At 29.7% G+C, this 242,534-nt stretch overlaps 12 protein-coding genes across 16 annotated transcripts; 6 read left to right on the forward strand and 6 right to left on the reverse strand.

The window, feature by feature from the left end:
• The first annotated feature begins 17,196 nt into the window (after positions 1–17,196).
• Positions 17,197–22,440, forward strand: LOC132930401 (phosphatidylinositol-3-phosphatase SAC1). Its single transcript, XM_060996298.1, has 12 exons — positions 17,197–17,678; positions 18,044–18,138; positions 18,213–18,418; positions 18,499–18,630; positions 19,314–19,419; positions 19,895–20,082; positions 20,148–20,303; positions 20,384–20,701; positions 20,764–21,000; positions 21,076–21,177; positions 21,975–22,035; positions 22,108–22,440. Exons 1-12 carry the CDS (start codon positions 17,620–17,622, stop codon positions 22,260–22,262), a joined length of 1,815 nt encoding a protein of 604 aa, XP_060852281.1. The 5' UTR covers positions 17,197–17,619; the 3' UTR covers positions 22,263–22,440.
• LOC132930560 (replication protein A 32 kDa subunit-B) lies at positions 22,361–24,444 on the reverse strand. Its single transcript, XM_060996532.1, has 4 exons — positions 24,204–24,444; positions 23,259–23,439; positions 22,914–23,183; positions 22,361–22,839 (listed from the first exon to the last, which is right to left on the reverse strand). Exons 2-4 carry the CDS (start codon positions 23,430–23,432, stop codon positions 22,534–22,536), a joined length of 750 nt encoding a protein of 249 aa, XP_060852515.1. The 5' UTR covers positions 23,433–23,439; positions 24,204–24,444; the 3' UTR covers positions 22,361–22,533.
• A 268-nt stretch (positions 24,445–24,712) lies between these two features.
• Positions 24,713–28,178, forward strand: LOC132930281 (protein HIRA homolog). 2 transcript variants are annotated; one of them, XM_060996098.1, is made up of 2 exons: positions 24,713–25,400; positions 25,508–28,178. In XM_060996098.1, exons 1-2 carry the CDS (start codon positions 25,206–25,208, stop codon positions 28,013–28,015), a joined length of 2,703 nt encoding a protein of 900 aa, XP_060852081.1. In that variant the 5' UTR covers positions 24,713–25,205; the 3' UTR covers positions 28,016–28,178. The 2 variants fall into 2 exon arrangements, with proteins under 2 accessions (XP_060852081.1, XP_060852161.1); XM_060996178.1 differs by having other exon boundaries at positions 25,276–25,400; positions 25,494–28,178.
• Positions 28,179–28,673: 495 nt separating this feature from the next.
• On the reverse strand, positions 28,674–30,398 carry LOC132930479 (WAS protein family homolog 2). Its single transcript, XM_060996423.1, is given in 2 exon segments — positions 28,674–29,581; positions 29,583–30,398. Coding segments are annotated over 2 exon segments (1,323 nt in total). The 5' UTR covers positions 30,108–30,398; the 3' UTR covers positions 28,674–28,783.
• Positions 30,399–30,985: 587 nt separating this feature from the next.
• On the forward strand, positions 30,986–37,344 carry LOC132917026 (uncharacterized). The gene is made up of 7 exons (XM_060977536.1): positions 30,986–31,346; positions 31,563–31,835; positions 32,126–32,330; positions 33,026–33,420; positions 34,053–34,236; positions 34,301–34,597; positions 34,939–37,344. The coding sequence occupies exons 2-7, from the start codon at positions 31,582–31,584 to the stop codon at positions 35,785–35,787; spliced, it is 2,184 nt and encodes a 727-aa protein (XP_060833519.1). The 5' UTR covers positions 30,986–31,346; positions 31,563–31,581; the 3' UTR covers positions 35,788–37,344.
• Positions 37,345–41,545: 4,201 nt separating this feature from the next.
• On the forward strand, positions 41,546–94,257 carry LOC132919152 (uncharacterized). 3 transcript variants are annotated; one of them, XM_060980500.1, is made up of 7 exons: positions 41,546–41,706; positions 89,547–89,819; positions 90,123–90,327; positions 91,381–91,772; positions 92,382–92,565; positions 92,632–92,928; positions 93,367–94,257. In XM_060980500.1, exons 2-7 carry the CDS (start codon positions 89,566–89,568, stop codon positions 94,117–94,119), a joined length of 2,085 nt encoding a protein of 694 aa, XP_060836483.1. In that variant the 5' UTR covers positions 41,546–41,706; positions 89,547–89,565; the 3' UTR covers positions 94,120–94,257. The 3 variants fall into 3 exon arrangements, with proteins under 3 accessions (XP_060836483.1, XP_060836501.1, XP_060836492.1); XM_060980518.1 differs by having other exon boundaries at positions 41,546–41,702; XM_060980509.1 differs by lacking the exon at positions 41,546–41,706 and adding an exon at positions 88,451–89,322.
• Positions 44,612–45,406, reverse strand: LOC132925935 (uncharacterized). The gene is made up of 2 exons (XM_060990294.1): positions 44,944–45,406; positions 44,612–44,835 (listed from the first exon to the last, which is right to left on the reverse strand). Exons 1-2 carry the CDS (start codon positions 45,404–45,406, stop codon positions 44,612–44,614), a joined length of 687 nt encoding a protein of 228 aa, XP_060846277.1.
• Positions 45,425–46,846, reverse strand: LOC132925946 (zinc finger MYM-type protein 1-like; the record flags this gene model as incomplete). Its single annotated transcript, XM_060990303.1, has 1 exon — positions 45,425–46,846. A coding segment is annotated over one exon (1,422 nt), but the record flags the coding sequence as incomplete, so codon positions are not given.
• LOC132917241 (uncharacterized) lies at positions 52,942–55,683 on the reverse strand. Its single transcript, XM_060977886.1, has one exon. The coding sequence runs from the start codon at positions 55,598–55,600 to the stop codon at positions 53,930–53,932; it is 1,671 nt and encodes a 556-aa protein (XP_060833869.1). The 5' UTR covers positions 55,601–55,683; the 3' UTR covers positions 52,942–53,929.
• On the forward strand, positions 79,664–80,989 carry LOC132919164 (uncharacterized). Its single transcript, XM_060980533.1, has 2 exons — positions 79,664–80,027; positions 80,087–80,989. The coding sequence occupies exons 1-2, from the start codon at positions 79,881–79,883 to the stop codon at positions 80,348–80,350; spliced, it is 411 nt and encodes a 136-aa protein (XP_060836516.1). The 5' UTR covers positions 79,664–79,880; the 3' UTR covers positions 80,351–80,989.
• A 9,846-nt stretch (positions 94,258–104,103) lies between the features above and the next one.
• Positions 104,104–111,138, forward strand: LOC132918193 (uncharacterized). Its single transcript, XM_060979320.1, is given in 9 exon segments — positions 104,104–104,289; positions 106,448–106,543; positions 106,639–106,983; positions 107,304–107,424; positions 107,426–107,509; positions 107,944–108,338; positions 108,972–109,161; positions 109,227–109,523; positions 109,942–111,138. Coding segments are annotated over 7 exon segments (2,190 nt in total). The 5' UTR covers positions 104,104–104,289; positions 106,448–106,543; positions 106,639–106,729; the 3' UTR covers positions 110,791–111,138.
• Positions 111,139–123,952: 12,814 nt separating this feature from the next.
• Positions 123,953–195,787, reverse strand: LOC132927588 (uncharacterized). 2 transcript variants are annotated; one of them, XM_060992155.1, is made up of 7 exons: positions 195,283–195,787; positions 178,527–178,596; positions 159,687–159,843; positions 144,205–144,319; positions 137,834–137,868; positions 131,174–132,084; positions 123,953–125,004 (listed from the first exon to the last, which is right to left on the reverse strand). In XM_060992155.1, the coding sequence occupies exons 2-6, from the start codon at positions 178,572–178,574 to the stop codon at positions 131,297–131,299; spliced, it is 1,143 nt and encodes a 380-aa protein (XP_060848138.1). In that variant the 5' UTR covers positions 178,575–178,596; positions 195,283–195,787; the 3' UTR covers positions 123,953–125,004; positions 131,174–131,296. The 2 variants fall into 2 exon arrangements, with proteins under 2 accessions (XP_060848138.1, XP_060848131.1); XM_060992148.1 differs by lacking the exons at positions 178,527–178,596; positions 195,283–195,787 and adding an exon at positions 165,628–165,833.
• Positions 195,788–242,534: the final 46,747 nt, after the last annotated feature.

The raw sequence follows: 242,534 nt of genomic DNA on the forward strand, positions 1-242,534 counted from the left end.
TTTTATTGTATGATTAGTATACATATTATAAATAAATTTATTATAGACCTATTACCTTTAAATCTTTTTCAGACACCGTTAAATCACGGTTAACGTATTTACTATACCTATAGTATTTTATAGTTTTATACTCCATATACACACAGAATGTGCGTTTGTAACGGTAAGTATTAATAAGTGTAAAGTCTAAAAAAACATATAAGAACCTACACATACAACATTTACAGTTTACACTAGTATATATTATATATTATATGTAGGTATAATAATATATATGTGTGTGTGTATAATAAATAATAATTAAATATAGTTATGTATAGTTTTACATACCCATAATACTTTATAAGTCATATTAGTAGAATTGTATACATACCTACGACCTCCGTATTAAATAATGATGAGAGATGACCCTACATAATTATATCGTGATAAAAGTTAATATTATGAATGAATTTATATAAACTTGATTAAAAAATCATATTTTTAAAAAAAAAATTATACTCTTTACTTCTACAAACATACATCTGTTATTAAGAGCTCGATATAAATTATTATTAGTTATAACTTATAATCCGTATTTTATTACTATAGCTTACACATAATATTTAATTTTAATTTTAATTCTATAAAAATACCGAAAATTTTGTTTCGTAAAAATAATCAATATTTATAATAATAATTAATAATATATTATTGTTATCTACAAGACCATAAGTACTTCCTCTCGATGCATTATCTAAGACCTATGTATTATATTGCTTATATTGGTAATGTAGCGTCTGGTTGGTAGGTATATTTACCGCCAAAAATTATACTGTTCATTGTACATTTTTATGTATTAAAATGTACTGACACCCCGATTATGATTATTACAGTAGGTATGACTATAGTTAATTATTTTAGTATACTAATAGCCAATAGGTTAGGTTTTAATTATTTATGGAACTTAATACTTATACATTATTGTAGAAATGTACAAGTAACTGATATTGGCAATTAATTATTAAAATTAGGTATTATAGGACAAAGGTATACTAATTAGTTATTACTTAACGCCTTTACGGTAAGTACATATAAAATCCACCGATTAGTTTTTACAATGCCACCCACTCCAAAACAAGCATGGCATTAGACAACATATGGGTACCAATGGTGTGTGACATTTGTCATCACCTTTTGTAGGTATAAAAACTGATATTTTTATTTTTGTATTCTCGAAGTACCTACTAGATTAAATTGTGTACCAGAAAGGCAGAAACTATTCTCAAAGTTGAAGATTGAAGCATTTATATACTCTTCCTAAAAGCAATTTTAGATATACACAAAAATAAACACATATCATTTTGAAACTAATTTCATTTCATTGCTCAGCTCAGAATTTAAAAAATACAAATTATAAAATACTGACTTCATATCAGATTTAGAGCTCATTTATGACTTAATTTAATTTTAATCTAGTCCAAAGAAGGCTTTTCACAAAAAATAGATATGCGAATGCAAACCCTGCACCTATACTATAACAACAATGATTCTGAAGTCTTATCGTGTTTTAAAATGTATGTCTCAATCATACTTTTATATTTGTATTGTTATTTATTTTGTTTTATTACTAAATATATTAGTATCAATATTTTTTACTTCGTTAAAGCAACATAATTTATCATATCCATATAATATTATTATATACCTTGAGATTTATAAGAAGTTTAATTATTTTTGGGTGTTGCTGAATGCTATAATACAATACATTGTATACGCGTATAAATATTGTCAATTTAATACGGTACCTATTGTACAATCTATGTAATTGTTCGTTTAGTCTAAGGAAGTCATGCGAAGCTGTAGTTATATGCTTTTTTTTTATTTTAACGGAGGCGCTCCTTTTCCACCAATAACGGATGACGGAAATTGAACAATTATTTTAACTTCAAGTAGGAGTTGAATCGCCGCCCACAATTTAAAATACATTACTTGAATCATAGTGGGTGAGGACCTTGGTAATATCATATCCTATATAACATGTATCATAAAATGGTCTCAAAGTCTATAAGTTTGATGCAAAACTATTAGCAATAATATAATAATAATACCTAACTAACTGCTGTATTATAGACAATGTTTGTATTATTTATTAACTCATATTAAGATCATTATAAGATATAAATGATATAATATGTTTCGAAAAGTAATATTATAAGTTTAGTAAATAATAAGGTATATAGCTTATAATAATCCAATAGATAGTATTAAATATTTACGTTATCATATCTTTAATAATAATTACTTAGAACGTATTGCTCCACGCATAAATACAAATTTTGTTGAATATTATACATCATCTCTTAGAAAAAAACAAGTTAAGATTTTTTAACATAATATATTCCTATAGGTATGCGTACCTATATACAAATATTTAAGAAGTAAAAATACATCCATAGCTTTGCTCGGAATCTAAAAGGAAGCCTAATTGCTTGTAATTTGTTAAAGTCATAGTATAATATATAAAATACAGAATTTAATTTACATAAATATCAGTGTATATAGAATGTATAAAAAATCACCTATACCTAACGGCTAACACTAACCTACATGCTGTAGCTATACGCTATACTGCAATGATAATGCTACCTATTGATTTAAATAGGTAGGCTATAGGCAAGTATAAATTAATTATAAATATTTGAATAATATTAATGCAGGTGCTTAAATATTTTTTTTCATATTATGGCAAATCTTAAAACACTGAATAAAGACATAGTAAAATGAGTGTATTGGTATAATATTAATTATGGTAGGTACTTATGTATATATTACATCGATAATAATTAATAAATAATAACTAAACATGTATAGATGCCTATACTTCATAATTTCAGTATAAATAATATAATAATATATAATAAGATAAGCCACACTTTTTAAAAATTATTAAAATGTGTTTGATTATATAAGTATAAGTTTTTGTAAAATAATAAAAATATCCAATAACAAAAAAAATAATAAACAGTAATTGTTTTATAAATTATTTGATTCGTAATTTCCGATTTTATCACTGCAGGTAACTACAAATAGAAATAATTAACAACTTTTATATCAGTTTTTTCTTTTCGGTACATTTCATAACGTTTGAACATCATAATTAGAATAATATAGGTAACCTAACATATATTTATTACTAAATTTTACTCAATTATTTAATTATTTTACTTTTATTTATATTTTCAAGGACGTATCTGTGGGGTCTAGGTGGTACGGACCTCCTCCCCAACATTTTTAAAAGTAGCCACATTTTACTGGTAAATATAGTTTATTGCAGACTATACAATTTCAGTATCTATATTTAAAAAAATGTTGAACCCCTCCCTGAAATTTTTTTTTAGTTACGGCATTGTATATACTTAGGTAACGTTATTGATTTTTATGCAAATTTATACAATTTTATAATTATAAAATATAATATGATCATAAGTTTACATATATCAATCGCAATAATTAAACATTCTAACTGCAGATACAGTGACACTTGCCTATATTTATATGTATTGTCTCAGGCTTAAAAAAAAGTACAAGGTAGTAGTGTACCTGTGTATCTACAACACTACAACAAATCAAATTTGCGTTTAGTAGAACCAATTTTGTGTTGTTAACTTTAATATTAACATTAGAGATAATTGAGCCATTATCAAACTTAAGTGTAACAACATTATCTGTGGTTTTTCACGTTGGATATTTTAATATTTAGGTGCGTTATGACTTATGTTTTATGAGTAATGACCTAAGTAAAATATTACAATTTAAAAATGCTAATAACTCACTTAAAAATTAAAATATTGTAGTAAACTAATACACAACCAAAGATAGGTAATATTCTTACCTTTAAGTTTGATAATAGAGCAATTTACTATAATAATTAATAGGTATTAACAAACCTATAATGGCTAACAACACTAAATTGATTCTATAGGACACAAAATTGATGTATTGTACGTTTGTAATTTATAAGACAGTGATAAAAAATGGCGGAGGGGAGGTTATACGTCCTTTTAAAACATTTTTTTTTTTTTACTATAAACCAATAAATATTGAAAGCACACAAGTATAATAATCATTAATGAATAATGACTAATGATTATTGACTACAAGTTATAGTCTTATAAATATAAATGTTAATATGTGTAGGTACCAACATAACTATTATCTACGAGTAATTTAGTCATCATTACAAGTATAAATCCACTATCCCCGCCACACATGGTCTTAAACCTTTTATTGCAATGAAAATGATTTTGCAGCTATTTTTTAGTTTAATAAACCTCGGTCTAGATAAAACCAGTACAATTAATTTTTCGAACATTGCATTCTTAATTAACTATAGCTAGGTATTTATACACAATATGATGATCAAAATACCTATAGTAAGATGTAATTTAAGTACAACAATATTTCATATTTTTTAGTTTATAGATGATAGATACAAATATTAATATTAAATAATATATGTAAAAGACTATAAAACTATTACTATGTGTATGTCAATATTATGTTAGTATAAAGTATAAGTATAGTAAAGGTAGTTTACAGTTAAAATAATAATAAAAGATCATAACAAGAAAAATTAAAATGTACAGATTATTTTACAATTACATTTTTAACATACTTTATAGTAGTCGCATAACTTAAAATGTATGTAGTATGTCATATGGTTAGTTTAAAAATTATATTACGTCACAAACTAACTTTAAATTACTTCAAACGTATTGTTGTATAGATATATACGACCATCTGGCATCTGCCCATTTGAAAGATTGTTTTAACAATTTCCACTTATTTTTAATAATTTTTCTTATTAAATCCAAAATGTTCATTTTATTTTAAATTAGAAAACAATCTGTAATTTGTCTGTTAAACTAAAAGTTGTTACATAAATCATTGTAGAAAAAATTAGGAACCCCTAAAAAGACCAATTTTTAAGTTACTTACTAGTTGTTCAAAACTAACCATATTTTAATTAAAAGTATTTAAATTTCATAATAATAAATATTTGTAATTTGTAGACAGGCCTTCTTAACATTATTAGTTCATTACCTATATGGCTATAAATACATGATAATGACATAATGTGATATAAATAAATATTTAGCAGAGTTAATAATTCTTAACTTAGTAAAATGTTGGTATGTTAAAACAATTAATTAATAACAAAAATAAAATAACAAAAATTTTACAATAATCAAAACTATAGTTAAAAGAAAATTATTTTTGTACATAAATATGTTTAATATAACAAATTGAGAAAAAAATTGAATTAAAGTATTGAAGCTTATACGTAATTGGTGTACTATAGCACCATAAGCATAAGGGTTTTACAATAAAATATTTTTACTCGTTATCCAAACGAGTAAAAACAGCAGATTATAAATATATTTAAGTAATCAAAAATACTGCATTTTTAATAGTTATTTTTCTAATCATATACCTACTTCTACAACACAAAATCGAATTAAACGAATAATTTTGCAACTTATATTCACGAATCCGACTGACAATTGACTTATTTCATTACCACAGTCTATATATGTCATTATTACGTGTAGGTGTAATGTGTATTTATTAGCATATTGTTCTAAGATAAAAATGAATGTACTGAATATGCTCTGCAATATATAGATGCATACCATAAACCTATATTTATTATATTTTACGATCCAAACATAAATAAATATGATCTAAACCTCAAGCAAAAAAAATCGTGTATGGGATTCTTCATCTGTGTGCGAGTGATCACCCGTTGTGTTACCCGTAAGACTTTCACAGATGACATTAATCAATAATAAAAGATAAAACATCTGGTCTAATATTATGGTATGTTATATATAAATATTATATGTAGGAAAAATAGCAAAACGGAAATTTAACGGGATATATATATTTATGTTGAATCGGCGCGTCGACGAGTATGAAAATAATGTAAAAAATATTGAAACACGTACTGGTGTATGTAACCATATAAGGCCACGTTCTCAGTGTGTTTGCTGGTTCGACGATTATCACATCGCGCAGTAGGTAAACGACCTACGCACACGACCAAACCTACCCACTTGCCACTATATAGCTTTGCCCGTATATAGACTGACCGTCATCCTCGGTCTTGTTTTCGAAAAAGCCTTTCGCACTTCTCGCACTTCACTACTGTACCATAATATAGTGGGTATACAATATATATTATGATAGTATACATACTTTATTCGTACGTGTAAAGTATTAATGTGTACATCTTATCGTATTTTGTACCGTGTGTGTGAATAACATGATATTATCACCTATAATATAACAATATTATTTATTTTGAATTCATAATGCAACAATAACAGTATGACATGTGTAACGCGCTATACTCTACATAACCAAAATTAAATTACAATGCACAAAATGCATCTTGACTAGGTACATATTTCATTCATTTCGTTGCATATTTGATATTTTATAGTCATCCGTGCACACGTTGTAGGTTAGGTTAATACCTTATATACTTGAATATGTATACATGTATTTATGTATGTGTGTGCGCGCGTTTGTTTGCGTCACTATGTATACACGCAGTGTGGTCGTATTAGCGTAACATATTATAGGTATAGGTAATAATATTTATTCAAAATTCGTCATTCGACAAACAATTATATATAGGGACCTATACCAAAATTATGTATGATTGTACGTCTATTGATGATTATATTCATGCAAGTATACATTGACTATATTATTTTTACCGACTTAATTGTGATTTTAAGTATATGAGTCTATGATAAGCACCTATAAGTAGAAATTACTTAGACGTTAGACTATATTTTTTTTTTACTTTTAAAATGAAACACAAACATCAATTTTTTATAATAATACAGCATTACTGCTAATAAATATACCAAATTGGTGTTGTATATTTATATATCATTTATAATTAATTGTAAAATATATAATATATTATATTAGTTAGATTAAGTGAAAAAAATATATTTTATACGAATTCTTTTCAAAAGTTTGGAATTATAATTATCAGCACATGTATATTGTCGAATCATCGTATTAAATAACAAATAAATATAACACAATCACACAAAATGGAGAGTTTATGTTTTTTTTATAATATCGATATAATAGGTATGCTTGTTTAAGCTTCTTATATTTCCTATCTAATTTGTCATTCAAATTTAATATTAGGTAACGAAAGTATGAAACAAATTCCTACATTTGTTAATTATTTATTAAATTAATATTTTATTATTGTTTAAGGGGTATTTAAATTAAAAAGATATTATAAATATACAATAGGATTAAATAATAATTTAATTTTGGTAGATAATACATTCATTACTTATACATAAATCATGATTATTTTACTTTAGAAGCTTCGAATATAAATACTAACGACTAGCTGTTATATAGGTAAGCATGTTTGTATGCGAGTTTATAATATATATATGGCTTAGTTACATATTCAGACCATTCCTTTTTAAGAATATATTAACATTCATTCCAATTTTGGTTACTATTTATATACTGGTTATTTCTTAAAGGACTGACTAATTTCTAAAATGACGAACTGTGTTTATATAATTGTTTTGCAACGATTTGAATCACAACTAAAATATATTATTATTCAATTTTTAAATTATAAAATTATCAATAAGTTTCTAAATTAATTTTTAAACAGTTTATTCTAGTAGTAGACAGTAATATAGATATAAAAAATCCTTTCAAGTGTTCATTTTCTCACCTAATTTTTATTTTATAATGTCATATACTATATTATAGTATATATTATACTGTATATAATTTGTATGTATTAATATTATAATATATAATTTAGCACTATTATTTTACTGATTAGTGATTAAATATAAGTTACAACGAATATAAATAATGATATTTTAAACATTTATTTATTATACGCGATGACTTTTCATTTACATTTTATACAATGATTGAAATTCTTTAAAAAACTAGCACTCACATAATTATGAAAAATTAATATTAACGTACCTGGAAAAATGTTTGAAAACAAAAAAATTTTTTTCTATTTTTTTATTGTTAATATATTTTTTTTTTATTTTAACATACATTTTTCGTTTTATATAGATGAGTATATTTTTAAGAATTTTGATGTATGTAGGTATAAATGAATGATAATTATAAATAACAAACGATTAGTAAGTTATAGTATTATATGTTAATAATTATTAATTAATATGTTATACGCACAGTGGTATTCCACAAAATGATGGTATACTAGCTATTTCAATGTTCAATCATCCTTAAGCTATAAATGTTTATAAATATGATAACTTAAACATTACATGTTAAAAATTCAATATTTTCATATTAAAATATTCAGACTATGAAATTAAAAATGTATGTTATAAAGTAAAAAGTAGAAACTTAATAAATATAATAACAATAAAAAATAGTAAACAATTATTTTTTATTTAAATTACAATAACTTAAAATTATTAAAAAAACATATTTTCATTTTTCATATACGTTAAAAATAGTTTTTGATATAATGAGTATTTACTGCTAAAGTGCTAAAGGAATCAGCCAGTATAATACACAATACACATAATCAACTTACATTAATATTCTACGGTTTCAATAAATTTAGTTTAAGTTGCATGCAAACAAGTCGTCACACGCACGTCGGGTTATGTCGCAACGTGAGTCATCATTTTATTAGACCTATGAGTAAGCTTTGTTTCTGGTCCATGGGTCCTAGCAACATAAATAAAATCAATAGCCCGACGCCTGCGGAAAACGTGCAATAGCAGAAAACTAGTGCCACTTACAAGGCGCCACAATAAATATCTGATGTCGCTTAAAACTAAATCGAAAGTTTCGAAAGACATCGACGAAACTTTGTCACGAGATATATTTGGAATTCGAATAAGTGATTATAGTTATCTTAGGTACTTTTATATACCAAATTATTATTGGTTAACGTCGCTAATGGTTAACCTGTCACAATTGTCTTATAAAAGAGTAAAGAGCAGTTTAAAACAAATAAAAATCTGATACATCACTTTAATATTGTGTAGGTGTCAATGGTGTAGCTCATTATTAAGTAGGCCACTGTAATATACCTATATGTGTTAAATTTGAATGCAATGATAAATTATTGTATTCTAAAAACAATTGTATATGTGAAGATGGCGTCAGCCTATATTTATAAGGGTATATTTTTAGTTATTGATATTTGTAATTTATTTTTCTATTATTAATACGGAAAGTTAAACCAATCTTAACCAAAAACAAATCGTATGTAATAGTAAGTATTAAGTACATAGTAATTTTATTATTGTAATATTATTTCATATAAATAAATTATTAATTATACCAAAAGCATTTGAAGCAATAATCACTAAAAAGTAAAAAGGTTTTAATTTACTCTCTAAAAGTATATTACTATACACCAGCACGGTTATCTTTTAAAACACTCTAGTGTATTATAACAAGTTTATTATTATTCCATATACTTTTTAACGAAATCTTTAGAATCCAGATATCAAGCAGATACCATTTATATAGATTTTCAAAAAGCGTTTGACAAAGTAAATCATACATTATTATATCATAAATTAAAAGCTTTTGAATGCGGAGGTAACTTTCTAAATTAACTTTATTCTTAGATCAATCAGTAAGAATCTCGTTTCACTATTTTTATGATTATCCGGTGACCTCGGGTGACAGGGCTCTCACCTAGGACCATAACTATTCTTTATTTTTATAAATGATCTTTCGTCGGCCCTTGGTATACTAATATTAATATTTTGTTGTTTGCAAATTACGCAAAAATTATACTTTGACATTAATTTTATTAATGATGCAAATATTTTACCATCCGGTCTTGATAAGTTTTTTTTTCTATCGGAGTGAGCAAGATCTTTTTTCTCTCAATTCCAATAAATACCAAGTAATCTCTTTTACACGTCTAGTAAAAATCCACAAATATTTTAGCATAAAATCCTATTTACTATTCTCTCGTAAGAGTAAATTCTATTAAAGACTTATTGGGTGTCTACTTTGAAAATAATTTATTGTTTAAATTAAATCGTAAAATAATTTTAAACAAATCATATAAAACGCTAGGTTTTTTTCATTAGAAATACAAAATAGTTAAAACATTATACCTATATGCCATTAGTAAGATCTAACCTCGAATTTGGTTTACTCGTCTGATCTTGTAATTACTTAAAATAAATAAATGATCTCGATAATTTATAAATTATAATATAGGTTTTTGAGAATATTTGCTTATTTATCCAATATAAATATCATTATAGATACCATTGTTGTTGTTAAAAGCGTCTGAGTCTATATATTCATTATAAGTACAAAAAGTAAATTAGCAAATATTTTGTTCGTTTCCGATATTTTGAACAACCATATCGACTATCATCCTAAATTGGTTTCAGTATACCGTTTAGAAATATGACTAACTTAAATTTATTCATAATTTCTAATTATAATACTAACAGTGCAGGAAATAATACATGGTTTTTGGCTAATAAGATTTCCGCCAAATTAGATTTTTTTGTGCTTCCTTACAACATATTTATATTTAAGGTTTTTAAATTAATACAATTATTTTACTTTTCAGAAATGTTACAATAGTTATTACTTATTATAATTGTGTAAAAAGGACATTTTCCCATGAAATAAAATAAATAAATTTATTTTCCTATAGCGGTTATTAGGAGGACGCTACACCCACGACATGACGTGGCATCTATCTTACAAAATAAATGTACAACATATCAAATTTGCGTTCATTAGAACTAATTTTGTGTAGTAACTTTAACATAATAGATAATTGACTTATTGTCAAACTTAAAGTTAAGAACATTATCTATGTTTGAACATGGTTTTCACGTTGGATATTTTAAATTTTTAAGCGAGTTATGATTATATAATAAAACACTAAAATATAAAAATGCTGGTGATTATTACTTAAAAATTATAATATTTAAAAAAAACTGACATGAGATGCTAATTTGTAATGTTGTATTTTTGTAAGACATTGAAAACTACACGTCCGGATGTAGTATAGCATCCTCTTAACTTACAAGTCATATCAATTATCAACATACTACAGACTGCAATCTATAGCAGAATTGTGTGAATATAGGTACCTATTGTCTGAGATTATAATATACCTATATAATAATAATACATTTAAGAACAATTTCAAATCTCAACAATATTTTTTTAACTAAAAAAAATTGTTTAAATATCAACATTTCATAAATATTTTAATATTCAAAAACATAAAAATTGTATATAATATGTATTTTTGATATTATTAAATTTTTTAATGACATCTTAGGTATTATGTAGGATGTTGTACTTATTATACAGTTGATACCTTCCCATAAACCTATACATTTAGTCATCGATTTTGTGGTTGTAACGATTAACCATTTATGTTTAACTCGGTATTTAAAATAACAACAAGATTTATGAGATAATAATTATTTACAAAATATAATAATTATTTACAAAATATAATTTTTATTGAAAAAATAAATATTATTAATAATACCTATTTGTATTTATTTTAAATGACAAATAATGTTCAGAGCTTTTATATACTAAAAATATTACCTAATATATTATATTTAGTATTAACCATGTTTATTTATATATGTATGTATTTACAATATCTATAGGTAGGTTTATCTATTATTATTAATTAACCACCGATGTATAGTTTACATAATTACATTTCAATCATGAGTTGTTTGATTCTTTGTTCTAATAATACATTAACATGTTTTGATATTGTATTTTAATATTTATAACAAATTTAAACTTATAAATTATTTTAATGTTGTTAATTGATTTTTGTTAAAATTAGTATAATCACGATGGTTTTAAAATTTCAAAATGTTAACATATACAGAGAGAAACAACTTTTATTGATATTCAATAAGTAAAGCGATATAATAGTAGTAAAATAATAATATATTATACATTTTATTTTTTTTTTATATATTATTAATATATTATACAGTACGATTGTATTTTTGAATACGAAGTCTAAGAGTTTACCTACGCTGAGTTCATTTAACTTCATAAGGAAATTTTTCAAAGTATAAAAAGTATTACACTAATATTTTCCGTGATAAGCCATAAATAAGAGAAAGTTGTGGAATATCGATAGCAACTCATATATTATTATGTTCTGTCCTGCAATGTGCCCCCTTCTTTATGCACCGTTATATTATCGAGCTTCACGAAAAGGAGAAAGTATAACTGCACAATATATACACACATATCAAATATAGCTATAATATTAACTCCTCCTTCTTTTTAATGAGATTATACTTAAAATAAACCGTATACGAACTGTCAACAATACATCATCTAAACTGTAACTTTCAAGAGTTATGTTCAATTGTATTATTGTTTGTTAAAAAAACAATTATACATCATTAAACTGTATCTTGTATTATAAATAGGATCTTTTTTTAAAAAGGACTTAGAGGATATTATGAAGAATTAGATCTATACTTGATATTTATACTTCCGTAACTCATTATACTTATTTACATAACATATTGTATTTATATATTCTTAACAGGGTTTATATTATATACCTACATAAATTAATTGTCAAATAGTTTATTTCAATCAAAATTATAACATTCGTCTCCTGCTGACATTTAAAATTCTCATGAACAGTTGTAAGCATTTGTACCTACATTTGTCTATTGTTGTTCTCGAATAAAATACTATATTAACACATCGAATAATTAAAAAAAAAATTAAAGCATTATCACTTTTATAATTTTATAGTGTTATTTACTTTAAGTACTTATTTTGTTTTGCTTTTTTTTCTTTCATAATAAAAAGCTGTTTAATCACCAATAATAATTGATGTATAACACGATGGTTATTGTATGTATTTATTTTTTATTGAAATTTGAAATTGAATAAACGATTTTGATTGAAGAGTACCTATAGTTCTTTATACTTACTCAAAAATTGTTTTGCTGAAAATTAATTATTAATAAACAGTATATGGTTACATACTATTTACTATACATTCCAATCATCAATTCATCTTAAAAATGATATAAATATTTAAAAGAAATTTAAAAAATATCTATTGTCGATTAACTTTTAATAATTAATTGTTGCGTTTAATATAATATAATATTTAATAGTTGGTTATATGGCTTTATGAGTTATGAGTCATAACTCATAACTTATGACCTTTCTTTACTTGTCTAACCCTAGAATTTAAAATTCGTTATAAGTGAAACTTTGTTTATTGTATTTTTTTCATTATTACCTATAAACCAGTATAAAGTTTTTCTGAAAAAATCATCTAACTTAGTGGTTCCCATTGGCCGCGGCACCTAACCTAACCTACGGCAATTTTTCTTTTATTCTTATGTTGGTTAAGTGAGAATATCATGGGGAAGTATATATACGCTTGTGAGCTTGTCATGTAATTTTTATTATTGCGCACTTTTAGCATGATTTAATTAGTACGTCACACATATAAATATTTTATACAAAGCTGTTTTTTGGATATGTATCTACATTTCACCAGTCCTCTTAAATGAAAAATAAAATTTTTTTTATTCCCATAATTAGAGTGGATTTGTTTGATTATTTTCAATTTGAGCACTACTCGTTCTATTATCTTTGGTACTTAAAGTGTATTTAAGTTTATAAATTTTATATTCGCACTTACAGAAATATAATCAGGAAAAACTAACCATCACGTATAGGACTATATATTATAAATATATATGTATGAACTATACATGAATACAAGGCTACATGTTTAAACTTTTAGTATATTATATAATAATATATATACTACCTATGACTCAAGGCTCTCTTCTGAATTACTTATCGACACGCAGTGCCATTATGTTGTCGTATACCCATGTACATAGATGTTATATACCTACGGTTTTTACGGGGAGGCGTAACCCATCAGTGATAATTTCTAAATTATATGGATGTAGATTATAATATATTATTATAAATTTATTAGGTATCTTATAAAATACCTATAATTGTATCGATTTGTATGTATCTTCGAATATTCGAATTATTTAGATTTAAATTAATTTGTAATTAAGAGACGAAGGTGCATCATTGGTGCAACTAATAGTAGATACAACTAGTGCAAAATGCTTGACTGACAATTATTTTGATATAAAAACAACTTATGTACTTGTATAGTTGTATCTAAACATTATATCTGCAGGAAAAGAGGATCCTAAAGCTACCTTATTAAAAAATTCAACAAACTATTTACAGAAATATATTAACAAAACATGTAGGTGTGTCCCTTTATCACGTCATACGACATACCCTCTGGATAATATTAAATTAAAATAAAAACAATTTAGACCCAATTTAATATTATATAGTATTATATAGGTTCTATACTTAGTAAGTAATAGTTAATTATAATTTAAAAATTCGGTGCCGTGTTTATATATAAACACAGGTATACCTGCATCGAATTTTACTATACCTAAAAAAAATTTTATCTGGCGCGTGCTACATTTTCATATTAATTTATACAATTTTAGTATTTATTTTATTTTTATTACATTTTTTTTAAATATTAAAACATGTAAATATAAATTAATAAATATAAAATATAAAAAAAAATGTTAATTGTAAATTTTTAATTTTATCGATCTAATTGGTATTATAATAACTGACTTTCTCATCCTTATTGCTTGCTAATAGTCAGTGGCGCAACTAGAAAAAAATTTCGGGGAGGGGTTACATTATTACAATATATATATTATATACATACGATTAAATAGGTTATTATACTAGGCCTCGGGGAAATTTTGGGGGGGGGGGGATTACAACCCCTTAACCCCCCGGTTGCGCCACTGCTAATAATAGTTATCAATAATAAATAATTTTAGTAGCCCTCATTTTTATTTCTAGTTTTGCGAAGGAAGGGCATATTATACAATACATAGGTTTATAAATATATATACATATTTACATACTTTTTTTTATTTGTAATTGAACAATCTGTACATTTCAGTGTTTACAATAGGATCAAGTGATATAAGAATTAACATAAAAAATATATAACATTAGATAATAAATATAATTAGTTAAAATTTTAGAGACCGAGACTTGAGGAAGAAGCCATCTATTGATGGAATTTCCTGACATGAACTTAAAGGGTGCATGTTAATTATTTAATAGGCCATAACACCACATTCGTTTTAAGCGCCTTTTTGGGTCACTGTATAGGGAATGGTGGGAACAGATAGCCCTGTGATCTTTGCGTGAAAAATAACAACACCAAATTGGCAATTGCAATATACAAAAACTATATAAAAAATAATTTATGTACTCATTAACTATTAATCAACATGTTATATATGTTAGATTATTAATTTATAGTTTATTTTAGGTATTAAAAATTCAATAGATAAACAGAAATACCTACCTACAAGCTACGGGCTACGACAGTTACAAATATCTATAACAAATAAAAATCGATTTACCGTTATTGTCTGTATAATATTTAAGACTGTTGTTTAGTTGTATTGTATATATTATTAGCCATAACTCATAATAATAATTGTATACAATGATGTTGGTACCTAGGTACTTATATAAGTCACTGTTCCTTACTATAGTCTATACTCTATATACATACTAATATACTATGTAAAATAAAATATCCATTTTTTAACATTATATAGTGTTTAAAAATATAAATATTTAGGTGCATAAGAGTACATTATTTACTATTTCTCAAAGTAATAACAAATACTAACTATAGGTATTTATTGAATTATGCAAGTTATATTTTTAAAATTATTTTAATTTGATTTTTGACTATAATATACTATATAGTGGATGTTTTATCTTCACAATTTATAAACAATGGTTTTTAAAATGTTAGGATTTGGGGATGGCTAGAATGGTGTAGACATATTATAAGTAAACATAATTTATTTACCTATTGTAATATAATTACAACGCAAAGTTGAAATATACATAGTATTTCATACATATGACACTAACTAATAACTTCTACGACCAGAACAGAATAACAGATTATTATTATTGTACAGTACAGTGCGTTTTTATGTTATGTTCAAGGTAATGGTATCTATTTGGCAGGTGGTGGTGAGACGATACGAGAAAAACAACTTGAGCAATTTTCGAAGGATTTCCGACGTCACGTTCCGGACACCGCGCGCCCATCAATACGCCCACTCGGTATGCCGATATCACTGAATAAAAGGATATCGTGTTACCACTTACCGGTCTGTCCTAGATAGATCATGGTCCACATTGGTTCGGTGGTTACTCCTTAATATTTTGTGGTCGTGAATTCGTGATAATCGTTCGACTAGCAAGCTACTGGTTAGGATAACCATTCCTGACACGTCATATAATCGAAGAATTTTTAAAATTACGAATCTAGAAAAATAATAAGGTGAAAAACTAGATACAAAATAGATTTCATCTATATTATATTCTGTGGCAAAACTATTTAATTATCAATTAATAAAAGTTTATTATTTATTACGAAGGGGTACCTACAACGGCTACAACGATTATTATTTTATTTTCTCGTCTGAAATCTGTAGGTTCGATTAAAGCATTGGCCATATTGAGCATTACAGTCATTGAGACAATTTATGTATCATATTAATAATTATTCGTCATCAGATATACAAATCTGGGCTACCGATACACCATTACCCGTCTCACGAAGTGACGTCAACGCGGTTGACGACAGTCATGACTCCGGCAGTCCACTATTCACCGAAATGTCAAGAAAATTTAAAAATTATTTTAATTTTTAATAGTCTATGAAAATCGCTACAAAAATCTTAAATTGTATTTTACAAAAATTGATAGACCCCCCTCTTGAAAATAAATCCTGGCTACGCCACTGCTGTTCACCATTGATATTTGTTAATTCTCATTTCTCAATAATGATATTAGATCATGTATTCTTAGGTATATGATTAAGGTGATTGCCATCACCGTGGGGATATATCATATATATAACACACAGACTACTGACTAGCATCAAATATTCAAATAATTAATTCTGTGCTAGTACTGCTAAAAGTACTGGTAAAGTCTCACGTCTGTGATCTTAATATTCATGTCTTGTGATTAACGATAACTGATTACCACGATGGCCTATGACGATGGCACGGTTATAAATTATGCATGTTTATTAAATGATAAGACGTGATAACAGAGCTTTTTTGCTATAATCATCGAACGCGAATTATTTTTTTTTGTATAGATATTAGATAGAAACAATATGCTGATTGCTACTACGACCACATAACAACAATAAATTATTATTATTATTGTTTACGTTTTAGTCAAACAAAGTGTACTTAGTACGGTTTTAGATATTCATAAATCGGGGTACTTTCTATAAGATTATTTACTATTTTAAACTGTGCGACTGCGTCAGGTACCCATCATCGGCCACTGAATGATCGAAGATATCCTAGATTTTTTTAACCGTTTTTATAAGTGAATTATTAGTTATATTTTTTGTTTTTCACCGTCAATAGATTGATCAACATGAACTCTACAATTGCAGACATCAAGTCCACTTCGTTAATCTATAACGAATTTAATATGTAAGTAAACCTTCAGTATTTTCTTTCAAAGCTCTGCATAAATCAGCAATTCGACTAATTAAGAATAGCTTTTTTTCATGATTACTTTTCTTGTATCACTTTTTTAATTTTTACTCATTAAAAGTACAAAGTCAAATCTACTACGACTACTTTATAAGTTAAAATTTAAAAATATTTCTAGCAAATTTTAATTTAATTTGTATTTAAAAAACTGGAATCAAATAAAGCAGGGCTTTAGTATATATTTTTAATCTTATATTTTGCTTAGGTGGCAAAATTGTAATAACTATGACATAATTGAATATTATATTTATTTTTTATTATTAGTTTTTATGATTATTATGACTAACTTATTTTATTTTCAGGTATATTTGTCCAAATAATATATTTATTGAGCCATTACAAAACCCAAATATAATATTGAACATTGATCGAATCGACTTTACCTCTCAAAAACAAAGTACCTACATTATTGATTTGCTTTGTAATTTGTATGCATTTGTTATTATCTACCCTGTTTTAACTATTTTACAGCGAATAATGGTCAAATACCAACAGAAATTAAAAGTCAAAGAATTGCTGGAATATTAGGTGTTGTAAAACTTTTAATTGGCCCTTATATTATCATAATAAAAAAAAAAGAGTTTGTTGGTAAAATAAATGGTCATGATATATGGAAATTGATAGAAATTGATATTTTACCAGTACCTAAGACTAAACTTCATTTAAATGAAACACAAGTATATATATATACATTTTATATTTTTGTATCCAAAATTGTAATATTACATTTTTATGAATTAATTTCTATGTTTAACAGGACCGAATGGATACTGAATATTTAAACATGATCAAGCAAACTTTTAATACACCATATTATTATTTCTCATATACGTATGATTTAACTCACACTATGCAGAGGCTGTATAATACTTCTACATCATTTGTAAATGTAAGCTTAAAAATTATTCAGTTTATAAATGGTTAAAAGTTCAATTAATAATAATTTCAGTCAACATTAGCACCTAAACAATATTTTTGTAATGTTAGCAAAGCTTGAAATTTATATCTACCATCAACCCATGGGAATACTCAATTAAAAATTTATTTTTGGTAATCAATCGTTATATACCTAATATATATTTCTAGGATATAACTTCTCTGGGACCTTATTTTATCTAACTAATTCTGTTACCAGTTTTTTCAACATCACTGCCACATTCAAATTGCATGTGGTAACAGGTTTTTCAATGCACCTGTTGGCAAAGTCTGGTGAAGTAAAACTTTGTTATATTGTTGGATAAATGACAATTTTCCCATGATTTTACATGAATTTATATTTTCACACAATGTATGTGTAAATACAAGACATTATAACAGTTTGAATTACCTAGTTAAATTGAAAGAACTAGTAAAAATGTGATGTTAATAGATTAGTGATAGATATAATACTGGTTCCACACATGGTAAAATACTGTACAAAATATTAATTTTCCTATTATAGACTAGATTATCTAAAATTTTTTTAAAATACAAACACTGTTTTGTTTTTGTTTTGCGGACTATATGGACCTGATTTTATACTAATAAAATAAAAAAAAAAATGATAAAAATGTTTTAAATTTTAAATTTTAGATTCCAATGTATGAAAGAGCAGACCAGCGATTTCTGTGGAATCATTTTTTACTAAAGAATTTTTGTATGGACCATCATGAGTTTTGTGTTCCCATCATTCATGGATGTAAGTTATTATAATTTTATTAAAATAAAAAACATCCTGATTTATATTTTGATTTTTGTATAATATTGTATTTTGGACTATCACTTATCGACTATTTACTTAGAATAATAGATTTTCTAAAGTTAATTGACTTGTTATACAGCCAGGTTATTACTTAAAAAATTATATTTTACAAGTTAGAAGAAAATAATATACATTCAATTTTGTCTTCTCAGTATATTTTTTCTTATAATTATACATGAATATGAAAAAAACATTTCTTGAAATTTTAAGTTTAATCTTAGAAAAATTATTCTGTGGTGTTCTTTTACTGAAAAATCTTTGAGTAACTCTCAGAGTTACACTCTGTACAGAATTAATGGGGTACATAATTAAAAAGTTAAAACTAATGAAAATATATTATCAATGATCAGCTTTTGATTTTAAGAAATTTATTAATTTTATGTTAATATATTTATATTATTTTTAATTTCAGTTATTGCCATAAATAATTGCATTTTAAATGGAAAAGATTTTGTTTGGACGGTAGTATCTAGACGATCACGAAATCGTCATGGCCCGAGATTATTAAAACGTGGTATTGATTTGAATGGAAATGTCGCAAATTTTGTTGAGACAGAAATGATAGTAGAATATAATAATACCAAGAGTTCTTATGTACAGGTATTTCAATTATTCTTATTACTATGTTAATCATTTATCAGTTATTAATTAAATGGATTCTTTAGACACGTGGATCAATTCCTTTATATTGGGCACAATATCCAACACTTAAATATAAGCCGGCAATGCAGATAGCTCAAAATGAAAACCATTTAGAAGCAGCTACCATTCATTTTAATGAACAGATTTCTATTTACGGTCAACAAATTTTGATTAACTTGGTAATGAAAATGGTTTTTATAAGATTTGTTTATTTTAATATTTTTAAATTAATACTAATATATAATGATGAAAATAAAAGATTGATCATAGAGGTGCAGAGCAAGAATTGGAACGCAATTATCATGATATTGTTAATATGTTGGACAATAATAAAATTAAATATGAAGCATTTGATTTTCATAGTGAGTGTAAAAAAATGAGATGGGATAGACTATCAATTTTGGTTAATAGAGTAGCCCATGAGCAAGATAATTTAAAATATTTTCTTCTCGGCTCTGATGGAAAGTTGCTTATCTTACAAAAAGGAGTATTTAGAACAAACTGTGTTGACTGTTTGGATCGAACAAATGTTGTACAAAGTTTATTAGGCCGTAGAATTTTGACTGTTATGTTACAGGTAAAATTATTTTATTTTATTAAATGTAGAATGTAAAATTAAATATTTTATGATCAATTAAGAAAATGGACATACTAAACTTTGGACAAAAAGTTGAAGATCAATTAGATTTTGAGAGTTTATTCAAATCAGTATGGGCTGATCATGCTGATATAATATCGATTCAATACTCTGGAACAGGAGCCTTAAAAACTGATTTTACGCGAACTGGTAAACGCACTTACAATGGAATGTTTAGAGATTTAAAAAACTCACTTTTGCGGTATTACAAAAACAATCTGAGAGATGGAGTTCGCCAAGTAAATAAAATAATATTGTTAAAACAGTGTAATTTCTAAATCATAATAAAATACAATTTTTGATGTTTTTTATAGGATAGTATTGATCTTGTTTTGGGTAATTATGTTGTAAACGCTGAGGAAAGTGCATCTTTATCCTGTCCTTTAGAAGTTAAACCGGCTCTTAAATATTTTATGGTAAATATGAAATTAATGATGATACCTATTTTAGATTCCATGTTACTACTAAGTACTAGGATTGTGTGTAATAACTTAACCCAATTACAAATTACTGTAATAAAATTGCTTTTTTTCATAAGTTAGTTTAACATTAGAGTGAATTCACCTTGTTATATTTAATGAACTTAAATATTATGTTTTTTTTATTTGAATATTTTCAAGTTACAGCCTTTCACATACCTATATCTTGCTTAAAAAATTAAACATTGAAAAAAATAGATATTCTTATTGTTATGTTTGGTGATAAGTTAATTGACTCTATTATTAAAATTAACAACAAATAATTGGAACTACGCAATGTAAAGTTGTACATTTGTACAAGACTGATACTACACATGTCCTAATTGAATGTAGTTATCATATGCTATTAATTAAATTATATTTAAGAGGATATTAGTCAACTATTGATTCATATTTTTATAGGAATAAATGTTTTATTAAAATTCCTTTATTGCCAATATGAAAAGTTTAGCGAACATATGTGATACCTGACATTATTAATTTTAATTGATTTTAGTTACAATGTAATAAATAATAATTACATAAAATGTATAGTTATGTATGTCAACACAACACTGACGTTGATATAATATTCCAGTTGGATTTAGTACTGTTGTGTAGAAATAATTTTAAATAAATTTTAAGAGAATTTCAAACCTATTACATAAGATTATCAATTATTACTTTAATGTGTTAATATTTTAATACCCAATCTATAACAAATACTATATATTTATGATTTTTATTTTTTTTAGTATCCAATAATTTTAATGATTGCACTAGCGATGTTCATGGCTAACGCAGTGTTTACTTCTGGTTAGTAATGCATACATTTGTAAACTGTTTATTATGAACTAAATTTAATAATATTATTTATGTTTTTGTTAGAATACAACACTGGAACATATATATTTCTTCTATTCTGGGGCACAATGGTGATGTGTGTTTTGTCGTTAATATTTTATTATGGAAAAGAGTTTGTTAATTATCCACGACTGTCAAGTTTTGACAATGGAAAAAGACTTCATCATCATCAGTCTTAGTAGTGCATTCCAACTCAATTTGATTATAACTGTATGCTACTTTTTAGGATATAATATAAACTGTTCAACTGTTGTAAAACTTATGTATGAAAAATAACTTGTTATGGTTTATTATCTTTATTATTATTTTAAAAATGTATTGATTATTTTTAGTAATAAAAATTTACTGTATTAGTGATATTGTACATTAAAATTATTGTGCTTAAATGATAACTTATTTCATAGTTTACAATTTCTTAAAAAATGTTAATAGGTACAAAAAATTGAATATTTAACTTCCGAAATCAGTGACTTTGTAATGATTCTCATCAATGGTCGAGAAAATATGTCCCTCTTCAATAAAAAATGAAAGAATTTTTTCTATTTCTGACAACGACATTTTCTCTGGAAGTATTTTTTGAATATCTGATGCTGAATAACCTGCCTCATCTTGGCACCTCTTTATCACTGTATAAACTTTTAATTGTCTTGGATTCAGGGATAAATTGTTAGTGGTATCCATAAATCCATTAGTATTATCACCACTGATTAAGAAGTCCTTTTGGTTTGATGCAGTAGACTGCTGAGTCCCACTAGCCTATAAAAATCAATTAATTAACAATGGTTTTTATACCATTTTATTTTTTACATAGGTTGCTCAATTAATCTTACCATATTGATTTCCTCGGTTTGATACGGTAACGCAATAATACTTAATAAATGATGAGTTAATTCATTAAGACTGTCTAAAGGTCTTACACTATGACAAAGCAGTGTGACTTTGTCATTTTGAATTCTTTTACTACCAACTACTTTAAAATATGCGTTTTCAATCAACTTAGGATATCTTGACAATTCGTTCTCATCTCCCCATTGAATACATAACAAGCGACCAGTGTTGTCTTCAATTGTAAACATATTCTTTAACGTCTGTGTCTCAACCTACAAGACACAAAACACATTATATTATATTATTTCTAAGTTGATAAATTATTATGAAATAAGTAATTGTTTTACCTGCTTGATAATTCCAACAACTACAACATGTGTATTTTTGTTTTCCTCATTACTATCTAACAATTCACGAATAGCTACAGAAATAACAGTATTTTGTTTTGGTTCTACTCCAGATGCTGTTGTTGGACTTTGTGTCATTGTGACATTAAATCCACCTTCATCGTCGCCCCACATTTTTAAACTAAAAACATTTTACAATTAGAAAAATAATAGTAATACATGGTACATATTAAAATTAAATAATAAATAAAATGAGCTCGAGATAGGTGTCTCACAATCTAAGGTTTTTTTACTCAAGACAGTTAATCACGAAAACTCATATGTCGATAGAAATACAAGAGTCTGCACTCATTGAGGTCATGGTTGGACGCAAAAACTAAATTATTTGAGAAAATGAGGGGTGTTCCACTTAATCATTTGCAGTTTAATCTTAATCACCATTGCTGGCAATTTAACAGTTCTAGCTTTTTTCTAGCCTTGTTGAAAGATTTCAGAATGTGAATCAACAATAAAATGAAATGCAGTTAAAACAGCATATTATGTAAAACACATCAAATCAGAAACTTGTCTGTAGAGCACACATCAAATTAGCATCCAATTTTATTATAAATCATGATTAACAATAAATTATATTATAACATTAAAATAGTATTGAACTAATACATTATTGGGAATATCCAAACATAATATGACAAAAACAACAGACAATAGTATAAGTGTTAAATTTATCAGTACTCCGTGGCTATGTCAGCCGTGTGGCAAGGCTGACTAGGTATCAATTATAGCATAACTAATTTGATTTTCAACCGAAATGGTTAAGGTCAACATTTAAACGCTGAACACGATTTTAAAGTGTAATCTGAAATTCTATACCCGATATTGTCATAAACACGGAATATCGGTTGTTGTTGTCACCCCACATTGGCCACATTATTAATATCTCACCTGTCGGGAAGTATTCGTTGAAGATAAAACTACGATCGTCGACGAAACTGAAGTTGAATGTACACTTTGAACGTATACCGCCGTATGGTGGTTAATCGCAGCTGTAAATGCTAAAATGAATAAAATGAGTGAAAAGCGTAATCGTAAATCGTGATTAGTATGAACAATGAATGATGATCTTCAAACTCGAACCAAAGAAAAGAATGTTTATATCATATATCGTTATGGCGGCAAAATGAGAATTAATGTGATAAAGGAATCAGTGAGATACAGGCAGACTGAATGGTGAACGAGTAGTGACAGATATCACGAATTCGCGAACATCCTAGTTTAAAGTTAGTAAAGTCTAAAACAATTTAAAAATTGTTCACGATTATGATGATAAATTTATTACTTTTACATTAATACATATTATTAATTACCTACGAGCTACGGTACGAACTATGATCAATATTTAAAAATAAGCATTCGAATTTCGGTGTCGTTTTTTGTTTCGACATTATTGCCTTTCGTACATGTTTCGTGCGGATTCATACGATATAAGTTGATGATATACACCGAAATTGACTGAATGAATATATAAATATTATAAATAAATAATTTATAGCTATTAGCTTCGCTTTTTGTCTACGGTTTAAGATAGAATTCTAACTTAATAAATTCTTAAATTATGCTTTCTCCTTAGCCGTTTTCTGGTTTTCGTGAATCGAAAAGGCCGGTATTGCGGTATAGTATAGGTAGTTACGAACAATTACGACGTTCATGATGTCCGTAACGTCGCGTTAACGGAAACGAATAACAAAAACATGAAAAATAATTCCCGGTAAAAAAAAAATAAAATTAAAGTGCCAGAGGATAAAAAATGAAAATGTTCTCGTCTTTCGGTTTTTAATTGTCTTATATGCTACAAGGTACACGTAAAATATGCCTTTTAAAGATTGTTGGCTATGAATGGATTTAGTGTAAAGAAAAAATTGTGAACAAAACCTGCCATTGTATACGATGATTATTTTGAAACCATCATGGATATCTCACAATGGTATGCCCATATTTTCGATCGACATTCATCCGGATGGTACTCGTCTGGCCACCGGTGGTCAGGGCCGGGACTCCGGACTGGTCATGTTGTGGAACACAGCAGCGGTGTTGGACGAAAACAGCGAAAACGACGAGAACGTACCAAAAATGTTGTGCCAGGTGAGTGGTTGTGTTTTGCAAACAAGGGGCGGGGGGTTCAAAATTATTGTAAGTCAGTAATAAAATAAATAATGATTGAAAAAGCGATTATAGTTTAATTTTTTTAGGTTGACAGCCATTTGGCGAGTGTCAATTGTGTTCGATGGAGTCACTCTGGCAAGTTTTTGGCGTCTGGCGGTGACGATAAAATCATCATGGTGTGGACATTGAGCAAATATCCTAATAGTGGAAACATTGTATTTGGCACCAAAAATATTGTAAATATCGAAACATGGAAGTGTATGTTCACTTTACGTTCACACTCAGGTGATATACTTGATCTTGCATGGTCACCCCGTGACTCATATTTGGCATCATGTTCAGTGGACAACACAATAATCATATGGGATGCTCAAAAATTTCCATCTGTCCATAAAGTTCTTTCTGGACATACAGGTTTGGTAAAAGGAGTTTCTTGGGATCCAATTGGTAAATATATTTCCTCACAATCAGACGATAGAACTTTAAGGATATGGAGAACATCTGATTGGAAAACAGATACTATTGTTACAACTCCCTTTAAAGACTGTGGTGGAAACACTTCTGTACTACGGCATAGCTGGTCTCCAGATGGTCAATACTTGGTATCGGCTCATGCCATGAACAACAATGGTCCTGTAGCTAAAGTTATTGAAAGAGATGGTTGGACATATGAAAAAGATTACGTAGGACATAGAAAAGCTGTAAATTGTGTGAGATTTAGTAATTCAATAATGGAAAGAAAAATCGGTAAGAAGAATCATCATATGTGTCTATGTGCTGTAGGCTCTAGAGATACTAATGTATCAGTATGGCAAACAGGATTAAAAAGACCAGTTGTTGTTCTAGAAAGTTTATTTCAAGGTCCTGTGTTAGATTTGTCTTGGTCAACAAATGGTTTAAACCTCTATGCTTGTTCATATGATGGAACCATAGCAATTTTAATATTTGATCCAAAAGATATTGGAAAAGCACTTACAAATCAAGATAAAAATGTAATTTTTGAAAAAATGTATGGTATCTCACCATTAGAACGCCATAATAACAATTTACTCATAGAAAATCCAGCAATACTAAAAATGAATGGTACACAACGATCAGAAGTTCAAGAGGTTGATCCTAAAAAAGAAATAAAACAGCCACTTCCAAATGTAATTAAACCTTTACCACCAATTTTGAAAAAACAAATTGAAACTCGTACATCCGATGGACGTAGACGTATTACACCTATTTTTATACCACCAACACCTGATAATGCAGAGGAAATTAATGTTTTACCTTTTTCATCATCTAGTGAATGTAAAAGTCAAGTAGTTGTTGAAAGAGTGAATAATATTATCGAGCCTAATATAAGCAACAGTTGCAGTAACTTTAGTCAAGAATCTCAAACTCCAACAATTATTGATTCAACAATACCAAGGAGCACTCCTACATCTGTTTTACAAATATCTCCCAATAGAGGAGAATCAAAAAAAAGGCCAGAACCCATAGCATTAATATCAAATTTGTTTTCAACTAAAAAAATTAAATTTAATAATGTGGAAGATAATGAAATTTCATCAGATATTCGACCTAATTTTAGTGAAACTACAATGCAAAAAAGAAAATTCACCATTTCAAACTTATGCACTGATAGAGTTGTTGTAGAAAACGATAAATGTAATACAATAAATGGAGCTATTTCTAAAATGAAATTTTATTCTAATAATTTAGTTGCTTGGGAAAAAGTATTTAGCTCAAGTGTAGTTAAATATTGTACTAATAAAACTTTATCATTAATAGTTGTAGCATTAAGTGATTGTACTATTCATGTGATAGGGTCTAAAAATGGCTCATTAATATGTCCGCCCTATGTACTATCTTCTTTAGTAACCTCTATTAGTTCCAATAATCACTACTTATTATGCATGACGCAAAATTCTCTTTCTGTTTGGAACATATATAAACAAGAATGTGTTCTACATGAAGAAAAACTCAACACATTGGTTTGTTCCAATAAAAACAAACCAGTAAATGTACAAAAATGTATGCTGACTGAAAATGGAACATCAATTATCACATTGACTACTGGTAAATCATATATGTTTTCTATAAGTGCAAAATGTTGGATGATGATCGGTGATTGTGGAGATGCTATATATTCAAATTCTACTCAAAAAAATAAACACAATGGTTTAAATAAGACTAGTGGCAAGTATCCATTGAGTGTTATGCAAGCATATTCTTCAAAGTATAAATCAAACTTAGATTTTAAGGACACTGAAGGGATCAGTGAATTATGTTCGAAATCATTTTTGGAACAACAGATGTCAGCAGCTTTAGCTTTAGAGTCAGATAAGGAATACAAATATTGGTTATTGGCTTATGTTTCCTTTTTAACTGAAAGAGAAGACAATGATCGATTAAGATGTTTATGTCAGGATTTGTTGGGAGTTTCACATGGTTATTCAAAACATAAAAAAATTGAAACAATAATTGGTATGTCAAAACATGATCTTTTAAGAGAAGTATTAGTTATTGTAGCTGGTTCAAGAAGTACTCAAAGATTATTCACAGAGTTTCATGATCAACTACAACAAATGTCACTAAACGACTGATTAATTATTTATTTTGTAAAATTTAAATTATATACTTGTAAATGTCTTAGTTAATTTACTTATAATACTATATAATAATATAAAAATTTAAATTAGATAATATTCATATTATATATTTTTACAATAAAAAATAAAATAAAAATTGAATTTACTTAGTTAATAATGATTGGCAGTATCAGAACTATTTATTATAATTCAGTTTTTTATTTAGTATAACTTAAATTGTCCAGTATTTTTTAAAAATAATACTGAAATCAATATTTTAGTTAAATAATTTAAATTTGAATACTAAAAATCATGTGTTTTTTCTATTATTGTACACTATTTAATGAAATAATAATTCTTGTTGTATAGAGAAAAAGATTGTAAATTTCACATAAAATTCTAATGTATCTACCTATTAATATTTTTTGTATTTAATTTATAAATTCTTAAAATTATTTTATTTGTAATTAAAAATATGTGTACATTTAAACCATAATATGTTTAAATAAAAATCTACTATCTAACTAGTCTAAAACTATAATGCATTAGTAAATTATATTTCTTTTAAATTCTACATTTACATTATACATTTCTATATTTAAAAAAATATATTAATTTAGGTATCAATGTTACATAAATATACAGGACAGTTTAAAAATAATTAACTACACAATTAGACAAATAAACAATTGAATATATTATAGTTAATACATAATATTATAAAGCAAACAAATTTAGTTATAAAAGAATCAAAAAGTATGTTATGTTAGACCTATTGAACATTCAATCATCCCAATCACCTTCTGTATCGTTATCACCATCTGCTTCACTTTCAGATTCGAGATTTGGAGGTAACATTGTTGAAGCCATACGATATATGACCCCTTCTAAGCTGCTATCATTTTGTTTATTATTACCAGAAATCCCTTGCCTTCGCATCGCTAACTTTTTATGCAAATCTGCCATTAATCCATCTCCTGTAGGCATTGTTTCACTGTCAGTTTTCCTATCAACCACTGAACGTAATTTAGCTTTTTGTAATCCTCCTGCATTTCTTATTTCGTCCATTAAAACACTGTGTGTATTAATATTATCGTTATAAGTATTATTTACCTTTTGTTCCTTTTTAACAGAATTATCAATGTTTTCAACATGATCATTTTTATTTTGAATATATACAACAGTTGACAATTCTTCAGGTTCTGCTGTTTTTATGATTTCTTGTTCAGTCTGTATCAATTTTTCAGGAACTATTTCATTGTTTTTAATTTCATCTAACTCATCAAAACTTGGAAGATCTACTACACTAGATGGATTACTGACAACTGGTATACAAATGTTTTCTTCTTCATTTTTAAAACATAGTACATCACCTGCGATACCTGGAAGATCGGGTAAATCAGCCGGCACATCAATAGTAGGAACTTCTTCGTATACTGGTGTATAAGAATAATTAAACTGATTTTCGGTGTCATTCAATGGTAGTGTAAACACAGGCTTATTAATGTTTTGAACTTTTTGAACTTGTTTAGTTGTTGGTGTTGTTTTAACTTTATAAGGATTAAATAATACATAGTTTTTTGTACAAATTTTCATTTGAATTAAATAATAATAAAGAATTTATGTAATTAACATCATCAGGTAATTTGCCTAGACCTTTCATTTTAATAATATCTTTATTTTTGGATAATTTTTTATTTTCATCATTAACATGATAAAATTTAAGCTTATCATTTGGATCATTGGACACACATATTTGATGAGCAACTTGGATGTTGTTTGTGATATCCGATTTTATTTCTAAATCATAACTATATTTATAATCTTTTTGTAAATGTGTAGCAGGATACTTGGAACTGGAATAAACCTGAATTGATTTTTTGGTATTTGACAATTGTTGTACTTTGTTTGCTATGTTGTTCAATTTTTCACTCAGTTTAACTATTTCAGATTTTTGGGAATTTATATTACCTTTTACATGTTCATATACACATTCAACAACCTTATCTAGACAATCTAATGACTTTATTAACTGTAAAATAGTCTCTTCATATCCTAGGTCATAAGGTAACAGTGGTATACACGCTTCTTTATTAACTTGAACCATATTTATAAGAGAAAAATGTTTAAATTAAAAAGTGGCACTTTTATCAATAATTCACTATTATAATATGTAAAAACAAAAATATTAGAAATAAAACTTAATAATATTATGTTGATGTCATAGAACTGTGTTGAACATAATATTATATTAGACATTAAACAACATAATATAAAATCATAAAAAATAAAGATTGTATAGTTAGAGATTTGAGAAGATCTTGAAGAAGACCAAATTGCAAACACTGAACTAAAACTACTAAAAAAGTGAAGAATAATTATTTTTTTGATAGCTCTACTATTTTATAGTACTAGAGTTGAGTAATTATTTCTTTATTATCAATAAATTTGATATTTGACAACGTAAGTGAACGTAATAATAAATAATATTATCACAGAATAAATTAATAAATAATAATAGAATAATTTCTGTGGTTCTATTTATCACTTTATCAGTTCATGATAAGGTGGTAATGCCCTGGCAATCGTGGTTAAATATATTTGCTATGCAAGTGGCAATATACCACAAAATATATTAAATATTTTAGAGTTTAGACATACAATATAATAATAAATCACACTGTAATTATACCTATATAAGAGCTATACGTATATCGATGGCTCAAAGGCCAATTCACCAATTAATATAATGAATGGATATGTTATTTATGCATTAATTATTAATTAATTATATGCATTATTATTTATATTAAAACATTTTTGAAAAATTAGACGTATCATTATCATATTTAGCCTTTAAGGCTTTAACTCATCGATATTTAGCAGCCTTTATAAGGGTTTTTTTTTAAATTTATTCGTTAAAGTTGCAATAAAATGTTTATTGACTAAAAATCTTTTATACTTACTAGAAAAATATATACCTAATGAAATGTTTTATGACAGATAAACAGGAACGTCTGGAAGATAATAATATTATAAGTTATAACAAAAGAGAAATATTTGTTATGAGTGTTATGACTTATACAGCTGTTTACTATTTAATGACCAATGCAAACGCATTAAAAATATATTATCTAAACGACTTGTATTAGGCATTAGCACAGAGTAAATTCTATGGTACAAGTACATAAAATATCAATGTACATTAGTCTATGGCCTGTACCTGTAATGGTGTGATATTGTTTGCTATTTCTTTAGATTTTTTTCGCTTTAGGACATAAGAACCTACATTGAAATTTTTATTGTACAGTTCATGTTTTTTGATTTATAATTGGCAAATTCGTGAGTAAGTATTCAGACTATTAAATAGTTTATTATTAGTTAAAAACATCATCTACTTATTAGGTAGTATTATTTCCCATTCATTTAATTTATTTAATTACAATTTTTTTGAGTTTTTGTATTAAAATATAGATATCATACATTTATAACAGCCACTCGTTATTATAGTTATATATATATATAGATCAAATGCACCAATAATATTTTGTTGTTCATTTAGTTTGGTAGTGTACTGAAAAATGGCTGGATATATTGAACACTTGTCTGATGAGATGGGCAGTCTGTCAATCAATGACCACTGGAATGAACTTGGATTGGATGAAAATATTCGGACACAGTTAAAGGAAATCGAAAATGATTATGAAAGCATTTTTTCATGGAACATCCAACAATTAACTGGATGTAATCAAAATCTTATGAGTAATCGCATTGAAAAGGTTCGAGAAAAGTTAGAAATGATCATTGACAAGGAAGACGAATACAATTTTAACAGGTAACTGTCTTCTGTCAGAAATTTATTTATGTAAAACCTAATTTCTCTATATTATTTTTTTATTAATTAACAATGAATCAGGTACCAGGATATAATTTATTAGGTATTCTTCATACAGGTCTATATACATTTTAGAACTTACCTATACCCACCCACCACTCACAACCCACCCACCTATTTAAGAAGTGAAGCGATTGCTTCACACGATATATAGTTTGGCATCACTGCATTTAATTAGTTATACATATAAATATAAATAAAGTATCTTGTGAAATTATTTTATTTTTTAGATTTTATTTACAACTAATTGTTAGTTATGAACTTTACATTAGTAAAAGTTACGAGGAATCGTATGTGGAAATTGAAAACATTGTTAAATTTATGAAATCATGTAAATTTGATGAGTCAAACAGACAATACTCTGATGCTTATTACCATATTGCTCATACCACCCATGTTTATATTGCATTATCATTGAAAATTGATTCAGAAAAGGTGAATTTCAATAATTACATTATTTATATTAAGTACCTACCAATAATAACTAATAAGTTAATTCTTAATTCATAATTCTAATAATCAATAACCATTTTAATTTAAATATACTAATTAAATGAGTCAGTAATTAAGTAATAACTTTTCAATAGTATCATATAATATAATATGTATACACAAGCTTTAGAATTTATCAATACAATGTAAATAATAATATGTTTTAAATATTCTAATACACCTGTTATTTTGATATTTTTTAAATCTACTTAAACAATTTTTTTACACATATGACAAATTAAAATTATTTATTGATCTACACTTATTGGTGAAATATAAGACTTTTATGCTATGTATTAAACTATTGAATATGATTCAAATTAGATAGATTAGATCAACTATTCAAAATATGACTGGTATAAATTAATAGGATTATTATTTTGTTATACCTATGTCATATGTCACTTCCAATACCATTTTAGAGCTTTAAATTTTAAGGTGGAGCTTTCAGCTTACATAATATAGATTATTTTGTATACGTGCAATAATGTATTATAAATCTTGTAAACATCCAATTCAAACATTTGTTACATGTTTTATACATCATATCAATCAATATGGTCTAGAGTGAGACTATGTTTATATATAGATGTACAAATCTTTAGAAATTATTAAGCTAATGTATTTTTCTTTTCTAGTTATTAAAGAATGTTAAAGAAATCAATAGTTTTAATCAAGTGGAGAAAGCTGCAGTTTGTGCGGTTAAAGCTAGAATTTTTATGGAGTATCCGCCTAAAGGAAATGATATAGCTTTAAAATTTGCTGATCAAGCTCGAACCCTTCATTCTACTGAACCTAAATGGATAGTAATTTGGCTAAAAGCTAAAGGACGAGTAAGACGTTATTATGAACAATTTTCAATGCCAGGGAATGTGGAATTGGATGCTGCAGAAATATTATGCTCTTCAAAAACTAATGCTCAACTTTTAATTCAAGCTTCTAAAGTTTACATGGAAGCAGCTTTTGTTAATAAATTAAAAAATAACCCAGAAGAATCAAAAAAATATTATAAGCTTTCGTCTGATATTACTAAGTTAGTAGTTATTCTATATAAGTATCAACTAAAAAGTATTAATAAGTAATAAAATACTAATAATTTAAAAGTTCTGTTGCAATTTTAAAAAACTTATGTTTTCTTTTTTTTTATTATTGGAAAACATACAATATGTCTTTAAATTACATAAAAAGTAAATCTAAAGAACTAACCAAACTTTGTCGTACACAGTTAAAACTTAGATTAATTTTATGAGGGAGGCTATTTATTGATAGAACCAAGTGTTTATCCAGGAATTTTTCATGGGGGGATCCAAATTTTTCTAATGTATTATATTATACAAAATAATGTACAATCAATGGTTTGTACCTTAAGAATTTTAAATGTTGTCAATAAATGGGAGGGGTTAACACCTCTACCCATTGGGTACGTCCCTGAATAGAACCATTCAGAGCTTCAAAAGACCATGTCATCAAGGTCTAAGGTGGGTCATCAGTAAGATGTATTCTAAATTATAGTCTTTCATAAAGAATTTGTGTATTTGGGTTTAATTAAATTTTAACATTTTAAAATCAAATTATTTATATTTTTTCTGTGATCCTTATTAGTTTTATTTACTTATTTGTTTATTTAATTATAAATTTATTGGTTTACTTGATTGATTTATATAGAAAATCAGTCGAATTAGCCAAAGATGATACAAAACAGCTTTATTCTTGTTTACTGACATGTATTAATTATCCTAAAGAGTTATTGTCAAAATCTATGATAGACAATTTAATTGCAAAACTGACAAAAGTTAAAAATAGCCGTGTGGATGAAGTTTTAGGCAAATATTATTTAAAAAACGAAAAGGTATGATATTTATTAATTTATTGTTATTGAATGAATAAATAAGAGAAATATTGGCTTTTTTCAGGATTATGAAAAAGCAAAAATGCATTTGTCTCGTGGAATGGCTGCTGGTCACTTTAGTAGTTCATTGCAGTTAGTAAAAGTAGAATGCCTATTACAACCTGTCGATAAATTTCCTTTTGTTCAAACATTAAACATGATGTATGATGTTTATCCGAGTCCAAAAAGGAGGCTTATTATTTTATCACAAATATTGTTATATTACAATTACTGTGAAAATAATCCTAAAGAAATTATGCGCTACTTAAAAATGTATATTGACCAAGACATTGAAGATGCATTGAAAAAACGTCATTTAATTGTGAGTTGATCAAATTTATTTATTTTGTATCTATAGTATTTTTAGGATACTAAAATTATTTATGTTTTTTAAGTTATTACATTATCAATTTTTTAATTTTAAAAGTACAGTTAAAGTAGGTACCTATACAAAATATCAGACTTATTAATAAGTGTAGTTTTGATATTCTTTTAATTATTATACTTAGTTTTTTGTTTAAGTAGTTGTTATACTTATATGTCAAATCATTAGTAATTAAAAGTTAGATCATTTTGTAATTTACTTCAAACTAATAAACTGAATTTATTTTGTCTGATTTTGTTTTATATTTATTGTAATACAATTATAATTTTTGATTTCAGTTTACTTTTCCATTGTTCAAGATAAATGGATTTAAACCAAAACAATTTCTGAATGTTCTATCTATAAAAATAAAAGAATTAGTGAACAATAATAATTGGAGTTTAGAAGAAAAAAAGATAATAGATGATACATTTGATCGGTTCAATAAGATATCAAAATTGAATATTTATGATAGTCGTTTTAATGATGATAATAAAACTGCTTTCCACAATAAAAATAATGCCAAAATGTACCCTAATAATAAACCATATAATAATAATAATAGAGAAAAAAATGAATCTTGGCGAAAACAGAAGGTTGATTCGTCGTCACAAAATGAGTCTAATAATATTCATCAACGCCAATTTGCTTCAAAATATGTTAATCAAAAGATTTCTTTAGAAAAACATGGTGCTCGAGTTGTAGAACCAATAACAAATCAACACAAAGAAATGTATAATAGTTTTGAATTACCTGTAAAAATCCCTAATGAGTCAATGAAGAGTTTAAATAATTCAGATAGTATTGAGATAAAGCAAAAAAAGTTTGAAAACAAATTTAGTTCCTTGGGCAATTTACATGTTGTGTCATTAGAACAAAACTCTATCAAAAGACCATTTAGTAGTAGGATATATGATAAAAATGGTAACAGATATGGTGATTCTAAACCAAATTGGCGAAATCAGCAAAATATTTCTCAGAACCAAAACAGCTTTGAAATATTTCACAACCATGGAATTAATTCTAAACGCTCTCAAGGATATAAAAATGAATCCCTGAAAAATCAAGAAGCTAGAAAGCCAACACATGCATCTGGAAATCATTCATTATCTGGCGGGTCACACAAAGATATTGATGATTTAGTTTGAGTTAAATGTATGATTCAAAACTAGAATTGATATCAACATTTGCATATCATTGATTTACATTTTATTTAAACTATAATCATACAACTCGTGTACCTACTATTTTTTCTATATTATAATCTATATATTATTAAGAGGATGTCAGCGCACTGTTTGTTTTCTCTCTTAATCCCACGCGCAACATAGACAATACGCATTTTATCTAAGTAGAACTCGCTCAATTTTGGTTCTAGAGTAAATATACTTATTATAAAATTAAATTTTGACAATATTTCTGAGTACACTACGATGAGTTTTTTCCATTATTCCCAATACAACGTTAATTATATCGTTTGAAATAGCTATAAGTTACAACATTTTTAAATAACCTTTAACTTTTCAAAATTTTAATTTTTTTTAAAAAACTCATCGTCTTATACTCAGAAATATTGTCAAAATTTAATTTTGTAATAGTTATATTTACTCTAGAACCAAAATTAAGTGAGTTCTACTCAGACTGTGTAAATGCGTTTTGTCTATGTTGCACGTGGGCTAGAGAGAGAAAACAAACAGTGCGCTGACATCCTCTTATATTAATTAACTTTTAATTTTATCACCTATGTTATTTGTGAATTTTTATGTGTTATTAACTAGCTATACTAAGATTATGAATGGATCATTATTAAATTGAAATTATTTACATTTTTTAACAATTAAATAAGATTTTTTAAAAAAAATGTTTCATACTAAGTTTCCTTAAAATGGTAATTATAAAACTTTAATTATTTCATAAGAATAATCCTAACGCTTAATATTTAACAATAACTGTTTATATTTTAAATTTTATAATCTGAAGCAGAATAAAGATAATAAGAGCAGTAGAATAGTAGTGAATTAAAAATGTTGATAGGATTTATGCCCATATAACATGCCAGTTGATAAGTCACTTAGTCATTGATTAAAAAAAAACTTGTTTGTACAATATTCATATATAACTACATTAAAAGAAGTATTCTGCTTTGGATTATAATACTAAAATTATAAATCATATAATTTCTCAAAATAATAAATAATATGATAAAATGTAAAAATAAATTTTTCTAAAATTCAGAGTACTTTAAACTATTTATAAGTCAAAGGACATATATTAATTTAGTAATTAGTATATTTATATTATATATTAATGATGCCACTATATAGAATGAATCACTATGTGTGTTAATTTGTATTGGTAAGGAAAATATACATAAGTACTAATCACTAATTAGTATAACTCAATTGTTTATATAAAATTGCTTGGTATTTTTTTTTTGTCCAATTTAATAAGTGAAACTTCCAATTGACGGTTACTGAAAGGACCATAAATAAAAAAATATCAAACAATTTTATATAAATATGTTTATGTACAGACGTACAGTTCATTTTTAGCCTATTGGGAAATTTTAAAAAGAGGTCCTACATGGAAAAAAAACTGTAGCTTCAATGACATCTATAACTAATTAAATACAATGTTTACTGTATTTACCTAATTACAAAAAAAAAAAATTTTCGAGAAGAAAAATAAAAAAACAAAAGCATAAATTATGTTTGATACTTATTGCTAGCAAAGTGTGTTAAAAATCTCCTGGATAGAAAAATTGTCAATAAAAGAAGTGCAATAATGGTGTGAAGATGGTAATACATTTATAAGGAAATATAGGAAGATTATAAAAATATTATCTAGTTTAAATTTTGATGACTTAATTATAATATATTTTAGATTTTAACTAACTCAGTTACCATAATAAGATATTATATAAATTGAAATTGTTTATATATTAAGTATAGTATCTAGGTACTATATTATATTTCCTATTTTATTATGTAATAGTAAATAGTAAATGTAACACTATTTAAACTAATTATTTGCAATCAACATGTTAACTTCTCTAATAGACATAAGTGTATTTGGTGTAATCAATAAATTTTTTTTTTTTCAATGAATCTTATGTACAGTGATATATTGTACATATAGGGAGTGAAAATGTAAATAGATTAAAATTTTAATAATTATTACCATTCTTATATTATCTTCCTTTCATCCAATTTTTAAAACGCTAATTACAAAATTATTTATAATTAATTAAATAATAATAATTTATTTTTTATAAAACAAAATACAGGTTTATCATTTATAAATACAATGTCATAATACATACCTATTCTAAAAACTAAAATTTATCATATACAAAATACAAATGTTTTGAATGAACGAAATGTAAAATTATAAAAATAATAATAATAATAATAAATTCAATAATTATAAATTATAATAGTTAACAATGTACTTATTTACTTGTGTTTTTTTTTTAATTATTACGTTTAGCATTTTTTAAATCTAATTTTTTCTTTTTTATAATTTTTGTGGAATTGTATTTTTTATATATTTTTTGCAGCTAGTAAAAATAAAAATTATTCAGAAAATAAATGTACGGACTATATGATTCCGAAATTTAAATATTCAGACCTCCAAAAATCCAGAAAGTGTTTAATTGTATAATTACAGACTGTAGAAATCCAAAACCTAGAAGTACCTACTCAGTGTAACGCACCGGAGTCATTAAATTTTTTAAAAAACTGACACTGGCTCTTGGCCCTGTCAAGTAGAGTTTCAAAAACAAACAGTAGGTATTTAATTTAAAAAGTTTGGTCGGTAGCATAGTTTGTGGGTATTAATGATCTAAATGATCTAATGATAACATGGAATTTTAAAAATAATTATGGTATCTATATTTTTTTTTAAATAATTACTACCTACTTAGTATATGAAAGAATGAAAGCCTGCTGTGTTGATGTGATTACAATAATTTGCAATAAACGATCTTTTAATCATAAATTGATATTAAAAAGTTCTAAAAAATTGTATTTAAAATCTGGATGTCTTGATAGACATATCCAAATATGTAAAAATATGTAATTATACCGAAATATGTAAAGATATGTAAAATAAATTTGGATTTATTTCAATTAGAAAATCGTACACATTTTTTATCAGATTTAAAATATTGCATTCCAATAAAAATATGTACCTATTTACATCTTACAATAAAATCCGTTCCTTACTCATTGGTCATTACTAATTTTACTCACTATTGAATTTTATTTTAATAAACAATTATACATTTACTAAACTCTACATCAGTTGTTTACTTCTTCGGTTCTCGACCACCTATACGGCTGTACCATTCATTATATCCAAATGTGGGATTTAGAGGCGGACTGGGACACAATCGTTCATTTGTCCCACTATTTTGCAAAAAAAAAAATTGTTCCTAATGTACAAATTAAGATTAACCAATGCCTATAGGCTATGGAATACAAAAACATTTTACCTTCGCATATTTTTATTTTCAATTTTATCATTTAAGTAAAAATGTTTGTATTTTTTATTGCGAGATTTAAGTTTGACTCCCCTTAGATTGTGTAATATATTTATTGTAAGATGAACTAGGGTTTTATTTACTTGTATTTTACCATTATATAAATAAATAATTCTGTCACTGTCAGTAAGAAAACAATTATTTGTGAATTTAAAACCGTTTTAAAGTTACCGTATAAATTTAGTATACAACTATATAAGTAGTATGCGCTTATATTGGCTAGATGTTATGTATAATATCGTGAAAGAATATAATAATATAAAAATATTAAAATAGGTAAGAATGTATTATATATTTCTACATTAGGTAATAGGCATATTATAATTTATAGGTTGTCGAAATAAATTTCTACGTCTGTCATCTAATGATATTTCTTCTCTTTTTTGTATAATAATAATTCTTTGATCAATGCACGATAATATTTTATATCAAAGTGAAGATAGGTATAACCAATCTTTTAATCGAGTTGAAATATTTTTTCATCGAATTAACTTCCCTGCGAAATTTTTCTGGAAGTGTGTTGTATAAGTATAACCGAGTTCATTTATTACCCGATCCAATGTATTTATGAGTTTAGGACTGCACTAGGTAATTTTATTGTATTAAAATGTGACAAATTGTATCAACTATCAATAGATAGTTCATAGGAGGAAGTCCTTAGTTCATCTCTTAAAATATTTTACCTAGGTAGTTGTACTTGAAATCTGAATTAAAAAATATTATAAATTTGTTGTAGGTACGTAATTAAGCTAGGTTACAATATTTGGACATATTTTAGTAGCATATAAACAGTAAACACCAATAAGATTGAGTGAATTAACGGCGCACCGTGAGAGTATATAAAGCAGTTATTTTTTGGAGTAAACGTGATTTTACTTGTTGTACTCCTTTTTCTCGGATATATATTATATTGATGTAATTTTTGTATTTTATAACTTTCAAGTCTAAACATTAGTTGATTGGGTAAATATCTTCTTCAGCTTTTTTATTGAAATTTATAAATTCAATGAATCGTTCATAAATGTTGAATATTTAGTTTTTTTAAAATATTATTTAATATAAAAAAGTGTAGATATTACATTCATTTCAACGGGATCCTGTATTCCAGTTCCTCCTTTGAGGGGTCCAGGTATTGAATTATTCAATAGCCTTAGCGCCCTTAGCCCTTAATGTTTAATAAAATATTGAATTAAAATGTGGATATTAGTATATAACATAATTTACCTACCTATCCGTGGTATCTAACAAACACGTAATCGTGTTATAGACATTAATACGTTATAGTGTTTGTCAAAATAATATGTTCATCGTATTATCGTAATTTCTGCTGCGGGGTCTAAGTTCAAACAGATTATTTATATAAAATATTTTTTTCAGATAAACATAGTTACAAGATTTATAATGTTTAGCTGGAGCGATATTGTAATACCTAGCTTATATGACTTTGACTTTAACAATAGAATAGTTACTATCGGACCATTTATACATGAAATTACAGATTAATATTATCGCTCTGACGCTCTGCATTTGGATTTTGGAATAGTTCAAACTTCAAAGTACCGGTACCAAACTGCAGTTATATACGCATTATACAGTCGCCTTTGGAAACGGTTATCACTTATTCACTCGCTCAAGCAGTCAAGCATTCTCTCTCTCGCATTCATCAGGCGTTAGTCCCTTCCACCACAACACTATAATATAACCACACATGACCGCACACAATTTTATCAATGTTAGAACACTATCATCGAATTTACCGAAGTGGCGAAGTCTGAACACCCAACACTCGTCGTTTGGAATTGTACAACGTTGTTACTCATTAAAAATGTATTACTTGTCAGTTGTCATATTTTGTTCAGTTTGAGTGTGTGACGGTGTGGCGTACGCTGTTGCGCACTCCGCAGGGCCGCAGTCTAATTTGACAGTCCTTTAATATATATATATATATTATTTAACACCTTCCACTTCTCTGATCTTATCTTACTATAATGCCAATAAAAATCTTAATACCCTTATGTTAAAAAGTACTTGTATAGTTGTATATTATGTAACTAGAGGAAACCATTTTAGTCCAGCCCAAATAATATCATGAATCATGATTAAAAGTGAGGGTCAGGTTCTAAGTCCAATATTATACAATAACATAATAATAATAAAAATCAAATCAAATACAAAATAATTAAAACCAATATGACGAAGAGCTAATGTTAATTTTTTTTTTTTGAATTTAACCGTAATATTTGACCTATTATTAGTTGTCCGTAATCCGACCGTATGGAGTATCAAATTACCGTAATCCCCCGACAAATACCGTACCATTGGCAACGCTGGTCCTTTTTACTTGTTGCTGGTTGAACGTACGGTTCAACGTTTTGCCACCGCCCAAAAATCACGTTTTAGTCGTTGGTTTTTTTTTCGTCTACGCTCGACTGTCCAAGCTATTGATCGATTTCATCGCGCATGGCTGCCGAAGAACGCAACTACGCGACGGCTTATGATTTTGCAGGATCGAGATAACTGGTTTGTATGTATGCTTATAGTAATAATGTATGTTTAATAATAAATAAATATAACATTATACATGTCGACGAAACCCGTTCAACTAGTTGAAACTAAAGGTTGTGATAAGTGTATCGTGTATGGAAGTTTTAAAAATAAAATGTCATAAATTAGATATTTTTCAAATTTTAATATTGTTTTTAAATAAAATAATATATACTTATATATTATAGGTAGGTATTGTAATGTGGTTCGGTTAACCTTATGATATTAGTTATCCAGTCTATCCAGGAAGGATTAATGTTCTTATGGATAAGTTTTCCATGACTGGTGATTTGAGCACTTCCGTACCTAAATGGTTTTTATCATTTAAAAGAAACTTTTGTCTTACAAAACTATATAGAATAATAATTATTAGGTTGCTATTAATAAATGTATATTTGAACTTGCTTATGTTGATGATGGTGACTGTTGAACTGACTGCCTTGTGCCATTTTAGTGATTAATAATAATTTGGATTGAGCCAAAAAGTGTTGAGTCTTGAGTGTATATTTTGTGTTGGTCAATTACCATACAATTTATGTATAGGATCTAAAAAATGTTACAGTACTGTAGAATATAAATTAGTTTGTATTTATAGTTATCATAAACACAGAAATTTAATATTAATAATTTTTAAGAATGAAAAATAAAACTAGGTATTGTTGGTGGCTATAGAGTATTTTGGAAATTTTTTATACATTTTCTATAAGTCGTAACTCAACTAAATTTTAACTATTGTAAATAAACTGTTTTTATAGATATGCGATGGACAGTGGTGGATTTAGGGGAGTCCCAGTGGCACAGGCCACCTGCTCTACCTTTATTTGGTTTAAAAAAATTGTTGTACCTATAAAATAATTTTTTTTTTTTATTTATTAATATAATTGTTTCAATACACCTGGCATTTTTACAATGTTACTATTTTACAGATTACAGATCATAATATATGTAATGTATAATGTATATTGTTTTGGTTAGCTATGAGTTTGGATCAGTATCTGAGGTCGAGATGTCTTCATTGGGATCTAGTAGGATGTCCTGAGGTAGCCAAGGTTTGAGTCTCAGATTTTTGAATCTCATGCCGATGTTGTAGTGACGAGCTCCATCTACTTTATGGAGTTTTTCGTGGAAACTTTTAAATTGTTGTGTTATCCAGGTAGATAGGTATGGTAGGCCTGTATCGTTGTATAGTTGTTTGTTTCTCATAAACCAAGGGGTCTTTAGGGCTATTCTTAAGAATTTATTTTGAAGAGTTTGTAATTTTTTGATTTTTACTTTTGAGGCAGCTCCCCATACTGGGCATGCATAGGTTACTAGTGGTCTTATTATTGCTGTATAAAGGAGTAGAGAGCATTTCATTTGTATGGTAGAGCTATGATTTAATAGAGGGTACAGTATTCGTAGCCTTGTGTATCCTTGGTTTAATTTTTTGTTAATGTGTATTTTCCAGCTTAGTTTTTCATCAAGGTGCATGCCCAGATATTTTATTATTCGTGTTTGTTGTTCCAGTTGATTTCTTTATTGTTTATGTGAAGTAGAGTCAGGTTTATATATTTTCTAAGTGTAAATATTTTTGCTTTGCTTTTGGTTGGGTTTAGTGTTAGTTTCCATTTTGAAAACCAAAGGGATAGTTCATCGAGGGAGATTTGTAGGTCTCTTATTGAAGATTCAAGAGTTTGATTTTGCGTTATTATTGCTGTGTCATCTGCGAACATAGCTAGCTGGCAGTGTTGTGGTGTTGGTACATCATGACAGTATATATTAAATATAGATGGTCCTAGCACAGATCCCTGTGGAACTCCAGCCTTTACTCTATGTATTTGTGATATATCTGTTCCTATTCATAGTTCAAAGTTGCGATTTGTTATAAATGACAAGAGTGTATTGTTAAGGTATGTAGGTAGTTTTAGGGTTTTTATTTTTGAAATAAGTCCAAGGTGCCAAACCTTATCGAATGCCTGTGATAAGTCTAAGAAGGCTGTTGTGGTAAATTTTTTATTTTTGTAACCGTTTACTATTATTTCAGAGATCCGCTGTAGCTGATGGGTTGTCGAATGGAATGGTTTGAAGTCAAATTGATGTAGTGGTATGATTTTTAGGAACGATTTAATTCTGTGCAGCAAGATTCTTTCGAGGAGTTTTGAGAAGGTTGGGAGTTATGGGTCTGTAACTTTTGGGTGAACTTTTTTGTTTTCCTGGTTTATGAATGGGGATAATAATTGCGATTTTCCATGTGTCAGGAAAATAGCCTAGTCTCATGGAGGAGTTCATGAGACTAGCTATGTATGATAGTGATTTTGACATGAGATTTTTGAGTATTTTATTCGTTATTAGATCATGTCCCAGCAGTGCCGTAACTAGAGAGTTAAAGACTCAGGTGCAAACAAATGTATATGGGCCCCTCTTTCTTGAGACATGTAAAAAAGTAGGAGTTCACGCCATGGAAATTGTTTACCCTTTAAAAAGGATAGTATTTGTGGATGAATTGAATAAGAACCGATGGATAATTTTCTCGTTGAAACAATTCTATGTAGAGCTTCAACGTACTAGGAACACAGGATCACAATTTTATATTGAATAGATTTTATTAATAAAAAAACTTGTAGAATAAACTACATGGGTAGATAAAATAAATAAGTTAGTATATAAAATATATGATATGAATATTATAATATGATTATTGATAATACAAACATGGTTTACAATAAAATATTAATAATAACAAAACATTAGAAATAAAAATAATAATAATTACCATTATATGATAATATACCTATTTTTTTTTTATATCACATATTTTATAATATTTAAAATAAAATATTAATAATACAAAACATAATTATTATCATTATAATATGACCTATTACATTTTTTATAATATTTAAATATTAAAAAAACATTTTCTTTCGAGCTTTAGCATTTGCGAAATCAGTAATAATCTTTTCAATATTTATTTCATCAGTACGACCTCTTTCAATACTTAATACAGATATATTACTTAACCTTTCTTGAGAAGTAGAATTCCTCAAGTAATTTTTTATCAATTTAAGTTTGGAAAAAGATCTTTCAGCTGAAGCCACAGTAACAGGAATTGTCAAAAAAATTATACAAGCTGTTAGAACATCACAAAAAGCTGTTGATAAATCATTATTCACAATAAATATTATAATATCATTAATATTTTTGATATCTGATTTATTTTTTATTATAGATTGGATACTTAGTAACTGTCGAGTAAAATCTGAAGTCACATCTGACTTATAATGTTGAATAAAATCAAAAGAACATTTTATTAAATCATTTTCTTCAGTACTTCTTAAAAAAGTTGGATTTAAAAATTCAAAAGTCGATACGATTACTTTTAATCCTTTAAATCTAGTTCTTAGTTGTGCTAAAGCAGTATCTACAACAGGATAAAATATTTTAATTCTAAAGTTTTCTTCTGTTATATTTAACCTTCTGTCACCATCGATTTCATCAAAATGTAATTTGGTAAATTGTTGGCGTTTTGATGGAAATTTAGATGAAATACCCCATTTAGAACATAAATCATTAGCAATATTAACAATGTCATTGTAATTCTGTCGCAATTCTGATAATGATCCAATTGCTTGCTCAAGAAGACCACAAGAAGTTTGAATATTTATATCAACACTTTGTAATAGTTTTGAAACACCTTGCATACTTCTCAATACTCTTTCTCACAAACATAAAAGTAAAACAAATTCTACAGAATCCAATTTGGAGCGTATACTTTTGCTAACATTTCTTTCATCACCATTTGTTGTTGTAAGAGTAATTTTTGTTAATGTGATCAATACGTCATTAAATCTTTCTTTTAATGCAAATATAGCTTGGTGTCGAGCTTCCCAACGTGTTGCGCATACTTTTTTGAGAACAGTTTTATGAACTTTTAAGGTATTTTCTTCTCCCAACGCTAATAAAGCCCATCTAGGAGCTGAACTACTAAAAAAATTGAAAACTGCTTGTACAGTAATAAAAAAACGCCGAACTGTGTCTGAACTTTTAGCAGAGTCACAAATTACTAAGTTCAAGTTGTGAGCACAACAATGAACAAAGTGAGCATTTGGTACTATGTCTTGAATACGTTTTTGAACACCACTATAAATACCACTCATCACTGCAGCACCATCATACCCTTGACCTCGACATTTAGAAATATCTAAGCCCAACTGAGAGAGGACATTTATTATGAGATTTGTGTAGTCTTTGGCACCATGATGATCAATTGCATAAAATCCAAGAAACGACTCTTTTATACAAACAGTATGCTTAATATAATCAATAGTAACATAACGAATTATAATACTGACTTGGTCTAACTTTGTAATATCTTGAGTTGAGTCAACAATTATAGAAAAAAAAGTAGAGATTTTTATTTCATCACAAATGATTTTCCTTAAATTACATGATAAAATTTCAATTAACTCATTCTGAATAGCTGGACTTAGATATTTAATTTGACCATCTTTTTTATCAAGGACTGTTCTTAAAAGTGGATCAAATTCTGCAAATAGTTTTACTGTTCTAAGAAAATTTCCCTCACAAAATTGCTTGGTTTCATTACCACGGAGTGCCAAATTACCAGCAGTAAGACTTAAAATTATTTTAATTATTCTTCCCAAAACATCTCTCCAGTATTTAGCTTCATTAGAAATTTGAACTTCCAACTCTTTATCAATAGTACAGTTATTTGTCCATACAAGTCTAAGTTGCATTGCATCTAAATGAGGACCTGATATTTCATGAGAAATTATTTTTTGGGACAAATGCTGCCAATCATCAATGCCTTCAACCCATTCTGACTTAAAATTTCGATGATTGTAATCTACAAAAAGCCAGCACGTTTCACAGTATACTTTATCTAATTTCACAGAGTAACAGAGCCAAAGACGGGGAATTAGAACACCAGTTTTAGTTTTCATATTGTAATAATCGACTGAAAATTTTCTATTATTGCCATGTATAATTCTGTAGGGAAACTGTATTAACGGTCTACAAGGCCCATAAGTCAAAATGGTTCGTTTAAGTTTACTGTCTATTATAGGTCCTTTAAAATGTCCTCTATCAGTCGGATAATCTAACTTCAAATTTAATTCTAAATGTAAAAAAATAAAATAAAAATAGTTAGGTACCTACTTTATATTTTGCAAATAATAAATTATTTAATGTACTTGACTTTTAAAAACATCAGGTTTTTTAAGTTAAGTATCTATTTTATTTTAATAAATAAAAATGTTTGACATAACTAACCCTGAGTACTAGTTGATTGAACTTCTAACGTACATGATTCAGTAGATTTACCAGCAATAGTTCTGTCTTGGTCTTCTTCAACTTCAATGTTAACATCTGAGTAAAATATTAGAAAATATTTATGAATGTACTATATGTTATATCATTTATAATATGTATAACATATTTTAATGTAATACAATTAAACTAATACTTATACTAAATACATAAATTATTACTAATATAACTAAAACTGTCAATTGTCTACTATGAAAATTAAAGTATTTCTAAATATTTTTGAGGAAACAATTTACCATTAACATGTCGATTGCATTCAAAATAATTCTTAATTTTTGCATTTGTTTTCAAAAGATGTTGTGTTTGTTGAAGTTTCTTTTTTCTCTTAGCTGCACCACTGGGAACTTTTGGATTATTCATAATAAAATATTTATAATAGAAATAATTAGGTAACTATGAGCTTTAAATTATGTAGATTATAATTATATGAAAGTATATTACACAGTACACAATAACTTATTTTACACTTTTTAAAGTAAAAAACTAAAAAAGGAAATAACAGTTAACCTACCTACATAAAACATAATATTAGCTAATAAGTAATAGCTAAATATAATTAAGAGGACGTGTCACCCAAAGCGAAACGTATACAACGTCCAAGAGAATGCGCTGTTAGGTGTTTTCGCGATCCGCAAGCGCGCGGCGTTAAGCCACGCCCACTATTCGCAGTCGACGGCTGCTCGTTCGGGAGCGTCGCTTATTATTATATGAACGTTCTTCTGAATACTTATATGTCGCGATGTACTATTTTCTTGATAACCGCGCGCCGCGTACCCACCTTCTATTTTTTAAATTAAGTTACTGCTAGCATTTGTATATACACTAAAATATAGATCGTAAAAACTGTAATACAATATAGCTTGATTCGTATTTATACCTTTATTACTTCTAATTCAAATAAAATAAAATAAAATAATAATAATCAATATAGTAAATAAAAATAACACAATTGAATTAATATTAAATTTTCGTGTTTCGTCTATCTCGTTAATCTGTTATTTTTTAATATATTCTATTTATAATACACATTGTAGTAAATTTACTAATTGACTAATGGTAGACAATTAATATAAAAAACAAATGTAAATAATAATAATTTCTAGAAAAACATATATTGTTTGTGTGGATGTATTATTTCTCCATTTAAAATAATTACACCTAAAAATATAATTTGTTATATATATGAACTATATATTTTTTTTATCTTGTAAATTTTTCATGTTTTGTATTATATGTGGAGGCTCAATAATGTCACTTTTTAATAATCTTTTACTATATTGAGGGTCTATAATTTCTCTGAGTAAGCACTCTTCGTAAAATCTACAAATAAAATTGAATGAATATTATATACGATTCAATGTAAAATTAAGTACCTATGTCCTATGTGTACTGCAATACTTACAATTTGAGATGCGCTTCCATTTTTGAAGCCCAAAATACATCGTCATACCTTATAACTTCAAGATGAGTCCATTTTGATGTGTAAATAAAAAAAATACATTTTTGGCGACCAGTGATATGTAATTGCCCTTGTATTTGATAAAAATAATGGCTTTCTTCTTTTAAAGTGTATATATTGTTTACAACTTTCATATAAGGTAGCTAAATCAATAATATAACATTTTAAAATTATATATCTATGAGTATATTATATAATACACAACAACATGTTAAATACTACCTTTTTATCAAAAACCGCTTTTTCTAAACTTTCGTAATTTTTAACAGCATAAGGACATTTAATTTCACAAATCGCATCCTCTCCGATTAGCCCATCTAAAATCAAAGTTTTTGTTGAATTTATTTATTTTTATTAAATATAGTATGAATAAATAATGACAATCAATAATCAAAAAAAATATAAAAATTGTTACCCGGAGTCGCTGCTAGGTAAGGAACCATTCTGTCGACAAACAATCCACATTTTGCTATTGGTTTTTTAATAATTTCTGTGAGGGATTTTATGGCTATCTGTTCAGTTATTTTACCATATTCGGTTGCGTTGGTAATCACATTTCCATAAATTATATTATGTACCATTATTTTACATGATGTATGAGGTCGCATCTTACATATTTTTTCAAAATTGGAGGCTGTCAAACGTTTTCGTCTTTCTTCAAACCACTTTTGGTTATTAGCTTGATTCCTAGTTTCAATTTCAAGTTCTGGTAAATTATTCCTGAAAGCTGGTTGTCTTGCTCAAACGACTCAGGGCGTTATAATAACAGAACAAATATTAGAATCGTCATTTGTAACACAACCTTTAGAGTTAAGCCTTTTAAATGATTCGTGCTGTAATATTGCAGTTAATCGACTATATCCGAAACCCATTCATTTGGATGAAATTAAAAATTTAAAATTTGATAAAGAGTCTTTCGATAAAATAAACGCAAAATTAGATCAACAAGAAAAATTATTAAATTCACTTACATTAGAAAAAACCTATGAATTTGTATATACAAATAAATATTTGATTACGATAATAGCTGTTATATTATTATACTTAAGTATAAAATTTTGTATAAAAAAAAAAAAATCAGCTTTAGAAAATATAAATTTAGGTTATTATCCTAAGCCCATGGTTCAAACATAATAATACACTTTAATAATTTAAAATAAAATTATATTTCATGTAAATTTAAATTTATTCACACTATGTAGGCAAGTATAGTTATTTATATTTTTTAAGAATACATATTATATTCTATATATATTTTATTTTTAAGTGTATATCTGTATATTTGTTAAATATAAGTTTTAGAAATTTAAATCATGATTTTTGTGAATTAATAATTAGTCAATATATTATAATTTTTTAATACGTCTGTTATTTATACGATTAATAATTATGTAATTATATATTTGTATAATAATATTCAAATGATTATAATTTAATATTTAATTTGTAATAATTATATGATTTTAGGTACCTATAGCCTATAGGTACTAATATATCATATATTTATTTATATATATATATATATTATAATGTAAAAAATAAAGTGTTTTTTTTTTTTTTTTTTTTTTTTTTTTTTTATTAAAAGAAACTTTGTAAACAATTAGCTTCGACAATTATGATTATAAATATTACATAGAAAACAATATTAACAACAAAAATAATATTACAAATAAATTAAATTTTTAAACCAGTCTGGTTGATGAAGGATATAAGTGAGGTAATAATTGGTACATTTGGTGAAGAGAGAATGGATTGAGTGTCGAGTTTGACATTAAAGGAGTGGATTAGGGTGAAGAGGGTATTGCGTTGGGGAACCAGAGAGGGACAGTGAAAAAGTATATGTGAGATATCGCAAATCATGGGATCGTGAACGTGGAACATACATAAAGGAGAGTCATTGAGAGAAAGTTTATAAGAGTGAGAAGGTAGTAAGGTGTGTCCAAATCTTAGACGTGAAAAAGAGGTAATTATTTTACGATTTAATTTGAGGTTGTGAAACCAAGGGTGAGAGGGGATAGATGGTGAGATATTTTTGTACCAAGAGGCATAATTGGGGGCTAGTCCGTTCCATTGGTTGCGCCATAAATTATAAATATGGTATTTTAATAAGGGACAAAAATCGGTCCAGGGAATTAGAGTAGGAGAAGGACAGCAGAACGAGGAGGTAGATTTTGCAATGGAGTCCGCTATTTCATTTCCTTTTATACCAGAATGGCCGGGCACCCAAAGGAATTCAACTATAAAATCTGAAAGGGTAAGTTCATATAGAAGTTGCCTGATCCTAATGGAAATAGGAGAAGGACGGGAATTGAAAAAATCGGAGGAGAGGCTAAGAAGACATGATAAGGAATCGGAGACGATGAGATAACTGCTGGGGGGGAGGGCAGAGATGGTCGAAAGGGCTTCTAATATTGCGAAGCATTCCGTAGTGAATGATGAGGCAGAAGAGGGTAGATTATTAGACATGGAGATGTGTAAGTCAGGAATGAAAAAAGCGTAACCAGCCGAAAGAGGGGAAACTGAACCATCTGTATAAATTAGGGTGGAATTTGGAAAATTATTTTGAATGTAGTCTAAGAAAAGATTGTTGACGATGATGGGTGATATAGATTTAAGTGCCTTGGAAGTAAAGTTCAGAAAATGTCTGTTGGTGTGAACTATAGGTGAGTAGGAGAGAGCCAAATAATTAATTTCATATAAGGGTAATATTTTAGAATTGGTAACAAAATTACGGATTGAAGATAAGGAGTATGCCGTGGAGGCAAGAATTGGGAGAGATTTTTTAACGTAACGCCAGGAGAAGTATATGTCAAGAAAGGAATTAAATATTGTGGAATGACGAAGGGAGAAGTTTTTTAGTAGAAATTTACCAGCCAACCATCTGTTTCTGATATTAAAGGGGGGGCATGCCGTCTCGATCTCAACGGCCGCATTAGGGGTAGATTTAAGGGCACCAATAATTGACTTAAGGCAGGAGTTTTGGAGATTATTAATTTTTTTCCAATGTGAATAGGATGCGGAGCCTGATAAAAAGCATCCATAGTCAAGTTTGGACCTTATAACAGCTTTGTAAATGATTAAAAGTGTGGAGGGATGTGATCCCCACCACGTATTGGAAATTGATCTAAGGAAATTGGCCCAAAGAGAGGTAAATTTAATGAGATGTTGAAGATGCGGAGCCCAGCGTAATTTGGAGTCTAGTGTTAGTCCTAAATACTTTATGTTCTGGACAATTGGAATTGGAAAATCGTTTATAGTGATATCTAAAGAGAGAAGGTAACGTCTTCTAGTGAAAATCATGGCCTTACATTTTTCGGGAGCTACAGAGAAAAAGGAAGAAGATAGAAGGTTTTGTAGGAGATTGAGCGAATTGTTTAAAGAGTCAATAGCGAGATCGATATTTGAATTGTAGGAGAATATGACAAGATCATCAGCATACACTAGGCACTCATGTCCAAGTGTATTTAGTTGTTTAATAATGAAATTCATATACAAATTAAAAAGAATGGGACTTAGGCAGCTACCTTGGGGTAGACCTGTGTAAGTGGAGCGTATGTTTGTAGAGCCGTATGGGGATGTGAATTTTAGAGTTCTATGTGAAAACAGGAGGGAGACAAGGTTAATGAATATAGGGGGTAGTTGGAGTGAATTAAGGTGAGATAGGAGAGTTGGTATATGGACAGAGTCAAAGGCACCACGAATGTCGATAAAGGCTGCAGGTAAAAAATGTTTGTTGTTAAAAGATTGGTATATTTTACTCGAAAAATTTGCGAGGCAATCAAGTGTACCTCTTCCTTTTCTGAAAGCATATAGGTTGTCAGAGAGAATAGAGTTATGTTCGAGCCACCAATCTAGGCGGTTTTTTAGAATAAATTCCATGGTTTTGCATAACGCTGAGGACAGGGCGATGGGCCTAAATGCAGTGGTAGAGTTGGCTTTGGGAATAGGTATGACTATAAACTCTTTCCAGGAGTCAGGAATTTTATTGAGGAGGAGAATTTTGTTGAGTATATTCAAGAGGTACTCGACGGCATTAGTAGGAAGGTGTTTGAGCATAACAGGGGAAATGTTGTCAGGGCCGGAGGCGATTGATTTACGTGAGGCGATGGCGGCGTTTAGCTCACTTAAGGTTATAGGCATGGAGATTATGTGATTAGTAAGTGTATTTGAGGCAGGCAAAATTGAATTATGTAAGGCTTCAGAAGATGAAGGGACATAACATGGTGCTACTTTACAACAGAAATCATTGAACCAACTGTCATTGTGAGGACGAGAGCGAGTAACAATACTATTGCGATAGCGTTTAGCGGTGGTCCAGGTAGATTGAATGGATGAAGAAGGGTTGAGGTTCGTACAAAATTGTTTCCAAGCTAGTCTTTTAGATTCTTTTAAGAGACGTGTGGTTGCAGCGCTGGCATTGCAATAAGTAAGATAATCTTGAACGGAGCCTGAGCGAATGAAGGTTTTATATAAGGATTTGCGGTTGGAAACTGCTTCGGAACAGGAGGAGTTCCACCACGGGGGAGAGGGAGGGAAATTGTTAAGGTTATTACGTTTGATAGGAATTGTTTTCTTAGAAATATCTAAGATCATATGAGTGAACTGTTCATAATCTTTTAATGGACATGTGTAAGTGTTGAGAAGAGGGATAGAGGAATTGATGAGTTGAGAAAAAAGGGGCCAGTCAGCTTTATTGAGGTTAAATTTGAGATTGGGGGAGAGATAATTGGGTAAGGTAGATCTGTTATTTGGTAAGGAGTTAGGGTTTGTAACATTGACAGATATGATAATAGGTAAATGATCACTTCCGTTAGGATCGTCTATAATGCGCCAGGTTGAAAGCCAGAATAAATTTGGAGTGGATAAGGATAAATCAATACACGAATTGGTTGAGTTGGGTCTGCCTACATGCGTAGGTGAGCCGTTATTAAGTATATTAAGATTAGAAGAGTTCAACGCATCGTAGATTAAGTTACCCCGTCTGGTGGACGTAGTGGAACCCCAGGCTGGGTGATGGGCATTAAAGTCACCTGTAAAGAAAGAGTTGTGATCTGTGAGTTGGAAGAGAGAGTACCATACTTCAAAGGGGATAGGTGAATCATTTGGACTGTAGCAGGACCAGAATGATGTATTAGGTAAACCGTCAATATTTGTTATTTTTAGACCAATTAAATCGATATTATTTTCCAAGAGAAGTTGTTTTAAGGGGGGTTTAATTTCTATTAAAGATACATTAAGTGAGGTATGGGCGGCAATTGCGACGCCCCCGTAGCCATCGACTCGATCTTGTCTGAATAAATTAAAATGAGGAATAAAGCAATTACGGGATGGAAGTAACCAAGTCTCAGAAATAAGTATTATGGAACAATTATAGGAAGATACGAGGTGTTGGATAGAAGGTAGTCTTGCAGGAAGACTACGAACATTCCATTGTAGAATATTGACCATTAGAAGAAATAACGGAGATTTTTGGAATCGAGAGACAAGACATAAGGGATGATTCAATTAAGTTTTGAAGGGAAGAGGGAGATAAGGGAGAGAGGCTAGGGGAGTTGGATAAGGATTCGGAGAGTTTGATGCAGAAGGCATTGACCCAGGTTAGATCAAATTGAGGAGGTTTGGGATCCTGGGACCGATTTTTACTAGCATAATCTATGAAGTGCCCATTTGGTAGGGAAAAATTAGATTGGTTGGGAACGTGAAATTGTTTTTGTTTAGAGTGAGAAGAATGATTGTTATACTTCCTATGAGGTGTATGGTGGTAATGTGATTGAGAGGTTAACGGGGGGAAAGAGTTAGTGGAGGTATCCGGAACTTGATGAGAAGGATTTAACACAGACTGTTTATTAACAATATTTGAATAGCTAAATGCACTTGAGGAGTAATTATTTTTCTTGAGAGAGACTGCTTCGCGGAAGGGTAAGTTTTCCGTAGCCATAATTTTCTTAACATCCCTTTGGAATGACCACTCTTGGCAATTCCGGTCAGTGGAGAGGTGGGGGAGTTTACAGAAGATGCAAACTGGATCTGTTGCGTTGATTGAAGGGCAAGTAGTTAATGAATGGTCATTTAAGCCACAGTGGCTGCATTTGGATTTACTGCGACAGAATTTAGCCGTGTGGCCAAATCGCAAACAGTTATTGCACTGTATGGGAGAACGGACGCTAGGAGAAATTTTGAAAATGACGTTGTAAATTGATACGGCATCTGGGATTTTGGGGGATAAAAATTTTATTTCCACGACACGAGTAGGCGTTAGGACATTATCCTTTTTGATTGAAATGCGTTTGAAGGCAATAGCGCGGACTGTGTTATCAAGTCCTTCCCAGAAATCTTCTTCGGTTAGGGAACTATCGACTCTGATAATTCCGAAAGAGTAGATAAGCGTAGATGGAATATATGCTGTAAATCCAATGTTTGCGAGTAGAGGGGAGGTGAGAAAGTTGTTGGCTGAAACTTTAGTATTGAAGGTGATTTTGATTTTTTTATGACCAATTGGTTTGATGTTGTTGATGCCAATGAAATTGGTGGAAAAAATTTTTGCATATTTTAACGGGTGCCAGTGATCAATTTTTAGGTTGATATCTGAATGTTCCGCAATGGTAGTGAACGGACCGTTATAATCCGCGGAGAAAAATTTATTAAGTTGTTCGGAATTACGTAAGGACTGTATATCGTTGGAATCGTAATTTATATTAGTGTTTGAAATATCAGCGGTGTATGTTGTATTTGCGGAAACGGGAACATTAGCGTGATCGGTTGTAGAATGCGATAAATCTATATCTATATTCATATTATTAGAGGCCGTGTCATTAGTAGAATGAGATAACGAAATGTCGTAATCGAATGTATTGTTGGGCATATTTAATACTGGTGGATTATTTTTAATCTGCTGTAGAGTGGGAGATATAGGGCTAGTTGGAGTTGATACCTTCTTAGATTGAGATGCTTTTTTACTTGTCTTGGTGGTCCATTCCTGATCCGTGTTGTGTGGTCTGGAAGCATTTGATGCTTTTTTTATTTTACCGACTGAATTGTTAAGAGCGTGCGGACGATTGTCGTCGCCGCCCGAAGACGACGCCGGCATTATACAAAAGGCGATAGCAAAACGTAGATACGGAGCGACAATTAACGAACGACTTGCTTCGATGGTTGACTTATCGCGACTGAAAATAAAGTGTTAAAACATTTAAATTTTGTTTTTTTTCCTTACATAATTATTTCGATATTATAAAGATTATTTTAATTATTGTTTTGTCATGTTTTTATCATTTTAAAATTATAGAAATCAAAAGTGACAATAACTATTATAATATCTATAATATATAGGTATATCTATCTATATCTATATCTACCAACTAATATTACGTTATGATTTTAAGTTTATTTGGTTCTTTTGTGTTTAATTATGTTTGCTTATTGTATATGTAACAAAATATGTTTGTACATATTGTGCATGAGAGTCAAATATTTTATAATATTTCAGATTTTAATTGAATCGTATGTATTTAAAATTTTTTTTTTTTTTAACAAATTTACCTATATATTACCTGTACTTATACCTATTAAGACTTACGAGAACAATAATTAAATTATAGGAAAATATAAAACAATATTCATCATTGATATTCCTGTTTTTCCTTTTACATTTTTTCAATTATTAATAATAGGTGAAATTTTTACTGATTTAATTTTTTTATTAAAAATAAAAAAAAATTGTCAACAATAAATTATTATACAAAAAATATTCTACTTCAATTGAAAAAAAAAATATTTTAATCATATGTTGAAAAACTTCAACATTACGATAAATGATTTTATACAGTAGCAGTAGCGCAAATAATATGAATTACGAATATAAATACGAACAATAATATTCATACCAATCATACATTCATACTCAGTATTATTATTTCACGTATCGATAATTATTTGAGTATTTATAAACCATGCGCGGTCACGATAAGAAAACTCGTTTTGGTCTATGGTACGGTACTGTACGCGGGGTGGAGGAATGAAGACCGAGTATCGAAGGCTGCCGCTGACGATGAGCGCAGCACATGTCCGAGCGTAATTATACTTTTTTTTACCGTAAAACATGGTTTCGTACTTCCAATAATACGGCTTACTGAACGGTTATAAAGCAAAAACACCTATTATAAAAAATGTAGAGGAGAATTTTATCTAGAAACGTATAGAGCCCAATTTTTGATATCTTTTTTCAATCGTCCAATATTTCACAATGAATTTTATGGTTTTTTTTACTATTTATTATTTTAATTATTTCAATAATTAATAAAAATATCGAAAATCAGGCTCTATACGATTCTAGATAAAATTCTCCTCTACAAATTTCATAATAGGTGTTTTTCACGTAAAACCCTTCAGTAAGCCGTATTATTGGAAGTACGAAAACATGTTTTTACGGCATATTTTTCTGGGGTGACACGTCCTCTTAATATCCTCTGTCTCGTCTGAAAATCAGTGTATTACATCGACACGGGCACATAGACATACAACGCCACAACGGTATAACGGTCAACTCCCCGAATACTTTGTAAATGTGTGCGTATCGTTATCGAGATATCGCATAATATAATATTCAAGAAATCTATTTATGTCACTCTAGGCTTAGTAATTTTCCCAATATTTAGATAAACAATTCCAAGTAAAACAGACCTGGTTTTTACATTTTGTTTATTTGTTATAAAATATACTAGATTATAATAAAATTATGAAGTCGAATCAAATTAAAAAAAAAATTTGACGGCTATCCACTATGGGCCCTTCGACTCGGTGGGCCCCAGTGCTCTGCACCACCTGCACCTATGATTTTTACGGCACTGTGTCCCAGGCTTTTTTTATTAGCTAGTTTATTTATTATTATCTGTATTTCATTAGGAGTACATGGCCTAATGGAATTGACTATTGGTTGATCTTCAATGTTTCTTTGTTCAAGGTCTATTACTTCATTTTGGTTTGTATGGTTTTCATCAGTTGTGAAGCAGCTTTCAAAATGTTGGGCAAAGATTTCACATTTTTCAATGTTAGTTTCGTACTTAGCTAATCCGTTTTTTAAGGGGAGAATTGTTTCACGCTGTTTAGTGATTCTTTTGGTAGCTATCCAAAGACTTGAGTCATTTGGATTTATTTTTGACACGTATGCTTTGTAAGAATTATACCTTAGATTATCCAGTTCACATTTTACTCTTCTTGTTAGTTGATTTAAACGTTTTTTGACTACTGGTGATGGGTGTGTTTGCCAAATTCTTCGTGCCTTATGTTTTTCTTTGATTAGGCTTTGTATGTGGGATGGTATTGGTGTGTTATAATTATGAGATTTTTTGTAATTTGGTAATAAAATAATTATGTGAGAACATAAAATGCTTTTTTATATCCCGAATTGCTGGCCGTTTTTACATGTTTACTTTTGCTATTATTGTGATTAGTATTTATATTTTTTTTTTTTTTTTTTTTTTTTTTATTTTTAATCTAGAATTTATACAATCTATACTACAAAAAGTACAATAAGCATAATGTATGTTTAATTAAGTGCAATAGCTTGAATGTCTTGAGAGAAGAAACCGTCCAGTGAAGATACTTCGACTTGAATTTACAATTATTTAGGTGTATTCTTATTATGTTTACTTTACAAGGTCACGGGGCCATTGTCGTTTAAGTCTCCTGGTGGGATTTCCTGGGATGGAGATGGATAATAGCTTTTTTATATGGGGATTAGGGTGATTTTGAAGGCGATTCCTAAATTTTGAGTAGTATAGCTTGGCTGTATCAGTGACTTTCGGAATGTGAAGATCTGTATGAAGTGTGTGGTTTGAAATATAAGGAGGAGCATTGGTTATGAGTCGGAGGATTTTTGATTGAAACACTTGTATTTTTTTTGTATTTGATATTTTTGCCGAGCCCCAGAGCTGTATGCCATAGAGCCAGATAGGCTTAAGAAGAAGATTATATATATGAATTTTTGTTTTGAGGGATAATTTTGAGAATTTACCGAGAATAGGTCTGAGAGAGTAGAGTCGTTGATTTAATTTTAATTTTGTTGTGTGTATGTGTTTAGCCCATGTTAGACGTTTGTCGAAGGTTAGACCTAGATATTTGGCTGTTTCGGAGTTTGGTATTGGTTTGCCGTTTATATGTACCGGAGGAGGTTGTCTGTGGCGAAGAGCAAAGGTGGTGTGTACAGATTTGTTTTCATTAATTTTGACGCGCCAGAGGGAGTACCAGTGTGATAGATCATTTAGGTGTCTTTGGAGAGTAGTTGAAACCATGTCAGAATCGGTGTGGGTGGCATATATTGCTTTGTCGTCGGCATATTCAGCTATTTGTGTATTCGGATTGGTGGGTTGGTCTGCAGAGTATAGATTAAAAAGAGTTGGAGATACAACAGCGCCTTGAGGAACACCAGCTTTTATTGGGGATATACTGGAGTATTCGGTTCCTGACCTGACAAAGAAGTAACGTTCGTTGAGGTATGATTTAAAAAAAAGGTAGTATGATGGGGGTAGGAACGATTTTAGTTTATAAAGAAGACCGGGATGCCAGACCTTGTCGAAGGCCTGTGCAACATCAAGAAATACTGCAGAAGTGTACAGTTTCTTTTCCAGAGAATAGGCAATAGTATCGGCTAGTCGGTGCATTTGATGGATGGTTGAATGGTGTTCTCTAAATCCAAATTGCGTGTCAGGAATTAGTTTCTTTTCTTTGATGATTGGGTAGATTCTGTTTAGTATGAGTTTTTCTAAAAGTTTTGCAAAGAAAGGTAACAAACTAATTGGCCTATATGAGGAGGGGTTATCTATTGGTTTATTTGGTTTAGGGAAGAGAATAATTGTGGCAAGTTTCCATTGAATCGGGAAATATGAAAGTCGGAGTATTGCGTTAAAAATATGAGTGATGTGTACTATAGCTTTGTTTGGAAGTCTGCGGGCTATTTCGGCTGTTATCAAATCATGACCAGGTGATTTACCTAGTGGAAATTTTTGTATGAATAATTTTATCCCATTTGGAGTGAATGGTTTGGGTGGAAGTGTCATTGGGAGTGGACTATCTAGAAAATTGCGTACTTTGTTTTCTATGGAAGGAATGGTGGAATCGTTTGGGTTAAAGACTTGGGAGAGATGATGTCTGTGTACTTCTGCTTTCTCTTTATCGTTTATAGCGAGACTGCCGTCTATTTTTTTGATTGGAAATGACATTGTTTTGATTTTTAAGATTTTTCTAGTGGTTTTCCACAGAGAGCCATCTTTTTCAGTTAAGAGGCTAGTTTGTTTGGCGAAGTCTTCTGAACGTTGTTTCGCCATTTGTCGTTTGAGTAATGTGCATAGGTGATTATAATTAGTTTTATCGGTGGGATATTTTGTTCTCTGCCAGGTTGCTCTGGCACGACGTTTTTGGACAATAAGAGATCTTAAATAGGTAGGCAAAGAGAGATTACTTTGATTGTAATTATCAATTATTTTTGGTTTACAAGAGGACCATGCTGCATTTTGTATTGTTGATGTTAGATATTGTACTGATTCCTCAAGTTGATTTGGAGATTTTAAACTAACGTTCAGGTTAATGTCGTTTGTGAGTATCGATTGGAATTTTTCCCAGTTAATTATTCCATTGATTAATGATGGATTCATTAATCTTTTTTGAGGAGAGGTGTCAAGGGTGAGAAGTACTGGCGAGTGGTCTGAGTGAGGATTCGTTAGATTATCTATGATGGTGTTAAATCTGTTCGGTATTTTAGAGACGAATATGTCAAGGATATCTGGTCGCTTTCGGGGTGATGTTGGCCAATATGTGGGGTCTTGGGGTGAAATGATTAAGTAATTTTTGGTAGTAATAACTTGTCTAAGAGAGTTACCTCTTGGTGAGTTTGAGTGACATCCCCATTGGGTGTGTTTGGCATTGAGGTCGCCACCAACAATAAAGTAATTTCCGAGAGAGTTGAAAAATTGCTCAAATAGTATTGTGGTAATGATTTGGTTAGGGGGACAGTATGCTGCCGAGATGGAGATAGGAGAATGGTCTAGAGTAATTTGTATGGTGAAAGATTGTATGTGGGGTTCGCTAATTTGAGAGACATTGTGAAAGAGAATTGTAGATCTAATGATTATCGCCGCTCCCCCGTGTGCGGTACCGTCTGGGTGGTTTGATCTCAGTATTGTGTAGTCGGGTATGTGTATTTTTGTTCTGTTAGTGAGGTGTGTTTCAGATATTAGAGCTATATCTATACGTTTTTCATGAAGTACAAGTGAGAGTTCGGCTACATGATTATGAATACCATTGGCATTCCAAAGGAGTATGAGCAATGATTTGGAGGTTTGGGTATTATTTGTCATTTTGGGCTGCAAGTTTGGCAAGGACTGTTGTAAGAAGGGAGAGCAATGGATTTATGATAGCTTGGAAGTCACTGATAAATTTAGATAATAAGGTACCTGTGTCTAATTGATTACTGTTGTTAGATTTCGGAGGTTCCTGATTCGAGGTTACATTTGCATAAGTTCTATTTTGAGAGGGCGAGGGATTGGATTCAGTCGAAGAAGTCTTCACTGTGGTTTTTGGATTGGACTGGTTGTTGATTGAAGTTGATTGGATGGTTCTTGAGTTTGGGTTGCGACGTCTTTGAAGCTCCTTGTGAATTTGGCATCCTTTATAGTTTGCAGGGTGTTCGCCCTGACATAGCGCGCATTTGGCGGGTAGATTTCGAGGCTTTAAACATTCTGAGGTGATGTGATGTTCAGCACACCGAACGCATCTTGGTGTATGTGCACAGTACGTTTTTGTATGACCGTATTCCTGGCAATTCTGACATTGTACTAGGTCACGTTTTTTATATGGTTCTTCTATTTTTACCTTAGTATGAAGTATGTGGTTTATGTGGAAGATGTCTTTATTTAACTCTGAAGGTTCGAGATCAACAAAGAATATTGGAAGATTTAATTTTGTTGTTTTATGTAGGACATTTGTGATTTGGCGTACTTGAAAACCGATTTCTTCTAAAGCTGTTCTAATTTCTGCTGTGTTCGTTGTTGGGTGAAGATTTCTTATGACTATGCGGTAGGCTTTGTTTTCTTGCATTTGATAGGTGTGGAATTCGGCTTCTGCACCTTGTAAGAAACGGATGATTGCTCGGTAGGTTTCTGGGTTTTTTGTTAGGATTTTGAGGTTGTTAATGCTTGACTTAAATGTGAAGTTTTCAGGACCCACAAGGTCTATGAGTTCCGAGCGTAGACTTACAAAGTCTTTAATTCCTTTTACTATTATGGGAGGGGGTAGATTTGTACTTTTTACCTGTGAGGTGCGCTCTTCAGGGTTGCTTACATTAGGATCTGGGTTTGGTGTTATTGTGTCAACTTCGATTGCTTCAGTTTGCGATAGAACATCAAATCGATTTCTAGAAATAAATAGCTTTTTGTGTCTGTTGGTATTTTGAGTTGGAGAGCTTGGTTCTGAGGAACTTGAGCGGTTTCTTTTCTCGGCTTGTTGTGTCCAGCCATCATTATTTGGACTATTTAAGTTATTTTGTGTGGGTGAATGGCTCACGTTGGGATTATTTGTCGATAAGTTTAGGCGAGCATCCTGTATAATGGTTTTATTATTTGTATTATTATTATTAATATTTTTATTTTTAATATTAGTTTTAGTTTTTGGATTCGGCGATTGTGGCATGTTTGTCACGGAGACAAAGGTCACGCACCGCTACGCGACGTATGCGATAACGGCGGCCGTGCGGCGTTCGCGATAACGCGACGGCTGTACGGTAATTAAGACACTGGAAATTTACGAACGAACTTGATTCACTTATATAACAGAATTACTAATATAATATAATATATTACATTTGTATTATGTATATGTATATATATATATGTATGCTACATAATATAATATAAACATATATAAATTTGGAAAAATTTGAGCATCTATGATCGAGATCTCGGCGGTATTTAACGGAGCGACAAAGAGGCGTGCGTTAGGTACGGCTGCTCGCGCGATACTAGTATTTATATTAAATCTAAATAATATATTTTATTCATTTTCCGGCAATGATGCCAGGCGCAGTCAGCAAACCATTATCGTCGTCACCGAATTGTAATATTATATTAGTCATCAGATTATAATTTAAATTATACAATACAATTATATAAAAACATCTGATTTTCTTTATGTTATGTACTTGTCACTTTGTATTTGTGCGGTTTTGCTTCGCTATTTAGTATTGACTGTCCTATGACGTGATTAAATGATCAATTAATTGAATTATTTCTAAAAGGTTATATTAACAATATAATAATATATAATATAATATAACGGTATATTTTTGAATCAATAATGGACAAATTTGTCATAAGAAAAAAAAAATAAAGCTGCATGAAGCTCATGAAAATATCATTTAATTTTGTAGTTATATAAATTGTACTTACAATGTTTATTTCAAATTAAGCACCTATACATTTATACCTATGAAGTTATAACTTATAATAATAATAAGAACAGTTTATTTTTTTAATAATAGTAAATAAAGTTTTACATTTGAATTAAATTGTACTTAATTTTATAAGATTGTAAGTTAGTAGGTATAAAATATTAAACATTAAACAACTTATAAAATAGAGATGTAGTAAAAATGAACTTATGAGCAACTATAAATTGGTAATACATTTATATTTTATATAGTAATTTTGATTCATTTTTTTATATACATAACTTGCCTATATAATCTTTATTATATTTCTAGATATAAATTAAATTAAAAATATTTTTCATTTTACATGAATAATTTTAACTTAAATAGAAAGTCTGAATAAAAAAACAAAACCAATATAATTAAATGTCCACAAAATGTGTGCCTACCCCCCTTAGAAAATTGCTGGATCCACCCCTGATAATGGAAAGCTCTATCTAAAGCGATACCCTATCACAGAGTTGGCAAACCTTTCTGTACCCATATGTCAAATAAAAATTCCTTGCGTGTTAACTTATTTGATGACCCATTTTTTAAACTTAAAAATTCCTATATCATGGCTGGAAGGATAAAAAAACAAGTTAAACATAACATTATTAAACAATTTAAATATATTAGAGTATTAGACACTTTAAGTATAAATAGCACATAACTACATAAGTACCTATGTTAAACAAATTCTGAGTTTATAAAAAATAAAAAATATTAAAATATGTAAGTTGTATCTATGTATGCATTTTTAATGAGAAATTTGTTGCTAAATTTTATTGGTTAATGAATTAATCCCTAGACTGTATGGGTTAATTGAAATTGAACACATGCTGCATATATAAGTAGATCTAAACATTATTAATAAAGTAATTGCTAGTTTTAACAAAGTAATAGCTGTCCAGTAGTGTAGATTTAATTCAATGCGTGTAGAATTGTAGACTGTAGTATATAGGTATACCATAAACTTGATAAATTATTTTTGTAGTCTTTATTTTTATGTCGAATAGTATTAGTGTATTGTATAATGTATATAAATATTTTCATTATAAGATGTCTAAATATTATTTCGTTTCAATTTTCTAACAAATTTAAATGTTAGTACAAATTGTAATTTAGTGGTGGTTACATGCATCAATTGGTTTTAATTTTGATAGACATGGATACAATATAATATTAAATTATTTAATGTATTAATTTTTTCAGTAATAACATAATTATTTAGAAATATTTGCAATTGATTATGAACTAAATTTAAAATAATGTATTATTTTACAATTGTTTAATAATGATCAAAATAAATAATATTACTTAAAACAAGTTTAAATAAGAACTGTTATTGGCATTTACCTAATAAAAAACTGATTTATAAATTAAAACCAAAATTTAATCAAAATCATCGATTGACATTATTGTATTTAATGACAACTGACAACTAAGGTACTACTAAGTAACTTATGAGACATGTATTTTTATACAATATCTCGCTTTGACTCTATACTTCACTGTTACTTATATACAATGTTTTAACATGACATTTGCTATTTCTAATTATGCTCTTATTATAACACTTGGTTAATTTAGCCACAGCTTAAAATATGATTCACATATGTTGACAGTTGATGTTTTTTAAGCCTCTGGCATGACATTGCGTTCTCTAAGCTTAAAATTAACTGTATACTTAAGAGCTTCTGATGTGCCTATATGTCCTCTAAACTTATGAAAATTAGTGTTATGATAGAATAAAATATGTATTTATATATAATTTGAAATATATATTAATGTAGCATTTGTTGTTAATAATTAGTATGCATAACTGTGATGTATAGTTTGTAATCAAAGGATTATTTGTCATTTTTTATGATCAAATACAATTGTCAGGTATTTTTTTGGTGCTGATGATAAGAAAAAAATGACAAGCTATAATAATAAATTTTAAAGATTAGTTAGAATATTAATTCAATAAGAGGTAACTAAGTATGGTTCATAATATTTTGCAAATATTTATTGCTATAATTATATTATGTTTAATATAATTGATACATATCTTAACACGTTGAGCGCCATGAGACACAAATTTGGGTCTCACTTATCTTCGATCAAACCGCCACATAATTTTTGGTATGGTTTACTCAAAAAAAAAATTGAAAAAAAAATTGCCCAAATGGTTTGAAATTTTACACATACTATTATTATGGCTAACATAAGGGATTAATAATATTTTTTAACTGATTTGGAGCGAGACCCTAAAATAGGTCTCATGGCCAAACGGAGTCACCCATCAAAAATATATTATTTAAATGATATTTTGAGACTCATATTTGACCCTCAACTATTTTATAAAATAGGTAATCATAGATTGACATAACCAATTATAAATGTTATTGGTAAATGTAGAGTAAACCAATAATAACATGCAGTCAATTGTATGTAATTAATTTTATTAACATATAAAAAATAACATTGCTTATGTTCAATATTCTTATAGAAAAACAAAAAACTTAAAAAAATTTCAGTCTACTTCATTGAATAACAATAGTAATACATAATGGTAATTGTAACTTTATTTTAAAAATTATAAAACAAAACAAATCAATAAAAACTTGAAACATATTTTTTTTCAATCTAGTTAAATAAAAATAACAACTTTATTTTATAAATTATAAAACATAACAAATCAATAAAAACTTTACTTCTTTACAATTTTATGTTCCTCAAAAAAACAATCAAGACAAAAATGTTTATCACATAAAAAACATTTAGTATTAATTTTTTTTGTATTGCATTGTGCATATTTTCTGCCTTTTTTTTTTACTGCCTTAGAGTAACAGCCAACACATCTACTTCTGTTTGCTTTTTCTAAAACATGTTTTTGTGATATAATTTCTGTGATAGTTTCTTTATTTATTAACTGTTCTACAAGTGTAGATCTGAATACTGTAATAGACATTTTTGAAGATGTAACTTTCTGGAATAAAACTAGAGCATTAACAACACTTATGTTTAATAATGCATCTAGAGCAACTTTTCTGTACCACTTTTGACTGCGACGAAGAGGGTTGGAGTAGGAAGTCATCTGATCTGAGAGGTCAATTGAAGTTTTTCCAATATTATAATCAACAACTACTGTTGGTTTTTGTACTATTTTTCCTCTTATTTTCAAATTTGTAAGAGCACTATCATGTTTAGAAGAAACCATAACTAAATCCCGTTTGTCCCTCCACTTCAGCACCAACACATTAGATGAGCTTCTCTGAGACACAATTTCCCCTCTTTTCAATTTTTTTTTAGTTACTTCTTTCGGATTAGACTTTCTATTGCACCTTAATGTTCCAACTAAATATGTATTTTTTGATTGTAGTAATTCTGCCAGTTCTACACTTGAATACCAGTTATCGACAAAAATTGTTCTACCATTATCAAGATAGGGTTCTGCTAATTCCATTACTATGTTACTTCCAACATTTCCAAGATTTAACATATTATTAACTTCTTTTCCACAGTATACTTTCATAGCAATAGTATAGCAAGGGGAAATACATAGTTTAAACTCTTTGATGCCAAATCTGTCTCTTTTATTTTTAATATATTGTTTAAAAGCAAGTCTTCCCATGAATTTAACCAAGGACTCATCAATACACATGCTTTGGTCTGGTTGCATACAATAATTAGAATTTATCATTATATCATCAATAACTGTTCCTAATTTGTACAACCTATTTGTAGGGTCAGCACAAGTATTGTCAGAAAAATGTATAGTTTTCATTAAACATTCAAATCTGTTACGGCTCATTATAGTACCAAATTGTGTAGAATAAATTCTTGATAAACTCCAATAAAGATGATAGGATGGCAGTGAAACTAATCCTGTCCATATAAGAAGACCAAAAAATTGTTTTATTTCACATTCATTTGTATCGTGCCATTTGTTTAAATGTGCATGTGGTGAAATTGTTCTAGCACTCAATAGTTGAGCAGCATATTTATTAGTTTCTATCACAATTTTATGTATTATATCATTACTTACTATACATTGATAAAAATCTAATGGAGTTCCATCTTGAAGAGTGTCAATTAGATCTGGATTCAAACCAATATTGCTGTTATTTGTGTTGAAAGTATAAATATTAATATTTTGGTCATCATCTCTCCACTGGCGATCAATTTGTTGAGGAGCCTGATGAGGTATAGTACTTGGAATATTAGCAGGTGGTGGAGAATCGACAGACATTTCAGAACCACTAATATGAGATATATCTGAAATTTATAAGAAACCAATGTAAATCTGTGATTTACAGTTATACAAAATATATAAATACCAGCAAGTGATTCAGTTCTGTTAATATTCTCATCATTAAAATAATATATACCCGACAGTGCATCACCTAAAATAAATTTCAATTTTAGTTAATTAATAATTTGCATATATAGTAGGTACATTATTTCTATAATAATACCATTTTCTTCTGTTTCAATAATATGTTGATCTGAATCGTCTTCAAATGCAGCTATTTAATAGTTTTTAAAAAATATTAAGTTATTTAAAATGCAAAAAAATCTTAATATACTGTGTATAATAAACATTAATAGGTACTTACAAGTATTATAATCTGGATCTTTATCCGAGTCGTCGTCATCGTCAAAATCGGAATCCAACATTTCATTTATTTCATATGGATTCATATTATTATTATTATTTTTTTCGTTTATAATTTATATTATTATGACTTTATTTCACTACTTCACTAGTAAACTAAATAGTAAATGTTTTCAAAATATCTATAAATAACCATAGATTACGATTTAAGACAACAAAATATACAATTTCTTATCATTGATATTGATGCAATAACATGGTTACCGCAGAATATTATGCATTACAGACATCGATGTTACAGAATAGAAAACAATTCATAAAAAAAAAAAAAACAAGATATCCCGTTGCTACAAACACCAAAATGATGTGGCAACACTGTAGAATTAAAATCCAATGAAATAATTCCGATAAATGAGACCTATTTCTGGTAATCGCTTAATAAATACAATGATATAATGAGACCCATATATGGGTCTCACAAGATGTTTTATTGTACTTTATTGAGACCCAATTATGTGTCTCATGGCCAAATTGAGTAACTTGGTAGAAGCACCTTTGGCGCTCAACGTGTTAATACATCAAATAATAATATTAGAAAATTTTTTTTAAGACTAATCATGATGTGACCAACAATTAAATATAATATTATACATAATACAAAAATACCTAATTCTTATTTCAATATAATTGCTCAATTTTTTTTGTGAAACTTTTTAGTTCTTCAAGAAGTTAAAATAATTATCTGATTAATGATTACTGAATAGTATCCCTTTTTTTTTTTGTTTTCATTTTTTTGGTAGAAAATTGATGTTATTATTATTTTTAGACAGCTTTCTTTTATGCAACTGATACAAAACTTAACATTAAATACTAATAATTAATTACAATAAATACATTGCCTTTTGCCTTCAGTGGTGAAGCACAGGATTTTTTCAATGAGGGAGGGGGTTGATAAAGGTAGGTATACATAAAAAAATATTTTTAATTTTTTTGTACTTTATATAAAACATTTAAAGTCAAAAAATATTTTAATTACATTGTTTTGGTCATTAATTAGGACATTGCCAGGGTTTATTGTTACATAACTGTATTTATCATTGCTAAACCATTTAATCTATTTTATCACGCATGGTTTTGCAAATACATTGAAAATTGATATATAACATTTTTTGAAAACCTTTTTAGAAGTTGCTTATAATACAATTCAACCATTGGGAACATGGCAATATGTTCTTTAATAAGATCAATTACTGTTGAACTAATCACATGAGGTCGATTTGAATGTTTACTTCTTAGGTCACATTCTATTAAAGGGGATTTATTTAGTTTTTTAGAAACAGTACTTATCACCTTTTCAAATACTGAAATTGTGTATATAAGCATTACCTTACAGGCTACAGCTAATACACTTTAATTTCAACATTGTTAATGGGTAAATAATATTGCTAGATAATGCTCTAAATGAATTTCAACGTGGTTGCTACTCTTTTTTCTTCTAATTTTACACACCTCGCTATGAAGTCTCACTGTCGAACATGATCTCCTAAGCCCGAGTATTCAGTGAATATTATTGTTTGTAAATTTTCACTTAATTTTATCATAGCAATTCAACCTACACTTGTAAGGTAGATCCATGGTTTTTGCATTTTTATTTTTGCCTGTTCTGTTATTATGTTCTAATCCTAAATTTAGTTCAGTTTTTGCTTTCACATCCTTTCAGTCATGAACATTTCTCAAACGCTTCCTCTGAAATTTTATACTGGGAGTAATATTATGAAACAATATATTATATTATTAAATTATTTATTAGTATAATAATAATATGTAAACAAATTTTAAATAAATATTAATAGTTGCCAAAAGTATAATAAATTCAAAGTTACATAATAATATTATAAAAAATTGCTTATTTACATAGTTTGAATAGTTGTAGAAGTATTCACATAGTAAATTTACATTTGAGTTATTTGCGATTACTACTATGGTCTGTCGAAAAGATCAAAGTGTTAACAAATGAATCGTTTTCTAATTTAATATTATTCACTTCTTTCTTCTTTATCCTTTTTGATTTTTTAGTCACTGTTTTATTTTGTTTTTGAAATTCGATTTTTATTGACGAAGAAGGTGTAGTACAGTCGAGTTACCGAATGGTTTTTCTAATTTTACTTTTGCTAATGATAGTTTCTTCGACACGTTTTGATGACTTGATGAGGGTCCATAGAATGAAGAGGACAGATCATGATTTTTTTTTTATCTTTTTTCTTTCCGCTTTACTTTTTTTAGGTATGATAAATCAAGACATTTGTTGTTGTGTCATTGTGGCCAGTGTACGTAATACCGGAATTCATAAGGACATCCAGACTTTTTGTACGACCATGTCCAGAACGTGGCCGGTTAAGCTTTTGTGGCTTCTTAATTTCCTGTATATTTGGTAGAATGGCAAATCAAACGATGCCCAATTCGAATGCTGGTGGTAGAAGTACATAGCAGTCTACTTGTGTTCCATATTGTTGTGAAATATGTGTTTTTCATATTTTATTGTTTTTAAGGCAGCTGGCCAATCTTCAGTGGTATATAAAAGTAAGTAACATAATAGATTCATATTCTTATTGAAGTCTATTCACTCATTGGTATTCAATGACTTAATTTAATGTTGGGTATTAATACTGCACATTTTCGGGTATGATCTATCACCCTATGTTTATTTGTCAATGCAGGATCCAAGTCTTGACTGATCGGTGTACACTGCTACTTAATTACCCATTATTGGATATCTTTAAAAAAAAAATGATAAAAAGTTAATAAATCTAGAACATCTAGAGCACGCGAATGTGCAAGGATATTTAACGTTCACATAAATCAGATTTAGGTGATACGTCATTTTCAAGATCGTCGGTGATCGATAAAACCGACATAATATTATCTTGTAGCTTTGATACAAGAATGAATTTATGGTAATCATTGGTACTATTCCTTTGTAATCTAGGCGGTTGCTCGTTGTAAAAGTATTCACATAGTAAATTTACATTTGAGTTATTCGCGATTACTACTATGGTCTGTTGAAAAGATATAGTAAAATATTTGTTAAATAATTTTGATGTGTTTTCAGTCAACATTGAATTCAGAATTGGCAGATAGATAATACTTTTTCTGATTGTAAGTTATTATCTTGACATATCAAAGTGTTAACAAATGAATCGTTTTCTAATTTAATATTATTCACTTCTTTCTTCTTTATCCTTTTTGATTTTTTAGTCACTGTTTTATTTTGTTTTTGAAATTCGATTTTTATTGACGAAGAAGGTGTAGTACAGTCGAGTTACCGAATGGTTTTTCTAATTTTACTTTTGCTAATGATAGTTTCTTCGACACGTTTTGATGACTTGATGAGGGTCCATAGAATGAAGAGGACAGATCATGATTTTTTTTTTATCTTTTTTCTTTCCGCTTTACTTTTTTTAGGTATGATAAATCAAGACATTTGTTGTTGTGTCATTGTGGCCAGTGTACGTAATACCGGAATTCATAAGGACATCCAGACTTTTTGTACGACCATGTCCAGAACGTGGCCGGTTAAGCTTTTGTGGCTTCTTAATTTCCTGTATATTTGGTAGAATGGCAAATCAAACGATGCCCAATTCGAATGCTGGTGGTAGAAGTACATTGCAGTCTACTTGTGTTCCATATTGTTGTGAAATATGTGTTTTTCATATTTTATTGTTTTTAAGGCAGCTGGCCAATCTTCAGTGGTATATAAAAGTAAGTAACATAATAGATTCATATTCTTATTGAAGTCTATTCACTCATTGGTATTCAATGACTTAATTTAATGTTGGGTATTAATACTGCACATTTTCGGGTATGATCTATCACCCTATGTTTATTTGTCAATGCAGGATCCAAGTCTTGACTGATCGGTGTACACTGCTACTTAATTACCCATTATTGGATATCTTTTAAAAAAAAAATGATAAAAAGTTAATAAATCTAGAACATCTAGAGCACGCGAATGTGCAAGGATATTTAACGTTCACATAAATCAGATTTAGGTGATACGTCATTGTCAAGATCGTCGGTGATCGATAAAACCGACATAATATTATCTTGTAGCTTTGATACAAGAATGAATTTATGGTAATCATTGGTACTATTCCTTTGTAATCTAGGCGGTTGCTCGTTGTAAAAGTATTCACATAGTAAATTTACATTTGAGTTATTCGCGATTACTACTATGGTCTGTTGAAAAGATATAGTAAAATATTTGTTAAATAATTTTGATGTGTTTTCAGTCAACATTGAATTCAGAATTGGCAGATAGATAATACTTTTTCTGATTGTAAGTTATTATCTTGACATATCAAAGTGTTAACAAATGAATCGTTTTCTAATTTAATATTATTCACTTCTTTCTTCTTTATCCTTTTTGATTTTTTAGTCACTGTTTTATTTTGTTTTTGAAATTCGATTTTTATTGACGAAGAAGGTGTAGTACAGTCGAGTTACCGAATGGTTTTTCTAATTTTACTTTTGCTAATGATAGTTTCTTCGACACGTTTTGATGACTTGATGAGGGTCCATAGAATGAAGAGGACAGATCATGATTTTTTTTTTATCTTTTTTCTTTCCGCTTTACTTTTTTTAGGTATGATAAATCAAGACATTTGTTGTTGTGTCATTGTGGCCAGTGTACGTAATACCGGAATTCATAAGGACATCCAGACTTTTTGTACGACCATGTCCAGAACGTGGCCGGTTAAGCTTTTGTGGCTTCTTAATTTCCTGTATATTTGGTAGAATGGCAAATCAAACGATGCCCAATTCGAATGCTGGTGGTAGAAGTACATTGCAGTCTACTTGTGTTCCATATTGTTGTGAAATATGTGTTTTTCATATTTTATTGTTTTTAAGGCAGCTGGCCAATCTTCAGTGGTATATAAAAGTAAGTAACATAATAGATTCATATTCTTATTGAAGTCTATTCACTCATTGGTATTCAATGACTTAATTTAATGTTGGGTATTAATACTGCACATTTTCGGGTATGATCTATCACCCTATGTTTATTTGTCAATGCAGGATCCAAGTCTTGACTGATCGGTGTACACTGCTACTTAATTACCCATTATTGGATATCTTTAAAAAAAAAATGATAAAAAGTTAATAAATCTAGAACATCTAGAGCACGCGAATGTGCAAGGATATTTAACGTTCACATAAATCAGATTTAGGTGATACGTCATTTTCAAGATCGTCGGTGATCGATAAAACCGACATAATATTATCTTGTAGCTTTGATACAAGAATGAATTTATGGTAATCATTGGTACTATTCCTTTGTAATCTAGGCGGTTGCTCGTTGTAAAAGTATTCACATAGTAAATTTACATTTGAGTTATTCGCGATTACTACTATGGTCTGTTGAAAAGATATAGTAAAATATTTGTTAAATAATTTTGATGTGTTTTCAGTCAACATTGAATTCAGAATTGGCAGATAGATAATACTTTTTCTGATTGTAAGTTATTATCTTGACATATCAAAGTGTTAACAAATGAATCGTTTTCTAATTTAATATTATTCACTTCTTTCTTCTTTATCCTTTTTGATTTTTTAGTCACTGTTTTATTTTGTTTTTGAAATTCGATTTTTATTGACGAAGAAGGTGTAGTACAGTCGAGTTACCGAATGGTTTTTCTAATTTTACTTTTGCTAATGATAGTTTCTTCGACACGTTTTGATGACTTGATGAGGGTCCATAGAATGAAGAGGACAGATCATGATTTTTTTTTTATCTTTTTTCTTTCCGCTTTACTTTTTTTAGGTATGATAAATCAAGACATTTGTTGTTGTGTCATTGTGGCCAGTGTACGTAATACCGGAATTCATAAGGACATCCAGACTTTTTGTACGACCATGTCCAGAACGTGGCCGGTTAAGCTTTTGTGGCTTCTTAATTTCCTGTATATTTGGTAGAATGGCAAATCAAACGATGCCCAATTCGAATGCTGGTGGTAGAAGTACATTGCAGTCTACTTGTGTTCCATATTGTTGTGAAATATGTGTTTTTCATATTTTATTGTTTTTAAGGCAGCTGGCCAATCTTCAGTGGTATATAAAAGTAAGTAACATAATAGATTCATATTCTTATTGAAGTCTATTCACTCATTGGTATTCAATGACTTAATTTAATGTTGGGTATTAATACTGCACATTTTCGGGTATGATCTATCACCCTATGTTTATTTGTCAATGCAGGATCCAAGTCTTGACTGATCGGTGTACACTGCTACTTAATTACCCATTATTGGATATCTTTAAAAAAAAAATGATAAAAAGTTAATAAATCTAGAACATCTAGAGCACGCGAATGTGCAAGGATATTTAACGTTCACATAAATCAGATTTAGGTGATACGTCATTTTCAAGATCGTCGGTGATCGATAAAACCGACATAATATTATCTTGTAGCTTTGATACAAGAATGAATTTATGGTAATCATTGGTACTATTCCTTTGTAATCTAGGCGGTTGCTCGTTGTAAAAGTATTCACATAGTAAATTTACATTTGAGTTATTCGCGATTACTACTATGGTCTGTTGAAAAGATATAGTAAAATATTTGTTAAATAATTTTGATGTGTTTTCAGTCAACATTGAATTCAGAATTGGCAGATAGATAATACTTTTTCTGATTGTAAGTTATTATCTTGACATATCAAAGTGTTAACAAATGAATCGTTTTCTAATTTAATATTATTCACTTCTTTCTTCTTTATCCTTTTTGATTTTTTAGTCACTGTTTTATTTTGTTTTTGAAATTCGATTTTTATTGACGAAGAAGGTGTAGTACAGTCGAGTTACCGAATGGTTTTTCTAATTTTACTTTTGCTAATGATAGTTTCTTCGACACGTTTTGATGACTTGATGAGGGTCCATAGAATGAAGAGGACAGATCATGATTTTTTTTTTATCTTTTTTCTTTCCGCTTTACTTTTTTTAGGTATGATAAATCAAGACATTTGTTGTTGTGTCATTGTGGCCAGTGTACGTAATACCGGAATTCATAAGGACATCCAGACTTTTTGTACGACCATGTCCAGAACGTGGCCGGTTAAGCTTTTGTGGCTTCTTAATTTCCTGTATATTTGGTAGAATGGCAAATCAAACGATGCCCAATTCGAATGCTGGTGGTAGAAGTACATAGCAGTCTACTTGTGTTCCATATTGTTGTGAAATATGTGTTTTTCATATTTTATTGTTTTTAAGGCAGCTGGCCAATCTTCAGTGGTATATAAAAGTAAGTAACATAATAGATTAATATTCTTATTGAAGTCTATTCACTCATTGGTATTCAATGACTTAATTTAATGTTGGGTATTAATACTGCACATTTTCGGGTATGATCTATCACCCTATGTTTATTTGTCAATGCAGGATCCAAGTCTTGACTGATCGGTGTACACTGCTACTTAATTACCCATTATTGGATATCTTTTAAAAAAAAAATGATAAAAAGTTAATAAATCTAGAACATCTAGAGCACGCGAATGTGCAAGGATATTTAACGTTCACATAAATCAGATTTAGGTGATACGTCATTGTCAAGATCGTCGGTGATCGATAAAACCGACATAATATTATCTTGTAGCTTTGATACAAGAATGAATTTATGGTAATCATTGGTACTATTCCTTTGTAATCTAGGCGGTTGCTCGTTGTAAAAGTATTCACATAGTAAATTTACATTTGAGTTATTCGCGATTACTACTATGGTCTGTTGAAAAGATATAGTAAAATATTTGTTAAATAATTTTGATGTGTTTTCAGTCAACATTGAATTCAGAATTGGCAGATAGATAATACTTTTTCTGATTGTAAGTTATTATCTTGACATATCAAAGTGTTAACAAATGAATCGTTTTCTAATTTAATATTATTCACTTCTTTCTTCTTTATCCTTTTTGATTTTTTAGTCACTGTTTTATTTTGTTTTTGAAATTCGATTTTTATTGACGAAGAAGGTGTAGTACAGTCGAGTTACCGAATGGTTTTTCTAATTTTACTTTTGCTAATGATAGTTTCTTCGACACGTTTTGATGACTTGATGAGGGTCCATAGAATGAAGAGGACAGATCATGATTTTTTTTTTATCTTTTTTCTTTCCGCTTTACTTTTTTTAGGTATGATAAATCAAGACATTTGTTGTTGTGTCATTGTGGCCAGTGTACGTAATACCGGAATTCATAAGGACATCCAGACTTTTTGTACGACCATGTCCAGAACGTGGCCGGTTAAGCTTTTGTGGCTTCTTAATTTCCTGTATATTTGGTAGAATGGCAAATCAAACGATGCCCAATTCGAATGCTGGTGGTAGAAGTACATAGCAGTCTACTTGTGTTCCATATTGTTGTGAAATATGTGTTTTTCATATTTTATTGTTTTTAAGGCAGCTGGCCAATCTTCAGTGGTATATAAAAGTAAGTAACATAATAGATTCATATTCTTATTGAAGTCTATTCACTCATTGGTATTCAATGACTTAATTTAATGTTGGGTATTAATACTGCACATTTTCGGGTATGATCTATCACCCTATGTTTATTTGTCAATGCAGGATCCAAGTCTTGACTGATCGGTGTACACTGCTACTTAATTACCCATTATTGGATATCTTTAAAAAAAAAATGATAAAAAGTTAATAAATCTAGAACATCTAGAGCACGCGAATGTGCAAGGATATTTAACGTTCACATAAATCAGATTTAGGTGATACGTCATTTTCAAGATCGTCGGTGATCGATAAAACCGACATAATATTATCTTGTAGCTTTGATACAAGAATGAATTTATGGTAATCATTGGTACTATTCCTTTGTAATCTAGGCGGTTGCTCGTTGTAAAAGTATTCACATAGTAAATTTACATTTGAGTTATTCGCGATTACTACTATGGTCTGTTGAAAAGATATAGTAAAATATTTGTTAAATAATTTTGATGTGTTTTCAGTCAACATTGAATTCAGAATTGGCAGATAGATAATACTTTTTCTGATTGTAAGTTATTATCTTGACATATCAAAGTGTTAACAAATGAATCGTTTTCTAATTTAATATTATTCACTTCTTTCTTCTTTATCCTTTTTGATTTTTTAGTCACTGTTTTATTTTGTTTTTGAAATTCGATTTTTATTGACGAAGAAGGTGTAGTACAGTCGAGTTACCGAATGGTTTTTCTAATTTTACTTTTGCTAATGATAGTTTCTTCGACACGTTTTGATGACTTGATGAGGGTCCATAGAATGAAGAGGACAGATCATGATTTTTTTTTTATCTTTTTTCTTTCCGCTTTACTTTTTTTAGGTATGATAAATCAAGACATTTGTTGTTGTGTCATTGTGGCCAGTGTACGTAATACCGGAATTCATAAGGACATCCAGACTTTTTGTACGACCATGTCCAGAACGTGGCCGGTTAAGCTTTTGTGGCTTCTTAATTTCCTGTATATTTGGTAGAATGGCAAATCAAACGATGCCCAATTCGAATGCTGGTGGTAGAAGTACATTGCAGTCTACTTGTGTTCCATATTGTTGTGAAATATGTGTTTTTCATATTTTATTGTTTTTAAGGCAGCTGGCCAATCTTCAGTGGTATATAAAAGTAAGTAACATAATAGATTCATATTCTTATTGAAGTCTATTCACTCATTGGTATTCAATGACTTAATTTAATGTTGGGTATTAATACTGCACATTTTCGGGTATGATCTATCACCCTATGTTTATTTGTCAATGCAGGATCCAAGTCTTGACTGATCGGTGTACACTGCTACTTAATTACCCATTATTGGATATCTTTTAAAAAAAAAATGATAAAAAGTTAATAAATCTAGAACATCTAGAGCACGCGAATGTGCAAGGATATTTAACGTTCACATAAATCAGATTTAGGTGATACGTCATTGTCAAGATCGTCGGTGATCGATAAAACCGACATAATATTATCTTGTAGCTTTGATACAAGAATGAATTTATGGTAATCATTGGTACTATTCCTTTGTAATCTAGGCGGTTGCTCGTTGTAAAAGTATTCACATAGTAAATTTACATTTGAGTTATTCGCGATTACTACTATGGTCTGTTGAAAAGATATAGTAAAATATTTGTTAAATAATTTTGATGTGTTTTCAGTCAACATTGAATTCAGAATTGGCAGATAGATAATACTTTTTCTGATTGTAAGTTATTATCTTGACATATCAAAGTGTTAACAAATGAATCGTTTTCTAATTTAATATTATTCACTTCTTTCTTCTTTATCCTTTTTGATTTTTTAGTCACTGTTTTATTTTGTTTTTGAAATTCGATTTTTATTGACGAAGAAGGTGTAGTACAGTCGAGTTACCGAATGGTTTTTCTAATTTTACTTTTGCTAATGATAGTTTCTTCGACACGTTTTGATGACTTGATGAGGGTCCATAGAATGAAGAGGACAGATCATGATTTTTTTTTTATCTTTTTTCTTTCCGCTTTACTTTTTTTAGGTATGATAAATCAAGACATTTGTTGTTGTGTCATTGTGGCCAGTGTACGTAATACCGGAATTCATAAGGACATCCAGACTTTTTGTACGACCATGTCCAGAACGTGGCCGGTTAAGCTTTTGTGGCTTCTTAATTTCCTGTATATTTGGTAGAATGGCAAATCAAACGATGCCCAATTCGAATGCTGGTGGTAGAAGTACATAGCAGTCTACTTGTGTTCCATATTGTTGTGAAATATGTGTTTTTCATATTTTATTGTTTTTAAGGCAGCTGGCCAATCTTCAGTGGTATATAAAAGTAAGTAACATAATAGATTCATATTCTTATTGAAGTCTATTCACTCATTGGTATTCAATGACTTAATTTAATGTTGGGTATTAATACTGCACATTTTCGGGTATGATCTATCACCCTATGTTTATTTGTCAATGCAGGATCCAAGTCTTGACTGATCGGTGTACACTGCTACTTAATTACCCATTATTGGATATCTTTTAAAAAAAAAATGATAAAAAGTTAATAAATCTAGAACATCTAGAGCACGCGAATGTGCAAGGATATTTAACGTTCACATAAATCAGATTTAGGTGATACGTCATTGTCAAGATCGTCGGTGATCGATAAAACCGACATAATATTATCTTGTAGCTTTGATACAAGAATGAATTTATGGTAATCATTGGTACTATTCCTTTGTAATCTAGGCGGTTGCTCGTTGTAAAAGTATTCACATAGTAAATTTACATTTGAGTTATTCGCGATTACTACTATGGTCTGTTGAAAAGATATAGTAAAATATTTGTTAAATAATTTTGATGTGTTTTCAGTCAACATTGAATTCAGAATTGGCAGATAGATAATACTTTTTCTGATTGTAAGTTATTATCTTGACATATCAAAGTGTTAACAAATGAATCGTTTTCTAATTTAATATTATTCACTTCTTTCTTCTTTATCCTTTTTGATTTTTTAGTCACTGTTTTATTTTGTTTTTGAAATTCGATTTTTATTGACGAAGAAGGTGTAGTACAGTCGAGTTACCGAATGGTTTTTCTAATTTTACTTTTGCTAATGATAGTTTCTTCGACACGTTTTGATGACTTGATGAGGGTCCATAGAATGAAGAGGACAGATCATGATTTTTTTTTTATCTTTTTTCTTTCCGCTTTACTTTTTTTAGGTATGATAAATCAAGACATTTGTTGTTGTGTCATTGTGGCCAGTGTACGTAATACCGGAATTCATAAGGACATCCAGACTTTTTGTACGACCATGTCCAGAACGTGGCCGGTTAAGCTTTTGTGGCTTCTTAATTTCCTGTATATTTGGTAGAATGGCAAATCAAACGATGCCCAATTCGAATGCTGGTGGTAGAAGTACATAGCAGTCTACTTGTGTTCCATATTGTTGTGAAATATGTGTTTTTCTTATTTTATTGTTTTTAAGGCAGCTGGCCAATCTTCAGTGGTATATAAAAGTAAGTAACATAATAGATTCATATTCTTATTGAAGTCTATTCACTCATTGGTATTCAATGACTTAATTTAATGTTGGGTATTAATACTGCACATTTTCGGGTATGATCTATCACCCTATGTTTATTTGTCAATTTCAAATGCATCTCTGAATATCTCTCTCGATAATCAAATTATATCTCCGGATGAGCCGTACGTACCATATTCGAATACAGTCAGCACATCATTGTCGTATGTACCGAGTTCTAATATTTCGCACAATAATATAGTTTCTCCGGTACCATACGACAATATGTCGCCGCTAAATTCACCCCATGAGCCGGTTTTTTCAAGTTTGCCGTCGACCATAATGGAGATCGAAAAAATTCCCACTCAAGCACCACCAATGGACATAGAAGAAGCCACGGAAGAAGATATAATTGACTCCATGTTTGAAAATGTATGTATTTTTTTTGTATCTAATTATCATTATGTTATATTAATTTTTCGTGTTTATAGATTAATGAAATATATCAATTAAACGCGTACGATATATCCAAAATCTCAGCCGCGCTGGAATATTCGAAGTCGTTGAATTTCTATGATTTCAAGCTTGACGACGGCAACGAAGATGAAGTATTTATAAATAAATTAAACCTAACATTTAAAAATATAGGCACCATTTCTAGCTTATTAGATTATTTAAAAGCACTATTAGTAGATGTATGTATTTCAATCTTAAATAACGTGAAAATTTATGCGTTAAATTTTTTAGTTATTTAGATTTTCTTATAAATGCGATATATAATATAATATTACATATCGAAGAGCACCCTTTAATACAGATTTTCTTAGAATCGTTTATGTTGAACATTAATAATAAAATATTGAATATAAAAAATTTTATGGTAGTGCAACACGAGTCGGTATACGATATACGCTCGTGGTGTAATTATTTTTTCAATCAGATTCAACAGAGTGAGGTTGAATCTCGCATTATCGATTTTGATTTCTGTATTGTATTGTATTTATTTTTTGGTGTCCCGGTATTACTAGAAACGATATCCTATTAAATAATAATACTTGTGCAAATGAATATGTGCCTATATTTTTAACTAAGATATAAAATTGTAATATGTAATTATAATTTGTTAGTTAAGTATAATATAACCGTTTTTTCCTTTGTTTTATAATATTTATTATTGACTTGTGTAAAATGTTAGGTATAATTTGTATAATTGTAATATAACCTGATAATCGTTTTTTTTGCTTTCCTTTGTTTTTTTTTTTGTAAATATTAGATATAATTTGTATCGAAATATTTTTTATTGTTAAAATGTTAGATAAATTTGAATAATCGTAATTAAATCTTACATAATTTATGTATATTTATTCAATAAAACCAATATATTTGTGAATTTATGCAAGCAAATATTTAATTATCATAATATTTGTTGTATTGTTACCAGGGCTGGGCAGTATCTTAGATACTAGCAATTAAGATACGTATCTTAGATACAATTGTATCTTGTAACTTGTATCGAGATACATAATTTGAATGTATCTTGTATCGGGTATTTAAATACTTTATTGACTTGTATCTAGTATCTTTTTATGATTAAGATACTAGATACCTATATTCAAAAAATATGTTTCATATTTCATTTATATAACAATTTTCCCAATTGCCCAATTAGTAATAATATGTTAGATAGTAATATATTAGATTAAAGTAACTTAGGTGTCTGGTGAAAATATTATATCAGTAATAAGACTTCGTTGATCACTGGTCGCCGACTGACGACTGTCCGTTCATATTCTCTGTCTGTCTCGTGCTTATTATGCATCTAATATGTCAGATGATACTTTTAAAAAATTAGTCTCTTTAAAAGGTAACCAGGAATTTATTTCAAAACATGGGATATAAATAATATAATTAAATATTTATATAAATTACCTACATTTGAACATTTAATAGATAATAAGTAAACATTGCTAATTTATAAATATATTTATTTTTTTTTATAACATTTTCTTATTGTGTACGTAATTTTTTTATAGACTGTAAATCTTTTTACCTATTATTTCGTTTGTCTATTATTAGTATTATTGTTTTAAGCGTATCTAATGTTATTTGAATTTATATTGTTAATGATCAATGCATACCGTATTATTATACATTTAAAACCTATAATATAATATAAATTATATATGATAAAATTGTATCCAAGGTAAATTAAGAAATTTGATACTAGTCACAAATGTATCTTGTAGCTTGTATTTAGATACTTTTTTTGAAGTATCTTGCCCAGCCCTGAATTTGTTACCTATACTTCGATATAATTTAACAAAGGTTTAAGGTTTAATGGTATTCACTGTTCACTATTCAGTAGTTGGCTATAATATGAATTCAATTATTGAATTATAGGAAAATATTATATTATATACTATATTCATTATGCAGTTTATTGATATTATCATTTTAAAGTGAGTTATAGCTATGTAGAATATTACAACTTTAAAATATTCATATTATTGTAAAACATTATGGTATAGTTCTATCTAGCGGTCGAATAGCATCGTCCGACGTCCGTTATCGTTAAATTTAGAACTAACGATCATTTAATCCACCACGTGATAGTTCCAATAGCACCATGAGTTGGGTCCCTGCCCTAGGCACCGAGTAAATTCCAAGAAACATTCGAACAAAAGAAAGGAGCCTGTAAGGAAAATATAATTAAAATTATTCAGTTATATAGGCACATATTATTATAATTGAACGACTGGACATAACTCTTTCTAAAAAAAAAATGCCTACCTAGAAAAGATTAGTAATACTGTTGTCGCATAATCAATCGATCCAGTGGCGTAATTATGGGTGGCTAGGTTGGCGCTTCCGCCCCTGACAATTTTTTGAGAGGTAAAGGTATATATTTTAATCGGGAGGAGGGGTGTCAGGGTTTTGTTAATAATAAATATATTACATTCATTATACATTGCCACCCTAGATTTTTTCCCAGTTACGCCACTTAATCGATCAAAAATAGTTTACAGATGATATAATAATATATTATATATTTATTATTGTACAGTTCTTGGGAATATTCGACGTGCGAACGCGTGTATATATTAAACTCACTGACTTTATATAACTACCTAAATTAAATTTTGTTAAGTTAATTTAGGTATTATTAGCGTTATTTAAAATGTTAACAAGTTCAATCGAAAGAAACAAAATATTATAATTAAAAAATAAAACACCTAAAAGTACAGTTGTAATGATTGAGAAAAATACTAGTAAGTTAGTCGGGGACTATTATATATCTCTAAATCATTACTTGTTAAATAATTATAAATTGATGATATTACCTCTCTGATTCCTGTGTCAACTTGCTTGTTGCAATCGCAGTTCGTATTCAAGATATAATGGGATGTGATTGATTTATATATTAAAATAATTACACCTTTATTTTTAAATTAACTATTTATATTTAACTTTATTTTATAAAGACATGAATTATATATTAACAAATGTTTTAACAAATTTTAACAATTATATTTAATTGTATACGCCTTTTGTATAACGATCTACGTAGTCTTTTACACTCGCTTATGAATCCTTATACAAAAAGACAGCTACAACACACCACCGGCCTGTCGGCGCCTACCAGTCTCCTTATATATCTAATTCTTATACAGATAAGAGTGTGTGCGTGTGTATATGTGCATATGTGTGAGTTTTATCTTATATTTAAAGCTATCAAATATTATTTATTATACATTTAACATTTAAGATATATGATGGCTAAGCGCACATCATTACATCCACCCTAGCCCTTTTTTGATGCGTCCTCGCATTAGAATGTAAGCATATAATATAATATGTATTATGTATATAATATGTATGCAACAACAAGTATATTCAATTTTAAATCACACCATCGTCTTAAGCACATAAATATACTTCGGATTATGAAAAAAAAATTCTTAAATACAATTTTAAGTTATTAATATCATTGTGTAAATCAAACTACTTTTACGCGTAAAACATAGGCGACTGCTCGGTCGTCGGCTCTATGACGTCACGCGGCTATCCATCTACTCTCATTATTTTGTTAAATAATCATTTTTTTAACTTCGGATTTTAACCAAAACATTTTTCATTGTGTTAACTACAATAATACACCAATAAACTTAAAATTAAAAACAAAAAATTAGTGTTTTGATGTCCTTTAATCCAGAAGTACGCAAATTTGTGCATAAATTAAAATAAAATAATAAAATACAACGGGAAAAATGACACAATATTAATGCTAATAATTTTTCATAATCGTTAAATTTTAAATAAATTCTATTAGAATATTTACCTAATTACCTTATTCTATTTCAGGCTTCAATGTTTCAGAGCGTAGATTAGGTAGGTATAGCTCCGTAATGCGCGTTGTCATTCAATCGAATGTCGATTGTAAAATAACCGAATAACTGTTATTGTAATATAATAATACGATTGTGTGTGTGTATATTATATAGCTTATTTTAATACTTTAATATAATCTTTGAAAATATTATTTTGGTCGATTTAAAACTGATAACTATTTTATATACATATATCATAGTTGTTCTATTTTTATAATTGTCGGCCATGGGAAACGCATTAATATTTTTTACATCAGTGGCGTATTTACAATTTTTTTTAGGGGGGGTGTCATATCATAATTTCCAAAGATTCGTTAATATATCATTAATTTCAGTAAGCTGTAATCTTTTATTGATAAAAAATGCAATGTCATTTGAACTGAAATTATAAATTATAAATTATACTACAAGAATATTATAAATTAAATTATATATTCGTAAGTGACTTGTGAGATTTAAAGAAAATGGAGCACAAAACATTTTAGACGTTAGTATAAAGTGTAATAGTAATACCGTAGTAGGTAGTGTAGTTTTAATGTACCTAATATCGTAATATTACAAATTATTAAAATATTTATACGAGGAGTCAATGATAACAATATTATATTATGATTTATGACAATAGACCAGCAAATATTACAGTTTTCTAGTAAAAAAAAAAGAAAAAGACTAAAATAATTTTATTGTGTGTATGCTCGCCGTAGTCGTATAACTTCTTCCTAATCGATGTAATAAATTGAAAATTGTTAAAACTATTAACTACGTAATATGTTTATAGTACATATAATAATATAATAGTAGTATAATAATAATTTTTTGTGGTATAATATTTGTAAATTGTAATTCATTAATATAATATTATTATATTATACAATTTTGAATTTAATATACTGATTAAATTAATTCGTATTGCGTAGGTAATAATTAATTTAAATATAATTCAAAGTAATACTTACTTTGCTTTCGTTTGACTTCGTAAAATAAGAATCTAAAGTCTTTATTTTTTTTTTTAATGGCTCCATTTCACTGTATAACTCGTAACCATAAGTATTAACTACCAAATATAAAATCAAAATAAGACCACACGTTGTGTGTCACTCATTCGTCACGAATAACATAATAATACACAGATAAAATCTGCAACATATAATATAATATATCTATAATATAATATAAAACGCGTTATCGGGGCCAGACAGACCGATTTGCGGAAACGTATACAACCGATAAAATACATAGTGTGATCCGGGCTTAATAATAATAAAAATGATTAGTATTTAGTAATATTTTTTCTTTATAATTTGCCCGTATTTCAATTTTTCATAGTCAAAAACCCTAATATTATTGTACACTGGTTTTATTAAAAGTTTTAAACTAATTAGTTTTATATATTAATAAATAAATAAAATTGAACACTCAATTAATTGTTACATTTTTTTTTCTTTATTATTATAATTTACTATAATTATTATTATATTATTGATATATTTAAAATTTAAGGTCTCCAGACGCATTCAATAATTCTTTGGGGGGGAATCCCAGCACCCCCCCCCCACCCCATAAATACGCCACTGTTTTACATTATTAAATGCCATAGGTAGTTCATCATCTAATTGCTTTCTTTTTTCGATTAATAATCGAAGCATATCTTTATGAGCAATGTGTTCGAATTCATTTCGAAGTTGTTTTTCTAAATCAGCCCATTTATTGAAATTTTGATTTTTGATGTTTTCATAAAAAGTTAATGCTGGGCCCTCTAAAAATGCAGGTATGAATTGCAATTTTTCTTGTTCAGACCAGCCATTAATAGAAGCTGCTCTTTGATATTTTTTAAAAACGCATCTATACTATCAGATGAAGAATCGGAAAATATGTTAGGTTTGAAATAAGGTTTTTTACCCTCCATTTTATTCGTTTTGGTTTGATTATTTAAGTTTTGATAATTTTCATTTATTTTTGCAAAATCGTCCGGGCAAGATTCACCGTTTAAATATTTTAATAATCAATTTTTAAGTTCTGCAACTGTTCCTACACTATTTAAATTTCTTTTATTTAATTCTAAAATTAATTGAGGTTTATTAACTTTGTTTATTTCATTTGGCAGTGAAACAAAAATTGGTTCTTCTATTTCATTTTCCTGATTACTATTATTTTGTAACATTTGTTAAAAAATATGTTTGTTTTATTTGCAATTTTATTATTTTTATTATTATTATTTCGGGGATTTTTAAACGCGGTAAGAACCGCTAGTTGGGCGCCACTTTGTAATGATTGAGAAAAATGCTAGTAAGTTAGTCGGGGACTATTATATATCTCTAAATCATTACTTGTTAAATAATTATAAATTGATGATATTACCTCTCTGATTCCTGTGTCAACTTGCTTGTTGCAATCGCAGTTCGTATTCAAGATATAATGGGATGTGATTGATTTATATATTAAAATAATTATAACTTTATTTTTAAATTAACTATTTATATTTAACTTTATTTTATAAAGACATGAATTATATATTAACAAATGTTTTAACAAATTTTAACAATTATATTTAATTGTATACGCCTTTTGTATAACGATCTGCGTAGTCTTTTACACTCGCTTATGAATCCTTATACAAAAAGACGGCTACAACATACCACCGGCCTGTCGGCGACTACCAGTCTCCTTATATATCTAATTCTTATACAGATAAGTGTGTGTGTGTGTGTATATGTGCATATGTGTGAGTTTTATCTTATATTTAAAGCTATCAATTATTATATATATTATTGTATACTATTAAATATTATTTATTATACATTTAACATTTAAGATATATGATGGCTAAGCAGTAAGCGCACATCATTACACAGTACAAATCGAAATCGTCGTTTTAAATTATTTGTTGAAATATACAATTAATATTAGTATGCATATATTGTAAGCACACGGGTGCGTGTATCAATATATTATACATCATAGTTGGACTTCGCGATGCCTTGCAGTGAGATTAGGTATATTATATAAGTATATAACCATGCACAACGATATGTATACTTAATAAACTTAAATCTATTTCCACAAGAAGGTTGATTTTTTTGCAGTTGGTAGACACTGGGGTTAACAACTGCTTTAAAAACTGCGTCGATTGATATAAGGTACGAAAAATTCTGACAGGTTTAAACGACACTACCTTAAACATAACACGGAAGCATAAAAACGTGTGTATTCAACTTGGCTGTCCGCGCGTGACTAAATAATAAAAAATACTGACAAAATCATTTACAAAAAAATCATGCTGTTGCATATAAATCTTAGCCCTGTTCGGCTATTCATAGTTATAATTTATAAGTTTATAGCCAATAACCATTTAAATATATAATATAAATATGTATAAAAAAAGTCTATAATTGATCAATACAATTGTAAATAATAATAATAATATGTTTTAAATATTCTAATACACCCGTTAGATATTTTGATTTTTTTTTAAATCTATTTAAACTATTATTTTACATGTATTACAAATTAAAATTATTGATCTAATCTTGTTGATGAAATATAAGGCTTTTATGTTATATAATAAACTATTGAGGATAATTTAAATTAGATTAGATCAACTATCTAAAATAAGGCTATGTTTCTGGGATCTGGGACAAAATATCCGTGGTGTGCGTGAACTGGGTTTTTTGAGGGTGACAAGACCTTCATGTCATTAATAAGTTACAACGTAAAATACGCGACACTTTTATTAAAAAATCTATTTAATCATAATGAAATTATTATTTTACATGTATTTTCAAATGTAAATATGTAATTGGATTAGAAATATAAATCGAGTTATGGTGTATAATAATTGGTATTCTTAATTGATTGGTTAATATTTTGAAGCAAACAGGAGCTTTAATTAAAAAATAGGTTTGCGACTTGTGAGCTAGGAGCGAGCCAGCGCACCGTGTAGAATTCATGGCTGAGAATTTACGGTCTGTAGCGAAAAGTTCTGAACGACCGGCCGTGAAATAATAATGTACCACAGGGATGGCCAACCCGCCTTGGAAAGTTTTGCGGCCCGCGACATATATCAAATATTTACAAAAAAAAATATTTTTGCGCCGATAGAATATTCTGGAATGCCCGTGCAACGCGGTATCTGCAGTATTATTAACAACGTATCGCAAACAAAAGATAATTTAATAATTGACTCATGTAATTACATCAATGCATTTCAGAAGAAATTGTTGTTATTTGAATTTCAATTAAAAAATAATAACGTTCAACACTTTCCATTGCTAAACGAATTGAAAAATTCCAAACATATCGATAGCATTAAATATGCACAAGAAATAAGGAAACTTATAGCTGCTTTTGAAAGTCGTTTCACTAATTTAGACAAATACAAGACAATATTTGAAATATATTCATCTCCTTTTCATACTGATGTCAATTCGGCCCCAGAATATCTTCAGATGGAACTCATTGACTTACAATGCAATAATGAATTAAAACACATTTTTGAAACATCAAAATCAAAAATAGATTTTTATAATATTAATATCACAAAAGAACATTTTCCCAATTTGAGAAATCTGGCACAAAAAGTTGTGAGTGCTTTTGGATCGACTTACACTTGTGAATCGTTTTTTTCGAAAATGAAATTCGCCAAAGATAAATCACGCACAAACCTAACAGATGAAAACCTGCAACATCAATTACGGTGTGCAAATACAAGTATTTCTATTGATTTGAAAAAGCTTAGTGAACGAGTTGAGAAACAAATATCTCACTAAATAGTAATGTTTTTTGTATTAAATACTTTTATTATAACTTTTATATATTTTAATTTTTTTTTAAATTCTTTTATATTTTTATATGTGGCCTAATTTTGAATAAAATATGTGATTACTTATATTAATATTTTGGCAACCCTATATGTGGCCCGCAAGATTGTGATGTATTTACAAAGTGGCCCGCAAGATCATTTGGGTTGGCCATCCCTGATGTACCATGTACCTCTCCCGCGATTACAATACACGGTCCCGGCACGTACACGATGGGCGTGGTTACGGTCTACCGCGACGGCGGCGAGATGGAATTCAACGCCATCTCTTGAGTGTTCTATACGTTTCACTATTACCACGACGGTCTCTTAATGTACATTATTCTGTGATAGTTTGATGGTGTTTGCTATTATTAGTATTATTATTCCTTTAAATTTCTCCGTTATATGACAAAGGTCAAAGGTAGTAATTATAATATGTAAGTAGTAACTAGGTATTAGGTACCTACATTGAGGCATAGATAAAGATATAATTAAAGTTATTATTGCACAGTTCATGTTTTTGTGATTGGCAAATTCGCGAGTAAGTATTCAGACCATCTGGTAGTTTAATTAATTTATTATTAGTTATAATCACCTACTTATTAATAAATAAATTGTATTATTTCCCATTAATTTAATTACGATTTTTTTGAAAAACTGTGTATTATAACTATTATATATATTCAATAACAGCCACTCGTTATTGCAGTTAAATATATCGATTTAATGCACCAATAATATTTATCTATGTTATTGTTCATTTAGTTAGGTAGTATACTGAAAAATGGCTGGATGCGTTGAACACTTATCCAATGAGGTGGGCACTTTGTCAATCAACGACCACTGGAATGAACTTGGATTGGATGAAAGTCATAGGACGCAGTTAAAGGAAATTGAAAATGATTATGAAAGCATTTTTTCGTGGAACATCCAACAATTAACAGGATGGAATCAAAACCTTATGATTAACCTCATTGAAAAGGTTCGAGAAAAGTTAGAAATGATCATTGACAAGAAAGATGAATACAATTTAAACAGGTAACTGTCTTCTGTCAGAAATTTATTTATGTAAAACCTAATTTCTCTATATTATTATTTTATTAATAAACAAAGAATCAAGTGACAGGTACCATAATATAATTTATTAGGCATTGTTCACACAGATCTATATTAATTTTAAAACTTATACCCATCCACCACTTACAACCCACCCACCCATTTAAGAAGTGAAGTTATTGCTTCACATGACATATAAATTTGGCATCACTGCATTTAATTAGTTAAACATATAATACATATAAATATAAATAAAGTATCTTGTGAAATTATTATATTTTTTAGATTTTGTTTACAACTGGTAGTTTGTCATGAACTTTACATTAGTAAAAGTTACAAGGAATCATATTTAGAAATTGAAAACATTGTTAAATTTATGAAAACATGTAAATTTGATGAGTCAAACGTACAGTACTCTAATGCTTATTGCCATATTGCTGATGCCACCTATGCTTATATTGCATTATCATTGAAAATTGATTCAGAAAAGGTGAATTTTAATTATTTATTGTTTAATTTAATGATTATATTAAGTACCAATAATAACTAATAACTAAATTCTTAAATCATAATTCTAATAACCAATAACCATTTTAATTTAAATATACAAATTAAATGAGTCAGTAATTAAGTAATAAGTAAAACAAATAACTTCTCATTATTATCATATAATATATGTATACACAAGCTCTAGAATTTATCAATACAATGTAAATAATAATATGTTTAAATATTCTAATATACCCGTTATTTTGATATTTTTTAAATCTACTTAAATAATTATTTTACATACATTACAAATTAAAGTTATTTATTGATCTAGTCTTATTGATGAAATGTAATGGATTTTATGCTAAGCATTAAAGTATTGAAGATGATTTAGACAGGACCAGTGCTACCTTTTGTGAGGCTGGCCAAAACTTATTTAACTATAGTCACCTATAGCCTATATGACATTGGTGTAATTAAAAGTGCAAGGCCCTGGATAAATGCCCCACCTTGCCTACCCATAACACTAGCCCTGGATTTAGATTAGATAGATTAGATCAACTATCTAAAATAAGGCTAGTATACCTAAATGAATAGGATTAATATTATATAAGAATATTATATTTTCTTGTTATACCTATTACTTATGTTTAGGTATAGTTAAATACATTAATATTATAATATATTAAAGTATATATAAAAAAAAAATGAGTTACTATTGCATCATATGTCACTTCTAATACGATTTTAGAGCCTAAAATCTTAAGTTGGAGCTTACATAATATTATAGATTATTTTGTTTAAATGTTGTGTATGTGTAATAATGTATTATTATAAATCTTATAAAGATCCAATTAAAAATAGTGTTAACTACATGTTTTATAATTATACATCATATCATTCAATATGGTCTATAATTATAGAATGAGACAATGTTTATATACAGAATGATTCTTTTATCATGAAACACTCATTATTTCAAAAAGTATTCAGAATCACCCTGTACATGTATAATTTTTAGAAATTATTAAGCTAATGTATTTTTCTTTTATAGTTATTAAAGAATGTTAAAGAAGTTAATAGTTTTAATTGTGTGGAGAAAGCTGCACTTTGTGCGGTTAAAGCTAAAATTTTTATGGAGTATCCTCCTAAAGGAAATGATATAGCTTTAACATTTGCTGATCAAGCTAGAACCCTTCATTCTACTGAACCTGAATGGATACTAGTTTGGTTGAAAGCTAAAGGACTTGTAAGACGTTATTATGAACGATTTACAATGCCAGACAATGATGAAATAAATGCTGCAAATATATGGTCTAAAAATACTAATGCTCGACTTTTAATTCAAGCTTCTAACATTTACATGGAAATAGCATTTATTAATAAATTAAAATATAACCGAGAAGAATCAAACAAATATTATAAGCTTTCGTATGATATTACTAAGTAAGTAGTTATTTTGTATACGTATCAACTAAAAGGTATTGATAAGTAATGAAAATAGTAATAATTTAAAAGTTCTGTTGCAATTTTAAAAAACTTATGTTTTCTTTTTTTTTATTATTGGAAAACATACAATATGTCTTTAAATTACATAAAAAGTAAATCTAAAGAACTAACCAAACTTTGTCGTACACAGTTAAAACTTAGATTAATTTTATGAGGGAGGCTATTTATTGATAGAACCAGGTGTGTATCAGGAATTTTTCAAATGGGAGAGTATCCAAATTTTTTTAACATGTAAAAGGTATTATATAATCAGTGGTTTGCACCTTAAGAATTTTAAATTCTTTCAATCAATGGAAGGGGTTCAGACTTGAACCCCCTACCCATGGGTATGCCCCTTGATAGAACCGTTCAAAACTTTAAAAGATCATGTCACCGGCATCTTTCAATACGACATAGGTGGGTTATCAGTAAAACTCAATTAAATTTAAACATTCTATAATCAAATAAATTATATTTTCTCCGTGATCCCTATTAGTTGTATTTACTTATTAGTTATTCATTTATTTAATAAAAATATTATGTATTTACCTGGTTGGTCATTGATAGAAAATCAGTTGAATTAGCCAAAGATGATATACAACAGCTTTGTTCTTGTCTAATGATATGTATTGATTATCCTAAAGAATTATTGTCAAAATCTATGATGGACAATTTAATTGCAAAACTGACTAATGTTAGAAAATGCTGTGTGGATCAAGTTTTAGGAAAATATTATTTAAAACACGAAAAGGTATGATATTTATTAATTTATTATAATTAAATGAATAAAAAAAGCAAAATATTGGTTTTATTTTAGGATTATGAAAAAGCAAAAATGTATTTATCTCGTGGAATGTCTGCTGGAAATTTTAAAAGTTCACTGCAGTTAGTAAAAGTAGAATGCCTATTACAACCTGTCGATAAATTTCCTTTTGTTCAAACATTAAAAATGATGTATGATGTTTTTCCAAGTCCAAAAAGAAGGCTTATTATTTTATCACAAATATTGTTATATTACAATTACTGTGAAAATAATCCTAAAGAAATGATGCGCTACTTAAAAATGTATATTGACCAAGATATTGAAAATGCATTGAAAAAACATCATTTAATTGTGAGTTGATCAAATTTATTTACTTTGTACTTATAATATTTTTTAGGATGCTAAAACTATCTAAGTTATTACATTACCTATCACTTTTTTAATTTTAAAAGTACAGTTAAAGTAGTTATAGAAAATGACTTTTTAATAATTATTGAATTTTGATATTTTTGTAATTAATTATTATTACTAGTTTTTTGTTCAACTAGCTGTTATATTAATATATCAAATAATTAGTAATTTATTAAAAGTTAGATAATTTTGTAAATACTGATTTTTTTTTTTGTCTTAACAAATATATTAAAAAGAAAAATATTACATAATTATATTATAAACAGAATAATTTTTTGAAACTTATTGTTGTTAATAATAGTTGATGTTTATGTGCATAAATAAAATGTTGTTTTTTTCTTATGTTTATAGTAATACAATTATTATTTTTGATTTTAGTTTGCTTTACCATTGTTTCATGTAAATGGATTCAGACCCAATCAATTTCTGAATGTCTTATCTATAAAATTAAATGAATTAGTTAACAATAATAAGTGGAGTTTAGAAGAACGAAAGATGATAGATAATACATTTGATCGGTTCAATAAAATATCAAAATTTAATCTGTATGATGGTTGTTTTAATGATGATAATAAAACTACTTTCCACAGTAAAAATGATACAAAAATATGTCTTAATATTAAAGGAAAAAATGAATCTTGGCGAAAACAGAAGGTTGATTTGTCATCACAAAATGAGTTTAATAATATTCATCAACGCCAATTTGCTTCAAAATATGTTAATCAAAAGAATTCTTTAGAAAAACATGGTGCTCGGGGTGTAGAACCATTAACAAATCAGCACAAAGAAATGTATAATAGTTTTGAATTACCTATAAAAATCCATAATGAAACAAATTTACATGTTGTGTCATTAGAACAAAACTCTATCAAAAGACCGTTTAGTAGTAGGATATATGATAAAAGTGGTAACAGATATGGCGATTCTAAATCAAGTTGGCGAAATCAGCAAAATGTTTCTCAGAATCAAAACAACTTTGAAACATTTCACAACCATGGAATTAATTCTAAACGCTCTCAAGGATATGAAAATGAATCCCTGAAAAATCAAGAAGCTAGAAAGCCAACACATGCATCTGGAAATCATTCATTATCTGGTGGGTCTTGCAAAGATATTGATGATTTAGTTTGAGTTAAATGTATAATTCAAAAATATAATTTACATCATTGTTGATTTTTATTAATTAACTATTTATTATTTTTACTGTATTTAAAAAAATGTTTAACTATCTTATTTTTATTCCAAATATATTTACTTATTTATTATTTCTTGGAAGTCAATATTTGTTCACTCTAAATATATTTTTCAACATTCATAAACAATTCATTCTGTAATAAGCTTCAACCTAATTGTATAAAGTATTTCTTAGATTATTTTTCTTTAAAGAAAATATGTTTGCATTCAACCTAAATAATGATAGATAATATAAGCATTAATATATAAACATAAATCGTTTAGCATTTCTTAATCTAATTTTTTTTTAATCGTTTCTATTTTTATGTTTTTTGTGAATTTATTTTAGAACATTAATGTTCTATGTATTAACTTAACTCTATCTTTCATAATGAACTGCACAATTATCCTTATAATAATTTATCCAAAACGCCTTTACTCCTGTAATAATGAAATTTTGAGCCGCCTATGACCTAATTACACAGCAATCTCCATACTATTATAATATTATATAATGGCTAATAATAATATTGTATTTGTATTAGCTAAGTACTAATGCTGTACAACTATACTACCCTGCATAGGTCTAATTAGTCCTTTGAGTTAGCGATGGCTAAATTCCTAAAAATGTTTTATAGCAAATTTTTTTTAATTTGATTATTATTTATTGTTTCTATTGGTTTACAACTGATTTGAATGATTATTCGTTTATAGGAAACATATTTTTTTTTATTGTAGGCAAAAATAAGTTAGTACTAATATGTTTTATGCACATGCATTTACCCAAAAACTCTGGGGGCTGAAGCTAACTATAAAGACTGTAAACTGTTTGAATTTATTTTAAATAAATTGAATATTAAATTTTATTTTTATTTTATATTTCAAGCAGAGACTTTTGAGGTAGGTAGGCCTAGTAAGCCCATGCAGCAGCATACCATGATTTTGAACCCTTTAATATACCCAAAATACGCATTTTAAAATCAATGATTAAATTTACTAAATAAAAAAAACTATTGTAACATCAACAAAGCAAATTTAAAAAATATAATAAAAACTCTGTAAGAAAAAAGAAAGGTATTTCATATAAATTATTTTTATAATTACGCTTGGTATGCTCTTTAAAAATATGTTGATTTCGTGGATACAATTTGTCTGATAACATGATTATAAATTTTATAGCTACCTAGCATTTTCTTGATTATCAGTTATCACTAATAGAATAAAAATTCCTATTTAATAAACGTTTGGTGCCCAGGGTACAGTTAACACTAATAAAAAAAAGAAATTAATTGGAAAATAAAAAATAATAAAATATTTTAATGGTTAGGTATAATACAAAAACCTATCTTGTATATAGTTATAGTCAAAACTAATAATTTTCATAAGTAATTTTATGTCCTCTACATAAAGGACATACATGGTATAATTCTTGTCTCAATCTTCTTATGCTGGTTCTACAAAATTATGGATGCAAGGTATTAATTTAACTGAAACTACTCTATCTAAACCGATGGTGCACAACTCCAGCACTAAAAGAACAAAAGCAAAATAGATATTATGAAATAAACATGATTTGAGAGCAAATAATTGTACATACTACATAGTTTGATGTTTAATATCATAGAGAGTATGTGGAGCATATTACGATTATTATAATTTTTAATTCTTTGTACAATCGAGCATTATATTATTTTCTTATACATATTTTTTTTTCATAAAATATTTAAATGTTAAATTTTTATTCATAATTAGAATTAAAATTATTATAATGGCAATATTATTAATATATTTGTTTGTGATTATTTTTACATAATAAACAAAAAAATTAATATTTACTTTTTCAAAGTTTTTATTCATAAAAAAAATATAGCCCTACTGATTTTGACATTTTTTAATTATAGGTTGCCATTTGAAAATCAAAAGTTGATAGTGATTTAACTATCAAATATAAGGGTAAAATTTTTTTAATGTTATATAGTTTTAGATACCGCGGTCACTTTGTACGGTTACAAATGTTACAATAAATTGGTAGAAATTGACCGCGGACACTTTGTACAGTACCTATGAATAAACCGGAAAATATGTTTTACTAAATAAGATTAAATTAAATTACTCAAAACTTTAGATCGTAAATTGTGATTGCAATCAGTACAAGACATGGGTTTAGTGATGACACAGACGTCAGAAACACAGTAGAATATAATATTTACACACTGAAATACGAGAACACTATCACTATGAACCAAAACTAAACAACTATAAACTAAATCTTATATAGTTATATTATTTAATATGGTTATTATCATACCATTTTAAGAATAAATAAATCAAATATTCGTTGGAAGTGTTCGAAAGTAACTTGTGCAGGTAAAGTTACTACAAACCTTATGGACCGACAAGTTATAAGTTATAATAAATCATATATTATTTTATAATACAACGTAAGTAATTAGAATATTAAATTATTAAATGAATATACATGTATAGGTACTTGTGTAAAATGTTACAGGTATATATTGCAATCGTTGAATAAATGTTACTGCGAACGTTTGCAATTGGTGAGTGCTGACAGTCATACACCAGTCATTGGTGAATATTGGCATATTGATTAAATTTGTACTGTTTGTATAGATATTACTAGCGAATGTCGACATTTATATAACGATATTGGTGAACGTTGGTAATTCCGATATTATTTAATCTGATCTTATCTAAAATTCTAGAACCTACCTATACAAGATGTAATTGTAACACAAAGTACACCACAAAAAAGTGTGGTTGTAGAAATGTTGGCATTTTATACAGTTCAAAATGTCATGACAGTTTGTCATGTTGCAATAAGTAGAACAATTTTCGCCGTTGTTTTAAAGTAATAATTTTTGTATGGCAAAATAATCATAATTTAAATTAATAATACAGGTATAAATGGTATAATATTGTTCAATGTTCAATAATAATAATCATAATTAATAAAAATAGTTGTTAATATTTATAACTAAATATATAATTTCTATTTTATATTATTGTCTATACTTCTATAGTACTATATTATAATATTCTGTGCGAATACGTAACCTATGTCAACATTGACCAAAATCCTAATGTATATGTCAACATCCACTAGTACATGTCTATATTATTTTAATTTTTCAACATTCACCAATTGTCAGCAGTCAGCACTCACCAATTACGGACATTCACAGTAACATATTTATGTTTATAATATATTTTATATAATGTATTAGTTCATGATATAGATTAAAATAAATCGGTTAGTGTTGATCGAGTAATGAGTGTTTATTGGTACACTCAAAAGTCAAAACCATGTATCGTTTTGGTGCGTAAAATTCATAGCCGCCCGACGATGCACCATTCGTTTTGGTGTTCGCAATGCTTTTCCATCACCAATATTATACCGATCGTTTGTGCGTAGGCCGTGTTTTTTTATCGGCGACACATCAGTTTCGTTATCGATACGGCCAGGTATATGCACTTTTTCCGGACGACGCCTCACGCCTAAATCACTCGTCATAACAGTGCAAACTCGGACAGGTCACCTTGTAATTGTGTCGTATTAGATACGTCCGTTGTGCATATTATTAATATGAATGTGCTTAAACGTGACGTAATATTATATAATATGTAGTATTATTGTCAATCAGTGGCCGATATAATAATGTGCTTGTGACCCGTCTTGATTATCGGTACAAGCCATCGACATTCGACGGTTTTGTTTTCAGTGGTTGCGACCCGCGGCCTTTAATTCGTTTTTATGCTACCGAGCGCGGGCGGATGCGGTCGTTGTACGCCGTTGGTGTTCACGATGCATGAGAGAGATGAGTGAGCCGTCTCGTGCCGACAGTGGACAATATAAAATCACCACGCATGTAGTCGTCGATATTAGTCCACACTGCTGCCGCTTGTATATGTTTCGAATAGGCACTACGTTTCACGAATATTGTCGTATTTGCATAAACGCGCGTGTATAAAAGTATGATTTAATGGTCGGTCTCTCCATTGTAGGGTATAGTTGTTGATATGAACTCGATCTCGATATACATTTCCTTTAGTGGTGTTCTCGCGGGAAATGCGGGTTGAAGGGTTCATATCCGTTCCAGTTTGGACTAATTTTTAGATCACAATTCTCCTTACAAGCCTACTGGTCTATGAAAAGTTCAACAGCAAAAAACGACTAGGGACCGCGGTCGGCCGTAATATAAAAAAAAATCTCGAATATTTCGTGTTATTTTGCGTGCAAACGGTTTCGGCAACCCGTCTCACGATGTGTGTAATGTTTCCGAATCTAAAAATAAATCCTTCACCGCGAAAACCTGCATATGAATTTTTTTTTTTTTTAAGTGGTTTTAGCGTACTTAGGAACTTAATATTTGGATTTTCAACATTTTTTTGATTAGAAAGAGAGTACGACAGTCGCTCATGCACGGTAACACGTTTTTAGAGGCATCGCGAGTACGCTTCCATCTTAAAAATACGTATATTTTCGTTTTTTAGATGAAAAACCGCAAAAAACGACCAGGGACCTCGCCCGGGCGTAAGTTAACTACGCACGTTATTCGACCACTCAAAGACTCTGGCGGCATGGTGGTTAGCTGTAGTAAAAGCGCGTTTAATGACGCCACTCGACAATAGTACCATATATTATATTACGGTGTTAGTGGCATGTTACGACGGCGGCGGAAATATTTCACAGGCCAGCGTTGCGGTGGTAAACGGCAATCCCAATTAAATTGTCATCCGGCGAGACAAACGCCTGATGGTTGATATGTATGATGCGTGTATAATACAGCATAATACCGAGTGCATGCCGATGCCGATGCAAATTAATGTGCCCCGTTTAGTCCGTGACACAGTGTCAGTGATGTAATTTTATGTCACTACAATATTTTGATATATAATAAATAAATAATTATCGTCATCACTGCCACAGTTAAGATATATATAACATTATATACATGGATCTCGTTCAGTACCGTCATGCCACCGCAACTAAACGTCGTCACTGCAACACTCAAAAACATGTTGACCATTATTGGTTGTGAGTACCCGTAATCTCATATCACACGATATTTGATTTATTTTTATTTTTTTACTTAATACCATTTGCGATTTCGATCTGCTTCTTTATCGGTCGCCGTATTATCTGCGTCCCAGATTGTGTTCGGCCATTCGTCAGCGGTATACGTCGTATACTGGCCCGTTCTTATATATTATTATGACATGCGTCCGAGTGTGCCACCACTTCATGGCACTTACTCGGTGTTAAACGCTTCAGTATTTTTATCAATGTTGTCCGGCTTGTTCGCCGGTTGTTCCATCGCCGCACGCCAACTTCTCTACCGTTTGTCGTTATTACCTATGTACGCGCAATGCAGTCTCGCTCTTACTATACCGTTGTTTATGACGTTTCGTGACCATTATAAGCAGTCGGTCGCATTGTTTCGTAACGATTAATTGTCGAGCTCTCGCCGTTAATCAGTTGCAATAGCCATAACTGTTATTGGTGTCGTTGCGGCAGCATCGTCGTCCACTCAGGTACCGCTCGCCGCCGGGCCGCGTGACTGTAAACTGCGGGTGTCGTTCGGCTGGCCGCCATGCAGAGGGGATGTAACGCGTCCATAATCGAACGGCACCGGCAATCGTGAACTCGTCACACGACGGGGTGCCGGAGAACGTGCGTTAGTGATTTATCGCCAAACTCCGAAGTGGCGAAGTGCCTCCTCTTTTGCGTACCCCCGATCCCGCTCGCAACAGTCGTCCTATGCGACGTCTTCTCCTGAGTCGGGCTGAGTACCACAATTGTACGTACGTCGTCGGTTCGTCAACTTCTGTATCGTCGACAGCGACATATTGCGTCTTTGTATGATTCCACGCTGTTTACGCCGTTATCGAAAAATACCATAATTTACACTTGGAACGATGCCGGCCGGTGCTATATCTCAGTCACCACATACACTGATACTAACTGATTATACATATATTGTGTGCGTACGTTTCTGATTGCTGGTGTAGCACAGGTTGTTGTTCCGTCGCCTCCCACAAACGCAAACCGAATTTAGATATATATTATACTCGTCTAGACGTTTTCATCTTTGTATAGCCGTATAGGTACATGCAATGTGTCTTCGGTTTCGTATTCATTAAACCATCATCCAGAGCCGTTGTGATGTTTTTTGTATAAGCGATTACCATTTGATTGAGATTGCTGTTGGCCGCCGTCTCCGTTAGTACACGGACCATCGCCAATAAACGTGTGGAAGTGACTTGTAATCATATTCCGTTCCTGTTGTTTCTCATGTATAGTGTGGTGTCTCGTAAACTAATCATTTCAAACTTTTCATGCGACAAAGATCGTTGTAAATTCATCACGATGTCAACTATTTATCATGGCTAAGTTTACCACCACCGACCTTGTTCATATACTAGGTACCTTAATAATATTATATTATATTATATGATGCTATATAATATAACCATATAGGTATATAGTTATTATAATAATAAGTCAAATAATTATACTAATCAGTAGTCACATGGTACACTGCAGACTGCTTTAGGTATATATATAATAATATTAATTTTTTTTTCGATTCTGAACTACCTAAGTGAAGAATGTATTGATTTTACAATGGGGTATGTTTTTTTTGTCTGTCATCAAGTTTTGGAGTAGAAATAATACTTTGATGTTTGACGAAAATTTGCTAGGAATTTTGAAGTTGAAAATTCGTAAATTTTTTATGATTTATACCTAAGGTTAAAAAACCTAGTACAAGGTTTTCCATAAGTTTTCCTTCAAGAAACTGTAAAAAAAAAAATGACATATCATTGTATACGAAAAACGATTCTGAATGGAGGTGATTTGTCAGTCTAGGATAATTAGTAGGATATATTATATTATTAACTATATTAATTTGTAATATACCATTATTTTACGCGATTTCGTAAACAATTAAATTTCATGAGCTTATAAAATTTTTTCTATATTGACGCTAGAATTTTTTTGTACAGTTACTCGAAGGAAAACTTATGGAGCATAATATTATTTTTTCTTGTAGTGTTTTTCATACATGAATATTATTATCATTACTATTAATATGCTATCATTGTACAACTTTATTTGTTGGACCTTTTAGCCTTTGATAAATTATTACTTTAATTAGTTTTGATTTTAAAGTTATCAAACATATTTAACATATATTTGAAGCTTCCTTATGAAGGCACTGATAATCAATGTCAACCTGTAATAACAATACATAAATTATAATATGATTTAAATTGATTTAATTGATTTTTAAATTAAAATAGTGAGGATGACTAAAATGTTATAGGGATTTTTAAATAATCAAATTAAAAAAAGATACATTTTATTATACATTAAAAACTTACAACAGAATCATTTTATAACTGTATTAATTATTGCTATATTTTTATCAATAATATTATATACAATGTATACATAGATATATAGGTAGCTTTTTAAACACAATTGTAAAAAAAAAAAACTAAAAAAAAAGTTATTAGTAACTTAATGGAGTAGCTATTTATTACTGAGGATGAATATGTTATATTATTTTATATATACTAGTAAGTATATAGCTATCAATATTCATTTAAAATCCAAAAGACGTACATTTAATGTATTTTAAACCTAATATATTCGTGTATTCTTACACGTAAATCTATTTAAGTTCGACCAACTACTAATACCCCAATAATACACGTATTTTTGACGTATGTTATACGAATATTAATTACGTATATATACATACACCAACATTATCCTTATTTTAGATGTAGATTATACGTACTGTGTTGAATGGTAAGAGCTACCAATTTCTATAAATCAGGCACCAATTGTGGGATGAACATGTATGACAATTAATATTGGAATACGTTTTACAAAATGTAAACTAAAAATTAAATAATAAAAAAAAACATTAAATAAAAACAATTTTCTTAGCATTAGAATTATATTATACAAATTGAAGTTTTGTTGATCTACTAGTGGTATTTTAATATTAAACATCAGTTATTGATTTTGATAAATAACTCGACTGACTTTTGATAATTTATTCTATCAATATTTCTATATTCTGTCCAGCGAAAGAACGTGCCGATTCTGCGCAACCCCCCGCGTTACTTTGCTAACAAAAATAGTTCACTTTTGACTGGGTGTCACTTGGGAATGCGCAGAAAAACTGATTTTGGTCGGTCTGCGACGCGTTCTCTCGCTGGACAGAGCATAATATTCGTGGTATAAATTCTAAAAGCGGTCTAATAATAATAATGTATTATAAAATGAATGCGTAAAAATTAAGAATACTGATTACTGAATAGGATAAAGAGCAATATTTATGTTATTTATAATATCCAATATGGCAATATATACCATATTAGTGGGTAGACTAAAACTTCGCTCATTGTGGTAAAATAGCGCGCATTAACACTGTTTAGAACACAATAATATTACTATTATTGTCTATTACAAAAGAGAAATATTTGTTGTGACTTATGCAGTGGTTTACTATTTAATGACTAATGCAATCACATTAAAACTGTATTTCTAATCGGCTTGTATTAGCACAGATTAAGTTCTGTGGTATTAGTACATCAATGTACTTTAGTCTATGCCTATATGATAGTGTGATAGTATTCGCTATTTCTTTAAATTTTTCCGCTTTAGGACATAAGTACATAGACGTTTTTATTTTACAGTTCCCGTTCATGTTTTTCGACATTGGCGTCATTTGAGTTTTATAATAGGGGTGCCAAAATTTAAGCAGGCCAATTTTTTTTTCGTCAGACGTCAGGCCACTTTTTTAAAATAGTAGATGCAGTCAATACAGATATCGTTTGTGTGTAAGTCGTGTAATGATACATATATAATATAATGGGCGAATGTAAGTTCCTACACGAGAGTAGCAAGTAAATACATATGTTATTAGTTTCTACACGGCGGAAAAAGGCACATATTATGTATATACGAATTATCAAAAATAAATATATGATGATTAAAAAATATTATATAAATCGCATAGCGCATTGTCACAAATAAATATAATATAGTAATATAATGATTCAAAAATAAAATAAAAATCGCATAATGTGAAATTTTATATTTTATGAGGTTTATTTCTTTAACAAAATCGTATCGTTTAATTTTGTTTGTTGTATATAATATGAAATTTTTTCATTTATGAAATCTTCTTGTTTGGCGTCTTTTTACTGATTTTTGGTTTTGTGTTACTAATTGTGGTTCTTATTTTAATATACGTATTTACTTAAAAAAGTTTGAGAATTTCAATAATTTTAAAAATATGTGGATGTTGGTGATAAAAATTCGAGTTAAAATCTGAATGAAAACTTTCACATGCGTTTGTCGTACGGACTCTATCAGAACATTGCTGCGCCCAAATTTTTAGAGGAAAGATTGATTAATTTGATATACATATTATAATAGTCTATCAAATAATCACAAATTTCTGTTATAGCCGTATTTTCAGGTTTGTCTGCCATAAAATATTCAGTAAAACATTCTGCAATTCAATATATACAATTCGTATATACATATTTAATTTTTCCGCCGTGTATGAACTAACATACGTACCTGGTTTTTACTGTGTAGGAACTAACGTATGTAATTATTTACCTGCTACTCTCGTGTAGAAACTTACTATTACCCTAAATAATATATCATTATTAATTAATTAAATTAAATTAATTTTAACATTTAGCAATTTAAGTGTACAAATTATATATAATTTAATTTAGCATTTTCTAATATTAATTTTAACATTTAGTATAAAGTAGATAAATTAAAAAATAATATATTATCAAATGTCATATACATAAATGCTTTGAAAGATGATGTATTCTATGCCCTGATTAATAGCATAGGCAGCATTCCATAACTTCATTTATAAAAGCACAAAACATACTCAACAAGTCATTCAGTCGCACACCCAGTCAATATCCTGTCACTGTTCATATATCATATTTAGTTTGTTAAAATAAAATATTGCTCATAATTCACTTTTGTATTTCATTAATTCCTAATCCATTCAAAACTCGATAGGATCAGTTTGAACAACAAGATTTGCAAGAGTTAAGGTAATATATCTATATTTAACATATACTCTACGCATAGTCATATATACACATGCATTTCTTACATAAAAGGAAAATTCTCTTATTCACAACCCGAATTAGGGAAGAATGGGGGAATGATGGTTAAGGGGTTATCGTGATCACCTTGATTGTCACGAAACTATGATAACTAAAAACCAGCTAATTAGGTAGAATGATTAATTTTGTTATCAAAATGAAATTAAATATGGTAGTAATCAGTTAAGTTTTACCACCAAAAAATTGTTATCAAAGTTGTATCATGAATTTTCTGTAAAGAATCGTGTTCAAAATACGCTTTGCAAGTTAAGTTTATTTTATTATATTTTGCTTTGAATTAAATAACAAGTAATTTGCGAGGATTATACGAATCCGTTTTGAAACTTTGTTTAAACTGATTACCAATAAAAAAAAAATTAATGTTTTTAAAAATTTCAGAGTGGGGTATTCGCAGTCAGTGCTTATGGGGTGAGGTTAGGTTGAATGGTTTTTCAAAGTTATGTTACCTATATGATTTGTAGAGGATATTATTAATAAAGGTGATATTAATAAAAATATTTTCATATTTTTTTTTGTGAAATTATGAGTAGAATAAAAAAATTATGATTTTCCCTATTATTTTGCATGGGTTTATCAGTGATTATTATAAGCGTAATGATGGTCATTTCCACTTTAAAAAAAAAAATTAAAAAAAAATATTTGCATTATTCGATTTAAAAATCTAAAACGTAAATATGTTGTATCTTACAAGTCAATACTTCTTTAATTTGTATTTAATAATGTTTTTGTCTAACCGTTTACCAGAAATCGAAGTTCTTGCTTAAGTGACTGACATTCCCCCATTCTCCCCTAAGTTTATACACGTTAATAAATATATATTAAGTAATGAGCTAAGAATATCAATCTAAATACTATATATTAATTTTTGTATACTAATTTTAAATTAGAACATTATACCATATTTTTAACTCATTATAAAGTCGCTTATGGGGTTAAACTCTATTTTAATGAATTCAAATTATTCATTAATAATTTATTTGCCTTTTGGTATAGATCCAAAAATATTTAGTACAGGTACTTACATTTAACCAATGCAATTTATTCCAAATAAAATTAAAATACGTATTATATTTATTTATTAACATATTAGTATATTACTATAAATAATAATACAATACTCCATTTAAAATACATTAGTCATCTTTTGAACAAATTATGCTATTCTAGCTTATACCTTTTAGTTTTTATTTTAGAAAATCGATCTACTGCTTCGTCTAAATCTATTTTATTACTTTGTTAGCATCTTCTTTTTCTATCGCTATTATATATACTTATATATACCTATATTTATACTATATTTTATTATACCGCGTTTATACCTACCAACGAAAAAAACATTATCTGGAAAGTTGGAAATAGTTTGATCAATGATCATAGACGTATAATTTATGCTATAATCTAATAAGCCAGGCTGGGCATTAACGAGTTAAAAGTTAAAATTAAGTTAATTAACTCGTTACATTTTTTTCAAATTAACTTTTAACTTAATAAGTTACTTTTTTTTTTAGATTAACGTGTTAACTTCAAGTTAATTTTATTCAAAAGTATCTAAAATAAGTTAATTTTTGTCTATAGAATAATGCAAGAATAATTCAAAATTTTAGGGTCTATTTTAGAAAAACACAGTTTTTGATAGTTAATTGGTATTAAGATGTATCATTTTAAATTTTCCTGGTAATTTTCTTGAGCGTAAAGAAAAACTATCTAATTAACAAGATTATGTGTCTGGAATTTATTATTTTTGCAAATTAGAAAATTTTAACTTTAAACTAAGTTAAGTTACTTTTTTTTTAAAAGTTAACTTTTAACTTAACGAGTTAACGAAAAAAATATGAGTAACTTTTAACTTAATTTAACTTGATTCTTTTTAAAACAACTTAACTTAATGAGTTAAAAAAAATCGTTAACTTGCCCAGCCTTGCTAATAAGAATCTAAAAATAATAAATATTATGCATTATTATATATTAGTATATTACCTATTTAAATACATAATAATATAATATTATATATATTTATATTTTATATCTAAACATTATATAGTATTCATATCAATTAATAATATATTTAAATTTTTACTCATAGGGCCGTCGGCGCATTGTAAATTTTAATCCAGGCCAATAAGACTAAGAAAAAATAGGGGAGCCCCTATTTTACGGTTTATGATTGGCAAATTCACGAGTAAGTATTCAGACTATTAAGTAGTATTATTTCCCATTTATTTAATTACGATATTTTTAAAGTTTTTGTTTTATATATCATACATTTCATGACAGCCACTCGTTGTTGTAGTTAAATATATCGATCAAATGCACCAATAATATTTATCTATGTTGCTATTCATTGAGTTTGATAGTATACTGAAAAATGGCTGGATATGTTGAACACTTGTCTGATGTGATGGGAACTTTGTCTATCAACGATGACCACTGGAATGAACTTGGATTGGATGAAAATATTCGGACACAGTTAAAGGAAATAGAAAATAATTATGAAAGCATTTTTTCGTGGGACATCCAACAATTAACAGGAGGCAAACACCTTAAGTTTAACCTCATTGATAAGGTTCGAGAACAGTTAGAAATGATCATAGACAAAGACAATGAATACATTTTAAATAGGTAACTATCGTCTGTTAGAAATGTATTTATGTAAAACTTAATTTCTCTCTCTATATATATATATATTTATATATTATTATTTTATTAATTAACAAAGAATCATAGGCACCGGAATATAATTCATTAGGTATTGTTTACATAGGTCTATATTAATTTTAGAACTCACTTATAACCATCCACCTACGACCCGCACAACCATTTAAGAAGTGAAGTGATTGCTTCACATGTCACCACTGCATTATATATTAGTTATACACATAAATACATAAATATAAATAATGTAATAATGTCGTATCTTGTGAAATTATTTTTTTTTTTAGACTTTATTTACAACTAATAGTTAGTTATGAACTTTACATTTGTAAAAGTTACAAGGAATCATACTTGGAAATTGAAAACATTGTTAAATTTATGAAAACCTGTGAATTTGATGAGTCAAATTAAACAGTACTCAGATGCTTACAATCATATTGCTCAAGCCACCTATGAATATATTGCATTAACATTGAAAATTGATTCAAAAAAGGTGAATTTTAATTACTTATTGTTTAATTCAATAATAACTAAAAAGTAAATTCTATATTCATAATTATAATAACTAATAACCATTTAAATTAAATAAGTAAGTAATTATGTAATAAGTAAAATAAATAAATTGTCATTAGTATTATATAATATATGTATACACAAAGACTATAATTTATTAATACAATGTAAATATTCTATACCCGTTATTTTGATATTTTTAAAACTACTCAAACTATTATTTTACATATTACTTTACAATTTAAAATTATTTTTTGATTTAGTCATGTTGATGAAATATAAGGATATTATGCTATACATTAAACTATTGATGATAATTTAAATAAAATAGATTAAATCAACATATATATTTAGATTATATAGATGTACAAATCTTTAGAAATTATTAGGCTAATGTATTTTTCTTTTTTTTAGTTATTAAAGAATGTTAAAGAAATCAATAGTTTTAATCAAGTGGAGAAAGCTGCAGTTTGTGCGGTTAAAGCTAGAATTTTTTTGGAATATCCGCCTAAAGGAAATGATATAGCTTTAAAATTTGCTGATCAAGCTCGAACTCTTGATTCTACTGAACCTAAATGGATAGTTATTTGGCTAAAAGCTAAAGGACGAGTAAGACGTTATTACGAACAATTAGCTATGCCAGAGAATGATGAAATAGATTGTGCAAAAATATTAAGCTCTGCTAAAACTAATGCTCGACATTTAATTAAAGCTTCTAAAGTTTATTTTGAAGTAGCATATGTTAATAAATTAAAAAATAACCGAGAAGAATCAAACAAATATTATAAGCTTTCTTATGACATTACTAAGTAAGTAGTTATTTTCTATAAGTATCAACTTAAAGGTACTGATAATTTAAAAGTTCTGTTGCAATTTTTAAAATACTTATGTTTTCTTTTTTTTATTATTGGAAAACATACGAGTATACAATATATCTTTCAATTACCTACACAATAAGTAAATCTAAAGAACTAACCTAACTTTTTCGTACACAATTATAACTTAAATTAATTTTATGAAGGAGGCTATCTATTGATAGAGCTACGGGCGTATCCAGGAATTTTTCAAAAGAGGGAGGGTGCAAATTTTTTTAACATGTAAAAGGTATTTAAGGTATTACCTATACGACCAGTGGTTTGTACCTTAAGAATTTTAAATTTTGTCAATCAATGGTTGGGCCAAGGCCGAACCCTCCCATGGGTACGCTCCTGGATAGAACCATCAGAACTTTAAAAGATCGTGTTACCAGGGTATTTAATAAGACAAGGTGGATTATCATTAAGATGTGTTCTAATTTGTATTTTTAGAATTAATTATATTTTAACCATTATATAATTAAACAATAAATATTTTGTTCGTGATCTCTATTAGTTTTATTTACTTATTCATTTATTTAATTAAAATATTATGTATTTACTTGGTTAATTGGTTGGTTTGTACAGAAAATCAGTTGAATTATTAGCCAAAGATGATACAAAACAGCTTTATCATTGTCTAATGATGTGTATTGATTATCCTAAAGAGTTATTATCAAAATCTATGATAAACAATTTAATTGAAAAACTGACAAATGTTAAAAATAGCTATTGTGTGGATCAAGTTTTAGGAAAATATTATTTAAAAATTGAAAAGGTATGATATTTATAAATGTATTGTTATTATATGAATAAAAAATAAAAATAATGGTTTTATTTCAGGATTATGAAAAAGCAAAAATGTATTTATCTCGTGGAATAACTAATGGTAATTTTAGTAGTTCATGGCAGTTAGTAAAATTAGAATGTCTATTAAAATCTGTCGATACATTTCCTTTTGTTCAAAAATTAAACATGATGTATGATGTTTTTCCAAGTCCAAAAAAAAGGCTTATTATTTTATCACAAATATTGATGTATTACAATTACTGTGAATATAATCCTAAAGAAATGATACGATACTTAAAAATGTATATTGACACAGACATTGAAGATACATTTAAAAAACGTCATTTAATTGTGAGTTGATCAAATTTATTTACTTTGTACTTATAATATTTTTTAGGATGCTAAAATTATCTATGTTTTTTAAGTTATTACATTACCTATCACTTTTTTAATTTTAAAAGGATATATTAAGAAGTTGTAAGTAAGTTTAAGTAGTTGTTATATTTATATATCAAATAATAAGTACCTAAATAAAAGTTTGATAATTTTGTAAATACTGATATTTTTTGTCTTAAGTAAAAACCATTATTATTACATAATTATTAATAATTAAAAAAGTAAAAACGATTAATACATTTTTAAATTATATTATAAACAGAATAATTTTTTGAAACTTATTGTTGTTAATAATAGTTGATGTTTATGTGCATGAAAAAATTGTTGATTTTTTTTATGTTTATAGTAATACAATTACAATTTTTGATTTCAGTTTGCTTTTCCATTGTTTAAGATAAATGGATTCAGACCCAATCAATTTCTGAATGTCCTTTCTATAAAATTAAATGAATTAGTTAACAATAATAAGTGGAGTTTAGAAGAAAAAAAGATAATAGATGATACATTTGATCGGTTCAATAAGATATCAAAATTGAATATTTATGATAGTCGTTTTAATGATGATAATAAAACTGCTTTCCACAATAAAAATAATGCCAAAATGTACCCTAATAATAAACCATATAATAATAATAATAGAGAAAAAAATGAATCTTGGCGAAAACAGAAGGTTGATTCGTCGTCACAAAATGAGTCTAATAATATTCATCAACGCCAATTTGCTTCAAAATATGTTAATCAAAAGATTTCTTTAGAAAAACATGGTGCTCGAGTTGTAGAACCAATAACAAATCAACACAAAGAAATGTATAATAGTTTTGAATTACCTGTAAAAATCCCTAATGAGTCAATGAAGAGTTTAAATAATTCAGATAGTATTGAGATAAAGCAAAAAAAGTTTGAAAACAAATTTAGTTCCTTGGGCAATTTACATGTTGTGTCATTAGAACAAAACTCTATCAAAAGACCATTTAGTAGTAGGATATATGATAAAAGTGGTAACAGATATGGTGATTCTAAACCAAATTGGCGAAATCAGCAAAATGTTTCTCAGAACCAAAACAGCTTTGAAATATTTCACAACCATGGAATTAATTCTAAACGCTCTCAAGGATATGAAAATGAATCCCTGAAAAATCAAGAAGCTAGAAAGCCAACACATGCATCTGGAAATCATTCATTATCTGGCGGGTCACGCAAAGATATTAATGATTTAGTTTGAGTTAAATGTATGATTCAAAACTATAATTTACATCAACGTTGATTTTTATTAATTAACTATTTATTATTTTTACTGTATTTAAAAAAATGTTCAACTATCTAATTTTTATTCCAAATGTATTTACTTATTTATTATTTCTTGGAAATCAATATTGTTCAGACTCTAAATATATTTTTCAACATTCATAAACAATTCATTCTGTAATAAGCTTTAACCTAATTATATAAAGTATTTCTTAGATTATTTTTCTTTAAAGAAAATATGTTTGCATTCAACCTAAAATGTCCTAAATAATGATAGATAATATAAGCATTAATATATAAACATAAATCGTTTAGCATTTATTAATCTAATTTTTTTTTATCGTTTCTATTTTTATGTTTTTTTGTGAATTTACTATAGAACATTAATGTTCTATGTATTAACTTAACTCTATCTTTCATAATGAACTGCACAATTATCCTTATAATAATTTATCCAAAACGCCTTTATCCTGTAATAATGAAATTTTGCGCAGCCTATGACTTAATTACACAGCAATCTCCATACTATTATAATATTATATAATGGCTAATAATAATTTTGTATTCGTATGAGGTAATTGGTAAGTACTAATGCTGTTTTGAATTGGCTTCAATTAATTTATAAATTATAAATTATCAATGAATTTAATAAATAAAAAATCTGTGTTAGACGAACTTACAAATTAAAAATAATATAGTATTTAACTACTTTACATAAACAATTAATATAATAATAATAATTAGGGATTTAAGTTACTTATTATTTAGACTATTATAAGTTATATATCGAATTAGTATGTACTATGATTGCACAAGTTACTTTACTTAAAAGGCAATTATTTATTTATTTATTTTTTGTATATAACCATGTAGGTACCTAAAGGAGTAGTTATATCGATTTAAATTTCATAATTTTTTTTCATATGTGGTTTAACGTAAATAAAATTAACTTCGTCATCAAATTCTTTCCAAGTTTAAAAAATATCATTCAAATTGTAGTTTTTTAAATGAAATATAAAATTTGATATCGGTTTAATCTTTCATGGTAAAAATAAAACAAATATTATTCTGTCACCAACATTATTGTTTTTGTATGGACTATAATTATTAAATTATTTATTAAGTACAAGTGGTCCAGCCACGATATGAAAAACAGTTTTGACTTTCTTTGTGGTACGGTTTTAGTCACGTGGGGGGTGGTAGTATGAGAAGTATGAACATTGTTCTCGTACGCTGCTGCTATATATTTAGCAGAGTAGCACATAACTGTAAATTATTAATTTCTCTTACTAAAACATGCTTTTGTACTTCTCATTTTCTTCAGCTCTCGTTAGTCGTCGAAATATGATTTTTTCACCAAAATAAACTTGAAAAGTTTTTCTAGACAACTACGTTCCAGTTTTATATATATATATTTTTTTTTCGATTTTATATGATTTTTTAAAAATTTCAAATGCAAATATAATCAGTTCGAAAGTCTGGAACGCATTTGTCTAGTTCAACTTCTCAAGTTTATTTTGGTGTATAAATCATGTTTCTGCGACTAACGACAGCTAAGGAAAATGGGAAGTACGAAAGCATTTTTTACGGTCAAATTTCATTATCAGAACGGCCTCTCAATGAAATACGTAAAATATATGATCAATTATTTTTTCGTGAACCATATAATGATAAAATAATGTAGGATATATAATAAAATATTGTAGTGATTAACAAGGAAAAAAAGAAGGTTACAACTAAAAAACAAACTAACAATATAGATTTATGATAAAAAAATATATTTTTATTATTACATTTATTTTAAATTTATAAGCGGTGAATTTAAACTCACTAAATTTTATTACTATGCCAGCTCACAGTTAGACAATTTTCACGTACCACTGTCCATTATCGTAACCTAATAACCTTTATTTTTTTATGTAGGAATAGGAAGACTTTCTTCGCGTATACCCCAAGTTGAGAAACACTAGTCTATACAATTAAAATCAAAAGACCTTTGGATCTGACTTAAAAGGGAATTCATAAATTTATGATTTGGGAGAAAAGAAAATCGGTAGAATAAGGAAAGGTATACATTTGGCGGAAACGGCAGTTAACTCCCGAAAATAATGTGCCTATATGGCTATATTATAAAAACGCATTATACGAATACAACATTAAACGGCGTCGGAATTCTATGCGATATAGTGGGATACTGAATTATTATTGTCGGCGATTGGATAATATATATAATATATAACTTATATAAGTATTAAAATGTATTGTACTTTATGGAACGTTTCCGGTAGGAGGCACAGAAATAGGGAAACAACGACCACCGCGACCAAACGGGAAATGTATAAATAGTAATATATTATATTGTTATTATTATACGGTGACGTTGTGTATTCTGTATAGTGTAATAACTACAATATACGTAGCGTTAATTGTGCAATGTAATATATTATAATACCTGCAATTATCGTAAAAGCCTCGCGTGTTGCGAGATGATGCTTATTGTTTATCCGTATTATTGTATTCGGTTGTTTACGACAACGTTAATCGATGTGTGCAGCGCTGGCTCGAAGAGTTCATCTCGGGATAACGTCTCCATTATACCGGTCGAACACATATTATTATTATTATTGTGTACGTGCGCCGTACATCATCGTATACTGATCGTAGTCGTAGCAGTAGTATTATCATGGCCGGCGTATAACCTGCAGTAGTAGTCAGAGTGTATAAATATATAATACGTATATATACTTATATGCATATGGCATATCGTGTAAACAGTACTATACGGCTCATCCTCTTATTTTTTATTCTTCTTCTGAATTCCTTCCTCTCCGCCGCCGCGGCTTTCCGGACGATTAATAATAATAATTAATAACAATGGCGGCCGCCGGCGACTGGTTATACATATACATACATATACATATATATATAATAATATAATATGGCTATATACGACGTGTGTTCCGTTTAAATTATTACTCCTATCGCGAAACGGTATATTATTATTACATATTTATCAATGATACAATAATACTGCAGTGCAATGGCATTATAAAATTGTACGAAAATGTGTTCCGTTCGTATACTGCAGCAGCGGATGTACGATAATATAACTGCGTGCATACTGCATATATATAGTTTAAACTGTACGGAATAGTAAGTTGTCACAGAAATGAAAAACGATAACCTCGCATTTTAATATTAAATACATTATGCGCGTTTCGGTAGGTATGTATTGGTGCAGATGGTCTACTGACGAATTTCATCCCAATATTGTGAGGGGCTGCAAACATTTCCACATCATCCCCCGTAGTAAAATAGGGGAGGCCAGAGAGGCGTTTAAGCATACATTTTATAAATGACAATCTTATTAAGTTAAGTACTTAAATAAAAATATTCAAATACTTTTTAAGTACTAATACCTACGTATTTTAAATACTCTATAAAAATATCTGAAAATAAAATCAAATAATAATTTTCAAATACTTTTTCTTTTATAAATTAAATCACGTTTATCGAAAAAAATATATTTATTTATTTAGTTTTAATTTCATATATAATGAATATTCAAAATATATATCTAATAACTGTCGATATATAATACATTTTAATATATATTTTTTATGTAACTTATATCCAACCGAGAATAGTTCAAATGCGTTTGACGAAGAAAACTGCAGATGAATAAATTACATCTATACCAAGTTGAATGTTACATCTTCTTTAAAATTAATGTCAGATATAAAAATGCTAAGAAAAATTGGTTCAGTTGATTTACAAGAAAAAAATTTTTTTCTGAATATTCAAATACCTATTTAGGATACTTTTCAATATGAGTATTTGCATCTGTACTCGAATGGGTACTTTTACAAATTATCTTTTATTAGACTGAGTCGAACGACATGGAATTTTCAGTTAAGGTAAATGTAATATGATGGGTAATACATTTTGGCATAACATTCCTATACGCTGGGATGGTATTCGACGGCGTGGGTATACAATTTTAAATTCAAGAGCGATTCATACTAAACACGCCGCTATAATAATTACCATATGAATTTAATTTAGTTTAATTTAATTTGTTCTATACTATATATACTATACTATAATACAATACTTTCTAGTGAAATTGAGTTCCTACATCCAAATGGAATATGTGTTACATTTTCGAAAATAATAATAAGCGTCGGCGACAGCATCATTGTAAATAGTGCGCACACATAGGTATATTATATAGTTAAATAATTATACAGTAAACAGTAAACAGTTATTAGAACGGAATTCGATATTATGAAGTATGCACATACCTATATAGGCATAGAATAATGAAAAAACGTGGAATACTATACGTATAATACACTGTATTATAATAATTAATAACATAATATACACGATGCATCACGAGCGTGGGACACGCGGACGGACGTGTGGTCGATTAAGGTCGTCCATATAAGATGACGTTCCTGACGTCGCGCGTCGATAAGACATAAAAAAAAAAACACGAGCACAAATCATCGATACCGGATTAGCGTTTCCAAATACCGATACTGGCGACATACTTAAATACCTATTATTAAACGTTTATATATTATATTATGCTCTTACGTTTTTTACACGATGTCAGCATCGTTTTCATACTGTAATAATATAATTATACAATAAACAATAAGCATTATTATAGATACGTGTTATTATGTGTATCGTAGATCAGTGGCGAATTAACATTTTTTTTTTACTTATATATTTTTTACCTATTACAAAACCGTTTTATTCTGTGCCCAAAGTTCCATTTATTTATGTCAATAGTAACCTAGCTATTGAATATTACTATAGTTTATTTAAATATATTATTTATTTACATTATAAATTATACCCGTATGTTTTTAATAAATGATTATATAGGTATCGAACCTTTCTCTCGGCCGAATAAAAGCTGAGTAGCTGACCCAAACTTAGTCATAATAATATAATGGCCTTGATCTTAAATCGTTGAATTGATGCGCCTCGCGGCTTACGAAACTCTTAAAAGTAATCTCATTTAGTTTCTTTTCGTTTTAAAAGTCAGTACTCGCATAATATAATGTATACCTACACGAAAAAATATATATATCACCAAAATAAATTTAACTAGTCTAACACAATAACATCCGCATATACATTAAATTATCACATAACTATTATAGTTATCATTAATAAAGTACATAAAAAATAAATCATGTAAATGTAAATATTCACAGTTGTCTTATATTGACTTATCTGATGCTCTTATTTATTACTTATATAATCAACAGAAAAATCAATTGTCAAACATTATTTATTATGTGTACAACATTTGTAAAATGTAACAAAGATTAAAACTAAAAATTATAGAATTGATCTTAATATTGGAAATTTACCTTTACTATTGAAATTTGAAATATAATATAGTGGTACCTATGTACAATTATAGTTTGTAGATATAGCATATTATAGAATAAAATCGAGAGATGCGGTTATAACCAGTGTCGACCTGGCCGAAATTTTACTCTGGGGCTTCAATTTTTTTTCTTTATTTATAGGTAATGAATAATAAAGTTGCAGGGAATAAGGGTAGTGGATTAGTGTTTATCTATATATATATAGGTTGATACTAATTATAACAGCATTACTAATATTTTAAAATGAAAACAAAAATAAGAATAGTGTGAATATTGAATGATGGTGCATTGGTGCCTCAAGTAAAAATACAGAATGCTCTGAGCATTTAATTATTAACCATATTATGTATTATTATTATAACGTTACACATTATAACTATTAAATATTGTTAAACTATAATCTTATTATTGAATTAAAAACATAACATAACTTACTTGTAGTGGCTTAATGTCATCTTGGCGTGTATTTTACAAGTACAGTTTTAATATTTATTTTTGCATATTAAAAATTCACAAACTCACTGTGCAACGGATTGTTGTATCAATGTTTTATTGGAACATTTAACATCGCAATGCGAGTCGCATAGATGTAAAAAAAACATTGATGCAACACTTAATGCCCTGTTTTTGCTAACATCCACGAATCATCATAATCACATCATTTGAAACATTCATGCATTATTTCACTGCAATGTAAATCCAGTGTGTTTAAGACGTTTAAGTAATATGTATGGAACATCAAAAATTACATTCATATAAAGTTATGTTGATACATTATTTTACCTAAACCTAACCCATATAATTGTATCAGGAACTAAGATTAACCTATTTATTTATAGCAAATATTTCAGACATTGAGGCTGCAGAAACCACGGAACCGATAAATAACAAAAGGTCAAAGACAGGAGAATCCTATGACCTCTCTATACCACACGAATACAACACTGTTACGTATTTTAAGTATATTATATACCACCTGCAATGCGCACATCTTATTCTCAATGACAACAGAGTTTATGTACACGCGTAGGTATATCTGAATAATATATCGTATAATACACGAATCGCTGCCCGCGGGAGAGTTTAACACGAAAAATAATGAATAAAAAACTGGACTGCTGAAGAAGTTAACGTGCCATTACGCGAGCGCGAGTATAGTGTAATACGAAGTCTAAAGTACGTACGCGTGTGCTCGTATATTATTATATCATGCGTTTCTTTTGGAATATATATTATTTTAATTGGACCGTGTATTCATTTTTCCCCTGGCCGGCGGCGGTATAGCGTAAAAGTACAACTGTATAATATGTATACACGCTGTACACATAGTGCATTGTATATGTGCACATTATAAGACACAACGTAGTGTATGCAATCTTGTAAAAATATACTTTTTAACAACCAGTGGATCGTCTCAAAACAATATAATATATAGAGCATCTCGTCGAGAGTACTGCAGTGTCTCGCTGTAATCTGTATTGTCGTATATCAAGCATACAAATATTTAGCAGTATTATAATAATTACATTTTAGCAAGTAAGCAATTAGTAAAGGCCAGGCCAATGAAGCGAATGTGTTGAGACTGCAAAATGATAATTTTAATAAAACGTTGCAGTCATGATGACGAACAACGGGTTCGACAAAGTTAGCATAACAATCGAAAACCGTTCTCGGACTTGTTGGACGTCGGTAGAATTTGTTGGAACTATTTTAATATTAATATTATTCAATTTTTAAGTTTGTAGTGCCGTTTAAGTAGCCAGCACTACATAATATGCAAAACAAAACCTTAAAACTTATCTAACAATATTCATATAACGTTGTTGGACATTTTTTTTTTAAGTTTGTAGCAAACACGTTTAAAAGTTATTCAACTTTATCGTACCTGCTGTTACCTGTTGTCGTAGAGTTTGGCTGGAGTATATATGTGTAATGGTTATATACGATAGGAAATGGTTGTAACGCCTGTAACATAGACTTGTGCATAATTTTATGTTTGTTTTTAAAGTGTCCATAAAGTGCACTTTTAAATGTTTCCTACTAAAATTTGTGTTTAAACTTGTCTTATAATCGCTTAACATTCTACCTTAATAACCGAACAGTGTCGGGGTAGTTTTACGGAGGGGTACAAGGCCACAAGGGGTCTGGATGGAATCCCCACAAGTCACAAATTTAAGCTGTGATATATTATTCGCTCAGGAAGCTCAGGTTTTGACTGTTACGATTTTTAAGCTTAAACGTTTATACATAAAACATAAATCTGGAGATTTCAATTTATATGTCCGACGTCCGTATACTTGAATTTTTGTTACGGTTATTTAAGCATTCAATTTTTTTCTTAGATGACATTTACGATATCTATTATTGGTATTTGGTGATAATAATAGCGTTCGGCTGTATGAAGAGCGTACATTAGCATCGATAAACTGAGAATCGATATTCTATACAATATTCAATATTCTGCAGACGTCGCGCCCGCCGAACGTACAAATTGTAATTTTGTTACCTGTTATAAGTTTATTAACAAATATACTCTTTTAATCTGAGATTATCTATTTTCGAACAATTTGAATCAAACTTGAAAATATTTAAAATTCTGATTAATTAAATTAATAACAAATATTTTAGGTTATTTTGCTTTTTAATTTACAAAGTGTTTATCGATATTATTTTACACATTATAATATGTAGGTAGTTCATTTAAAATTTAAGCAAAGTAAATGATTTTTTTATCGTGAATTCATGATTACTGTTTTTCTTAATATTAATTATTTTCAAATTTCAACATATTTTTTGAAATTTTAAAATTAAATTTATGTCAATAATTATATATCATATTAGTATGATTTCCTTTTACATAACTTACGCATACGTGTTACTGGTCTAGTTATGACGCATTGACGTGTTGTACAAAGGTTCAAAATTATCGGCTGGTGAAGTTTGAACAAATTAAATTAATAAAAATTTTGTCTTGTAACTTTTAAACACTTTTAAAATGCTAATTATGCTATGTTATGTTTTTTTCGTTTATGTAAGAATTACATTTTAATGCACCGCTTATTTTAGTTATCCTGAACTGAATTAACTCAAAACTACGTATTTATTCGATTTCGATGTGGATCTTAGGGAGTAAGGCTTAAAGGTTGTGTATAGAACCGACCTAACTTCTGTAATCAAAAATTTGAAAACGGCAACATATAAATAATTTTGTGGCGCCATCTGTTTGATTTTCACCACAACATTTTAAATAAATATACTATAAGGTTTTACGATGATGTGAGTTTTTTATTTTTGTGTCTGTCATCCTTTTTAGAGCAAAAAAAAAAAAAATGATTCAATCTTCAACTTTTTCACATAGTTTGAACCTTCGGGGTAAGAGTACTTTTCAAAAGGAAAAGCGAGAATATTAACTATATATAATATAACTTTTTTATAGATTTTATTGAAATTGATTTTTTTTCTTTGTTTTTATTTAAAAATAAATAAATTGAGATACTTGACATTATATATGTTGCAATATGATGCTTGTTTTGTATATACCTGTTTCAAGTGTTATTGAAATTTATATATATATATGTATATATATATATTATATATATGTTATATTTGAAATTCCGTACTACTGAACGAAATATGGATAACTAGTTAACTATATAACCACTGCCCACTAGGCAATATAATATACCCGAGTGCCTTATAATTTTATGATAGATAACTGAACACAAATATACTAAATTCAGCAACTTAAAATCAACCAAATTAACCTAACACTATATTATATTATTATTATACTAAATAATAAAAAATAATATATGTTTAATGTTTATGTACAATATGTACAATGCATGTTAAATTTTCATGATTGTGTGTATATATACATATCATTTTTGTCATAATATTGTGCACAATGTAGTTCTTTTTTAGTGAATTTATTATAAGTATATCAACACGAATTTAAAACTCTTATGACATTCGTGTATTCTTTAATAATAATAATATAATAATAACTCGAATAAAAATATATATTTATGTATGCATTTATTGTTTATGTTAAATATGGATTTGTGATAGTTATTTAATATCTATAAAAGGAAGTGTGTGTGTGTGTGTGCGGTGTTTAGCCAAATCTGCGGAATACTTTTATCATAGATTCCTATATATATATATTATATATAGATGGAAAGAGGTCATCTAAATTATGCACAGCGACAAAATTAAAATTTTATATATCATTAGCGGAAAACGAGATTTTTAACGATAAGGTACCGTCACACATTTACTGCAGTGTACTCCACAGCGATTAACACATATACAAACATTTTTTTAAACACGACGAAGAGCAAAAAATAGCTCTCGTATAATATCACAGCAATACGTAACTCGTCGTAGGTCCATACCATCCATTATTATTTAATATAATTATGATAGTAAGAATGTACATCGGTAGGACGAAAACTATAATGACAATCTTAATAATTCATCGTAATGATTCTTACCCAATAATATATATATATATATATCGTATAATGACGACCAAACTCGCGAACTGACTGAGAATGTGACGATGAACGGGACGGGCGGGTGCAAAAATCGTATTGTTATTAAATACGTATAATGTATATACATATAGTATATAGACTTATAATTTATACACCTATATATATATATATATATATATATATATATATACACTGCAGTATGCACATTATACATTAAACACAGGAAACCCGTTGGCTTGGATATTATACTTATCGTGTACGCGTGTCGTAAAAGTTATATATTTTATATTATTATTATTATATACGCGCGATCCGGTCGGTATTTGCTGGTGCAGCTCGATGACTCCCACTCGATTGGAGAAAATCGCATCCCGCGCGTGTGCGCCCTTCTATTATACATTGAAGTGCCTGCCTGTATAGTCCGCCACATTATAATATAATATTATATATATAATATATACATGCACGACACACGTAGGTACACGGCACACTGTTTAAATATATAATAATATATTATACATAAGAGACACGTATATCAGTGCAGCTGCTGCAGTATACGTATATTATAACCAATTAAAAAGTCTGTTATTTATGGCACGCGTGTAATAGTGGAGCACTGCTGCACCGAGTGGTGGTGTATATATACATATATTATTATGTGGCTGTTTAATAAGCACCCGAGGCGTTTAAACGGCTCGAAATCGTTCGATTTTGTGTTTGTAGATACCTACGGATAGGTGCGCACCATCACTGATGTAATAACATTATACACCTTTATTGTACTGCACGTGTGTGTGCACGATGTGTACAGGGCATTTCCGGGTTTCCGTATACGATGAGCGTCGAGACTACTGATCAGAGTGATCACATAGTGTGGCATTTAATGAAGTCGTAAATCTATTTTTGTATTTTGCGAATGTGACACTTACGGGTAGTCCATATTGTGTAGGCGAGTAGCTTTCATTAATAATTTATTATTTATTGATTTGTCATCTTATCTAATAAGATATTAAATGTTTTTTTACTAGAAAATTGGAACACCTTACTGAAATTTTGATATCTTTTCATATCTAAAAACCTTGTGTGAAGTATTTCATACGATTTTGAAATTGTCTGATTGTGTATGTTTGACTTGGTAGCAGAGTACCGCAAATAAATAAGTAATAGTGAGAACTGAGAAAGGGATAAGAAGCGGTATCTATATATGCTCCAGGCGCAAATCTAAGAGGACGCAAAATTCAAACCTAACCTAACCAACATTAAAATTAATATTATTTCATGAATGGGACTTTAGTCTTTATTATATAGCTTTGTATATTATTTCTTACAAAATTTCACGTTGTGTAGGAATAGATTAGATTCAAATTGAGTTTCTATGGAAAATATTCGATTAAAGTTTTATATAATAAGTACTTCAAGTACTTGTGTATTGTTTTATATAGTTTAAGTTTTATAATAATATTGTAAATAAGTACTGTTTAAGGTATAACATATTTATAAATGTTTATTTTAGTTTAATGTGATTATTATAATCATCATTTATCAATTTAAAATACAATTAGGTTTTTAAAAATATCTTCATTTTTCACTTATTGCGACGATATAGTTTATCAGTGATACGTATTTAAAAGGAAAATTACGATTAATAACATTGTTCAAGTGCCACTAGTGCCAGTTAGTAGTTAAGAATAATTTATATTTTTTTAAATTGTATAAACTATTAATAGCAGAATAAAAGGAAATCAAATAATATGCGGAAGTACTAAGTAGCTGAGTTATTAAATGAATATATAAAATAAATAAATTATAATCTTATGGTTCTAGTGGTGAACATGTTTTGTTAGAATTTGTATCAAACAATTATTTTAGCTCACCAGATACAAAAAATACTATTATTTCTAAAAATTAAAAAAATATTGTTGATTTTAACTTTAGCTAGTAATGTTATATGATTTATAACAGTTCAAATATTCTAAGGCAATAGAATAGTCCAGTAATTAAGATATTGAATTAGTTTTACTGTGCTATATATTTTATGTATCTGTCTGTTAGTGCCATTTTATCCAGACAAACCAATTACAAATTTCCATGTTAGTATTTAATAACATTTTAGATAGTGCATTGAGGTAGTCATTTTTTAAACTTTTTGTTACTTTTTGAATTATTGTAAAAAACTAACAACTTATGACAAAACTCAGAGACATTTGCGCAGTATGAACTTAAAAATCGAATTCGTCTTTTGTTAAAATTCGAAAAGGAATAATCACAGGGATTTGAAATTTTACTAAAGACTTTTATTAGCATTTTCTATACATGGAATAACTTTTAAAATATTTTTCACATTATTTTTTTAAAATATATTTATAAATTTTAATTAAAGTTTTATTCGATTTATGTAGTACAATGTTTTTACTTGTTAAAAAATCTCGAAAAATTGATCTTATACTTGAAACTTGTCGTGTACACTACATTTAAATTATACGTATTCAATTATTATTTAAATTCAGTGTTAGTTAATCTAAATTAAAACATTAATAAAAATTACTGCGCCCTTTATTGCACCTATAGGTAAATATACTGTTTAGAGTATTACTAATATATACGTTTAAAATTCAATGAAATTTGGTCTTTAAAAATCACACACTCGCGAAATGCAAATCATAGTTTTGAAACCACTCACTAATGTGAGATAATACCACTCTAAGCGTGTACCTTTATGGAAAACACTGAAGCACTCTATTTAAGTGTGACGTTAATATCACCGTCACTATATACAACGCCATCACTGCGATTGCAGCATGATATTTGCAACTGAACTTGCAATAATAAAATATATACTACATCAGCCGATTGGCAAAGTACAAGTAGATTTAGTCACTTAGATTTAAATTGTGAATATCAATTATTACTGCTCCAATTAATTATTCGTTAAACAATTCTGTATAATCTCATTCACGTATTACTATAAGGCATAATAATATTTAAAAATGTTTACTATATAAATTCAAATATACAATTCCAAAAATCAATCCTAATTACCCCCCCCCCTTCCTAGAGTGTGCTAAAGTCAGCGTAAATGAAGAATTCTCGCAAACGATTCCGCGTATTATTTATCGTTATTTTATGATTAATAAGTGTGTAGACTTAAACGTAGCCGTTGTTGATGAACGAAAACAGACACTAAAATTAGAAATATTTTAAAAAAATTCTTCACTGTAAGAGCATATAATATTAATTGTTTTATTTTTCTGCAATGTACACAAATATTATGTTACTCATAAAATAACATTTTTAATATATTATAAAAATCGCGAGAACAAGACGCTATGGAAAAATGAGAACAGTTAATAGACTATTGAGAGAAAGAGAGAGAGAGATAGATAGAGTTTGTGAGAGAGAATAAAAGAGAGGAGAAAGAATTTTTGTAAGACAGTGAGACTGAAAGATTGAAATAAATATATAGCCAAAATAAAAAGAGATAAAATAAAGACTAACGATATTGCGTTTTTGTACATGATCTATACACATTATTTTTTTAATAAATATATGCACGTAAAAAAATAACATTCGTGACTAATTATGCGCGTACGACGATATAACATTATATTATATACATTGTAATATATTACATTAAATATCGTCGTTTTGGTGAGAGTTGAACGCAAACGTATCATTATATACACATTACGTTATTAGCATTTAAGTCGCGGGCGCTACACTGTGTTCGTTATTAAATAATAATATTATAATATATAATATAGGTAGGTACTATGTACACTTAATTATTATCACTGGAAATATTATGTAGGTATATATAAACAATCAACAACTAATTAAAACACTTATATAAAAAAAGTCTATAATTACACTTAAAAATAAGATTAAAAAAAAAATAATAACTTTAGGTTTGCACTAAACAATAATAATAATAATAATAATAATAATCATCTTAACGTCCGACATATTGTGATTTTCGCTCAGGTGATATATTCGTCCGTTTTGTAGTTGTTTTGCTTCCTTTTTTTTTCTCGGCAGTAGATCGCGTTACGTGTGATCGTCATCGGCGAATGGTTAAACGTTAGTTGAGACATTTGCGTTCCTGCAGGTGTGATGATTATTAATATTAGAACGGCTACCGGAATCGATCTGCAACGAAATGATCATCAAGTCGAGGGGTCACGATGATAACCGTCGCAGCGTAAATAGTGCATTAGTGCATCAGAGTGCACGGCCGCAAAACAGCATTTTCGGTAGACGTGCAGCGTACAGCGACTAGATCTGAAAAAATAATAAATATACCGATGTTAATTACGAATTCATTTATACTACACGAAAACATATTTTATACAAAGAGGGCATAGACTTGCCAAACGTTCGTCCGTTTGGATTAAATTCACTATGATTTACTACAATAGTCCGTAAATATTTTCAAATCGTCGATCCGTGTACTTAATCGCGTCTAATATAAAATGCACGCTGTTTACGTCACAAGTTTGTTTTCCTCTGTTTATTGCCTACCCTCTAACTGAGTACATACCTAATATATCAAACTATATACCTAGACAGTTTCCTGTTATCCTGATTTTTTCTAACTAAAATTATATATTAAATTATATTAGGTATATAATATGGACAATATGGTTATCGGAAATCCCGTACAAAATATGTATAATACGAGAATGTCTTCTTTTTTTTTTAGTGTACTATACTAATACTATTACGCGCGTTACCATACTTATTTATTATCGTATACTTTTTTAGACTACCTATTATGTTTGCGCATTTGCCGTGTCTTATAAAATACGACTACACTCGGAAACCATTGATTTTCTATGCGGTATTTATTATCGCGTGTGTACTGCGATAAATACGATTGCGCTCGTTAGATACCTATAAATGCATACAAAATCAAATTGTATTTCGCGTAGGTTATAATTCTTCTGGTAAATATGACTCGCTTCACTCTTCGACGGCTAAGCGCCTCCGCTTCCCGCGTTGCCCCACAAATCTAAAATACCCCTCGATTTATTGTGAAAAACCTCCTCGGGAAATAACAGCGAAAAAAGCTTAAACCGACAACATCGCAACATATTTATTCACTAACACAGGCTCATATATTTCACCCTAAATAATAAATAAATGTACGTTCTATACAACACACGCAGTCGTATTGTGAAAAAAGTACAAATACACGAAATCTTATAGTCACTTTAACGCATTTGTATATGCTATTTTTCCTGTTGTCTTGATATCTATATTAGAAACAAGTAGGTACCACAAGTAAATGATATTTTCTGTACGACTGTACTTTTTAATTTTTTAATTTAGTTTTTTCAAGTTTAAAAGTGGTGTTTTATAAAAATTATATTTATTCTATGGTTAGAAATATTATAGTTTTAAAAACAAATGTTAAAATAAATTCGCCTCTCTTGCCAAAATAAAAACCGGATAATTGTCATTATAGTCATAAATCAAAATTTAAGAGGCAGTTTCCTAGTTATCCTGTTTGAAGTATCACAAATATACCAATCTTTTTGTATAGTATCTCATTTTTAATTTTTAAAACCTATATAATCGAATCATCGATCTTTTTGTTAATCGTGATTATTGTTTTTCGTTTTTTGGAAAAATGACATTCTGTACTTTTCCCCACGGGCTATACGTACGTTTATAATTTAATAATATAGGTACATATTATACAATGTATAATGTGATATTATATACACGACCAATTCTGTAGCAATATATATATATATATATATGTGTATAGTGACGGCGTGTCTGGCGCGGGTGTATATATCATGTTATATCCGACGAAATATTGCCAGGAAATTTACATATTTTCCTCGCATATGGTATCTTTCCGATAAGCATATTATGCGTATAATATATAACGCGGTGGAAAATTAATATGTTTTGTTCTATACAAGGCGACCCGCAGAGTGTCTAACGTTTTTTTTTTTAATTAAAAAATAAATAAAATTTAACGTCGGTCGTGTGACTAGGTGAATAATTTTGGGTAATTAATCTCTCGAATATGGTGTACAAGCGCAGACGAAACGCGATATATACAGCCGATGACTGTGCGCCGTGCGCGTACTTGCAGAGTATAAACGGCCGACCGACGACTGTTCCCACACGTATCCGTCGGGCGTGAAACGTAGGCATGTATAAGTTTAGCTATTATAGGTATTCAAATATTGTGTTATGTAAATTCGCATATTTATTAAATTTGTTTTCTGACGCGAACTTATACTTTTCGCGCGCGACATCTGTGTAAATAACAATAATCGGTGTAATACGATCGTCAATCGAGGCCGTTATACTTTTTTGACTAGCTGTATAAATATATATATACAATATACATAATTTAATTGATCACAGTGTCTGCGATGCGTTTATGACATTTAAAAACGAACTATTGAAAATTTAGGTGGCAATAAATCACTAAATATTTTTATATATTTTTTAATTTTATCAAACCAATTATCAAGTCTTAAAGCATCAATGTCTCAAATATTTGCGTGTGTCGATACAAGACGTAATTTAAAAACAATTCCTGATAGAGTTTTCGACAAGATACGTATACTTAATATATAATAGACGTATTTAGATCATAGATGAGTTATTGAGTTTGTGAATGGTGGCGACTGGTTTCTAAGGTATCCCTAGCTATATATTTAAAATATTTATATTTTTGCTGTTTACTATATTCTAATAATGCTACTAATAATGCTTAATATTATACGACTAATCGCTGTCGGCGGTTACCACTGAAGTTAACATTTCAACTTTTTATTTTTAGCGCTTGACCATTGTTCAAATTGTATTTACAATCAAGAACTATATAAATATAATACGCATTAGGCCGGAGATATACACAGCGTTTTCCGTCACTAGTTTAGCACACCCAAAATTAAATCGATGTCAAATTAGGAGTTCACATATTTATTATTTTGGCGTTCGTCGCCAAAATGCAAGCTCGCCATTTTTTCCACCGTGGATGAAAATTCCGCGTACAGCTATTCTAATACAAAGCAACGAGTTTTTTTTTTAAATACCGCGGAATACCGTGGCGTACGTAACGCTGTGGGAAACAATGTGCTTCGGTCTTACGCGTATAATAATATAATTAAGTACCTACGATTATAAGCTAATTGAATTCTATATAATATATATAAACGATAGTCACTATATAGTGTGCATTATTATATATTTTCTTGAACCACCCCAAAAAGATCAAATTTTGATAGAAAAAAGACCCCGCAAACAATGCTAACGTTTGCTGCAGGCTTCGACGACCCTCACGCTTTTTTTAATTGACACTGTTATAATAACACTCTATAATGTAATATAATATAAAATGTATAATATTTTGGACGGCGTTCAATTGAAAAATGTGCTTAGGTAATATGCGGGCGACCGAAAAGCATCCAAAACGCTCGACAATAATTTATATAATGAGTGTGTGTCACGTGTGCGCTGCAAGTACTTGATACCATTTAAATTAATATCATATTACTCCGGTCGAACGGTAACTGTTCTAGCAGGACTCGTCGAAGGGAATATTCGCGATGTGGTCCAATAAACATTAGATACGCGCGACCCCTTTTTAAATAATTTAATTTTTATACTTATTTCTTTTTTTATAATTTAATTTGTTCATACATTATTGCAAACTTCATATTGCTCAGCTGTCATTAAATATAATATAATGTATGTAATTTTATACAAAAGCGTATATTATTTTAATAATATACGCCTATACCAATACAATTTTTTATGTGTTTAGAGTCATAATATAATTTGTTTGTGAAAGGTGTAAAACGACTAAAACGTTAACAATATTTAAAAGCTTATAAAAAAGAATTGAAATGGTACCTAAACCTAATATATGTCTGAACAAGATCGCGACAAAATTGCAATGAAACATATATAAGTATGTATATTGCAAGCATTTATTTTCTAGTCTTTTCAATTTGACTTTGTCACAAAACACGTAGATAACTTTTATTTTTTTCCCAATCGATACGCAATTTATGTTATTGAGTTTTGTCACTCCATTATGTGTTTTTAGTTATTTTTCTTAGAAATACACCACGGGGTACAAAATAATATATTTTTTCACTTCAGTCATATTTTCGATATACGTAGTAGAGATCAAAATTCAAAGATTTTTTTATAAATATATATATATATTGCGTTCATATAAAATAAAACATTATGATTATATAGACCTGTGTTTCAAATTTTTATTTTCAAATAACATGTTTAGGAAGGCATTCCATAAAAAATTGTTATGTTTCTCACAAGTCACAATCTATTATATCATCAACGCAATCATAATAACTCATTATTATAATTCGAATCTAATCAATACAATTCTCATTTAATATAACCATGAACGAAGTCAGATTATAATATAACTGAACAAAAATGTTAAAATCATAGTATTAGAATATAAAGAATTTTTAAATATTTTAAATAAAAATTATATATGTTAAATAGATATATATATATATCAATAACCATTACATTACAGTGGAATGGAACCTAATTTCTTATTTGGAATTTGGATTAACGCTATGCGATCCGAAATATGACGTTTAGAATTCCAAATATTCTGACACGAAAAATACAAGTACTAGAAAATATAAATTCGGTTTTAAGTATAAATTAGTATACTATAATCAAAACGATAAATATTATTATTATCATTTTTTTACCACATTTATATAGGTAAATACTATAAGTACCTACTAATAAACTTTTTAAAAGCCATCATGATGCATATACTGTATAGAATATTTATTGTTATGACAATAACTTTAAACATAGCTATAGGTAATCAATTTACCAGTATAAGTATGATCTTACACATAGAATTATTTAAATAATATTACAGAAGTTATTATTCATAAAATAAAGATCAGTCGTACTTATTTGAAATTATTTTAAAAATATTAAACGGAAACAGTTTTGGGTAACGAGATAGTCTATTTTTTTTTTATAGCATTTAATAAAATAATAAACATTTTAGTATTTAAAATATAATTGTTTTTTTTTAAATTTCCAAAAAGGTTTTTTAAAATTTTCAAAAAAAATAAACAAATAAAGCGACAAATTTAACCATTTTTTAAGAGCACATTCTATTATAACCCATCCAACTCCTGTACTTCACTATAGTTTTCATTATATTAATACAACTATAGTATTATAATATCACAATCAACGGTTAATATTGTTCTATTAATTTGTCGGACCTATATACTACATGGGGACCACGAACCGTATCGTGTGTAACACGCATATGTGGAAAGTAAAACGTCTAAAGTTTTTTTTCATTTTTGTACACATAATAGCAACTGCCGAGGTCTTACATATTATAGTAGGAAGGTATATCAATCGCAGTCGTTATCTATCCCGCTCATACTCCGGTTGTATAACGTCAATGTTTGTCCCGATTAGTCCTTTCAAACAAAAACCACGTATGAAAATTATACATACCTATATATTATGTAGATTATATTTTGTAGGTACACCTCTAATGTATACACACGCGCAATCAATTCTCTCATCGTAACTCCCGTCACTATTCAGTACAATATAATAATAACACATATAAGGGCGTACAAAATATTTTAATATTGTGTAGTTTTTTTTTCAATTTTCACGTTTCGGAGCCGATTATGTATATTACGGGTTGAAAAAAAAGTCGTAGGTCCCGTTTGCCCCCCCTGCAAGTGTTTGTTTTTTTCCATACTCAGATAACGATATTTATACAGAAAAAAATAGACGTTTACGGCCCGAGATGCGTGGAATGGATAACGCGTCCTAAACGATTATGATTATTTTTTTTAATTTAAAACTTCCAAAGGTAGAAAAAAATATATAAAGCAGGTGACCTTTGTACAAGTATTATTTCATATAGCAGGCGATGTACCGAACCCAACATAGTATAAAATATAACAAATTACAAAAGCTCACCCTGCGAGTTTGAGTGAAACGTTAAATAGTATTTGTTAACCACTATGCATGTTATACTGGGTTATTGGTACCTATTTTTCAATATTGGCTATAGTATATGAAAGTTGACTTTGAATAAAACCGATACAAAATCTTAATAAAAACAATCGTAATTATAAACTATTATTAATGGCTGGTAACTAACAAACGGACAAACACAACGTATCTATATATTCCATACGTCAAGGAGCCCTTAAAACTTATTTTTGGATACTTATTATAATATATATATAGTCACTTACGTGAGAGTAGAACTTAAATATTTCTAAGGGGCGCGTCGTGCACTCTGCACATAAGCACCGATTATATACAATACAGATATTACTTGACCGACGATAATAATAATAATAATATAAATACACGAAGTACATATTTATGAATATTGTAATATTATTACGTGTTAGACGAAACAATGACTCACCTATTTGAATATTTCACGATACACGCGCGAGACCGTCGGCACCGGTGGTGCGGCGGCTTGCGATCGTCGTCGTCGGCTGCGGCGACGGCGGCGATTCGCGGGCGGCGCGTGTCGGGCGTAATATCAGACGTAGTCGGACGGCAGCGAGTTCTGCCGCTGATGGTTGTGATGGTTGTGGTAAGGGTCGATTGGCTCGTACATGTCCGAGTAATAGGCGCTGCTGTGCTGGTCGAACGCGTAACCGGCGTTGTGGTAAGCGGGCGTCGGCACCCGGTCCAGCTCGGTGTACAGCACGTCGTCGGCCGCCGAGGACAGGGACAGCGGCGGCGGCGACATGTTGTGCGGCCCGTCGTCTTGGCCGCCGCCGATGACGGACGCGTACACCACCACCGGTATGGCGGCGGCCGCTTCTTCGACCGTGTAATGGTTGGCCCGGACGGCGTTCTGATTGGACGGCACGGCGTCCGGCGGTAGCACGGCGCCGCGTTTCCGCCGGAACCACCGGAACCAATCGCCCGGGTTCACGGACAGCTGATGACCGACGCCGCCGCCACCGCCGCCGACACCACCGTCGTCGCCCCCGCCGATCAGGCTCCCGATGCCGCCACCGCCGACTCCCCCGCCCCCGCCACCACCACCGCCGACGCCGTTACGGGCACCACCGCCAGACGGCCGTCCCGGTCCGTTGTGCTTGATGGACGACGTGCCGTCCGGGCCGCCGGACCGCCGGACGATCGGGCCGGCGCGACGGTTGTTCAGGTTGTTCAGATGGTTCAGGTGGTTCAGGTGGTTCAGGTGGTGGTGGTCCCCCGCCGCTATCTGGGCGATCTGCCGCTGGTGGTGGTGCAATTGCTGATGGTGGTGATGGTGGTGAACTCGGTCTGTGGGCGGATCGAACGACACCAAACACTCTGCGCACACAACAAAAAAAAAACAACATATAATTATTATACGTATGTAATAGGTACACCCGATGTTACTATTGGGTAACAGGCCACAGATTAAAATACACCCTCGAGGCTCGAACAAATGCATTTACTACCATAAATAAAAATAACACTGGTGCTATCGTAAAAATGTAGTCGTTTACTCGTTTAGGTTCGCGCGACGATGAAACTAATTGTCTATATAGATGTGAAAAAGTAATAACGCAAAAATCATCGACATTTATTAATTGTAGTTGCATAATATTTTAATATTTGTCAAAAAGCAAGTAACACAATAAAGCCACGCCTAACCACCTAACATGTTTTATACCTACGAAATTATTCATACAGAGTTACCCCCCCCCCCATACATCTCAGTGCATTGCACGTGCATAGCCCCGCGACCTGCAAATTAACATTTTATCATGTTTTTATATTTAACGAAAATGCGTTACGAGTGCTGTTTTACGATTATGTTTGTTTCGTTTTTACGGTAGTGTTTATGCTCGTATTTTTCTTTTACAACACACTATATATAAACAATATGTATATACTTTGTACGCAAATACGCGTATATATATATATATATATATAGCCATAATATATAGGTATACTCTTGCAACGTCATATGCAGTCATACAGGCGTACTATTACATTCGTATAATATTGTGATATCGTTTTATATTTATGATGTCTTCAATTTTTAATCTTCTCCGTTTTGTCAAATATATGCATTATGCACACATGAAATACGCGTACTATTAGTACATTATATTATACATGACTGTGTTCGAAAAGTCGGCCGTGCGTCATTTTATTTGCTCACAAAAAACATTTATTAAAATAATATATTTTATATAGACTTTACTTTGGTGTATTTTTTTCAAAAAATAATGTTCACACATTCAAATAGTATATCAAAATAACGATTATTACATCTTTATTGCGCGCACGTAGTACATATTATACGCCGTCTAATATAACAAAAGTGAATAAAAATGCGAATACATATTATAGCTGACAACTGCAATCAACAAGTTAACACACGAACATTTAATATTGGAAAAGAACCAATATTCAAATAATCTTTAAGTACTTAAATAATAAATTCGATATGTTTTATTAAGAGACTGTTAAGTCTTAATTCATTTAAAGTAGAATGATTATATTATTATTCCCATCAAAACACGTTTTTATTTCTAACGCGATGCTATTTACACACAAAATTACTTTTCTTTTATACGGTCGTAATATTTAATGAGGTGTAAATTAAAATATTTCCAAAACAGAAAAAAAAATGATTTATACTCGTTTATAATTAATTATTTAATGAAATAACGAATTAATACTACGTACCTATAGTAAATGTATTAACAACGAATTAATTAAAATATGTCAATATTATTACACATTCATTAGGTATTATCCGTAGATATTTTATAAATAAATAATTATTATAGATAGGTTTATACGTTGAAAAAATTCTTTTAAATTTGTAGAGTAAACGTTTATAGGAAAACACTTGCATTACCTATATAATACCTATAAACATGTGAATAAATAATTAAAATATAATGTACTGTAGTGCGTTTTACGTGTAAGTTATTTGTTGAGTTAATAAAAAAGCTTTTCATATTACTAATATATTTTCGAGTAAATACATAATACATTATTATAGTTAAAGGTTATAGTTCCGTACACGTGAACCGTAAAGTCGTTACAATATATAATAACGACCTGATCGTAGGTGATGGTACTCGGTAGTCGGTATTATATATACTAGCTATTATATTATAATATTGTATTAGGCGTATACGGTATACGGTAACCTTATTGCTTATTAGATGGAATTTTGTTACAAATATCGTTACAAACTATATATATAGTTACATTGTATGGGTTATGAGTTACATGCATATATGATATTAAAACTGCGATAGCTGTTGTAGAAAAATCAAGTCGATATAGTTTATATACCGTGAAAAGTTGTTAGCGTTCCAAATTTCGATCGAATAAATCCCTAGTTTTTTGGCTTCAGTTTAATACACACAGTAATTTTGAAATATATTAATATTAGACGACCGAAAGTTTACGACCGTAATATTTTACACGCGTATATAATAATGTAGACGTTGTAACATCATATACCATCATATGTACGGCAATATGTAAAGGGAAACGGAAATTGTTTTCGTGATATTGTTATCCGGACGGACGCTTATAAATTATAATTTACAATACATATATACAACTATAAAAGGTGAATCTTTCAGCAGTTAACACTATAACACTAAACAGTCTTTTTCTCGGTAATTGTTTTTACAAAACATATTTTTACCCATCGAACATTGGAATGCTTATAAGTTATAATTTATTGACTACCTACTGGTTCGTAATTCGGTTATTGACAGTATTTAGCTTTGGAATAATTGGAAATTTAGAATGTATTTTTTTCGTTAAAAAAAAATAATAATAAAAAACTTAAATATGATAAAGAAAGAAAAAACTGTTTTTGAAAACACGTATAAACTTGCCACGAAAATTACAGTTTGGTCGTTTGGTGAATCACTCTGTATAAGAAGATAAATAAAATGCGTGTTATAACAATGTACATTGGTATATATTATTATACAGGTATAATACAGGTGTATTATAGATACCTATACATATATACGCAAACGGAAAGACTGTCGTCTGTATTGTAAAAAGGAAAAACGTATATTATATAGCAGCAGCGGCAGAAGTGCGCCTTGGAAACGTCCGTCTGACGTCCGATTGAGAACATAAATTTAGAATAAGCGAAAAAAAGGAAACGGACCGAGTGTACACAGAATATATATACTGTCCATTATTATCTCTCCATCGCGGCGATACGCGCAGCAGCTAGCTAACGTATTAATTTATACTCGAGTTGGTATTGTTCTGTCAGCGGACTAAATAAAAAATGTGTTTGGGATACCTATATACCTACACACTCGCATACAAATATATATATTATATATTATATATTATATACACACATATATATATATATATATAGATTGTATATGCTCATTTCCACAACTGCTGCTGCTGCTGCTGCACATGATATATATACTATTATACCTATACCTATATGTACCATATAAGTATTATAAGTATATATATTATATATACATATATAATACACTTGCCCTATACGACACGACGTCTGTGCACCGCCGAGCCGGTATAGGTATATATATATTGTAATATTATTATATATTTTAACCGGGTGGACGCGTTCCAGTGTTGTCGCCACCGACTCTGCCCAGTTATACGCGCGTATATTAAAATATATCATCACGCGACCTCGTTATACATAATATTATATATATTATATATGATAATGATAATATTATTATAATGTGCGAGCGCGTTCCAAGCGCATATACACATAATATATGTATTTGTTAAATGACGTGCGTGATATTTAACTCGCAGCGATAGATCATATTATAATAATACTTAATAAACGTATATCCGTATAGAGGTACGCACAACTCGGCCACGTATATGATGTATATACATATTATAATATAGTGTGCGCGACGCGAGTTCAATTCTTCAAAATTTTCTCACACGACCTATCGGCGCGGAGAACAGATATTATAATATACGACTAGGAAGAGCATATACGAGTGTATATATATAATGTTATACGCATCGGACAAAAGTTTTATGCGTCTGCCGCTGCCGCCACCACCGCCACCGAACAGAGTATAAATTATACCGCAGCGTATACGTATATATATATAGATATGTATATAATACTACCTATATATATACTCTTACATAGGTACCTATCGTTATTTAATATTTATTATTATATTGTGTAGGTATAGTGAATACATGTGCGTTCATACCGCGATAATGTACATAATATATAATATAATATACACGAAACGTAAACGAAATAATTCTGATAATTTTTTTCTCCCTTTACCCCGCATCACGATGTGTTATTATAACGCGTGATGGCGTGTTGATCCCAAACGTGTTTTTTTATTTCGTTTCCACTCGCCAGCGCGCGCGTTGCATAACATCACACGCTAACACAATAGTTTTTTTTTTTTTTTTACATAATATATTATATTATTATTATAGCTGGAAATCGTAAAAATGTACTACATAAAACCTTGTTTGGGTTAGTTAAAATTTGACGATCGCGTACAATATAAGTGTATTAGTTTCCTCTTTTTTGCTGTTGTTGTTGTTTGTTGTTTTATAGCCAATATAATCGTATATTCTGCAGTTTGTTTGAGTCTGCTGAGGCGCTGAATATAAAATAAATAGAAGTTTCTACCTGTGTATATATTATTATATTGTATTTTATATTTCATTATAGGTATACCAAGCTATATATATATACTACAGCAACATTTTTTTAGGTACAGCTTACGCGCGTTTTACCATATCGACACGTCTTATGTCATGTTATATACATTTTAAATACGTACTAATACTTACTAACCTAACCTAACCTATTATATACTTATTCACGTACGGACAATATTTTAGATTTTGGGTTGGAAACGATTTTTGAGAACTATTATACAGAGGGAATGTGTTATGAACTCGAATCGTTGTTATTATTTTGTTTGCGAGCTTATGTGCACGCTGAGGTTATACAAACACACTATATAATATTATACAACGCACTGCGCCACACTACATGCACATCATGGAATTTTTACCTCGCAGATGGAGTAAATTAAAGAAAAAAACGCAGTGTCAATAATAAAAACCATAATTCCACCAGATGTTCCCTCCCATCGTGTGTATATATTCTGGGAAAAAAAATATATAAGACGACCCCACGTTTTCCTCGAACGGCGGGCGGCGTCGCGGCGAACGGCGTTCAAAGGATATAATACCGTGTCGACCGTGTTATAACTTCTAATTAAAACATCTAACACGATATACCAACCGAGTACGGTTATATAGTATTTTTATTTATTCGGGATTTATAAACTACTTATAAAGACTTTTCAAAGTGATAGTCACAGGGTAAGATTTATACTGGTATTAAAAAATAAATATTTACCTACTCGCGAATTCTTAAATTATTATTTTACAGTAACATTTAACAAAAAGATAAAACTGAAAAACTATATTATATAAAGGTAAATTTATCCTGCTGTGATTATGGCCCGGCTATAGCAATTTTAAAATACATAGAAGGCGTACAAATACAATTTTTTACTATATATTATCCGATTTTATATTGCGCGAATTACTTGGAAAAATCACAGTATAATTTCGCTTGTATACAAACATTTTCACCGCCACGTTCAGTTACATCAAACGATTTGTTTTAAACGCTTTTATTAATTAAAAATAATTATACATTTAATAATATATAATTTTTAAATTATTTTAGTATTCAGCTGTAACCTATAAAAGGGGGAATTTTTTAATTTTCTTATTAATAATCATGTATTATTATTATACTATTTAGTTCGTTTTTAAGTAGTATTAATTCTGCTATGCGCAGTTTATTAAGTTCTGATATAAAAATAAATAAACAGGTTAAGTAAAAAATTAAGCTGGTGGAATTAAACTCAAAATACATTTCAAAGGAAATTCGAACGGGTTCGCACGCGTGAGCAGGTATACGTATACAAACGAGTTGGCAACGACATTAATATTATTATTGTATTATAAATATATTATATATAAATGTTATACACTTAATATAAGGAGTCTAACTCACCTGGCCGAGATGGTGCTGTGCGTCCGGAAAGCCGTCTGAAACAAAAACATAAAATCGTATTATTTCTAAGATATCTATTATATACACAAGTACTTTTTGACAAACACACGCACTATAAATATATGGCATAATATAACATCATTTTACGTTTATCGTCAAATTATACGATCACGAGACAAACGGTGATGAAGATTTTGTTTTTGCGTGGGAGGTGGACCTCAAATTTGCGATCGCAATCGCGTATTTAACGTGTCGGTTTCACATAAGTATAATATTTATGTATGTAACATTGGTAAGAGTTTTATTACAGCAGCGTTTTACGGAGGAGGATGCATCGCAATCGTTGCCTCTATATATCGTGTATATTGTATACACCAATATTATAATAGTATAGATCATTCGACGACGGATTTATTATGTCTTAAGCCCGATGGGTTAACGTCGTTTTAATTGGTCGTGTGTGCGCGTGTGTGTTAGATCTCGACGAATGATTTAATATATCTGGTCTGTACGCGAGTCTTTTAAAAACCCATTTCTGCTGTATATTATAATAATATATGCATTCGTTCAGTGAAACGCCGACGACGGTCCCGCATCATTATAAAAACATTACCGTTCGTCATCAGTCGGAGAGCAATTATTATTATTATTATTATTATTATTATTATTATTATTATTAAAAGCGTCCGGCAAGCTGCAGCAATCGTTTTTTTTTATAATTTCGTTCGGTGACGTTAAGATTTTTCCAGAAAGGTATATTCATCGCCTTTGATGTTTTCCACCAGTTTTATAAAAATTTTCTTGGAAAGTCGGTTTGCCCCAAACGAACTTTTTAGTCTGGTCGTGTTATATATATATATATAAATATTATACTTGTCATCTAAGCCACAACCACATCCCGCCGCCTAACCTAACGTTAAACGTTGGTGTTTTTATTACGACGTTTCAGAGTTTCACAAAAAGAAATAATTAGCCAAGTCTGCGAGCGACTGTAATTTATAAGTTATATTAGTTATAATACTGTTCTTGTATGTATAACAGACGTATTGTGACATTTTTATTCGAAACAACTGCAGCAGCAGTGTATGCCGCGAACACCGCACTACTCCACGCGTTAAAATCGCGACGAATTGTTAAAAATATGTTTATACAGAGCTCGCGATAAGCGTAAAACGCGCGAAATTTTATTTTTACTGCAAAAGTTTATGTACTAAATCCTCTAATACGCGCGCGCGTATATTTTTTACGAGACGTCTGGTAGAGTTTAATTAATGCCTGGGCGGTAGAGTTGACGTTTTACCTCCATAAAATTTGATAAACGTTAAAAACATAATCTTGCACCGGTATATTAAAATGATATAACGCGCGTCGGGAGAGTAAAAAAAAAAACATTGCAAAATGCGACAGACAACTATCAGCTATAGGTAGGTACGTAGTAGCTTAACTATATAATAAATGTACATTTCTGTAGGGCATGACAACATGACTTTTTTTATGTGGTCCGAACTGCGCGGTTCATCATTTTGCAGTCTTCGTTAAAAATTGTTATATTGTATATTTAAAAACCCGAAGCTTGTTCCGTCGTAATAAAAAATATAAACGAACTTGAAAAGAAAAAAGCAATAACCTCTCGGGTCTCCATGTTATAAATGTTATATTTATTTTAGAAACGACAAAAAGTTAATATATTTTATATTTTAATTCTATCAGGTATTCAGGTCAATTTATATGCGTATAGATAATACTGTATAATATGTGTATTATAATAATAATTAATAATAAATTGTTAGTTTTCAAATTATTTTAGCACAATATTTTAAATGCTTATGTGTCGTGTATCAAGAAGATTTAACAGCTAATTAAAATGTAATGCATTCCTCCTACATCACGAGTCACTTGTATTACACTATATATTTTATGTTTACGCTGCGAACGTTAAAAGATTTAAGGACCTGCAGTTAAATTCGGCATTAGTAAATATTAGTTTATGACTTTGTACATTAAACGGTATATTTAATGATATCAAATAGCGTTGTTATATAACTATTATTTTTTTAAATTTATTAAATTTATTTTAGCGAACGGCATTTGGCATGCCTGCTTCAGCTACAACGTGTATAATGTATGAATTAACATTTTGTTGTTTTGAAATGTTTAATAAAACGGAAAAATATTTACATATTATAATCCCGTGTGTGTTTGGACTTAAAATATTGTTCACTCAGCCAATGAGGCATTAACCGCGAAGGGGCTTGATACATGTTTTGTATCTGACGTGCACATATGCTATTTGGCACAACAATGCGAAGGATTTTTTTCGCGATAAACCTTGATTTTTTTTTATTCTCAACCACCCATGAAGTCGGTATTTTTGTGACCTTCGTTTTTGATTTCATATATGATTTGCCCGACCGCGTATTTCTTGTATATATAGGTTGTTTTTAATTCTCATGCGCGCTAATCATTTTCAAAATTATTTGTATACCTAGCTATTATAAGATCGGACCGTCATACATCGATATACTTATACGGAATGCTGTGTATCAGGACTCGAGAGTGACGTTTTGTATAAGCATAAATGTACCTCCTAGTCTGATAGGTACAAACTGACAACGGTATATATTGGCCCTTTAGATAAATACATTTTTGTAGTTTTATCCTTTATAAATTATAGGATGTTCGTACGAATAAATTTATCGCTAATGGTTTGCTACAATGTCGTAAAAAACATTATTGACATTTCCAACATCGTTTTTCCTCGAGGGCCAACGCTACTATACGCGCGTGGGCTTTTCTCACATGCACTCAATATACAATATATACATATATATATATATATAGGAGGTTTTTGAACTTTTCTTTCCGTTGTCAGTATTAGGTTATAGGTATACGCATTATATTTTATATAGATCGCTGCAACAAGTTTTCATTCGTTCTCTTTTACATCATTGTAAGTAAATTATCATCAACGATCCGTATATATCTATTATGTTTAAAGGTTTTCTCGACTATATTTACATTTTTGATTTGATTTCGTCATGATGATGTATATTATTATGTATACTTAATTTCACTGGTTTGTCATTATATTTTCCGATTTTCGTTATGCAATATGAATCAATAATAGGATGATATATAATATACAAAGTTATATTTTTAACACTAATACATTAGACAAAAGAAACAAAAAGCCAATAAAAAAATAAGACATTACTTTTTTTATTCTTCGAATTTATATAGTATTACGAAATACGAATAATTATGTATATAATCCATAATTACCAAAGTTCAATTTTGTTAAGAAATGCTTCTGTTTTATTGTATGATGTAAAAAGATTAATATGTATAATGCACTTGTATACTTAAATATTGAGGTCATTAATTTAGAAAATATATCAAAAAGATAAGCTAAATTAGCTAACTATATATTTAATGTTTAAAAAAATAACCAAGTTGATGATTTTTATCTTTCAAAATCTGAGCTCATTTAAAATTGCTGAAGATGAATTAAAAATGCTGTAGTGATGGAGTTCTTGTTTGAAAAAATGTGTCAAATATGTTTGTATATGTTAATTTTAACACGAGTATGATTGATCGTTGAACACCACATACATTTTATAATAATATAAGCATACAATTTACTTCACCTGATGCACCATGTACAATTGACGTAACACCGATTAAAAAACCTCCGGATGTGTGATGTGTCGTGCGCGTAATTAGTTATATTTCAAATTTATATTTAGAAGTATTTTCTCCGAATTTTCTATATAAACCGTACGTTTTTATCGTTCATCCCAAAAATGATTATCATGATGATATATAGTTATACAAAAAACTAGTTATTTAATGTTTGGCAACCCTGAAAAAGTCGTTGTCCGTCTCCGAGTTGAGATTTTCTGGTATAAAATATTTATAATAGATCACTAGCTCGGTCACATATTCGCATTAAACGCGTAAAATTTATTATTTCGTCTTGTATATAAGTTATTATGTAAAATCGAATGATTATAGAAACATCGCAAATGTCGTTGAATTTCACCCCTGTACTCTGTATACAATATATCAGTACCTATACATTCATTAAACCATTATAACGTATTATACACGTGTGTGCGTAAATAAATGAAAAAAAATGTATGCTCATATTATATAGGTACTTATATAAGTATAGATATTTTACGGAACTAAGTCAAATTACCAAGTCAAATCTGATAATATAATAACCACGTATAATATATTGCTCATTATTATTACTATCATAATATACCTATATAGATGTTTGTACATAACGCGTATACGAATAGCCGAATATAGCCGGACGCAGATTGTAGTGTGTTGCTGCAGCGGAATCGAATAGTTAAAAATCGATGGGTTCGTTATAGGAATGTATGTATGTTATATGTATAATAATATCATCATAATCTCGTTTTTCAGCCGGGATAATTACTACAAACGCGCCATACTATACATATATTATTTTTATTATTATTTATGTGCCGATCGAGTACGAAACGCGCGCGCGTACCTATATCTATATAATATATAATATAATATAACGATTATTATTATTATTATAAAGCCCTCGAGTGAAATGTGGGCGTACCTCCGTATATCTATATAATAATATATATATATACGAAATAAAAAAATAAAATAATAATAATAACAAAACGGACCTGCCACCTGTTATAAACGTCGACGACGCGGTATTTTGCGCGCGCGCGCGTGTGTGTGTGTGTGTGTGTGTACCGCCGTACGACGGCGATCGCATAACATATATATTAAGATGTGTATTGGTATTATTAACGTGTATAATATATATTAAATGTACAGCAGATACACTGTGTTTTCGAACAGAATCGATGGACCGGCGAAATATTATTAAATAGATCGAAAAAAATAAAACGAACGGGTCCCGCTGCCAAGTCATTATTATACCCGCGGTCGGACATGATACGATATAGGTATATGTGTTATGAATGTTATTATACCGACCGGGCGCGTGAAGAGTTTACGAGTGCGGATCGACCGTCGCGCGCGTATATACGACGTGTCCGACTACGTGTATCGGACGTCCCGGGCTCGTGCGCGCGTTCGAAACGATGTCGCGCGTCGTGTAATTATGCACGCGAACACGCCGCACCGCAGCGCACAATATAATATTATATTTTATGCACACACAGGTGCCCACCCCGTACTCGAGACGCGTAAGCTGTAAGTCCGTCCAAGTAAATGGTATAGGTATATACCGACTGTGACCACGACGTGCAGCGGTGTATAAGAGCAGTGTGCATGTGCTTCATTTTATCACCACCGCGCCGGAGACCGCTCGTGTGTGTGCGCGCACCGGCGTAATATACGAGCATTACGCGCGTAGGCGAAGTCGCATTAGCGCGCACTGACGTTTTACAATATTACGATACTATATATATTGTACACGGGTAGGTATACGTGTGTCGCGTGTGGGCAAGCATCGCATATACATATATATATATATATAGGTATGCACGCAATATAATCGCACGACAAACGCAAAGAGTATATAATATAAGTCCGACGATGTGTGTGTGTGTGTGTGGTATAGTTATATGGCAAGTAGTATACGAATATATGTATTATATTATATTATTATGTATATACGTGATAATATAATATATATATATATATAATATTATAATATCGTAGTTGTATGTACGCAAGACACGGTGCTGCAGCGGTGTATATGGAGAAAAAAAAATTTCGCCAATATATTTTATTATAATTTCATACATATACACCTATATATAATATATATTGTTGTATATTATTATACACAGTGCTGCAGCCGCGCGTGCATATAATGCGTGTGCGTACCTATTATATATATTCGATCGTAAAAAGGCTTGTAATGATTATTATTGTCACCGAGCGGTCATATATTATCTCTCTGGCTTTACGTGCATATATATTATATACATATAGGAGGTACCTACCTACATGTAATATTATGTACACGCACATAATAATATTACAAAATCGTTATTATTATCGATGTATATTTTAGCTCGGCGATAATATTTATAAAACGCTGACACCGTCGTAAAAATATAAAAGTCTGCTCGTAAACCATCCGCTTTACACACCATCATAATATGATCGTACCTATACGTCGTCCGTCATCGTAATAATATATATTATATGCCTGATACGACGTGATGGCATAATATGATGGTGGTATATAGTGATGATGCACGCGGAGGAAACAATATACGAGGAACGCGCGTTGACAAAAATCAAATAAAAACCCAACAATAAAAAAAAAACCCCCCTATTATGATGTATAATAATAATAATAGACAGGTATAAACATGCAGTAGACGGAAACTTACAGTTTTAGGTGTAGGAAGACGACCATGAAGAGGGCGCCGATGGCGGCGGACAGCAACGACACTAGGACCAATATCATGGGCCACGTCACCTCGGCAATGGGAACTGTCAACATACCTGTCAAAACACGACAATGATGGTTATACATTTTTTTATTTTATACACGTGTCGTAATATAATAACATAATAATCACGCTATTATTTATTGGATTATAAATTGTAGGTACGAAACAAATACACAATATATATTATATAGTTGACCGAATACTATACATATATAGTACGCGATCTATTATATGACGGCGGTGTGATATATACATAGTACATACATAATATAATAAAATATAATATAAAAGATACACAATAAAATATATATATAATAACGCGGATAATGTTTGATAACCACCACCGCGAAGTCTGGCGGGCGGGGTGCGACGATAATAATATTATACCTACATACAGCCGTACCTAATATGCGCGCGATGATGTCTCGATTATTATACGGAGTAACGTCTTCATTTTGGATTTTTTTTCACAATAACTAATAACACCGTAATATATAATACAACAACACGACACCTATATAGTATAATATCATTGTCACACCTCTGCTGCCGCGCCGTGGGAACGAGACTGTGAAAAATGTGTAATTTCGTTTTGGTCGGCATTTTATTATTATTATTTATCACATCAACGCCGCCGTCGCACCCGCATCTGATTCGAGTGGCGCGTATCGTCTCCATCGTTTTGTTTAATTTTTCTTTTTTATTTGTCATTCGACAAATCTTCCCGCTTTGTAAGATATTATTATGCTCTGCGCGTACAAAATTATACGCGTACGTACGCACCACCAAAACACTGGCGGGAAAACGCTGACGGTTTGATTGAGTTCGTATGACATGTTGTATAATATTATTATTATTACTATAGTAGTCGGGTTACAGCAATACAGCAATTGATCGCAGGCGGCGAAACTACTATTATACGACACCATCATCACCTCCGTGATACCACTACCCTGACAGGAGACACCGTCCGGGTTTCTTATGTGACGCGTCCCAAACGAATATTTTATTGTATTGTTGACATATTATATAGCATATAGTCATAAGTATTTTCGATCGTGTTCGGTATAAGTATTTATATGCCATCACAGATTTTACATTTAACAGCCACGCGATGGTTTTATACTCACCGTACCTACATAATAAAGTGACGCGCTTATTATAATATTATTATGTTTCGATTCGATTAGAAAAAATTATCTTTATATATATATACGGGATTTGAATCTCCAAGTCATTAAATATTTGGTCGGTTGGAAAACTGAAAAGATTTATATCCCTAAACATATATTATGTATACACTATACTTGTTTATATTAATTTTTAAATTCAATTAAAACTTGTTATACTGCAGCTGTATATATATACTTAATAACTTTATAGTTAAGTCCGCATATAAACACTGCAGCAGTTTTGTTAGTGAGATTACCGCTGGTTTCGGTCGGGTAAAGTTTAAGAGCTATATAAGATTTCACTTTTTTTTAAACATAGTAGAGTTGTATTGTTTACGTTTTAAATTTAAATAATACTATTTGAAAAAAATAATTATTATATTTCGTAAAACGAGCAGTACCTAAACACTGTTTATTACATAATACGTCCATCTATAAAAAGGTGTAGTATAAAAGTTTTTTAATTCAATAATCAAAAATAACAAACACTGTACAGATCCTCGATGATTGTAAACTCAAAGCAAATAAAAATATAATCATTATTTATACAACGTTACAATAATTATTATAAGATAATTAGAGTTTGCAGGGATGCAAATTTTGTTACGAGATATCTCTATTTTTCATAATTTTTCATTCATATCTCAGTTTAAATCGTAAAATGATATATTAAATAAAAATATGCAGTGTGTTATTTACATTAACTAACAGCAGCGATTGCGTTTATACATATTATTATGTGATTCAAATAATAATTTTCTAATAACATTGCATGCTCAGACTATCGTGCCTCCTATTAATTTCGCACGCAACTCTGATATACCTACACTATTAATTAACCTCACACGCAATTTGGCTGTTTTGATTTTTAATCCGTTTCTGGCGAAAGTAAATTGGATACACCGGTTAATACTGCGCCGATTGAAAGCAACGTTATAAATTTCGTGTAGTAAACTGTAAAATAATACACGCACATCTAGCCAATATATAGCCAGCTCTCAAATACGGCGAAATAACTAATAAGCATACATTGGTTACATGGTTGTTTATCCTCGAAAATATATGTTTAAGACACATTAGAAACCGATTACCTTTTATTCAATAAAATAATGTAATAAATGTTTTAATAATTCAAAAAATAAATTGGTAATAATAATCTACAAGACCTTAAAGTTATAATAACAATAATACTAATTTTAGAACATATACTAAAACGAATAAACCAGTAAAAAATCTGCAGCAAATGATCTCATCAATCTACGAGAATCGCTATAAAATGGGTTCAAAAAATTAAAAAGTGAAATTTTTAATAAATACTTTCATATACCACACATAAATAATTAATGTGAAAAAATAGAGTAAATTAGTATTTGGCCAGGCTTTTCTTAATTTTTTTTACTTTTATTACTACAATATCATATTAGCACTCACGAATTCACAACGCATTTATTTGTTTATCAATTACATGTGTCTTTTTAATTATATTAAATGTATGTAAATGGAATTAAAATTAAAAATATAACACCTATTAGCATATATAATATATTATTATTATGTTTATAGTCGAACATTTTTAAAGTTTATAAACAATTTTAATACATTTATTTAAGAAATATAAAACGGTTTATTAAAGCTAGTATACGAAAATAACTATGCAATGCATTTATATTTCTCTGTACCTATGGTAATTTAATTGTTTATCTATATTTCCGACAGAGAAATATTAAAAATCAAATTTTTGTCGATAGCAGGTACAAATATTATTATTGCTTATCGCGTTATTTATATATGGATTTTAGGAACAAACTAAAATTATTTCGATATTATTAAGGGGTTACTTATGTCCAAAATTCAATAACGTAAAAAACTAAAATGGAACTAGTAAAATTAAAAATTTGTCTGCAAGTTAATTACTAATTGAAAAATCACTAATTAACGGTTTATAATAAATGTTTTAAGAATTTGCAGATTTTAATAGGTAGGTTATTAGCAAGCGATATTACAGATTTTTAACATTACAAGTTATAGTTATATTTACAATGTATCGATTATAAATTATTTACAATATAGAAGTTTATTAAATAAATTATTAATTACCTTTTGACTTTGCAGATAAAATAAAAATTATTAATTATGATATTATGCCAGGTAGGTAATTTATTTTGATATTTTTAATATTCTTTTAAATGTTAACAAGAATAAAAATCGTGATTTATTTTAATTGGACCATAATATAATGTAGTTAGACTACACTTCATTTTTTAATTATAATAACAATGAAAAAATGTCCACGCTCGAAATTGGGATACAATAGTATATTGTTTATAATATGTATAGTTATAAAATATGTGTATACATATACATTAGACTAATTGGCAATGTAGGCATATTTTCACGCATTGAATATTTCAAGAATATAAATGATATAATTAACATATACTTTGTTTATTACTTCCGATAGGTAAGTACATTTCAGCTATAACATAACGTGTCACGAATGTGTTTTAACGAGTTAATTTGAACATAACCAGTTTTTCAAACGAACGTTTTAATTAATAAAAATTGTCTTATATAGATATCTACAATATAAGAAGTATAGTACCCAATTTTACTTCAGTTTTGTCTTGTATAATATATTATCATTATTATTTATTAATTATAGATAGTTTATGAGATAAACAATTATATTATAACATATAGTATAGGTATAATACACACATACACTATTATATTACTTTATGTATTCACAAATGAAATATACGCCAACACTGAAATCGCCTTCGAATCATTTGGTAAATTGCGTTGCGCCAAACAATAAAATATAACTGAACAACGCACACGATAATAATATAATAATATAATAACATTAATTTTTAATTTATAGATAATTCATCTACAAATGTAGTCGTTTCGCTCGCGGAGGTGAGATAGTTGATGATAAGTATATGAAGACTGACACGGAATAACAACTTGATTATAGTGTAAATCGTTTTAAAAAAAAAATATATTTATTGACCGGTATGCAGTCGAAAAAATAATATATGTTAATAATAATAAGACAAGCGCGCGCAATGAAAACTTGGTTGAATAAATCATGTTTTTCACCGAACCGCATCGGTCACCCGCCGCCGCTACGACCGTCGTGAACGCGTTGTAAACGTGTATATTATAATATATTTTTTTTTCGAAATCCTATTTGCCAAAACGAATTGTACACCAGTACACCGGTATATTAACGTAGTCTGCAGTGTACATATATATTATGTAGGTACGATGAATGGTCTACGTGATGAGACGCCCACTCACAATCATAAATCTGAGTAACAAATTCGAATATTTGACGTGCTAGCGTGATAAAAAAAAAAGAATGTGAAGAAAATAAGACGCTGACCGACCACCGGTGACACGTGCATATTTGACGAAAGAAATTTTTATAAAAAAAAATTTCTCAGCAAATTTAATGTTCAAATAGTTTTATACATTCTTCGTTGCATATTTTACGAATCGCGCGCGCTTATAAACTACGCGCTACACAAATAAATATTATATTATACACAATTACAGCGTAATATTCTTGATCCGAAGACGACTGGTGGCAGAGTGGATTTATGTGTTCGGGTAGTGTTGTTATTATTATTATCATTATAATATACGTTTACGATTTTTGTCGAGTTCGCCAGTAAATTTCAACTGGTTTCACCGGGCGGGTTACTAATCACCCTGGTTGACTAATTAGCGACTTGACAAGTTACTCAGTATTATATAGATGCCTATAATACATCTATATGTATATAATAGGTGTACGGCGGCGGATAACCGGTTGCAGGCTACTCCAGTGTTTAGTGTTTATATTCTCTTCTTATTTTATTTTATTGACTTGTAAAATGAGAAAATGCAGCGGCTGCGGCGGCGGATAAGCGCGACAGCTTAAATTATAACATATAGTATTTTTTCCGTCTATACGAAAACGTGTCGTCCGCGTATACGTCATCAGAAAATTATATAAGTAAATATGCGCGGGTTAGATTAAATTCACAAACGTCTTCATATAGTTCAAACGCAACTACTTCGTCACAACGTCTGTCATCCGAGACTGTATGAACCACGTGACACGCGTAAGCCGACATGATAATTATAATATTATAAATTATATAATGCACCTACGACTTTCGTGCCGCCACAATTTGACCCGTTTTTTGTCAACCACCCAAAACAGATTTTTTTTATATTTGTACTAGGATATGTGCTTAGCATTACTCCCTTAAAATGTACAGATAAAGTTTAAATTTTCTATAAGCTGGTCACCGTGGTATAAAACATAAGAAACATTTTTAAGAACAAGTCGAGCCATTATTTTTAGACTCTATAGTCTATATAATAATGGGGTGTGCAAGGACAAGATTTCGTACTCAACACCGGAAACGAAAAAACAGTGATTGCAATTGATGTGACATTCACGTTCCCACAAACAAAAAATTCTAAACAATGCTCTCAACTCGAAAAGTCATTATGTCTATCATATTTTAGACACAAAGGGATCACTTCTCGTTATTGGTGTGATAATAAACGTGGCCACTACTTGATATGAAATCAGAAATACTAAAGTTGTTACATTGGATGATTTAAAACAAACGTCATAGAATGTTGATAGTGCATTTCTAGCATTACCATGACAACGACCCACCCCGGCATCGCTCGGGTAACGCATAAATTACAGAAATACATTTATTATAATAAAATTAAATAATAGTACATATTTTTATGATACTAAAGGTTTTTATTTAGAGGATATATGTGATAAAAATATTAAAGTAATTACTTATATTTTATAATAATCTGTAAACATTGTCCAAGTAGACTAAATACTACAAATCTATTACCTACCTACATTTATCTATTTTATATTTTTTGTAAAATCTTTACATATATATATTATATAAAATATAATTATATTGCCTATCGTTAGTATCTAATTAAAAATAAACTATTCAGAAAATTTTTGTTAGAGTTTTGATTTAATTGTATCAACTAGAATGTTCAAAAAAATCCTAAATAATTTATAGTAAAAAAACGAACAAATTCCTATTGGCTATTTGTTAAAAATGCATTATTATAGGATAAAAAAAAGGATGTACAATGTACATAGCACATACTTGGTGAATCATTCTGTGTACGGCTATATGAGTTGTTCGGTTTGTTTTTAGAAAATGTAACGAAATACGCAGACAATTCTGTATGAAATACTACGTACACTTATATTTATACACACCCAAATACCAATACCGCGTAGGTACTTATTGCCACAATGAATATTATTATATACAGAGATACGATCGGCACAGGCCCCAGAAAATATCGTATTGTTATTACGACTAAAAACGATTTGTATCGATGTCTTTTAATCGACATTTATTGTTATTATTATTATACGCAAAAAATTGTGTTTATTGTTATTTATTTTTTTGTGTTTACAACAGGAGTGTTTGGACGTGTGTATCCTCGAGTACAATTTAATATTAAAATAAACCTACTGTTCAACCATCAGACAGATACACTCCTCCATTATCCAGTTCTTGCCTAAACTTTAAAAGTTATATATTTATTTGAACACTTGCAGTAATGAAAACAAGCAATTCGATATTAAAATGATGAAATATCTCTGTATAACAATTCGATATCTCAAATTTTGAACGTAAACTAAAATATACAACTTAAACATAATACACTAACCATAAGAATAATTAATGTTATTGAAGTACAGAATGGTGACGCAATGATAGTGTCATAGTGAGACACCCTGCGTGTATGTATAATGTATTGTACATACTGCAACTACATAATATTTTATCGATGAACGTTTCTTCGATTACGCTCGGACGATCGTGATCGTGTTATTATTATTATTATTACTATTACTATTGGTATTCCGCCAATCCATCGCAGCGTATAATATTATAATGCTTATAATATTATAGGAGCAATATACTATACGTAGGAGTTGTCGACGACAATGACGACGAATGATTTTCTATCTGTTTCTCTCTCCCCGACAGATTTACATGTATCAACACGACAGCGACGTCGACGTGTGTACCTAATACCCATACAACATAATATTACACGTATGTATATATATGATGGGCACACGTTGGTTTATATATTTTATTTAATGATTACACCCAGTCACCGCTGCCGCTGCGGCCGACACACGTATACGCAACTGGCAACTTTCAAAACGAATTAAAAATGTAATTTATTTGCTGACACTCGTTGAAGGCTGTGGAATCGTCCGGCCGTTGCCGCTGTGCACGCGTATATACACACAACCGCAATGACGGAGAGACGGTTAATATTTATAAATATACAATATATACATAACATGACGTATTCATACCGAGGAAAATTGCACCAAAGTTCATCAACCGAGATTCCGATACTATTATGGCTACCCACAAAATTACGATAAACCTGTATTATATTATACTTGTTATAATTAACTGCCGAAATTTAAATCGTTTAGCTGTATATACTCATGTATAAATATATATATTAATATGATGTATGACGTGTTTGTTTTAATTTATAGTTCTAACGCGGCTATAGCGCTATTATAATATAACAACAATTATCTAGTTGATGGATAATATAATGCACGCACCTTCATTTTTACACGCTGATCAGCTGTCGTCTCAAAATTCATTGTTTTTTTATAATTTTATTAAAACATAGCGTGCACCGTTCACTGTACTTGTGCAATACGATTATGTATATATAGTGATTTAAAATCAACTGAAGATTTCCGAGACGGATTAACGATCTTAACTGAAGTGCACTAAAAACTTTGTTTGGGAACTTTATCGGCCTTAACGACGGAATATAATTAGTCTTCCCGCCGCGACTGCCATCATCTTTGTGTATAATAGTTTCTTGTTTTATTTTATAATCTTACGGAATTAAAAACAAACAAATCATTTCACGACAGACTCCAGTCATTTTAAAATTATATTTTATTCAATTAAATGATAAAATATTCATTTTCAAGTAACATTAACGAATGCGAAAAGTAATTAAATTTTCCAACTGAAGCATATCGAAATCACATGCTCCAAAAACAAATATCGTGGTTATAATACAATAATAATAATATGCTAAAATATTACAGTAGTATGTACGCAATATTATAATTTGAACGGTGCTGTTATTTGTTGTATATAGTCGTATAGGTATACATAAACCGATAAGCCTGCTATACGGTCATGCGAACAGTTATGCAAATATTTAAGTCCTAAACTATGTTTAATGTTTACGATTATTTGGAACCCGTAATTTATAAATTTGCATATTTGATTGGAATAATCGATAATCGCAAATATGCCTATGCGAAATTGCACTCGATTTAATTTGATATAAAACACGCAGCTAAATGAAGCTTGCGCTGAATATTTTTACATAATTAATTATTTTATAGAAATATATTTCTATAAACACCATCAAATATGTATGTAACGTGTGTATACCAGCGTATCTACTTATACCCAATAATAGCCACGAGTTTTTGTGTAATTAACGCCGCGCTTTTAATAATATTTCGACAAAGCAATTCGCCGACTGTTGAAAAAACAATTATGGGAAACTATTATCATTAAATGATGTACACGGCATAATATCATGTATGCGATTTAGAGTATTATAATTGTCCGATCTGAACTACATAATGACTACTAGCAAAATATGGAAGTTTGTAAGTTATTATTTTTTTTTCGAAATTCAATTCCAACGTTAATATTGTAGACAACCACATACTCGTATAAAGTAGTTACATAATAAATTTATATGCAATATGTATCTAAACGTAAGCTATTCTGTTTCACATAAATCTTGAGCTTGTATTATTCTCACGCGTACATGCAGTAAAATATATAATGTCTAAAACGTGAAAATAATGACAGATTACTTGAAAAGGGAACAATCTACAATTTGAAAATTTATTTGAATGAGAAATAAATAATTATTTATTTAAAGATATTTATAAATAAAAAATAAAATGTTAGTAAAATTTCTTGCAGTTCCACAATATTAATATTTTGTAGTTTATAATTTTAAATTTAAACTACGAGCGTTTATTTAAAATATTTATAATACACCCATCATATTTTAAAATTAACATTTAATAATTTAAGGGGCATATCAAAAAAAAAAAGAATAAAGATTACTTATCCAAACTACAAACTGTTTTTTAGTATTGTTAAATTTTTTGATCATTTCATGAAAAATAAAAAATACTATTATTATAAATACAATAAATTATATATTATACGCGTTTTGTTTTCCCAGCGATTATCACGGTCTATAATCGCGTATACTCTCGTACGATTATATATATATGTCTTATAAGACGAATATCGGCCGATGAGGCGGCTACAAGGAATAAAACATTTCATGAATTCGTTGACGATTTATACGTGTCCATATTCGATGACCTTTTGTGTGTTTTGTATTTGTTTTTATTTAAACATTGTTCGAGTCGTTTTTTTTTTTCATTTTTCGACAGTATAGACTCGTAGAAGACCGTAAATTATAATATTTCTGAAGCCGGTTTTTCATCACCGCCACTGCAGCCGCCGTCGTTTGTGTGATCTCTAACGAGCTCTCCCCGTGGATTCGGGTTATACGCACAGGGAGACACTTGTTTCCACTCGTTTTGCTCGCTTATTTTTATTTATTTTTTCCTATACGGCTTCAATGAACTGCTGCAGGTAAACCAATACACACGAGATTTCGGAGAGTGCCTCAGTATACGTCGTCTTGTTTGTACAGTTGAAAAGGTTTTCGGACCGTAAATATGTAAATATTGGCGGTAAGCACAACACGCACACAACGGAATTCAGCTGCTGTGCGTACATCTCAGGTGAGTTTCAAATTACCATCATTTCTCGTGAACGGAGAAGAAGAACGAGATCGACAAGAAATCGTTCACGGATAAGAGAAAAAACTGCTGTCATCGTCCGCATTCGGTATATTTTTTTACGCACGCGTACGGAATCTTCCACGAATAATTAGTATTCATATTTTTTTTCTTATAATAAACGGTGTTCGGTGTCTTATACATTTTTATATCTTGGAAAAAATCATCTTTCTCGTTACGTAGGTTATAACTAATATTATTGTGTCCGCTGAATTACAATTAAAATTTTTAAAACAAAAAGTGTGAATATACATAAATGATTGCATAATACTGACAGGGTCATATTATATAATGATTCAGTGTCTTATGGAGATGATAATAATTCGTCGTATTCTCCAAGTGGAATGTGCGGCGCCGATGATGACAAGTCGGGATCGGATACCTTGATCGACGGGCGCGTTTTCTCATCGCGTAGATCGCATCGTCGTCTTCATAGTAATAATAACGATAATAACGTTATGCTGACGCGAGTGTAAGAAAAAAATGACATCCTTTTTTCGGGTCTTTGTTCCAGAGCGGTTCGGTCCGAACAAAACACATCCCGCGCCCATAAGACCCGCGGGCTATATAACAGCTATATATACCTATACAGTGTACATAATACTTCTCTTCTCCATATGTAACTAACACTGCTGATATATATTTTAATTAAATGTCATGGATCCACGCACACACACGCACACACATACTCATGCAGACACGTGAGCCCGTCTCTGTCGGCTATCCATAATTATACCTGTCAAAGATATTGTATCAACTGATAGCTAAATTAAAAATCCGTTCGTTGGTTATATATTTTTTTTTCGTCGCCCCTCTCCCTCCCACCACCCTTGACCACTCCCCCGCCGCCCCCGGACGTCCGCGTGCATATTATAACGAACGTGACGTGCAGATGTATTACACGTATACGTCTATAGCTAGTACATAATACATGTATTATATTGGGTGTACATATTATTACCTATGTAATATGTTTAGATCCGACGCCGCCATCGCAATGCAGCGTTCCGGGGGGAACGTGATATTTTCGCCCATGACGGTGATAAGAACCCATTCATTACGATCGTTTCCGAACCGTCATTATCCAATCCAGGAGCGGGTCCGGTTTTGAACGCGACGTAGAAAAAAAGTAATAATAATAATAACCGTAAGGACGCATACTATAGCAGTGCCTATAATATGTTGCGCGCGGACCACGCGTATATATAATAATATGGAGTTACACCTCTTTCCGGCGGCTCTGATTGTAACAACTCATTTTGTCGTCGGTGTTAAACGTCGGCTGCGCATAACATACACAAATCATAAGCTCCTTTGGGCTGTGTCGGCGTATATTATATATATAAACGTATATAACGCCATTCTGGTTTTCGGCAAACAAAAAAATTACACAGCAGACGCGATATTATAGATATATATATATATCACGGGAGACGTGTTAAAAGTGACGTGATTAATGTTTTCCTCTCTCGCTCACCTCATCCTCGTTTGGTACACATATAATAGTGTGTGAGTGTGCTGCGTGTACACGAGTGCTCGCACCCTGTAATCGGGAGCGAGACCAGAGATATATATTATAGTGGTCTGGTTTTCATGCCAAAATTCGGGTTTTCTGCGTAATTCTCGCAGCATCGTTGACTATATATACTAAAATAACTATGTAATAACGCGGTCCGATATTCCCAAACGTCCGGAATCATGTGTTGTGCATATACACCTATAAAGCATTAGCGTTTCGATGTACGACTTGGTCCCGGTTGTGTTCTTCTGGTCGTAGCCAAACTGTCTCAAACACGTAAATGTTAAGTATATGCACGTGTACATTATATATATCTGCGGCTAACGGCTAATGCACGTCGATAGAACTGAAAATTCAAATTATATCGCAACTGTATGCAATACATGTATGGGTATTAATATATGGGTACTTACTATAATAATAACTGCTGTTGGCAGCTATATTAAAAGTTGCATATTTTATTTAATGCAAATGAAAACGAGAATTTATTTAAATATCCGACGAAATTGAGATATAAAAACGAAAACCTAGTCGTTATTTCAAATAAAATAAACATTAAATTCGAATCCATATAAGAATTACTTAAACGAGGTGTTTCTTGTGTTTCCACATAATCGGTATTAATGGACAGAGGTCGAGCGCGTATGTATGTATATATTATATAATATTATTATATTATACTGCTGTTCGAACTGTACACATTTTCAACCATAATAATATATCAACGGAATTTCATTGATTCCAAAGTTTTTAAACGAGTGCCACACTGCCACCTTTATTATCACGTTTATACTCTGTGTGTACTATATGTATATATGTATTATTATGTATAGTTAAATCTATTGTATCATCGCAATCTATTCTCAGCTATTCTAACGTGTCTGTCGAAGTATAATCTATTATATTAATACAAAAACAAGTTTATGGTAGTTGAATACAAATTACTTGGACACAACTTCTGCAGGTAGTCGAATATATTTATATATGTACATAGAAAGAGAGATAGCTGATCTAAGGATCATTGTCGACATCCGAAATGTTTTCGTTTCGGAAATTTGTACGCGAGTGGGTTTGACCAGTGTATGTTTATTTTTTCAACACGAAAATTTAATTATTTCGTTTGCGCCGTTGTCGTGTGGGCCGAGACGTAAAAGTCTGCGGCGTGCTGCAAACGATTTAATACTCCGACGTATACACAATACACATAATATATATAACATGTATAATACACACTATTATATTTTAACTAGATACCAATCGTTAGACAGACCGAAAAACATACAGCCATACAGGGTTTACTCATTGTCGTGTTAACAAATTTGCCACTCCGTAGCAAATTTTATGGTGCCGCATAATAGATATACTAATCACGAACAAATTAAGTATATAAGTACGTATAGATTATTTTTTATTCCTAAAAATATGCCACTCAAAATTTCTACCCCTCTCCTTTGACTTTTCCCCATTAAAAACACCGTACTGGGCTTACCGAGAAAAATATTTTTGGAAACATATTATATTATATCGTTATTCGTTATACCTATTTGTTAGACGTTCGACTATATTATGTCGATGTAGTGAATAATTAATAATTAGCATTCATCAGTCGGTACAACTCGTGTAACGAATTATTTAAGTTTTTATACATCGTACATATTAGTTGCTTGTTACACTACAAATTTAGGTACCTTATGTATTAGGTGTTATTATTATTATATTATTATTATGGTGTGTATTAGTGTATGGGAAATGGGAATAGCTTTCAGCGGAATACCTCCCGTTGTCCTGTCGGTCGTACGACTCGTACCTGTATCTCTGGACGTATACGTAATAATATCGTGTCGGTTGCAATCAATGTTCTGCAGTCGGGACTCTCTCTGTGGCAGTATATTACACGCGTACGGTATATACGCTCTTCGTATATATTGTCTGTTTTATATATACGTACTACACTTTGACGTCGACTAGAAAGTCATTAGGACGGTGATTTGTTGCCGTTTTAATGGCACGTGTCGATGGAATGCAAAATCGCCCAAGCCGCGAACGATATCACGTATGTATATGCGTATACGCAGCACAAAAGCACCGTTGAATGAAACCATTAGTTTAGTATAACTCTCTATATATATATATATATATATATATATATATATATATATATGTGCACGTGTGAGTTGTACGTTTAAACACAGCCACCACCGCTGCAGTTAATCTAATATATATGTGTGTATGCACGAAGGCACGCAAAGAGCTCGCTAAATCGTTTTTGTGCATTGTGTTTCGACGGTATATTATTATATAGTGTACGAAAAGGTATTGATAAAATTACACTCAAGCTACACTTTATAATTTGAGCTTCATTTTGCTTTTATTTTATCTTGTGTAATTTAGCCTCGCAAATCATCTACTTTTATATTCATATTATATAGATGTCTTAGCCGTGTCACTTTTCTATATGCTCAATTGCCGATATTTTAATTTTTTACATTTATCAGAGAATACAAAATCTGTAATTAATTATTATTATAATATAAGTGAACATGAGATTTTCACACTGCTTGAAAGATTTTAATTGGAGAAACCATCCAACGAACACTTGATTTTTGTTTAAAATATGTATACCTATACGGCTATACATAATATTAATAACAATTAATGATATATATACCTATTATACCGATCTATTTACGAACGGGACGCGATAGTATCAATGCGATAGCAATATGTTAGAAATGTTAAATTCCACTAAAATGAGTAAGTTTAAAGTTTTAATAAGTATGTACAACGCACATATACCAAAATACATAATACGTTAACTAAAATGTTATTCAAGATTAACTGTTAGAATTCAACATATAGGTAATATTATGATTGAAATCTTAAAATATTAAAGGAAGATTTAAGATCATAAGGAAGTCACAATAAAATGTGATCATTGTCATAATAATATTAATAGTTAATACATACTATATATAAACTTATATATTCTATCGTACTTTAATTCTAAAGAAAACTTATATTACACGTCTAATTAGCCATTTTAACTGCCGTTGACTTTGGTGCGGAAATGTTATTATTATCGTCTAAAAATATCCAAATAGATCGGTACTCCACTTAAGATCACGTCGAGAGGGCAAACATAATGAAAACTTTGGTGATACGAGCCAATTGTCATCATTTAATTTATCGGAATTGGATTGCGGCCAACGAGCAATTTCCTGTTGGGCGTATATCCCTTAAACGTATATTTCTGTACGGCTAGGCCCGGCTAAAAACTATTTCAGATGTTCACGGCGGCGGTAGCAGCCGAGAGAGACGCATAAACGGAGATAGAAAAAATATAAGTAGATAAATAAATAAAACATTCGTGATTTGGACGTCGTCGTTAAAGAGGAGGTGCTCGGTCGAGCTGCGGAGACGACACGAACGCGGGGCGTATAATGCGCAGAACACAAGGCAAAAACTTACTATATTATTTCGATCGCAATCAGATGCGTGAAAACGAAAATCATTACCCAACGACGGTGCAGTTTGCACTCAAACCATTGCCCGTCGGTGTACGAAGTGTTTGAGTATGGAGGGAGGGGAATCTCAGGCTATGGTCATATAATGGCGGGGAGAAGGGGGGTACCTATATGTTAAACAATTTATAAGTATATAATATATTATTATATATTTATATACACGGCAGACCCGGTTAAAATAAAACAAAAGAACGTTAAATAATACAATGAGCGACACAATGGCCGTTTAAAACACTCACCGTTGTCAGTGCCGTCTAGAGGTTGTAGGGCCCATGTGCACAGGTCGCAAGTGGTCAGGCCGTCCGGATAAGGGGGCTCCAGGAACGGTGGACGGGGAGGCGGCGGGGGAAACTTCCACAGGTCCTCCTCGGTCCACCACTGATAATCGTCTTCTTCCTACATACGCACAAAATACCAAAAACAAAAGGTCAATTTATCATGATTTAAAAACAACGAAAAATTTAAGCGCGCACACGCTGCAGCAGCGTAGTTCTATTGTTTTTGTTTAACACGTTGCGGTTTCGTGTTTATCGTTTTGTTTTATTTTTTTTTTATCTTTTTTATCCTACGCACTTATGCTAAGTCGGCGGATCTCGCGGACATGCACAAACAGATATATTATACATTTATGTAAGTAATATATATAAGTGTATACATACACAGAACTCTCGGAGAGACCCCGGAGGGCACGTATAAATCGTCAAAATGACTATTTAGAAAACGAGCGACGCGTTTCTTATTAAATAATAGTATAATGCAAGCGGCAGCATTTAAATCGCCGTCATTCTATCGTAGGTATATACAACATAGTATATACTATAATATACTAGCGCGAGTGCGAAACGCTGCACCTTCTCCACCTCTGCTGATGCGCAGTGCACGCAGCACACATTAATATAATATAATATGAAAATATATTATACATGTATTATATAGTTATAGATATACACTGCTGTTGGACGTTGTTCATAATAACCTAACATAATAAGTCAATTTTCGTGAAACAACCCGGCGGAAAATTCGACGTGTACGCAATATCGCCAATACTTACATAGCACTATAGTCATATATCAAACCGACGTATAGATATATATTGTTATGTCCTTCAAACGATGATTCACGTGTATCGTATAATATTTACCACTGATTCTATTGTGGTTCGAGGTCGAAATTGTCGATCTTGACGCGTATTTCCAATGACAATTCAATTGACAATTAGATATTATACGAAAAATCAAAACTATCTGAAATAGGGGAGGTTTGGGGTTCAACCCCACCTCCGAAAATTAATAGTTGTTTAATTTATTTAAAACGATTTATAATCTTTTTTTATTTATACTTAATAATCTAAGTCTTATAAGTTATAAGTCATAATTAATTTTTAGACTATTTTTTAAATGGATTTCATCTTCAAGTAATAATAGCATATAATATATCAATATATGTATACATATTTATCTGCAATGTTCAATACAAGATCGTTTTAAATGGTAACACATTATATAATAAACGACTTAATACGATTTACGATTTAGGGGTAAAGAGTATTAAAATTAAAGCTTTATTAAAATTAAAATATGCGTTCCTTACAACAACTAGTGCGAGACAATTTACGTCTACATCAACAAACTTAATAAAAGCATATTATTATAAACGGGAGTACTCTCTTACTATATATATGCGACTTTAACTACATCTTACTATACGGATCTCATTAAAAACATTAGAGCAAACACCGAGATATTTTTAATCAATTTTGACGGTTTTGTTAATTTATTACTATTATACAAACTAGCAGGTATATGTATTATATATGTGCATTAAAACACATTATGTTTTAAACACATATAATTATATAGACTATATATACCACGCTGTGTATTTTTTTGCGTCTTTAATATCGCATTACTTAACAGTGCTTCCACTGAGTATATATATATACCTATTACACAACACAATGAGCGTCGGGTTAAAATCCGACCTCATTTTAATACGTTGCGGATGGATAGCGGGTGTGCGCGTACACATTAATTCATTAATCGAAGCGGACGAAAAAACAAAATGGCGGTAAACGTACGAACGCGAACAAACATTTCGATAGAACATTATTATATTATAACATTATTATGTACGACGATGTGCCCTAGGCTACTGAAACGTCGGACGTCCTCGGCCATTCGCACGTGTTTGCGCGAATTATTGGGTTAGGTGAGTACCTACCTATACTCATACAAACTATTAATTAGGATTTGAACGCACGCGATAAGATAGTTATTGGAATGAATATAATGTATTATATTTGTACCCGTGTTTTTTCAAACAAAGATTAGATCGTTTAATCTAAAGATGCTTTTTTTAATTTTTATAATTGATGATTGTGTTAAAGAACTTTCAATATACACGAACCAATCACACTAACCATTGTAAATACCTGTTATTTAGCTAGGTATAATATAATTTAGCAAAACGAGTGTTTGTATCTTACTTTATTATGAGTATCTACAATTTTTTAGTCATCAAAAAAATAAAAACTGCACCGTAGATAATATTCTCTCCTGACGATATCTCAGTTGGTTCGTGCAAATCAAATTTCGTACACTTGAACTAATCACAATTGTTTAGTTTTTGATGTTCTGAACTAATTCTTTAAAATTACCTAATCATTAAAATCAACAATGAGCAACCACTTGCAACGATTTCGTTTTTAATTCTCTTCACCGTATAGTATATACTTATTACCTATCTATATATATATAATATGTATTACTCGAAGATAAAACTGTATGGTATGCTGGCGTCAAGATGATGTGGTGAGATGAGGCGAGGGGAGAAAATGTACGATATCGAAATACGTATATCGAAACGCTATAATGTATAAGGATTATATGGTATTATTATTTCATCGGCGGTGGGAAGAAATTATCCGGTAAAGATGGAGGATATATAATATACACTGCCACAACATCAACAACAACTACGACGGTAATAATAATAATATTATGATCGCCGCAAGTACCTATATAGATAATAATGGCCGCGCGTTGTAATACATAGGTATAAGATACATTTTCGAAACCAGTACGTTATATAGATATATATATATAAATAAGTACGCACAAACGTCGTGCACGGATAATGCCTTTAATTGAGGGTAAGACACGATGAGAAGACCGTAAAAAAGAGAGCGCCGCGACCGCAGCTAGGGGAAAGGGCCAGCTGCTGCAGTCGACGATGTGATATAGGACTGAGGAGAGTTCGTATAATATACATAGGTACATAGATGCATATACCTTATATTATATTTAACGTGTATATGTGCTGTGCGCGCGGGAAACGCGACGTTGCGGTTCATGTCACGCAAAGAAAATGCTTGTTTCAAGTATGTATTATGGGTACCTCATACCTATTGTATGCACATATAATATAACATATAAGCTGGTACCAATTTCTATAAATGCCGGTAGCGTTTTCTGCGGCGGCGGCGGCTCTCGTAAAGACCCCGACAAATATAATATAATATAATATACACGATAACAGTATATATACTGTTCGGGGTTACGCTTCCGTAAACACTCTCGGCGGGTATCGACGTGCATCTCTCTCGTATATATAGATATTATTGTACGATTTGGTATTCACGGTGTACAATATATATTATATACTATGTAACTTTCAGTGTATGTAATATTTATACATTATTTTATTATATATTATATTGTGCGCGGCGGAGCGCGTACCGTGGGGTATAAACACTGCGCACCAAACAAGTAATTATGCCGCCGCCGCAGCCGCAGTTCCTCACAATTTATATTGTGTTTGTGTAATCAACCCGATAAAAACGGATTTTCGGTGCGCGCTTCGCGGTCTGATGGTTTTTTAATGTCTTCATCGTTCCTCGATCCCCCTCCACCAGTCAGTGGAGCAAGCGGACGACCGGAGGCGGCCTTTTGTTTGGAAGTATAATATATATACTTACACGCGTAAAAAAAAATAAATAAAAACAAAATACATATACATACTATCTTAAGCCACCTTCACCCCCTCCCCCAACGGTCATCGTTCGGGAAGAGTGTGTGTGTATATATATGTACAATGTATACACACACACACGCCCGCGCGCGCTATACGCCAGGGGGAGGGAAGATCATGCTCTCGCGCGGTTATATTAAACGAGAAAATTGGTGTTACAACGTTGAAAGGAACACGTAGGTATATAGCAATCTCAATAGACCGGCGGCGGGGCCATTCCACCACGAATTGTTGCAGCTGCACTAGAGGAGACGAAGAACACAGAGTATCGGTTCGGCCCCAAACCACCTCTACAATATTATATTATAAATATATATATATATACACGGTACGCCCGAGATACGATATATTCTTCTCGTATACTGCAGTCACGATTCGGCGCGCGGTAATGTCATCATTAACTCTGTCGGTCCAGTGGTTCCCCTCAAGCCTCATCGCACCGCGATAATATTATATATAGTCGTCTTCGTCATCGTATAATGCCATGATAATATGCCATATAACATTTACCGACAGACATATCATGCATTTATATTATAATACAGGTATATTATCATTGCGTAATATTATTAATATGGGTGTACCTCTATAGTATAGAGTCTGAACGAACACGATAATTTGGTGACGTATTCAAGTCACCGAGCACAGTTCACACACGAACTGCACAGACGCGCGCACACCGACGTATAACGGACCAATTAACCGCCGTCCTGCAACGTGTATAATATGTAAGCATGTATATATATATATATTATACATATATAATGTATACACTCGTCACGCCGCTGGAGTCATGGGATGAGAGATCCGCCAATTAAAGAAGGTTTTTTTTTTTCAAACAATAATAAATTAAACGAGAGATAATAAAACGCGATTGCGCGAGCCAACGACTATATCGTATATAATATATACACAATACATAATATATGTATGTGTACATATAATACCTGAGGAGTAAAAACAACCTATAAGGCGTGTACGCGCGGTTGAGGAAATTTCGTGAGATATATACCTTTCGTGTTACTATTATTTCGTTCAATAAATCACTTGTAATAGAGCTCGCAATCGAAGCACATACACACGCGCGTGCGCGCGAGCGCTCGTACATAAGGCGCAATCAGTGGGCACCAAAGCACAAATATAGTGATTTATTCGACCGGTCGTACCAGTGATAGAAAAAATTAAATTATATATATAGTTGAAAAAAACAAAATACAAGCCGTGTAGGCCATATTTTCCTGTGAACATTATTATATATACGTGCACTGTCACGCGACCTTGTTTCGCGGTCCTAACCGATTCTCTCCCGTTCTTCAACAAACAACGTACCTAAGTATGTGTGTGTGAGCTCCGTACAGTTTCAGAAGAAAAGAAGAAAAAACAAGTTCGATAATTTATATTGCTTGTAACCGGTGCACAGTGGGTTGGGAAAAAATGTTTAAAAAAAAATAAAATATTTGTATTTTTTATCAATTTTTTTTTATTATTATTATATTACTAAATGAAATGATTCCTGTGTATTAGTAATAATATATATTATATATAAATATATATATATATATATACGTAGGTAATATTATATATGGAGGTATCTTTAAATTAGATTTCGATAAATATTCAGCAGGTAAATTATCATACATGACAGATTTATCGTCAAACCTTTATCACTATTAGTTCGTATATACTGTAGTAGTGCAGTAGTGCAGTATAAAATGTACCGAATTTAACGACTCCAAGCAAATTCAAATTCAACCACTCCATCAATAATGTAATACTAATAAAAATAGTCTATCCAAATGTGGGCAGTTTAATGGATTTATTCGAACCCAGTTTGATAATTAGATCGGGACTAGGTATAATAAAACATTAAACAATTTGCTTTGAAGTAAATGTTCGAATATATAGAGTAGGTACCTTTATATATTATATTTATACTTTATACTTAAATGAATAATATGTTGTAACAAATAAGAAAAATGTGAATAGCCGAAAGCGCATCGACAAAAATGTTATAAAACACAATCGTATAATAATTATTGCTTTAATCACATAGAATATAATCGACCTGTTTAGCCAGACGCTGTATAATTATGTGTAGGTACAACATGATATAATATAATGAAATTATTGTTTTAATTATTTTTCACTTACCATAAATATAAGCGTCCATGTGTCGCGCGATAATAAAATATTATAGTGTCTTAAACCGAAAAACTTTTTCAAAACCGACACGACGAACAACAACATCGGCGACAGATTAGGATTTATATGTACGTATCAGCATTAAACTATATAGTGCGACCGCTACGGTAGCGGCACAGTTACGTCTTGTCTCGGCGATCGCCGGTCGGCTACTGCAGATTCGATGCGAGGTGTAGAAGTATATATAGTATACATATTGTATACAATAAAATATAAATATGTTATACATGTGTATTATGTTCATTGTGTGAGAGAAGAGCGATTGCCGTTTGCGGTCCACGCTTCAGGGTGGTTAAGAAGTGAAACAAGACAAAAGGAACGCGTCTGCAGAGGACCTGGTCGTCTTTTTTTTTCTCTTCAACTCTATCGCTGTGGAATAAATCGGTATACACGAAAGCGTAAAAATAATGTCCGAAACTGTGCTGCGGTGAACGATTTCGGTCAATAAAACCGCGGTACATCGGTTATTTTCGGACAATGCGGCGGCGGCGTAATCCGATTTACGACGGGGTTGGCCCAAGAGGGTTGGCTACCACAGAAGAAAAAAATCGTCATCGTCGCTATGCCTTACACAGCAGCAGCCGCACATTGTGCGCACCGGCGTGTATATAATATATATATAATATATCTTTATATATATATATAAGTCCAATGGCCATAATATATAATATAATAATATGTGCATGTACCCATCAAAGGACGCCCTGTCGTGACGATCTTCGGCGACAACCGTTCTCGCATTTATAATATATATATATATATAATATACGTACATGGTGGCACACAATGAACCCCTCTCGACGATCACCACTGCAGACGGTCGACGACGACATATTATGGGTATTATATATATTACCAAAAGGAACACGGTGTATACACGCCTTGTCGTTAAACGTGTACACGCCAAGACCACGCGCGCACATCCTCTTCACGCGCGGCATTGTGCACCGTCGTCGCTATATCACACGCACGCGGTATACGGCAGCAGCATAATATAAACGTTATATGTTATAATATAATATACGGCGAGTAGCAGGAAACGTATGCGTATATATATATATTTATAGAGATATTACAATAGTTGTCCCGCGTGAAGGTACACGATAATAATAATATCCACCCCGTATACGTTATATTTATACGACACACCCCACCGTGCACCCCCGACGATCAAACGTAGATATTCACAGTTGCGTGATTTTCCATAATCGTTTTGCGAACGACGTGTTCATAAAGTATATGGTAGTCGGCCGCCATCGCGCTATAAAGGTGTGCGCCGTCTTCGTGTATAGGTGTTATACGCGACGCAGGTTATACCTATACCAATAATATAAATTACATACATATTACATAGGTACGGGTATAGACGAAAAATAATTTCAAATTCGTCGGTGTATAACGCGTATAATTTAGGCGGTACGCGTAATAATAATAATAATAATAATAATATTTTAATCCGTGCGGTTAGAATTTTTTTTATTTTATTTAATTCTTATATACCACCTTAGTGCAGTAATACGCGCGTCGTAAAATACAAGATAATATATCTTGTGGAAATTAACTGCGGCATGCCGAACAACTCAATTATAATAAACACACTCTCGCTCGGGAAGAAAAAAATGTATCTTTATAATGGTTAACAACATATTTTATTTTCTTCGCGTATATCTAACACCTGCTGTTCACCCCCGTAGTTATAATATACGCAGTCGGCAGCAATCGTTATACTCGTATTATTATATGTTACTCTCTTTTGATTCGGTGTCTGCTGCTATCGCTATATATACATTGCGACGACACCGCCGACGGTAATTTCAACTGAATCTCATAAGTCATAACTTATACACTGTTAAATCTTGTATGAGTAATAATTCAAATAAAAATAATACGAAAACTTTGCTGTAATGTACCATATGATCACGCACGTGTGATGCCCAAAAATCGGAAGGCCAAACCCCAGACGAAAATGTCTGACTTCCTAGTGGATGAGCGCCTATAGAGTAATAACATTTTTTTTTTTTTTTTTAATAATCCAATCAACGCTAGACTGATGGGTCTATCGTGCCCACGTATATAGTTGTAAGTATACAGGATGTAAATTGTTATGAGTATCGTGTTTAGAAGCATTTAAAATTTTTTTTAACATGGTTAAACTATTGAACTGCGCGGTTTAATTATACCTCGACGATAATAACGATGGCTAAACAAGACATGCTACGTATATAACAATGTAAATTATGACAACACCTGTCTCCCCAAATTCGCGGTAAACGTTGAAGACCGGGAATACAATACTACTAAGTACTACATTATTATTTACCCACACGCCGTAACTCATCTCCAAAAGTGTTATTAACGTAGGTACAGGAATATCATTATATAATTTATATTATTATTATGGTCATATTGGTTTCGACATAAATCCAGTTAACTGTAAATAAATAGCAAAGACAACAAATTATAATTCGAAATTTGTTGAAAACCACCAAAATACTGGTTTGTTGCGCGTGAATAATAATCAATTGGTGTTTATTACCGTGGTACAAATAATATTATTATGAATTATTATATAAACTACTCGCCGTTCGAAAGATGACATATTTTATTAGATTTGTTTTCCCCAGACGATGTACGTAATTTACGTTTTGGGCAGAACTCCAAGCCGACCGAAATTCATTCATTATTTCAATTAAAATAAATCTATGAGAACGGACACGGGTCGAGGGTATATAAATTAAAGAAAAATCTCAAATTCTATTTCGGCCGTCGTCGTTTTTCGACGCCTATAATACTGCAGACTATAATATATACATGCACAACATTCAGTACAATATATTATTATGATTATACAATAATAAGTTGTGTTATATACACGGTTAGTGACCGTTATATAGTGGTAGTATAATATAATGGTATAACTGCGCCACGAGTATCTTTACATAGGTACCTATATAGTGACGCAGCAAACGAAGATCGGAAAACGAGCTTTATCGCGAACACAATATGTTTTGGAATCTGAATCGAGTAAAGGCGGGCCACTACATAGAACAGCGTAGTTCCGGAGGTGGAGTATATTATAACTACATGAAATATACGTGTGAGGCGAAGATCTAACGATAATTATTATTATATTTATGTATCACAACGCGCAGACAAAAGACAATTTGTGCGCAAGTAGATCGTGTGCAGTACGCGCGTAACTCGGGTCGCCGGACAAAAATCGAGAAAGCCTGTTAACAACGGTGTCACGAGCTATGCGGCAGCGGATTATTTTAATCCCCTCGTTTTGGCCGCCCAGACGCGACACACGGGCGTTCACATCTATCTCCTCTTTCTTAGAACATACAATACGTTTTCTTCTATTATAATACGACGCTCAGTCTGTCTCTCTCAATCTCAATATCGCTCTGGCCGCCCCTCTGGTTGACTCTTGGCAAACCGCTCCGATTATGTCTATATATAATATATGATTATGTATATGTTACAGTATACGCTTCGGCATGCGGTCGACGCGGTTTAATTAGCGAATGCAAATTTCCGGATTCCTCAGACAGCCCAGAAATAGAAGAGTGCAGCTGTATTATGCGCGTACATGTATAGGTATATTAAATTAAATTGTCGTCGTATATCGATGACGACGGGTGCCGCCGCCGGAAAGTAAACGCGACTAATTAACCGGCGAAATCTCATCTCTCTCTCATTGTGTGCCCGAAAAGGACATCGCGACAGAGCCCGTTGGCGGCGGCGTCCGGCCGGTTATGCACACTTTTTTCTCTGTATGGGTATAATAAATCCAAAAAAAAAAATGACCTTTCGGCATCTAATAATTGTAACGACGCCGTCGCATTCGTATACGTTGCACCGTTTTTTTCCGTTCCTATTATTTTCGTCTGTTGCCTTCCACCTGCAGTGTTTGATCAACAGCGCCAGTCAGTATAATAATTAGTTTGGCGTATTAGAAGTCGACAGGTATATATTATCCATTAAATGGTCATAATTTGTACGCAGAACTTACAATATTATATACTCATATAAATTAACTTATCGCGCGCGACATCTTCGGTTGCGATTGCAGGCGAGGACAATTATTATTACTCGTTCCCCTCAGACAACGCCGTCTGTACACACCGTATGTGGTTAATATACAACAATAAGTGTTTCAATTAAAAACACCACGTCGCGTGCAACACACACACACACACAAACTAACTCATTCCATGCAGAACTTATTTAAAGATGCAACAATGCACATATTATAATATATCAGAACCGTCGAGGTGTAATGTTATATATTTAACACTTAAATGTATTATTGTTGTTGCTGTTGTATACGCGCAGGTACCCATATTATATTGAGAGATAACCCAAATGTCGGATTGGATCGTATTCGTATAGGTACACATAATAATAATATAATAATGATCGGGCGTGCGCTCTCGATGAGCGCTGATGAAGACATCACTCGGCGGCGGCTGCTGCGATGGCGATGGCGGCGGTCTACTGCCTGTCGAAGGTCGGCCTGTTCGCCTCCCAGGTGGCATTCCTAGTACCGCAGTCGACGCGACGTACTGTAGGGTGCCGCCAGCGCTAAACCACCGACGTTATTGTCTCTCTTTAATATGTGTATATATTTTGTCCGCGGTCCAATTTACGACCGACTTCGCTTTGTACAGGTAGGCGCAACAAGTATAACGCTATTGCGGGTTTTTTGGCAGCACCCTGCGTCATTGTCCCGAAGAAAATTACAGTAGATGTATATTATATATATATTATAAATTATAGAAAAAAACGCAATAATATCTCTTGTGATTATAATGACAAATAAACGTGTTTCCGAGATACATCTCGTATGCCTATATATTATATAATACAAAATATATAGGCTGCATGCTTGCAATCAACCTCATCTATATCGTAGTATAGGTAACACCTGACGCGGTTCAATAACGAGTTTTCACTTGATTATTCCGTTTCCTTTCATCCCCTCCCCCCACGTGTACAAATTATCCGGTCCGAATAATCCGATATAACTCCAAAATAATCGTCAAAAACAACTGTATATATAAATAAGATATGCATGTTATGCATGTTCACTTCAGTGGTGTAATCATGAGTAAGGGAGAGATTCAGCGAAGTATCTTGTGCATCTTTATATATTGGGTAGTTATTTTAACAATATTATTATAATCTGGAAAAACTAATTCGAAATATATTTTTTTTTACATTGCTCAGTCATTACACGACCAAATGTTTATAAATCACATAATAATAGAAATGCTAAATCTCAAGTAAAATGCAATTATAATTTTAAGAGTTTTCTCGTCACTACGTCAGTAGTTCTAGTGGCATTGTTCTGCGAGTTAGCTTAGGCTACTGTTATAAATGTCTATATTTGGTTCAAGAAAAGTAGTTAAATTATTATGATGACAACATTATTTTTTAATGATGCTTAGATACATTGCACCATTGTGATAGTTTTCACTCGAAATATTAAGTAGGTATAAAGTATTCTTATATATTATATTATATCTTACATTATTATTTTTATGTATTTACCTTATTTACCTTTGTGATAAAATGATATTGACCACCCACTTGACTTAGTTCTGATTAAACCATTGGAATACTTGAGACGTACATATACATATCATTATATTTAAAGAAGTGAAACAAATCAATGAAGCCTTTGATGTTGCAGAGTGCAGAGTACCACGACGAGTGCCCATCATAATAATATATATTATTATAATAGGGTCAGTTTTTTTTTTGTTTATTAAGTAAACTTTTTATTTATATTTGCCAGACTTTTTCCGACAATAAGCACCTATAATTCATCGTTATATCATACTAATATTATTATATATTATAATATACATTATATACAATTGTTCTGTAGTGTTGACTGAGCGACGTTTATTATATGATATGATTTGTTGTGCTGCGCTACTAATACTTGAAACAACGTCCGAAAATTTATCGTAAATTATACTCGAAAAAAATAACGATCAAATTATACTTGACGTTTGCAAAAATTGCACGAGGAATGCATCCCACGAGACTGTTTATTTTAAATACAATATGGAGGTTATACATTTTACGCTCTATCACCGTTGGCACTTTGAAACTTTTGTCAAACATTTCACATTTTGTACAAAAGTTAATTATATCTATATAATTGTCCAACCGAGAAAACTCGATAGCCCGGAGTCGTAAATTTCCACTTTAATGTCTTCACTATTTTTTTCCTCTTCTTCCCACTAATACTCCTTCGTTTGACCAGTCTTCGCTACAGACAGTGGACTTTAGACGTCGCCGGTAAATTTATGACTGTTTATGCCCGATTCGAGTGCTTCCTGTTCCGTAGCTCTTAGACTTCTTAGAGTTTAAAAAGTCTATACGGTGATACTGCAGATTTGATCTATCGACCACAAAGAGACGTCCAATAAACTACTTTTATATATAGCCATGTTTATATATATATATATATAGATGTACAGTAATGTCGATATAATATAATGCTATATAGCTACAGCATGGTAAACAAGTAAAATGTATTGCTTAGCCGCTAAATCTTCACCAGGCGTACCAATCGCTGACGACACGTTGTTTTAACCGGATAACACATGATAAATTGATGTGTATAATGTATAATATACTTTCTGTGCACCGATATGGCAATATATGTATTTATACATAGGCATGATATGGTATACATATATACAAACGAGGTGTATTTTTCCTACAAGCATTGCGTATATTATATATAGTATATTATTATTATTAACGAACGGTTCTCAAGAAGTCAAGAATATAGAGAAGAGTAAAAAACAATAAAGTATATTTATGTGAATCTAACAGAATAATCGTCGAAAACACAACCATGTAAGATATATATATATATAAACATATAGACACGTCATAATAGTTGTTCTTTATGGTTTAAATTTTGTACAAAAAACGTGAAAATTTCCGATTCCATGATACACTTACGCCTACAATTGCAAATAGATCACAGGCGAGCCGTTATCCGTAAGTGCCGGCCACAGAATGTACCAGCCGTATTTGTATACATACGATCGCAATACGCAATATGTTCAAAAATCGAGAACAATAAATAAACAAATACGTAACAACTGGTATTAAAATGCCTACAATATATTATATTATAATAGTATCTCGCTTTTGGTATATAAGACGTATACTCTGAGATTCTTCTCGTGTGGAAACGATTCGACTGGAACGCGCGACTCGCGCATACCTATACGTTACGCTCGCACAATGCGCACACAATTCGTACATATAAATCACGCTGACATACATGTGTATATATATATTAATAATACATTATTTCTCTTTGCGTGCCACAGAAACGGTACTCGCATGTTCGATTGGTACCTATACGCATGTATTATATACCTCATCCAACCTCCATGTATAATATACGACAGCGCGCATTGTCGTCGGATCACCTGCGCGACGCTGTACGACAATAATAATATAATATTATTTTATATTCATTCGGACACGGTGCATAATGTACGAAGAGAATACGAGTATGTTACAGCAATAATCGCTATTATATATATTATATTATTATTCGACAATCGACGAATAGAAAAATAATATGATGTATCATCGACACCGACACGTCTTCATTTGCTGTCCGGCGGCCCATGGATCGAACACATCTCGGCACCTACACCAAACGGCAGAGTATGTACATAATATTATAATATTAGACTAGTCGGAATATTAATAATGATGATAATAATAATGTACAAACGGCGGCAGACGGGAGCTCTCTAGTGCGCGCGCGCCTGCACAAAAGAAGAGTGTCGTGTCACGAGATTATGGTAATATTATGTGTTGAAAACCCAACGACGACGACTGCCGGTACATATATGTGTGTGTATATATATAAGTATACGTGTACACCGGGTCGCGTTATTAGTGGCCGGACATGTTCGTTATAGTAATACCACGCGTCTGATATAACCGACTCAAACAGACGGAAATATGTCGACACGCTTAAACTATGTATATTATATTATTATAGTAAGTATAAAGAATACGTGTCGCCCCTACTACCTTATTATATAATATATTATTCTAAATTCGGTTTTCTTTTCCGTGATTAATTAGTTGCCTATAGGGAGGGTTTGAAACGTATATGTATATTATATGTGTCACGCGTGTGAATGATGTCTTAATTAACAGGTCGTGTCCCGCGTCGCTCCGGTCACGTGGAGGGCGCAAAACATGGACGGTTAGGTCTGCGCCCCCGTAGTCAGTCAAAAAAATAAATAACGTTTCGTGTGTGCACAGGTATAACTCGCATTGTGCCCCGCGCGTGTATAATTTGTATATATAATATGTATTACAATACATAGCTGTACTACATATCTGCTACGAGTGTTATTATAACTATTTGTATTACAAAATTGAACACCGCCGACCATTAAATTATCCCGTGGAGACTTGAACGCTCCCCTGCGTGCAGCTTGAGCATCACGGCAGCGTATGGGTTTTACATATACTATACAACGAAAAATATAAATTCACGTTAATGGGTATTTACATATAAAGTAATTTTTCCTATTAAATCGTTCGAAATTTGGATATTGATAAACGGCATATATGTATGTATTATGTAAGTATAGATACTGAAATAGATAAATATTTATCGTTTTGATATTTTATAATATTATAAAATATAGAATTACTACAGCCAGTGTGGTCGTGTCCATCATATCGACTGCGCAGTTTTATAGTTTCCTAAATAATACTTCCCATTGCTGGTTCTATTATATTTATACGTGTCAGAATAACGAGACGAAATAACAACTCCGAATAATACAAACAAAAATCGGCTCTCAGAAACGCACACCACGGCATAGTGCACGCGTCCGAGACATCGCGTACGTATCACAATAATAATAATAATATTAAAGTAATCCGTCTCGTGTGTATATAAATTATACGAGAACGCGCAGCTCATTGGCTCGTTGGCCTCGCGCGTAAGACTGTGTGATGCGCGCCACAAGTATATATTTATACCCATACGTTATAGTTGTATTACTGTAGTACACACGCGTTATAATAAACGAAGAACTGTTGCCATGCCTATAATAATAATACTAAAATACTACATAATATATACTATATGTATGGTATAATATTTGTTGTGTATACCGCGTATGTATCTACACACGATTTACCTGCAGGTCATAACGGCAGGAAATTTTGTAATGTCGGACAAAAGAAATAACACACATAGGTACATACACTCGATTGAGACCCTCGTCGGTATTATTATTATTATTATTATTATTATTATTATTACTACGTTGTATATTATGTGCTCGAGCATTGCCTCCGCCGCCGCGGTTGTTTGATATCGATTGGGATAAAACGTCGGATCGCTATAATTCCCCCGAGTGATGAGCGACCCCGTCGTCATCGTGGCGTCGCGTCCCCACTCGAGTGACGTGCATGTTAAACATACAACGCACTCGAAAATCGCAATTTTGAGTTATTATGCCCGCCAAAACGTTTAACATTATAACAGCCGTATATGTACGAGCGGAGTGATCCGTTTAACTAGCTATATTTAAAAAATATTCTTTTTTTATTAGTATTTATAATAGGTACTATATATTTTCACTAATTTGTCAGTGTTATTTTTTTAGATTTTACAGAGACAAACTATATTTTTAATTTTATGACCGGAAATATAGTACTTAAAAAATAATAATAATAATAATAATAAATAACTAGTAAGTACCCATTAATATCGAACACATTATAAATAAATAGTTGCATTTATTGATAATAGTACCTACTTTGGTACATATACTAAGTTTATAATCGAGTTGAATAAAAGACGGTTACTCTTCGAAAAATTTTGCAGTTATATATAATAAGGACCACTCATCTAAACGTTAAAAAATATTTATACTTCCGATCATAAAATTTAAAAAAATAGATTGTTTTAATAAATGGTTTTATAAAAAACTAAGATAGTATATTATAGTGTTATAAATATTTCAAAAATGTTGATATAAAATCATTGTTTTCAAAAATACTAAATTTGACTTGAAAAATTAATGTAGCTATAGTTAAATGGATCAATCTGTTTATGTGTGAATATAATTTAATATATTATATAGGTAATAGGTAATAGGTATACGTATATACTATATTTATACTCGCGAGACTGCGGTTAAGTTTAAGCGAGGGGAGTACATACACACGCGTCGGAACCTAAGGCGAATTTTGTTACAAACGCAAACACATTGCAGGTTTTTGTTCATAAAGTGGTCTCATATAAAAATATGTGTTAGGTATACATCGATATCCGCTGAAAGAAACTTGATCACTTATTACATTGGAATTTTAGAAGATATTTAAAACCATTTTGCTCTTTTTTTTAAACAGCATCAAAAATATACGTAATTTAATATAATATTATTTATACATGTAATAAATATATTATATTATTATATGTCGATCGTTATTTGGATTAAAAGCTACTACCTTAAACGGTATACTCAATGAAGATATCGAATTATAAGTTAAACTAAATATGTACATGCAAATTTAAAATTGTCAAAGACAATTTGATTGATATAATATTATGTATACAATGTCTTATTAATTATTATAATGAGAAAAATTATACACCCGTCTTGAATTTCTTTATGCACACTTGTCTGACGTCTGCATAATATAATAATAATATAACGAAAAACAAACTCTCCATAGACTATCCTATTCTTCAACTATACAATAACAATGTCATTATTATAATGGTTAAGGCTTTTTTTATTAGAAGTTTTTTCGTGCCAATCATCTTAGTGACACTTATCATTGTATAGTTGGCCATCAGGTATGAGAAACCAAGTATATGAATTACAATAGACTTTTTTTTGTTATCATGAACGTTAACAATATATTATATATATAGTTAAAATATTAAAACCTAAGGATATCAATTTGAAAAAACCAAATATTATATTTTAAACTATGAATTAACTCTTTGGACCGGGGTCATGTCCCCTACGGTTCGGGTCCTTGCAACAGACATCGAGTGAGTTAGTTCGAAAAGTTAAAATCAAGGTTTTACTACGACAAAATAAGTACAATATGCGAAATATTCAAGAATCACTTCTATTAGGTTGCAGTTGATAAATAGAATCTACATGAATAGAATGTATTGTTATTACTTATTTATATATTATTAAAATTATTAAAATATTTATTAGAAACATCCCTTGCTAGAAAACATAAAATGTTTGACAGTATTTTTATAAAAAAAAAAAAAAAAAAAAAACAGTATAAATAGTTAAAGTATACATCTACAAGAAATAGAAATAAAAATAATTACAAAAAAAATATGTCAACGATTATTCTAAAAAGATTTCTGGACATGCAGCTATATTTTTTGATGGGTGGGTGGATGGGTGAGTTACTGTCTATACTAACTTAATTTAACTATTGTAAGTGAACTTGTATTGTTAAGAGATTAACCATGACAATTGACAGTATTTACAGACTGTTGTCTCAAAATAATCCCCCCGCCATGTATCACTATAATATAGCCCATAGTATTATATACAATGCGCGTGTAAGGATATAGGTATTTGATTAATCCCTATTTTGAGCGATTGTAGTGTCATACTACTACTGCAGGTTAAACTCACTCAATAGGACGAAGATATTATTATATGATTAATGATTCTTCGGTAACTAGTAAGCACATGATATATACTCCAGTGACGACTATTAAAATAACCGTGATGTTGTCGAAGTATATGCTGCAGAAGAAGGTAAATTTGTCCGGATTTATAATCCAACTACCTGAACCCAGACGACTGCAGTTGAGTGCAAGTAATAATTTTTACTCACCAGGTAGATTTGCATGCGCGACGGTGCACATAAGAATAATATGCATAGCGTTTAATAACTATTAAATAAATATTATTATGAAATTATATACTCTCGTATTATTATGTAACGGAAAAAATGCTGTTTTAGTATATATTTATATTATATTGTTTTCACCTGGTGTAGATACGCTCGCATAACTTCATTATATATCACGCAACTAAACATAATAATATTATAATATTATGTGCATTGTACCTTCACGTTGGGGTTTGGGGAGCGTGCATGTGGATATATCAAAAAGTACAACCACGCCCCTATTAGTGTCGTATTTAACCTACTAAATATTGGCACTGGCCCAGCTGTTTAATTTAAATCGGCTGTCAAAAAATAATTTCTAATTAAAACATTGAATGATGTCTTGCACAGAGTAAACGTTTGAAAATGCTCCCGACGTTTCTCCCGCGTGTATTTGTTCAACCTCCATCAAGATCCAAGGACGTTTACCTATACTAATAATGTCATTGGAAACCGCCAATAGACAGCTCATTTAATATTCATCACGAATGACCATTATGGACACAGTGCGGATTTGTATTTGTCTTAACGTCTATTCCTAGAATTTAAAACCGGCGGCGTACTGAGTTCAAACATGCCTTAATTGCGACGTCCTTTCTGCAGCTCAGTTTAATATTATGTTATACATCTCTTTCGTTCTTACTATACGTGTTTTATAGATGACAACAAACATTTTTAATGATAATTATTGATGACTAATGTTTAATGTATTTATGAATCACGTTAATTAAAATTATTTCTCATATCAAAAATAAAGCCCCGTACTTCGATAGCAAAAGTTTTTGAAATAATTCTGTATTAAGTATTCCGCGAATATTTATATTGTAAACTTATATCATATTATTGTAACATAATCAAAATATTTAAATATATAGTCGACTTACCTCGGTTACATAATTTTCATCGGCTAAAACATTTGTTGGCAGAAGCATCAGACGATTTCGATCCCAGAGCCTATAAAAAACAAAAAAAATGAAATCGTGAGTATGAGAAAAAACAAAAAATAATAGCGTACAGACGTACAGTATATGTCGGAAAAGTATAATGTCTGTACTCGTATAAAGAAAACGTCATCGTATACTGTGTGTATAATAATTAATATTGCCTAACCTACGACACCGTGGTGGCGAGATGACCCGAGTCCCGAGATGTGCTATGTTTGTTTTAGTAAATTGGCGATATACTGATTAACTAATTTACTCATAAGAACTAAAGTACCTGTGTGATGTCTTCGGAGCGTATTTTAAATGGGTAGATACTTAAAAATAATAAGGCACTTGAAACTTTGTTGATATCTGGAGTATCAATAAGTTTACATCGAATCCATAAAAGTTATATAATTCAATACAAATGCTTAAAATATCGAACTCAATTATTATTTCATAAATAAATGTTGTTTTTTTTTAATAATTTTGACCAAGCAATCATTGTTCAATTGTTGGGTGTAACATATCCTATCATAATATTATTAATAGTATTATTAATACATAAAAGTAGACCAAGGGAAAGATAAAATTTCTCCCCCCCCCCCTTGTAAATATGGCTCTAAACTGTATGTGTGTATGTTTTTATGTTTACATAATATTATTAAGAGTATTTATGACGTATCGAACCCTTTTCGCCGGGCCCGTGCGAGAACTAAAAAGACGAGCGCGCACATATTATACGTAGCCGTGTACAAAGAAAATAAATTTACGCGGCAATCAAGATATCAACCGGTCCGAAGGTTGTTGTAACACAACAATAATAACGAGAACACACGCACGTATATTATATATGTGTGTATATGTACTGTGTAATGAATTGGAACCCCGCGGATAAGAAAATGAGATATTTTTCTCTTCGCGTCGTACATCGGTTTCACTCGTGACAACCGCGAGCGCGCGCGCTTATTTTATTTACGTCGCACGCGTGCCACCGTGTTAATCCGTCTCGGGCTAATCGCCGTATTTTCCTCGATTTCACCGACGCCGTCTAAAAATCTCGTCGTAAGACAATATTGTGTGAATGTATATAATATATGTAGGCGTAAATAACTACCTATAACAATTACATTATTACAGTAATTGATTGCTATGTATATATAATATACCTATACATGTATTACAATATATATATATATATATATATATATATATATATAGGTATCTACTACTACTACTACTACTACTGTCAACTATTACTACTATTATTGTGTCCCCTGTCGAGTCTTTGTTTTTGTTTTTATCGATTATGTTTAAAAGTATAATAGGAAGATTTTTGGTATTAACTTCCAACTGTACAAACTAGATCCAATTTAGTATCAGAAGATAGCAAGTATAAAAGATTAAAACATTTTTTCTGTATAAAAAGTTGTTTTCAAACACAAAAAAACAACAATTCGTTGTAAAACTAATATATATTCAATTATTCATCGTATCACTCAAAATCTAAAATAATGTGTCGATCTTAAAAGTTACCTCAATATCGTACATTGGATCATAGGGAATTATTCTAATTGTACATTAAATAACAATATATACATTGTTTATTATACAGTATTCCGCGTGATAAAATATACTGCGAAATATTTGCTACATGTGCTTGTTCTTCTTGGAAAAATAAAGCTTTTCCACTAATGCAAGTCACTTCTAGTCGTTCCCTATATAATATATTATAACGGTGTAATCAAAATAATCGGCTCGTGGCCTGTACTGCTTACTAACCGTAGACATATAGCCGACATATAACCGTAGGCTGCTCTACGAAAACCGCGAAGAAGTCTCGGATATTTCGGCCGACGCAGTGCAATTACCACAGCTGCGAGGCACGTCGACAACAAAACGCACGCGACCGTAATACGGCGGGTAACGAATCGCATAATACACGAAGTCTAATGCTCTCTCCCCCACATACTCTATCCCGATTTATATACAAGAAAATACTGGGAAATCCGAGCAAATTCATATAAATCACACAGCTAGATCCGTTCGCTTGCGTCTCACTATATTTATATGTATATATATATATATATTATATACACATATATTATATGTATTATTTACAGCGAGCAGGAAACGGAAATAAAAAGAAAACGGTCGCGTGCGACGTCTACTCGACATGAACAATATGCGTAGGTAACGGATAAAATACATCTCTTTCCATTTATGTTGTATGTATATGTATATTATATGTGGTATAATATATAATGCAACACGCCGACACCGTACACAACTGACGTCTAACTCCCTTAGATAGGGTAGACCCGGGGACGCGTGGTTTGGGAAGGGATGCAAGTGCCAAGTGGATGAGTGACGCATCACCTTCCTGAAAAATGAATACAAAAACTATTTCAGTAGTCGATTATTTTATGGATCAGTGATATAATATCACTTATTATTTCATAATAATATGAAAGAATATTATATCAACTCTGAAGACATTTTTATCAGCCAAAATCAAACAAATTAAAAATAGTAACTTTATTATGATTCGAAAAGTTACAATATGGACCAATTTTTATATATTTCTGAAAACATCAAACCTAAAATATCTATTAAAATAATATGAAATTGCGATTACTGACACCTTATTATTACAATCATTGTAATAATAAAGTGTCAGTGTGTATCTGTGTAATACAATTTGCCAGTCAGTACATGGACGAGATCAGAGAAGTGCATTGAAGAAAATTGGAAGATTTTCCGTCGAATTCTATGCCACTCGCTATTATATTTACGCGTTTCTTTAAGTACTGTAATAAACTGCCTACATTCCTATATGGTCGTTATACCTTATACGTACTCTTTTAATTCGATTTTACTGCATCGAGTATACAAATACGCTAAATCATTAAATTAAATATTAATATTTTGATTGAGTGCTAAGAACATAATAAATAATTGTTTGAAGTCACGACGACAGTGTGCGTCTATTCTTTTACCAAAGTACTCAATTACTGCGTTTTCGTTACAATATCGACTACGAAATAATAAATATAAAGTCGTAATGGTATATAGTTATTATTTATTATTATATATCAACCATTATTTAGGTATTTGTTAAGACAATAGACAATATTATTGAAGACGACACGAATTGTCTACATACATTTCTGACACTCTTTTCAAACGCATTAAATCACGTTTAATATATTCTATACATAGATAATATTATTAAAGAGATAGGTGTAATAATATTAAGTTATTAAAAGTGTATTTCGTCGACAACGTCCTTAATCCTTATTATATGATAATATAATGTGCAGTAGCCAAACTAGAAATATAATACTTATATTACGACACTCCTGGTACCTATTTATACGATATATAATAACATCTGTATACTTCATATACTATACACCTACGTCCTACATATTATGTATATAGTGACGACGATTTCCCGCTCGTCCGTATATTCCCGCGGCGGTCATAAAGGGTGTTTCAAATTTCGTGAGACAAAAAAAGTGAGGATTATTATACACGTCAACGTCCACCATGTCGCCAGACTGAAGACCTGCTGCAACACTCCGTATTACAGCATTATGCACGCAATCATTCCATATCCACGGATTTAAATCAGAATATTTAATATTTCATATTTTTATAAAAGTGATTCTTATACAATACTTACTTTGGGTGATTGAATTATATAAGACGTGAACAATATAATAGGTATATGAAAATATTTGATATCACACCGCTCCGACTATAAAGTTTATCATTTACAAAATGCGACGGTCTGTTAGGTTGTGAAATAGGTGCGATAGTTAAAGGTAAGTGATATGAGTCCACGTTACATGTTGGTTTTATCATAACAAGCCCGTGAAGAAATAAAATAAATTGCTTAATTATTATTTTAAACATACCTATATATATATATATATATATATATATATATATATCCGTAGTACGCGTAATACCTACCATGGATCTATACATCGTAAGATACGTGTAGTCCGTGTATGAACGACAATCATAGTTATAAATTTAAACAAACGTCGGTTTAAAATAAGCAACTACTATTTCATACTGACACAATAAATATTTTTTTTAATTTTAGTTATATACGTACGCCCCGAGGTCAAATAATGCAGAACTCTATACAGATTATTATAAATAATAAGGCCGATATAGAACGTAAAATAAATAGTTTCTGTTTAATTTTCGGATGAGTTTTTTATCTTTTCAATCTGAAACGATAAATCTTTCCTTAAATAATAACAAAACTTAATTTTATATGTTTTGATACTTAGTCCGACGTGACATTAATAATGCGAGACTAAAACTACTAAAACCATTAAAAAAAACTTGCCTTCGTGGTTTCGTGTTATAATTTAACTTTGTAATGTAATTAATTTTGTGTCAACGAAAAATCTTCATCATATTTCATAACGTCCTTTATTACATTATGTACTCGAACATCGATATGCGTTGTTAGTGGCTTCGTGTGAGTTATTTTTATAAATAATTGTGCACGCGATCATTTTCTGCAGCTATTCATTACCTTTTGCAACAATTAAATGAGTGAAGAAATGCCATTTTGTACAAATCTTGTTGTCATTGCCACAGCTTCACATAATCACATATACCATATACTTTTGTACTATACGAAGAACGACGAGAAAAAAAATATCCGTTTAGTGAGAAAAAAACTTTGGATAATAAGTTATGTCCGTTTTGTTAACGTATAAAAAATAAAATAAAATAAACAACAATCGAAAAGTGTACTGGTCTTAACTTTTCATTGTCGTAGGTTCAAACGGTATATACCGCATATTATAACGACAGTGGCGATAGTTATATATATATAGTCATGAAGTCATTAGTGCGTCGTCGTCATCGTTTGCTCAAATTCATTTTCACAGCGATCGAGTATACCTACCTACTTATACCTGCCTGTGAACCTATAATAATTCAACTAGACAACGAGTTTTCCTGCTTATACGAGACACTTTAACAGTATTATTATTATTATTATTATTATTATTATTATTATCATTGTATATATGTACCAAAGAAGAATCTTTTCTATATAGGTAGGTATACGCTCTCGCCCCCGTGCAGTGTGCGCGTATTAAAAAAATATTATATATTATTATATTTATACGCGTTTGTAACCGACTGCGATACCATCGCATGTGTGTATGTATGTATGTGTGTGTGTGTGTGTGTTTGTTGGCAGGGTGCTATATATGCTGATGATGCTGCCGCCGCTGTACCGGGTTACGAGAGCCAATAATATTAGTAGATATAATATAAAACAAACCGGGAGAAAGATTTTAATCGTCTCCCGTGTTTTTCTCCGCACGTACCTACCAGCGTATATTATATATTATTGTAATATACATGGAGACTTATACACACACGCACAATCGCCCTTTGTGTGACGTTCGAACGCGTATTATAAATATTAACGCTATACGCACTTGCGCGGCGACGCGGCCGAGTCTTAAATCATGACGCCGCGCGCCGCCGCTGCCGAGTGTCATCACGCCAGTTTTGTTTTGTTTTGTTTTTTCTTATATTTTTTTTCACCCGACGGTAGCCTGTTCTCTACCAAACAAACGGCTTTCATCACAATGCCCCCACGGAACGACTTTTTTTTTTTTACTCAACTTCCCCACGCGCATTTCTCTCTCTTTTTCCGCCGCCGCCGCGTTTTTTCCTCCGCGTTCTAAATATATACCTATATAATACAACAACGCGAAAAACTAATATTTCTATATCTATACCTACCGGCTACCGGTAACTTCAATAGTTAGTTTACCTATTATATAGGTGTATGACGATAATATTATAATAATAATATGTGACGGGATTGAAGCCGACCGGCACATTTCATTCGCGCTCGATTTACGATATTCTGTACGCCTACGTGTTAGCTGCACATGGCACATTGTATGTAAAAAAAAATAAAATATAATGCGTACGACAATAAAATAGAATAATATCACATATGACATTTCACGCGTGGTTGTTATTGTTATACATATTCGCAAAGAGGGTTTACGAGTCGTGGGTTCAATCACCGGCAGTAATAATAATAAACCACGGAAATCGTATACCGGCCGTAGTTATCGTAAACAACTCGTGGATTTTCTAGCCTATGTAGACTCGAAACTATTACTTTTAAACGATCTAACTACGTATATCAGTATGTTTATAACAGAATCTGAGTAAAACTATCGATATCGGTAATAATAAGCTACTGCGGAAGGAGCGACCGACGTACGGTTTGAGACGTTTCCATTATGTACTTGGAATATTTTTTTTAATGATCTTCACCAAACTTTTCGTTACAAATTAACCTTTTTTAACTTTTAGAATTATTTTAAACACACATGAAACAACCAAAAAATTCAAACAATATGAAAAATGTAACGATATTAAAAAATCGATACAATTATATATATATATTTTGTAAGAATTTCAACTTTAATTAAGATTTAAGTTAGAGCAATTAACTCAAAATCTAAATAAATTCTAAATGAGAATCGTAGAGGCATAGAAAATTATCTCGAATTTTACACTGTGCCTTTGGCTAATAAAGTTACTGCAATGTGCATCCTACCTTAATCGAGCCGGCCGACACATAATCCTTAAGAAACTATCGGGGCGTTCGTAGGGCCAGAGAGATGATGTGATAGAAGCTTGTTTAAGACTCGTTTCGCCAAAAATTTTACCGTACTCGAGTGTACTTAATAGATTACTAGAGAGTATCTTGAAGGTAATTACTTTGATCAAATTCCTGACCTGATTTCCGTTGAACTACACGACATTTATAATATAATACGTATAGGTATATTACTTATCTAACTCACGAACGACGACAATGGTTATCGAAAGATTGATCATTGATGACCAACAAAATGTCGTGGTCATGCACTCGCCGCAAATATACCATAGTGGCATAGAATACATTTTGACCAAGCTTATTACGTGTTTATAAAGTTTCACATTGGTATTTGAAAAGTGGTCACGAACAAAACCATGGGGATACAAAAGTTCAACCGCAGCATACCTTAGATACAGTAGTGAGCCAGGTAGAGCCATGACCCTACCACTGGCCTGCAATTAAACATTTTAATTTGGTCATGTTTCATAATATAATATATATATATTATTATTTATAAAAAATGTATAATTGTTTTTAGAGTAAGTACTTATCTATAATATTAAGTTACTGATAAAATCTTTGTATATAATATTCTAAATTTAAAGAAACTATAAAATCTAACTATATCAATCAAATAAAATAGTGACGTTGATTATGCATTGTTATCGTAACATTAGGAAGTCTAACAAAATATATATTCATGTGACATATTATACCAAGTGTAGTGTTTGAAGTCACAAAAACGTGAAACATTTAATTTACTTAATACAAATATTGATGATTATTATTTATTAATTAATAATAACTTACTCTATAAGTTATAGCTTTAATCATTGATATTAATATGCAACGAGTATCGTGGTCGACAATTCTCGAAAAATTCGTTTATTTATAACGAAACTTATTGTTTTCCTAGGAATGGCTTATCGTTGTTGACAATGCAATGATGATACTATAATAATTGTGACTAAATATAAGTTATAAGTATATGTATATATATTATATATAATAGCTTTATTAAAATACTGAAATATCTTAAAATTGTATACTTCATGGAATTTTCAAACCAAGTGTAGCGTTGACATAGTATTTACTTTAATAGAGTTTCTTAAACCAAGACAAACGTGTTTACATAATTTTCATGGAAAAAAAATAAAAATCGTATGACCATTGCCAACTCACTAACAAGTGCCACGTATTTTCTAAAGATTACAAGCCTTGCGATGCGTCAAGATAGTGGCGTATTTAGGATTTCTTTAAGGGATGATACATGACTAAAATTGTCGATTACAAACGGCTCAAAATTATATCACCTACTTTGAATGATAAATGGAAAAAAAAACTAAAACTATAAGGTTTAATAAAAAGTGAGTCAAGGGAGTATCTATGGTGTTATGATTAAAGACTGTATACTCATAATATACAAGTACAAATTCTTCAAAATAGAATATTATTTACCTAAGCAATAAGGTATTATTCACTGATAAACTAGTAAAATAAATATTATATTATAAACGTCGTGTTTGCTAAGTTAGGTACCTACTACAACTGGTACTAGTAAGATCATAATTATGGAAGATTCACATAATATTGGGTCTAAAATTGATCAAAATCGGTTGTATTTTTTTTTTAATTATTCCAAACGAGCTCCTCTGCCCACTTGCGAAATTTTTGAATAGCTACCTCAGGTTATTGGTGTACCGCCCGAAATATAATGTCAGATTCCGGATACTATACTTAACTACATTAGCTATATTCTATAATATATATATAATAATTTTTAAATGTTAAGGAGTACCTATGTCGTATGTCTTATTATGGGCTATAGTATGTAGAATATAGAATATTTATACAAAATATAGCAAAAAATAATTTGTTAGTTACTTGATATTATTTTATCGATCGGTTTTTACGACTTGTTTCGTTTCAATTTATTATTGTAATGATTTTTTAGTGTTTCGCGAGGGTGTATACTGTATAATACATATTATAATAAATTAAACGTAAAAGCTAATGCATTTTAACATTTTTTTTCTAACAAATCTCGATTTAAGTATTTTTTCAAACCTCGCTTTGTTCAAATGTTATTTTAAACCCACGCGGGATTAAATTAAAACAACAATGGTTCCGACTAGAACGAGCATGTTGTCGCTGCCGTTAAATTTAGCATTTGTAATTCAAATCAAAATCAGACGATTTTAAAACAACAACTTTTTAGTTTTATTCTTTCGATAATAGATTATTTTTTTAATTGTATTAATTATTGCATTTAAACAAACAACGATTTGCATTAATACGCACACAGATTGACGAATAATTCGTAATTTTGTATTTTCACATTGAAATTACAGTGGAAAAAATATTTTAAGCTGGTACCTCTAGTCAATAATTATATAATATTGTATATTTTTATTGTTTCTAATAATCGTTTAACTTTTCACCTATGAGCACATTTCTATATGTGCTGTGTGAGACATATTCCAAATAGAATTTCAAAAAACTCGGCTAAACGTATAAACAGAAAATTATAATTTGTTTGGTTATATAAATATATTATGCTTATTATAATATTATACAAACAGTTTATCGTTATAGCTTATAGAAACTAGGAAGGTTTAAATTCAATCTTAGGGTATGTAACTGTTAACCGGTTTAACTATCCAACGTAACTAGGGAATCCAATGTACACAACTGCACGCGATATACCTACCTACATTTATTAATATTATATTAAGATTTCAAACCATAATTTACGTGTGAAAAGTACCGAGCGGTCTGCATTGGAAAACGATACTACACGTGTAAAATTAACCACTCGTTTGATGTGCATCGTGCATGCATGTATATTATACGTCGTACAGTAAAGTATTAAAGTGTAAGTGTATAATATAATATAATATACACATCACATATACGCACATGATGACGTTAAATTATAAAGAGAAATCGCTCTCGCATCTGACGCGTGTTGATTAATATTTAACATTCATCGTGATGTTACAAAATATATATATAGGTACATTTTGATTTAATTCCCATTTCGTTCGCACAGTAAATGACCAATAAAAATAATAATTTATGTATACTTAACCCGTACGGATTTAATGAAAAGCGTAATAAATCTCAGCATCCAAATATATATTGTTGCGATTATTTATTACAGTAAACTCGGGATGTAGAACGAATAAAGCAGATTATTTGACGATAAAATACACGTTATGCAAATATTATTTTTATCAGTGCAAACATTCATGACGTGTGCATCACAATATTTCTAAACATGTCTATTGTGAATATTGGTCATTCGACTGTATAACTATGTCGTACCTAACAAACCACGCATCTACACGGTATGGATTTCACTCATAGTATATGTAAATCACGGGAAATTCGATCACCGATCTTTCTCATTAGCTTAGCTTTCAATGGAAAAAAAAATTATTTCATTTCAGTATCGTGTTTTTAGCAACGCTGTGGCATCCAATTGATAAAAAAAATCATTTTAATAACCTCGTATTTAATTTCAACATGTAAGTAGGTAGGTATATATAAGGCTTCAAATGTTGAATAAATTGTTAATAATAGAGAAATAATAATGAGACGAATAAAATATGATATATTGTAACCAATATCGCATTCAAAATGTTTTATTTATATCATTATATTATCATGAATGTAAAACATTATGTCGATAATCATAATAATAGTACCTATGACTTACATTAATAGATACCGTTATAAGTATTTATTTTTTAAACTTCACAGTTCAAATAATTTCTTAGATGATTATCATAAAAAATAATAATTTATAAGTATAACGAACGTAAAACAATTTTTGACTTTTACGGATATTATATTGTGATAAAAATCAAAAATTATATACAATGCTGTACAATATTGTTTTGTAAATATACATACATACTATATATCATGCACAATAATTACAATACTACACATTTTTATACATTTAATATTACAGAAATTACGGGCATTACTCAAGAACCGTTATAATATAACGTGAACACTGAACTGGAATGGTGTAATTTAAAATATCTGCAATGTATATATACATTAGTAATATGAAGCCAACACACATTCTATGTACCACTCTATTATTATAAGAACTATTGAAAAAAATATAATTTATGTTATCGCTAATTCGAAATTGCAATTATTTTATCATACAATAAACATGTTGAATAAAAATAATCAAAACTTTGTCGTTGTATATATGTATGATGATATAAAAACCATTGCTAATCCGTCAGATGAACTGCATGATATTTAAAAATTACATTTACCATTTAAGTATATCATAATATTATATTATTATTGTACTAAAAAACAATTGACTTTGTAAATACTTAAAATATTCGTTAGCATCACCAATAGGGGTTTGAATAGAAAAAAGTGAACAGAATATAATACAATAATTCACATTTTCGACAGCCAAAAACTATCCGCCCTGTTGAACACGTGCAGTTTTTGTAAATTACTGTTCCAATAATTTTCTTTTTTTGTTATTTAAAATAATATATAGGTATATACATATCTATTCAAAAGAATTTATAGTACATGTGTTAACCATGAAAACCACCCCACTGAAATGTCGACAATTGATCAGAAACATCATTGTTAGATTAATGAGTGGCTATGTTATACATTATATTATATACGTACCTACGAACGTTTTTTTTTTATATATATATATAATAGTTACAATTCTACTACAATAAAAAAAAAGATTTTCCCTTCAACAGTTCAAACGCTTTACCTATACATACGTCGTACACGACCAGCCCACTGCGGCGATTACCATTGTAAAGCGTTTAACCGACAATCGTTTCGTTTCATTTTTTTTTTCTGGTAGGCACCTACTACGCGTTTTTGTTCGATTCACGCAGAAAAATGATTTTTCGAATTCGAGCTCGACGTTCTTACATTACAATAACGTACCCGGCCACCGCATGGGTCGGACACATGGCAAATTACGAAATATCCGATCCACGTTATTATTCCACACAAAACCTCTGTGTGTAAGCGACATGTTCGCCGACTGTGCAACATTTATGACTACTGCGTGTCTGCGTCCATATTATAATATACACCGTATATAACACAATAATGGTTGGTATACGGTCACGTATATAATTCTGACATTTTAAAAGTAAGTACATTGAAAACCGCCCGTCGCGATGATAATGTCGTCAAAATGATTCGATTTTTACCACAATTTGTTTTAATATTGGTGCGAACTATTCGTTAAGTTTATCGCCGTTGTGCACATGTTGCATTGTCGCCAATATATTTTTCGAAAACTAAAAATGCGAATAATGTGTCGCTGTTCAAGCCATACGCCTATACATAAGATATTTTATACAACTCAGTGTTAAATATTTAGTATTACGTTTATTTATCAATTTTTTTCCGTTTTTGTATTGTAAAATGGTATGTATATATAATTACAGGAAGGATGTGACCGATTTGGAGACATACAATTTTACATTAAAACCTATTTAAGCTCAAGCTGTATTATTAGAACTTATTTACATCTATGATCGAAGTAAAAATATTTTATGTCGTATACGTTGTTTTATTGGCATATAGTTATTAGTTACCAGACATATATAGTAGGCATCTCTCTAAAATCGCCGTATTACAACCAAGACAAAATATTTGTGTGTGTGTGTGTGTGTGTGTGTGTGTGTATAAATATAAGAGTATACGTATACCTATTATAATTTATAATATATAAAGTATTTATCTACGTGCTAAAACCAGATTTATTCGGCTCCTTTATTGGTTTTTAATGTCCGACGTGGTAAATGACAAAAACAGGATTTCCAGACAAGTACCGAGGTATAAAATATAATGTAAGACGATTATATTGGAGCTTAACTCACCAAACACGCACCGAAATGGCGAAATGAAGTCGTGAAAATGTTTAAGAATATATTAGCGCTTTTTTTACAATACTATTATTATAATGTAAATATATTGTACATACACATATAAATAGTGTGCTTAAAAATAGTTATGCTTAAATATATTACCAGAATCATCGAATGAAGTATGGCCAAGATTTATATACTATTATGTTTGCTAATGAAGTAGGTACCTACTGAAATATATATAAAATTAATTTAAATTCAGAAGTGAAGTCGTAACGAACACTATAGGTCCCTTAATATAGAAGACGGCGTTTGACACCTCACAACCACAACACGTCAAGAAACTTTCCAAGCTTAATAAGGGAATGCGCAAATTATAAATTTAATTATTCTCGTGTCAATCCAAATGAAAACACGAGAATGACGGAACTAAGAACAATGTTCGTACAATATGCGATTAATAAAATTCAGTGGAAAAGAATTAAGATCCCAAAAAATGACAAATGTACCTATATAAAATTCTCTTCATGATGAAAATATCGAGGAGAATTTAAGCTTTCAAGTATAAAAAGAAATTCATTATACATTTGAATATCTCGACAGTAGTAATGTTAATAATTGTATATTTCTATATAATTTTTTTTTGTAGCTCACCATAAAGTTCAAAGTTACACAATTTATTGGAACAATACTTTTCGTACGTATATTAACAATAAAAGTAACTTATTATTAAATTATGTATTTACAAATTACAATCAATAAAACATTTGAAACATTTCGTACACTACAGTGATAAACTTTGAAACAATATTTGTAATCCACAGACGAATTGCTTGGGTATTTAAAAGCAAACGCTTCAAAAAACCATTTAATGTAAGCGAGTTAACTTATAGGTTAAAATATAAAATGGAGAGTTTACCAGTATACCACTTAATTATAGTTTTCTAGGTGTATGTAATATGGACTATAACAAGTAGGCAGGTATCGAACAATTGAGGGGTTGCGAACTACCGGGTCTGAGTAAACTGGTTTTTTTTTTTTGTATAAATAATGGCTTTATTGTTTTAATGACTTTATTTAAAACCAAACCGGAATGGCGGCGGCGGCACCATACATTTATACTTATAGGTACCTACATTACTAACGAGTTATGGAGGGAAAGAAATATGATAATATTGTTCATGTTTTTTTAAAACATTACAAACTCACGTGTTCAAGTACTTAACATATTTGCAAATTAGCGTACGCTTATTGTGATTATTATTATTTCCATTCTGCGGCGCCCGCCATAGAGGACGAAAGAAATTTGGAGTTTGCCGCCGTGCTTGCAGACCATATAATTATACCGACCGTTAAACCAAAACGACACAATTATTATAATTACAATATAAACAATACGTTCAACCGAACCAAGAATAGATATAGCCTATTAAATACTATAAGTGATATATAAAAGCCTACACAATCGTAACTATGTATGTATACAAATTCGAATTTCTAATAAATTCATTGACAACTCGCCGTCAAATAATAATACCTATATACGGACAATTTCAACAACTCCTTGTCCTAATCAAAATTATTCAAACTCTTTAAATGACCTGCACACACTGTAATATCACTTAAACTGACAATTAATAATTTGACATTTAACACGCAATGAGACAATATGTCCATCATATTATTACACGTCACATAATGTGGATATATTTAAAACGAGGGAAAGTACATACATATTATATTTTTTATGTTATTACTTATGTTCCAGTGTTCCACTGAATTACGACTGAGTAAAACGTACGCAGTTAGTCCCATAACTTTTATCTTTATTATTTTAAACTCCCTTTTTGGACACCGAACTTCGATGAGTTTCGATATCAGCTAGCGAGTATAGCAATAACTAGTAAATCCGCTGTTCAGCGTTGTTTCAGTATTGTTTCACAGCGGATGCATCGTCGAGAGAGAGTGTTAAAATATTTTCGTATTCATAGACAATTAAGATAATATGTATAAGGAAAAGGTGACATAGCACATTACATCGATATAACGCATCAACTATACTTTAACGCTGCATATAGCTTCTACACATAGCTAAGGTTTAATAAATATGTTTTGTATGGTATCGATTGTTCTATACGTTATTTTAGTAAAACTTTAAGATTATAAATATATATATATATATATATCCGTATATTAACTATAATATAGTTAATAAATTATATTGTATAGTAAGCAGTGGGGTGGAAAGAATATTTCAAACCCTAAGCAAAGTATTTAAACAATTACCCACCCGTCATTCCTTTTCAACATAATATATAATTCAAAACTGTAACTGGACATAAGTCATCAACAATTTACTATAAAAAAAATACTATATGGTAATTAATTATACTTTCATCCACAATAGTTTTAATTTTTAAATTCAAGATAAATTACTTGGGCTAAGCAATTGCATTGTAAGCAAACGTCGTTCGCCACACCATTGATAGTGAGTGGGTACATTTATTATATTTATATACCTTTAGGTAAGCGTTGGACAAATTTGCATTCTTGAAATTCCTTTTCAACTCAGAATGTCGTATGAAGTATGAACATATTAATATTCTATAGCTCGTTTGCGATCAAAATTTTGAACCATTAAAATAACTTTCATAAGCCATATCAAGGGGTTAAACACAATATTAAAATTTCAAATTATTTTAGGATTATAATAATTTCGTTTATAAGAGCATAAACCTATAATTATTGAAATTGTTCAAAATAAAGCTATTTATTTTATAAAATAAAAATGAACCAGTAGAGGTAAATATGATATAATTTTAGATACAATTAATGCAATTGTTAAAACCGTCACGAATTCAATCAAGGGCTTATTATGTTAAGTAGATAAAACTATTTACCAATATAATAATGATGGTACATGATGATATAATAAAGATATTTAATTACGTTAAAACGAAAGTTAAACAGTTATTGCTAACAGAATTTAAAAATACGAGTATATAAGGAGATGAAATTAACGTAAAAGTATAAGATATTGTCTATAGTCTAAACATTTACATTGGTAATAATAGTCATAATTAAAAAAAAAACTTCATCAAACTGTAAATTAGACACGGATCACTAGATACGTCATCGTGCCAAGTATTAAAAATAAATAAATAAATAAAACTAGATTTCAAAACGACTATATTATACATTGACATTATAAAATCACTAGTTGGTCGGAAAATAATGACGTATTAAAAAAGGCAGTATGAACTCACGAGTGATATGACATTTGGAAACGTCGGCGTGGTTTAAAATATCACATATATGCGCGTCCGATAAAACGGCGGGGAAAATGTCAAATTACTTAACGAAATAGTTTACTATTGTCTATTACGGTATAATGGGCGGATCGCGGATGTACAAGGGAAAAAAAGCAAAGAGTCATGATATACTGCTCGCGGAAATCTAAGTGTTGATTATGCTTGAGGGTAAATAATATTATATCAAGAACACAGTAGATACGGAAGTTATGGCGCGATAATCCATTACTTAGGTATAGACACGATCGAACACGCGGTATAAACAAAATCAAATTCGACCGGTGAACACCAAAGTGAGCGATAGTTTTCAGCAGTACAAACCCTTGCACGCGTCCCCTGCAGTAGTGCAGCGGCAAATTTTACCGAAAAGATACGCGCCAATTTTTATAATTTGTTCTGGAGCAAGCCTCCGGGTCTTAGAAACGTTTTGATCACGAATACAGATCTTGGGAGTTGATGAACCCAGGTCGATATTACAGATGAACTGTCCCGATTATTGTACGCATATTTTGGATTACAGATTGTATAGTGTGCTATTTTTCAAAAAAAAAAAAAAATTGCAATAATCAACCTGTTGTGGACGTTTGAGAGAACGAGGGCGCTTAAAAATTTTGCCTCAACCAGACTCGGGTAAATTGCAGTATACTAAGTATGATATAGTACCTACACGGATACTATATAGGTGTAATAGAATAGATAATCGGCACTTTTACGAGTCCAAGTATTGTTACGACGTGTTGTAATCCCGCCATCGCCACTGCGATGTTATAGTCACGATTCTTGGAGCATATTATTACATTATGTTAAATACGTGTATTACGAGTATAACCGAACGGTATTACCTTAGAATGAGTATCCCGGCGGGATCGTTCTGGGCCTCCTGGTACGTCCGACGGTGGTGGTTACGACTGCGCTACCGAGCTGGTTCTGTTGACGGTTCACAAACATTTACACGAACGCACACGCGGCGGCGATGGATTTATAGCGATTATGGGAGGTAGTCTTGATAATACGGTAAGTATATTATTATTTCGTTTGAAAAGCCTAAAAGGGACCACCTTTATCCGGACGACATCGCCGAAACGATCGTGGTAGCGGCGTACGGCATTATCGATTGGGGGTGTATGTGATAGGGGAGGACGGTCGCGCGAAGAAATAAAAGCTACAACAAAACACGGCGACGACGACGACGAGTACAACACTGGTGCGTGATGACAGTCGACCGCGAGTAAGCGACGTTCGATGCGGTTAGCGGCGTACTGAGTACTGACTGCGAAGTGCGACTGCGGCGACGGCGGCACCGGGTGCGGTGCGAGTGAGTGAGAGAGAGAGTGCGCGGCGGCGGTCATGCATCTATATATTATAAGCGGCGGCGGCGGCGGGACGAACGTGCACGATGACTGCGCGCGCGGAGGACCACTCTATACGGATGTATCGGCGGCCGCCCGGGATTAAACCGGTTTCTTCGCGGTGGTCACACGGACTGGTGCGCGGGCTACCTCCCAAGCCGCGGCGTGTTGTAAAGGCGCCTGCGAGACACAACCGCCGCCGCGGTCTCTCGACTCGGCCGACACACACACACACACACACACACACACACACACACACACACAAACACACACACAAGCCGAGCGTGCACGATGCGCACAAGTTCGCATCTTCATCTGGCGGCAACGATGACCGTCGTCGACACTTTACATAATAATGTGATGCGCGTCGTCCGCACTCACGCACGGTGGCGACAGCGCAGTGGCGCGTGTGACACCACGATAAGACGTGTGGCTCCCGTAAAGGGATGAAGATAGACTTGACAATATTTTCACCCATTATTATTATAAATCATTATACAGGCCAAGGTTAGATAAACCAAGTTAGAAAAAAAAAAAAAAATCAAAGAAATCGAACTGGCCGTTGTTAGCACCGTTACTGTCGTTCTGCAGTTATAATAATATGTTTATTTCTTTCGTCGAGAATCATTATTTTTTTTATTAATATTTCATATTATTGGGAGGTTATTTATTGTAGACAACACGAAATGGGTAATCCCCGTCTACCGCAGCGAGGTAGAAAAAGTACCTCATCTATATACCTGTATTGAACATAAAAATTAAATATTAAATATAAATTTGTACTATACCTTTTTTACATTATTGCTTTCAGTAAAAAAATATATTTCTATACCTAACACTCAAAAAAGCTCCCCTACCGAAACATTATCGTTCGTGTCCGCCTTATACACAAGTACATAACATAAAGTAAGTATACATTTAGATTCATATTTTAGTGTTACAATTGTTCGTAAGTTTTAACTTTTAATATAATAATATATTTATTAAATTCAAATTTAAAATATTGTATGTGCCGTGGTCCCAGGTCAGTTTTTTGTATTTTAATTTTGAAATAATATAACTCATATGTAAATTAAATATAATTTTTTTATTTTTACAATCTGTTATTAAATATTAGTTAGCAATATACTCCTATTTGTGTAAAACTGTTAATTCACAATTATTAAATATAATACCTAGTAATAAAATAGTATTCATAATTATAATTACAATAGAGTTTAAAAATGCGTATAAGTTATAGCTTGCTTTAATTATTAAAATATCGAAAAATTCTACTTGGGAACACGGGTCACGGATAATTATTAATATTATGTTCAGTGTTCTTACTCCTAAAGTCCTAAATATATATGATAACAGATTAATTAACTCGTTGTTTAGTTTTACTTAATTAATAAACAGTTCACAAAACTACGTAACGGTTTTGGCTGAACCTACATTTACTAATGTATATTGGAGGAATGTTACAGTTATACGCGTTTGTAATATAATATAAGACGGATTCATAACGTTTCCTCTTAATTTCTATATGCATCACTAATAGTGATTCACTGTGTATCCTTCTCCCTCCCTAGTGTTAAATCGTCAAGTACATATTATGAATTGTTATATTTTATATCGTATATAGCCGTATGCATATAGGACATAGCCCTTCGATCTATCAACAATATAAGAATTAGTAATATTTGTATGTTTAGATGCACAAAATATAATGCGATGTAATAAATTGCTGTACACGATTGTCGTTATTCTCCTGGTTCCGGTCGCCGGAAGTATGCTTGCATGCGTACCTGCGTGTCGATCTCGCTCGCGCAGTATCGTCCCGTTTAAACGTATAATATAGCAATATATATTTATATATTATACATAATATTATAACGCGACCGACGCGTATATCGCTGTGTGGCCAGCTTCCCGGTTTCGGCGGCGGCTGTGGTGGCGGCCGTATAGAAATCGTCAGTTCGGCGGTAGGTAGTCAGGCTGCAGGTAGATATGTTTATGTGTACCTATATATATATAATATATATGTATGTACCATTTGTATATATTATGTATATACGTTACACACACGATCTCCGACGACGACGACGACGACAGCCGTAACGATTTTTATGGACAAACATATAATATTATTATATTGCCGCCGTCGTGGTCATCCGGTAAAAAAACACACACACGTCGTCATAAGTTTATGAGGGTAGAAATGCACGAAAACAGCATGTTGTTCGAGATATCGTCGTGTAGCATGTATTTGTGATAGATTTGCATTTCACGCAGAAGTCACCGCGTATGGTCTCACAATCACATGTTGACCACACAAATAGGCCACTTCTAGCCCGGAGGTATACTAACACATGAGAAAAAATTCATCTATCGACTTATTTCTGTATATATACTTCGGGTAGATTTGGTGGATACGTATATTGTTAAGGTCATATTTCCACAATTTTTAGTCCATCATTTTTTCGATCTTGTGGCATTTAATTTGACGATTAATACTATTTCCTCGACCGCTTAATACGAAAAATATTAAAAATTTTGAAAATATTTTTTTTCTAAATACATTTTGAAGTCATAACGAAATAACATTTTTCAGAAATAAAATATTTTCTTTTTTTATTGTTGTCAATTAGGTTCAATCATGTTTTTTTCATTTTTATGAATGACAAAAATACAAAATACGTAATCATGAATATTTATTCGTCCTAATGGCTGAATTTGATTTTTTTATTACAGTATATTAGGAATAATTGTGTAAGTACATTTTTATTCTTGGACCTTTAGCCTTATTGACTCATTCGGCTGGTGGACTCAAATACTCTAATCCCAAAACGAATCCAATAAGCTATTGTGTATTATAGTAGCGGAATTTAGAGAATACGAATTTTGTGATTTATAAAATATGTTTAGACCATTTATATTTATATACATATATGTAAGACTTTATAGGAGTGGCATTGTATAAAAGTCTGTTAGCCAACACAACTGATACCAATACGTAGGTACTATTATCATTATTAACCGCAACATCATTTCATCTCTTTTCGTTCTTCTTTAAATGCAGTTAGTTTCTTTATCGTTCAGAAGCTTTTGCAGTACGAGTGAGAACCATCGTCTCTCTGTTTGTTATGTTAGCCAAACAGCGAATGTTTAGTGAAGATAGGAAAGCCGTATCACCATATATATTTAATATCAATGGTCTAAACGCACACGACCACTGCAACGTTAAAACGGACAAATTACTATAAAAACATTTCGTATACGTCTTAAATAACTAACTATACAAGTATAGATGTCGTATAGTGAATAGCTATAGTTTGTGATGTGTGACTTTTGTAGATAGTTAGTTTGTGACGATAATATATAGTGTTTGTAAACCGACTGCTGTATATCGTATGTGTGTTTAAAACAATATAATAAGTTCCTATATGCAGCAGTAGCAGTTGGTTAAACCTACCCAATTCGTCCGATAAAAAACACACACACGCATAGTCGCCAAAGTTTATGAGGTGAGAATTCACAAAAACTGCGTGTTGTTCGCTAAATCGTCATGTACAGCAATGATCGATTTCATTGTATACATCGACGTGATGGCGCGAACGCTGCCGCGGAATTACGAAAATACGATATTTGTGATTTAAAAAAAAATCATTTATATATTATAATAGACGCACACTCTCGCAGCGTTTAAACTGACAAATTACTACCTGCAACGAAACGTGCGTCTTACATACAAGTATCTCAGGAATCTATACTCGTAGTGTCCGTAGTGAATATAGCATGTAATGTGTATAGTTACCGATACATACCTAGTTGGATTGTGACGGTAATAAAGCGGTCGTGAGCTGGTTAACTGCAGCTAGTGTATGTATCGCGATTAAAACAGTAGAAGTTCCTGCAGTAGTTGGATTAACCAACAGACTTGTGCTGAAAATCATTATCATTATAATATTATGCAAATTTAAAAATGAATTATTTTACTTTCCGACCGTATGCCGCCGTTATTACGATTCACTGCAATATATTATAAATGTAGCACCGCGTGTTCGCCGAATATATGTATGATTTATAATGGGTTTCCTCCAGTAATTGTAATGCAATTTATTACACTATTTAGTGTATTATATATCCTTCAGATTTAGGCAGGTGCCTACTTAATAGTAATTTAGTCTGATTATTTTTTAATATTTTACAATAATTATTATTGTTTATCGTGCATTCGTGCATTAACAATTAGCTGCAATACACGTTTTTTTTTTTTTTATAATATTGTACTTATATAGGTACTACGTATATAACTAACTTAATTTTATAGCTAACGTAGCATTACCCAATTAAAATCATCCTGTTATTGTAATTAACTGTTAAGTTTATTAACAAACTGAACGTGAAAACTTTTATGGATAATAACTAATATATATTTTTGTTAATATAATTCAAATACTTTATGTCGATGCAACTACGTAGTTTTAAGACAAGTGCTTATAATTTATCAGTAAATAATATTAATCAATAAAAAATATTACATATATTTATCTTTAATATAAAACAAATTATTGTATATAATATTCCATGACTACAGTCGAAACTTATATATATATACCGTAAGAAATTTATTTAATTTTAGTTTGTCAATAATAAATATTAGTTTAAACAATTTTAACTTTTAATTTAGCATCCAATTCAATAATACTGTCGGTTACAGCCTGCAAATGATAATTATTATTAAGAGATTATAAAAAGATGTTTTTAAATCAACGTTTATAAGAATTAATATAACCTGCAGTATGTTTTTCTTCGTGGTTAAATTTACCGTTCTCTAGAATGTTTTTATTGTAGATATATCATTTCTAAATGATAAGGGGCGGTATAAGAACGTCTTGTATAGCCGGTTTAATTTGGCGTAAAAGCAAAATCGGCAAAGACCAGAGGCGGGTCGTAGGCCAACTAGCATTATTTTCTTATTATTATACATAACAAACACATAAAATACCTCACTAGAGGTCTTTCGCCTTTCACGCCTAATTTATAATTTTCTCAATTTATTAAATCTTGATCTACTTAAAAAACAATAACACATTTTCATAGTTTTCAAGCGTTTAAGTAGGTTTTAAGTATAAATATTGTGGGGCTTAATTCTAATTATGTTTAAAACTGAGGTATATTCTATGTACAATTGAATGACCTGACCTATTTTTGGTTATGTCAGTTTTATTCTTATGAGTATACCTGTAGTTAATTTTCTGAAAAGTAATAATATTTTTGCTCAGTATGATTTTCTTATTGTCTTCTATTTTCTAGACTGTCACCTGGTAATACACTGTGTTCAAATCAAACGATAATTAATAATCTCAATAAGATTTTTTATAGTAAGTGTTTAAAAAAAAAATATAGGTCATTAACTAAAAATAAAAGTTATGGTTTTAATAAGTTATATTAGATTCCGAGCGAAGTGACTAATTGGTATGGTAACTCGATAAACTGTCCAAAAAAACATTTTTTCATTTATTTATATATTATTAATAATTACAAAGAAATAAAAACGAAAATTACCTACATAGTGCGTACTAATGAGAATGAGAATCTTAGCCTTCAAGGGTGAATTTTTCAAAAAGTTTGACTTACGTGAAGCAAATAAAAAGTGTCATGTAGTTTGGTGTTCTTTGATACTAAAAAACTAAGTTGTCCTAAGAGACAATGAGCATCTATCCGACTATTTAAAAGACACGCATAAATATAACTCAAGGCACTCTTAAGGCCTTTTATTTTTGAAGTTCAGGCCTAGAATCTACACAATGGATAGTTATGGAGGAATACCTAAAATAAACTGTGCAAAACTAAAGACATTTTTAATCCAATTAATTCGTAAGTGTCGGATGCAGTGAAGGACGCATTTAGAACGTTTCTGGGTGGACTTAAGTCATAACTCATGTTACTTGTCTAACTATAATTTAAGTTAGTAAACAATAATAATTGAATTTATATATTAATATTTATATATATATATTATATATATCAGTTTTTACTGTTTCTTTGAATATTAAATTAAAATAATAAAACTTTGAATATATTTACTTAGTACCTAAAAACTAAGTATATACACAAATAACGATATCAATAATTTCGGTATAACTTGACACGAATCAAATACACCTAAGTACTATGTACACAACTTGATAATAATTATAATTAACTGTTCCAAGTTCCAACATACAATGCAGATTACAATATTCCGATGGATATCAAAAACATAAATAAAATATAACAATTAACGATTTTGAACGTCTTCCTAACGCGACGCTAACACGTGCCGTCTCTAAATAGGTATACTATATAGACAATATATACGCTAGTCAAAATTAATCGATGTATAAGCATAATAGTCAACATAAAAAATAATATTGTTTAAGGTTATTTTTGTTTCGGATATTTTCTATACAAACATATTACAATTTACAATATCATATTAAACGAATTCAACCATAATTTCATAGATATTGGTATTATTGTATTAATATTAGCTAGTATATTATACCTAATTCATCATTTTTAATATTATAATCTACAGATGGTGGTTATTACTTTTTTAACGCAAGACATTCTACGATATTCGATTTACGAAACTTGGAAGTTATTACTTATAAGTGCATAATATATAAAATATAAACTGAACATTATTTAAAGAAAATTAAATTGGAACATAAGAAATAAAAACGACGTAATAAGTGTATACACTTGAATAATTTACGGTTACTGTAATACTATTTATTATATATCGACATTTGACACGGTGATCAATTCGTTATTAAAAAATTAAAATAGGTACTGTAATAATGATGTATAAAACTCACCAAGAGCCAAACATAATATTTACTAAAATGACAGTAACGCCCAAATCTGTGGATATAATTTTCACGTTAACAATTTAATATCAATTATCCACTCGGTTAAGCATTCACTATTTATAATAAATAATTGTTTGCAGTGGTAGAAATAGCCAATATAATAAACACTAAACAGTATAAGCTCTACATCTAAGTATACAGTATAAGAAATATATAATTATTATATTTATTTATTGTATTATAATATTGTATAGCAATAGCTACATCATGTAAGACAAATCATATTTATTATTATCGACTATCGTCGGCATTTTATCATATTCATATACAATGAATATGACGTATTAACTATTAAGTCATTTCAAAATAATACCAACATGGCAACACATTAATATATTTATATTATATTCATTATATTAACAATTCAGATGTCGGACTACGAGCCATTCAACTCCAACACTGCAGGTGAGTGGTGACGGCGGCCAACCGGGGATAAGAGTCTGGCACCAAGTCAAACCGCCCTTGCAGGCAATATGTAATATTATGTACCTATATGTATATAACATTATGTTTTATACAAATAAAAATCATGTTAATATTGGATTATAGAAATACCTATAGCGCTTATACCAAACTACATGTTAATTTAATATGATGGTTATAATAACATACGTCTTGTATTCTATATAGGTGTCATAGGTATGTAATATATAACCTATTGGCTATTTTAATATAACGTTCATGCTATACGATAAACGTATCAAATATGTGTTAAATAAAAACCCTATTTTATCATGATATAATACCCTGTTAGATACACCTAAGTAAAAACACTAGAAACGATTTATTCTGATAGACATATATTGATATTGGGTATATACATATATGTACAACAAATTATTAAGAGAAAGGAGAATGATTTCCTATTATAAAGGTGTATATTAAATGGAAAAAACCTTACACTATCTAACTAGTGATTAATAAATAATTTAAATAAGTTACTATCGGTGTACTTAAATTTAAATTTATCGTATGTGGCGTGAAGCACATTTTATCCGCCCAAATCCTAGTTAATAAAATAAAAGTACCTACACATCTTTATAATATAATTGTAGCTCTTTTGCTTCTCTCAAAATCGATAACGAACGTAATTGTTTCATAAAAAAATATTCTACTTGAAATCTATTACATATTAGTCGATATAATGTTTAAAAACACATTAACGAATTGTATATACGGTTTGAGCGGGGAAGGGTGTACGAGTATGTCGACTATATAATATATTGTCTATACGCATTTCACGGTACCAGCATATATAATAGGGCTTAATGACGGGGAAAACTCTAAACTTGTTGGTGTACGAGTGCGTAATACTCGTACACTCGTTGCATTAAAAAGTTTATGCAGAACGAAATAACACAAAAACAAGAGAAAAAATTACCAGTTCAAGGGGTTACGTTTGTCCTATTTTTAATAGAGATATCTCAGTTTTAATTAGTAATTATTACCAGCACATGTTTAACTGTCACGAGCTATTAATAATAACCGAAGGCGTCGGGACGGAAGCCAACTTTTATTTTAGAAAGGAAAAAAGAAAAATAAGAAGTGGTGGAAGGGAAGAACGATAGAGAGGGAATGAGACGAAGGCAGAGAAGAGGAAACCGCCTATTTTTTTTTCGGACACCTAAACGATGGGTCAATTATTAATACGAAACCTGAGGTACATAATAAACTACGGATTAAAAAATTAATACGTTCCTGACGGCCGACCGGCCAATCGTGTATTTATACATTATTATTATTATTATTATTATTATACGTATACCTGCGGACCATTTTTGATACGCCAGGTGTTCGGTAAAAAAAAAAAGAAATAACAACAACACCACCACATATAGTATTATATATAATATTATTATATAAAGCCATTTGTTTTTATACTCGTCGTGCGCACCGTATACCTATAATATAGTCGTTAGATCCGACGGCGAAAATACTCTCCGGGCACTAGGTAGATATATAATAATTAAGGATCGAATGTTTTTAACGAGCACCCTCGCCGGGGTATCAGTACCATCTGGGTGACTGGGTAGTACGCCCCAATTTATACGTATATATGTATATATGTAATTTCGAAAGTCCGTCACGGTGTGCCTACTGCATTATACACAGTATATATCTGTATGTGTATATATATAATATATATTATATATATATTATATACCGGCGTAGCGTGTCGACAGCGAGTTTACATTTTCGATTAAACCCAAATTAAACAGACGAACAGCTCTATTAGAGCACGCGGCTGCTGCGCATATACACTGAAACACATAAACAGCTGACGTTACACTATACATATTATATGTAATAATAAAATAATATATATATATATATATAAAAAACAAAAACCAAAAATTTGTAAAAAAAAGCATGTTACTTTTCATACTAAACAAAATAAAAACCTTCATAACAATATTGTAAATGTATATTATACAGCTTTTCCTTCGCGCGTATATTAACAGTTCTAAAATTTAAAAGTCTCGAGACATTGCGTGCTCATAAGACGTTATGAGACGTTCGTTAACACTGAAATTAAATCTTTTTAAAACTTATAACTGTGGAAACGTTAATATATACGGTAACAAAGTCAAATATTTGTTTGCAATATAAACTAATATACGGGCCAGATCCGAATTAATTGGACAAAATATTACGAATGTAAATTTTAGTAAACTGCAGTATGTACAATGACTATTAATCATCATTATATAAGTACTAAATATATTATAAAAAACTTTTATATTTTTTATTTCAATTATAATAGCTATTATTATACAACAATTGTTATTCTAAAATTTATACCTGCACTTCTAATTTGATTTTCATACATTACATAGATATTATAATGTAGAAAAAATGAAAATAGGAACTACTTTATAAGTTATTATCTACATAATAAATAATAATAATATTGTCGACTAATGAAAATAATTATACTACCTCTAAATTCTAAGTATTAAATCAATTTTACATTTTATTTTAAAACCATAAAAGAAAATGTGGTGTAAAAATATTCATTAGGTATCTAACTCTTATAAAATACACATGTAAAAACTATATTCAAAGATATAAATAATTATTTTCAACTCGATTTCGGACTAGAATGGCTATAAAAGTATAATAATGATTTTCTACAATTAGAAATAAGTATAAAATGATTTGGCTATTAAAATAAAAAATTAACGTTGATACATTATTTTTAAACAGATTTATTATGCTTTTGAAAAACTTAATATTTAAAATTATTATTTTACTGAGGTAAATTATACACAATATATACTGTATATTTATAGTATATAAAGATACCTTATATGGCTATATATTTTAATTTTTAAGTACAATTAAACGCATCGTGATATTTTTATTAAACCATAATAATTGCTTGGAAGGTTTTATGTTTTATGATTTTATGAGGAAAGTACATCCATATACCAATAAAAAAAGTGTATTACTTATATTTTAATGAGTTGTATTTTTCATGTAGGTATTTACATTCTACAATTTTTGTATTTTAAAAGTTATTTTATAACTTTTAATAATACTAGTTTATTACATCAGTATATGATAAATTAATTATTTAACTACATATAGGTACCTATAATATTATATTATTTTCTACTTAATGATAAGTTAACACAACTTACTAGATTAATTACACAATTTTACTTTAATATATTTAATAAGCTGAAACAAAAATATAATTCTTTACTTTAGACAATACAAGTTGGTATATATATATATAATATATATATAACATAATATTTTCTACTGCGTGTATAAATAAATAAGTGGTATTGTCTTCAAAATGAAATATTGAATTCTCTTGGCCGAAATAATTTATTAGTATCCTATGTTCAATATTTTATGAACATATTAGATGTCCTTTTTTTACTTCACCAAATAAATAAACAAACACGTGATTATTTTGTTGCACATGGGTTACATGTGTTTAATACTATTTATGTTAATTACTACAATCTTTTTTAATATTATTTTACTCAACCAATTATGCAATTATTTTGTTCAACATTATGAATTTACAACTAAATGATTCAATTAAAACAAAAAATAAATTTCGTGTTAATAAGAGTACATACATCTCATAAAATATATATTTTGTTAGCGATATTTTTGTCCTAATATCATATTAATAACTGTTGTTTTAAGTGAGACATTTTTATGGCACCTCTCTGCCGTGTCGTGTCTAAGCGCTAAATATTCACATCTTTTAGAGCTCATTAAACACATAAACAACACTACGTTTTTATAGGTCTGTCTACTCTGTCTAAAAGCTTTACTACATATTTAATATATTATATCGTATAATTATACACACATAATAATTTTTGATTTGTTAGTTTTTTTTTTTTTCTATTTAAAAAAAAGCGTTGGAAAGCAACAAAAATAATACAACAATATGGCAGCTGGTGAGCACATTATATTTTTTTTTTAGTAAAAATTATTTTTTAGTTATCAGCAGGATGCGTTTGAAACTTCTATATTAACCAAATAAAAGCGTTCGGTTTCACCAACTGTCAACAATCGTTAACTTAGTATCGTCAACATCTACTTTATTTCTCACTTAACAGATTTTCATTCTTGAAAAAAATAATATTACTCCCCTAGAAATATGAGTATTTTTTTTCTAACCATCTAACAATGAGGGTTTTGTGGTTTTGATAGAGGCGTTAAGTAGAAGGGTGTCTTAGGTGTCAAAACACCCCAATACCTTTCTTCTTAAAAAAAGTTGGTGTGGTAAAATTTGTCAACCCCTCTTTGTGAAACACCCAGTATAGGGTATCTTTATTTTCTGAATGTCCATTGGTGCGCACGAACGCTTTAAATAAACGCTGTTTTAACGAATGAAATTTAATTAAAAAAACATGGCTCTATAAAATAATAACAATGATTTTTTTCATTTTTATTATTATTATTTATTTGTTTAAAAGTAATGAGCTAAATGTTATGTTACTATACTGTCTATACTTATTACTTATTAATATATTATATGCATATATTTAGCGTGTGTATAAAAATATATAATGCCAAATTAATGATAATAATAAAAATTCATAATTTATTAAAGGTAATAAACCGACGTGTATAAACAATGTAGTTACTTAAATTTTTTACTAGATTGAAGAATTTGATAAATTTTCTGTTTTTGTATCTATCGACTCTATGTGTGCTTCCCCAATAATGACACAAAGACTCAGATATTATTAAAATCATAATACCAATAAAAATAATAAGACCTAATAATAATAAAACCTCAATAAGACGGAACTTCGGTAAAACAAAAACCCTGGTAATACGGAAAATTTCTTTGGTGCTTTTCTTCAAATTTTATTTTTTTGAACCCCGTCAAAACGGAAACCCCGTTAACACGGAAAAACTGCATGGTCCCAAGCGTTTCCATCTTATCGAGGTTTTACTGTATATATATATATATATTAATTTTATTATAACATGCCTGTTTATTACAATGTATTTATGTATAAAATTTTAATGCTTGTATTATAGTTGTATAGTTATTGTCATTATTAATATGTCTCTATCTAAAATATTTAATATTTCATTTCATTCGTTATGAGTTTATGACTTTTGAATATTTTAAAGTAAGTATATTCATTTTTTATGTTTGGACACAGCTATCTATACCTAATAGATTTTATAAACTAATAATATTACGATACGAGTTCAAAATAATGTAAAATTCATTTTCTATTCGTATTTAAAAAAAAAAAAAGAAACATTCTATTTTATCGCTCATTAGATTTGTTCATTTTCAGGCTACCTATATTATGTTTGTATAGGTAATATAGTGCAACTACATCAAAAAATAAATATACTGCTTATTATAGTTTAATAGTTATACTTAAAAATAAATGTTAAAAATAATAATCTTGGTTTCTAAATTATGTCCAAACCTACTATGAACATGAATTGAAATGTTTAGAACCCACTCAATTCAAAAGACATACAGTACATATCTAGTATCTATAATAATGTGCACAAACACGATGTTGTTTTAAATATTATTACTCAAAATAACTTAGTATAATGAATCATTGCGCAACAATAAATTCGTAGTTAACTATTAGTTTATCAAGATTGAAGTATGTACACGATGCACGTAGGACGTTAAGAACGTTAAGAACCTAACAAATCGTGCTTTAGGCATAACTCCCATGCTATGTTTCTTGTTACCGATAATTTTTAAACTTATCGGTTGATCACCGACAGCGAGATCAGGATGCCGCGCTTGTATTGTAACGAAGTTTTATTCGTTTTTTTTCCTTTATCGTTCAAATAAAATATATTAATTCGTAAAAACAAGTCTAGGTTATTTAAAAAAAATACAAGCCATTATAATATCTTATAGATACCTACTTAGTGTTTGATAGGATGGGAATATTTAAATTAATATATCAGTTTAAATGAGTATCGTATTGTATTAATTTCGTATTTGAGGAAAATTCAAATTTGTTATTTCATTATTTTTATTTCTACAGAGAGAAAAAGGATTGAAATATTTATTATTTATATAGAAATTTGATTATGTTATTTAAAAAAAAAGGCCCTAATGGAATATTTTAAGTTATTTTACATAATATGTTTGTAATAAAAAAATAAATATTTCAGTTTGCCGTAGGTGTATTGAAATAAATTATACAAATATAAAGCGATTAACAAAAAAAAAATATAAAATAATAATTACGTTCCTAATAAAACACAATGATTTTAATGAAATAATTTGGTTTTGGAAATTATCATTAATTAAAAGTCAAATAATATGATTTATTGAAAGTATAAGGTACGTTATGTAAATTTGAATGCAATACTACCTATATTATAAGCACTGATGAATACTAATGTTACGTATGATTCATACTAAAAATTATATGGAATAATACTTGAAAAATGTAACTATTAATTAATTTCTTGGACAAATAAATTAAATATATTTTGAATAAATTTTATGAAAATGAATGGACTGCTATAAAATAACATTACAACTTATAAGAATAAAAATTGTAATTATAAAAAATATATCGGATGTTCCACGTCCACGTCCGGTACATAATAATATTAAAAATAATAGATAATACGCATTATGATGAATACGGATAAATCTGCTATAATAACAACCCGATGAGGATTGAAATAACCAGACATAATATCTATACGCAGCGCTCTTTCACGGGCGAGATCTTCATCGGTAAGACAATTTATCGAATAACTATTTTTCAATATATATACTGTATATTTTCGACTAATAATTTTACTCTACCGATATTTATGTATCACAAAATGTCTACGTTTGTAGAATACGGAAATTCCCTTTTTAAACACGCCCATGGTATTTTAATATGAAGGACGTAATAAATAATAATATTCAACGAAATTTCAATGGATAGTATTACATTCTATTTTTTTTCCGGTAGCGCACGAAAATTATACAGCTAAATAGGTAATAGTATAGATTACGTCAATAACATTAGCGTAGTCTCATATTATAACGACGGCGTTGAAATGTTAATATGCATGGCTCATCAGTGAAATTGTGTAAAACCGACCGCAGTTATCATACTCCTCTACCTTATTTTTTTTTCCTAACAAACATATGCCCGGCAGACTTTTCTTGGCACCCTTCGCGTTCAGAAGAAATCCCGACAGCTCTGACGTTAATTAGGGTTGTATGTTATGTCAACACGAAAAAGCCTTAAATAATAAATGGATCTCAAATTTCAATGATGGATTACGAATAGTGTAAAACAGCTAGCCTCAGACTAGGTGTCAAAAAGAATGGCGCTGAAAAGAAATTAATGAGAAACGGTAATTATTATTAAAGACACCAAACTAACTTTTGTGGTTTTTAGCAAACATTATTTTGTTTTTAAAATATCCATTAATTCAAATTAATATATCACTTCGATAACGTCCAAACATAATTTAAAAATATTTTTACTGCAATATTTTCTAAATGTAATTAATTGAGAAAATGTATGTAATATGAATTTACCTGAAATAAAATAGAAATTATAAGCATATAATAAGTGTACTTCAATTATCGTTAAGCTTATTGAAGCACATTTTAATGATAAATTAATATATTATATATTAAAAATTTAAACGTAAAACTATTTCAATCACTTTTAATTATATATTTATAATAATATTGTAAAATCATAATATTATATAAATACCTACTGTAAGTCTGTAAGTAATCCACTAATTCACTGATAACATTAGTTTTGATTTTATTAATATACCCTATCTATATAGGCTAAAAATTGATTTCAAAATGATGATTTTTTTAAATTTTACATAAGTTACATAATATATAAAATATAAATACATTAACAATTAACTACAAAATCGATAAGTATAATACTTTTAGAGTTTTTCTACCTTATACCATACCACCATCATACTTCAAGTTATTAAATGAAAAATATATTTTCCCCCTAGTAGTTGGTACACTTCCTTTTTGGATTTTATTGATTATTTAATAACAACATTACTCAGAGTTATTTCCCGCGAGGACTTTCGTGGAGACATTTTATATTTATTATCGAGTATAATGAAGTTTTAATTTTATTTTTCCGCAATCGCTACAGCATCAAATTTAAATCAATTTAGTTTGAAATTATAACCTATCAACTTCACATGATTAGTTATGCCTAAAATTTTCATTTATATCGTAATCATTCCCTCGCACAGCCACAGCATTTACTTGACTTTACAAAATTAATTTACAATAAATTGAGTTTATCTAATTCATTTTCTAATGCTTAAACGTATAATAATTTCAAAAACATTAAACGCATGATTATACGTGATTATGAGAACGAACTATGGCATTGTTTAATTAAAAATGTAAATATATATGTAATGTATTATAGTAAGTAGTAAAGTAGATACACGTATTAAATGTATTATAAATGTTAAATATTCATATATCATATCGTATTAACACTCTAATAGCCTGCACTTGTATAAAAACTTTTAATAATTATTAGAGTTGGTAAATAGTTATGCAAAATAGGATAGTTTTCGAGTAACACTTGAAATTAAAGTACTTGTCAAAACATAATAATTTAAGTTTAAACGTAATACAGTAGAGAGTTTATTTATTAGTTGTAAGTTATTATACTTGTATAAATATACACGAATACAGTGAAATTTGTATACTACAAAGTCTCGTAGATAACAAAACAAAAAAAAAAATTATCATATTTTTATTAAAAATTGCTAATAGAAGTATCGTTTTATAAATTCGGTTCTTATTTAATCATGATTCTCAAAAATATTTCGTTAAACGAAATAGTTTGTTACATAGAAGTTTCACTATATATAAGTGTGTTTAATAACTAAAAACTTAAAGCCTGTACGCATATATATATACAGTTTATGGTGTTATGTCACATTACAGTATAATAATAATAATATTAATTTATTCAACAATCAATGAATTTACTTGCGCGACGCTACACTCAAAAACGTCCAGATATAATCACTTTGGACACAGCTATTAGAACTACCACGGTACGTTATGTTTATCTCCTGTGTCCCGTCACGAATACTCAGCGTAACTCCACTCGTATATACCTACCTAAATCCTAATAAGTATAATGTCCGCTCGTATTATGTGCTGACCGATCTCGAACACAATGGAAAACATTTTGTTTTACATTTTTGCGGATCGACATTCAACGCGGTGTTAATAATAATAATAACAATAATGATGATGATGATGATGATGATGATGATAACGTTATTATACCTACGCGTTTTCTACACGAAATCGTGTACACAGAACACCACCGTATATATATATATGAACACCGACAGAGATTTATAAGTCGGTCGGAAATGAAATATTCACGGCAATAGAATAATACGTCGTCTATAGTGTCTACACGCTAATTCTACACCGACATCTCTACTGTACAATATATTTATATACACATATATATATATATATAGGCGCATATTGTGTATAATAGGTGCGTATGTGTACCCGAGCCCCGGAGACAATTAGTTTGAATGACATCAGCAATTACCACCGCTGTAAAGAAGCGGCAATTACATATACTACGTATATATTGTATATATTTATATATTATATTTGTACGCGTACAGCGATGGGTACGCAGTGTACATACCTGTGCGGTGTACTTCTATATATATACGATGCGGTATCCGAAACGTATGTACGAGAAAATTATACAGGTACACGTGCTATATACGGCGGGTGTACGTATATGAAAATAATAATATAATGATAATATATTATATAATATGGCGTAGGTGTGTTGTGTAGGTACGATTGGGTTTCCGATTTGAATTCCGAGGGCGACACGGGACGGCTAAATTTATTTTCGATTTTTATCCGCGGTTAGGTTTTTTTTGTTTTCTGAGAAGGGTTTCTCTAATAAGATTACCATCATCGTCGAAAAACCACACGGCAAAGATCCCTGCGTGCAGCCAGCGCGCATTATTATAGGCCGCATGCCCCCCGCGTAAAATGTGATTTACGATTTACGGGTATAGGTATATACCTGCCTACCTACCAGATATATATGTTATATACATACGATCTTGACGATCCTGCGGTGGCGACCTGCACAACAGATTATTATCAACTGTCCTTTGGCACCCTCGATCCATTGTTGTATTATAACTATTATTATTACACACCCCGTAACAATATAATCACCTGTAATTTCTACATTTCGGCGGTATTTTTATGTATAGAAAGGTATACCAATACAGCAACGCACAATATAACATCTCAATCATTGTATCAAACCAATACGCGTGTATAAAGGGTTTAAGTATTGTCCAAAATTGCATTCAATGAGTTTACACGGTTTATCACAAAAGAACGCATACTATATTATGCTATAATAAATTATATATGTATATGTGTAAAGAATAGGACGAGGGGCTGCAAATATTATATCGACTTTTGCACAAAAACATATGGGGATTTGCCATGCTTGGAAAAAAAATACATTTCAGATTACCAGACGTTACATTAGTCACTGTTATGTTATGAAAAATAGAAGATCTTGGATAAAGCACGATATATGTAAAATTACAAATAGTTCTTGTCTTATATACAGCCAGGAGCACAATATAATACAAAACTATATTTTAAAAGTTTCGTGATTATTATTTAAATTAACTTATTTTCCCAAATGATTACGAGTGTCAAATTTACTGTTTAAATATAAGTATATAATTATAAATTGTTGAAGTACCTATCTATAATAGTTTGGAACAAAACTCTCGGGTAGAAACCGTATCGTTAACTTCAATCAATTTAATCAAGAGTATCTATCCCGCTTACATAACAAAAAATAATTTAACTTCTTTAATGTTTTTAAATTATAATATTATTATACAATACAAACAGAAGATTTCAATGATAAGCAATTTTGGCTTATTTCGCTTTGTTGAAACAGTGCGCTTACTTAAATTTCTTTATCATTGTTATACTGTCTTGCAAGCTTATCCCGAATAAATTATCTTTTAAAGTACCATCTGTGATCATTTTCCAATCAATGAACAACATGAAAGTTGCTTAAACTTTTTTATTACCTATCTAAAAATGCTAATCGTATAAAAAAGTTGGAAAAACTAAAAATAATAGCTCCCTATCGCTGAACACATTAATTTAAAAATCTAAAATAACTCATTTCATTTACTATATAATAAGCCTTTTTTAAACACAGTAAATATGAGTAGTCTCGCTTTCAGGTGAAGTGTAATTTACTTAAAATGCTTGTATAGATTATTACTCAATGGCCACGCACTCCGTTCAGAATTACTGAACTATTTAAATTTTCACGTCTCTCAATAGCAAACTAGGTCTTCAGTCTACTAATACTGTTTATATACAAATATTTAAAACTAATTATGGTCTGAATATTCCTGTACATAGAATTAAAAGTTGAATAGCTTTAATGTTTTCCAAATGTATTTATTTATTTTTAACTCTTTTGATCTGTTTTGGAATCATTTATACAATTGTATGCGTGAATTATTCTTCAATTATCTTTTGATATTATTTTTTTTTAATAAATAAATATATAAATATGATTATATTATTTTGGTAATGTATTTTATTACATTTAACATCTTACAATATAATAAATCGCACATGGGTAGCCCGCCTAGTGCTTCCTGTTTTTTTTATCTTAGCATGTTTATGGACAATTTTTACAATTTAAACATTTTTATATTACATATTATTAAATTATTATTAATTGTATTATAGTATTACCTGAGGTATTTTATCCCCGCTATATACGTGCCTGTTGTGTTTATGCTATGAAGAAATTTATGTTTGCTATTCGTTTGAAAATATTATAGTTTACATTTTTATTTATCTTGTTAGCATTATTCTAAAAAGCAATTATTGAAAACAAATATAGATGATTATTCAAATAGATGTTCGAAAGTTAATACAAATATATGGTAAAATATCACAAGTACAGTTAGAACTGTATCGTTTCCTTTAATATACGATAATAATTAATAATATCATAATGCACACGCACTAATGTCTTAATCAAAAAATTATATAATATTAATACTCGTGTATATAAAAATATACATATTATTACCTACCATATTAAAATCTGTATAATATATAAAATAACAAGTCCTGACTCACTCACTCACTGATTCATCGCTTAGTCGGAACCGCTATGAGTATATGAAGTTTGGTCAGTAGTTTCGTCTTATGATGTAAAGACTAGAGACCCACTAAAAAATTATTTTCCAAAATCCATTCCTTAAGGAGGTTTAACATACAATGAGGTAAAAATGAAAAACATTAATGATAGTTTTTTTTTGTTTTGAAACAGTATACATACTCTCTTATACAATTAATAAATTATCTTTTACCTTAAAAATACACGCATTTACATTTAACGGAATTAAATCGATGGGCATTTAATTTGTCACGGGAAACATCGAGCATGTTTGCACAGATCAGTAGTTCACTGCAGTCCACAGACATACTACACATACACATATGATATTACAAGTTTACAACTAAAGGTATGCTAATTTGTACAGGTTATTGTGGGCTATTAAAAAGATAAAACGGAAGAAAATAATATTATTTTTTATTATTATTATGTTATTGTAATAATATCATTTGCCTCCAAAAAAAATCGTATTTAAGCAATTCAAATTTAAAACCACTCACCTATTTCCAACAACGTGGAAAACTGATTTTAAATCACGATAAAAATAAAACTGTTGATGATATGTCATATTTGCAGTGAAAGTACAAACATCAATAATTCAAAACTTTTTCTTATCGCCACGGTTATTTTATTGTTTGCGTATAAAGGTATTGTTAAGACAATTTGTCTATGAACTGAAATTGCTTGTAACAGAAAGCTTTATACAAATAAAATAACAAATCTATTTTTAATTATTTTCCAAGAAAAATCCTAAACTATAAACTCAAAATGTATAATATGTACTATCAGACTCGGAAGCTGGAAAAAAAGGCGAATAAGATGTCAAAGACTTAAGAGTTCTACAGGAATATAACCCCAAACAACTTATATTCTTTATGTTAGTATTTGACATTTGACGATCTACATATTGAATTACACTCAAGAAGCAATCCCAAAACGTACACATGATCGCAAAATATATCCACTACTCACTAGCTGTAATAAGTTTGTCAAAATGATTTTACATTGAAATTTATAAAGTGTCCTAATCAATTAATTTTTGTTCACGACATAATATACAATTTGCATACACAATATTATGGTTATAATTTTATGATATTAATTTTTATCGTGATATAATTTCTGTCAATCGTCTACTGTAGGTATATAGATTAAAATATCGCTGATTCACACGTTACTCGATAAGGATGAAGAGTGTATGACGGTTTATGCGGCAGACTTATTCGTCGTACAGTTCCGTAAAAACCGGGTGAGCAGAGTGAGCACCGCACACGGGCCACACAGGCTTCAAACTATATTGTAGGACCTCAAAAAAAAAAAATGTATAATACGGGCACACGGGGCCTCTATAGATTTTGGTTTGCACACAGGCCTCAAGTAGTCTCGTTACGGCCGAACTGTCGCCGTACGATACGATATATGTTCCGTGTAAGTACATATAAAACCTATAAATGTAACACATACAATACGCAAATTAAATAAATTTAAATATTATATTATTGTTATTTTAACGGACCTCACGGGGCAGACAAACTCCAGCAGCACACATATACATATATATGTAAATACTGCGTTATACATGATTTACATTATAAACATTATACGCCGCACGTTATATTATAATATACAGAACGATGGTGGCGCGTAATGTTCAATCACGCCCTGTATATATATATATATATATACCATATACGCATATTATAACGCGTATTATATAATATTATACGCGTGTATACAGTATACGATGTATACGCGCGTCGTCTGGTCGCGCGGGATTATAATGCACGATGTGTGTGCGCGCACCCCACCGCACCCGCGACCAGAAACGAGGCTTTTGCGCGGCGGGCGCGTGGGCGGTTGGGCGGATAGTGTCGTGGTGACGAGGGTTTGGGGGGGGGAGGGTCGTCGTGTGGTGTCTGCACCGTTGTCTGCGAGCAAAAGGTCATTGCGGCATTTATTTATTATTATTATTTTTATTTTTTTTAATTGTTCATATTTTCCGAGCAGCTCTCGTGCAGCAGCGAGCACAATATATACATATATATATATATATATATACTATATATATACGAGTTAGCACGAACGCGGGAGGGAGGAAGTTTGCGCACCGCCACCGGATCGATCCGAAAGTCAACTGCCCCAGACCGTTGTACACGCGTGTGTACATTATATGTATCTACACACACACACACACACACACACACACACACACACACACGCGCGCGTAATATTATGGGATGTATACGGATCGCCCTCGCCGCGCCGCCGTCGGGCACCCGCTCACTACTGCACGCGCACGCACTTCGTCGCCATTGCACTATAATAGTAATATATATATATATATGTGTATATATTATGTATAAACTACCCCCGAATCTGTGCTAGTAGTACCGCCGGCGTGTGCGTGTCGACTGCAGTGTGCCCGTGACGGATTAATACTTATTAGTATAATATACATTATGCCTATTTCCCATCTTACGTTTTTAACATTATACCGACGACGACCTGTCTGTGTTATTATTATTATTATTATGTAATACAGTGTTGTTTTGTATATTATTATTATTATTATGTACGATATTTACTAGCGCACGACATGATATTATAATCGACGGTATAATAATAATAATAATAATAATAACGATGATGCGTATACCTAGGTACAATAATAAGTAATTACGAACGTTTCGAGTCGTTATACTTCAACACCCGGGTAGTGGTATGGCGTATACCAGCTAATTACATTATTTGGAAAACTGTTTTGTACGTTTTGTCAAATCTCCTTCGTTAAAATAATAATATAATGTATTATACTAGAGGGGGCGTATATCGATTTCACCGATTTTTTTTTTTTTTTTGTTTCGATTCCGCCTGCTACTGTTCATCATTATATTATACTAACTGGGTAATATAAACCATTAATTCCACCGAGTCACAAATGTCTCACAATAATACAATACTATAACTATAAACCTTATAAAAACGATGGCAGTTAGTTGTGTAAATATTTTAAAAAATATTGATAAATCATAATGTACCTGTATTTTATTTGATTTAATAATAATTTTGTGTTATTAACATTTAAAAAAATTTTAAATTTAAAATAGGTATTGTTTTATTTTGTCAGACGCAAATCATTATAATAATAATTTTATTAATAGTTCAATAAAATTAATTATTTTATTTTGAGCTCATTGTATTATGTGCATACTATATTATCATAATATAAATATTACATTATATGAATAAATAATATAATTAATATACCTACATAATGTACATAACGAATTTAATATTACATTCAATTTAAGATTAATTATTTTAGTAAACAATTCAGTGAAATATTAATGCAGTTTAAAAATTATAGCTGATTTTCACAACTTTAAAAATTTTTAGCCCTGATTCGATAGGTAGATAGTATGAAGAATTGCCACTATAGCCGGCCGAGTTGATATTGTACCTTCGGTGCATCCGAGTTGGGTCCCGAATACTAGGGGCTAATCGCAGGTAGTGTACTAGTTAGGTCCCAGATTTTTATAGGTACTATACTAGTTGGGTCCCAAATTATTATAGGTATTCCACTAGTTCCTGAATATTTTTTGGTAAGTACTACACTATACTAACATTTTCATTCCCATTTTAACAGACTGTCTATGAGCTATTTAGACCACAGGTATGGTTAAAAATGTTTTTTACAGTTTTTTTTTAAAATATTAAAAATGCTAAAAACCAAGTATATAAATACATATTATTTAATTTAAATAAATCCATATAATAGGTTTATGAAGAATTGTATAATTTATATAATAGTATTTGATAGTTAGTAAAAATATTGTACAATAATATTAATAGAATTTTATTAAATTTAAAAGTAAATGAAAAGTACTTATACATATATAATATGACTATTATGGGATATTCGTAATAAAAAAAGACGTAAGTGGTTTTCTCTCATGGATTTTTCGAGCATTCGTGTAATAATATCAGTATTATCGGTAATATCTGATAATTTTTGACATATCTTATAATAAACTATCTGGAACAGCGATAAATGCCGGTTAAACCTCGACGAGTTATCTATCGATATAGCTACATGTTGGTAGTAAGTGTTCTGCATTCTAACCACTAGCACTATGGAAGATTCTAACGTTATGTTCAGTGAAAAGGGCAAAAAAATATATATTATAGAAGGATATAAATTTTCATTTCACAAACTTCTGAAAAATGATATTGAACGATGGAGATGTATTCATAGATCATGTAAGTCATTTTTTAAATACAACGAAAATCAATTTATTGATCAAAATTTGACACATAATCATAATTGTGATTCCGAAAAAATATTAAATAGGCAGATATTAAATAATAATTTAAAGAGAAAAGCTCAAAATGATATATGTGAGAAACCTTCTAAATTATTACATGCTGAATTAAAAAACAATGATATAGATACATTAACACGTTACGATTGTACACTTATTAAAAAAAATATTCATCACGCGAGAAAAAATATTCTACCAAATATTCCACAAAGTTATGACGAGGTTCACAAAGTATTGAACGATTTAATTATAAAAACTAACAAACAAGAAAATTTTTTATTAATTAATGATAATCAATATAACATAGTTATTTTTTGTACAGTCGAAAATTTAAATTTTTTATGTAACAACAACACGTTTTACGTAGATGGCACATTCAAAAGTTGCCCAAAAATATTTATGCAAATATTCACAATACATACAATACATAATAATCATTATATTCCACTTATTTTTTGTCTACTCCCAAATAAACAAAAAGAAATTTATACTCAAACTTTTCGGATGTTATGTAATGAATGCGAAAAACTTAATTTAAAATTTTTACCTCAAACAATATATGTAGACTTTGAAGAAGCTATTCATAATTCTATTTTATCAGTATGGCCGGAAATAAATATTAAAGGGTGTAGATTCCATTTAGGGCAGAGCTGGTGGCGGAAAATTCAAAATTTGGGATTAACAAACGAGTATAAAAGTAATTCTGAATTAAGTAAATATCTCAAATATTTTTTTGGCTTACCATTTCTACACCCAGAAGAAGTGGAAAATTGTTTTATTGAAGATATAATGAGTCTCCAACCAAACGACAATAAAATTCGAGAATTCACTGATTATGTTTTTGACAATTATATTAATGAAGAATCTAGATTTCCACCAAAAATTTGGTCAGAATTTAATGCCTCGACAATGCGAACCACAAATTCCTGCGAATCATTCCATTCTCATTTTAATTCTATGTTTTACACAGCACACCCAAATATTTATCAGTTCCTAGAAATTTTAAAAAACGTACAAATTGATACTTATATAAAAATGAGAAGTGTAGAAGTAATGAAAAAAAGAAACTGCATTTTGCTAAAAGAAAAATTTATAGCTGACAATATGAATAAAAAAACTGCAGGAATAATCAATCGATTTGATTTTGTAAAATTAATATCGTATAAATTTTTACCAACAAACATGTGATTTTTCCAAAAATATTTTTTTTTTGTATTTATAATATTATTGTATAATAATTTTAACATTTTTAATATTTTTTAACTTACACCTATATGGCTATATTTATATTATATAATATGTATTTTTATACTAATTAGTTTTTAACCTTTTCAATATATAAGTGATTTATTTTTTTATAAAATTCTAATTACTTATATTTTAATAGAAAAGAAACAAAACTAAAAAAAAAACTGTAAAAAACATTTTTAACCATACCTGTGGTCTAAATAGATCATAGACAGTCCTAAGTCTGTTAAAATGGGAAGGAAAATGTTAGTATAGTACTATAGTGTAGTACTTACCAAAAAATATTCAAGAACTAGTATTGTAGCTAAAATAATTCAGGACCCAACTAGTGTAGCAACTATAAAAATCCGGGACCGAACTAGTATAGTACCTACAAAAATCCGGGACCCAACTAGTGTAGTACCTAAAATAATTCGGGACCCAACTAGTGTAGTAATTATAAATTTGGGACCCAACTCGGATGCAGCCTGTACCTTTTATCAAAAAAGGATGTTTCGCAAAATCGATTAATCCCTGCTCCAGGTACCTACATTCGGCTATAAGGACTCGTAGACTATCCGACCAGCCGGCTGACCCATACGTCGAGTATCGAATTATATAATAATACGATAAAAATAAAACATACTATAATAAGTTCAACGGTTTGTAACGCACAATAATAAATCAAATGAATAGTTGGATTAGTTATTAAAATGCATAAATTAAATTATTAGATATTTATCAACTCACCAAATCATGATCGAAGATTATTTGCGAGTAGTTGAAAACGAATATATAAATATAATATCCTATACATTTTATATTATAATTAATAATTATTAATTATTTACTTACATTATATCATTGAAAATTTACTCCTGTCAAGAATCCGTTTTCCAAACTAGTGACTAAGTGACACGTCTTTATAGTTGACATTTTTCCGTATTCGTTCTAAAAAAGTTAGTGTAAAATAGCCATCAGAGTATATAAGAGGCAAGTGCTTCTTCGCCACTACTATCAGTAATTATTAATTATTATTTTCAACTTTTTAAAAAGATTAGGTCGATAAGTATTGTATAATGTATACTATATTTAATATTTGTATTAAAAAGTTATAATGAATAATGATTAATTGCAATAACATTTTTCAATTTACCGTGTATTCACCAATTTAGGGAACACTGAATTTCTCGGCTGGATTATATTGGTCGAAAAGGTCAGTGTTCCTTAAATTGGTGAGCACACGGTATTTACATACATTCATATTTTTTTATTAAGACATTTATAATAGGAAATCATTAAATCATAGACTACAAGTCATCAATTACCGCCTTTACTAAAATCTCAACTATCACTGAAAAAAATATGTAATAATATGCAAACAACTGAAGCAACTCATCCTCCCCTTGGCCTCCCATAGAATCCAATTTTGGGGAGAATCCAAAAATTCAAACATAAAAATTATTCAATCCTTCCAATCAATGTAGCTCAGAACACTAACTTTTGTCTCTTATTGGTATGTTTAATAATCGAACCCTTCACAATAACCACTAAAATGACCAGAGTTGATCGAGCATATAAACTTTATAAACGATTTCATAACAAACTACTTAATCGTTATTTCATATCCAATTTATCCTCAAAATTAAATAAAAAAAATAAAAAAATATATATATATAAAGTATTGAACTGAAACTATATAGACTATATAGATGTTATTAGTACTTTTGTACATATTACTGAGTAATATCACTAAATATTTCCTTTAATCGCGTTCTTCTTGTCATTTTTTTTTATTTCTCCGTGATCAAATTTACTTATTGTATTTATTAATATAGACTGTGAATAAACAAATTTTAATAATAATAATAAAAAATATATATATTTTTATAATTAAATTTGCACCTACATCATTGGAGCAGATGAAAGTAGTACCTAATTAATAAAATTAAATTAAATGTTACTGTGTATTTATAATATGAAGCGTGATATTTGAAATATTAAGAATTTATTTAGGTAAGAATTAATTTTTGAAAAGTAAGTACCTTCACTAAAATTAGTTTGGCCGAAATCCGAATGTATTAGAGGAGCTTATAGTCATATATAAATTCATAAACCTATCATATTGTCTTATAAACATATTCAACATTTGATTGACATAATTTTCAATACGCAGAGACGAGCGTTAAGAATAAATATTTTATCTCTTATTTTAAGGTTACTCCGGGTTAGCTGTCTATCATCTATAGCCATCTAGGTTAAATTGCATAAACACCTTAACCGTATAGAAGTATGAAAACGAGTTTTTAACCGTAACATTTGTGTTAAACTCTGCTCGTTGTCATGGTACACTGACTAGCCTTATGTCAAGATAATTTTTTATTTTGTCTGCACACATTAATATAAATTTCAGAGATTAATAACCCATAGTGATAAAGGAACAGAGTTTCAAAAATAATTTTAAATCTTAAAACTACATAGACAGGTACACCATATACATATATCTAATTAGTAATTAGTAATATTGGTGTTTGTTTAATGATTTTGAATTAACGTAGTCACGAAGTCTATATTTAATATACCTTCAATATTATAATTGTTTACCAATTCTATACGGTGAAATTTAAATATTAAAAAAATGATTACACAAAATAAAATAAGTTTACGCTTAAACAAAATGATAAATATTTTCAATTTATGTAAGAATGCATAAGAATAATGTTTGTAATTAGGACTGTAAAGAAGAAATGAGTGTATCTAATTATTCAAAACAACAATAAAACCCAACTTCTATTTCATGTTGTCATTTCAGTTACTCCTTCTTTATTCTATCGTGATCTTATATTCTATAGATGACTCAACCTTATTATATAAATTATTTAAAAACATACGTCATAACATACTGCAGTTATAATAGAAACACTCATGTTGAAATAGTTTTGACTTTTAAAAATGTATGAAAATTCTTACAAATTATAAAATTTAATTTATATTTAACCCTTTAAAAATATAAATTACACATGTTTAAATTATCATAGTTTAATTTCGTTAATATTATAATATATATAAGTTGTTATAGCAAATAGGTATAGTATTATATATTTAAAATATATCTTTTATTATAAGTACCCATATAATACTAAAAAATATATATACTATGTACAAAAAGTGTTTAATCGTTTAATATAATACACTTTCAATGAAAAATCTAATTAGAAAGAAACATAATTGTAGCGTTTAAAATCTTAATATGAACGATGGTGTAAAAGAAACAAAAATGTATAAATATTCGTGTGTTAAGTTTCTTAAATAAGAAACAATAAAAAAAATATTGACAAGTTATGCATTACAACTAACTGACTGTAGTTATTGTAGTTTTAATATTTACAGTTGTAAATACTAAATGCTATTTCTTAATAAATAAATTATTCTTCATAAAATTTAATATAATTTATAGTTTTACATTGAAAATAAGTTTTAATTGTAATCAAACCCGCTTTGATGTATACCTAAGTACTTACATACTATTTTTTTAAAGTTTATATTATTATTTTATGAGAAAACCTATAAACTATTCTGTATGTAAATGCAAAATTTTACATAAAATAAAATACACTTAAAAACCCACTCGCGAAGCAATAATCAGATTTGCAATACAAAAATATTTTTATATTCGAGAATATCTAGAAATCCTCATTAATAAATTATTCAAAAATCAATAAAACACATTTAGTGCCTATAATTGGTTGTTTAATCTTTAATACATATATTTTTAAATGATTTTCCATATAACTACTTAGGTCATATTTTCATTTACACACATATTGCAATTAAAACACTGATATTTGATGAAAATCGATATTATTGATATTTAACGTAGTTAAATTGCAGTTTTTGATAGCAAACGACATATTTTTACATCAATATTACTGATATTCATTTATTTACACAAAGTATTGTCTTAAAGTATTTTTTCCACTTTTAAGGTTACAAGAATATTTTTTAGTTTAAATTTATCAACTTTTTATGGTTAAATATTATTTAAGCTCGCAATGAGTTTTTTTGGTTATTCATTAAATTAAAATAAACTAAAATCAAAACTAGAGTTTAACCAACCAACAGGATCCCATATAAAATCATAATAAATATACATTCTATAGACTATAATTTCATCCTCTGAATTAATTATTAATTAATAATAACTAATTGTCTAATTTAACTATTGTACCTGTACAGCCTAATTTCAAAAGAAAACTATATTTTATTATTTGTATTTTTAATACTATTTACAATCATAATTCAAAGCTACAATTGCATTAATATAATATACATTTACAATTATTATCTATGTATAAATATATAATAATAATAATAATAATAATGTACATTGTATACTATAAAAACAATAAGATACCTATCTAATATAAAACGACAAAACGTAATTGTTGGGAGGAATAATATATTATTATTATTAACATTAATATTGTTATAAAATGTCACACAATATAATACTGTGGGTTGTTAAATGAATAATTTTTCTATTTAATGATTAACGAGATGTGTTTATTCACACAATGAATATTAAAAGGAAATAGTGGCCTACAAATTACAAAACCCATTTTAATTTGTGTATATATTATATATTAGTCGAACTCGTATTTTATAGGTATACTGTGTACACTTGTAATATATTACTTATGTAAATGTATTTATTTATTCCGGATTTTGTCTTCAATTAATTTTTATTATTTTAAACAATACTTTATTTCATTATTGTTATTTTTTATGTTTTTATACCTAAAAATATATTTTATTTTATTATTACATAATCTCATTGGATGTACGAGTACATAATTGTCCCTATAATTTTAAAAGTAAAATAATTGAATACACGAGTGTATTCTGTATATAGTGTGCATGTATAATTTATCTGTCAACGTTATATATTCAACCCAAATTATTTTTTCGAACAGGAAAATGTATACAACACAAAACTCGAAGTCGTTAATAATGATATTTCGTAAAAACAAAAATTAACAAAAGTTCAAAAAAATGCTACTGGTTACAATAAAAGCATTTAAAAATGATATCACAATAATATTATATATTATTTACTATACTACAATATATTTAAACCGGATAATACCTTTAGGTACCGGCACTGCCGCGGCATACAGAATAGCATTAGAGTATTAGACATTAGTACAATGCGCGTGGTTGTATTACAGAAATACAAAATAATTGTACGCAACAGAACAGCACAATTACATCCTCTCTGCGCTCTTAAACGTTTTCTTTGACATTGTCGGCCGAACAAATAATAATACTCAAACACTGGGTACCACATATATATATTGCATGGCTTCTGTACACGAAATCTAGGAACCGGGGACTGCAATTTCGATGCTGACAAAACAACATCGGCACAATGCGCCTTGGAAACAAAAAAATAGAAAAACGTAAAAAGGTAAGCATTTGTACTTGTATACCTGTGTACACATAATAATAATAATATTATTATTATTATATAGTGTTTGGTTTCTATATATATATATACATAGGCAGTGCGCATAATAATATATATTATATTATTCCTTTGTCTCTCCGGACACGTCGTCGTCCTTGATTGACAGAATTAGTATAAACACATCCAACATAACAGCAGTATAAACGAGTCATACACCTATAATATGCGAGCGTGATTTAACCCTTTCGTCTCGCCCCATACGCGCGTGAATAATAATAATAATAATAATAATCATAATAACGTATTGTTTCTTCGCATTCTTTGTCCGGAGGACGGTGTCGGAGAATATAATGTGTGTACCTATACCTATGTATATAGTGGGTACCTATAGTGCCTATATATTATTCGTATGATATCGGACCGCGGCGGTGGGAGTGAAATAATTCGGGTGATCATACCCACTGCTATTGATGTATTGATTTCATTGGCCCGGCGGAAAACGTGACGAGCGGATGCCATTATTATTATTACGCGCGTATTATTATTACCTACAGGCATACTAAATCCTCGCCGTTGTATACACACGGAGAAGTGTAAAAATTGTTCACTCTTAGTCGCTCATTTGTCTTTTTCGTAAGAATCATTATTATTTCGAGGATTGTATTTTTTTTTACTATTCCATTTCTTCTCGTTATACCGAAGTTTAAGACACGCCACGTATAATTTATATATATATATATATATTATTATTATTATATGTATAGCGCGGAATGACTACGATGTACGTATATCTGACGGCGGCGGCGGTAGCAAATGGTTTTCTTCACCTCGTTAGTGTGAACATCTCGCCAGCATCCGCAGTAAAATCATTTTATGTACAGTTATGTTTTCAAATCATTTAACATTAGTTAACATTTATTTATTTTTATTTTTTTATCGAGCTATACGCCTGTTTGTTTTGATTTTTTTTTAAGACTTATTTTTTTTAACCATAAATCTTTAACGAACATATTATATTTAACAATAAAAAAAGGGCACCTATATAATAGATATGTGTGCGTGTGTCTGTTAATTGTGACATGTTTCCTATATAATTTAAAACCCCTAATATTATGATATTGCATTATTGCATTAATGTCAATATTGTAAAACGTCGAATTTCTTGATTTTTTTATGAAACAACGTCATCAAAATTAACAATGTAATTTTTTTAAGGTATGTATGGCCATGTATGGTTGAAGTCTAAATAAATAAAAAAATAATCACAATAATAACACAGACGTGCATATAAATTATAACTATTTCATATTAACTATAATTGCATTATTATTACACCAAACATCTAAAACGACAACTTAGGTATGTACTAATGTTAGTCGCCAAATCTTAAACAAATAGTACCCACCATTAAAAAATGTAATATATTTAAAAATAAATATTAGAAATTTGAAATTACTATAAATATATAAGTATCTATATACTACTTAACGCAATTTTTAATTTTTAATCACTAGAAAACAACAATATAAATGGAGAATTTAAATATGTATAATAAGTTATGCATTACCTATGTAGACTAGTAGACTTATAATTTATATGTATGCCTGATTATATGATAACATAATTTTTCGTCTAAAATATATGTTTATAAATTATATGAATTATGTATTTACATAAAGTAGAGACTATAGTAGGCTAAGAACTTATTAAAAATTGTTTATCCGCGACCTCCTCACAAAATAAAAAATAATAATATTCAGATACGTGTTGTAAAAATATACATTACAAATTTATTTTAATATTTTATCTTCAATTAAAGAAGCTATTTAATTATATAATTAAATCATACATTTAATCCTTAATTCTTATTGTGTTAACATTAATTTTATAATAAACTTTAATTTACCTCTATATTAGGAGGTGGTAAATTCTTAATAGTAATACTGTAATAATTTAAACAATTGAGTTCAAGATTTATATAAAATTATATCTTATAATATATTTTATTTAATATTAATTACCACAGTTTTAAATTATCTTTAGTATTAATTAATTATCACAGTAGAGGAAATACTATATGGAAATTATGGTCTTATGATACCCAACAATATCTATTTATACTTTTTTATGAAATATGCCTCCTTATATCCATTAATAAATTGTGTATTTATTTAAACTTATTTTCAACAGAACAAAGATTTATGAAACATAAATACAACTATACACAAAAAACTTGGCATTCGATGCACTAGCTTGTATTATTATGATATTATATACATAGTTGAGCAATTATATTAAGATTAATGACTTTTAAATTTATAGTTTTTCATTAGTTTTGACATATTAAAATCTATAACGATTAATGCAATCTTAAAATAATATTTCAATTTTAAGTTTTTGTATAATATAATGTAAGATGATTCGCCAAGCATACTCACCCCATTTTTTCTGATGCTCAAATTCTGTTCTTGGAATTTTTAAGTAGACGTATAAGAATCATTTTCAAATGCTTAGATTGTTCATACTATTTAAGAAGTATCCCGTGGCGATACAAAGTCATATTTTTTTAAATACGAACCCCTTTTTTATTAGGAATTATTTAATGGAAAATTATTATTTTTTTTTTTTAATGTTCGTAAGATACATAAATCAAAGTCTAAACGAGTAAGTAGTTTCACAATTATTAAAATACTTATACAAAGGATAATAGTACGATATTGTGTCTAATATTTACAATAGGTACTTGGGGGTGGGACCATTTTTAAAAATTATAAATATTTATAGATTAATATTAATTAGTACAATTTTCAAATTACTATAAACCTCATATCTTTCAAACATACAGAAAAGGGGCACTCTTGAAGTAGTTCAAAAAATCTTAAAAAATTTGATAACAAAATTAATATTTAAGTATGTATGTTTAAAAATTCTAAAAATCAAATTTAAAATAACTGCATAGTTGAAGAAGATAAAGGAAGTAAACATGCCTGGTGGATCACTCTGTAATACCAATAGTCATATTTTATATATATAAGGTTTATACAATATATAATTATTATATATATATATATATATGTATATGGACTATAAGCTCTATAAAATAAAGTTATATAAATATTTTAAGTTACAATTATGTATTATTTCATTAAGCAGTTTTTATATTTTGTATTCATAAAATATGTATACTGATCAATAATCATTAATTATTTTATTCATAGATGTATGAATTTAAGATAATATACACTTTAATAATACTGAGTTCGAATTTGTCTAAATGGTATTCAATATTAGGTATACTCATTTTTAATAAAAGCAAAAAAATCAACTTATTACCCCAATAGGGCAATAGTTAATAACTATGTAGATTATTAATTCATGCGTATGTATATGATACTTAAAAATAAAGTATTTGACGACTTCTATTTTAAGATTGAACCATTGTTATGATTTATAAGAAAAATAATTATTAACTGAAATGGTTTTTGTAATTTACTCGTAAAGTAATAATTGAATTATCTTTGTAAAAATATGAATAATTTAAATACCATTGGCAGTGTTATAATCATAAGCTATAAAACCCTTCAAATCAATAAAAAGATTAAATATTATGAATACAATTATTTTACAATTCGATACAATACAATTGATTATTTTTTAAACCGACTTGTCATTTTACCAATGAAATTGTCTGTAAGCCAACATAGTAAAATTTTGGTGGACCACTTTACACAGTAAGTTATTATAATTATTTCATTATGTTAGACAATTTTTTTATTGACTTTATTTAAATTGTGATAAATTGATAAATTGATAAGTTATTTTTTTTTATAAATAAATAACTTTCAAGCCTATAACTTATAATACTAATTAACTTATATTTGATTTAATAAAAGCTAAATTGGCTTCAACTCTACGTTCACCTATAACTTATTGATCTTTTTTTATAGACAAAGCGTCATCGGGATCAAATTTTTCTATAATTTTTTTTTATTGTTTTATATGAGTCACAGTAATAAATATTATAAATATGTCACTAAATCTAGAAATGATCAATATGTGCATTTATATACTCAAAAATGCAAATTATGCAAAAATGTTTGCTTACTTATAATGTAGACTTCATAAATCGAATTTATATCATACTCCGGTATAATTCTGACTGCGCGAAAAAATATGCAAGTCATAAACATATGAGCTCTACGCTTCTACCTATAAAAAAGTAAGTAAGTATAGTAGGTTCTTATACTCGTATAGTAAGAAGTTATCATATAATCGTAATTTCCTTAAATAAATTCATTACAACCGTTTTAGTTTTATTCAGGCCATAGACATGCTAAACAATTTAATTTACAATTAAAATTGAAAAAAAAAACTCTTCTATAATCTACTACTTTTATTCTTTAAAATTCTGAGCAAAGTAATAAAAGTATTTTTTAAATAATCTTACATTGAAAAATAAACCAACAAAAAACTTGTAATGTAGATATCATACAAATTATACCATGTGTTCACCAGTTAATGGAACACTGAATTTCTCGGACGGATAATATAATTGGAATAAATTTAATTTTTTTTTACAAGCTAATGGTATATAAATACACATTTTCAAATAAACTCCAAATTTTTAACCCTCTCGAGTCTCGGTACGCGCATGCTCAATACGACTTGTATTTTTTTAAATGGCTACTGATGTTTTCCATACAAAATTTGGATAAACTAAATTTTTTTAAGTAATTTTGATCTATTAACCATGACTCTAAAACCTAAATTGACTTATAAGAACCATTTCAATTTTAATAATTAATACATTTTTACGATTCATTAAAATGCATAAAACAAATTTATAATTATTTATTACTGGATACTTTTTGAATATTTTTATTCATGTAATCAAAATAAAATTATAATACCTACTTAAAACCATTCAAAAAGTGAGTATATTTTCAACCCCAAAAGAAATATATATATCTTTTAGATTTAAAATGATATTATCTAATTATGATTTATCATATTTATTACGTATTAGATTTAAAAAGCTACTTTTTTTTTAATCTTAGAGAATCATCTAACTTGGGGTCCACAACTAAAAACTAAAAGAAATGTTCTAAACAAAAGACTTTATCTATTACGTCCTTTTCTAAAGTTCAAGTTCTCAATCAACAACAACCTATTAATATCTAAATCAATAATAAAACCCATCTGAGCCTATCTCATTTAAATATGGGGATGTGCCAAGCCTTACCAAATATGTACCACACAATCCTTCTCTTCGCCAAATAACCTCTGCGTAATGGTACGTCTTAAACTTTCATTACATAAAGACTTAAAAGTTAAAACGGCTTCTACCAAAGCTAAAAACAACAATAACAAATTCAACACCGAATAGATCAACCATACAAATCCACTAGTATCTAACTTAGCTAATGAATCCATCCTAAATAACCTCAATCGACTAAAAAGACATTGGTGTAGAGATCCCTTGAACTCTAACCTGTATTAATTAACTAAACTAAACTCCTTTTCCTTCAAGTCAGGAGGTTTTCAGTGACCAGCCTCCCTTCTCGCGTTATTTTATAATATTGTTATCTTAAAGCTACCAAATTTACTTATTGTATACAATAATATTACAGATTATAAATAAACTTTTCTTCAAATAATAAAAAAAAGTTATTTATTGAGATTTTTAAGATTTTTTTTTTATATAATACTTATGATATAAATTGCATTCAATCTCTGTATGCATCGATAGTTCTGTATCCACATGAAAATATTTATTTATGACGGCGCATAAGGTAGGCAATTTAGGGGCATAGTTTAAGGTTTATAACATCTATTATTATCATTTATCATATTATTTTAATAACATTGATTATAAAATACACAACTTACATATTTTGTATTTATAACCAACGACATATCTACCTACATAATAATATTAATAATATTATATTTAATACTTTTGTATAAATAGTAAGAAAATAATTATTATTTGCTTTTTACGATCTATGTCTTTTGATAATAATATAAGTAGTAATAAGTAGTATATTAAAATGGGAGCGATGGGTAAATCTGACTCGAGATTCTTGTTTTTTTCTTTTAATTATATCTGTGATAAAGCAATAATCAAATCGGCATTAGAAAATAAAATAAAATAAAAAATGAATGTTACAGTCAAAATGTTATTACCCCTCTTCCCTCTTAGTTAGTCCTCAAATACTCCACTGACCTATAACAAATTAATTATTATTCCAAAATATATTATAATAAATCAAATGTTAAATATATACAATACTGTTAGAAATACATCACTGCTGTTTATAGTTTTAAAATATGTAATATCAAATATACATAATATATTTGATTTTCTTTTCAAATTATTTTGTTCTGCGTTAAAACTTAAAATTACAGCATATTGGAACATTTATTAAGTTCAACATTTATCAATTAATAGCTGTAATTATAGAAACTTTTGAGAGTATAATTTAGATAAGTGAATAATGCTAGTATAATACACGGTTAGAGGTTTATTACCCTTTATCCATTAATTAATACATCTACCTATAAGTATACCACTACAATCTATAGCTGCTTATTTGCGGATGGAATAATCATGAAAATTGATCGAACCCTCGAGCCGAGTGGACTTAATAAGTAGACAATATACTCGTAATACCACAGTAATATGAACCTCCGATAGACAAAAAACATTCCATTATTAGACGTCTGAGAATTATTTTAGCTGTTTATAAGCCTTGGTTATAAATTTTAATTGGAAGTCTAAAATTTACCAAAACATATATTATCTACCTAATATATATTAAAATATTACCTAAAAGAAAATACCGTGCATTGACTACGCAAAGATACATCGGAAGTATAAAATATAATAGTATTATTGAATTTATTATTTATTATAGAAATGCAGTTTAAATATTTACGTCTAAGTTTGAAATTTTTATGATCAGCCGAATATTGAATATAATATTAACCTAACCTGAGTATGTACATCGACGAATATAAGTTTTAATAAATTTAATATGTTTTGACTTATTGTTTCGGGTGTAGGGAATTTTTAAATCTGTATGATATTTTAGGAACGCAAATAAACGTAGGTTTGCTAAAAAGACACACAGTAAAACAAATAAACTGTAAACTTTTAAACATTTTATATACATGGACGCAGCTCACATACTGATTATCATATTTAGAATTCATAATGTAGATGCACCGTTGCATCGGTTAAATTATGTAAAATAAGTTGCCTAACTATTAAATCCCGATATATATCATGAAAACAGCATTGTAACCATAATAATTTATGTCTACCTATGACGATATTTATGAGACGATCTACTTATCATATAATTATATGTTTCCGTTAAAATGAAATAAAAATGATATTAATTATTTATGATAACTCGTAAATCATACGTAATTATTATTATACGTTGGCAACTAAAATTACTTTTTAGTAATTATTTTATTATTAACTTAATAAGCAACTATTCAATGCTACAATAACAAAAAATAATAATAATTATAATTTTGTCTTATTTGTACTATTTATAAGCAATACAACTACTGAAAAAATTAACTATTGCAACATTCTACTTCTATTCAAATTACTTTTAGAAGACCCCATAACCACAAATGTACCTCATTCATTCGTGATAAGACAGACCAATTAATAATTTAGTGGTTTTAACTTTATAGGTAGATGAACAGGTGTACTCGGACGTTTTTAACTTATTAAGTAAATTTAATATATCATGAGTATTTACCCTAAACAGCGTGCCTATAAAATAATTAAATTATATACATTCGGTGTGGTATAAACTATAAAGTACACATTTTGTACATTTCAAAGATAAATACCTACACTGGCTACATTCAATTGTACATAATTTAATATCATCGATATTATGGTACGGCGCATAAAGGAACTTTGAATATTAGACGCTATATAAACACTAACGCATTTAAGATCCATCATTTACACTAAAACTATATTTTATACATATATCATAGATTCATAGGCATGCGAAGACTAAAATATTTTAGATTGAATTTGAAATTACTAAGTAATTCAATATTTAATTGGAAAAGAGCCCTCTAAATTTGTTTTATATATATCAACATATTACTATCTAGGTACTTATAAATTTAAAACTTTTATGTTTTAAAAAAATGTTAATATTGTTTTATATCAATCAATTAAAATTTTGGAAGTTATGTAAGAAAAATATTTTTTATAAAAACACCAATAGAAATATTTAGTATGTTTGATAAAATAATCATTCGGTACCTATACTATTATTAAATTATCAAAATTAAGTATAAATAATGATGAATACGATGGTAATAATGATAATAAATAAATAATAGACATTATAATTAAACTCTAACGGTATATTATAATAATAATAAAATAACTATAAAAACGTCTGTTTGATTTGATTTTTGTTTTGTTGATTACCTAGTTGAAACCACGGTAGTTTTAGTTACTTTTTAAGAAATTAATTTTTACAGTTTTTTTTAACACGAAAAAACACTAATTTTAGCACCGGCCAATATGAATCATGCAGCTGCCACATGCTGAGACTTAATCTTAATAAATTCAGTCTGTAATTATAAATTATGTAAATACCCAGTACCCACTAAATATAGACAAACTCCGTGTATTGCTGTCATAATTCTCACGCTCATCTATACGATATATATATATATATATATATATACACGTTTATGATTTGTTGTTCTTTGAATTATTATTATATAGAATAAGATGTCCAACGAGGGTATTGTGATTTACATGTTGAAAGTGGTTATGTATATATTATATATAGATTATGCTACGCCACAATTTTAAAGTTTTAAGCTAATGTATTTTCGTATAATACACTAACGTACAAAATTGTAAATCGCAAATATTATTACAAATTTATAATATAACATTTTGAGTAGATATAGGTGAATTTATGGACACTCTGATACCAAGACAAGTATTGGTTTACGCATAAAATATGCAGTGTGTACACTGTACATTCACATATTATGATAATAATAAGCATAGTTATTATAATAACGTTATAACTGTATTACTGTATATAATCATAAACTTATGTAACATAAGCATATTATGCCTATCACCAATGTACCTATATAGTATATACTATTTTATATACCTTTATTTATGTACTTTTTATTTTACAGACTTTTGAATGTTTTGAAATTTGTATCATCTACTTTGCTTCTTCATATACATACAGTTTGTTATATTACATACTGGTATCACTATAATTACGAGATACTACAAATTTGTGTCACCTGAAATGTTTAGGTGTAAATCTGCAAAATACTGAACCGTCGCAGATAAAAACAATTCAAAAAGCATTTCATATTTAAAAAAATAACTATTGATTTAAAAATAATCTTGTTACTATTCAGCTTATATAGGTGTAAATCACACAAATATGTAGTATGTGGTGGGTCAGAAATACACGAATACATATACGATTGCCTCGCTGCAGTCTGCAATATATAATAACATCAGTCATGCTTGCTATGTAATTAATGGTCTATTGCAGTTTCCGGACCCACCCATTTAATTTTGAAAAAATAATGTTAGGAATCACGATACTATACATCGTATACACACTACACAGTTAATAGTAAATGCATTAATATTTGTGTACGATTATAATATTTACCATAGCACATTTTCCCCCTTATAAAATAACTATATAATACTATATATATTTAATTTTTTTTCTGTTACACTACTTACACTTAAACTATGATAAATTATGAATACAGAAAGGTTTCTCGTAGTGATGTTTGTCCAAATCGAGATATTTTATAAAAAAATCATTACTACGTTTAAAACCAATAGTATTTTTTTGTTTTTCTTTTCTGAACTAGGTAATAAACAAATTATGTGACCTACTACATAAATATAATACATAGACCTAATGTACTAAAATATATACCTATTCCTATTTCAATCGTTTAGTTCCATATTAAGTAAGTATTCGAATAGTATTATTAGTTATTTAAGTTTTAACGTTTATCCTGCAGAACCAGGTGGCAAGTGTAGACGAGTAGGTTATATAATTCTACATAGTATAGGTGAGTGAGTATTTACGAGGACATAATAATATACACGGTAATAGTGCAAGACGTCCTGCTACAGTATATACGACGTATAATATGGTATTTATGTATAATGCATAATAATATATATACACATTATACCTATAGGTTAAACCTACCTAGGTACTTACATTGTTCTGTTCTGTTCCGTCGTGTGTCATTGATTATCATATCTGTCCTAACAACTTGTTCGATGCGAGCATATGATCAATTATATTAATTAAGTATAAGTACGATATATGTATGGGTGGTTTTATTTTTTATTACTATTACTATTATTAAACAGGTTCACGTTATTATTGTATAGACACAAACAATAAAGGCATGACAATTAATGCGATAAACGTATTATGCAAGTTATAGTGATATTACATTGCACGTACAAACGTAATAATAAGAACACAGACTTGTATAATAGTCGTGTATAGATGCCTATATTTACCTGTATATATATTTTGATACGCGCGTCGTGACGAAGAAACCTCCCGATTATATAATATTAATTTAAAAGCACTTTTACAGTTTTACTAGACACAGCAATAATCTATCCGACAGTATAGGTATACATTATAAATGTTCTATGTTAAAATAATACGTAGGTACGCTATAGATAGGTACCTTATATAAAATATAAATACCAAACGGTATGTCTTTATGTATAAAAACGTAAGGTATCCGTATTATATCATCATTCATCTGCCACTGGTGACTAGCGTTGAGATCGATGTGATGAATTAATGATCTATGCGAGACGTAAAACATTGTATGATGTTCAATATTATTAATTTATTAGGGCTATATGCCTATATACCTTCATTAATACATGTATACGGCTATACAAGCATAAATAATATAATGTCATATACATATTATATAATTTGGAAAAGAAGCAGTAATGGTCGATCGTATACAACAATAAGTAGTTACATCAGTCATACTAGAGAAGCTAGGAAGACTTAAATCCCAATAGACTTTTTATTCCCTTCGCATTGGCATTTAAACCAAGTATTTGCAAAAAGAAACCTTTTTTTGTGCATCCAATGTGTTTAATTAATATACTAATAAATGATCCTTTCATTAAATAACACTCATTATTTCCAAATTTATCAGCGTTTTTGAAAATATTTTTCTTACATAATTTCCAGTCGAACTAAAACATTAAAAAAAAATTATTATTTACATATTTGGTAACAACATAATTAGGTATTTCGAAGTAGAATATTGTTCAGAGTATTTCGATACATAAAAATTGAAAATCTGACGAGTATTTTATGTCTTATAAGTATTTAGAGTTTATTAGGTGGGTAAGTATAGTAATAATATATTTCGCGAGTTTATCCCCGTATCATTCTACTCCACTCGCCATACTTTAAATACTTATAACTAAAAGACTACTCGTTTGAATTTTGATTTTTAATATATTGAAATACTCTGAAATAGCAGAGTATTAAGCAGAAATATTCTGCTTCAAAATAAGTAATTAAATAATGTTTATGTTGTCATTCAAAAAAGTAAAAACTTAAAAAAATATGACCATAAAAATATTAAAAAATAAAATTTGTTTAAAAAATGTTTATTTTACTTCAACTGGAAATTAAGTAAAAATAATATTTTTAAAACATTAATAGATTTTATAATAATGAGTTTGATAAAAGATTTACCCTATATATAGGTAATATAATAAACTTATATTTTGGATACACTTACGAGCTACGTTTATAGCCTATAGGTTATTCCAGTTATCTCAAAATCTATCGTAGCGAAGCACGACAACATGGAATATGATTATTGATTAGTAAGTTATTTTTCTTGTATGAAAATTAAAACCGTTTTATGAAAAATTTAATAAAATGTATAGAAAGAAAGTCAACCATGCCACAAAATATATTCAGCATAATCATGCATTATCTAGCTATACTAAACATACAAAGAGAATAAGATTAATGATAATGATATTTTAAAAGTATTCTCTTCAACAATACATGCGTCTACGGTGACCATATACGTACCAGTTAAAAGCTAAAAGTTCCACATCCCTAAAAAACGCAAAAATGTTCCACTTTATAAAAAAAAAGGTTATTTGCATTGCATTGTATCAAAAAAAGAACACATATTTTATTATCGCAATAGAAAACTACACTGATACGTGTATACGTGTCAGGGGTCCTTAAGAGGACGTTATACCTTATACCGACATGTGTTGTTTCTGTCTTACTCGTGTACATCATAGCAAATTTGCGTCCAGCGGACACATTTTATATTAGCTTTAGCCTTTGATATTTAAGTCAATTTACCTATTATAAAACTTTAAGGTGAGAATATTATCTAGGACATATTATCATATATTATACTTTGATTGATATTATTATCATTTTAAAGTGAATTATAGCTATGTACAATATTGCAAATTAAAAATATTCATAACTCACTTTAAAATGATAATATCGATAAAAGTATATATGACATGTCCTAGATTATATTCTCACCTTAAAGTTTGATAATAGGTAAATTGACTCTAATAATAAAGCAAACAACATAAAATGTGTTCTGCTGGACGCAAATTTTCTATGATGTACATTAGTAAGACAAAAACAACACATGCAGCATGCAGGTATAATGTCCTCTTAACTCTAGCCTATTTAAAACTTGGGTTTTTTAGGACTTTTAGCGACAGTAATTTCTAAATCTTTGTTCCGCCTATGAGTAATGGGTTGTCATAACTGTATGATATACCTACACGAATTCAACCATAAACTATATGAGTGTCAAGTAGTTACAACAGTCAACAACCAATTATTATTTAATTTGTTGTCTGTCAAAAACTCAAAAGTATATTCCCTAAAACGTCAACAATTATTTTACATAAAATTATTTCTACAATGATTCCTGATTACTGAAAACTGAACATAACATATTAAACTATACAAAAAATTATTAAATAAATAAATATGTTAACTACTATAGTTAATTTAATAACTTATTAATTAAGCAATATGACTTTATAAAAGCGGTTATGCCAAAGGTTTATACAAAATATTATAATCAATAAACGTTGAATTATAATATCTATCCACCATGTATTTGTCAGCAAATGAATGAATTTAATACATTTGTTTGTGTTTATTTCTTTCTTTTTTTTTTTTTTGTAAAAAAGAGTAACATTTTTTTGACAGATATATAATCTAAACACATATTTATTTATTTATTCATAATAATTATAGTGTTACTAACATAACTACATAAGTAACATTTATTTTGCATATTTTAAGTTTTGAACATATATATATATATTATTGCTGCTATTTCATTATTTTTTTAACACGAATTTTCTATTTACAGATTTTGTTTTACCTACTGGTTTCGTTGCATCGGTGTCGCACGCATTTCTAAAACTGTGTACGGCAAGTTTACAATCATGCAAACCTAACCACACCGAATTTGGCCCGCACAGAAAGTGCCGCAGTGATCGACGATGCAGCAGAACTGAACGGGACAAAAACCATCGGAACCAGTAATTACAACTGTCCCGGTACTGAAACTGATGATGAAGGCGACTATTACAGTATATTCGACTGCATGTTCGTCGCTGACACTTAACTGAGCTAACCGTCGGCCTGTCGGTAGGTAGCTGCCACAGCCAAAAGACAAAATGACGACAGACGACAGTGAATGCGTTTCCTGATTATAATAATTTATGACAGCCGACAGGTGATCTCAAACGCAAGTCTGCTTCGTCTCGACACTTCAATGCGGAATATTGCCAACATAGGTACTCTACAGAATCCACATCACCGCCGAAACCGTTTTGGAAAACTCTTATGGCGTTGGCGTTTCATCATATCGATATTCGATATGATTCGACATGTCGACTTGTCTAAGTTAAGCGGATTCATATTTTATTATATATTATACTTTCTACTTTCTGGTGTACCTATACGGCTATACATCACGACAATAAGATATAGGTACGAATACGAGTATATAAATCGTTAGAAAACACACAAACCTAATATAAATAATAATAATAATAATGTAATTTTAGTATTTTATACCTGTGCAGAATCCCATTGCAGTGTACGAGTATAAAAGTCGTAACTTGTTAGGAAATTTAGATGAAAATATAAATCTTGTAAATCTTTGATGCGATGCATGCTGTCGTTGTCGGTAAATATTTTTTCCGAGTGTACCAACTACGACACAAAATAAGGTAATAAAACGTACAAACCAAATAACGTATAGCCGGTATAGATATATTGTATGCACAAGCATATACAGTTTGTAAATCGACTGTTATAATATAGGTACCTACCTATAGCTTTCTGTTGTAACTCGCTAATTTATTTCAAGTCTCGTACAGCACCATCTCTTGTATTTTTTAAATTCGGGAGCTGCATACAGCTGTTTAGCTGTTATTAGTCTGTTACCTATCAGTATAATATTTTATCGATACAGGCAACTGTCGTATTTGTCACGATGTATATAATATACAGAAGACGTCTTCTACAGAACACAATCGTGCGACGTGCATACATCTGGAATTCAGGACGCGTGCGGAATGTGGATATAGATTATAGACTTTTGTGGACATATATATAGATAGATAAATGTAAACATACGTTTACAGTGAACATTCGCAGTCCTCTGTCGTCTGCGCGTGTGGTTAATAACGAGCAATATTATATTGTGTAATTTTGATATAACAGACAAAAATTCTACCAAAATATTGTTCTATTCGCTCGATGTTTAAGTAGGTATATGTTATAACTAGGGCTAGGGACTTCATATCTTAAAAAACTTTAAAATATGCATGCATTTATGCCCTAAAGAACCACTAAATTGCTATTAAAATATACATTTAAAAAAAAATCATAGAATTGAATAAAATCTTTTTATTTTATTATATACCTAGATAATATTTGCAAAACTTGCAAAATTATAAATTGTTTATTATTATTTTTCTTTGCCGATTTGTTTTCATTAAAACACGCTTGCGGTGTACCGATAAGTAATTATGCAAGTGATCGGCTAGAAAAACACAAAATCTAATTTTAAAATATTTATTTTATATAAATAAAACCATCATACTATAATATCTCACTAAATCAGGTCCAAAAAATCTATTTAAAATTAAGTTTTTCTTTATAAAATTATAAAACTTACACCTTTACATAAATATTTGTCAAACATACACTTATAAATAAAAAATTGTCAAATACGCAAAACATTCACCTATACATTTTAAATATAAGTACACTCTCGTATTGATATTGCTATGAAACAAATTAATATTTTACTTAGGTTTGTTTTTAATTATTATCGAAAAACATGCAAACTCCTAGAAGTCCCTAGCCCTAGTTATAACCTTCCTGCTAAAGTATCAGCGGCGATGAAGATTATTTTTTTTACGGTATTATGCAAAATTAGAAATTTACCAGCTGACCACCACCCATCACAATCATTGACAAATAATTTAAAACATTGGTTTTTCTTGGTACAATCTTAGATACATACAGACATATAGTTAGTCCAAAAAAAGATTATCACAACAGGTACATTAAGTACAATGTACCTGGTACATATTAGTAAGTCACCATACAATTATTTTGGGGAACAGGTGCCTCCCGCCCTTACAATCGGGGATTTGCGTCACTGAATAATCCCCCTTGATTAATCGATTATAAATTATAATCGTGGTTTAAGATACATGTTAAACTATATAACAATATGGTCAATATGCATATTTAAGCCGTGATTATAATAATAATATTAAAGTAATTGATTGTTAATCACCACGATGACACTAAGAATTAACCTAATATCATACTTATTGTTGATCAATGATCACAGACTAATCTAATGTTTTAGATAGGCAACCAAATGTACGGAGATACGTCATTTTCCATACGGGATGACCGTTGGGCGTTGATACGTGTATAACTGTATA

This window comes from Rhopalosiphum padi, chromosome 1, assembly GCF_020882245.1.
Source record: "Rhopalosiphum padi isolate XX-2018 chromosome 1, ASM2088224v1, whole genome shotgun sequence".
In the NCBI taxonomy this organism is placed as follows: domain Eukaryota; kingdom Metazoa; phylum Arthropoda; class Insecta; order Hemiptera; family Aphididae; genus Rhopalosiphum; species Rhopalosiphum padi.

What these genes read in the sequence shown, in the direction of transcription:
- LOC132917026 (XM_060977536.1), top strand. Translation starts at nt 31,582, where the DNA reads ATGGCTGGATATATTGAACACTTGTCTGATGAGATGGGCAGTCTGTCA. An exon ending in ATTATTTAAAAAACGAAAAG is followed by an intron (nt 34,237 to 34,300) that starts GTATGATATTTA and finishes GGCTTTTTTCAG; the next exon opens with GATTATGAAAAAGCAAAAAT. An exon ending in TGAAAAAACGTCATTTAATT is followed by an intron (nt 34,598 to 34,938) that starts GTGAGTTGATCA and finishes TTTTGATTTCAG; the next exon opens with TTTACTTTTCCATTGTTCAA.
- LOC132919152 (XM_060980500.1), top strand. Translation starts at nt 89,566, where the DNA reads ATGGCTGGATGCGTTGAACACTTATCCAATGAGGTGGGCACTTTGTCA. An exon ending in GATGAATACAATTTAAACAG is followed by an intron (nt 89,820 to 90,122) that starts GTAACTGTCTTC and finishes TATATTTTTTAG; the next exon opens with ATTTTGTTTACAACTGGTAG. An exon ending in TGAAAAAACATCATTTAATT is followed by an intron (nt 92,929 to 93,366) that starts GTGAGTTGATCA and finishes TTTTGATTTTAG; the next exon opens with TTTGCTTTACCATTGTTTCA.
- LOC132925935 (XM_060990294.1), bottom strand. Translation starts at nt 45,406, where the DNA reads ATGCAAGGTGTTTCAAAACTATTACAAAGTGTTGATATAAATATTCAA. An exon ending in TTTTACTCGACAGTTACTAA is followed by an intron (nt 44,836 to 44,943) that starts GTATCCAATCTA and finishes ATGTTCTAACAG; the next exon opens with CTTGTATAATTTTTTTGACA.
- LOC132919164 (XM_060980533.1), top strand. Translation starts at nt 79,881, where the DNA reads ATGTCGCCGCTAAATTCACCCCATGAGCCGGTTTTTTCAAGTTTGCCG. An exon ending in TTGACTCCATGTTTGAAAAT is followed by an intron (nt 80,028 to 80,086) that starts GTATGTATTTTT and finishes TCGTGTTTATAG; the next exon opens with ATTAATGAAATATATCAATT.
- LOC132930401 (XM_060996298.1), top strand. Translation starts at nt 17,620, where the DNA reads ATGAACTCTACAATTGCAGACATCAAGTCCACTTCGTTAATCTATAAC. An exon ending in TGAGAGATGGAGTTCGCCAA is followed by an intron (nt 21,001 to 21,075) that starts GTAAATAAAATA and finishes TGTTTTTTATAG; the next exon opens with GATAGTATTGATCTTGTTTT. An exon ending in TAACGCAGTGTTTACTTCTG is followed by an intron (nt 22,036 to 22,107) that starts GTTAGTAATGCA and finishes TGTTTTTGTTAG; the next exon opens with AATACAACACTGGAACATAT.
- LOC132930560 (XM_060996532.1), bottom strand. Translation starts at nt 23,432, where the DNA reads ATGTGGGGCGACGATGAAGGTGGATTTAATGTCACAATGACACAAAGT. An exon ending in TTGTTGGAATTATCAAGCAG is followed by an intron (nt 23,184 to 23,258) that starts GTAAAACAATTA and finishes TGTGTCTTGTAG; the next exon opens with GTTGAGACACAGACGTTAAA. An exon ending in AAACCGAGGAAATCAATATG is followed by an intron (nt 22,840 to 22,913) that starts GTAAGATTAATT and finishes TGATTTTTATAG; the next exon opens with GCTAGTGGGACTCAGCAGTC.
- LOC132930281 (XM_060996098.1), top strand. Translation starts at nt 25,206, where the DNA reads ATGATTATTTTGAAACCATCATGGATATCTCACAATGGTATGCCCATA. An exon ending in TACCAAAAATGTTGTGCCAG is followed by an intron (nt 25,401 to 25,507) that starts GTGAGTGGTTGT and finishes TAATTTTTTTAG; the next exon opens with GTTGACAGCCATTTGGCGAG.
- LOC132927588 (XM_060992148.1), bottom strand. Translation starts at nt 165,723, where the DNA reads ATGTTGTTGTTCGTCGTGTCGGTTTTGAAAAAGTTTTTCGGTTTAAGA. An exon ending in CATGGACGCTTATATTTATG is followed by an intron (nt 159,844 to 165,627) that starts GTAAGTGAAAAA and finishes GTGCGTATGTAG; the next exon opens with GAAGAAGACGATTATCAGTG. An exon ending in GTCTTCCTACACCTAAAACT is followed by an intron (nt 137,869 to 144,204) that starts GTAAGTTTCCGT and finishes TTTTTGTTTCAG; the next exon opens with ACGGCTTTCCGGACGCACAG.
- LOC132917241 (XM_060977886.1), bottom strand. Translation starts at nt 55,600, where the DNA reads ATGCCGGCGTCGTCTTCGGGCGGCGACGACAATCGTCCGCACGCTCTT.